Below are 287,086 nucleotides of genomic sequence, written 5' to 3' on the forward strand. Positions count from 1 at the left end.
AAATGTTGATTGGGAACCAACAAGTTGTGACATCAATTGTCACATTGTTTAAACAAAGTCATCAGAAAGTAATATGCATGGACTTGCCAACTGTGCCCTGGGGTCCAGGGTTGAAGTCTATGCTAGAACTCCGCTGCCACCAGCCCAGAATCTATGCCACCTGGGCTTTAATTGCCGACCCCATCCCAAGCTCCCCAAAAGACCTTGAGGTCTTTGGAGCGTCCCAAGTTCTAAACTTTTTTCCTACCAAAAGGACTTTTGGGGGCTCCTGGCTGGCTCAGTAGGAAGAGCATGCAACTCTTAAACTAGGGGTCATGAGTTTGAGCCCCACATCGGGTACAAAGATTAATGAAAAAAGAGTAATTTTTTTAAGTTTATTTTTTGAGAGTGACCATATGAGCAGGGGAGGGGCAGAGAGAGGGAAACAGAACTCCAAGCAGGCTCCAGGTTCTAAGCTGTCAGCCAGAGCCCAACACAGGGCTCAAACTCACCGTGAGATCATGACCTGAAAAAAAATTTTAAGTGTTTTGGTTTATACCCACCTCAGGGCATAAAGGAAAAAGCTTTTCTCAGCAGAGATTGAAATAAAGGCACATGATGTGAAAGCCTGTTGAAGCCATTGTGAGTTGCTTAGTGAGTTCATACCCCCTTTTGTAAATAGTAAATTTTATTTTGCCACTTAGCTGGTAGTAAGAACCGCCAATAAATTCTTCAGTAAAGTATCTGCTCTGCAAGCCAAGGACTGTTAGGCACTTTACACTGACTCCTATTGATTCTCTAATCGTCATAACATTGTAAAGTAGGGTTATTACCTTCTCTACTTCGCAGATGAGGGAACACATGAAATGCTGGCTTCACATGGCTTGTGTTGGTGGGAAAATGGATTCAAGATGTTGAAGTAAAATGGGACTTGGTAGACATTGATCGGCTTTGGGGGACTGGGCAGGTGATGCTTCTGGTGTCAGAAGGAACCAACTGGGTTAGGGACGATGGCCAGATGTCCAGGTGGGAAGCATCAGTCAGCCAATTAAATGGAGGGCCAGAGTCTAGGCTGGGGAGAAAAGTTGCATAGAAGGGACCGTCTCCTTTAGTTCTTGGCACAGGGAGGACTGGCATGCCTGTCCTGGTTTCCTTCCTGCCCTCCACCCCTTTCCTGAGTGTGAAGGGGGTGTGAAGGCCAGCGGGGGACTTCAGGGGATGTGTGGGCAGACGCTCCCATCTGCACTTGCGTGAGCAAGGCAGGACTAATGTGTTCTTGGGAACACCAGACCCCTCCTACTATGTCTTTAGGGTCCTCGTCCAGTCTGGATAGGGTGGGGCAGGTGGGTAGCCCAGGACAAGAAAGCCCAGACTCAAAGACCCAGAGTCTTATGCACACCCATATGCATCAGAACCTGCTTTTGGGGTTCCTTCCCTGTTGCCACTGTAGCAACCTGTGTGAACTTTATCCATCAGCTCTTGACTATAATCCTTTGCCGTTCCAAGTGTGGGGAAGCTGAAGGGAAAGAGTCTTGGTCAAGCTCCCAGCTTGGATCGCAGGACACGGACACCTCCTTCCCAGGCCTGGCTGGGCCACAAGAGGAAGGGCATTGAAGGCCACCCCACCTCCACGCCCTCAGGCAGTGGGGGGACGACAGGAAGGAGAAAAAGGTAACCCAAGCATGGGACCCTCCACCGGGCGTTCAAAACTTGCAACACAAAGATGGTTTCCACCCTGGACCAGGAGATGGTGCTGTTCTCTCGCAGGTTGCTGCAGGTGTAGCAAACCCTCACTTTTGGGGTTGTTTTTGAAGGAGTTGAGGTGGGAGGTAGGAGCCTATCTCTTGGGAAGCCTTGGATTTAATCACTTCTTTCTGAAGCTCACCCCAGGCCTGGAGGTTACTTCTTTCCATGGGCCGCCAACCCCTTCCTAGGGCAGTGTCAGGGAGGGCCCCCTTAGCAGGCCGATCCCCTAAAGTAACCACTGGATCTCTTCCAGGTCCTGGAACCTTGGAGAAATTCTGATGGAAAGAAAGGTCCATTCTCTCAAGATCTTAGAACTAGTCCCACCATATAATTTTGCATACCCTTTAAAGGGGTTCACGGCCCTCAGATAAACACTCCCTGAGCAAATCCAATTCCATTTCTGGGGGAGGAAACTGAGGCCCAGAGAGGCCAATGACTCCCCAGAATCTCAGCACCGCGTGAGCACCAGCACCTTTGACCCTCCCGACAACGTGGGAGACTATGATTCAGAGTAGGTCGCTGCAGAGGTGCCGGGCAGCTGCTGTGGGGCCACGAGCTGGAGAAGGGGGACAAGGCCAAAGGGAGGAGTGCTAGCAAGGTGGGTAAGGCTGCACAGCGGGGCTCACTCTGTTTGTGTCACCGCCCCTCCCCCCTCCCCGCCGACCTCTGGTATTCACCTCTCTGCTCTTTTAGGCCTCCTGTCTCCATTCCTAGGCTCCCCCTTTTTTTTGCATCTCTCCGAAGTCTGGCCTCATACTACATATGCCCAGTTAAGCTCAGGCAGAGATGGAGGGAGGGAGGGCATGTGTGGGGCAGACAACGGAGCCAAATGGTGAGCTGGCACCACCAGTAGCTTCCTGGGCATTCTCTGCCCCAAGCCAACGGTGTTGCTGGCCCAGCCACCCCCAGAGTGGGCACAGAGGAGGGCAGAGGCTATAGTGGGGGCACCAGCTGTTCCCAACCTCCAGGCTGTGAGCATGCCGTTAGTGGTTCAGCCACCCGAAAAAGCTGCTGTACTCAGCAGTGCGGCAAATGGGCTAGGGAGGAGGCGGGGGTCCAGGCCAGCTGCCTGCTGGTGGCAGATGCAAGTGGAGTGTGTAGAAGGCTTGGCTGAAAGACTCTCACTCTCTACGGTGGGGTGGGCTTTCGATTCCTGGAGCCCGTGGCCCAGTATCCTGGGGCATCTCTACTTCCATCTCATTAGTTTAAGGCACTGAGGGACCCAGGTAAGGAAAGAGCTCAACTGGGGGCAAGAGACATGATTTCTGAGATTGTCTTGGTCACCAATTTGCTGGGTGACCTTGGGCAAGTTACTGGTCCACTCTGGGCCTCAATGTCCCTCTATATAAAAGGGGCAAGCTCCGGCTGGATAAGCTGTATGACCTTGAGTATGCCACCTAATATCCCTGGGCCTCAGTTTCTTCATCTGTGAAAAGGGGAGACCACCACTTTCCTCACTGGGTCACTGAAGGGATTAAATAAAATTCCTGGCATGGTTCTCCAAGCACAGCAGGTGCCACTTTACGTGAGGTCCCCTCTCTTTAAGCCACTGGCCTGGGTTTGTGACGCTTGTTTTCATTCCCCCCATCAGAGGTCTTAGAAAGAGGAGGTCATCCTCCTCTGGCTCACCCGCGGAGCTCTAGGACCTTCCCTGGGTGAAAGGGCCCAAAGAAAGCTCAGCGTCTGGTCCCACCTGGCCTACCTTGCTTTGGGGAGAGGGGACCGGGGAAGGGGGGCTGGGAGGCAGAACCGGTGGGTGCCTGTCAGAAGGGGCAGCCCCCACCCCCTGCATTCTGGCGGCACTGGCGGCATTGCCCTGGCACCCCCGCAGCCCGCCTCTCCCTCCCTCTGCGCTCCCCTCTGCCTATAAATAGCACAGGACGTGCCTGCCTTGGCGATGACGCGGCCAGGCGGGCGGTGGGGAAAGAGGCAGCTCTGCCGAGAGCAGGTGGGCGGCGGGCACCGCTGCGGGAGGGGCGCCGCTGCCGGCCCCCTTCGTGCCAGGCTCTCGATGACGGGCATGATTGAGTCATCTCAGGGCCCCACTGTCGACGACTGTTCCCGCCGCCAGCCTTTCTGCCTGGGGCTTGGGGGGCGCGAGGCTGACCTCGGGTGGTCTCGGAGGGCACCGCTGGGTCGCTGGGTCGGCAGAAAGGGTCCTAATGCACATGGTTGAGTGCCCGCTCCGCCCCCCTGGGGACACGGGTGCGCATCCAGCCTGAAAGTGACCTCAGCCCCACCCTCTCCCCTTCCAGCTTCCCGCAACATCCCCCACCCCACCCACCCCACCCCCACCCTGCCGCCCTGTTTTCTTCTCAAACTCCCCCCCAGATCCCCCATCTCAGGCTGGGGAGGTGGAAGGGAGCGGGGAGGTATGGGGACCCCTGCAAAATCGGGGCCAGCCCCAGCACCCCACCTGTCAGAGAGCCACAAATTCCTCCACCTCCAGGCTTGTCTTCTTTTGGAACCTCCAGCCCCCGCCCCACTCCTTGGACCTTTGCTTCCTCTCTCCCCAGCAGATACACAGAGCAGACAGGTTGGGACAAGAAACATTTATTTAGGGGCCTGGGGGCTCAGCAGTGCCCCAGCCGACCCATCATGCAGCCTTATGTACAGTGGGCATTGGGCCCGCCCCTGGGATATTGCTGAGGGGGGCCCCATGGCAGCAAACAGGGCAGTGTGGCTTGAACCCCCCTCCAAGGGGGAGAAGTGGAGCAGGGGCCAGTGGGTAGGAGAATGTGTCCCTTCCACTGTATGGGAGGGTGTGACTGTGCCCAGGACGGGGACTGGCATTGGCTGGCACGATCAAGGGCACAAGAGGAGGCTCTGAGCTTGGGGGGAGAGGGAGGTTGGCACCAGAGAAAAGCAACCTGAAAGGGAGGGGTCCTCTTCATGAGTGCCAACCCACCAACAGGGTGCCTACCCCCTTCCTTTCCTGGTGGCCAAACACAATGATTTGCTGCCTTGACTATCTCCCACTCCCTCTTCCTCCCAGAACTCTGTGTCCAGGACAAGGGCACAGATACAGCCAGAAGAGGGACCCCTGCACCGAAGGAGGGGTCGCAGTGTTTCCTACAAAGCCCAGAGAAAGGGAGTGAGGAAGGGCCATCTGGAGGTCAGTCCTGAGGGCTGGGCTCCTGGGGGGGGTGGCCTTGTGAGGCCTGGGACAGGAACTAGGAAATACTGACTCCCTGGGGCTGGTTGGCCACGGGGGACCAGGGAACTTGCAGAGTCCTGACAGTGAAATGGGGACTTGTTTTTTGTTCTCAGTCGGTTTCTGTTCATGTCCTTCTTGAGTGTCCTTTTCCGGTGGACAAGGGTACGATGAGGCTGTTCTGTTCTACTTGAGGAGACAGTCTCTGGTTTGCAGCGCTATCCCCGGAACTCGGCCCTCCCCTCCTCTGTCCGCCCAAGTTTCAAGTAATAGGAGAGATTTCCGCAGAACTTTCCTGAGGAGTGATGGAGTGACAGAGGTGGGGACACCAGGAGGTGGACTCAGGATCCTCCTGCAGCCCCAAATCCCCTCCCAACCCAGGGCAGAGAGCTGAGGGATTTGGGAAGTCACCTTCCCAAGGTCCCACTTCCAAAGCGGCAGCCGCAGGGTCACACACACATAGACCCAAGCAGAGGCTCTGTGGGGAGGGGGGAATGGTGTCGGGCATGCAAAGGTGGTGTGGACATGAGAAGGCTCTCTGGACAAAGCAGCGAGAAAATTCCTCAGGAATGCCCCCCTCCCCAGGGCCGCACTCAGCATGGCAAGTGGGGGTGTCTGGGCACTGGCTGGACCCACCTGGAACTTCCTCATTCCCTCCCACTTTCTCCTCCTTCCTCACCCCCGAGTCCCAGAGCAGCAACTCCCTCAGGGCACCCTGGGACCCAAGAAATAAAACCTTCCTCTGTGCAGAGGGCTCCCAAGCCACGGGGGGTGGCTCCTAGGAGAGAGGCAGAGGGAGGAAGAGTGTGGGCAGATGCCCGTTCCTCTCCAGGGCCAGAAGCAAGGGCCAGGCTCGGGCAGGGGTGGCATCTGGGTTCTCTTGGCTCCTCTCAGATCTCGGTCAGGGCGTCGGCTGGCACCAGGCCCCGCTTCTTGCCGCTGCTGACGCGGATGAAGCCGTCAGCATCCTTGCTCCTGCCCACACCCACACAGATCTGAGTGGGAGAGACACGGAGCTGAGTCCTGGCACCTGCCTACAGCCCTGGCCCCGAGTCCGGCTGATGGCTCCCAGGGGGCCACCCCGGGGAATGATGGGACCAGGATCAGATGTGGTTGGAGACATCAGCTGGGGTGATGGGAGCAGATTCCATGAGGGCACTGGGCACGGCAGCAAGACCAGAACATCAGCAGACACTGAGCAGCACTTCGGGGCTGGCCTGAGCTCCACCTCCTCCCCCCCCCCACCCCGCCCCCACCGCCCTGGCGGAACTCCCATTTCACAGAGGGGGGAAGGGGAGGAAAAGGGCTTGCTGGGGGTTATGCAACAAGACAGAGGTATAGCCAGCATTCAGACCCAAGCCTCTAGACTCCTAATCCAGTGCTCTTTCCCTCCCCCAAGCTGTCTCTAACCACATTCAGCCCCCTGCCTGTGTCGGTCACCAGCCCCGATTCCCAGCAGGGTCTGACAGGAGGCCCCGCGGTCACACCTTTCTAACCTGCCTTCCCTCCTGCTGCCAGGCTGCAGTGTCCTCCTCCAGGGCAGTCACCTGTGCCCCCACCGCCTCTCTCCCATGTCCACCTCTCCAGCCACTGCAGAGCCCAGGCACTCACCTGGTTCTCCTTGAGGCTCATGTACCCCTGTTCCTTGTTCCCGGAGAAGGGTTGGCAGCTGCGCCAGACGTTCTCTCCTGGCCTTACGCGCTGCACAAAATTGGCTGGGAAGAAGCCAACCCGGTCGCCAATCTTCCCCTGGGGATGAGGCTGGCAATGAGCACCAGAGCCCCCCGCCCCACACTGATGCAACTCAGAGCCAAAGCCATCAAACTCCAGATCCTGCGCTCTCTGTATCCAGAGCCCCCAGTAGGGTGGCTTCTGGACTGCGATGGGCATGAGGTGGGTAGAGGGACAAGGTTGAGGCAGGGAGGGTCAAGGTGAGAGCAAGTCCCAAGTGTTGGTCCTATGGGCTTGGCTAGGGCACGTGGTGGGAGGAGGGGTGGTCTTTGGGCCCGGAGAGAAGGTGGGGCAGTGCCAGTTGAAGTGGTGGGAAAGGGTCGGGTGCCTACTGGGGTGTCTCTGCTCCCCACCCTGCCAAGTCACCTTCCACCAGTCCTCGTTAGAGTCATCCACCAGCAGGATCCGGTCCCCAGGCCTGGGAGGACAGAGCTGGGGTCACAAATGGACAGGAGGGACCTGCCTTTTCTGCATCTTAACCATCTTGGGTCCCCCAGGTCCCCAGCATGCCCCCCCTCCACAGCGGGGGGAGGATTCTTGACGCCCTCGGAGGACACTGTGACCACAGGTACAGCAGACTCTCTCTAGGACAGAGCCCGGGCGGGGCAGAAGATATGACATCAGCACCAGTCCCTTTTGGACTGTGGGCAGTCTAGCTCTTCTTTGGGCTCAGCTGCCTCAAGCATGCCAGGAGAAGGTTCCCGAAGGTCCCCCTCACACTCATGTTCCAAGGTCTGGGAGCAGAGCCCTGAGGTTGGAGCCAGGTGGCTGTCCAGGGGGGCCGGACCACAAAGAGGACTTACTGCAAAGCCAGGTCATTGTTCTCTTGGGGCAGAAACTTGTAGAGAGCGACATAGGAGTACATGGGCCCCACATCCTTCCTCAGAGGAGGTTTTGCGGGCTGTGGAAAAGTCTGGATCAGTGACAGGAGGGGGACACAATCCTCGCTCCACCCACCGTTCACTTGCCCTGACCTTACCCTCTCTGGGGGGGTGGGGAGAGGTTGGCTAGGAGGTGGGACACAGTGCACCTGGGTCAATGACAGGGAGAGGTCAGACTCTCCTACCTTCTGTGTTCACCCTTGGGGGACTGGGCCAAGGATGGAGAAGGGGAACACTCCTCTGCCTGCTGCACCCTGGAACTGCCCACTCGTGGGGAGTGGGCCCAGGAGTGGGCACAATAGCCATTGGCTCTGCGGTGGGAGGGCAAATACCCCCTGCCTTCCTTGCCTCCTCACCCTGGCACTGTCCATCCCCGTAGGCTGAGGACAAATGATGGAGCGGTGATACTCCCACTCACCATGCTCTTGCCCACCTATGCATCAATGACAAGAAGGGACATCCCCTTCCAATCTGGCCTACGAGGGCTCAGCGCCAGCATCACCTCACCTGCTGTCCAGGGCTCTTCTCCTCTGGTCCTGACCCTTCGCTCTCGGCAGGGGCTGTGAACACTAGAGATGCCAGGGCAGGGCCAGGGCGTCAGGCAGCAGGGAGTGGCCTGCACTGTGTTCCATTCCCGCCTCTGGCTCCCACCTCTACTCACCACTGTCGCCAGGGCCCTCCTCTGAGCTGCGGATGCTGCCTTCCCCATCCTCGGTCAGCTCATCCCGCTCACTCTGGGGCCAAATGGGGGGGAGGGCTCAGTGCCCGGACCCTCAGCCTCAGAGACTCCTGCCCCCCAGGCGCCCCTCTGGTGCCTGACATACCAGGCTCCGCGTGGGGGACTCAGAGGTACTGCTGAAGCTGGAGCGGTTCATCAGTGCCAAGGAGGTGCCATAGCGCAGCGTCTCGTAGACGGGGTCTACCTTCCCGCTGGCCCCTGCCAAGGAGCCACCCTAAGGCTGGGCACCCAGCTGCCAGCCTTGCTCTGCCCTGAAGCCCCGGATCACTTTCACTCTCTCGGCCCCAGCCAAGATGTCCTTCTTTTAACCACCTGCCCCATCCCTCCCCCAGGCCCCTCTCTGCCCACACCAGTCTTCCCCAGATCCTCTTGGACTAACTCCCCATCCTTCGTATCTCTGGACACCTTCCCTATCCTTGCAGATGAGGACAGCGCCTACCTTATCCTCTATTCCCTATCCTTCTCGGTTCAGGCATTCGTGCAAATGGTGATTAATGGATGATTTGTGTGATTATCTATTTCACGTCTAGCTCCCTTACTAGACCATGAACTCCACCTTCTTCAGTGCTGTGTCCCCATGTCTAGCACAGTGCCTGGCACTTAGTAAGTGTTGATAAAATGCCTGTTGAAGGATGAATGAGTGAATGGATGGATGAATGAATGCATGAATGAACCCTACATTCGGGACAAGGGCATTCAGAGAAGGGAAGTGCCAAGAACCAGAAGAGCCATGCAACTCAGGTGCCCATCTGAGGAACGTGTGGGTTTCTCACCACACTACGGTGGGATCAGGGGCAATGGGGGGGACACTCACCAGTGGGTGGGGACTCTCTGCTTGTGACACAGGCTGGGGGTGGTTCATGCACCAGGAGGGGGGAGCTGAAGTTTCGACGGAAGGAGGAGGACTAAGGCAAGAGGGGGCAGAGAGAGGGCATGGGGATGTCACAGCCCACCGAGAGCTTGGCCTTCCCCAAGCCCAAGGACTACTCCACAGGAGGAACCCGCCTGGAGGGGGGCGCTCATTCCCCCACATGCCAGTCCTGGGGAGCACTCACAGCCAGCCAGCCCTGCATGGTCCCCACTCACCACCTTGCCTGGGCATTGCTGGTGGGAGATCTCCTCGGAGCACCAGAGGTGGACGCTGACTTTGCACGTCTTACACCGCAAACCCTGCTTGGAGTTTCCTGGGAAGAATTTGGCGTCAACAAGAGGGATTCGGCAAAGGAGGAGGCATCCGAGGGCAAGGAGCAAAGAGGGCAGGTTAGGCCATGGGACAGAGGAGGGGGGGTTGGGCATCCTCATGTCCGCCTCGGGGTCTCGTGCTTACCCCTCATACAGTCAAGGCACCGAAGCCTGAGTTGTTCGTACCCACGGCGACACTGGACACCCACCCCCCCCAAAATTGCTCATTTGTCCACCCAGCGTGAGGGGCACAGTTAGGACTGCGGGCCCAACATCAGACGGTTCCCTAGGAACACTCCCCACACCCACCCTGGCCCCTCTCCTTGACAGGCCAGGCACCTACCCACAATGATCTGGTGGCATAGCTCACAAGGGCTGGCTCTCTTGAAGACGTGTTCCTGGAAGCTGTGCAGCCTTACTGGTTTGAGTGGTGCCAGGGGCCGTGGGATTGGGCAAGGGGAGGGGGCCGGGGTAGGGAAGCTCCCATCTGTAGATGCCGGTGGTGGGGAGGGAGGGGGCAGCGGGGTCGGGGGCGTCAACAGCACCTCAGTGGGGCACTTGAGCTCAGAGCCTGAGCGAAGGAAGAAGTTCTCCACGCTCTTACTTCGGAGGATGGTCTTGAGGGAAAGTGAGCGCTTGAACCGCTGGAGCTGAAAGGGGAAGCAGGGGTGGGGGTGGGGGGTTATAAGTGGAAGCCAGAGGGGACCAGGTCCGGGCCAGGATGTCTCCTTGGTCAGTGGCAGCCTGAGGCGAAGGGCCAGAGGTGAGATGAAGTACTGAGAGGCTGCCACGTTCCAGAAGGTGGTCACACTCCCGGATGCCCACGGGAGCCCGGTGGGTAACCTCCCCGAGCCAAGGGGTTCTGGCTGGGCCCGCCAGATTGGAGTGGTGAGGCCGGAGGGCGACTGGCCGGTCAGAGAGCAGCTGCTGGTGCCCTCCAGACAGCGTAGGCCTGTCCTCGGGGCCAGCCCAGCAGTGCCAGGTTTTCCACTTTTTCAAAAGAAATCTAGACTCTTATGTGAATTTGGATGGAAACAAATTCAAGAGGTTTTATTTCCTTTTTTTTTTTTCATTGCAGAAAGGGTAGTGTGCTATGTTTCTTAGCCTTGCTTTTCTCACTTAACAGTAAATCTTGGAAATCATTCCATACCAATACATAAAGACTTTCATCATTCATGTTTATAGCTATGCAGGATTTCATTGCATGGGTGTACCATTTACTCGAGTTAAAAAGAATAATACTTTGGGGGTGCCTGGGTGGCTCAGTTGATTGGGTGTGGGACTTTTGATTTTGGCTCGGGTTATGATCCCAGGGTCATGGGATTGAGCCTGCTTAAGATTCTCTCACTCCCCAGGTGCCTGGGTGGCTCAGTCGGTTAAGCGTGTGACTTTGGCTCAGGTCATGATCTCAGGCTCCCACTGACAGCGCTGAGCCTGGAGCCTGCTTCGGATTCTGTGTCTCCCTCTCTCTCTCTGCCCCTCCCCTGCTCATGTTCTTTGTCCTCTCAAAAAAAAAAAAAAAAAAAAAGAAAGATCCTCTGCCCTGCGCATGTGCTCTCTTTCTCTGCATAAAATAAAATAATAATAATACATGGGGGGCACCTTGGTGGCTCAGTCGGTTAAGTGCCTGACTTTGGCTCAGGTCATAATCTCGTGAGTTTGAGCCCCACACCAGGAGCCCACTTCAGATTCTTTTTCCTCTTCTCTCTCTGCCCCTCCCCACTCTCTCTCTCAAAATAAATAAAAACAAAAACTTTTAAAAAATAGTAACACTTTGGGGGCTGAACAAAACATGCCAGGTCCCCAGTTTTCCATGTGTTCTTGAGAGTGGGGGAGTGGTCATCCTGGACCCTCATCCTCAAGGCTGATTCTTCCTCCAAAATATCTCTCCGGTGCATATAATCACCTCATCACCTCCACAACCCTGCCCTGGTTCAGGTCCGGAACCCCTTGCCTCCACCCTGCCCATCTCCCCCTGCTCTCCATACACCTGCCAGGGAGGTGATCCCTGACCTTGCTAAAAACTTTTCATGGCTCTTCAGGACACAGTCAAGGCCCTTGCCCCAATCATGAGACTCTGCAAGTTGGACAAGCTTTCCCTTCCAACCCATGCCTTCCACCTGCAGCCCAGACATGGGGATTCTTGAACTCAACCATGTTTTATTCCTCCAAGCTTTTGCTGTGTTTGCCCTCTTCTCTGCCGTATCCAGTGAGTACCCTCTTTATCCTTTGGGGTTTCCAGTGACTGTTCCTCCTTTGGGAAGATGTCTCTTCTTCTCCAGGAATTCCATTTAGTATAACCACTCCCACTCCGGGGCCCATTGCACCTAGTACTGACTTCCATTATAAATCCAATCTGGTTTACGTGGTGGTCATTTACTTCTTATCCCCCCCCCCCCCGCAGGAGACTGGAGCCCCTTGAGGGCAGGAACAGTTGCTTTAACATCCTCCCGGCCCCCCACAACACACACACAGCCTCAGGACATAGTAGGTGCTCAGTGAATATTTGTTGACTGAATGATGACCCAGTGGCTGGAATCCTACGTGCAGCCCATGTTCTGGAGCACAGGGCCAATTCTGCAGTGAGGCCAGGGTTACTTCCATTGCTCACCCCAGCATACCATTCTTGAGTCTGCCCAGAGTAAAGTCTGGAAACATCTCTAGCCAGATCCTGGAACCTCTTCCCTCCTATCGATAGCCCCCTTACCCCTGCCCACATATTCCCATCAGTGATAGATAAAAGGGGCCAGTGGCCTGGCTTCAGGCAGGGAGACTTGGCCAGGGTTCCCAACTGGCACATCAAGCAGCCTGTGTGGCCCTAGGGAGGCCAGCAGGCAGCAAGACATAGGGAAAAGCAGAGAGGGACACATTTAAGGGTGTCTGTCTGGCTCAGTCAGTAAAACATGTGACTCTTCATCTCAGGGTTGTGAGTTCAAGCCCCACAGCGGGCATGGGGTCTACTTAAAAGAGAGAGAGACAGAGAGAGAGAAAGAGAGAGAGAGAGAGAGAGAGAGAGAGAGAGAGAGAGAGAGATTTGGGCATGAGGCAGGCCCCAGTGTGCCAGCTGGGAGGACAGAGCCTTGGGGTGCCTGGCACGCTGAGTTCCCCAGCTCTTTCCAAATTCAGCTTCCTGGATAGCACTATGGGCTTCTTTGTGTGTCTAAGAGAAGCAGGGCCCCAGGCCTCAGATACCTGGGTGTTAGGGCAGAAGTGGAGGGCCAGAGGGACAATTAATTAGAACACAAATGTATTCTGTGAGCCAGTGTGGCATTGGAGGCTCTCACAGGCCCAGAGGGGTGGGAGAACCCCTCACGATTCTGCCCAGGGGCCAGAGCATAGAGCACAAGAGGTCTCTGGGAGGATGTGCTGGAGGTGGGTGCAAAGCTAAACCGACCACCTGAAGGCGGGTCACTTCACTTCCACTCTTGGGCCTCAGTTTCCCCACATCCAAGAGAAAGGAGTCGGGACTAGATGCTCTCTAAGCAACACAAGGCTCTGGGTCCAAAAAGCAAAAACCTAAACTTAATGATATGATGAGGGGCTATGTCAGAATACTGGAATTGAGGCAGCACTTCATATGCAGCACCTCATTAATCCTGGCATTACCACCCCCGAGACACTGATAATCACTGTCCCACTTTGCAGATGAACTCATAGGCACATGGGAGTTAAATCACCCACCCATAGCGAGTCCTCAGCTGGTAAGTGGCAGAGACAGAACTTGAACCAGTGGCTCTGGCTGTTAAGTCCAAATGACCAGAAGGACCCCGCTGCTCCGGGCTCTGCCGTGGCCCTCACCCCTGCCTCTTAGCTATGCCATGGGCATGGCCACCAGGTCAATCATGAAATTTAGGGTTGGAAGGAACCTGAAAGACTGGCCATCTAGAGTGGTCCCCAGCCCACACTATCATCTCACAATGCCTTGGCCATGTCACTTCTGAGTGGTTGTCTGACTCTGTTGGTCACCTCCTGTGGCAGGAAGCACACCCTCTCTTGTGCCAGTCATTCCATCTTTGGGCAGCTGCAATCGCTGGAAAGTGCTTCCCTATATAGAGCTGAAACCTGCTCCCTGAGATCTTTGCCTATCGGCTCTGCTCCTCCCTTGGCTCCCGAAAGGGCTACTCCCCTCTTCTACATATCAGTCCTTCAAATATTTGAAGACATCAGTCATGTTCCCCCCTCCCAAAGCTGTTGTTTCCATAGTAATCGCCACAGGATGAGATTTTAAGCCGCCTTACTCTCCAGCCTGTGCCCCTTCCTGGTCTTCCCTTGGCCCCAGTGCCAAGAGCTACCTCTCTGCAGGGTACCAGAGGTCTCTGGAACAGAATGTTCCCCAGCACTGGGGCAGCCCCAATTCTGCTCACTGACTCCCTGGCTCAGCTGTGGGTTCCAGATCCCAGGAGGACAGAGAAGCAGGAAGGAACAACATACTACCTGGAGTGGCTGGCAGATGTCAAGGGTTGTGGCTGAAGAGCAGGATGGGGGCACCTCTTCCAAATAGCTTGATGCCTGTCCACTCAGAGACATCTAGTTTGAGTGCCCAAACCTCATTTTGGCTCAGCCTGGCCAGGCACTCCTAGTTCCCAGAGAGGACTTTTTCCTATCTCCCATCAGCTATCTTTTTGGTGCCCCCAGTGTCCCAGGAACCATTCCCTGGCATAGGGAGAAGTTGCCATGTACCCTGGCAAGCTGGCCCCCCTGGATGCTATTCCCTCCTGATGATGCACCAGGAGCCTGTCTGGCTTAGAGCCTGGACCACCAGGCCTGTTCTTCTGAATCCCCTCCCAGAGGCTGGGTTTGGCCAGCCTGCCTCCTCCCCACCTCCCCACATACTGGATGGTCCCTTCTATTCCTCAACTCCCCACAGCATCTCCTTACTTCCCTCCAGCTCCTGAAAGGGCACTAGGCAGCTGGCGGTGGGTGGTGGCGGATGTGGCACAAGCTGACTCAGATGGCAATGTTGGCATGGCAGGGTCTTCCCAGGGATGGCACTAAAGGGGGTGATGGTACCACCCAGCGGTAGGATGGCATGGGGACCCAGAGATGGCAATGGTGACACTAGGAGGGTCACGGAGTAGCTTGAATACAGGGATACGATCCAACCTTAGGGTGGGAAGGAGACTGGGCTTGGGCTGGCAAGAAATGCCCAGGAGACCCCAAGCACTGACGAATAAGCCTGGAATGCTGGCTTCACTGCCTAATGGGCACCAGCCCCCTCTGTTGTACCTGCTTCAAGCTGAGTTGGGTGGGCCACAACCCTCTTCCTTCCCCCTCCCCAAGCCCTATAGTCTGGAGACCAAAGCTTCTTAGGGACAGGTTGAGGTGGGGGGAGCTAAAGGGGCTGGCAGGGCTCTGAATTCTCTCCCTGCCCACTTCTAACCTCCTGAATATCCCCACCCAGACCGGCAGCCCCGCCTGTATTGTTATAACAGTCCTTCGCAGGGGTGAGATTTAGGGGAGGGGGGTAAAGGGACAGGGCAAGGTGTGCAATTCCCCTCCCCTCTTGCTCTTGGGATCTCTATGGCTCAGGTTCAGAGGTGATAGCACTGGATGGTCCTTGGGCTAGGAGGAGGGAGGTACAGACCTGCTGGGCCCTGACCTCCCCCTGCCCACAGGGCTGAGCTTGCAGCCTGGGGTTTGCTGAGGCAGCATGGCCCAGGCTCCTGCCTGCCTTCGGAGAGCTCTTAAGGAGGGGGGCGGGCAGCCAGGCCTCCTGTGGGAAGAAAGGCAGGGCCTGGGAGGCCCCCATACCCTTAGGAAGCAAGCATGGGAATTGTGTATGTCTGTCTTGAGTGACTAGAAGGCAACTGAGAAGGCCAGGGATATTGGAACTCAGGATGGGGCTCAGCTCCCTGGACCCTCTGGGTTTTTTTTTGTTTTTTGTTTTTTTTTAAAGCTGTCACAAATGTTACAAACAATATCCTCCCACCCCCAACACCTCATTCCTTTCCTAGTACAGACCTGGGTCTCTGAGAGGCAGTTAACTCTGTGGTCTGAGAGACCACAGTCTCATTCTCAGGAGGGGGCAGAAGAAGGTCAAGTTGGGATCTGAAGACCTTGACATGGAGACCCAGTGGGTCCCTCTGGTTTAAAGGTGGAACGCTACCTGGGGTATCTCAGCCAGGCGCTACCCTGCCCCTACTCATCTACCCCTGGTCATTTTCTTGATGACCTTGACCTTGAATTAACCTCATACCCTGAGGGGTGGCCTAGACAGAATTAGGAGCAAGATAGACATTGGAAAGAGCTCTTGACGCCGAAGGAGCCAAAGACCCCACCCATTTTTGGTCTTTAGTGGCCCCCCTCCTCATCTGGACAACAGGAGCAGGTGGGAACAAAACATGAGGGTGCAGAGGAGAGGGAAGGAGGCTTTGGCCTGAAGTCTGGGGAGGGGGCAGAGAGCACCCTTGACACAGCCTCTTTTTCTCTCCCCATCCCCAGCCCGCTCAGCTCATGTTGCTCCCCCGCAGAACTTCTTGCGGGTCAGTGTGAGCACCTAGAACTTGGAGAGGAAGCAGACAGATTAGAGGTGGGGGTTAAATTTAAGTGGTGGCCTCCCCCAATCCCTTCAGCGCCAGGAGTCTGGGCTCCGCCTGCCTTCACTGGGGAATAATTTATTCATTGTGACTCCCGCAGGAGTAACAATCATACATAATTAGTGTTAATTATGACATTCATTAATTACGATGACTTCTCTTTTTGCTTCCACTCACCCTCTCCCCGGCGCCCTGTCCGGCTCCGGGGGTGGGGGGTGGGGCTGCCTGCCCTTCTGCTCTGGAGCCGCAACAACAGTCCCCCGGTCCCCGCCCGCGATGGCCAGCGCTGCGGCAGCCCCCAGCGCGCACTCGGAAGCTACGCACCTCGGGCCGTGGCCTCACATCCCGGAGCCTAACCTGGTTGGGAGGGGGGAATGCAGGACTGCAGTGGGTCCGAAAGAGACAACCGGAGAGACTCAGAGATAAACATATAGAGAAAGCGGGAAAGACACCAAGACCGACAAACAGGTTGTAGAGACATTTTCAGAGAGACACAGGCAAAGACAGAGGGACAGACTGAGCTACAGACATAGACCTGCGGGCGCGAGAGGGGTGCGCCTCGCACGCATACACCGGCGCGTACACCGGCCCACACCCGCTACACACCGCTACACGTTCCCGCCGCCTTCGCTGCGCCGATTCCCTCCAACAAAGCCGAGTTACAACCTCCCGGGAGGGTCTCGGCAGCGCGTCCGCTCATCACGCGCGCAAGGGCGTGTCGTGCTTGTGTGATGTGGGCTCCTTGCGGCCCCTCGTCGCGAACCCCCTCGCCCCGGTCGTCGCGCAGAGCCTTCGGCATTACACGGGTCCCGCTCCCGTGACCCCCGGGCCATCCGAGCCCACGGTGGTGACCGCGTCGGGAAGAAGGCGCCGGGGCTGGGGGGCGCACCGGGCAGGGGTCCAGGCCTCTTCTCCCGAGTTACCTTGGTTTCCTGGAGGGCAGAGACGGTCCCCGGGGGGGTGCGGGTGGCCGCGTCATCCGGTTCGTTCTCCTTCTCGCTCATTTCGGTCATGGTTGGGGTAGAGAGGAAGAGGGGGTGCCAAGACCCGACGGCAGGCCCCCTGGGGGCAGGTGGCAGGTGGCAGACGTCTCTCTGGGACCCTCAAGCCCTTTTCCAGACACTGCCCCCCAGTGAACCCCAGGAAAAATCCGCCCCAGGAAAAAAGCGACCCCCCACTCCCGGGAGCGGGTGGAGAAAGTTCCCGGGTTGGCCGGTGAAGAGAGGTAATTACGGGGAGCCGCTGGAGCCGGACGACCCCGGGAAGGAGGACCGAGGGTCTGCAGAGGATGCTGCTCGGAGCGAGGGGAGGAGGGAAGTGGGGACGCGGGGATGTGCTGAGGGAGGGAGCGGAGGAGCAGTCCGTGTCCGGCCGGCTCCGCCGTCCTCTGCGCCCGCCCCCCATCCCTCTCCCCCTCCCCCCGCCGGCCCCAGCCCGGCACCCGGAGGCCCCTCCGCCCAGTCCTCGCCTTCCAACTTTGATTTAGGAGGTCGCCTGGTCCCTCCCCCTTCCCTCCTAAGCTCCCCCGCGCCGCTATGCAAATCAGGTTCTCAGCTATTGGCTGCCGTGGTGGCCAGGAGCGTGAGATGGGCGGAGCCTGGGGGGGGCTCGACAAGATGGGGAGGAGCCTGAGGGGTAAAGAAGTGAGGAGGAAGTGGTTTTACACTAAAAGACCCGGAATGGGGGGCGTGACAAAGTGGAGGAAAGATTTGGCAGATCACATTCGAGTCTGGGCGGGATTGAGGGAAACAGAAAAAAGGTTGGATCTGCAGGATAGCTGAGAGTGAGATCGAAGTTAGGACCCTCTGATAGCGAAGTAGTGGACAAATATGGACCCTTCTGCCGCATTAACTGGATGTCTCTGCGAGGGAGACTCCCAATATGCACACCCCTGGACTATGAGATAGGGGCTTCTTTAAGAGAGAAGGGACAATTTAGCATCATGTGTCAAAGGCCAGGCCTGACAATCCCTCCTTTGTGGTTTGGAAAGCAGGACAACCACATTCCTTTCCAGGCTTCCTGTTTGGACTTCAGCAGAGAAGGGGGCTTCAGTCCCCACACCTAAGGTCCCCAAACCTTTCCAAGACACATCCTCCCTCCTAAAGATCCTGCCACAAGTGGAGTTAGATCAGGGTGTAGGAAGAAGGGGTAGGGAAGAGGGTTCTTACTCTCCAGGTTGTTCCCTGTCCACTTGGCCTAAATGTATCTCTTTAATGCTTGTTGCTTACCTGCCATTTTCCTAGTCCTCCTCCCTCACCAGCCCTCTTTCTTCCCGGCCCTTCTGGCCCTGACCAAATCTCCTGGCCTGTCCAAAGAAAGGGAGGTAGTTTGAGGACTGAAGGACTCCTTCCTTAGGTGTGGGTGGAGGAACTTCTGGATCAAAGTCTCCCTCCTCCAGGGGCTCCTCTGCTGTGGGTGATGAGATTGGAGGGGAAGGTGGCACTTGAGAGGGTCCTGCCTTTATGCCAGCCCTGGAGAACAGAGGCTGAGCCCTGTGTCCTCCTTCCTGCCAGCCCCTGCACACAGCCATTCATTCATGCAATCTCTGTCCTCCCAAGAGTGAGCTCACCATTGGAGCACTGCTCAGGTTACTGTGTCCAGGAATAGAGATTTATTTGCCAGTGGCAGAAGTAGGACAAGGGCAGAAGTGAGGGTTGGTGGTTGTGGGGGCTTAGTTCCCTCCCCCTCCAGGTCCACCCACTGCAGCGGCAGACTGACTCTGAGTACAGCCTTCCTGAAAGGAGCTTCAAAAGATCCTGGCCTCGGCCCTCAAGCCAGTCTCCCCAAAGGCCTGTTCACTAACCAGCCTTCCCTCAATCCCTTCTGAAGTGAGGGCTACCGTCTTCCCTCCTGCCCAGCCCAGATTAGCCCAACATCCCTACTGGGCAACTCAGACTTAGGGAGGCTTGAAGCACCCTGAGATAGGATCATCAGGCCCTCGGTCTATCCTGGGCTGGAACAAACAGGGGCCTCTTCTGTACTGAAGACCTCTCGAGGGGAGGTACCCCTGTTTCCCCACCAACAGCAGAAGTTCTGAGTTCCTTAGACTCTAATACCTAGATGATCACTAATTAACCGTGTAACCTTGGGTAAGCAGCTAAACCTTTTAGAACCTTGATTTCTTCTTCAGCAAAATAGAGATAGTGCCTACCTCACTGTCAGAGTGAATGAGACAGTTCCCCTCAGCCCAGGGAAGACAGGCAGGGAAAGTTATTTTCTTCTTTTCCTCCTTTCTTCTGAGAGATCGGTCCCTTCCCAGTGCTTTTGCTGTTAGTTCATGGAGGAACCAACTCTGAAGGAAAGTCTGACTAGACAGAGGGAAGAATTTCCAGGGGTATCAGTGCTACCAGCGACCCAGGAAAGCTAGGGAAGTCTGTAGGTCCTGGGTCCCATCTGGTGTAGGCATCAGAAGCCCGAGGTGGGGCAAATGTGGAGGAGGCAGGGGGCTGGATCCCATGACCTCTGGATGTCCTTTCTGGCCTGCGGCCTTCGTGTTTCAGAGCAGTCTTTCATGAACTAAGTCTGAGTCATTGCTTCAGTGCTGACAACTCCCTCTGCAGTGACTGGGGACAGAGCAGGAGTAGCAGGGCTAGCTTCTGGAGAAGAAGGAACATTGTCCCATCTCAGAGTCAGAGGGGCAGCTATGAGGAGTGGGCAGAGCAAGGGGCAAGGTGCTATCGGAGGGTAAGTAGCAGTCACACACAGAGGGAAGGCTCCCTAGGCCAGAAGTCATAAGAGAACTATTGGGAGGGAGCCTCTTAATAGGAGAGCTCCATGAGTAAAAGTGGGTGCTAGGCTCTTGGGAGCCTGAGGACAGAGGGATGGACCAGATGACTCCAAACTGCATGCGGCTCAGTGTTCAGCACACTAAGAAAAGCTGGTTCTCAGGGCACCTGGGTGGCCCAGCATCTGACTTTGGCTCAGGGCATGATCTTGCAGTTCTTGACTTTAAGCCCCGCATGGGCTCACTACTGTCAGTGTGAAACCTGCTTCGGAGCCTCTGTCCCGCCCCCCCTTCCCCTTCCCCATTGCTCTCTCTCTTAAAAATAAATAAAAACATTTAAAAATAATTTTTAAAAAAGCTTAGAGAAAGAAAGAAAGAAAGAAAGAAAGAAAGAAAGAAAGAAAGGACTGGTTCTCATCCTGGTCTGCCCTTTTCTTCCTGTTCTGTGACCTTGAGCAAAGACCTTTCCATCTCTGGAGGGACTTCGGTTTCTTTCTTTTTAGATTGGCAGAATTGGAATAGTTTAGGTTGAAATGGAGACCTGGATTAGAATAGGGGCAACAATTGTATATATCTCTTAGTGTACTTTTGAGGGTTAAATGAGTTAATATACAGGGGTGCCTGGGTGGCTCAGTTGGTTGGGTGTCCGACTGTGGCTCAGGTCACGATCTCGTGGTTTGTGAGTTCGAGTCCCGCGTCAGGCTCTGTGCTGACAGCTCAGAGTCTAGAGCCTGTTTCAGATTCTGTGTCTCCCTCTGCCCCTCCCCTGTTCACGCTCTGACTCTCTCTGTCTTTCAATAATAAATAAATAAATAAATAAATAAATAAATAAATAGATAAATAAATGAGTTAACATACATAAAGAGCTGGACAGAGTAAGGGCACAAAAAATAGTTTTTATCTATCAATCTGCCTATTTATTTATTTAGGGATACTTGACCTCGAGCCTGCAGGTGAGCTTCAGGGAGTTCATGAATGCCTTGAAGCTGTGTAAAATGTTGGCGGATCAGCATTCTCTGGGGGACAGTCTAGAGCTTTCATCTTCTCCTCAGAGAATCTAAAATCCCCAAAAGGTTAAAAGAACCATTGGCCTGAATGACCCCCAGGGCCCCTCCACTTTAAGCAGTTTGAGATTCTCTGATGGGAGGGATTGCTTCTCCTTCCGTAAGGAATGACCTATTTTCTGCCATGAACACCTTCAGTTCAAGCCCCTCCCTGCTGTGGCCTCTGCCCTTATGAGTTGCCAAGGACAGCCCAAGCTGAAAACATGAGTGGCTGGTCTTTTTCCTCCAGCTTTAGAATTGGAGCTCCTAGGGTGGGGAGTCTGTCATGGTTGAGGTCAAGTCTGGTTCTCACTTCCCAGCTGAGGAGAGGAAGAGGGCCCAGCCCAGTGGGGCTGGGGACAAGAAGAACACAGTGAGAGGGCCTGCCTTGCCCAGTCTCCCCTACCTCCCGCTGCTGGCCCACTGGGGCCCCAGAGGCAGATACCGCTCTAATGAGCTAAGGTCCATGGCAGGCATCAGTAATTACGATTTTATGGAAATCTAGAAGGCTCTTACGCAAGTGCCTGACACACTTCCCGGCTGTGGCATCTGGGACAGCCAGGTCCCCAGGGGCTGGAGGAGAGCCCTTCCACCCCCTGCTGCCACCAACCCCTGGAGCTCGGGACACTGGCATAAAGCCTCCCTCCCACTGCCTGTGGCACTGTCCCTAACACATTCTGGGTGAGCTGTTCTCTCTGTCTGTGCCCCAGGCTCCCTGGAGGGGAACAGCATGGACTCTGGTGTGTGCAATCCCTCCTCCCCTCCCCAGCCAAGCTGAGGTTGTCCGGAAGACCTGTTTGGGTTATTTCCCTCTGCTCTATGAAGAAAACCACTCATTCCTGAAAGATGTCCCCTTTTATTCTGTTTCTTTTCTCCTTGAGGCTGAGGACATAGGGCTGACAGTAGTCACAGGGCCAGAAGTCATAGCCGCTTGCTTCACCTCTCCCCAGGCCCTGTGCCAGTTTGCCACCCCCGCCCCACTTCCCATGCCTCTGATAGTGTCCTAAAGCCACTGCTTTCTTTCTCTAGTCCATTCCCCCTACCCACCCACGAAGCATGTGTTACCAAGGTAACAGCAATATCATCACTTTGGGGTGAGCAAGGGGGTGGAACTCAGTGGACTGATAGAGGGGGTGCTGTTAGGGGTTAGAATTTTGGAGGGATGAACACTCAAGGGCCCCCAAATTCTTAAGGAGGATCTTTTGCTGGAGAGTGGCCCTGGGCATGGACTGGGGTGGGTGGTTACCGAGACCTGGTGGAAAAGAGGGAGGATGAAGTCTGGAAGCAGCTGGATCCAGGTGTTAGAAGTGAGGGCGATTCCTGCTGACTATGCTGGAGAAGCATGAGGGGGACAATGCCAAGGAGAAGTTGAAGCAGGGACAGTGGAGTCTGCTTTTAACTCCTCCCTTGGGGTCCAGCTGCTTAGCTCATCCTAGGGAGAGGCATTCCTACTGGGAGAGGCTGGAGACTGCACAGAAAGCAACACTGGGTGTCCTTCAGGGAGGGGCGTCTAGGTGGCGCCTTTGAGGGTCTACATTTGATACATCTAAATCATGAGGTCCTACTAGATGCCTCCAGTGGCTCTGGGCACCAGGGGCGCCTGATCCTTGCACCCAAGGCCTTCTTGTACATCCTGACCCAGAGAGCACCATAATGCAAAAGTTTCTCTGAGCTGACTTGGGGTACAGAGCCGCAAGCTGAGTTGATAGAGGCCATGAAGCGGACCCCAAGGCAGAAGGCCCAGGGTATTCCAGCAGAGGGAACAGCCTGGGCAAAGGCAGAGAGGGGTGGAACAGAACAGCCTGTCATGGACACAGCAGGTAAGCAATGGGAAGAGGTGAGAAGGAAAGGCAGATGAAAGTAGACGGACGGCCCTGAGTGCTGAGCCTGGAAGCTGGGTCTTCCACCAAAAGTAGCTTCTCAACCTCGCTCACTGGAGCCCCGCTGAGCAATCCAGCAGTGCCCTGGAGGCATGGGGGTGGGGGAAGGAGAGGAGGCAAAGCGGTTTGGTCAGAACTTGAAAGGAATTTAGATACATGGCTCTATATTAAATGTTTCTGCAAACCTTGCATTTGACTCCAAGAATATTCATATTGGTTTTCCTGCCAGAAAAACTGATTTGAAGCACTAACCATTACGTGCCATTGGTGCCCTGGAAGATGGACCGAGGGGTTTCCATAGCCCAGCTTGAGAATGGCGCTGAGAGCAGCGGAGGCTGGAGGCCATGGGGGTTCTCTGCTGAGCAGTGGTGGAGTCATTTCTATGTCTTAGGGAGAACGCTCCGGCTCCCAAATGCAGCAACATGGAAACAGGGAGCTGGAGTAGTGAGCTTTTGGGGTCTTCTGGCCAAAAGCTTCACTATGGGGATGGACAGGACGCATTCCTGTGTCTTGGCCTGGGTGGATGACAGGTGTGCAGGACAGTGAGGTGACTCAAGTTCCAGCCCATTCCTTCCTAGCTCATAGACTTGGACAACTTGCATGCCTGTGTCTCCTAGTGTGTAAGTGGGAATCGTCATACCTCATGGGCGGTTGTGGTGGGTAGTGGGGCGGGTCCCCTCCCCCTGGATCATACAAACCTAAAACTGCTTGCCTTGCCTGCAATGCTTTCCTCCCTGCTACAGCTCATCCCAAAGGAATTCCCAAGTCAAACAGGACCCCTATCATAGGCAAACTGTCCGAGACCACAAATCCTGCTTCCTGCCCCTCCCACTGCATCATTAGCACACACACCCCTCTATTAAAACCACAGCAGCCCAGCTACTGTCATTCATATTATTCATCCTCAGGGCTCACAGCCCAGGAGCGGAATGGAAAATATTTTGTCCCCATCTTGCATCTGGAAAGCCAGAGCTCAGAAAAGCCCCAGGTCTCTGACATCACTGGAATCAGACCCAGGAACCTGGGTCTGATACTTCTTTGGGAGTTGTTGAATGAATGAATGAATGAATGAATGAATAAGGAACACTTCCCCCATCAGCCCTTTTCCCTTGGGGGAGTGGTAGACCTCATTCCTTAGCTCTCTAGGTTGGAATGTTGCCTGGAGATTAATTTTAAAATTCCATAACATATTTATCAGGCAGAGTGGGGGCATATACAGTGATTAAGAGCAGGGACTGTGACCCAGATGGCCTAGGTTCAAACCTGGCTCTATCTTCTCTTAGCTGTGTGACTTGACCTAGCTACTTAACCTCTCTGAGCCTCAGTATCTCCATCTGTATAATGGGGGGAAGGTGATAATAGAATAATAGAAAAAAACAGCGTCAACATTAGACGATAGATCGGTTGAAAAGCACTCTAGTTGTATGAGCACGGAAGAACTATTTATTAAATAAACAGACCCTCTTCACTTACAAATGCTTCATATGATGTGGGATACATACCCGGGATATATGGAGAAAGATACATCTACATTTAGTAAGGACTTAATTATTATCTCATTCAGTTTGTACTCTAGCCCTATGGGGCAGAGGCTCTCATCATCCCTTTTTCATAATTACAGAATGAGACTCACTCAGAAAGGTTGCTAATTGCCCAAAGCCGTCTATGCTTGAACTCAGAGTCGATCTCGAGATACAAACTCTTAACCCCAACGCTGGTGCACCTCTCTTAGTCCCTACCCTCAAGGGGCTTCCACTCTGATGGGAAAACAGACATTGGACAAAGTACACAAAAGAATGAACAGCTGTGAAGGATTTGATGAAGGGCGGACACAGGACATGGAGAACATAAGCACCAACTGGCTGGGCTGCAAGAAAGCTAAGAAGCAGGCAGTATGTTTGAAGTGGGAACAGAGAGTACTTTTCCAAGGGGAGACTTTCAGGGTGGTTCAGAGGGACTAAGGACAAAGGATTGGGTGCTTAGAGCCATACCTGTGTGCTAACTCTAGGGGGCGCTGTTTGGTGCAGAGCAGCGCACCCAAAGGAGGCAGAGACTGGTTGGGAGGTGGGGCCATCTCCTGGGGTGGGGCATTTGTGTGCACAGGCACGCAGACCACACAGGGATTGCCATATTCCTTTTTTAAAATCCTTTTGCCAGCAACTCAGGACCCAGAACTTTTGACCACCAATATGGGGGGTGGGGGGGGCAGGGGACGCCTGAGCCCTGGATAGGGCAGGATTCCACCCACCTAGGTACCCTGCCCGAGGTCCCACACACCCTAGTGTGAGGGAGGAAGAGAGAGATAGAGCCTCTTACCTTGTAGGCACTCGATAATATTTTGTTGAATGAATGAATGAATAAGGAACACTTCTCCCAGCCCCTCTTTCTTTGAGGGAGGGGTGGACCTCATTCTCCAATTCTCTAGGTTGGAATGTTGCCTGGGGATAGAAAACAAAACAGAACAAAACATTTTGGTCAGAGGAGAAGGACACTGAATTGTTATTTTTCAGCAATTTTTACAGATAAAAAGTTGCTGCCTTGGTTTAGGGAACCCAAGGGGTATTATTAGGATTGGGTTAGGCCATGGCCTAGAAAATGACAGAGTATTTGGGGTGGGGGTGGGGGGAATCAATTAAAAAAAATCTCACCCAAAAATTGCCCCTGAAATTATCTGTATGTGGGGAAGTTTCGGGGCCAGTTATGTCTGTACCTCCCAGGACTGGGCTTTGGTGGGGACCCTGAGGGTGGCAGATACGACCACCCCAATGGGGGTTCATGAGGATTAAACCCTGGAATAACATTCAGCTGCGTAGAATTTCTTTCAGTCCTCACTACCACACTGAATGGGAGGGAGCACTTGTCCCTATTTTACGAAGGAGGAAAGGGGGTTTAGGAAGGTAAAGTACCTACAGTGCCCTGGGCAGGGCCTGAGACTCTTCTGAGAGTAGGACCAGAAGTTTCTCAAGGCCTCTCTGGGCCTGAGGATGGACTATTCAGACCCCGTGCTGTGATTGCTGAGGGGGCACAGGGAGAGTGGGGTGAGCGCTGTGACTGGCCAGGCTCCATCGTCCCCAAGCCCAGCTCTTTTCCTTAGAGGGAGAGCCAAGGAAAACCAGGAACAGGCCCAACACCATCTGGATGGGGACAGAGTACAGAGACGCTGAGATGGGTGGAAGCAGTAGCCAAGAGAGCTGGGGAGAGGCAGCCTCAGGGGGGAAGGGGAAGGATACAGACAGCTTTGGAGGTGGAAGCTGAGTGGTAGGGAACTGGGTTCTGGGATTGGAGTCCCACTCCCCTTACCAGCTCCTCACGGTGTCCTGGAAAGGGGCCTACACCAGCCTCTACCTTCTCTACCTCCGCCCCGATAACAAGCCTCCACCCACCTGCTCATGTCCTCTGCCCTCCCCTCACCATCACTCCTGCACCCTGATCTGCTCAGGCCAGGGCCAAGCCCTACTGGGTCCGCTCCCATCCCCCTTCCCCTGGCCTTCCTGGAAACCTGCTCTGTCCAGCCTTGGAGGGTTTCCTGGGGGCCTTCTGGCCTTGAACTCGACTTTGGGCAATGGGTAGGTTCTCAAAGTCTTGGCGAACTTGTCATGGGGATCTTGGGGACTCAGGCTTCTTTGGTCTCTACTGGCAGGAATGTCCCCCCCGCCCCTTTTCCTCTCCACTTCCATTTTTGTCTGGTTTCATGGGAGGAGAAAGCATATATGGAGGTGCCCTGCCTGGTGTTGGAGGGGGTACTCTTTGGTTTTCTCTCTCTCTCAGGTAGGCCCCCCAGAATTACAAAACCTGGATAGCTAGGGTCACATGAGGTCAGACCACATCTTTAGAGGGTTGTCTCTGCTCTTTGCAAAGCCCTTATCTGTTTATACCAAACACAGTAGTGGGGGGTGGGCCCAGGGACCTGTGTACAGTGACAACAGGGACTGAGTGTGGGGAAGGAAACTGTCCCCCAGGCAGACCTTATTTGTCTATAAACACAGTCCACCCCATGCCCCTGGGGCAGAAGGGGGGCAAAGCCACCAGCCTGACTGGGACTCCTCTCCTTCTACTGCCCTGGGAGGGGGCCCAGACACACACACCTGCCTCCCCACATATGGGCTCTCCCTTCTAGCACCACTGAGTTGTTTCCACAGCAAGCTGGACTATGTTCTGTAAACTGCAGTCCCCTAGTCAGGCAGCCCCCAGCGAAAGGACAGGTGTCTTGCCATCACTGCACCTGTGTGTGTGCGTGTGTGTGTGTGTGTGTGTGTGTGTGTGTGTTAGGGGGCAAGTGGGGGAGAAGGGGGAGGCCGATGGGGATAAAGCCCTTTTGTAGGTCCATGCAATGCTCTGTATCTGCTTCTTCTGTCCCCTCCAGTGGTCAGGCTCCTCTCACAGGGTCATGTGAGGGGTCCAGGCCCACGAGTCTCCAGGATTCTACATGTTTTACGGATCTAGGACCAATCTTGAAGCCCGAGGGTGCCCCTCGGTGCCCCCGAGACTCTTGGGGAACAGTGGGGAGTGGATGTCCATCCCTGAGACTTTGTTTTGCTGCACCACCATATCCCCTTTGAGTTAATGATTGGTGGGGAGCCCTGGGCACACCGTTTCTTGATTCCCCCCAGCTTGGGCTGCCTGAAAGGTCCCATGTTTCCTAGAGCCCTGGGTGCTCAGCCAATAAGAGGCTCCCAGCCTTGCCCCACCCTTTCGTGGGTTTGCTTGTGTGTATAAAGGTGGATAGTCCAGTGGGTCCAGCCCAGCCCAGTGCCGAAGTCTCTGTCACACAGCTGGCTCTGCTCCCTTTCCAAGATGCTATTTTGGCACAACCAGCCAGAGCACCTGTGGCCCAGCCCTGGGGAACTGTACCCCGGGCCTCCAAGTGGCTTACTCAGGTAAGGGCCTGAACCCCTCCCCGCAGATTCCAAGGAAGGGCCTGGTCTGAGTTGCAATGGGCAGGTAGGGCCATCTGTTTGAAGACAAGGGGGGTGGGCTTCCTGTTCTTGGGCTCCTTTGGGGGTGGAGAAGTGGATCCTGGGACACCTGGTGTTTAGTGGATCCTAGGACATCTCAAAACACCCTGACCACCCACCCTCTCGGGGCACTTTTGTTGGGCATTTACTTGGTATCAGACAAGCCCTGAGACTGCAAACAAATAAGTGATGGCAGATTTTTTTTTTTTTTTTTTTTTTTTTTTTTTTTTTTTTAACATCAGAGTGCGAGCAGGGCAAGAGCAGAGAGAGAGAGGGAATCCCAAGCAGGTCCTGCCAGGACAAAGCCTGACTCGGGGCTTAATCCCATGAGCTTCGAGATCACGACCTGAGCTGAAATCAAGAGCCTGATGCTTAGCCGACTGAGCCACGCAGGCGCCCCGAGGGCAGATTTTTGTAGATGTTTGGTAGTATCTGAAATGTGCACCTTAGGAGCGCCTGGGTGGCTCAGTCAGTTGAGCGTCCGACTTTGGCTCAGGTCATGATCTCGCACTCTGTGAGTTCGAACCCCGCGTCGGGCTCTGTGCTGACAGCTCAGAGCCTGGAGCCTGTTTCGGATTCTGTGTCTCCCTCTCTCTCTGACCTCCCCCATTCATGCTGTCTCTCCCTGTCTCAAAAATAAATAAACGTTAAAAAAAAAAATTTAAATGTGCACCTTAAAGGAGATTTCCCAGGAGCCAGAGGAGTTGAATGGGGGACTCTCAGGCCCTGGCTGCTGCTGGGGTGCCTTGGCTCTCTGGAGGATATGGCAGGCAGAGTCAAAGCCCCACAGGGGAAGGGATGGACAAGGCGGAAAGCCGGAGGTACTCTCCTCCCCCTGGCAGGGAGTCCTTGCCCTTGCCCTACCTGAAGCAGGAAGAGCTGCACAACATCCCCAGCTCGGAGCCTCCCTGCCCCGCCTTCCAGTATGTGCTCTGTGCAGCCACCTCGCCGGCAGTGAAGCAGCAGGAGGAGACCCTCACCTACCTGAACCAGGGTATGCTGGGCCTGGGGAAGGAGAGGGCTTAGTGGGGCAGCAAGCTCTGGAGGCCGAGCCCAGTGCGGGATGGGAATGGCAGGCACCATCTCTGCCCGCAGAGTGGGGCTCGCACATCCCCTTGATCTCTCCCAGGCCAGTCCTATGAGGTGCAGATGCTCTGCAACCCCAAGCTGGGTGATACTACCCAGTGGGCCCGGCTGTTGAAGGTAGGTGCATTCCCCTCCAGAACTGGCAAGGGTTGGGTATGACTGTCCATCTGGGCAGGAAGCCAATGTCATCACAGTGATGTCACTGTCAAGCAGAACCTCTCAAGTCCACCTTTTAATTTTACCTTCACAGCAGCACATTGGTGGGCAGGAGTTGTTGAGGAAGGAGGCACAGAGAGGTTAAGTATTTTCTCAAGGACACAAAGTAGCAGATCCGGGATTGAGAAATACATTTACATAGCATTATTCACATGCATGAGTCCTTCTGTCCAAAAAAAAAAAAAAAGTATATATTTAGCCCCAATTCATTGCCAGAAACTGTTCTATGAGCTAGAGATTCAACAGTAAAGAGGCAGATGTAGTTCCCTTCCTCAGGGGGCTTGCATTCTACTGAGACAGGCATGTTAATTACACAAATTATATGCAATTACACATTCATTTCCCAATTGCAAATTGAAAAGTGCTGCAAGAAAAGAAACAGAGTGACTAAGAGTGGGAAGGGAGTAACTCACCCATTTCACAGATAAGGAAACTGAGGCTCAGGGTCTCTAGGTTACTCCCCCAGTCTCACAGCTTGAGAGTGGCAGTTGGGCATCTGGACACAGACCTGGCGATCTCAGTGCTTGTGGGCCCTGAGGCTGGGAAGCAAGGTGGGGGCGAGGGTGGGATGGTTGGCCTACGCCCGCTGTGGGAACTGGTTCCCGAATGCCCAAGCACCCTCTGACTCGTGAGCCCTGCCTTCCTGTGCTCACAGAGTGTGGTGCGTGTGGTTTTCCATGACCGGCGCCTGCAGTACACGGAGCAGCAACAGCTGGATGGGTGGAGGTGGAGCCGGCCAGGGGACCGCATCCTGGACATCGGTGAATGGGGAGGGACGGGGGAGCCTTCAGGGCCGCTTTCCGGCTTGGAAGGCTTTGTGGATGGGGACGGCTGAGGCTTGCTCCTTGCTCGCCATCCTGTGCCTGCAGATGTGCCACTGTCCGTGGGGGTGATAGAGCCCCAAGTGCTGCCCTCACAGCTCAACACGGTGGAATTTCATTGGGACCCGACCAAGAGGACCTCCCTCTTCCTGCAGGTGAGTCTGGAGGTCAGACGGGAGTGGCAGCAGCTCAGGTGGGAAAGGAAGGTGAGTTTGGGGGTGAAGGGACACGAATAGACCACTTCCGGAAAGCACCTGGAGGATACAATATGGCTGAATGTTTATTGACTCTCACCGCAGGGAAACACTTGTTAAAGCTGAACGCAATGGAAGAAGCTACAGAACTCAGGATAGAATTTAGCTTCATAAAAAGTCATTGGTCTGCAATACATAGGGAAAATTAAAAGGAGACATTAAGTGGGAAAAACAGTTGCCATAAATTACATATAATGTGTTGGAGCCTCAATATATAAAAAGTTCTCATATATCAACAAGAAAACATAGATGAAAGTTCAACAGAAAAACGGGCAAAGGGTACAAGCAGACAATTTATACAAGGATACAAATTGCCAATAAATGTAGACAGTGCAACCTCAGAAAATGCTAATTAGGGACACCTGGGTGGGTCAGTCAGTTAAGCATCTGACTGTTGATTTCGGCTCAGGTCATGATCTCATCATTTCTAGGATGGAGCCCCATGTTGGGCTCTGTGCTGGCAGCACAGAGCCTGCTTGGGATTCTCTCTCTCCACATCTCTCTGCCCCTCTCCCACTCACGTGTGCACGCACGCTCTCTCTCTCTCTCTCAAAATAAATAAACTTTAAAAAATTATATAAAAAAGAAAATTCTAATTAAAATGTGTGTGTGTGTATATATATATATATATATATATATACACACACACACACACATATATATATGACTGGCAAAGACTTAATTAGTGCACTCATTCTGTGGGTAGAGTGGCACTTGGGCAAAATTTATTAAATTTTATGTTTTATGTTTCTACTCTTTTACCCAGTCGTTCCATTTCAAAAAGTTATCCTGCAGCAGCGTTCAATAAGTACACAAAGATATATTGACCAGCTCTTCATAGAACCACTCTTTCTCATATTAAAAGATTTTAATTGCCCATGGGAAGATAATTGCTTTTTTTTGGAAGAGGATTGATTTTTACATAAGTTTTAGGGAAGACTTACAATGGAAATTATGTAGCCAGTAAAATGATGTCTAAGTTATTAGAGAAACTGCTTTCCTAGAAGGAAAGAGACAGAAGACAAACTTGTATTTAAAGTTTGAATTCCATTTTACAAAAATAAAAACATGTATGTGTATACACAAGTTATATTTCTCTTTCCCTTTTTCTTGCCCAGAGAAGACAGAGGAAGAAACAATCCTTGAATGTTAACAGTCTGTCTCGGGGGCGGGGGGGGGGGGGGGGCGGGGGGGAGCCTGTATTCTTCTTTACCCGGCTTCAGCATTCTCTATATTTCCTTGAATAGATTTCCCTTTATAATCTAACAATATTGTCAAAAGTCACCCGTATGTCACTTTTTTGAGTGCTCACTATGGTCTAAGCACCTGGACTGGGAAGTCAGGCAGATGTGGCACAATTTCACTTCCACCACTCCCTCATGTGACCTTGCTCAGGTCACATGATCTCTGGGAGGCTTCGTTTCCCTACCTGTGAAGTTGGACCCTTTAACTGTTCTTTGCAGGATTGTGGGAGGGCTATAGTGGGCAGTGGGGGTGAACAGAGGGGAAGACCCCGCTTGCCCTTGGAATCCTGGGACCAGGCAGAACACAGAGGCTGCAGGCTGCGTGCGGTGGAAGCCAGGAAGGCTTCCTGGAGTAGGCTGTTAGATTTAGCAAATAAAATACAGGACGCTCAGTTAAACTTGAATTTCGGATAAAGAACTTTTTAGTAGAAGAATGTCCCATGAAATATTTGGGACATATTTACGCTAAAAAAAAATTTATCTCTTGTTCATCTGAAATTCAAATTTAACTGGGCATCTGTATTTTAACTGGCAACTCTACCCTGGAATGGGACCTGTTGGCTTATATGTGAGCGGGCAGAGCTTTCCAGGTAGAAGATTCTAAGAAGAACCATGCAAGTGTGTTGGGCGTCATGATTAGGCTGGCTAGGTGGGGCAGTGTGTTCATTGATGGGTGAGAGAGAGCAGCCATGAAGAAAGGCTTGACTTGATTCTTTAAGGTGCTCCAACATGAGTGTGAGGAGCTTTGCTTCTCAACCCATAACCATGGGGAGCTACTGAAGGATTTTGAACAAGGGAAAGAAACTAATAAAGTTATGCTGTCAGAAACAAACTCTGGTTGGGGATGGCAAGTTGCTGTGGTAAGAGGCTGACAGGTGACAGGCAGGTAACAAGTGTTAGGTGAGCTTTCTTGAACTGGGTGGGAATTGTGATCACCCTGCTTTCTCTTTGCTTCTTCGCCTCAGGTTCACTGCATCAGCACCGAGTTCACTCCTCGGAAAAAAGGTGGAGAGAAAGGTGTCCCCTTCCGCCTCCAGATTGACACTTTCAGGCCCAGTGACAAGGAGCTGCCGCCTGAGCACCTGCACTCAGCTGGCTGCCTCATCAAGGTGTTCAAGGTACAGGCAGTTCCTGCCCCCTCTCTCTCAGGACCGTCACCCTGCCTGGCTGGCTGTGTGGATGCCAGTCCTGCTTTGCTGCGTCCCCTCAGCCCGCAGTTCCCTTCTCTGTACAACAGAGGGATGGGGCTTGATTTCTTTCTTAGAGCCCCATCCGCAACGGGGAAGTGGGCGGGTAAAGGGGTGGGGGGGCTGCTCTGCGCTTCCCTTGTCACTCTCCTGTAGCCCAAAGGAGCTGACCGGAAGCTGAAAACAGACCGGGAGAAGATTGAGAAACAGCCCCTGCACGAGAGAGACAAGTATCAGGCTGCCAGTGAGACTACGGTCTTCCTGGAGGTGTGTGCCTTGGTGGTGGGGGCAGGAGCGCGGGTTTAGAGGAAGGATCCTCATTGGACACATGGGGAAATTGAGGCCCGAGGGCTGTGGCTGCTCCAGGATCATCACATCCCCCAGTGATTCCACCCGTTACCTGCAAGGACACGCTGCACCGTCTGTTGTTCAAGACCCAGGCACTTAACTTCTTCCAGGCTGCTTCTCCTGCACCCACCATCGCCCCACCCCGCTTCTGCCCCCCTCTGCCCAGAGCACTTCCCTTCCTGCTGCTGCTCCTGGAAGCCTCCCCCAGCTTCCCCAGCCAGACCGGCAGGCTGGTTTACTCTCTCGCTTTGAGCGGAATTTGGTCTACTTGTCAGGGACTCCTAGAGCAAGGACCAAGTCTGGCCCCAGGCAGGCCCCTTGTCAGCTCTCAATCGGCGAGAGGTGAGGGAACAGCCACCAATGCCCTCGGAATGTCTGGGCTGAACCTTGCTGCTTGTTTGCCCACAGTGTTCACCGTGGCCAGATCCCAGTGCAGGGCCCCACCCGCCTCTCAGCCCTCTTGCCCTCACCTCTCCCCACGCCTGCAAGCTCCTGTCCACGGAGAGGTGAGGCGGGATGGGCGCCTCTCAGCCCTTTGGGGCCAGCGTGAAGAGAAGGGCTCCTCAGCCCGGGCATCCGGGGAGGGGCAGGACTGAGGGCGCAGCTGAGGGGAAGAGGCTCAGCTCTGTGCCCTTTGGGTAACACCAGCAAGCTCTGCACGCCAGGGAAGGGTGGGTGGGGCTGGAGACCGGCTGCACTGCTGTCTCTCTGCTCCCCCCACAGGCTCTGCTCCTCCCCACCGTTCGCCTTGGACACTTTGGGGGGCAGCCCCGCTGAGGTGCGTCTTCGCTTTCCAGTCCCCCAACCTCTATCTCAAACCCTTCTCAGGGCTTTATCGCACTCTCCAGAATAGGGTGGCTCTGCCCCCTGGTGGACAGAGGTTGTATGGCCACAGATGGCAAAACTTCCCCATAGGACTGGGCACTTGCCACTCACAGGATGAGCCTAGGCTCTCAGACTTGGGGCCCCCAAGGGCAAGGGCTGTTTCTCCTACCCCTTGCTCTCAAGTCCATGGGTCCATGGTGGTACCTGGACTGCCCTCTTTATGCCTCAGGATCTGAGCCCTGGAGCCTCCATCCTAGAGACACAGCAGTGGTTGCACCGGCACCGGTTCTCCAGCTACTGCCGGATGCTGGCCAACTTCACTGGTGAGGCTGGCATCTGGCAGGGACCGTACCTGTGGGGGACTGAGGGCAGAACACTCAGGCAGGAAGCCTGCCTATGGTCCTGGCTTGCTGTGTGTTCTTCAGCTAACTTTTAGTTGGGACTAAGAGTTGCCAGGCACTATGCCTGCTAGGCTCTCTTCTCATGTATTATCCCGTATAATTTATATACTACCCATAAGGAGAGGGCTCGGAGAGGTTAAACAACTTGCCCAAAGACACACAGCTAACAAGCAAGTGGCAAAACGGGGATTTGAATCCAAGTTTGACCCCCATGTCTGGACATAATAGGGTTATTTGTAGACTAATGTTGGACTGTGTCCCTTGCCATCCTCGATCCTGGGACCCTTCCCCAAATCTGGCCCTGTCTGATTCTGCAGGCACTGATCTGCTGAAGCTTACCCGCCGGGACCTTATCCAGATATGTGGGGCTGCCGATGGGATCCGCCTTTTCAATACTCTTAGAGCCAGGTGCTGGGCACGGCCAACCAGGATCTCTTTCCCTCTGTAGTGGCATTTACCAAGTTCAGCTTGTGGTTGTGTCTCATGGAATGTTCAAGCTGGAAGGTACCTTAAAGACCACTTAGTCCCACACACTCGTTTTACAGAGGAAGAAACTCAGGCCCAAGGACAGTGACCTACCTCTGTGACCTACCAGTCACAGAGCCAGACTGGCAGGGATGGGCTAAAGTTAGGCTCTTAGGATCTTCTTTTTCTGTAGGCATCCCATTTGCATCACTCAGTTTCTGAGGACAGAGATGGATTTTTCTCATCTTCTCTCCTCTCAGGGTTCAGCATTCATTAAATGCTTAAGAAACGCTTGGTGATCTCCCTCCCTGGAGACCTGAGAGGAGGCGGGGTCCCTCCCAGGGAGGGGGCTGTTACTTTAGGTATGAAGTGCTGATACGTACACTGTTTTCTTGGCCCAGGCCCATCCGTCACCGGCTGACTTTATATGTGGCTCAGGAGGCCTCTAGGCAAGAGAATGAGGTTCCTAAGAACCCTGACTCAGGTGAGTTCTGGCCTCTCTCTAGAAGGCAAGAAATTCAGGTGTGGCTGCATGAAACCTCTTCTGGCCTGGGGAGAGGGTGATGCTTCATCATTCCTGGGACCCAAGATGCCCTCCTTGGCATTCCCATCTTCCATCACCAGATTAGTTCTCTCCTTCCACTGTGTCTCCTGGGTTTATTTTTCCATGTTCTAATCCCCAACCCCATCTGATTTTGTCATTGTTAGTATGTGGGATTAGAAGATTATAATCTTGTTGTTGTGTTTGGGTTTCATTCATATGTAGGTGTCCCTCCCCCTTAGAGAGACACACACAGAGAGTGCCAGCAGGGTAGGGGTATAGGAGACACAGAATCCGAAGCAGGCTCTAGGCTGAGCTGTCAGCAGAGCCTGATTCGGAGCTGGAACCCACAAACCATGAGATCATGACCTGAGCCAAAGTCAGACGCTCAACCGACTAAGCCACCCAGATGCCCCCCCTCCTTTTTATAGTGAGGGCTCCCCTTAGTCTGAGGCTTTCCCAAAGCTGAGAAATAAGCGGATTTATAAGCCTTTTTCTTTCCTTCTTTATGCCTTCCTGCCCCCACCCCCCTCCCCATGAGACTGTCACTACCTCAGACCCCAACTGATCCCTGCCCTGTGCTGCCCACACCCCCAGGCTTTTATCAAGAGATCTCTCTAGATGAACTCAGTGTTGTGGAGCTGAAGGGGAAACTGGCTGAGCTCTTGGCCCTCCCAGCCAATCAGATCCACCGCCTTTTCCACCAGGGCCCTGGGGGCATCCTCATTCTCCTTGGTGACCAGGTAAAGTAGCTTGTGGTTTTCCGCCAGGCCCAAGGGCCTTGATCACTCTTCCACCTCAGGTCCAGTTTCCCTGTCCCTACCCTGGCTTATTCTGTTTGGCTCTAAGAACAGAACTGTCATAGTGACCCTTCTCCCTTGTAGGTGGTTCAGAATCTTAAGGATGAATCATACTTTGTGGCTGTGGTGAAAAAAGGTAGGAGTTTTAGGAGGAGAAGAGTGTGTCTGACAGGCTCTAGAAAGGGTAAGATTGTGTTTATATTGTTTCCTAAATTAGATTAAAAGATTCCTTGAAGGTGCATGTAAGCTGGGGATGGGGTATGGTGTGTGCTGTGTCCCAATCAACTGGTAAGCATCTGAATGCCACCTTTGTTTGTGTCAAAGAGACAGATTCATGTAGCTACAAGACAGCTGTTTACTGCTCAGGAAAAAATGGGACTGGATAAATGCATTTTCACAAGGGAAAAAATGTCCCAGTTTCTTTGTCAGGGAATTTATTAAAGGGGAAGGCAAGGCCCCTCCCTCTTCTGCCCCGCCCCCCCACCCCCACCCCATCTTATAAGGCAGAAGGTGCTTGCCGGACATCACCCGGTGCAGAGCACCTCTGACCAGCTGGCTTCTGGTTATTCAGATGCCTGCCCTCTATCCCTCCTACACTACAGAGGGAGGGAAGCTTGCTCAAGAGGTAGATTCCAGTTGGGGCAGGAAGAACACTTGGGTGTGACAGATAACTGCAGGCTGCTTGGTTTTGGAGAAGTGGTGGTTGGCTTGCCTCATTCCAGAGGTGCCCTTTTCGCTGCTTTCAGTGCAGAATCCAGATGGCTACTACCTGGTGCTGACCTAGGCCCAGGGACATCCCAATGCAAGAGTTGGAGACTGATGCCAGCCTGGTTCTCTGGAGCCCTGTGTTCACCAGAGGTCTCGTTCAAATCTTCAGCTGCTTCACCAGGCTCCAGGTGAAGCATCGTGTACAGCTAGACAGGAGGTGAGCAGCACCCAGGCTCACATCTCTTCCTGCTCAGCAGCAGTTGTTGGAACCTGGGCACAGCCTCCCAAGCTCAGCTCAGCTGGCCAAGCCTGTGAGGCATGTAACTTACCAATAAGGCGCTTTTGCCCCAAGCAGAGCTGCCTGAACACAGGTACATCGATCCATGCTTATTTAAAATTGTATTCACCATTTCCTTTTCTTAAAATTAAAAGTTAATTTAAAGGTATGTATCTTTAATGCTTGTTCAATTTTCTTGGTGTTTTGGTCCTCTTCCTAGAGTTGGGTAAGGTATGGAGTCGGAGACAGAGGAATAAATAAATGTCTGGACTTTTTTTTCCGTCTCCCAACTGGTTTGCCCAAAAACTAAACACTAAAGCCTCCATAAGACCATTCATTCAACTATCAAATCACTATGCTTATTTAAACGGTCTGGAGATTTAAAAGTTCTAGAGATTTGGGAAATACTATAATTATTTAACATTGAGGCTGTGGGGCTTTATCCTTATTTTTCTTTAAAAAATGTAGTTGGATTTAATCTTAATCTTTTAATTTTTAGGTCTTAAGAAATCTCTCCCTTTCCTATGCATATTTTTCAAAATTAAAATTTTAATTTTGCATTTCATTTTTAGGATTAAAATTGACCTGAAACTTATTTTTTTTTTGTATCTCTTTTTCCATATAGAAAACCAATTTTATTTAAAAGTGCTTTTAAGAAAAGTGGCTCAGTTGGTTAAGCAGCTGACTCTTGATTTTGGCCCAGGTCATGATCTCATGGATCATGGGTTTGAGCCCTATGTCGGGCTCTGTGCTGACAGCATGGAGCTTCCTTGGGATCCTCTGCCTTTGCCCCTCCCTTGCTCTTGCTCTCTCTCGAAATAAATAAATGAACTTAAAAGAAAGGAATTAAAAAAAAAAAAAAGATAATGGCAGGGGCTGGCGGGGAGAGGGGGGCGGGGGGCGCCTGGCTGGCTCAGTCAGTAGAGTGTGCAACTCTTGATCTTGGGGTTGTAAATTCAAGCCCCACAATGGGTTGTAGAGATTACTTAAGAACATAAAATCTTAAAGTAATAATGGGCTGTATCTTATTCTCTTTTTTTTCATTCTCTTCCCTCAAAATATTATTATTAAAAATCTCCAAACACTGTGTGGGGCACTTGGGTGGCTCGGTTGGTTAAGTGGCCGACTTTGGCTCAGGTCAGGATCTCACCGTTAGTGTGTTTGAGCCCTGCGTCTACCTCTGAGCTAACAGCTTGGAGCCCGCTTTGGATTCCGTGTCTCCCTCTCTCTCTGCCCCTCCCCTGCTCGCATGCTCTTTCTCTCTCAAAAATAAATAAGCATTAAAAAAAAAAATCTCAAACATTGTAAAGAGAAAACCCATATGCAGAGACTGGAAGACAGGCCAGAGTGCCCTCTTAAAAATATCTGCTTAATTACTTATTGATCATTTACCTCAGTTATCACTGATCACGTGGGGCCTGGAATTCCACAGAGCTCCCCAAAGGTGTTTCATGCAGGGTAGATACCTTGAGATTGAAATTCTGATTGCTGGTTTGGCTCCATTGCTTAACTCCACCAGGATAGGGGACCCCTTTGCAATAACATTTGTTTTTGTTTTTTAAATTTTATTTATTTTTGAGAGAGAGCGCGTGAGTGGGGGAGGTGCACACAGAGGGGGCGGGCAGAGGATCCAAAGGGGCTCCATGCTGACAGCAGAGAGTTAAACTCACAAACCGTGAGATCACGACCTCTGCCAAAGTTGGACACCCAACTGACTGAGCCACCCAGGCGCCCCCACTGTATTAACCTTTGTGTATCTCTCCCTCAACCTAGGAGCCTCTAGCATTGACTAGATACTGAAGTATTTGTTGACATGAAGGGAATAAAAGCAGGTTAACAAGTATTTACTGTGTGTCATTATTATCTCTTTAATCTTCACACTCCATAAAGTAGGTGCTGTTATCCCACTTTACGAACAAACGAAGAACTGAGACAGGAAGGTCAACTGGCAGAGGTCATTCGGGTGAAAGGCAATGTAACTTGGAGCTTGTTTGCTTAACCATGGTACTACTGTACCATCATTCTGTCTTTGTCAAGGGAAGGGCAATGCCCTACACAGATAGAGGCCTCAGGTTGAATTACTGCTGTCAAAGGATTAAAAGAAAGTTTTTTAGAAACTGATTTATATTACGTCTTCTGTTTTTCTTAGAGACAAGGAGTTCAGGGTATTAAATAAGGGCTATTAAAAAGGTATTAAGGCTATTAAATAATTACTAAAGACTATTAAAGAGTATTAAAAATATATCTATAAGGATGCCAAAAAGACGCCCCTTCATTCAGCCTCAGGAGCCTTTGTAGTTCTAGGGTTCAAGAAGTTAAGAATCGTAGCTCCAAGACAGGCTATTTCCGCAGCAAAATGAAAAGTCTTCACAGCTTATTTCCTTTAATTACATCATAAAACAAAATTAGAACATACAGGAAACAATAATAGTTACATAACAATTTACTTTATATATTTATATATAAAAAACATTTTTCTTTTAGTCCAAAGATTTTAAAGCAAAAGGAATCCTTACTGCCACCTCGGATTTTATTTTAAATAACCCTCCCTCCCCCCATCCTCAAGCGCCAAAAGTACTGGGTGCAAACAGTCACTTGGACAGCTAATGGAGCCTGGTGTTAAGTCACCAAGTAGGGAACTGTGTCAGCCGCACTGGGGCAGGCCCGGTGGAGAAACCAGCAGCAGCTCCTGCACACTGAAGCGCTCCAGGGTAGGCCGAATGGCTGCCCGAGGCTTAGGCCACAGCAATGTTTGGGATCAGACCCTGCCAGTCAACCATCCTCTGCCTTTTGTCCCCTCAGAGAGAGGTTTCAGAGGGGGTTATAGTGTAGGTATGGAACAGCCTGGTTTGAAGGTAAAAATTTCTCCCGCAGCACCATTTACCCACCCATCTCTGTCCTCAGGCAGAGTCTGACAGGCAGGGATAGTCCTCACAGCTCTCTGAGCTCTGCACAGGTCTGTGCTCTCAGGGTCACCGGGCGGTGGGCAAGGGTGAGGAGAGCAGCTGGGAAATGCCTGAGGCAGGTTACCTGGAAACAATTCCTGGTAGGAAAAAGGAGGTGGCCAGGGTGGGAGGCAGCTGAAGGTTTAGTCTTAAAACTTGGAGAAAGGCAAAATGCAGAAGGCCTTTCTCCCCCTCCAGTAACCCTTGAGCCTGGGCAGTCACAGATCCTCAGGGGCCAGCTCTGAGAGCTGCAGCATGGTAAGAAAACACACTAGTAGCTCCTGCTGAGCCCCACCCCACAGATCTTGTGCATGTTAGAGGTTAGCATGTAGTTTGGGGGTAAGGTGAGGAGGGGAGTAAGAGAAGAAATCTCAGGCTCACCTCTTCCTGCACTTATTAGAAATTAACAGTCATCAGAGAAGCACAGGTAAGAAATTATTCTTAAGGGAAGGAAAAAACATGTAAACCCAGAAAAGTAGCAGCAAAGGTTTCACTTATTACAGATCTATTATATAGCACTAGGAAAGAAAGTCATTCACGTCTTTGGGGGTGGGGGCAGGTAAAGTAATTAATCAAACCATGCCAGTTAGAGACTCCTTCTCAAGTTAAGATTTTCTAAGACTTTCGGTTGTCATTCGCTAGTGCCAGGGGAAAAAAGAAAAACAAAACAGTGACTTCAGGGGCTGAGAAGGGTTAGGCCAAGGTAAGAAACACGTGTGTGAGCAGCAGTGCGATACAGATTTGAATTAGTAAAAGTAAGTAGTAAGCAACAGTGACAAGTGAAACTTTGTGGGGCAAAGTTTTCTTCTTCCACTTTAATAAAATACACGTAACTTCAAAGATTTCCCTGGGTTCCTGGGGTATGCGTGTGAACAAACACCTTTCCTCTCCCATCTCTTCTTAGGGTGGGGATTCTCAATTACTGGCTACCCACTCTCACCACGGTGAAAACCGTGCCCAGAAGCACTGGAGGTTCTTTCAGGGATGCCAATCCCCATCTGGAGGACTCTGGTTAGGTGCGTGGAAAACAGAAGCCCTCCTTGCCAGTAAGAAGGGCATGGAGTTCATTGAATGAAGAGGAAAGTAAATCTACTCACATGTGTGAGGCAGGATAGATGCTTGTACCTGAAGCAAAGTGCCCCAGTTCCAGACCTGAATGAGTCTTATCTACCGTTTTCCCAACCCCAGTTCTTCAAAACAAGACACTTTTTGAAAAACATAGAAAATAGAAAGAGTCAGTTGATAGTTTTGGTTGTTCATGGTTCTTTTTCCTAAAAGGGCAGTGAAACATCTTGGCTGAGGAAGCACAGAGACAACATTTTTGAACCAAACTCCACTAAGGGCTTATTCAAAAAAACATAAGGCAGAGATGGAATAAGCACATTACAGAATTTCTCTTAATATCCCACATGTGAGGTTGTCCAACAAATTTTTTTCTGCTGAAAATTAAGTGTAACTCTGTTGGGCTCCAAAGATTTACTCAGACTCAGGTGAGAGGTTCTTACTGACTTTCCTAAGAAGGGTCAAAGCCTTCAGAGATGGAGAGCTGACGTCCTAAGAATAAAAATGGACAAACAGGCAGACTGGCCTTGTGAGGGGAGCTGCAGAAGCCCTTCATGCAGAAAACTCACTTGCCTCAAATGGTAGTTCCTGGCAGGGAGAGTTTGTATGAAGTGAGAGGCCAAGCTTAGAGCGGCATGTTCTTTGCTGGAGAACCAGATGTTAAGTTAGGGCACCTGAATACAGCAGGTACAGCCAGATGTCATTCCCAAATTACCTGGGTTAATTATACCCTACTGATATGGTCTTACATAGTTTTCTCTATCTTCCAATATTACAATTAAAATTTAGGATAGAAATAAAGCTGAGGAAAGGCTTAGACTCCATATTTCCCCTCATCCTCCTATTGCTTTGAGAATCTTTGGTTCAAGATCATTGTAAGGGGGTGGGTTGCCTCCAGACCTCCAACCAAATATCCTTCACCTCTTCTCAAACAAGGCTCCACTAACTCACACTGCCTGGGTTTGAGGTGGTTAAAGATCCTAGAACGGTGGGCAGATAGGAAGGCAATCTCTTAAAAAACTGTTCCATAAGCTCAAAGCATATACCATTGAAAGAATCCGTCAGCCAGGATGCGCAATGGGGCTAGAAACCTAATCCTAAACCATGCACGCAAGGAGGGAAAGGCAGAACAGACCCATTTCCTTTAAACCCCTCCTCTCTCACTGATAGCAACTGTCATATGCAGTTTGAAACTTTCAGCACAATAAACATTAAATGGCCAAGGGTCAACCATGATCCACAAGCGTTCTTCTTCTCCAAAACCACAGTCACTCAAGGATATGCTGCCCACACAGGCAGGCAGGAAGTCCCCTCTTCCTTCCAATGCTACTCTCACACTTCCCTACAATTTCAGACCTGGACAAGTTCCACTGCACACCTTGTTTAGTGCCCCCCACCCCCACCCCACCACGGCATTAGTGGGCTATCAAACTGGTAACAATGTATTTTACAAGAAAATTAGGAGAAATAAAAGAACTTGACTGCTGTAGTATTATAGCTGTATTGAACAGTTCAAATGGTTTGGAGAGCCCCAAATAAAGCATCATAAAAATATTTGCCAGGTTTCCCTCTAAAATATGTGATATAAGGAATATGTAAAATTTCTGACTTATAGGTCTGCTAAATCAACGTAATGAATGTGGAAATTTACAAAGACCATTTAAGAAATACTTTTACATCCACTAAAGAGCAGACTAGGAGGAGACAACATTTTTTACAAAGAGCACAATGTGCTTTCATATTCCAAATATTAGGGGGAAAAAAAGGATGAAGCCAGATCTCCTTAATTCCTCATATCCAACAGCTTGATTTCAAATTTGGTGAGCAAATGTCCGAGACAACCCAGTGAAAAATGGCCTGAGGCACACGACAGTTACTGAATTCAAGGCTGCCCAGGAGACTTTGCCTAGATCAGGATAAGGACCCAAAGAGGAAGCTAGACTGGAGACAACTGAGGATAAATCAGCAGCATCGTTGGGAATGAGATGGAGGCTTTAAATAGAAGGATGGGTATCAGAAGAAAATGGGAGAAGTCAAAGCAAAAAAAAAAAAAAAAAAAAAAAAAAAGGCTGGAATCAGGCAGACAGAAAGTCCCTTCTTGATGGAGCCAATGTAGAGGCTATAAAAGATATTGATGTAGCAAATAATGCTGGAAAAAGGGGGGAAAGGCTGCTTTAAAAAGAGATGATTTGGGTGTTTAATACTGTTCTCCACACAGACAATGATTAATTCCTCCTGGCTACCTGCAGGTTTATGCAATAGCTTTGAGGGTACCTTCTGACTTATCCCAAATCTCTCCATTCACTCTGAATTTTTTTTCATCATAGAAGGCATAAAGTTCAGGGACTTGGGAGTCAAATAAATGGACCAATAAGCTGTTCCTAGGGAGAGGTTTTCTTATACCTCTGAAGCCTTACTAAATTTTCAAAAGTGTCCCTGATATTGAGACAGGAAGCACTATGTTCAGATGGCAGAACCGTTTCCACTTATCCAAAACTTATCATGTTCTGGATTCTCAAAGTCCTGGTACATTTCATCAGCTGGTATAGGTTGCAGACTGGCATAAAAAATATATTTCCTCCCAACCTTGATGGGCCTGAAGTTTTCTTGGAAAGGAACAAGGCCTGACCACATACAAGCCAGTGCTGCACACTCCTTTTTCCTCTCACTTGATTGTTCTTGGCCCAGACGGGTAGGGATCACCCGTGCAAGTCCCTGGGGACTTGCACGTGGGTACACTTTTTGGGTTGAGAAACGGCATTTCCAAGTTGTTCATGTTTTGGTGAATAGGGTGTTTTAAACTTATGTACTTTTTAAGTAAAGAGGTATTAATAGTCTCAACTAGTGGGCACTTTAAATCCATACTCACTAATCAATCAGTGTTTTACGGTCAATTTGTTCAGGTAATACAAAAAAAAAAAAACAAAACAAACAAACCATAATATGTTAGAGCAGATGGTCTCTAAATATTTTTTTTTACTTTTGTTTTGAATGAGTGACCTGGGGATCTGAATATTATTAACCATATCTGGAAGTGTGTGTGCATATGTGTGTATTTGTATGGATGGAGTATAACAATGAGTCTCATTTTAAAAAGTACATTCCTATGTTGACTACACTCAAATAAAAAAAATTTTCAAGTATATTCCTCATATGATAATTTGAAAAGAAGATAAAGGGAAGGGGAAATGAAGAAATCTGAGCCTTTAAAAGGGCATAACAAAGTAGGATTTAAATAAATTTAACATGCAGGAGCATCTGGATGGCTCAGTTGGTTAAGTGTCCGACTCTTGATTTTGGCTCAGGACATGATCCCATGATTCATGAGACTGAGCCTAGGGTTGGGCTCTGTGCTGACAGCACGGAACCTGCTTGGGATTCTCTCTCTGCCTCTCCCAAAATAAATAAATAGCCATTAAAAAAATTTTTAAATAAAATAAATTTAACATGCAAGATAATGGTGAATCATACAGATTTCTAGGACCCTTTCATCTGATTGCTTTTGGAGAAAGAAGTTCTACTTTATTCTTACATATGCTGGTAGAGCCAGCACCTGCAGCATTACAACAAGCCTTATAACAGTCTAGGTCATGCAGAAGATGATCTAAGATCATGGCAGACTGCGCAATAATGTCCTAAAAGACCCACCCCCCCCAAAAAAAGTCCTATTAAAAAATCACACAAGATGTTCAACCTTGGGGTTTAGAAATCTACTTCTCATACTTGAGAAACTCATCTTATTTCCCTCATCCTTTATGATTTTTTGGGGGGGAGGAAGGAAGAAGAAAGGAAGCTCCTTCTTTGAGTCATGGGCACTGAATACCTGCCTTCAGCTCTGGTGACTATGCTGGGCAGAGACACTGAACCCCCTACTTCCTCTCAATGTTTTCTTTCTCCTGCCCCAAAGCCTTCACCTGGTTACCCCCCTATTTCATTCACAGGGAGTCTGGAGCACAAGAGAGATATGGTTGACAGGTTTTGAAGTGGTTCTGGCGCCAATATTTGAAATATACCACCAACACTGACATATAGTTGACCAGCTATTCTAGGGTCATTCTTGTGTCCCTGATAGGCTGAAATGGCGGGGGGTGGGGGGGGTGGGGGGGTGGGGGAGAAACTGACCAGCTAGACTGCACAGCAACTGTAGCAGCATTCGTACTAAAGCAAACAACTTCACAGACACAAATCAGGGATGATACCACCCACACCTCGATTTCAGTGAACATTTGACATGTCTGAGTGTGGGTAGGGGGGCCTTCAGGCTCAATTTTGGGATTCACCATTCCATTCTTTACTAATAATGCATTTCTCTCTCCTTATTAAGTTAGTGGAGTTTGATGGAAGGAAAAATGTGCAGGGGAATATTGGGTATATCATGCGTATTATTATATATCACAAGGTATAACAGAAACCAAAAGGCAAAGTTTGTTTTCGTCAAAATAGTTTTAGCTCAATTTCTTCTCATAACATTTCTTATTTTTGTTATAGTTTCTCTTCAGGTTGGCAAAGATTCAGGCAGGGTCCCCTAATGATAAAATTTAGAATTAAAAAAATATTTATTGATAATGTCTTTTTTAAAAATGTTTGGTAACCCCAACTAATCATCCAAAATGCACACTGTAAACACAACAGCAAAAGAGTAACAATTGAGTGTGAGTAAGCAGACTATGAACAGGTGACAGACTGAGCAAGAGTGCAGGAGGGAGGAACAAAGAACGAAAGACAGGTGCACAAGTGTGCTACCGAGAGTGACAATTTGAGTGAGTAAGCACATTTGGACCACAGCGATTTCAGCGCAACCATTTAGGAAACCTCTGGGCCAAATACTTAAACACAGGAGGAGGAATGGATGAGCCTTCTTTGTGAGCATGCTCAGCATGTTGGCATGGGAACAAGGAAGCAGAGAAGCTCTGTAGTCATCTCACGATGGATGGCTATCATTTATAGGATGCAAAGAAATTTTCTTTCTGGTCCCTGGATATAACATATACTGTTTTTCTATGCTTTCCTTGACCCTGGAGGACTGCAGTTGCTGTTCCAAAATCACCAAAGAAACCCCTTAACAAAATGAAGAAACTGCAATAGCAATAACACTGGGTTTGCTGGAATGCCCCCTTCCCTCTACCTTGCTTATGATTTTCTTCTTGGCATGTCCAACAGGAATGGTTAAGTTTCACCAATCCACTTGATAAAGCCGGCATGGGCTTCAGTCCCCTGGTCACAGAACTAGAAGGTGGGGGTGAGGATGGGTGTGCATGTTATGTGTGCCTCGGGGATCTGGACGCTGCCCTCACTTTGTAACCCTTGCCCAGAACACTGGGGTTGCTTCCACTGGAGACTCCATTGTAACTCTAGAAGTGTCATTAAATACTCAGTTCACCAAGGTTGACCACCTCCATTGTCATAGGATGATGCAGCATCTGCAGAATCGCTGTCTGCTGCCCCCTACTGACGGGGGTGGAGTGACAGGTGCGAAGTAGGCGTGGACTTTAATATTGGGCAAATGGGTCTGAAACAAGACAGAAACATTACTAAGAGAGAGGGCTTAAACAGAAAGAGCAATGTTGCTTTTCAGAAAAAACGTTGAGGGGCTGAGTGAACATGAAAGCAAGGCAGAGGCTAAGTACCAGTCGGTCAGGATGTTGAGAGGCCTGGGTTCCGCTTTGTAGTATCCCATGTTATTCTAAATGACTAAACAGCTCACATAACCTTGGTACCCGTTTCCATAATAGTAAAACTGGGGAAAAACTTCATACTAATCTCTTAACCTGTCCCAAAGGGATTCCTACTTGGATTCCCAAAGTTGAAAGCAACTATATAAGCTTAATATAATTTTTTCTGGGGCGCCTGGGTGGCTTAGTCGGTTAAGCGTCAGACTTCGGCTCAGGTCATGATCTTGTGGTTTGTGAGTTCTAGCCCCATGTCAGGCTATGTGCTGACAGTTCAGAGCCTGGCGCCTGCTTCTGATTCTGTGTCTCCCTCACTCTCTCTGCCCCTCCCTTACTCATACTCCATCTCTGTCTCTCAAAAATAAACATTAAAAAAATTTTTTTAAATAATTTTTTCTAAGTCATTGCTTCAAAGTTGATGGATGTTTCTTCTGATAAAACCTCACTATCGTCTTTTAACAAAACGCTTCCAGTTTTTACTACATAAATAGTTTCTGAATTGCTACCATGTTCAAGATACTGTGCTAGTTAACATAAGAGGGATACAAAGATGGTCAACATGGAGATCCTGCTCCTAAGGAACTTAACAGTCTAGAAATAAATAGCTAAATTAAACTACAAAAATGCTAAATGATGATTTGAAGAATAGACAAAAAAAGTCTTGAGAACTCAGAGATGGAAGAGATTTTGGACAGCCAGGCAGGTCTAGGAACCCTACTGTAGGGAGGCCATAGAAGAGGCTCTGGTTGGTCTGTGGCTCTCTCCTTGTGGTGTAGAAGGAATATGGCTGCCAAGGCCTCCCCATTGAGGTTATGCTCTCAGTCCTCTAGGTCTGAAGGGAGAGGAGGAACTAAGGCCAACTGGATCTTAAGATGAGGTTTGGTCTCCTTTATGTACTCAGATGCCATATGGCCAACATGGATGTTTTTAGACATTGGCTGTAAGGGCCTACCTAAGCACAGTGCCCTTCCCACAGCAGGTGTGAAACAGATGTTTCAATAAATGTCTGTTGAGCTGAATAATCTAACATATAGATTCATCCAGCCTTTTATAACCTCCTTGTTAGCAACTTGTCTTCCAGTCATTTGGCTATGCATGGGTCTCTTTATTATGGAGGATGGGGCTAAAAGAAAAGGTGAAAAAAAAAAACCTCTTAAATCCATTTGTTGTCTTAAAAAATAAGAACACCAGAAAAAGGGTTTGATGTGAAAGAAAAATACAAATTAAATTCTTAAATCCCATCTAACTAAATATTTTCTTTATGTTATTCCTTTCTTTCCTGACTGTGGCACGTGTTTTTGACTCTACGTTATTGAGCCCTGGACATTATTGGAGAAACTATGCTGGGAGGAGACCTACTTTTTTATCCCTCAGTGGCCATTTTCCTACTAAATTTCCATCTAGAACAACAGGTAAAAACTATCTATCCTTGCATTTGCTCTCCATTTTTTCCTCTTTGCTAAATGTCCAAGTAAATATAAAAATCACAGAAATCTAAATCTAGAACAAAAACAGAAAAGGAAATAAAGGAGGAAAAAAAAAAGAAACAAAAGAAGGAAAGGGTGCGGAGAGCACTAGAGCTGGAGAGTGTGCAGCCATCTTTACCCTGAGTCTCTTGATCCCAGCCCGTGTGATTTGCTGGCAGTCATAGAGTTCTATCCGCTCAAGGCTGTGACAACTCTTCAAGTGCTCCAGGGAAGCATCTGTGATTAGTGGGCAGTTGTCCAGTTCAATCACCTCCAGCTGGTCATGGGCACAAGCTCCATTCCCCAGGTGACGAATTCCATCGTCTGTGATCAGCTCACAGTGAGACAGACTCTGCGGCCAAATAGAGCAAGGAAGGTCACTGAAACATCTCATGGTGTTTTTCTAGCCATTGGCCTGTGCACAGTCGGGAAGGAAACCTTCTGGGTTGGATTTTGATGTATATGGAGCCATCACTAGATCCATGTGGTAAAATGAGAGCAAACTAGAGCTGCTGGGGTTCTCCTTTGCACAATCAATGACTGACATTTCTATGTGTGATTCTAAATACACTGTGTGAATGCATGCAACGACTGTGAAATAGTTCATAAACAAAATAACATACGCACCCCCATACACAAATGAACACTTTTCTACAGGGGCAAAGGGGCCTCAAGCTTTTCTTGAATAAAATTTTCTGCAATTTGGACTAAACACTGAATATCTGATACAGGGGAATGCCCAAGCAGCTAATTAACTGAAGATGATTCTTACACCTGTTAGGTGTGGTCATCTCTTCACATAAGTCTCTTTACCAGTTTTCCTTAAATTCCTGGTTCCTCCATGTGAAACTCAGAACGCTTTATCCCAATTTTGGATAGTAATATGGCACTAAGTACACACAAAAATGAGCCTGGACACAAACTACAAGCAGAATGCTTTCCCACAGTATTACTGGAAACAGTAGCACAGAACACCCCTAGTAAAGCCTTGATTGGTTCTGTTTTACAGGACCTATTAGTCTCAAGTGAAGCAAATTGAATTTGGGGCCATTTTGTCCCCTGGATCTCTGAAATTTAGCCATCATTCAGGCTGAAGTATAATTCACGTGGGAGGGAGATTTCATACTCTTCATGTCACTTTTCAATCTCTAAGTACTGATAACATAATCCTTTGGTCCTCTGTAAGTTGGCAATTTGGAGAAATATGCTTTCCCAAAATGGTAGCCAGACACCAAGAGTAAAGTAAGAGTTGGGTTTTGATTGAATCCAATGAACACAAAACTTTCAAAAAGTCAAACTCACCAATACTTGAAGTCGAGGACAGTGTATAGAAAGTTGGATTAATGTGCTATCTGTTATCTGAAAGAAACACAGAAGTTTATTATAGGTATAATTCCAAAAAAGCCTCATGGCTGTACCTCATTCTTGAGTACACTTGTATTCTAGACTGATACCCCGCCCCCCTTTTTTAAAGTAGGCTCCATGCCTAATGTGGGGCTTGAACTTGTGACCCTGAGATTAAGAGTCGCATGCTCTACTGACTGAGCCAGCCAGGTGCCCCTAGACTGATACCCTGATATTAATCATCAAATAACAGAACCTAAGGTTGAAATCCCATCAGCTACCTGAACCTGTTCTTTGAGAATCTATCCAGGCAGGTTTGAACACATCTAGTCATCTCTAATTTTCATCTTTGACTATTCAAAGAATAGTCTATTGAAAATCCTTTGTTTCTGAAATGAATGAAAATCTGTCCCCTTGTAGTTTGTATCCATTGGACTTGGTTCTACCTCCTTAGAACAACCACAAAAAAGAATCAGAAGACACTGCTCCATAAAAAAATTTAATGTGGGAATATCCTCAAATTTTTAAGAATATATATTTGGCTTATATTTTATAAGTCATGCCATTAACTCTGAATTGATAAACTGGGTGTCAGGTATTTTCCCAAAGGTGGCAGAAGGGGGCTGCGGGACTCTGGGTTAGCTATGAACATTCAAGAAGCAGAACTCTTGAAGGAAGAACAGTCTTTTATAGTTCTCTTAGGCTGGAAAGTAAATTAGTGCTTCTTTTCAAATGTCCCTCCAACTCTGAAATGATGATGATGATGATAACATACAGAGCTTCACAGGGGTTAAGAAATGGTGGGCGGTGAAAGGTTGGGGAGGGCAGGCATGTGCACATCACTCAGAAGGAGCAACACTGGGGAGGACACATGGGACACTCAGGCAAGTGCAAAAGATAGATGGATGTGAACAAGTTTTAGTTTAGTAAGAATAGCTCCTAAGTAGTGTCTGGATAACAAGTATTTTAGAAAAAACTGACTTCTATAGTTACTGGAGTCTCTTTCCTTTATTTTTACTATAAAAAAATTTATTACTCTATCTTCTTTTTAGGAGTAGAAGTGCCCCTTCAAAATTTCTCCCCAATCAATTAATAATCTCAAAGCTTTAAAAACTGGTAATAAAAGAAATTGTTCGTAAGGTCAGTCTGTCTGCCCAGTTATGTAAGTTTCTATCATACTGTATTTCTGAGTAAAAATCCACATTCTTACCTGAACACACTCTTCCAGGTCCATCTTTTCGAGCTCATGGCAATTCTATAAAATACAAAACCAAACATTATAGCTCAAACATTTAAAACATGGGAAAATTTAAGGCCAGAAGTAGTATTAAATACACCGACAAAATCTTAACTTTCAGAGTTATTCCTATAACAACCTCCCATAACTCAGAGGTGTCATTCTAATGACACTTTCTGCCTTATTCCATTAATTACACATTTTAAAATGCCTCAATCACAGTGAAATTTCTTAATTATTCTACATTTAAAGTATCTAACACCTTACAAGTCCACGGGAATAAATTCCCTGAACATTAATACCAAGCTAGTACAGAGCCTTCCAACCATAAATAATTTGATGAAAATTATTTTCTTTGGAAGACTGAAAGGTAAGCTTTATGTCCCAATTTAGTTATGCCATATGTTGCCCCCGACCAATTAATGTTCCATCAATCTGCCTGAAAGCAAAGGTCCTTCCCCATGTTCCATTATACTGGTTAAAGACAATATAATTTTAAATGCTATTATTACACATACAGTGATTTATAAACCATTCCAAGGATTAACATATTCTGGAGAACACAAAAAATCTTAAGCCACCTCCATTTAAAATTGGGCTTATCCATTTCTTTCAACAACACTCTCACCCACCAGTCGCATACCCAAGTAACCAAGAATTTCTTTCATGAAGCATGAGAAAGTCCCTGCTTAGTTTACCATCTAATGAAAATGTGACAAATCAAGTCTCATGAAGGAGCATCATGTCCTCCAACGCACGTCTGTATTTCCAGAGCAGTTTGTATTCCACAGGCCTATAGCTGCAGCATGAGAATGCTCAGGAACACCAGCCACAGAGAAGTTCCCTCACATCCCACACCCTCAATTCTGCTGCCTTTCTACTTCTCCCTCATTGTTCACTCCTCTGAAAGAAAAATCCCAAACCAAACCCACAGAACCTGGAGAAAATACTTACCCTAGCCAGAGTGGTAAAGCCTACATCTGTTAATTGAGAACACCTTGCCACTTCTAATATTCTGTTATAAAAAAAAAAAAAAAAAAAAGTGAAAGTCAAGCCCTTGTTCCCTGAAAACTGGGTTTATTAAAAACAGCAAGAATTTAAGAAAACAACCTCCTATTCCCTAGGCACTGCATACTATAGTGACATTAACAGCTAAGCAAGTCTGTATACAGATCTTGCCATTCATTTTCATGGAGTCATCATAAAGTGGTCCTGTAAATACCACAATTCAGGGTGATGCAATCAGAAGAATATAATAGAAGCTTGTAGTTAATGCCAAAATGCATGAAAAATGCATTTAAAAGCCTTCTTGATGGCATACTGCTTACCCCCAGAGGGCAGCCTGCTCCTAGAAAACAAAGGAAATGGAGATAAATACTCTGTTTCAATTATTCTGTTGCTCAAGTAAATTATTCTCTTTCCCTATTTTACATGTAGGTTCACTCAGATTTAAATAGCTTTTAAAAATTCTATGAAGGGACTGGTTAATTACAGGCCTGTACCAAGTATGAAATTCCATACTTATGAAAAAATACCCTTAAGCTTCTTGCCTCCTCCCACAGGCTCCCGGGGAGGCCCAGAGGAGAGGGAAACTGAGCTGGCAGACAACTCTCCTACTCAGGAACTGCTAAACACCAACCTAAATGCCAACCACAGGACTGGGGAATCAAAAGTAGCTCCTTTCTGTGAAAACTTTGGTGGTGTCTGTGTGACAGTACCAAAGAATATTTTTATGTCTGCTTACAAATTACTTACTACGTAAGTTGAAACAAATAAAGCCACAGTATAAGAAATCATTATCAAAAATCAATAAGAAATGAATGCTATATATATCTAATGGGAAAACATGATCTGACTGAACTTTTGATTATCATATTTGGGAACTTTTCTATTCGAACAATAAAATAAGCCATGAAGTAATAAGGAGCTGAACAGTCCTCTCTTCAAATGAGAAAAAGGTAAAGTGTAAGATTTTTAGGAAGAAGTTTGGCTACCTCCTTAGCTCCAGGCCTCTGACATAATTAATTCTGACCAAGTCTATGATCTATCAAGGAATTTTGATAATCTAGGCAAATTTTCTTTCAATAATGATGGTCAGGCTCCTGGCCAGGTGACTACAAAAAGCTTTAATGAAGTTATATTGGTTTACAATGATTATTATATGTAAGACAAGAAGTTTTCTGGGTTCTGGAGCCAGGCTGCCTGGGTTTGAATCTTGCTCTTGAACTCACTAGCTGTGAGACCTTGAACAGGTTATCTGACCTCTCTGGGCTTCAGTTTTCTCATCTATATTATGGAGACAGTAACAGTGCTAATATGGTATTCTGTGGATTAAATGAATTAATATTTGTAAATCCCTTACAACAATGGTCAACATGTCTAACATATAAGTAAAATAAAAGTTTTGTTTTAAAAACAAAACAGGTATATGGGGATAATCCCTATTTATTATGAAACAGTGTGTTGTGGGCTTTTACAAAATCAATATGCGTTTGAAACCATGTGTATGCTAACAGCATTCTTAGTAAATATTCAGCCAATCCTATATTTTGGCAGAAAGGAGGAACCATAGAGAAATAAGCTTTGCTCTAAAAGACCCTGAGCACAAAGGAAGTTTTCCTGTAGGGCTTTTTTAAAAAATACTTTCTTCTATGTACCGGGCATCATTACCACAATACAAATAACCACAGGGGTAGGGCTTTAAAAACTTTCTTCAGAAATGAATTATATGAAAGTTTAGTAAGACAAGTAATGAAATAAAATGTTATTTTTTTTTTTCTAGTCTAGACAGCAAGAAGTAGGAAATGGGGACTATTACCCTTTGGTTTAGGCCAATTACATGTAATCGAATGAGGTACAAAGCAAGTAGCTGGGCATCTAAAAGGGTAGCCTTGTAGTGTCTACCTTAAAAATCTCAAAGTTCCAAAGAAATAAATTTGGGTGAAGAAGGCCTTTGTTCCTTTCCCATGATTTTTTGAGCTAAACAAGAAATGTTTACCTAAGCCGTGGACAGTTCTGACCTAGAGCATTCAGGATGGCATCTGTGATGTTGGAGCAGCCGGAGGCACAGAGGGACTGTAACTTATGGCACCCTCTGCATATAGTAATGAGACCTTCATCTGTGATTTGCTAAAAAAATAAATAAATAAATAAATAAGAGCAAAAAAATCCCATAGATATTAGTTATTTAGCAGAAGAAAAGGAAAAAAATGTTACCTCTGAAAATAAGCACCAAAAAGAAATAAAATAGAGCTTAATATTAATTAGGTAGTAGACCTAAAAGAAAATGAATACACTTTGTTTCTCCTTCTCAGTTCCTTTTGATTTAGTTTGTGAGAGAATCTGTGCTCATTTTTTTCATTTTAATTTATTTTAAGTAGGCTCCATGCCCAATGTGGGGCTTGAACTCACGACCCCGCGATCAAGAGTTATATGCTCTACTGACTGAGCCAGCTAGGTGCCCCAGTGCTCATTTTTGGTGTAAAAGGAGGAAGCTATAATGGGATTCTTGTAACCCAACGGGATTGGGAATAGCATGAGGTACATCGTGGGGCAGATTCAATTACATGACTTTGAAACCTAGAAAACAGGCAAGCACAGCAGTATAAATGTATTTATAAGTTCAAAATTGACACTGATATTAAGTTACTGAAAAAATAAAACAACCTATGGATGACAGTTGCAACTTCATATCAACCACAGATCCATTTATTTATTTATTTTAGTTGTATAATATAAAGAATATACTCATTTATGGAGATAAACAGCTGTGATCAACCAAATGTAATTTTGTGTGTTTTAAATTATTCTAAAATAAAAAGGACACAGCAAGATGTTACACTAAAAAAAAAAAAGATGCCATATATAAACATCTTAACATGTAGGATATGATTAGCACTTCAATTTGTCCTGTTAGTTTCACAAATTTTGTATAAGCCTCAGAATAAAGCTCTCCTGTCATCTCTGTTCAGTCAGTGTCCTTAGGTTGCCAGGACAACTGAAAAAAAAAATCAAGCTTTAAATATTCACTGCTTAAATCCGTATATTCTCAATATTGCATAATTGAAACAAGATACGGATAAAAAATGGATGCTAAGGCAGATATAAGATTTATCTGGAGGATAAATTAATGAAGATCAACACATGTGGAAGTAACTTTCATACAAGTGTGATGTGTGTTATTACTAAACAAGGATAATTGAAATGTAAAGGGGAAACAGCAATCGATAAACATGCATATTTACCAGGCCACTGAGAACTTGTGTCATATAATATTAGGAAAGTTTTATAGGGCTGTGCTGCCTTTTCCTTCTTAATGTTTTAAAATCTATAAGGGATTACTGAGGAAGAAAGTTGAGGAAAGTCCTATGTACCAATACTTCAAATTTTAGAAAGAATAAAATTTACTAAACTTTTATGTTTTCAAATTAGTCCAGAAAAAGAGAATGGCTAAAGAATGTACTTTGGTCACTTCAACAGTTTTGGGCAGACACATGAAGTCTTAGGAATGAGAATCATTTCATCACATTCTACGGAAGGGATGACTTATGCCCTAAGATCTGGGTGAAGGGAAAGAGTAAACTAAACTGATGACAGAACTGGTTCTTTAGGCTCACCACCTGCACTTTCTGTCTGCTGAAAGGATAAAGGAAGTGAAACTAAAACAGCGAATGGTAGGTAGGGTATGTATTTATATGGTTGTGTGAATGTGTGTGTAACATATATCCACACAAATATCTATGGAGTGTATCTCTGTGTATCTGTGTGTACAAACAGAATCTGAAGATGCCTAAGAACAGTTTCTTCCTATCACCGTAAGGTGATGGTTTCATGTTTACAACAGTTGTATAAGCTCTTCCTGTCAGGCCAAATATTTTGGTTTCATAAATGAAATTAGGCAAATTCTGATAGTAACTATGACAGTCAGAATTAAAAGGAAGGGGTGATCAGAATTAAAAGGAATGTCATTCCTTTAACTCAGTCTTCAAGAGCCTCCTGAGCAGATCATTATCAGAACCATCCCTTAAGGGCTTGAAAGGGGAGGTTGCTTCACTTGCACAAAATATGGCCCTTTATGTGTCACCTTTAAACAACCACTATGCTCTCAAGTTTCAGGTAATCAAACAAGAGAAGGGTATAATGAGAAGAAGTTTTAGTAAAAACAAGGAAAGCCCTCATCAACTCTTTTTCACTGCAACGAGAGGCTCTCATTCCAAGGCAACACATATATGTAATTTTCCAGGCAAGAGAGAAAAGCTAAATGTGTACTGTCAATGTTGTAGGAACCTGAGTGATTTCGGCAAATTCTCTGAGCAAAATGCAGGGGTTTGGGGCCAGACACAAAAAAAGCTGATAGTCTAAACAAGCCAAATGTGAACTACAAATACTACTTGGAAATTAAAAATTTAAAGAGTACATTTTGCTTGTCATTTGTTCGGATCAGTGGTTCCCAATAGTTATGACCCAATGATAGATGTTAATTGATCTGACTGCAATTCATTTACCAAAAATATTTTAAGTACTGAAGTTTGTGAATAATTCACTTTGAAAAGAAAAAAAGAAAAGGGGTGGAGTTACAGTTAGCTTATTTGGAAGTCTGCAAGAGCTACCTTCTATATTATCTCTGTTAAAACCCTCAGGAGTGACTATTGTTAAACATGCAAAGAATCATCTGTGTGTGTACAGTGTCCCCAGGATTGAAGTAGAATAACCACTGGTCTTGATGACTAAAGCTCTTACAATATTACTGATAGGAATTACTAATACAAAAGAATTGTGGGAAGGACTGCTTACTAAACAAGTCTGCAAGTTCAAAGTCACCAGTTCAGGACAGTGTGCACCTATGTACTTGAGAGCTTCGTCTTCTAGCTAGAAAGATTAAAAAGAGAAAATATGATTACTAACATTGTTTCAAGGGATAAAGATTTAGGAATGTATACATTCATTAATACATTCTAAATACAGCCAACCAAATTTCAAAGGAACAATGAATCAGAAACAATGACCTGTGATCACAGAAAGGTGGACTTCATATCATTAGTATGGTTATCAGTATTTTTCATCAGTTCCAACCACATCAAATTCATATGATCACCAAATCAAGGAAAAGATAAAATAAACACTGCCTAATGTTTATGGATTTTTCTTCTGATAAATTAAATATGCCTCACAGCATTTTGTTCAGGGATTATGAAGCTAAAATAATTTTCACACTTCTATGCTTCCTATATAAAGTTTTTTAAAAACAAACTTTTTGGGAGCAGGAGCTGAGAAAGGAATCCGGTTTATCTGCTGCTGGAAGATCAGTGCCATGTGTACAGTGCTGAGAACAGATGGCAAGTAATTGATTATAATGTATAATGGTGCATTCCAATCAATATTTTCCAGGATTCCATAAATAACCAGAAGCTCAAGCTGTTGTTTTAAGGCAGTCTCACTTTCAAAGCTCTGTTTCAAACAATGGAACTCGTCCCATCATGGTCAAAGAGTAAGGGCACTTTTAACGGCATCCAAGGTATGGTTTCAGTAAGCATTAGTAAAATAATTTCTTAAGAGCCTAGCCCTACTTTGTCAATCACTTCTAAACTCACTTTTGATTATTTCCTTCCAGACACTGCCATGTCAATTCCTTATTTTTTTTCCACAGTAAAATATGAAGATAGCAAAAATTTTTAATGACAAAATATGTTGGGATTTGTAATGTGACTGGCAGGAAGTAAACATCAACACTGTAAAATGTAGGTTCTGTATATTTGGCACATTTAACCTGGTAGTTAAACAACCAGCGAAATTGCTAAGGCTGGCTTCCTTGCCTCTCCAGTTTAAGGTCTCAGACAATGAATGACAACATGGCAAGTTTCCTTTTCAGATTAAGTTGCAAGAGACCCTTCTTGCCTGAGGTGGATGCGTGGTGTGATTTTTTTCTCCTCATCTTGCCTCCCCTCATAAATTTCTTTGGTCAGATGTTAACTCTTAGGTTTTTTTTACTCTAAGGAAAACATTTTAGTATTTGGTAAGTATGTATCTTTGGCCAATAATATACAACTACATGTTCCTCAAGCCAATATCTTTGGACTGCCTACCGAAGTCCATGGTTCTTCTAACATTCACAAGCACTACATGGAGTATTACCTGTGTGCAGCCTTTTAAGAATAAGGCCTTGAGACCCCCACAGCCTCTCACTAGTGCTTGGATGCCATCCTTGGTTACTTGGTCACACCAGGAAATGTTTAATTGCTCCAACAGTGGACATCCCTCACTTAGGACAAAACAAAATGAAACAAACATATGACTAAACCCAATTCCAAAGGTACCAAAGTCTCATTTTATTGGCTATTTAGTCAGGGGAATGGCTACAGTCCCATGTTCTCCCCTAAGAATATATTTACTTAACATAGATTTAGAATATAGTCAACCAACAACAACAACAACAACAACAACAACAACAACAAAAACAACAAAGCATATTTATCAACACTTGTGGTGTTCACGTGGGACTATATCACTACAGGGGCTCTCTTAAATCCAGCTAAACTAGTAAGCACAAAGCACAATATTGTTTTTCAGATATGTTAGACTGTTATGGAGGTTTATCCTTTCCAAACATATTCTTTTTGCACTTATCACATCTTTAAAAGATCTGGAAAGTAAATGGGAATTAAGTGACCTGTTCAAGTTAACAGAGTAATTAGTGAAGAGTTTAGATTCAGATTCTTTATCAAATAATTCTATTACTTATCAAAGTAATAATGAGGACATTTACATTTTTATGTAAAAAATACAAAAGATCTATAAATTTTCCTTATCTGTGAAGTATCTGGAGTACTGCTTCCACAGGCTGAATTTAGGATATTGTGTTCGATCTCTGCCTTATATCAAATATTAGTTTCGTCTTTCATTTCTCACTTGAACTATGGAAGAATCTCAAGTTCTAGGACATTCTTAGGAAAATGCTGCTTTAATTGTTTTATAAAACGAAGGCAGAGGATCTTGGTTCAAGTTCATTCTTCAGCATTAAATAGTGTGACTTCAGGCAAGTCACTTTAGGAAACCGGCCTGAACTCCTCTTAATCTAAGATCAGCCATAGCCCCTCCTATGTTCTCCTCAAATGGATGCACTCACTTCTATAACAGAACTTATCATACTGTTTATTTTTTCTCCCACTAGGCTCTGAGCAGCTTAAGGGCAGCAACGATACCTTATTTACTTACATCTTATGGTTAAATCACAGTACCTGGCATTAAAAAATGTTTTAAGACTTTCTTAACTATAAAGTGTCTGTCCTATCTGCCCCACAAGGTTTTGAAATAAATGAAATCATTTATGTGAAAATATTTTGTAAACTGTAAGTGTTGTTATATTATCCTATTTATCATCCTACATGGCAAATGGCCTTAAATGCATATATTCAATATTCATAAGGAAAAGTCTAGAGGAAGTCATATTTTTAGATTACTTACACTCAACTAAATCTACATTTCTTTTAATAGCTTAATTTTTACTATTCATGAACATAACCAATACATGGGGCTATAATTATTTATAACAGGCTGATAAAATAGTAAACTTACAAAGAGAATGAGCATTTCACCTTCCTTTTAAGGTACATTTTCTGTAATGTACTTTAAAAATACATTAACATTAAAACAAAACTTATCAAGCGCTTACTGTATGCCAGAAACTCTAAGCGCTTTATATATATTAGGTTGAACTACACGAGGCCGTCATTTTTATAAGACAAAAGTTGTTAAATACTGGCAACTTTACACGATTTGGCCTAATACTATCAAATAATAATAATACTGTTTAATCCTAACAGCACTATGAGATAGAAAGGAACAACTCAGGAGGGTTATATTTGTTTGAAGTACTTGGTTAATCACCTGGCTCCAGAGTGCTGCTTTAATCACTAAGCCACTAAGCTATAATGATATGTGGCATTTGGGGGGGGGGGGGGTTCAAGCCCTCATAAAAATCAAATCATTCATGTAGAAGTTGTGCCAGTCTGTTCAGAAATCCTAGTTACCTCTAGTCATTTCACCTGGATGTGTCCTGTAATTTGGGCAAGTGATAAAACAAAAAATCTATTCTGAACTATAGTACATATCCATAAAACATAGTTTCCTTCAATTCCAACTTTAATTCAGTTATTTGAAATAAAAAATAAGTATATTTGTTCTGATTATTGGACATTCTTGGTAGAAGACATTTACCTCAGAGCCTTAAGAGACATGTTTGTTATTGATGTACAGGAAGCCAAGTCAAGGTGCCTGAGTTTGGAACAGAACTTGCTAAGGCTAGTACATGTACTGAAAAATGGAAAAAGGAGAAAATAATGAATAAACAAATAGGAACGCATCTTTAGTCAATCATGCACGATTCTCATTAAACATGTGTCTGTACATAAGAACTATAAAATTTCCATACCCCAAATAAAAGCAGCTGTAAATCCTGGGATCTTTCATGCTGAGGAAGAGGCAGGTGCCATTCGCAAAGAAGAAAGGCTGTGCTGTGTATGAGCGTTTGCATGAGGGGATCATGGTGCTTGATTCTCATTTGGAAATGTTTAACAGCAAACTACTCTGTGCTGATAAGAGACCTATATGCATTTTGCAAATACAGAAATACCAGAAAGCTAGCTAGTACTTGCTAGCAAGTGGTGCAACATGAAGACTGAAAGCTCTGTCTCTGCTCTTTCACTTAAATCTCTGCTTAAGATAACCTTTTACGTGGCAGTATGAAATGGTTGGATTTTTGCAACTGTAAAGGACCAGTATTGGGGTCAAACAAGCTAAGTTATGTAATATTATTACCTACTTGCCTTCATGATTTTTTTAAAAAGTAATCTCTTCCCTCAATGTGGGGCTTGACCTCATGACTCTCAGATCAAGAGTCACATGTTCCACTGACTGACCAGCCAGGTGCCCCTTTATGAATTTCTTTCCCCACCCCCCCTTTATGAATTTCTTAAAGGCTCTTTTTCCACAGTAGTCAAGTTCTCAGTTTAATTTTTCTAACTTCTTATGGCAAATTTCAAATATACACAAGAGTGAATACAGAATGCACTTGTACCATCGTTAAGCTTTGACATTTATTAACATTCTACTATTTCTATTTCATCTATTTTCCTCTGCTTTTTGCTTCAGTATTTTAAAGCAAATCCCAGGGGCGCCTGGGTGGCTCAGTCGGTTAAGCGTCTGACTTCGGCTCAGGTCATGATCTCACGGTCTGTGAGTTTGAGCCCCTCATCGGGCTCTGTGCTGACAGCTCAGAGCCTGGAGCCTGTTTCAGATTCTGTGTCTCCCTCTCTCTTTGACCCTTCCCTGTTCATGCTGTCTCTCTCTCAAAAATAAATAAACGTTAAAAAAAATTAAAAAATTAAAGCAAATCCCAGACATACTATTTCACCTATAAATATTTCAGGACATCTTTCTAACGGATAATGACTTTAATTCCTTAATATCTGAAAACCTGACTGTCCAAGTTTCCCTAATTGTCTTATAAATGCCTTCGTCAACGTGACCTGTTCAAATTAGGACCCAAATAAGAGTTGTACATTCTATTTGGCAGATATGTGTCTTAGGTCTTTGTATGGACCTATGTTTCCATTTTTTCCGGGTAGATGCCTAGGATTAGCATTGCTAGGTCCTACACTATGTTTATGTTTGACTTTTTAAGAAACCACCACACTATTTTCCAAAGTGGCTGTACTATTTTACATTCCTACCAGCAATGCATGAATGCCCCAGTTTCTCCACATCTTTGCCAATACTTGGCATTCTCTTTTTCATTATAGTCATGTTAGGGGGTATGGATTGTAATCCCACTGTGGTTTTATTGTGCAATTGTGCAACAAACACCCTTTCTTGTGCTTATTAGCCATTCATCTCTTTCCTTGGTGAAAATCTACCCAAGTGTTTAGCCCAATCTTTAACTGGATTGCCTATTATTGATTGTAAGAGTTCTCTGTATACTTTTAATACAGGTGTTTAATTTCTTTCAGTAATGTTTTGCTGTTTTCAAGCACTTCTTTTAGAATTATGTTATCTGTGAATAAACACGGTTTACTTCTTTCCTGTCAGTTTTCTTCCTCCCTCCCTCCCTCCCTCCCTCCCTCCCTCCTTTCTTTCTTTCTTTCTTTCTTTTTCTTTCTTTCTTTCTTTCTTTCTTTCTTGTTCTTCTTTCAAGCTTACTGCATTGGCTAGAATCTCCAACAGAATGTTGGCAGAAATGGTGACATGGAACATCTTTACCTTGGTCTTGACCTTAGGGTAAAGTCTTTCACCATTAAGTATGATGTTAGCAGCAGGTTTTTCATAGATGGTTTTGACCAGATTGAGTAAACTCCCTTCTATTTCTAGTTTGTTGAGAATTTTTTTATCACAAATAGGTGTTGGATTTGCCATGTATTTTTTTTCTGTATCCGATGATGTATTAATTATCTACTCTTACTTAACAAATTACTCCCCAAACTGAATAGCTTAAAACAACATTTATTATCGCATGATTTTTGTGGGTCAGGAATACAGGCACAGGCAGCTTTAGCAGGGTGCCTCTGACTCAGGATGTCTCACAGGCTGCAATTAAGGTCTTGGTCACAGTTGCATTCATCTCAAAGGTTAACTGGGTGCAAATTCCCTTCCAAGCTTATTTTAGGTGGCTGTTGGCAGACCTCAGCAGATCCAATTCCAAGCTCACTCATTTGGTTTTTGATAGGTTTCAGGTCCTTGCTGGCTGCTGGCCACACCTTAAGTTCCTTGCTACATGGACCTCTCCACAGAGCTACTCACAACAGGGCAGGCTGCTTCCTCCAGAGCCACAGCCCTGAGAGAAAGCAGAGCAAGACAGAATCACAGTCTTTGGTACTTAACCTCCAAAGTGACATCCAATCTCTTTTGCAATATTCTATTGTTAGAAATGAGTCACTAGGTCCAGTCCACGTTCATGGGGAAAGATTACATAAGGGTGTGAGTACTAGGAGTCAGGGGTTATTTGGGGGCCATGTTAGAGGCCACCACACACTGAGATGATCATGTAGTTCCTGTCCTTTATTCCAAGGGGCAGTAAATCTCACTAGCTGCCCGTTTTTATATGGCTCACAAGTCAAGAATGGTTTTGATGTTTTCAAAGGGTTGAAAAAAAATTTTTAAAGATCTTGTGACATGTGAAACTTACATGAAATTCAAATCTCATTGTACAGAAATAAAGCTTTATTGGAGCACACTTATGCTTAATTGTTTATGTATACTCTATGGCTGCCTTTGTAAAACATATTGGCAGGGTTGGGTGCTGTGACAGAGACTGTATGGCCAATGAAGCCCTAAAAATATTTACTTATCTGGCCCTGTTCAGAAAGTCTACTGACCTCTACTTTATTCTACTAATTATTATGAGATATTATATTTAATTGATTTTCAGATATTAAGCCACACTTGTATTTCTGGGATAAATCCTGCTTGGTTATGATTCCAAATCCTTTCTTATGTTGCGGGATTTAGTTTGCTAAAATTCTGTCAGGTATTTTTGTGGCTCTGTTTCTGAGAAAGAACAATTAGTAGATTTCCTTTTATTGTGATGTCTTTGGTATCAGAAAAATACTGGCCTCATAAAATGAGTTATGAAATACTTCCTATTTCATTTTATGAATCAGTTTGAAAACTGCTATTTCTTCTGTAAATATTTTTTAATGTTTATTTTTTTATTTATTTTGGGGGGTGGAGGAAGGAGAAGGAGAGAAGGAGAGAGGGAGAGAGAATCCCAAGCAGTCTCCACGATTAGCATGGAACCAACGTGGGGCTAGATCTCACCACTGTGAGACCGTGACCTAAGCCGAAATCAAGAATCAGATGCTTAACCAAATGAGCCATCCAGGTGCCCCTCTTCTTTAAATATTTGATGGAATTCACCAGTGAAGACATCTGGGCCTGGGCTTTTCTTTATGGGATTCTTTTCAATTATTCACTGAACTTGTTACTGATCTATTCAGATTGTCTTAATCTGTCTTTCGGGTAAAATATTTAGTGCTCTCCTTGATAATCTAGGTCTTCTCTTTTATTTTCTTCGTCTGAGTCTGTCAATTTGGGGTTTTTTTCCTCCCAAAAAACCAGCTTTTGGTTTCAGTACTGTTTTTGTTTCCTATTTTGTTGATATCTAATTTTTTAAAAAGTAATCTCTGTACTCAACGTGGGGCTTGAACTCACCACCCCGAGGTCAAGAGTCACATGCTCTATCAACTGAGCCAGCGATGAACCCCTAGATCCTCTATTTTAAACCTTTCTTTTCTAACATAAGCATTTGAAACAACATTTTTCTCTAAAGTATTGCCTTTGGAATAGCCCACAAGTTTCAAACATTATGTTTTCATTATCACACAGCAAAACATATTTTCTAGTTTTCTTTGTAATCTATTCTTGGACCTATGTTACTCTTTTTTTTTTTTTTTCCAATATATGAAATTTATTGTCAAATTGGTTTCCATACAACACCCAGTGCTCATCCCAAAAGGTGCCCTCCTCAATACCCATCACCCACCCTCCCCTCCCTCCCACCCCCCATCTACCCTCAGTTTGTTCTCAGTTTTTAAGAGTCTCTTATGCTTTGGCTCTCTCCCACTCTAACCTTTTTTTTTTTTTTCCTTCCCCTCCCCCATGGACTTCTGTTAAGTTTCTCAGGATCCACATAAGAGTGAAAACATATGGTATCTGTCTTTCTCTGTATGGCTTATTTCACTTAGCATAACACTCTCCAGTTCCATCCACGTTGCTACAAAGGGCCATATTTCATTCTTTCTCATTGCCACGTAGTACTCCATTGTGTATATAAACCTAAATGTCCATCAACTGATGAATGGATAAAGAAATTGTGGACCCATGTTATTCTGAAGGATAATATTTAACTTTCAAAATTTCAAGAAATGTTACTCATTTCTACTTTAATTCTGTTGAGGACATGGCACTACACTCACTATGATTTCAATCCTAAATTCACTGAAAAATTTTTTATGGTCCATTATTTGGTGTGTCTCACTAAATATTCTAAGTGCACTTGAAAAGAACACTTACTCTGATGCTTTCTGGTATAGCATTCTGTTTAAGTGTCAATTAGGACAAGTTCATTGACAGTGTTGCTCAAGTCTTCTAGAGCTTTACTGTTTTTTGGTCTACTTGATTTGTCATTTACTTTCTAGTATCTTTTCCATCTACACTTTTCCTGAAGTTTACATCATCTCATGTTACTAACCATTCCAAGTTTCCTGTGATTAGTGATTGTAATAGTATATCCTCTCTCATGCTTTTACTTCAATCTCCATATTATCTTTAAGTTTTTGCACAAATTCTTGAGCATGTTTGTACTTGCTATTTTTAAACCCTTTTTATTGGTCAATTTTATAACCTCTGTCATTTCTGGACCTGTTACTATTGACTGGTTTTTCTTCTGGTATCATTTCATGCTTTTTTGCATGTCTTGTAATTTTCATTGAATGCTGGAAATTCTGTATGCTGAGTGTCTAGGCTTTGTTGTCTTTATTTTTAAAGTTTATTTATTTTGAGAGAGACAGAGGGAGAGAGGGAGAGAGCATTCCAATGCAGGGCTTGATCTCACAACCATGAGATCATGACCTGAGCCAAAATCAAGGGCTGGACACTTAACCACTGAGCTACCCAGGCACCCCATGCTTTGTTGTCTTCTTTAAAGGAATGTCAACTTGGCAGGCAGCTAAATTAGGTATGGATCAATTTGACCCTGAATTTTTTCTTTTAACCTTTACTGGGACAGGTCCAGTCTAGCTTTACTACAAAGGCGTGACCTTTCTGAAGTCTCTATTAAATACCCCAAGGTATTCAATGAACATTCTTCATTTTGAACTTCTCTCAGCCTTACCTAAGCTCTGGCAATTTCTCAGTTTACAGTTTCCTGGTAATTGTTCCTTCCTTTTAGATGTTTTCTACCCAGCTTCGTGGGGTCTCAATACGTCCATTTATAGCTTACTATTCAGCCAGATCAATGTAGATTTCTGTAGCCTTTTTGAGTAGTTCTCCCATCTTAAGATAAAAATTCCAGCCACTTTTGTCTTCCTGAACTCTGATCTCTTATTCTTCAAATCAGCCAGAACCTTATTCTCCGTTTGGGTTCTTTCTCCTTATACCATCATCTGGAAAACACCACCGGGCAGAAAGCCAGGGTGGTCATAGGGCCCACCTAATTGCTCAGTCCTGTGCTGCATATTGTCCAACATCTGAAACTGGTTCTTTGATATGTTTTGTACAGTTTTACAGTTGTTTATGGCAGGAGGGCATTTATTGTCATGGCAGAAGCAGAAGTCTCCATTTTTGCTTTTTAAAGTTTGTGTCTTTTTTCTTATATATGATGCTTAAAATATTGTGTTTCTGAAGTCACTAGAAGCAGCAAAAATCTGAACTGGCCAGTGGTTATTTGATGATTTTAAGATATTAAGTTTTTTTATAGGAGTGATAAAATTAACATGCTTATGTTAAAAGCTTTTATCTTTTAGAAATATATGCTTACAGATTAAAATAATATGATGTCTAGGACTTTTTTCAAAGTAAGAAAAATTTGGGGATATAGATGACACAAGACTGACCATCAAGTGGTAATTTCTCAATTATCAATTTGAAGGTGGGTGATGTGTTCAGTACACTGTTTTGTCTACTTTGGTATATATTTAAAACTTTCATAAGAAATAAAAGTCAGTCAGAGCGCTGGAGTGGCTCAATCGGTTAAGCATTTATCTGACTCTTGATTTTGGCTCAGGTCATGATTGTACAGTTCACTTTGTGGGTTTGAGCCCTGCATTGGGCTCTGCATGGAGTGTAGAGCCTGCTTGGGATTCTCTCTCTGTCTGCCCCTCTCCACTGTGCTCTCTTTGTCTCTCTCGCAAAATAAATAAATAAAACTTAAAAAAAAAAAAAAAAAAAAAAAAAAAAGAGGGGCGCCTGGGTGGCTCAATCAGTTAAGCATCCAACTTCAGCTCAGGTCATCTCACGGTTTGTGAGTTCAAGTGCCACTGTCGACACACAGACCATATGTCTCCCTCTTTCTCTGCCCCTCCCAGCTTGTGCACTCTCTCAAAAATAAATAAACATTAAAAAAAAAAAAACCCAAAAAACTTATTGCTTCTTGGCCTTTAGGCTAAAATCAAGTGTAAAAAAAAAAAACACCTTAAAAAAAAGAAATCAAAAGTCAGTAGAAGTAATTTCTCTCTGTGTGGTTATAGCTCCAACTTGATATGATTGGGTTCATGTGTTTTATTTTGTTTTCAATTTTTAGGGACTGCTTTGATTTCTTTTTGACTTAATTCATATTTTAATTATGTATGTAAAACATTTACATAGCTATTAAAGGAAAACTACAAAACCTGATACTTCAGAGTCTTCCTTTCATCCCTGTCTCTGTGTTTATTCTCTTACCCACAGGTGACCATTTTTACTCATTTTTATAATCTTTAAATTGTTTCTTTTTGAAAATATAAGTAAACACGGGTATTTACTGGCTCTGCAAAAAGTATCTTATACAAACTCCTCTGCAGTTTGCTTCCTTAACTTAAACAGTATGTCCTAGAGATCATTCCAGAATACTATATACTCTCCTCATTCCTTTGATTTAACAGTCCTCTACTGATTGATATTTGGGTTCTTTCCCATATTTTGCTATTGAAAATAATGTAGTATTTGTTATTACAAACAGTAAAAATGAATAGCTTTGCACATAAATTGTACTACATTTTTGTCAGTTTATCTTTGGTATATAGAATCGATTCTTAGAAAATTATTCTTAGTGTAAATTATATGTCACTTTTATTTTTACCAAAGTAGCCAAAATTTCAATCTCTGAATATTAAGTATTCAAAAGAAAAAAATAAACAGGTAATTTATCTAAAGTAAATGGAGGGCTACTGGTATAAAGTCATGGTTGGGGGAGGAGTTAGATATGTTACTCATGTTAAAGGTCAAATCAATCCACAGAAATAACACTTGTTAGAATAACCACAGTAGAATAACCATAGTTTTTGTCTTTCAGACATTTTTTTTTAGTAAAAGTTAATAATGTTGTGACCTCAAAGAAAGTACTAAAATAAACAATCTGTACCCTCTGTTTCAATTCTAAAGATCCCATCTCTTTCATGAGGCCTTTCCGAACAGGAACATTCACTAAATAATCCTGGCCCCCTCCCTGTATAAACATGTTTCCTCAATGGCTTCACTTCATCTCATAACAGGCAACAATTTCCCTATATAATATTTAAATGTTATTTGATACATATCATCACCAATAGATAACCTGGGACTGAATTGGGCAGGGCAGGGCAGGGGCTGAATGTTTTTTATGTCTACCTTCCACATCTATTAGGTCTGTGACAGTAAGCTCTCAAGGATGAACAACTGTTTTATTCCATTTATACTGTACCTGACACAGACATAGCACATTTAAAGGATCATTTAACAAATGCTCTCAGTATCGATGATCACAAGTTGTTTCATACGTATTTAAGATTTTCTATCTTTTTACAGAATTATTGGTTTACTCTGCCTTTTGAATGAAAGCTACTAGTATCTTCTTGAAACATAAGTAGTCCTAGTAATTTCTAGTATTAGTATCCCTACTGCATACACACGGACTCCAATTTTTAAGTTTCACTTTAAATATCAAGATAGGATTTGGGTCAGATTCGAAAACTAGTTTCTTATGCCATTTCTATTTTAATGTTTTCTCCTTTCAAAATATCTTTCCTCTGTAAGGTCAAAATGAAATTTGCTAAATATATTTAATGGCTCACATTTAAAGCTAGCATAGGCAGGAAACAAGGGGCTATGATTCACCCCTCTAAAACATAAAATACTTACGCATCTGTAGTCTTCGTACACCCATTTAGATTCAGTACTTCAATGTTCCTACAATTTTGTGCAAAGGTCCTTTACAGGGAAGAAAGTTAAAGGTTTGAAACAAAATAGCCACAATTTTAAGCATTACAAAAAATAATAAAAGATATTATTGGTAATATTGGATGTTGATACAAAAGTAACTCACAATTATGAAAATAAATTCATTTTCAACCACAAACTTTTATTTTTATTTTTTTTTAACACGAAATTTATTGTCAAATTGGTTTCCATACAACACCCAGTGCTCATCCCAAAAGGTGCCCTCCTCCATACCCATCACCCACCCTCCCCTCCCTCTCACCCCCCATCTACCCTCAGTTTGTTCTCAGTTTTTAAGAGTCTCTTATGCTTTGGCTCTCTCCCTCTCTAACCTCTTTTTTTTTTTTTCTTCCCCTCCCCCATGGACTTCTGTTAAGTTTCTCAGGATCCACATAAGAGTGAAAACACATGGTATCTGTCTTTCTCTGTATGACTTATTTCACTTAGCATCACACTCTCCAGTTCCATCCATGTTGCTACAAAAGGCCATATTTCATTCTTTCTCATTGCCACGTAGTATTCCATTGTGTATATAAACCACAAATTCTTTATCCATTCGTCAGTTGATGGACATTTAGGCTCTTTCCACAATTTGGCTATTGTTGAGAGTGCTGCTATAAACACTGGGGTACAAGTGCCCCTATGCATCAGCACTCCTGTATCCCTTGGGTAAATTCCTAGCAGTGCTATTGCTGGGTCATAGGGTAGCTCTATTTTTAATTTTTTGAGAAACCTCCACACTGTTTTTCAGAGTGGCTGCACCAGTTTGCATTCCCACCAACAGTGCAGGAGGCTTCCCATTTCTCCACATCCTCTCCAGCATCTATAGTCTCCTGATTTGTTCATTTTGGCCACTCTGACTGGCGTGAGGTGATATCTGAGTGTGGTTTTGATTTGTATTTCCCTGATGAGGAGCGACGCTGAGCATCTTTTCATGTGCCTGTTGGCCATCTGGATGTCTTCTTTAGAGAAGTGTCTATTCATGTTTTCTGCTCATTTCTTCACTGGATTATTTGTTTTTCGGGTAACCACAAACTTTTAAACATTGATCTTTTTGTTGACCAAGGTTACAATTACCCTACCTTTGAGTTAACAAATTAAGAACAATTTTTACTCAAGACTCCAAAAGAATCATTTATGATATGAGGAATCTGGCTTTTGGCAGGAGGTATTTGTTCTTGTTTTATTCTCAAAACCATACATCCCAGTACTGGATATTTTGGTGCTATAAATAATATGTGTATGTTTGGCTTCAGAATAGCTTAAGAATACACAAAATTACTTTAGCTTTTTCTGGGTGAGATGGTGCTGTTCTTTACTTATTCAAGAAGATCAGTTAATCAATAGTCATGTTCTTACCTTAATGCATTGTCTCCTACTCCAAGACACCCACGAAGACTTAATTTTCGTAAAAAGCCCCCACATCGTTTTGAAATATTCTCCACTACCCGGCCCTGTAAAGAAAAAACAGGTAAACAAAAATAAGCCACCACATTGTTTTTGAAGAGAACACATCATTTTTAATAATCTATAAACAAAGGCTTCTACTTGATTTAAAAACTTAATTAATTCAATAAAGAAATGTCAACTTATTTGAGAAAGCTTTCCTGATTAACTTATCTACCCCAAACAGGCTCAAACCCTATTTGTTTATTTTGTTCAATTTGTAAGGCACTCTCTAGTTGAGGAAATGGTTCTCTGTAGTTCTGTAGTTTTATGCCACTATGTTAATGTAGGCTGCTCTACTGGTCAAACTGCAGCTACTGAAGGACATTAGCTTCCTTGATTATTTCTGAATCCTCTCCAAAGTGTTACTAGAGTACTCTGAATACAGCAGAGACTCAATGGACACTTATCAAAAGCTTGCTGAATGATTCTCTGGGCCATGTTGCTTTAAACATTTATATCCATGAAGAGTAGACAACTGTGAAAAATGTAAGAATCCTGCATAATGTCAGTGGCTATTATTCTAAAAGCACTTTCTGTAGAAATGGAACGTTCTGTGTATAACGGTAAATTCATGTGAGGCTTTTTAAAAGCTTTTTTTTTCTATTTTTTTTTAAATGTTTATTTTTGAGAGACAGAGTGGTCAGGGCAGAGGGAGAGGGGGAGACACAGAATCCAAAGCAGGCTCCAGGCTCTGAGCTGTCAACACAGAGCCCAACGCAGGGTCTGAACTCATAAACCTTGATATCATGACCCGAGCTGAAGTCAGATGCTTAACCGACTAAGCCACCCAGGCACCCCTTTTTTCTATTTTTTTAAGTGCTTGCTTGCTTATTTATTTATTTATTTATTTATTGAGAGAGAGAGAGAGAGAGAGAGAGAGAGAGAGAGAGAGAAAGCTTGAATGGCAGAGGAAGAGGGAGAGAAAAGTACAGAGCCTGCTATGGGACTCGATCATACAAACTGTGAGATCGTGACCTGAGCTGAAAGCAAGAGTCGGACACTTAACTGACTGAGTCATTCAGGTGCCCCTAAAAACTTCTTATATGGATCCACAAGTTTCACTGCAACTTATAAAAAAAATTTTTTTTAATCTAAATCTAAATCTTATTTTATTCTTATAACAAATTAGGAAGCTATTATTTCTCCTGACAAGAAAACCAAGGACCACCGAGCTCAGGTTCATGTTAAGATAATTTTAAGCTTAAGCCATTATCCTTCTCCAGTTTAGAGATAATAGGCTATACTAAGATGAAATACAGGGGAAAAGTGAGAAGGGGAAAATAATTCATTAAATGATTTGGCTTTATTCTTTTTTTGTTCTCCACAAAAACTGTCTGTAGGCTCCCAAAAAACCAAAATGCTCATCTCAAGAAGAATTTATGCAAATATCATCCCCCAACAGTTAAGTCTACTCATTCTTCAATAAGAAAATATAAAAAGACTTCCTTACAATGAGCAAATGTGTTCACATTTCCACCACAAAAATAAAAACAAAAAATTGTAGTCCTATTAATACTAAATAACTTAGTATTCTATAAGTAAAATAGTTCTGCTTATTCTCAAAAACTGAGCAAGCTGTTGGGAACATTGCAAGTTCCCATGAAGTTCAGATGCACTGAAATTAATAGTTTCTCTCTCCAGGGAAAGGAGATTTATATGGTTGGGGCTAATCTGTTCCATGCTGTAATTACATTCTAACATGAGAAATGGGGCCACACACCACATAATTATACCTCAATATCCCTCTGGAAATCAAACAGGTCAATTCGCTGCCAGTTACTGCCATCCAGAGCCAGAACATTCCAGGCCTGTTTTGAAGAAAAAGAGACAAAATGAGCAGAAGCTCAAGGGGGGAAATCAACAATATGCAAGTTCACAATTCAAACTAATGATTGAAATTGACCAAAAAATTTCTCAGCACCCCCCCATCCCACGCCCACCACCATTAACTCCCAAAAGGTCTGTCCTATTTCTGATTCATAGTTTACCCAATTAGATTATCTCAAAAATGAGTGGGTATAGAAACTAGCAGCTGGGGTGGGGTGGGAGGTTGGGGGGAGCTGGGAAAGGACAGGTTGTGATAAGTATCCTAATCAGAAACTCTTTTTCTAACTGGAAGATTTAGTTTCTAATTTGTGTGGATCATTCCATATTTTAATGAGAAAGCCTTTAAAAGTTTTCCCTATTAAAGTATAAACAAAAGTCTTAGTATTGTTGAGTTATAAACTTAGCATATCACCTCTTACTGGAACACATTGAAACAGAGTCAATACTGAGATACAAGAAAGGAAACTGTGCATGACAGGTTCCTTTCTAGAGTCCCCCTTTTTTTTTTTTAAGTTTATTTATTTATTTTGACAAAGCAAGTGAGCAGGGGAGGAGCAGAGAGAGGGAGAGAGAGAATCCTAAGCAGGCCTAAGCAGGGCTAGATTCCATGATGGGGGGGTGGGGGGCAGGGGAGGGAGAGGGCGACAGAGGATCCAAAGCAGCTTCTGCACTGACAGCAGAAAGCCTGTGGGGCTTGAACTCACGAACCATGAGATCATGACCTAAGCCAAAGTTGGAAGCTTAACTGACTGTGCCACTCAGGCACCCCTAGAATCTTTTTTTAAAAGAACAAATTCATTAACTACTTAAAGTACAGAGAACAACAGGATAACTACTGATGTGCCAAGTCTCCATTTAATGAAAATTGGTGTTGTGCTTTCCTTTAAGTTAAAACATAATAGGGAAGAGAAACCTACAAATGAAAACAATTAAAATTCACTCAAATCAACATTTGTGACATGAGACCCTGTAACTAAACATGTTTAGACACTGGCCTGGGTATTTTGTTTCTCAATGATGACCTCAGCTTCATACAGAGATATTAAGGAAACCCTATTCATTTGTACCAGCCATGTCTAAAGCAACCACTCAAGTACAGGGGACAAAAAAGTCATGAAGAGAAAACATCAGAGTACTGCTGATGGTTTCCAAAGTAGCTGATACACAGATTTAGTAGGTTTTTATGATGCAGAATTACATTAAAGTTAGCAAGACACCGTGAATTTTTGATGGTAAGTTTTATGGGTTATTTTGAGGGAAGTAGTGTTGGTTATTTGAAAACCTGCACACACCTACAAAGATAAAAGCCATACTTTATAATAGAACCGTGTTATATATCCAGCACCTAGGACTGTATCTGATACACAGTAGTTTCTCAGTGTTTATTAACCGAAAAAGCAAAAAGCCATTTCCAGCTTATAAAAAAAAGATGACTGCAGGTGTTCATTCATTTTAAGTTAATCATTATATATCTGTATTACAAAAGAGAGTTGAATGGTTCATAAAACAAATTTCCCATAACACAACACAGAATCCACTCTATATTAGTAGCAGCCAGTAAGATTATGACGTTTCAGTTTTGTCAAACAATGTCAATTAACAAAAATAGATAATTAAGTGAAATAAAAAACTTAGAGAATGCCCTATAGTTTTTTAACAAATTAATTTCTAACTATTATCTTTTGATAATATGAGAAACTGAAAACAATTGATAATTGAAAGTAATATGGGGGAAAAAATGAGAATTAGATTCTCAAGAGCCTCTGGGTGTGGGATGTGTGTGTGTGTGTGTGTGTGTGTGTGTATAAAATGAATTAGGAAAACTTAATGAAACACTATTTTGTTATAATTCAGAGGAGGGCCTAACCTTTTGATTTGCATGTATAATACTTTTTCCTTGAAAATGTTTCCTGTTTACATTACACAAATAGTCAAGAGTTCCAAAAAACTGGGGAGCTTGGGTGGCTCACTTGGTTAAGTGTCTGACTCTTGATTTCAGCTCAGGTCACGATGTCAGAGTTGAGTTCAAGCCCCGCACTGAGCTCTATGCTAGCAGAGGGGAGCCTGAGATTTTCTCTCTCTCTCCCTCTCTCTCTGCCCTCCCTCCCGTCTCTCTCAGAAAAAAAAGAAAAAAAAAAAATTGGTATAGACATATAGTAGAATCTTTTTTTTTTTTTTTTTTTTTATTTTTTCCCAACGTTTTTTATTTATTTTTGGGACAGAGAGAGACAGAGCATGAACGGGGGAGGGGCAGAGAGAGAGGGAGACACAGAATCGGAAACAGGCTCCAGGCTCCGAGCCATCAGCCCAGAGCCTGACGCGGGGCTCGAACTCACGGACCGCGAGATCGTGACCTGGCTGAAGTCGGACGCTTAACCGACTGCGCCACCCAGGCGCCCCGTAGAATCTTACTATAGAATTACATGGGTTTGGGAATGCCATAGATGAAATAACATTCTCTGAAACATACAACATCTGAAGTAAATGATCTGCCTACTACAGATCTCCCCCATAATCACAACAATCATTCTTACCCTGGAGACCTGAGCACAGCGACACAAGGTAACAACATCCAGAAAAGAAAATATCCTAAAAAGAGAGGGAGACAAGCTTTATTATATGATAAATGAGTTTCTCTTGATTTTTACCTATAAATAACTTGGCTATGTTAATACATGCACGAAAAGAGAGAAGTTCTTTTGAACAAACACAAAAGCTGGAGCAACTTACAACTTAATACTGCCCATATAAAACGCTGGGCAATCTTTTACTTGAGAATGTACGTACAAGTACCATACAAGTTCAATTACTTACATCAAGGGATGATAAAATATTTCTAGCTGCTATAATTTGTTAAAAGCAAAAAAATAATTTTCACACTTCTGGCTATCCAAAAGAGGGCTAGGGGAGGGATAACTTTATAAAGAATTTTATGGTTATGAGGGAAAAAAGATTAAATAATAGAGTAACTCTTAAAAATTAGTGACTATAAAATGTTAAATCTCTAATTCTAATTTAGGAAATTATAAATCTCATTTACCACATTAATGTCAAGAAACACTGCCTAGAATTTTACTCAGTCTTACAGAGGTTAAATATTTATTTTGAAGCATTGTTATTGGAAATAATTGATTTGCTTAAAGTGTGGTGACTCCCTACACTACACTACACTAGAAGCCACCTGTAAAAACAGGTCAGAGCATCCTGGCAATAAATGCAAGGGTCGTGTCTTTTTAAAGCCCTCCTTACTCATGAGCACCTGTAAAGGTCATTTTAATCTGAATAATAAGCTAAACTCTTTTGCAAGTAGCAACAAGTGTAATATAGTATATGCTTTAAAGGTTTAAGTAAATTAAAGTTAATTTTGCTTTAAGAATTTTATAAATTCTCTGGGCACCTGGGGGGGCTCTGTCAGCAATATTTCATGCATATCGTAATCTTATATGTAAATCAGTATGTCAGCTATAACGCTGGAATCCATTTTATTTTTATTTATTAAATTTGTCTCCAGAGTACTTGAGATGGCTTGGATCAGGAGCAAATAATAATAAATACAAATAAACTATGAGGACCATGAAAAATATTTTTTAAAGTAGAAAACCAAAGCCAGAAAGGAAACAGATGTGCCCTTGGAAGAGTTTACACAGTTGCTATAGAGGAGTCTCACATTTAGTTTTAAATTTCTTGGTAGCATAAACAAAATAATATTCTTAACAGAAAAGAAGAAACATATACATTATACCATAAAATCAGAGCTCTTTCTAGCACTACTTTTTTTTTTTAAGAATTTTTTTAAATGTTTATTTAATTTTGTAAGAGACACAAAATGTGAGTGGGGGAGGGGCAGAGAGAGAGGGAGACACAGAATCCGAAGCAGGCTCCAGGCTCTGAGCAGTCAGCACAGAGCCCGATGTGGGGCTCTAACTCACCAACTGTGAATCATGACCTGAGCCAAATTCGGACACTTAACCAACTGAGTCTCCAGGCACCTCTCTAGCACTGCTTTCTAAGAGAAATTTCTCAAAGGAGTCTACTTAGATTTGGTGGATAAAGTCCCAAAGCAAATTCAGTCACAGATTTCATATGGTCACATCTTGTAGCACCTTTATAATAGTTAAAAACAAAATAATAGTATATAAAAATGCATGCTTCTGACAGTCCAGTTGATCCAAGGTTGATTTTGGCCACAAGTAATAGAAACCCTAACCGAGATGGGCTTAAACCGTAAGGGAGGTTATTTCATACAAAAGGAAATACAAAGAACAGGCTGCCTGCATCTCAAGGTTAATTGATTTAGGGGATCCACAATGTCATCAGCAATTTTCTGTTTATTCTGCTAGGAACAGCATCAGCTTGGTCCTAAAAGCTCTTTTCTTTATAGGCACAGGATGGATGCCAGCAAATACTGGATCAACATGTGTCTTTGTTCACTCTGAGGAGAGAGATAGGCAGGCATTTATACTGCAATAAAGCCTCTTCTCAGGTCTCATTAGCCTAAATTGGCGTAGGCCTTAACCAATCACTGTGACAGGTTTAGACTAATTAACTGGGCTGAAGTGGATGCTAGAAAGTCAATTACAGTGCCCACCACAGACAGAATATAGCATACTTAAAGGAATCATGAATGTCCTTCAGACAATCTTCTATAAATATTACTTCTCTTAAGTTTTCATAAGATTAGCACAAGGATTATATTTCTTATAAGGTCCTACAACTGAAATATCCTTAGTTGTGGATTGATGATTGATCCCTGTACTTCAAATCAGTGAACAAGTATATCTGTCATCCTTTGATGGAAAATAAAAGGCCTAACCATGACTTCACCCCAATAAAGCACCACCCTAACTTTTGCACTGAGTTTTATTTCCTCAAGACAAAATTATAAGTTATTTCCAGCATGTCAACAAATGGTTAATGAATTGCTCAAAATTCTATACCACAGAGCATAGCTAAGATGACTTTTGTTTGGAAAATGTTCATAGAAGGTGATATGGCCAGTTGCTCAACATAGTAAAAAAAAAAAAAAAAAAAAAATCAGTCTCATTAACATTCCTATAGAGCTTTTCATTTAGACAGAACTTCCCTGGTCAACTTAGTCTAGCTAATAATTAAGCAGCTGATTACTTGTACACCTGAGGAACTCAATGGTTTAGTGTGCTACATGGGATTTCCAGATATGAATAGATTAGGTTTGCATAATTTCTAATCAGTATAATCTTGGTTAGGTAACTGTAAGTAGTTGGATAAAAGACCAGTTGTCTGATGTGTCCTCTCCAGATCTGTAACAATAAAATCATTTCAAAAACACATGAGATACTTGTTTTTCTATTCTTTACGGCCAGGGGTATGCATCTGGCTTATTTAAGAGCAGTTTTGCATTGAGATTCAAGTTAAAAAGGAGACAAAAAGCACAGCCCTAATTTCAGACGCTGAAGATGATCTGATCTTGTGGAGGTTGTGTTTGCCAACTCTGACCCACTTATTAATGTGGAATGTATGGGTCTTTATGTTCACATTAATAACCAAATATGTATAGAGAGCTCTTATAGTTTAATCCGTAACAGAATCTAAACCAAAGACTCAAAGCTCTTGTCCATGATAGCTACAGGTAACATACATTGCTTTTAGCAGAATTCTTCACAAGATCATGAATAACCAAAATGTCATAATTATACCTAAAGTCCTCTCACTTACAACAGGGGTAAAACCTGTATCTAGTAAACCTACATCTGTAGTTTGACAATAAAAGACACTAGCATACAGCTTTGATGAACCGTTCCTGCAAACTGATGGTCTCTTGTGAGGAATAAGAAGTTTGCAATTTTGAAAATGTGGTGTAGTTTCCACCAGACAGTAGACAAGTATCAGAACTTTAAATTCGGAGCAGGCCTTAACACATCATATAGCCAAAGATCTTCATCTAGTCTCTTAAAAAAAAACTTTTTTTTTTTTTAATTTATTTATTTTGAGACAGGGGAGAGAAAGAGAGAGAGAGCAAGCCAGGGAGGGGGGGAGACAGAGGATATGAAGTGGGCTCTGCATGGAAAGCAGAGAGCCCGGTTGTGGGGCTCGAACTCATGAACCGTGAGATCATGACCTGAGTCGAAGGCAGACACTTAACCCACTGAGCCACCCAGGTGCCCCTAAAATTTTTTTATTTTTTTAAAGGTTTTATTTATTTTTGACAGGGAGAGAGACAGAGCACAAGTTGGGGAGGGTCAGAGAGAGAGGGAGACACAGAATTGGAAACAGGCTCCAGGCTCTGAACTGTCAGAACTGAGCCCAACGCGGGGCTCAAACTCACGAACTGTGTGATCATGACCTGAGCCGAAGTCAGATGCTTTACCAACTGAGCCATCCAGGTGCCCCCAAAACCTTTATTAACAAGGGGCGCCTGGGTGGCTCAGATGATTGAGCGACTCTTCATATCATCTCAGGTCATGATCTCACAGTCCAGGACTATAGAGTCCTGTGTCGGGCTCTGAGCAGACAGCACAGAGCCTGCTTAGGATTCTCTCTTTCTCTCTCTCAAAATAAATGATAAACTCAAACAAAAACAAAAACAAAACAAACACTTAGAAAAATACAGGGGCGCCTGGGTGGCTCAGTCGGTTAAGCCTCCGACTTCAGCTCAGGTCATGATCTCACGGTCTGTGAGTTCGAGCCCCGCCTCGGGCTCTGTGCTGACGGCTCTGAGTCTGGAGCCTGTTTCGGATTCTGTGTCTCCCTCTCTCTCTGACCCTCCCCTGTTCATGCTCTGTCTCTGTCTCAAAAATAAATAAATGTTAAAAAAAAAAGAAAGAAAGAAAAATACAAAGTGGTAAACAAATGGCTTTCTTATCCCTGCTCTCTCAATACCCCCTGCCAAAAGCCTATTCTTCCCTCCAAAGGTAGCAGATGTATCTACTTATATCTAGATATATAATATGTACAGTACTTAGCACGTCTTCATGTATGCATATTTTATATTTTTCAAAAATGAAAACATGATATAAATATGCTCCCATAACTTGTTTTTGTTTCTGTCATTTAATAATTTGACATCTTGGGGCACCTGGGTGGCTCAGTCATTTGACCATCTGACTCTGGATTTTGGCTCATGTCATGATCTCACAGTTCGTGGGTTCAAACCCCATGTCGGGCTCTGTGTTGACAGCTCAGAGCTTCCTTGGGATTCTCTCTCTCTGACTCTCACCTGCTTGCACTCATGCGCACACTCTCTCTCAAGATAAATAAACTTAAAAAAATATATAATCATTGACATCTTTTTAGGTCAGCTCATGTAGCTCTACCTCATTCTTTATTTATTTTTAAGTTTTAATGTTTATTTATTTTTGAAGAGCAGAGAGACAAAGCGTGAGTGGGGTGGGGCAGAGAGAGGGAGACACAGAATCCAAAGCAGACTCCAGGCTCTGAGTTGTCAGCACAGCACAGTTCAGGGCTTGAACTCATGAGTGGTAAGATCATGATCTGAGCTAAAGTCAGAAGTTTAACCAACTGTGCCACCCAGGCGTCCTCTTTATCTTATTCTTTTAAAAGGCAGCTAAGTACAATAAATAGTCCAATGACTGACTGAATATACCACAATTTATTTAAGCATTTTTACTTATGTATATTAAAACTGTTTCTAACTTTTCATAATTTCAAATAACGCTGCCATGAAAATTCTGCAAACCATTTTTACTCATATGTTTGCTTCTACAGGTTATGTGTATCTCTTAAAGTACACTGTCAAATTACTCTCCAAAAAAGTTGTACCTATGGACATGCCCGTTGTATGACTTGAATTATCCAGTTATACCCTCTCCAGGACCACTCTGTGTTTTTTAACTTTTTTAATAAGAATTATGTTAAGAGGTGCTGTTCAAGGAGGCTTGGGATATTTGTCATAAGACTGTGAAGCCAAAGGAAGTTAGGAATAAATCCTTTTTACAAAACCATACTATAGGTAACCATATCCCAAAATCTACTTTCAGTATTGATTTTATCAATCAGTCCCATGTTCTCTACCAGGGATTTAGTATTAAGGACTTGGGCTGTCTTTTTTTGTACCATAATGAGTTTTATGTATAATTAGACCCTATCTTCTTCCACATGATGTCTCAGTTGTCTTTTTGTCTCTCGGTATTCTTTATCAGGAGTGGGGAAGGTGAGGTCTACTTTGTTTAAACCTGGGCAGCCTTGGGGAGCCTGGGTGGCTCAGTCAGTTGAGCATCTGACTTTGGCTCAGGTCATGATCTTACAGTTGGTGAGTTTGAGCCCCACGTCGGGCTCTGGGCTGACAGCTCAGAGCCTGGAGCCTGCTTCAGATTCTGTGTGTGTGTCTCTCTCTCTGCTCCTCCTCCACTCTTGCTGTCTCTGTCTCTCAAAAATAAAAGTTAAAAAAGTTTTTTTTTTAATCTGGGTAGACTAAAGCCAGGCCAGTTTTTCAACAGTCTATTGAGAAGAAATGGGGAAAGACTTTAATTGAAGCAATCAAGAAGATCCTTAGACAACAGCAGACCCTTCATTCCATCTCAGTCTTCCTATCTCTTTGATCTTAACCATTCTAGCTATCAGGGCATCTGGCTGGCCCAGTCTGTACAGCACACAACTCTTGATCTCAGGGTTGTGAGTTCAAGCCCCACACTAGGCGTGGAGCCTACTTAAAAAAAAAAAAGAGTACAACACAGTGATTTGTATACATTATGAAATGCTCACCACAGTAAGTGTTGTTATCATGCGTCACTTAACCATTCTGGTTACAGACATGGGTATCTCAGAATGAGTTATGTAAAGCGTTAAAGTGTACAGAAAAGGACCACTGTCAACATGATCTTAGGTACTTAGCCTGAAGATGATGAAAAACAGGAAGGTGCTAAGTATAATGCAGTTTATTATTCTGGCTTATTATAGCGATAACAATTTAATTTCCTCTTGATTTATGCTATAGATCTATATTTATAACTCCACTGGGTTTTTTTTCAAGTTATTTATTTTGAGAGGGGGGAGACGATGAGAGTGAGAGAGGGGCAGAGAGAGGAAACAGAATCCCAAGCAGGCTCTGCATTGTCAATGCGGAGTCAGACACAGAGTTCGAACCTTGAACCCATCAACCATGAGCTCATGACTTGAGCTCAAAGCAAGAGTTGGACGCCCAACTGACTGAGCTACCCAGGCTCCCTGATGTTTTAAGTTGTTATGATATTTGGACAAGTAAATGCTTATTGTGAGCTCACCCCCCAACAAAAAAACACTGCTCTCACTAAAACCTGGCAGCCTATCCCATCAATCCTTATATTGGGTTTCTAAAGATAATTATCTTCATTGTCAAGTACGTAGAATAAATAGAAGTCAAAATTTACAAAATAATAGTAGATATTTGGATGGACTACATATGGAATGGGAGAAGAGATTTAAGCCCTGACATAGATCACATTCATCTTACTAGGGAGCCAAATCAGGACTGGAAAGACCAAGCTCTTATATTTGTTTTCTCTCTTTCTTTCTTTTTAATGTACTGTAATGTTAAAATCCAGGTGAAAAGCTAACTCATTTGGGATCTTGATATTCAGAATCCCAGTCAGTACATTCTAACAATGGAATTAGGATTGTTGAGACACATGCTTCAGAGTCTTCTAGGTCTGCATTTGGCCTCCACCCATGTCTGTCTATAGTGCTTTCTTTTGTGGAGAAAAGGTTACTAAAGTCTAACTAGGATCATTATCTATAAAGTTTCTCACCTATGCCCCCCTAGGTGTAATATTATATTTATACAAATTGCTCAGGGATTAGTGATGTGTTTGCAGAAACATGATCTTTCAATTATGAAACTCTACATAAAGGTACCATACAGTAGATGATAGGAAAAAGCAGGGGCATTTTAGCAATTCAAAAATGTTTGTTGCATTAAATAAACTTATTGTTTTAGGAATTGAGGTACATAAGTTGGGGGTATCTATATTTATTTGGGAGTGGTTAGTAATCTGTACTGAAGAAGATGGGAGATTTATATCCACAGTGTTGTGCAGCCATAATCACTAATTTCAGAACATTTCATCATTCCCAAAAGAAACCCTGTGCCCACTAGCAGTCACTCCCCATCATCCCTCACCACAGACCCTGGCAACTTCTAACTCCATGGATCTGTCTATCCTAGATATTTCATATAAGTGGAATTATACAGTATGTGGCCTTTATGTCTGTCTTCCATGGAGAAAAACTCCAATAAAAAAAATGTAAACCATAAGACGGTGCAGCTAATTACCAAAGGATTAATTTCCCTGAATCTTAGTAAGTCTTTAAGTAAACTACTATAGTACAATGTAATGCCAGTATTTAAAACATTGAAGTATGTCTTAGTGTACTCAGTTCATAATAACAGTAAAGAATATAACCCATTTAGGGGCACCTGGGTGGCTCAGTTGGTTAAGCGGCCAACTTTGGCTCAGGTCAGGATCTTGCGGTTTGTGAGTTCAGGCCCCGTGTTGGGCTCTGTGCTGACAGCTCAGAGCCTGGAGCCTGCTTCTGATTCTGTGTCTCCCTCTTTTTCTGCCCACCCCCCAACTCTGTCTCTCAAAACTGAATAAACGCTTAAAAAAAAAATAAAAAAAAAAAAGAATATAACCCATTTAAAAATATTTTTCTTTAAGATGGTGCCATTATAATTTTGCTAAAATTTGAGGGATACTCAAGATATCTAAGATACATCTCCAACAGTTCTGAGTAGCTTAGCACGTATTGCTATTATTTCAATTATAGTCAACCTGCATGTATGAATGCATTGCTTCCATGGAAAAATCCATTCCAAGTTCAATTCAGTTATTTTTTCTTAGTATCTCCATTGTATAAAGTATTACATAAAGATTTAGAAGAATACAGTCCCCGCTTGCAAAGTAGTGAAGGAGTCAGACGTGCAAATCCTCAGAAATGCCAGGAATACTTTTCTTTATCGGCAACAGGGCAAGATTATTTTCCATCGTGAGCATGGATTGGGCTGGTTATGAGCTAGACTGTGGCAGCAGCTCAGACCAAGAAATAGATGTTCCAGTACAACTTGTTAACTTCCAACATTTGCAAAAGGGAATGTACCTTTCTTTCTTTTTTAAAAAATTTTTAAAATTTATTCTTGAAGGAGAGAGAGAGAGAATGAGTGGGGGAGGAACAGAGAGAGAGAGAGAGAGAGAGAGAGAGAGAGAGAGTTTGAAGCAGGCTCCAGGCTCTAAGCTGTCAGCACAGAGCCCGATGTGGGGCTTGAACTCACAAACTGTGAGATCATGACCTCAGCCAAAGTCGGACGCTTAACAGACTGAGCCACCCAGCCACCCCTAAAATGTACCTTTCTAAGTCACGATATTCAACATAAGTGAACAAAGAATGGGATGATTAAGTACCCAAATAATGGGCACTGAAAACAACTCCCCTAGTTTTTTCCTAGGTGATTCCTAGGTCAGATGCATGTAAATTAGGGGTTTTGTGTTTTATGTTGTGGGTGATCCCAAATGTAATTTCTAGAGAACTAATTAAAAATAAGGAGGGTAAAATTATAACTGTAATAGAAGGAAAGAGTTTAAAATCACTTTTACCTTTTTATCTTTAAAATAAAGGTCTGTAACTCTTCTTTACAGTACCTCAATATATGTAATATTTTGTTGCAAATACAAGTTACTTCATGGTCATATTCGACTTTAGGAATAAGAAGTGGGGGCAAGGGATGGATCAGAATCACTTCAAAAAATCAGCACTGGGGTACCTGGGTGGCTCAGTAGGTTAAGTGTCCGACTTTGGCTCAGGTCATCTCATGGTTGGTGGGTTCCAGCCCTGCATCAGGCTCTGTGCTGACAGCTAGGAGCCTGGAGCCTGCTTTGGATTCTGTGTCTCCCTCTCTCGGCCCACCCCCCTGCCCCCTGCTCCCCGCTCATGCTCTGTCTCTCTCTCAAAAATAAACAAACATTTAAAAAAGATGAGCACTATAATAAAAGAAAATGTATTATCTCCTTCACATTCTATCTAAGAATAGGGCAAAAGAAAACAAGTAAACAAAATCATATATAAGTACAAATCAGGAGAGAACTGTTACTAAACATTTAAAATTTTGATTCATATCTAGAAAACAGAGTTAAGATTAACAAAACAACCAATAAATTTACAAATTCAGATAATCCAGATCCTATACATACATGAAAATTATCAACAAGTCTAAAAATTTTTAAATAGACAATATGACACACACACAACCAAACTAAAATCAGCATTCATACTTACCGTAATAGGAGTTCTTTGGGAAGTTTTTTATTGATTACAGCTTCATCACTATTTGAGAACATCTGCAAAAACAAAATCAGTTAGTGTTACTTAACATTTTATTATGTTCAACTCAAAGTTTAGAGGCAATCCTCTAAAGAGAGGGGTGGGTAAGTATAGTGGGTATAATAAGCTAAAGTCATATTTTCAGAGACTCTTTAGCCTGAAAAACATCTGAGACATTTAATTTGTTCCTTGTCTGTAGAAAAAATTAATAGCAATCAGAGGGATGACATTATGTGGCAGTTATTATTTTAAGTGTTTTTCATGTATTAATGTACTGAATCTTCGTATTATCCTTAATCTTCACTTTCCACAAAAGGAAACCGAATTGCAAAAGGTCTCGTTGCTTAAAATCACATTACTGTACAGTGACCATTTAAAAGTGCCATTAATGGGGTGCCTGGGTGGCTCAGTCGGTTAAGCGTCCAACTTCAACTCAGGTCATGATCTCGCGGTCCGTGAGTTTGAGCCCCACGTCGGGCTCTGGGCTGATGGCTCGGAGCCTGGAGCCTGCCTCGGATTCTGTGTCTCCCTCTCTCTCTGCCCCTCCCCCGTTCATGCTCTGTCTCTCTCTGTCTCAAAAATAAATAAACGTTAAAAAAAATAAAATAAAATAAAAAAATAAAAGTGACATTAAGAGGAGTGCCTGGGTAGCTCAGTCAGTTGGGTGTCCAACTTCAGCTCAGGTCATGATCTCGCAGTCTGTGGAGTTCGAACCCCGTGTCGGGCTCTGTGCTGACAGCTCAGAACCTGGAGTCTGCTTCGGATTCTGTGTTTCCCTCTCTCTCTGCCCCTCCCCTGTTCAGACTCTGTCTCTCAGTCTCAAAAATAAGTAAAAAAAACAAAACAAAACAAAACAACAACAACAACCCATTAAAAAATAAAATAAAATAAAAATGCCTTGCTACCAATCCAAAGTTTAATTTCCTTATGTTTCTCTTCTCTACAGGATTGTTTCAAATTTCTAGCTTGATATACAAGTCTCCTTCATGACCAAACCCCACTATCCACATAACAGTTCACTCATTAGATTTATTGAGTTCCTACCATGTATCGGGCTCTGTGCTGATAAGGTAATTCTCCAAATCTAAGTCACATTTACTTGTTTAAGCAGATGATCAGAAACTGGCATAGGGAACATTCTCTTCTGAGTTTTATGTAACATGCAGAAAACCGGTAATGCTTCATAACCACATGCAATTTTGATGCACACAACTGATCATTTAACAAATTAATCAAATAACCCACAATGGATACTTTTTAAAAAATGTTTTATTTATTTTTGAGAGAGAGAGAGAGAGAGAGAGAGAAAGAGAGAGAGAGAGAGAGAGAGAAAGCGAGGAAGGGGCAAAGAGAGGGAGACAGAAGAGCCAAAGCAGTGAGCCAGATGCAGGGCTCAAACTCACGAACTGCAAGATCACGACCTGAACCAAAGTCAGATGCTCAACCAATGGAGCTATCCAGGCGCCATCCACAATGGGTACTTTTAAACAGAGCCACCATTTCTTCCACAAAGGAGATCAAGACTGTAAGCTTGTGCAGTAAGCCACATAAAAAACCAAACGCCTATACTCAATAAAAAGCAGAGTAAAAACAGCAAACACATGTCACTGAGGCTGAAATATGTACAGTCCCTGCTATTAAGTATTACACAGATGTCTCCTGACTTCAGGCAATGAACATTTACTGAACACCCTGTCAAATCAGGCACTTTTCAGGGCAACGAGATCCAAGGAAAAGGAGACGTTATCTCTGTAATTCAGGAGCTCTTGCTCTACAACGAACACAGAAATAAGTAAATACTTTATTAATTATTAGAGATAAATGACAAAAGGTATCTGAGAGCAAGGGAAAAAATAACTAATTCTGCCCACAGAGGACATCTAAACTGGGTCTTAAAGGAAGGCCAGAAGTTAATTAAGAAACAGGGGGAGATAAGATGTATGAGCATGAAGGCCTTAGCATTTAATGATTCAAAGTAGAAAAAGTAACGGAAGGGAAGTAAAGAGGTAGGGTAAAGTAGTGGAAAGAATCCCAGACATCCAGAGTAATTACGATAAATATTTTCTGGTAACTCTAACAACCTATCTTCTAGCTAAATAAATGGAAAGCTCCATGAGGGCAGGGGCCATGGCTTTCACATTTGCTCATGATATTTCCAGGATTGAGCACAGAGCCCGATACATGGTAGGAACTCAATAAATCTAATGAATGAACTGTTATGTGGATAGTGGGGTTTGGTCATGAGGGAAACTTGTATATCGAGCTAGAAATTTGAAACAATCCTGTAGAGAAGAGAAATGTAAGGAAATTAAACTTTGGATTGATAGCAAGGACACAAACTAATAATATATTGAAATTATAGTTCAAATAAAAGATGATGAAGGTGCCTGTGAGATTACAGGGCTGGTGGAAATTAAAAAAAAAAAACTGGAGAAAAGGATTTTTGAAGAAGCAAAAAGACTTGGTGATGGAAAGTTGGACTATCAAGTTTCAGTGTAACAGATAATCTTATAATAAGAGCAATGCTATTAACTGACAATAACATGTTTTAGGAAATTATCTGACATCAAAGAATAATCTACTTCCTCATAATTTCTACCCATTAGTGGAAGCAATTAAAAAATCATCTTTCTTCTATAAGGCAATCTTTCAAATGAAGCCATCATATTCCCTCCTAAACAAGTTTAAGTTCTTCTCAAATGATATAACTTCTAAAACGCTAGTCATTATGATCATTCCTCTCTGGGTACTTTTATAGAGAAGAATGCATGAAGGAGTTATATGCATTTAAAAACTGGAATAATCAAGGGTTGATGACATAAATAACAATGTCATGCAAAGAAAGCTAAAGTATAAATGGAGACCTGGGAGCCTTTTCAGAGTAAGCACACAACATATATCTTAAGCTTAAGATCTTTGGGGGAAAAAAGCTTTTAAGTACAAAATAGACTCACTAAACACCCAATCTACTAGACTCTGCCCAACTCAAATCCACAAAAAGACAATCACTTATATATTAAAAATGCTAAACTCTTTATCTTGTGTACTCTAAGTGTTTATTAAATGCTACATATCTCACTTAGTAAAGCATTTTGCTCTCCTGAATATACACAATAAAATTGATTTAAAAAAACCCCATACACCTGCCATATGTTATTCACAGGACTTCTAGAACTCTAGATATAAAAAGGAACAAAAATCACACCCAGCAGTAATTTCTTTCCTTGCATCAGTCTATATAGACTGAATGGTGTTGTCTCTGTGGGAGCATGAAGGTAAGCAAAGGGAAAAAAGAATACAATGTCCTGGGAGGATTTGGGAAACACCAGGCTTAGAGGACATCTGTCCAGATTTACATATTCCTCCTCTTCCTTCTGTACATATACATTCTACCTCAAGTTTGCAAGAAAGGATAAAATCAGTGGTTCACAACCTGTGGTCATCTGACCAGTAGCACCAGCATCAACTGGGACTTTGTTAGAAAGGTAAATTCTTGCGCTTTACCCCAGACCTATAGTAACAGAAATGGGGTGAAGAGGAGGTAGAGAAAAATAAGGGGAAGCTGTATTTTTTATTATAATTTTTTTAAGTTTATTTATTTTGAGAGAGAGAGAGAGAGAGAGAGAGAGAGAGTGAACAGGGGAGGGGCAGAGAGAGGGAGAGAGGATCCCATGCATGCTCTAGGCTCAGAGCTGTCAGCACAAACTCATGAACTGTGAGATCATGACCTGAGCATAAACCAAGAGTTAGAGGCTTAACTGACTGAGCCACCCAGCTGCCCCAGGGAAATTCATATTTCAGAAGCCCTTCAGGTGACACCAATGCTTCCTAAAGTATGAGAACCAATGGACCAGATGAAGCAGATTGCTGATCTCAGGACTTAAGAAATTATAGCTCTATAAGATCTACATAACACAATCAGAATATTTTATTATTTGAAGTGACACAGCAGGAGCTTAAAAAATCATCCTAGAGGTAAACGTAATAATTTTAGATGTTTTCTAGGAAACCCAAATGCCTTTTCCTCCAGTTCATGGCACTGCTGGTAAAATGTTTCATACAAATGACAGAATATATGTTTTAGATATTTTACTATTAGCTGAATCTAAACTTAAGGTTTCTCATGTAAAATATAAAGGTTGTCAAAACAAGTTAGATCCAGGGCATATAATGAATTACAACAAATTTGTGAAGAATTTTAGATATAATTGTTGTAGGGGAAGTGACTGATCAAATGTTTGACACTCTTAGGTAATCTGGTTTTTAACATGGGAATATAGTATTATGTATTTTTAACACGGGAATGTATCATTATGGATTTTTCTAATCTATCCGCAATTACAAGGATGTGGTCATGGGGAAAACATGAAAGCAACTAGTTTGTTCTCTATTAATTGTTTTAAGGTAGAACATCATCCCCTGAACAGACACTGCAAAAGCATTTATCTAGACATAGGACATTCTTAAATATTCAGGTTTTAAAAAATCTAAGTGACATGGTTTGTCATACACTGGCATTTATTGTTGCTGTGTATGAAGCTATAATTGTTTTTTTTATAAATTATATAGTTGAGAAATATAATGGCAGATAGGTTTAACAAAGTAAATAGTAAAGAAACTACTTGCTCAACAGTGACCCCTGCTGACTAAATTAGAGTATGGTTACCGTCTCCAAAAAAGGAAATATAAAAGATCTGATTCAGCTTTATGGAAGAAATACAAAATTTAATGACTATTTTGGTAGAGAATATTAGTTATCCATTCTCTTCTTCTAGAGTAACAGAACTCCCAATTTTTAGCTAGTACATGGCTATATGGAAAGAAGATTTTATTTCCCTTGCAGCTAGATAAAGCCAGGTTACTAAGTTCTGGCCAATGGGTAGAAGAAAAAGTGATGTGTGCAATTTCAGGAATGTCCTTAAAAGAGAGAAGGTATGCCCCTTCTTACTCCTTCTTTAATTTTGCTGCTTGGAATCTGGTTATGATGACCGAACTCCATTTTGTATCACGAAGTTGAAGGCCACAGTTTTAAAGATAAGCAAAAAATTAGAAAAAGCCTGTAAATGACTTACAGAGACACCATGCCTCTGGACTTTATAGGACAGAAAAATAAAATTTTATCATATTTAGGCCACTTTTAATTTGGGTCTCTGATACATGCACCTAAATTTACTTATTTTAGCTTTTAATTTTTTTATTACATTTATTTATTTTTGAGAAATAGAGACTGAATGCAAGCGGGGGAGAGGCAGAGAGGGGAGACACAGAATCTAAAGCAGGATCCAGGCTCTGAGCAAGCTGTCAGCACAGAGCCGGACACGGGGCTCAAACCTACCAACCGTAGATCATGACCTGAGCTGAAGTTGGACACTCAACCGACTGAGCCACCCAGGCGCCTCTACTTGCTTTAGATTTTATTTTATTTTATTTTATTTTATTTTTTTTTTAAATTTTTTTTTTTTTCAACGTTTTTTATTTATTTTTGGGACAGAGAGAGACAGAGCATGAACGGGGGAGGGGCAGAGAGAGAGGGAGACACAGAATCGGAAACAGGCTCCAGGCTCCGAGCCATCAGCCCAGAGCCTGACGCGGGGCTCGAACTCACGGACCGCGAGATCGTGACCTGGCTGAAGTCGGACGCTTAACCGACTGCGCCACCCAGGCGCCCCTATACTTGCTTTAGATTTTAAAAGGCATCTTTTGGGGTGCCTGGGTGGCTCAGTTGGTTAAGTGTCCGATTCTTGATCTCATCTCAGGTCCTGATCTCAGGGTTATGAGTTCAAGCCCCATGCTGGGCTCTGTGCTGGGCATGAAGCCTACTAACCACAAACAAACAAACAAACAAACAAACAAACAAACAAAGTGATATCTCTTGTTTTGCAAGATGAAGAGTCCTAGAGATTAATTACACAAACACTGTGAGTGTATTGTACACTTAAAAATGATTAAGATGGCAAATTTTAAGTTATATGTATTTTTCCAATTAAAAAAATTAAAGTTTTTTTTTTAAATAAAAATTTAGCATTTCTGAATTTAGGACAATTAAAATTATTTCATTTTTAGAAATTTTTAATGTTTATTTTCTTTTGAGAGACAGAGCACAAGAAGGGGAGGGGCAGAGAGAGAGGGAAACACAGAATCTGAAGCAGGCTCCAGGCTCTGAACTGTCGGCACAGAGCCCAATGTGGGGCTCAAACCAATGAACCATGAGATCATGACCTGAGCCAAACTGAGGCGCTCAACTGACTGAGCTACCGAGGCACCCCTAATTTTTGATTTACAATGAAATCAAAAGCATCTTTTGCACTTTATAAAATAATGTTACATTTTTTAATCCAGAGCAAGTCTTAACTATATATAGTAAAGTATAACCAATGGAGGAAAACAAATAAAACAGAACTTAAGGACCATTTGTTCTCTTCAAGCAGGCTCTGTGCTATTGTTTATACTATTTTCTCTAAAGCACCTGTGCAACCAAACTTGCCTATTCTATCAGCAGAAATAGACTGATGTCCACTGGACATGCATAGGCCATGAAGCCTTTCCCAATCTCCCTAAACAGGATCTAACTGTTTCTTCCCCCACAAAACCACAAAGCACTCCAAAGTTCAGAACACCAGTTCTGAGCTAATGTAGCACTCCTTATATCAGACTATAAAATCTGAGAGGAAAGGGGCCTTTCCTCTACACAGGGGCCACTGTATAGTCAGCAACCAACACACAGTGCCTAGAAACAGGTGAACCAGTGAATGTTATACTGTAGGGATCTGTTAATACTCCTCTGACTATAAATTCCCAGCAGGTTTCCATGAGTTTATCACTTTGTATCTTTACAGTAGAGTGCCTTGCCCCCAATTTTTTAAATAAAAATATTTAATAAATTGAATGTGACCCTAAATTTGGTAATTAAACACATATGACATCAGCACAGTAACAAACTGATAATCATTACAACAAACGACTTAACAACTGAAATATCTGGGGAAAAAACAAAATATCCGAAGAAACAAAAGTTTGGAGACTTGGCTTATGGCCCATTTATTTCAAGGAATATGAGCTACATTAAATTTCTTGTTTAAAAAAAGTTGTTAATTACTGTTTTCACGATTATGCAATTTTATATGTATATAGTATTTATTAACAGCTTTAAATAATTCACATACCATAAAATTCACTGGTTTTAAGTGTACATTCAATAATTTTTAGTAAATCTGTAAAGCTGTGCAACGATCACATTTTCTATGAATTTCCATCATCCCCCAAAATATCCCTCATGCTTATTTGCAATCCATTCATTTGCTGATATCCAACCTCAAGCAACCACTAATTAGCTTTCTGTCTCTTTAGATTTTCCTTTTCTGGACATTCAAAAACAATGGAAACAAAAAACATCTCACTTTTGCATCTGGCTTCCTTTATTCTGCATTTCTGAAGCTCATCCATGTTGTAGCATGCACCAATAGTTCATTCCAGTATAAAAATACTGTTGAATACTACTTCAGTTTGTGAAATGCCATATTTTGTTTATCCATTCTCAGCTGACAAACATCAAGATTGCTATAAATATAATAATTTTTTTTTAAAGTTTATTTATTTTGATAAAGAGAGTGCAAGTGGGGAAGGGGCAGAGAGAGAGAGAGAGAGAGAGAGAGAGAAGGAAGGAGAGAGAGAGAATCCCAAGCAGGCAGAGTTCCATGTGGGGCTAGAACTCACAAACCAGGAGATCCTGACCAAGCTGAAGTGGGATGCTTAAATGACTGAGCCATCACTCAGGCACCCCTGTTACAATTTTTTTTTTAATGATCATGAATAATGCTTCTATGATTATTCTAAGTCTTTGGGTTGATATATGTTTTAATTTCTTATGTATAGAATCTAAGATGGAGAACTGCTGGGTTGTAGTCTATGTTGTTTGTTTAAAACAAAATTTTTTTTAACATTTATTTATTTTCGAGAGACTGAGCATGGGAGGGGGAGGAGCAGAAAGAGAAAGAGACACAGAATCTGAAGCAGGATCCAGGCTCTGAGCTGTCAGCACAAAGCCTAATGCAGGGCTTGAACCCACCAACTGTGAGATCATGACCTGAGCCAAAGTCAGATGCTTAACCGACTGAGCTACTCAGCAGTGCCCCAAGTTTAAACTTAAAAAATTTTTAAGACCTGTTTTTGAGAGCATGAGCGAGTAGGGGAGGGGCAGAAGGGGAGAGGAAAGAGAGAGAGAGAGAGAGAAAGGGAGGGAGAGAGAGGGAGGGAGGGTGGGGGTGGGGGGGAGAGAGAAAATCTCAAGTAGGCTCCACGCTCAGTGCGGAGTCTGATGCAGGGCTCCATCCCAAGACCCTGGGATCATGATCTGAGCAAAAATCAAGAGTCTAATGCTCAACTGAGCCACCCAGGTGCCCCTTAAGATTTCCCCCCCTCCCCCACTCAAGCTCTCTTTCTCTTTCTCAAAAATAAACTAAAAAAAACAAAAAAAAACCCAAGTTTTTTTAAAGTAATCTCTAAACCCAACATGGGGCTCACTCACAACCCCGAGATCAAGAGTCACATGCTCACCAACTGAGCCAGCCAAGTGCCTCAGTTTACTTTAAACTTTTAAAGAAATGGGGGCGCCTGAGTGGCTCAGTCAGTTAAGTGTCCGACTTCGGCTTAGGTCGTTATCTCGCGGTCCGTGAGTTCGAGCCCCGCGTCAGGCTCTGTGCTGACTGCTCAGAGCCTGGAGCCTGTTTCAGATTCTGTGTCACCCTCTCTCTCTGACCCTTTTTCATGCTCTGTCTCTCTCTGTCTCAAAAATAAATAAACGTTAAAAAAAATTTTTTTTAAATAAAAAAATTAAAAAATAAAAAAAAATGGGTGATGGGCATTGAGGAGGGCACTTGCTGGGATGAATATAGGGTGTTGTATGTAAGTGATGAATCACGGGAATCTACCCTCCAAAACCAAGAGCACACTCGTATACACTGTATGTTAGCCAGCTTGACAATAAATTATATTAAAAAAAAAAAAACTTTTAAAGAAAGCGATGAATTATTTTTCAAAGTGGCTAGACCATTTTACTGTCTCATCAGTAATGTATGAGGGTTCCAGTGTGTCCATATTTTTGCTATCACTTGTTCTTATCTATCTTTTAAGCTTTAGCCAGTTGGTATATCAAGGTTTCAATTTGCTTTTCCCTAAATACTAATGCATCTTTTCATGTTAGCCAAATGACTTCTTTGGTGAAATATGTATTCAAATCATTTGATTGATATATATATTTATTAAAGCTTATTTATTTATTTTAGTAATCTCTACACCCAACGTTAGGCTTGAACTCACAACCCCAAGATCAAGAGTCACATGCTCTTCAGATTGAGCCAGCCAGGCACCCCAAGTGTTCTTTATATATTTAAGGACTCTGTATATATAATGGGCCTATATATATATATATATATATACAGACCCTTTACCGACTTTATGGTCTGCAAATATTTTCTCCCATTCTGTGGGTTGTGTTTTCTATTTCTTGATGGTATCTTCTGAAGGACAAATGTTTCTAATTTTGATAAAGTCCAATTTACCTTTTTTTAATGGATCATGCTTTTTTTGATGTCACATATAAGGATTCCCTACTTTTTGAAAGTCTGTTATGTGACTTTGCTTTTATGAAAGATCTACATTTGTAGCTGTTTTTAACTAATAAACTGATATCATCTCTTAACTGATAACCAAGATAACTGAAGAGGATCTTCGCTTTTATGAAAAAAGTCAAAAAGTGAAGAGTGTTCAGCGTTTGTTTTACAGTGAGCCGTTACATAGATAGTGTGCGCCTAGAGCAGTGAGAGTGGTGCTGCCAAGCTCCTTCCCCAAGAACTACAGTCAGCATCTCAGTGTCAAGGTGCTACAACTTTGACCTGTGTCTGTGAGCCTCTGTGCTCTATCTAGATTTATTTTGTGCATCTATTAGCAAGATGTATCCTAAGGCATCAGAAAAGCTGAAGAGATTTTTTTTGGGGGGAAGGGTCTAGGAACACTCAATAAATTTCCCATATAGATTAATAATAATTGCTTCTTCACTTTGCACCATTTCAGTTTACAAAAGATTTCACAGGAACACTCTACTTTCAGATGGCAGGGGAAAACTGTATATGAACTCTGCCTAACCAAAGGTCATAAATATTATCTGCCATGTTTTTTTCTAGAAGTTTTATAATTTTAGTTCTTACATTTAAGTGTATGATCCATTTTGACTTATTTCTGGCATACAGTTGGAGGTGCAGTTGTGTATCTTTTACCATGCAGATATCCAATTGTTTCAATACCATTTGTTTAAAACACTATTCTTTTCCCACTAAATTGCCTTTATTGAAAATCAACTGACCACAAATGTAAGCGTTTATTTTTGGATTCTCTATACTGTTACATTAATCTATAGGTCTATCTTTATGCAATAACTCACTGGCTTAACATAGCTTTATATCACTTTGAAATCAGAAGTGTAACTCCTCTTATTGTGTTCTTCATTTTGCATTTCCATAAAAATTTTAGAACCAGCTTGCCAATTTCTGCAAAAAAGCCTGCTGGGATTTTGATAGAGGCTACACTGATTCTATGGATCAATTTGGAGAAAACTGCCATCTTAACAATACTGAGTCTTTTTTTTTTTTTTTTTTAATTTTTTAAAATGTTTATTTTTGAGACAGAGAGAGACAGAGCATGAACGGGGGAGGGGCAGAGAGAGAGGGAGACACAGAATTGGAAGCAGGATCCAGGCTCCGAGCCATCAGCCCAGAGCCCAACGCGGGGCTCGAACTCAAGGACCGCAAGATCGTGACCTGAGTCGAAGCCGGACGCTTAACCGACTGAGCCACCCAGGCGCCCCAATACTGAGTCTTCTAAACCGTGAACTTGGAATGTTTTTTTTTTTTTTTTTACATCTTCTTTAGTTTTTCTTGGCAATGTTTTATAATTTTCAGTGTTAGCACACCTGGCTGGCTCAGTTGGTAGAGCATGGAACTCCTGATGTCAGGGTCATGAGTTCAAGCCCCATGCTGGTTTGCAGCCTACTTAATTATAATTTTCAGTGTATTAAGTCTTTTGTTACATTTATTGCCAAGTATTTTACGCTTCTTGATGCTAATGTGAATCAAATTGTATTTTTTTTATGTTTATTCATTTTTGAGAGACAGAGCATGAGCAGGGAAGGGGCAGAGAGAGAGCGAGACACAGAATCTGAAGCAGGCTCCAGGCTCTGAGCTGTCAGCACAGAGCCTGACGTGGGGCTTAAACTCACGAACTGTGAGATCATGACCTGAGCCGAAGTCGGACGCTCAACCAACTAAGCCACCCAGGCACCCCCAAACTGGGGGTTCATTCTAGGATTGTTTAAGGCTAGTATGTAGTACATCTTCTATTCATTTATGTTCAACCTATCTGTGGCTTTGAATCTAAAGTGTGCCTCTTCTACACAGCATAAAGTTCAATCTTTTTTTTTTTAAATCCAGTCTGACAATCTATGCCTTTTAAGTATGTAACTCATTCACATTTAATGTAATTATTTGATTTAGTTGGATATGTCTCTCATTTTGCTATTTGTTTTCTATATGTCTCATGTCTTTTGTTCTTCTGTTTCTCTTTTACTGTTTTCTTTTAAGTAGGTATTTTCTACAGTATCATCATAATTTTTTTGTTGTTTAGAAAAAGTATCTTATCACAATTTTAGATTATTACTTATTTAATTCTGGCAAAATATAGGAACTTTGTTCCAACAGAAATCCATTTCATCCCTCCTCCTTTTTGCTATTATCATATGTTACATACTTATCTTAAAATCCCAATAACACAGTTTTATAATTATTGTCTTACACAACGGTCTTTTAATTCAGTTGAACTAATATAAGAGAAAAAACTACTTATAATCTTCTATATTTATTCCTGTAATTAACTTTTACAGTGCTCTTCCTTCAAGTTACCATCTGGAATCATATCTTTTCAGCTTGAAGGACTTCCTTTAGTATTTCATGTAAAGCAGTGTTTCATGTCTGTTAACAACAAATTCTCTGTGTTTGCTATTCTGAGAATGTCTTTACTTTGCCTGTATTTTTCAATAATAGCTCTGCTGGATATAGAATTCACTTAAATTATTTTTGAAAGGAAATTCACATAGATTACACAATTCAATGGCATTTAGCGTTTACAATGCTGTGCAACTGCCATGTCTAATTTCAAAGTTTTCATTCCCCCAGAACACCCAGTCTTCATTAAGTAATCACTCCTAAGACCTACCACCCCATATCCTCCCACTCCCAGGACCTAGCCAACTACTATTCTATCACTATAGATTTCCTTACTCTATTTTTTTTAAGTGTTTATTTTTGAGATAGAGGCAGAGCATGAGCAGGGGAGGGGCAGAGAGAAAGGGAAACACAGAATCTGAAGCAGACTCCAGGCTCTGAGCTGTCAGCACAGAGCCTGATGCAGAGCTCAAACTCACGAACTGTGAGATCATGACCTGAAGTCGGAAGCTTATCCAACTGAGCCACCAAGGTGCCCCCAGATTTCCCTATTCTAGATATTTCACATAAATGGAATCATTCAGTATGTGATCTTTTATATCTGGCTTATTTCATTTTTATAACATTTTTGATGTTTATCCATATAGTACTATATCTCAGTGATCCATTCCATTTTATGGCTGAGCAATATTCCATTGTATGGATATACCAAATGTTGCTTATTCATTCACCTGTCAATGCAGTTAGATTGTTTCAACCTTTTGGCCTTTGTTAATACTGCTGCTGTGAACATTATGTGTGCACAAGTACTTTTATGAATATTTGCTTTCATCTACTTTGGTATCCACCTAGGAGTTGAATTTCTAGATTGTAAAGGAACTGCCAAACTGTTTTTCACAGTAACTGCACCAATTTACATTGCCACCGACAAGGTAAAAAGTTTTAAATTTCTCCACATCAGGGGCACCTGGCTGGCTAGTCAGTGAGAGCATGCAACTCTTGATCTCGAGGTCATGAGTTCGAGTCCGTTGGGCAGAGTTTACTTAAAAAAAAAAACAACAAATTTCTCCACATTCTAGCCAATACTTATTTTCCTATTTTTTTCTACTTTTAATTATACCCATCCTAGTGGATAGAACGTGGTATTTTGTTATGGTTTTGCTTTGCCTGCCCCTAATGACAAATGATGTTGAGCAAATTTTCATGTGTTTGTTGGCCCATTGTATATCTCTTTGAGGAAATGTCTACTCAAGTCCTTGAGTAAAACTGGGCTGTTTTGTTTTAACTGATTTGTAAGTTTTTTTTTTTAATATTCTGGATATAAGACCCTTATCAGATATATGATTTACAAATAATTTCTCCCATTCTTTAGGTTGTTTTCTTCATTTTCTTGATTTGTGAATCTACAATTCTTAATTGGAAAATTTTACTTTCTACACTTTAATGGTTATCCAAGTGCTTTCTGGCTTCTGTTGTTTCTGGTGAAAGAGTCAGCTGTCAATCATATTGCTGTTCCCTTATATATCATGAAGTCTTTGTGTCTTGCTTTCCATATTTTTTCTTTGTATTTGGATTTAAACAGTTCAATAAGAACGTACCCAGGTGTAGACCGCTTTGTGTTAATCCTACTCACTCATATTTTTGTATGCATAGATATATGGTTTTCATCAAATATGGAAAATTTCAGCTATTATTTCTTCAAATATTTTTTTCTCTTTCTCCCACCTCGATCTGAGACTTTACTGTATGTATTGTTGGCACAGCTGATGTCTCACAGATTTGAGTTCTGCTCATTTTGTTTCATTCTTTTCTTCAAATTGGATAATTTCTATTGTTCTGTCTTCAAGTTCATGGATTCTCTCTCTCTGTGTGTGACCTCCAATTTGATTTTTTGAGTTCCTCCTTTGGTAACCTTTTCAGTTGTTCTACTTTTCAACTTCAGAATTTCCATTTGATTCTTTTTTTTTTAATATAATTTATATCTCTTTATTGACATTCTCTATTTAAGCCACTGTCATCATATTCCTCTTAAATTATTTAAATCTGATTTCCTTTAGTCATTAAACATGTTTATATCAGCTGCTTTCAAAGTGGTAATTCATCTTTTACCTGCATATGATAAAGGATGGTAAGAAATACACTAAAGAGGGAACTGTAGAGCTTGCAAAAAAAAAAAAATCAGTAGAAGAAATATAGCGGGCCTAGAACTTGGCACACTGGAAAATAAAACTATTCTTTATCTGTCTCTCAAGCCCTAAGATTCTCAAAATAAGAACTACCCACAGGATAAATATCAGATCAAAGATGGGACTACAAGCTCCTTTTAAAAACCTCAGAAAATTTTATAAAAATATTATTTTTTTTTTACCTTATTTGAGAGAGGCTGGGACAGTGCGAGTGGGGGAGGGGCAGAGAGAGAGAGAGACAGACAGACAGACAGACAGACAGACAGAATCCCAAGCAGGGTCCATGCTGTCAGTGCAGAGCCCAATGCAGGGCTCGAACTCACAAAACCATGAGATCATGACCTGAGCTGAAACCAAGACACTTAACCGACTGAGCCACCCAGGTGCCCCAAACTTCAGAAAATCTTAAAGCCGTGACTACTTGACTCTCTCAACTAGACAAAAAGTCCTCTAAGAAGCTTAAGGGAATTAAGCTACAACAGCCTGACACAACCAAAGTAGAGAAAGGCCTGTCTTAAAAAATGAGTTCTAATGTTGTAGCTTTGGGGGACATAGTAGAACACAAATCAGATTCATAGAAAATCCTAGAAATTAAAAATTTTTTTAATGTTTATTTATTTTTGAAGGAAGGAGAGACAGAGCGTGAGAGGGGGAGGAGCAGAGAAAGAGGGAGACACAGAATCTGAAGCAGGCTCCAGGCTTTGAGGTGTCAGCACAGAGCCTGAGGCAGGGCTCGAGCCCACAAACCGTGAGATCATGACCTGAGCTGAAGTTGGGTTCTCAACTGACTGAGCCACCCAGGCGACCCTGAAAATCCTACAAATTTTAAAGGAAGATGTACCAGCTGGATTAAAAGGGACAGAGACTATTCAAAATGAAAAGAGGCCTGTGGGATTCCAATTTTCTATAGGAAGGAAGTATGCTGAGAAAGCTATTCAGCTTCATAAGACATTTCTTATGTAGAAGGAGAGACTTCTTAGAAAGCAGCATTAAGAGTCCAGAATGTGGTACCAAGAACCACAGAGAACAATGGATTAGGGAACCATTCTCATGAAGTTCCCTAGTCACATTTCCCAGTCAAGGCACATTTCCTGCTCTTGGAGTAGATGACCCTGACAATATGTGCCCAGCTAGATTTCAGAACTGATATGAACCAACAACTGCTATGTGCCATGTGCTATGTGTTATCTCCCCCTTTTTAGGGGAATGTCTATAGCCACTATTCTATTCCTGTGACAACAGTGTATATTGTGTATATGGGGCAGATAAATTTTCTTTTTAGTTCCTAGGTCTCTGGATCAAGAGGAACTGCACATGAGGACTGGGAGGGGATATTTTGCACGTGATATACTGGAGCCAGAGGGAGACCATAGTAGAAACTCATAATAACAGCTTTCAATAAATCTTATTTCCTTGTGGCAATGCCCTTTTGTAATGGGATTTTACTGCACCTCCCTTCAAAAGGTACAGTCTGTTTTCCCACTCTCTGTATCTGAGTTGACAGGGTGACCTGATCTAACCAAAACAATGTGGTGGAAGTAACACTGTTACTTCCAAAGCTAAGCCTTAAAAGACACTGAAGCTTTACCTTCTTGAAACATTCATGCCACCATGTAAGAAAACGTCCAGGCTTTCTGAATGATGACAGACCATGTGGAAAAGAGTACCAGCTGACAGTGATACCCAGGTGTCAGACTGTTAAGAAGCTATCTTAGACGACTCAAGTCCCAGTCAAGTCACTAGATAACTGCAGCTTCATGAATGACTTTTCCAGTGACCAACACAAGTCCTGCCAGGCGTAATTAAATGTTTTAAGCCACTAAGTTTTAGTGGTTGTTAACACCAAAAACGATTAAAAACAGGCTCTATGTTTATTTTTTTTTTAATTTTTATTATTTTTTTTTTACGTTTATTTATTTTTGAGACAGAGAGAGACAGAGCATGAACGGGGGAGGGTCAGAGAGAGGGAGACACAGAATCGGAAACAGGCTCCAGGCTCTCAGCTGTCAGCACAGAGCCCGATGCGGGGCTCGAACTCACGGACCGCGAGATCGTGACCTGAGCCGAAGTCAGCCGCTTAACTGACTGAGCCACCCAAGCGCTCCATAGGCTCTTTGTTTAAAGCTTATGACTCTTGAACTTGAGTAAAACTTGAGACATAAAAGGGTAGTCCAACATGGGTCAAATATTTTGGTTGGAGGAAAATTTCAGTAAGAGAGTAAGAATGAAATTTCAGGGGGCACCTGGGTGGCTCAATCAGTTAAGTGTCCGACTAAAAAAAAAAAAAAAAAAAAAAAAAAAAAGTTAAGTGTCCGACTCTTGATCTTGGCTCAGGTCATGATCTCACCATTTGTGAGATCGAGCCCCACACTGGGCTCTACACTGGCATGCAGAACGTGCTTGGGATTCTCTCTCTCCCTCTTTCTCTCCCTCTGTCCCTACCCTGCACACGTGTGCTCTGTCTCTCTCAAAATTAATAAATAAACTTGAAAAAATAAATAGAAAACAAGGCTCTTTCATGTTTAAAATAAAAAAAGAATAAAATTTTAGGATGCCCGGTTGGCTCAGTCAGTAGAGCATGTGACTCTTAATCTCAGGGTCATGAGTTTGAGCCTTATGTTGGGTGTAGAGATTACTTAAAAATAATTAATTAAAATAAAATAATAAAGAGCTCTTCCTCTCCTTAAAATAATTTTCCGGGGCGCCTAAGTGGCTCAGCCGGTTAAGTGTCTGACTTCAGCTCAGGTCATGATCTTGTGATTTGTGACTTTGAGCCCCACATCAGGCTCTGTGCTGATAGCTCAGAGCCTGGAGCCTGCTTCAGATTCTCTCTCCCTCTCTCTCTCTCTCTCTCTCTCTCTCTGCCCCTCCCCCACTCATGCTGTCTCTCTCTCTCTCTCTCAAAAATAGATTTTTAAAAATTTTAAAAATACGGGCACCTGGGTGGCTCAGTTGGTTGGGTGTCCAACTGTGGCTCAGGTCATGATCTCACGGTTCGCGAGTTCCAGCCCCAGGTGGGGCTCTGTGCTGACAGCTTGGAGCCTGGAGCCTGCTTCCGATTCTGTGTCTCCCTCTCTTTCTGCCCCTCTCCTGCTCGTACTCTCTCTTTCTTAAAAATAAACATTAAAGATTTTTATTAAAAAATAAAATAATTTTCATAAAGAAACCAAGAGTTAAAGCTACATAAGCTTTTTACTATTTTTTTCCTATAAGTACTTTTTACTGATTATGACATTCCTTCATTCAACTAACACCAGATGTTTTTCCGATTGGCTGATTTTCTTGCCAGAATCTAAGAGGAAAAACATTTTTGTATGGCTAAATAAACCTAAAACAAAGTAAGTTTGTAATTCCTCTGCCTAACATCTTGTTCCTAGTAGAAATACAATTTCATTAAAAAAAAAAAAAAAACTATGGCCAATACATTACCATCTCATGAGTAAATTTATCATAAGAAAAGAAATTCCTAGATTAAAAATGCCATGGAAGGGATACATGTAGAAAACAGACACATTACTTAATAGGTCAAACTTTCTGCTTTGGACACCTTTTAACATCTGACTCAACATTCTGAGCTTTCTTTCATCCTGACTTCTGTCCTGTTTACTAACCAAAATCTATATCCACTATCACTGCTCCAGTATTCATTGCTCTCAGTATAAAATAAGTATACACTTTCATTCTGTTTCCTGTTGGTTATTTCTTTCACTTACTCGGTTTTAACTATCCCCAGCAACATTCTAGAGCCCTGAGGATTCCGTGAACTTTTGATGGACTACTGGGTATGACTGGAGCTCATTTTGGGTGCTGCTAAATCCAGGAAATCTTCCATGCCCTACTGAAAACTTTTTTCCAGGTCATGACGCGAAAGGAAAGAACGGAAAATTCAAAGTAGCAATATAATTACTTGTGCTTCTCTCTCCTCCTCCTTCACTTCCCTTAGCCCCACCCCATCTATATACACACTAGAGAACTAAGAGTAGATACAGCCAGGCAATAATGGGATTTGACTCAGGTTTAGCAAGTATTTAACCTCTAATCTCATATTCCAAAATGTCACAGGGGTTGGTAAATCAAGGGAAAGTAGAGTTTGATTTCCTCATGTACAAATTCTAGTCAATGTGCCAGAAATTGAAAACTGGCAGAAGCTGTGGAATTTTCCAAGACATATGTCAGATAGTAATTTTACAATTCACTGACAAACACACGTTCTAAATCATCTCACTGTTATGGAAATATTTCCAAAGCAATAGTATTTTAACATAGCCACGGTATATATTTGTGGTAAAAGCATTCCCCTGTTTTAGATAACATAGAAACAAATAAAGTACACAGCACCCTAGATATCCTAACTGCATGCCAGAAATTATATTTAAATTTAAAAAGAACCAAGAGAAACAATGTTAAATTAGAACAAAGATTTTTTAAAGAAGTGAAGAAATAACTTTGCGAGAAAGTCATTAAGGGAAAGGGATACCAAGTTAATAGACCAAGGAAATGTATTAGACTTCTTAGGCCATGATATGAGCTAGACAATGGTCCTATTATGAACAAGACAGCTAAACAAAGGATGAATGATATAGCTAGATTATCTGGCTGGTATTGATTAACTGATAAATATCTGAAAAGAGGTCTCTACAATATGCCATACAATTTCACTGAACTTTTTAAATTTTTTATTAAAAATATTTTTTTAATGTTTATTTATTTTTGAGAGAGAGAGAGAGAGAGAGAGAGAGAGAGAGAGAACAAGCGAGCAGGGGAGGGGCAGAGAGAGAGGAAGACACAGAATCTGAAGCAGGCTCCAGGTTCTGAGCTGTCAGCACAGAGCCTGATGCAGGGCTCAAACTCACAAACTGTGAGATCGTGACCTGAGCTGAAGTCGGATGCTAAACCAACTGAGCCACCCAGGTGCCCCCACTGAATTTTTATATAAAAAATCAACCAAGACAAATGGACTCTGGAAAAACAGCAAACTCTTCCCTATCTGTACATCCTATAGAATCTTCTAGGAGGTTCTTCTGGTATTTGTCTTTTTCTAAATATGCTTGATTTATCAAATTTAGATGTTATCTACTGACATCCTGCCACGGAATATAAGTATTTAGCTTCAACTTCTACCTCCCCCTCCATATTCACTGTAATTTTATCACAGTCTTTGTTTAAATGAAGAGTCAGTGTGACTATGATTATAGAGAGATACTAGTCCAAGTATTGCTAGGCCAAGTAGAACAAAGACAATGCAATGTACTTCTGTCTACAAATTAACGTCTACCTCATTTGTTTCTACTTTCTCTATATACAGATTTTTAATGTTTATTTATTTTGAGAGAGAGAGAGAACAAACATGAGCAGGGGAGGGGCAGAGAGAGAGCAAGACAGAATCCCAAGCAGATGCCATGCTGTCAGCGCAGAACCCAATGTGGGGCTCGATCCTTCGAACTGTGAGATCATGTATACCTCCGCTGAAATCAACAGTCGAGCTACCCAGGCATCCCTCTATATATTTTTAACTTTTCCTCAAAAGCTCCAACATTTGTCACATGTCTATCAATATTTTCCATAAGCTCAAACACATCAGATACTGTTTTTTCCTGCAGCTGTACCTTCCCAAAACCCTTTGCTCTTACTTCTTTTTTACTCTGTTGGGGAATTCTTCGGACTGGCTACAAAGTTGTCACCTTGGGCTCTTCCTTAGCTCTTCTCTTTGAATTCTGCTTCTTGAATCTGATTTCTTTTTCATTGTTATGTAATAAGGGCAACTTGTAAACAAAAAAAGCTCATGAGAACTGAAGTTTTGGGTGGCTCAGCTGGTTAAGGGTCCAACTCTTGATTTCAGCTTAGGTCATGATCTCACATTTCAGGAGTCTGAACAGTGTGAAGCCTGCTTGGGATTCTCTCTCCCCTTTCTCTCTGCCCCTCCCCCATGCATGCATGTTCTTGTTCTCTCAAAATAAATAAATGTTAAAGATAAAGAACGGAAATTTTGGAGTCACTTGTATGTCTAAAAATATCTTTATTCTAGACTCACATTTGATTGATAATTTGGCTGGGAATAAAATTATAGGTAGGAAATCTTTCCCACTGAAGACATGAAGACACAGCTTGATGCATTTCTTTTTTTTTTTAATTTTTTTTTTTTTTTTAACGTTTATTTATTTTTGAGACAGAGACAGAGCATGAACGGGGGAGGGTCAGAGAGAGAGGGAGACACAGAATCTGAAACAGGCTCCAGGCTCTGAGTGGTCAGCACAGAGCCCAACACGGGGCTTGAACTCACGGACCGCAAGATCATGACCTGAGCCGAAGTCGGACGCTTAACCGACTGAGCCACCCAGGCACCCCAGCATTTCTATCTTTCTATATTACTACTGGGATATGTAACGCCATTCTGATTGGTCCTTTGAATGTAACCTCTAGATACTCTTTCCAGAAGCTTTTAGTAAAGTCTCTCTATCCCCAGTTTACTGAAATTTCATAATCAAGTCTCTTGGTCTTTGTCTTTTTACTATTCTTTCAGCTTTTTCAATTTGCAAATCTATGACTTGGAAAATGCTTTGGATATTTTTTGGGTATCATTTCTTACTATTTTCTCTGTCCTCTCATATTTGTATTTCTATTAGTCTAATATTGAACCTCCTATCTTTAATTTTAAAAATTAGTTTTCTCCTATTTCCCTCATTTAATCTTTTTGTTCTAATTCCTAGGAAATTGCTTCAATTTTACCTACAATCCTTCCACTATTGTGGGTGGGGGCGATTAGAATACTTTTTATTTTTAAAGGTTATTTCTTGTTGAAAGATTTTCAAAATAACATCCTGTTCTTTTGAAGATGCAACATTCAATCATAGAGATTAAAACCCTTTTTGCTGTCCACCCCAGTTTTCTCCCCTTTGCTCTCTGCCTTGTCTCTTTTGTTTGGCCTCTCATTTTAGAGGTTTTCCTTAACAATCTGGTTATTCTTTGGCTGCACATTCCTATTAATGGCATTAAGAAGCTAAATGGAAGCTCATTGTGATTTCGAAGACCCACCAGTCTGTATGCAGATTTTCATTTAATTCCTTGGCTCCAAATCCCTATCCTCTTCATGCATCTGATGTTCCTGGGTCCAGAACCCTCAGCTTCCATTTTCTTGGAGAAAAAAATCCCCAGTTTCCTAGAGGGGGAAGAAGTAGTTTGCATGATTCAACCACTTCATATAAAACTTTAAAATATTACCTACTTTTTTTTTTTTTTTTTTTTAACATTACCTACTTTTAATCTCAAGCCTCATCCTTGTCTTTTTGGAGACATTTTGCTACCAATGTTGAGTCTCTGGGGAGGTTGTGCTGGGTAAACTCGCTTGCTTGTCTCTGCAGAAAACCCGGGTATAACTTCTTCCATTTGGCTAAATTACTTAACACTCTTCTATCCATTTTCTATCTTCTAAAAAATAGATAAAATTTCTCAACTGTGGTGGTTCCTTCTTCTTCCACTCATTTTTGTCCCTGGGGTCTTATGCCTCTTTTTATTCCTTTATTGTAATTTGAGTACTATTTGAAGAGGAAAAGAAATACATGTACTCAGTCAAACCACCACGTTTGATAAAAATTCTAGTTTTGGATGTCTAGCATAAAATCATTAAGCACACTTACTAAACTTGTGGAGACCAAAAAACCCATCAGGATAAATAAGACCTTAGAATTACGATTCAATATGATTTCTAAAGGGCAGTGTCAAGAGGAAATTAAATAGGGGTAAGTTAAAAAATCTTGCATTTAGATTAGGCAATTACCAGTTACATAAATACAAAACAGGAAACCTGGCTTCACAAAAAACTTAGTTTCGGTTTATTATGAGTCATTTATGTAACTTACTGTGAAAAATTTTAAAAGAAAGACTGTATCTTAGGACACTAATGGGAAGCATAAGGACTATATCAAGCTAGAAAACCACCCTACTCTTTATTTTGAATGGTTATCAATAACTCTAATGTCACATTTGAGAAAGGAAACTAATTATCATTTAGAAGATGGATCCCAGGATACTGAGAGGCTCTAAAACTAAGTCTTAGGGAAAATGGTAAAAATGAGATGAATACTCAAAATCTTGAATGGAAGAACATTTACAGTTGCTATCAAATATCTTGAAGAACTGTCCCTTGGAATCAAGTAGTTCTAGATTATTCCAGATAGCCAACCTAGAAGAATGAAGGCAATTTGTATTAAAACAAACAAAGCTTAAGTAAATTTACAAAGCTATGAGTCTCTCCATTACTGGCCAGCCCGCCTTCCCAATTTCAAGGATGTGTCACAGAGTAGATTCTCTCATTGAGAAGGAGCTTGAACTAGAGGAAATTAAGTTCTGTACCACTAAAAGAACCAGTAGAATTAAAGAAACCAAGAGATGAGGAAGGTCATTATACAATGATAAAGGGGTCAATTCATTAACAGGATATAACAATTGTAAATTTTTAGGCACCTAAATATATAAAGCAAACAGTAACAGAACTAAAGGGAGCAATAAACAGCAATATTCCTACTCTCACCAACAGAAAGAACTGCCAGGCAGGGAATCAATAAGGAAACAGAAGATCTGACAACACTATAGACCAAATCGATCTTAGAGACATATACAGAACATTCCATCTAACAGCAGAATACACATTCTTCTCAAGTGCATACAAAACATTATCCAGGACAGAACGTGTTAGAGCACAAAACAAATCTCAACAAATTGAATTAAGAAGGACGTTATATCAAGTATCTTCCTTGATCACAATTGTATTCTGATGTGTGTTTTCCAACACTATCAAGCAATTCTCCAATCCTAGTAAACACTAACTGGGTATCCTACAAATTTAACTCAATTCTGACACTATCAGGAGATAGCATCATATCCCACAGGTTAAGGGCTTAGTCCTATAAGACTCCCCACTTCAGATGCCAACTGCGGACCTAGATTGTTACCTGTGCTCCTGACCAACTGGCTATAAATTGGTGGTCCCCATGATCCCCTCTTTAGGCTCAATTAATTTGCTAGAAAGGCTCACAGAACCCAAAGAAACATTAACTTACATTTGCCAGTTTATTATAAAGGACACAGATGAACAGCCAGATGAAGAGGTATATAGGATGAGGTCCAAAGGGTCCCGAGCACATTAAGAACTGGGGTGTGCAACGCTCTCTAAACCTCATGAGTTTTGAGTTTTTATGGAAGCTTCATTACGTGGGCATGATTGATTACATCACTGGCCATCTGTGAGTGATTCAACTCCCAGTCCCTCTCTCCTCCTCATAGGTGGGGCTGGGAGAATAGATGGATGGGATTGAAAGTTCCAACCCTCTAGTCATGATTGGTTTCTTTGGCAACCAGCCTCCATCCTTAAAGGCTTACTAGAGGCTTTCCAAAAGTCACCTTATTAACATAAACTCAGGTGTGGTTGAAATGGGCTTGTTATGAATAACAACATGCCATTTCACCTTTATGGCTCTAAACTGAAGAAAAAAAATCAAATATTATAAAAAAAGATGTTTCCATTGCTCTTATCATTTAGGAAATTCCAAGGGCTTGGGGAGTTGTGAGCCAGGAATTGTGGGCAAAGATCACAACACTTATTCATTATAAAACATAATGTAACAAGAATGAAACTACAAATCAGTCACAGCAGGAAAACTGGAAATTTCACAAATGCATGCAAATTAAACAACATACTACTGAACAACCAATGGATCAAAGAAGAGATCAAAAAGGAAGTCAAAAAATATTTTGATACAAACAGAAATGGAAACACAACATAACAAAAGTACAGAACATAGTAAAAACAGTTCTAAGATGAAAGCTTATAATCATAACTACCTATATTTAAAAAAAGGGGTGCCTGGGTGGCTCAGTTGGTTAAACATCCAACTCTTGGTTTCAGCTCAGGTCATGATCTCACAGTTCGTGAGTTCAAGCCCCACATCGGGCTCTGTGCTGACTGTGGAACTTGCTTGGGATTCTCTCTTTCCCTCTCTCTCTGCCCCTCCCCAGCTTGCTCTCTCTCAAAAAAATAAACATCTCAAAAAAAAGATCTCAAATAAGCAAGCAAAGATTATACCTGAAGAAACCAGAAAAAGAAAAAACTAAGCCCAAAGTTAGTAGAGGGAAGTAATAAAGATTAGAGCAGAAATGCATGAAATAAAACAAACCAGTAAGGGTGTCTGGGTGGCTTAGTCAGTTAAGCATCCGACTCTTTTCAGCTCAGGTCATGATCTCAGTTTGTGAGTTCGAGCCCTGCATGGGATTAAGGATTCTGTCTCTCTCTCTGCCCCTCCCCTGCTTGCAAGCAACTTAAAAAAAAAAAAAAAAAAAAAATAGAAAAGATAAACAAAACTAAGAGCTGGTTCTTTGAAAGGATAAACAAAACTGACAAACCTAGACTAACCACAGGGAAAAAAGAGGACTCAAATAAATAAAATTATAAATGAAAGAGGAAACATTACAAACGATACCAAAGGAATACAAAGGACCACAAGAGACCACTATGAACAATTATACCCTGACAAACTAGAATACCTAAAAGAAATGGATAAATTCCTAGAAACATGACAACCTACTGTTAAAGTAATTAAACAAGAAGGCCATTAGACTGAGGTGGCTCTAATGCCTTGGTATGGAAACCAAAACCTCTGTAGCCTCTGTATGCAAACCTGAAGCCAGAGTCAATGCACTGGAATCTGGGGAAAAAAAAAAAAAAAAATCAAACATAAGAACAATCTCAAATAAGGCAACCATTTAAGAGATAGCCAAATAATTTCTTTAATTTCCTTCTGCATCTTATCTATAAAAACCTTTCCCCTGGTCCTATGGGTGGAGCACACCTAAAACATCATCTGGGTTGGCACTGTGCGATTTGAAGCAATGTTTGCTCAAATAAATTATTCAAAATTTTAATGTGCGTCAGTTTATTTTTTTTAACACTTCCATGACTAAATCATGAAAAAGTAGAAAATCTGAACATACTAGTAACTACTAAGGAGACTGAATGAGTATCTAAAAACCTCCACCAAAATAAAAGCCCAAGACCAGATGATTTCCAGGAAGCATTTAAAGAAGAATCAATGCCAATCCTTTTCAAACTCTTCCCAACAAATTGAAGAAGAAAAAAGAATCACCCAAACCATCTCATGAAGTCAGTACTACCTGGTTATCAAAGCCAGAAAAGAAAACTATAGGCCAATATCCCTGATGAATCTAGATACAAAAATTCTCATAAATAATAAATAATAGCAAACCGAGTTCAATAGCACATTAAAAGAATCATACACAATGATCAAGTGGGATTTATCCCTGGGATGCAATGATAGTTCAGCACACCATCAGTCAGTGTGAGATACCACACTAATATGCCACATTAATTAAAGATAAAAATATCAATCTCATGGGGCGCCTGGGTGGCTCAGTCGGTTGAGCATCCGACTTCGGCTCAGGTCACAATCTCACGGCTCATGAGTTCAAGCCCCGCATCGGGCTCTGTGCTGACAGCTTGGAGCCTAGAGCCTGCTTCATATTCTGGGTCTCCCTCTCTCTCTCTCTCTGCTCTCTCCTGCTCATGCTATCTCTCTCTGTCTCTCAAAAATAAATAAAATAAACATTAAAAAAATTTTAAAAAAATATCAATCTCAACAAATACAGAAAAAATATTTGATAAAATTTAACATCCTTTCATTATAAAAACTGTCGACAAATTGGATATAGAAGAAATATACTTCAACATAATAAAGGCCATATATGGCAAGCCCAGAGCTAACATCACACTCAACAGTGAACAACTGAAAGCTTTTCCTCTAAAATAAAAAACAAGGGGTGCCTGGGTGACTGTCAGTTAAGCGTCTGACTTTGGCTCAGGTTATCACCTCACAGTTTGTGGGTTCAAGTCCCACATCTGTTGTCAGCACAGAGCCTGCTTCGGATTCTCTATCCCCCTCCCCCCCATTTGTTCTCTCTTGAAATAAATAATACATAAAACTTTAAGAAATAATAAAATAAAAACAAGACAAGGGTGACCATTCTCATCACTCCTATTCAGCACAGTATTAGAAGTCCTAACCAGAGCAATTAAGCAAGAAAAAGAAATAAAAGGCATACAAATCAGAAGGAAGAAGTAAGTGTCTGCTTGCAGATGACATGATCCTATATATAGAAAATCTTAAAAATTCCACCACAAAACTATTAGAACTAAATAAATAAATTCACTGAAGTTGCAGGTTACAAAATCAATATACAAAAATCAACTGCATTTTTTAAATAAGTTCAGTTATTTGGAGAGAGAGAGAGCACACATGAGGATGAGTAGGGGAGGGGCAGAAAGAGAGGGAGAGACTTGGGGCTGGATCTCACAAACCATGAGATCATGACCCGAGCCAAAACCAAGAGTTGAATGCTTAACTGACTGAGCCACCCAGGTTCCTCAATTGCATTTCTATACACTGACAACAAACTACCTGAAAAATAAAGAAAACAACCCCATTTACAACATCAAAAATAATATTTAGCAATAAATTTAATCAAGGAGGTAAAAGATCTATCTGTACACTAAAAACTATAAGACATTGATGAAAAAAACTGAAGCCACAGATAGAAAGATGTCCCCTGTTCATGTATTGTAAGAATTAATCATATTAAAATGTCCATACTACCCAAAGTGTTCTATAGATTCAGTGCAATCCCTGTCAAAATTGCAATGGCATTCTCTCACAGAACTAGAAAAAAATAATCCTAAAATTCATATGGGACTATAAAAGACCCCAAACAGCCAAAGCAATCTTGAGAAAGAACAAAGCTGGAGTCATCACACTTCCTGATTTGAAACTGCATTACAAAGTTACAGTAATCAAAACAGCATGCTATTGGCATAAAAACAGACACATACACCAACAGAACAGATCAAGACCCCAGAAATAAACCCACGGATATATGGTCAACTAATATTTGAAAAGGGACCCAAAAATACTTGGGGAAAAGATAGTCTCTTCAATAAATGGTGCTGGGAAAACTGGATGTTCATATGCAAAAGAATGAAGCTGGACATGTATCTTACACCCGTGAGAAAAATTAACTCAAAATGGACTAAAGACTGAAATAAACCTAACACCCAAAACTGTGAAATTCCTAGAAGAAAATATAGTGAAAATACTCCTTGACATTGGATCTTAGCAATGATTTTTTTGATATGACACCAGAAGTACAAGCAAGGAAGGTAAAAATTAACAAGTGGGACTACATCAAACTAAAAAGCTTCCAAGGGCATCTGACTAGTTCAGTCGGTAGATCATGTGACTCTTGATCTCAGGGTCATGAGTTCAAGTCCTACCTTGGGCTGGCATAGAGCTTACTTAATAAAAAAATTTTTTTAAATAAAAAATAGCTTCTATATGGCAAAGGAAATGATCAGCAAAATGAAAAAGCAAACTACAGAATGGGAAAAATTTTTGCAAACCATCTATCTGATAAAAGGGCTAATATCCCAAATATATACTCATACAACAATAGCCAAAAGCCAAGTAACCCAAATAAAAAATGGGCAAAGGACCCGAATAGACATTTTTCCAAAGAAGATATATAAATGGCCAGCAGGTACATTAAAAGGTGTTCAACATCACTAATGATCAAGAAAATGCAAATCTAAACCACAATGAGATATCTCTCATACTTGTTTCAATGGCTATTATTAGAAAGACATGAGACAGTAAGTGCTGGTGAGGGTGTGAAAAAAAGGAAATCCTTGTGTACTCTTGGTGGAAATGTAAACTGGTACAGCCACTATGGAAAACAGTATGGAGGTTCCTCGAAAACTTGAAAATAAAACTACCCTATAATCTTTAATCCTACTTCTGGGTGCGTGTGCGCGCACACACACGCACACACACACAGGAATATTATTCAGCCATAAAAAGGAAATCCTGCCTTTTTAACAACATGGATGAGCATGCTAAGTAAAATGAGTCAGAGAAAGATAAATACTGTATAACCTACTTATATGTGGTGGTTGCCAGGGTCTTGAAGGGTGGGGGAAATTGGTAAAGGTGATCAAGGGTTACAAATTTCCTTACAAGATGAGTAAGTTCTGTAAATCTAATGTATAGCATGTTATATAGTTAACATTACTGTACTGTATACTTGAAAGTTGTTAAGAGAGTAGATCTTAAATGTTTTCACCACACACAAAAATTAACTCTGTGAGGTGATGGATGTGTTAACTAACCTTATTGTTGTAATCATTCTGCAAAATATACATATACCAAATCATCACACTGTATGCCTGAAACTTACACATTTACATGTCAACTTTATCTCAATAAAGCTGGAAATTAAAAAAAAAGAAACAAAAAGAGAACCAACAGAAATAAAGAAATGTAATTTACCTGAGGATTACAGAATGTACTAAAATATAGGCTTATATTTATGGTTATTTTTCTTAAGCATAAATGAAGAATCTAAATTAAAATCAATGACAGGCCAGTATCATTACTATATGTATGATCAAAGTAGGACTTAACCTAGATCATAAGCTTGATGACTCTGTTCTTTGGCAGTATACTTGATCCTATCTCCCCAAACCAGTGGTGATTCCAAGGCAAAATGAAGAAAATGAGGATGAGATTTTCCACAAATCTACATGCATTCCATTGTTAAATGTTGGGATATCCTTCATATTTTTTAAAGACATTTCTTTTTTTTTTTATATTTTATTTTTGAGAGAGAGATAGAGTGCAAGCGGGGGAGGGGCAGAGAAAGAGGAAGACACAGAATCCAAAGCAGGCTCCAGGCTCTGAGATGTCAGCACGGAGCCCGATGCAGGGCTCAAACTCACAATGAGATCATGACCTGAGCCTAAGTCGGACACTTAACTGACTGAGCCACCCAGGCGCCCCTTAAGAAATTTCTTTTTAAGTTTATTTATTTATTTTGAGAAAGACAGAGATAGCGCAAGTGGGGGAGGGGGGGAGAGGGGGGGGGAGGGAGGGAGGGAGGGAGGGAGGGAATCCCAGCAGGCTCCACTCAGTCAGTGTGGACCACCCAGGCGCCCCTCTATGGAACAGTTCTAGGAATAGTTTGGTCGTGAATGACTTTATGAGGTTGTTTGACATCAACCACAAAGAACAAAAACATGCTTATAGATTTTTTTTTTTTAATCAACACTGATAGGCATGAGCCTGTTGATAACGTAAGCAAAATTATTAAATTCAGCTATCTTTTCTTTGGGGCCATTCTTTTAATAGGAGGAAGATTCTCTAACTCTTTACCTATTTCACAGAATTCTGGAACTAGGTGAGGGAAAGAGATTGGGAACTTCCAATATTCAGTGCTGCAGATTAGTTCGATCCTCCTCTGGGTTTGGTGTCCTAGGTCCTGAACTTCTCAAATTCAGTTCCTTCAAAGAACAATCTCCTGACTTCTGCAAGGCAAAGAAGTAGTCTAATTTGCCTTGCCTAGTTTCCCAACTGCTCAGGGAGAAGGGGATAAGCACTGGGAGGAGGGAAGGGAGCAGAGAGGGATCAATTTCTCATTACAGACTTGCAGACAACCCCCTTGTTCTCAGCCTCCATCTGTGGTATACGGTACTTCCATGCTCTGAGTTTTTGAGGCAGGTGTTCTGCAGACAAATCATGATCTGCCTCTTGCCACTATTCTCCTCTGTAGATACTTGGGTTTGACCTTCCTCTCCTCTGCTAGGTCACTATCTCTTTTCTGCTTTTTCTCTTTCCATACAAGTAGGATTACAGATGTCTCAGAGTTTAAAACATAGAGTTTATGTTCCTGTTTTTAATGTGATTTTCAAAAGAGCCTGGAAATAATTTTACTTTGCTGTCTTAAAACCAGAAAGAGGTGATTTTTATAATCTTCCAAGTAACCTTGAAAATGAGCCAACTACTGTTCAAGTGCTAAATGTTTATGTTTGATAATTAACTCCCAAAGGATAACACAATTGAAATCAAGAATTCAAATGCTCGGTTAAATTAGACTACTACTTGTTTTCAAATAGAGCCTGTATTTTCTCATCTCTCTGGTTTTTTATCTTCTACCTAGAAATCTATCCATTTTTAATGCTCTGCTCTATTCACATCCTTCATGAAACCTTCTCTGATCGTCTCTGTTCCATAGAAATTTCTCTTTCCTACTTCAGGTTTTCATGAGGAAGAACTTTTTTAAATGCACTCCTGGCTTCTCTATACTTCTTTACTGATAGAGATGGAGTAATTTATCTGAATCTACCTCACTAGTTAATCTTAGAAGAATGGAGAGTAAACTTGGTTCATCTCTGTGTTTCTACTTTTTTTAAGGTCTGGAGTAAACATTCTCAACTGCTTTAGGGTCAGACTCTCCTCTGTGTAGGAAGGCTCAATCCAGTACAGCACTACTTAGAACCCAAGAGGGCCTACTTAAAGAACTTAAGTTAAAAGGCAAAATCTGAGGGGAGCCAGGTGGCTCAGTCAGTGAGCGTCCTACTCTTGATTTTGGCCCAAGTCATCATCTCACAGTTCGTGGGTTCGAGCCCCCACATCGGGCTCTGTGCTGACAGTGTGGAGCCTGCTTGGGATATTCTCCGCCCCCCCCCCCCCCCCCCGCCCTTCACGCTCGCTCTCTCTTGCTCTCTTTCTCAAAATAAATAAACCTAAAAAAATAAAAGGAAAATTTGATTCACACACTGAAAGCTGTGTCCTCTAACCTGGTCTCTATTAACAATAGAAGTGATATTTTGGGCTCTATCTGCCAATCCTGTTTTCTCCATTTGTTTAGAACTTTGGCAAGGATAAGAGGGATGTTTATTTGAGACTTCTTCAGAAATCCCAATATTCTTTAAGTAGATAAATTCTCTTGCTTCCCTATAATCCATAGCACACTGCTGATAGTTCTACTATAGAGCTTAAATTTTGCTTACTGTGTTGACGGTCTTCTAACCCACTAGGCTGTATAAGCTTTTAGAAGGGAGATTAACCCAAAAAATAAATATTTGTTGAACCGACTAAAGGGGTAAATGTTTCTTTAAACTAAAAGTAAAGATGATTTTACGGTTCTTGCTATTTCAGTTTATATTCATTCTAAAGTCATAGCTAACAAACACCAGTATTGCTAGATTATAACTAATCTTATACGATTTTGCTTTTCTTTGCCAAATTTCCTCTACAGTATGTTGGGTCATTATCACTGTTTCTGGTTTTTTGTCTGTATTCTCTAGGATCTTTAAAAGTTAATTACACATCCTATAAACCTAAAACTAAAAATAATTCAGTTTATATTGAAGAGAGAAATTCAAATGAAATGGATGGAATCTAAGTCGCTATCTCAAGTCACCTTTCTATAATACAAGACAAAGACAATAATCACCTGAATTCACTGTCTTAATATATCATCACCAGTGGCTTTAGTATTAAAAAATAAGTAGTACATAAAAATGATTAGGAGAAGGGGCGCCTGGGTGGCTCAGTCAGTGAAGCATCCAACTTTGGCTCAGGTCATGATCTCACAGTTTTTGAGTTCAAGCCCCACATTGGGCTCTGTGCTGACAGAGAGCTGCCTGCTTCAGCTTCTGTGTTTCCCTCTCTCTTTGCCCCTCCCCTGCTTGCACTCTGTTCCTCTCTCTCAAAAATAAATAAACATTAAAAAAATTTATTTAATGATTAGGAGAAGACATAGCCAAACTAGTAGTTGTAGTCACTCTTCTGCAAAATAAAAATTAGAAATTGAGAAAGCACATTTTTAGTATAATTGGAGTATTTCAAAATTAGGGAGCCAGGATAGGGTCCTTTCAAAAACCTGAGATCAGGGGTGCCTGGGTGGCTCAGTCATGATCTCACGGTGAGTTTGAGCCCCGTGTCAGGCTCTGTGCTGACAGCTCAGAGCCTGGAGCCTGCTTTGGACTCTATGTCTCCCTCTCTCTCTGCCCCTTCCCAGCTTGCTCTCTCTCTCTCTCTCTCTCTCTCTCAAAAATAAATAATCGTTGAAAAAAAACCACCTCAGATCACAAGTGTGCTCAGAGGCAAGATCAGAGCCTATGGTGAATAAGGAATTTAAAAATCCCATCTCTCCATAAACATAACCAAAAAGCTGGCAAAACAAATTATTTTTGAACTTTGGAAATTAACTAAAGGTATGCAACAACCCAAGGAGTGTACATGTAAGAAAAAAGGCTGAATCTCAGTAAGAACAGAGTTTTGTGTTATTTTAACTTATCCCAATCCCCAGATCAGCAGTACCTTTGAAAATAACAGTTTGCATTGTTGGTTAATGAAGAACCAGAACAGACTTCACTTTCAATGTGTTGTAATTATTTGTCTTGACCTGTCTGGTTGCTTCCTGAAAGACTGGCTCAAAAGGTTTGTCTTTATTTTGCTGGACTCAAAAGAAGCCTAGTTAGTACTAAAGAAACTACCCTACTTTGTCCAAAACTTTAACAGGCAAATGTTTTAGTCACTGCTGTCCAAGAGACAGATAACAGAGCAAACAGCAGACTAACCAAAGAGCTAAGGAGGAAAGGGTCAGAGAAAGAGATGTCCATAAGGGTGTTGAAAAGCTCCAAAGTATTCCTGGAAATCTAAAGGTCCCACGCATGCCCAGTGTTGTACACATGCTCAAGAAAGACCTGGGAAGTTCCTAAGCTGTCCCTTCTGGCTGATCTTAAGGGTCTGCAGAAGCAGGAAGTAAAAGCTAAGGCATAACCATAAACTGTCTGAGTGTTGAAGGCATGTCCCAACATGTACAAACAGCACCTCAGCAAAGACTAAGAATTTTTGGTTGCAGGTGTTTTAAGGAAATCTCTGTAATATCATTAGCTGACTACTAAACTAATGGCTACACGTGCAAAGAATACAAACTACAGAATTAGTTCAGAAAAGACACTATACAAACAATCCTACAAAAATAAGCAGGACCAACAAACCCTGGAGGGGAAAGAATGTTATTTCTAAAGGTGCCACATTTTAGTATTCAAAATGTCCTGTTTTTAACCAAAAACTACAAAGCATGCAAAGAAATTATTTGTAAATCATATATATGATAAAGGTCTAACATCCAAAATAGAGAATTCTTACAACTCAACAATAAAAATATAAATAACCCAATTAAAAAATGTACAAATAGGGGCGCCTGGATGGCTCAGTGGGTTAAGTGTCTGACTTCGGCTCAGGTCATGATCTCACAGTTCATGAGTTCGAGCCCCACGTCGGGCCCTGTGCTGTCAGCACAGAGGCCGCTTCGGATCCTCTGTCCCCCTCTCTGCACCTCTCCGGCTTGCGCTCTCTCCCCCTCTCTCAAAATAAATAAGCTTAAAAAAATGTGCAAATAGGGGCGCCTCGGTGGTTTAGTCGGTTGAGTGTCTGACTTCAGTTCAGGTCGTGATCTCACAGCTCGTGGGTTCAAGCACCGCATCAAGCTCTGACTGAGCCTGTTTCAAAGTCTGCGTCTCCCTCTCTCTCTGCCCCTCCCCCAGCTCACACTCTGTCTCAGAACTAAAATAAACATAAAAAAAAATATGTGCCAATAATTTGAATAGATGTTTCTCCAATGATATACAAATGGTCAAAAGTACATGAAAACATGATCAACATCATTAGTCATTAGGGAAATACAAAACAAAAACACCATGAGATAGCACCTCACACCCACTAGGATGTTATAATTTAAAAAAGGCCAGGAGGTGGGGGGAGGAAAAAAAAAGAACTGGAACAACTGTTACTAAGGACATGGAGAAATCTGAACCACCGTACATTGTTGGTGGGAATGGAAAACGGTACAGCTGCTGTGGATAACAGTCCAGCAGCTCCTATTTATGTTAAACATAGAATTACCACACCTTCCACTCTTATACACCCATAAGAATTGACAACAGGTTTCAAACACATATTTGTTCATATGAATATTCATTGTGGCAATTTACAATAACCAAAAGGTGGAAACAACCCAAATATCTGTCAGTGCATGAATGGATAAACAAAATGTGGTATATCAATACAATTAATTATTCTGTCATAAAAAGGAATGAAGTACCAATACACGCTACACATGCAACATGGATTAACCTTGAAAGCTACTGCTAAGAAGCCAATCACAAAAGACTACATACTAGATGATTCAATTCATTTGAAAGTCCAGAAAAGAGAACTCTACAGAGACAGAAAGTAGATCAGTGGTTGCTTAGAACAAAGGGGTTGTGGGGGGATAGTGGGTAATAAAGGGTACAAGTTTCTTCCTCAAGTATAGAATATATTCCAGAATTAACTGTGGTGATGGTTTGCACATATCTGTGAATATACTAAAGGCCACTGCATTGTACATTAGAAAAGGGGAAATATATTTATGTGAATATCTCAATAAAATATTAAAATGTGGGGGTGTCTGGGTGACTCAGTTAAGTTCTGACTCTTCATTTTGGCTCAGGTCTTGTAGTTCGTGGGTTCAAGCCCCTTGTTGGGCTCTGTGCTGACAGCTCGGAGTCTGCTTGGGATTCTCTCTCCCCTCTCTGTTGCTCCCCACCCCCTCTATCTCGAGCTTGCTCTCTCTCTCAAATAAACTTAAAAAAAGAAAGAAAGAAAAGAAAAGAAAAGAAAAGAAAGATAACAGGAGTGTCTTAAGGGTACTGAGGGAAAATAACTATAACTGAGACTACAACCTATAGTCCTATAAATATAACCTATAACTCTAACCTAAGGTGACCCCAGCAATGAGGAGAAAAGAAAGATGTTCCCACAATACTGAGTAACTAGGAGAGTTCGTCACCCATAAGTCCACAGTAAAAGAACTTTTAAAAAGGATCTACTTTCAGGGGCACCTGGGTGGCTCAGTCAGTTGAGCATTGGACTTTGGGTTTTGGCTTAGGTCATGATCTCTCGGTTGTGGGATCAAACCCTGTGTAGGGCTTCATGTGCTCCATGCTGAGTATGGAGCCTGCCTGGGATTCTCTCTCTCCCTCTCTTTCTGTCCCTCCCCCATGTGGGCATAGGCATATGCACAAGCGCTTTTTCTCTCTCAAAAAAAATAAACAATAAAAAAAAGGATCTACTTTTAGAAGAAGCAAAGTATACCAGATACTTCTGCTTCTTTTTACAGTACTGATGGACCAGATTATTCTCACTCAACCTTCCTACGAAGGGCCATTAAAAAGTCAGATGCAATATTAAAAATGACAGTAATAATAATAGACTTTCTTAAAGCAGAGATCAGCAAAAAAAAAAAAAAAAAATAGTATAAAGAATTATCAACCCAAAACCTACAACGTGAGAGCCCAGAGAAGTAAGCCCAGTTTCAAGAATGAAATTCTGTATCAGTATTATTAGATAAAATTTAATTCAAGGACAAAGTCATTAAGAGTCAAAAGGGTTTTTCTTCTAAGGGCACTTGGGTGGTTCAGTCCGTTAAGCATCTGACTTCAGCTCAGGTCATGATCTTGTGGTTGGTGGGTTCCAGCCCCACATGAGGCTCTGCACTGACAGCTCAAATATCCAGTAGCCTGCTTTAGATTCTGTGTCTCCTTCTCCCTCTGCCCCTCCCCCACTCACGCTCTGTCTCTGTCTCTCAAAAATGAATAAACATTTAAAAAAAATTTTAATAAAAAAATTTTTTTTTAACATTTATTTATTTTTGAGACAGAGAGAGACAGAGCATGAACGGGGGAGGGTCAGAGAGAGGGAGACACAGAATCCGAAACAGGCTCCAGGCTCTGAGCCGTCAGCACAGAGCCCGACGCGGGGCTCGAACTCACGGACCGCGAGATCATGACCTGAGCCGAAGTCGGCCGCTCAACCGACTGAGCCACCCAGGCGCCCCAATAAAAATTTTTTAAAAAAGTTTTCTTCTAAACAGTGTGGAGGTTCCTCAAAAAATTAAAAATAGACCTACCCTATGACCCAGCAGTAGCACTGCTAGGAATTTACCCAAGGGATACAGGAGTACTGATGCATACGGGCACTTGTACCCCAATGTTTATAGCAGCACTCTCAACAATAGCCAAATTATGGAAAGAGCCTAAATGTCTATCAACTGATGAATGGATAAAGAAATTGTGGTTTATATACACAATGGAGTACTACGTGGCAATGAGAAAGAATGAAATATGGCCCTTTGTAGCAACGTGGACGGAACTGGAGAGTGTTATGCTAAGCAAAATAAGCCATACAGAGAAAGACAGATACCATATGTTTCCACTCTTATGTGGATCCTGAGAAACTTAACAGGAACCCATGGGGGAGGGGAAGAAAAAAAAAAAAGAGAGAGAGAGAGGTTAGAGTGGGAGAGAGCCAAAGCATAAGAGACTCTTAAAAAATGAGAACAAACTGAGGGCTGATGGGGGGTGGGGGGGAGAGGGGGGGTGGGTGATGGGTATTGAAGTGGGCACCTTTTGGGATGAGCACTGGGTGTTGTATGGAAACCAATTTGACAATAAATTTCATATATTTTAAAAAAATTTAAAAAAATAAAATAAAAAGTTTTCTTCTAGATATAGAAACAATTCACAAAGAAAATGTAACATTTGTCAAAGTTTATATGTCTAACGACAGAGCTTCAAAATGTATGAAGAACTGCACTATAGAAAGAAACAAATTTAGACATGCCTGAAGATTTTTAATATTCTTTTTTTTAACATTTATTTATTTTGAGAGAAAGAGAGAGACCAGGGAAGGAGCAGAGAGAGAGAGAGAGAGAGAGAGAGAGGGAGAGAGAGAATCCCAAGCAGACTCCACACTGTCAGTGCAGAGCCCCCCTCAGGGCTTGAACCCATGACCTGTGAGATCATGACCTGAGCTGAAATCCAGAATTGGACACTTAACTGACTGAGACACCCAGATACCCCGAAAAATTTTAGTATTGTTAAAACAAAGAGACAAATAGGCAAAAGACCTATAGGAGGATTTAAATAACATATATAACAGGCTTGATCAAACAGATGTTTAATGAACTGAGTCAAAAAACAACTTGAACTTACTGATGCACATTATGCACCTGGCACCCTTATAAGCACTTTTTATATGTTACATCATTTAACTTTTACAACAACTCTGGAAACAAGGATTCTATGGCTAACTGCATTTCATAAATAAGAAAACTGAGGTGCAGAGATTAAATTGTAGTCCAAGGTCACACAACTTTAAACAGTGATCTCAGCCAAAATATGAACTGATGAAAAATTCAGCTTTACCATTATTAGTGTACTGCATGTCAGCAATTAGAAAATAAGATCTTAAGAAAATAATGGATCCTTAACATTTTATTGGACAAACACTATGATCCTTTACAAAACTACCATCAGCCCTAAGTTTAAAGACTTTAAAAATTTTTTTAAGTTCAAAATACAAGGTCTACTTCCCCCTACCCTAGGAAGGACAATAGTAGGCTTTTCCTCCTCTACTTAAGGGTCCTGAGACCTTCTTTTTTGCTGATCCATCACAATTTCAAAGTCAGATATGAACAGAAAAACTGCAATTTTGAGATGTTAAGAAAATGGAGTATTCTAGTCTCCAGCCTCTGACTGGTAAGCATTTCTTCCTTTCTGCAATGCAGTCCTTTAAAAAGGCAGTCTCGTTGTAAAATTTTGTGTCTGTGATCTTTCCACATCAAACCCAAGCATTCAATAAACAGAAAATCCTACTTTCTTCCAACATAGAATATTTACAAAAACTGATGATGTTCTTGGCCACAAAGAAATCCCAAACACCTATTGTAACTAATACACATATATGATGCATAATACAATAAAATTAGAAATGACCCCCCCCCCCCCCCACACACACACACAATCAGCCCACTAAGGTCAATATATCTGAAATTTTAAAATACAGACGGCAAGGGTGCCTGGGTGGCTCAGTCAGTTAAGCGTCCGACTTCAGCTCAGGTCATGATCTCATGATTTGTGGGTCTGAGACTCGCATGGGGCTCTGTGCTGACAGCTCAGAGTCTGGAGCCTTTGGACTCTGTGTGTGTGTGTCTCTCTCTCTCTGCCCTTCCCTCACTCTCTCTCTCTCTTTCTCAAAAATAAAATAAAACATTTAAAAAAGTTAAAATACAGACAGAAAATAGCAGAGCTGAGATATGAATCCAGGTAGTCTGATTTCACAGTTTTGCTCAAACACTGAACACTAAATTATTGTCCAAATTATTATGCTCCAAGTCAGTGTTATCCAAAGCGTGGTACTCATTTAGACATCACCTTTATTATTTCCTAGAAATGCAATTTTATGGGCCCAGGTGATCTGCTGGTTTTCCGGGTTATTGTTAAGCAAACTGAAGTTTGAAAACCCCCTTTCTCTAAACCATGGTTCTTAATCCTGGAAAAAGCTCTGCTGTGGATTCCTTATAATGTGAGATAACAATCACTTTATTGTTTAAGCTACTAGACAAGTTTTCTATTACTTGTAGCTGAGAGCATTCTAACTGGATACAAAAATAAATACACAAAAATCAACAAACTTTACAGCTTTCTAATGACAGTAAATTGTATCAGCTCTGCTTTCAGAATACATCCAGAGTCCAATTACTTCTTACACCTCCACCACAATCCACTTCTTGCAAGATACAACTATTACTTTTCTGAATTACTGCAAGAAACTTAACACAGCAGTTATACACTACTTCTCCAAAGCAACAACGATCCTTTCAAAACGTGAATTATATCATGTTCCTCTACTGCCCCCAAATCCTTCTGGCGTCCCTTGTCAGAATAAAATTCAGAGCTTAAAATGGCCGATGAGGCCATTCATGATTTGCCCTGCTCTCCATCAACCGTCTCCCCATTCTCACTCCTAACTCTCTGACTTCCCTCCCTCCTCCCTCCTGCAGCAACACAACTTCATCATGATCTTGCCACATGGTGGCCAATGGTGGCCATTCCTAGAATACATCATATACATTCTCACCTTCATTTTTGCATTCCTTTGCCTGTAATGCTCTTTCCTTGCTCCATCATTTCTTTTTCTTTTTCTTTTTTTAAAGATTTTTAAGTAATCTCTATACCCAATATGGGGTTCAAACTTACAACCCCAAGATCAAGAGTAGCATGCTCCACTAAGTCAGCCAGGTGCCACTGTCCATCATTTCTTTAAGTCTGCTCACATGTTAACTTTAACAGTGAAGTCTTCCTTAACCATTCTATGTAAATTATAAACCATGCCCAGCTCCCTTCCTCTTTTTCCTGTCCTTCATTTTTGTCCACAGTACTTACCAGCATCAGACATATTATGTACTTCTTTATCTGTTTCATGTCAAATTCTCTTCACTAAATTTTAAACTCCCTTAGAACAGGATTTTGTGTTTTGTCCACTTTTATACCCTCAGCATTAACAGCAATATCAGGCATGTAGAAAGTACTCAACAAATATTTGCTGACTGAATTGGTGATTAGAAATGTAATTAAAAAAAAAAAATCCTGGGGCGCCTGGGTGGCTCAGTCGGTTGAGCGTCCGACTTCAGCTCGGGTCATGATCTCACAGTCTGTGAGTTCGAGCCCCGCGTCGGGCTCTGTGCTGACAGCTCAGAGCCCGGGGCCTGTTTCAGATTCTGTGTCTCCCTCTCTCTCTGACCCTACCCGTTCATCTCTGTCTCTCTCTGTCTCAAAAATAAACGTTAAAAAAAAAATAATTAAAAAAAAATCTTTCCGTTTGTAATAATATCAAAAACGATAAAGTATGTAAAAATCAAACTAACAAAAACTGTAAGATCTTCAAGGAAGAACTCTATACAAATCTGCTGATAAAAGCTAAATATATGTAACGTTCATGAACAGGAAGAGAAATATTATAAAGTTATGAATTCCTCCAAATTAATGTGTCAAAAGCCAATTAACTAAAATTCTGGTACTGGCAATGAAGAATAGATGGAAGAAACAGAACACAGTTTAAAAACAGACCTCTGAATTCATTTAATTGGTTAAATGTTAGAAATGGCATTTCAAATGGGGAAGGGCACCTGGGTGGCTCAGTCAGTTAAGCATCAGACCCCTGATTTCAGACCAGGTCAGGATCTCAAGGTTGGGGAGTTCAAGCTCCATGTCCCTCTGTGCTCACAAGAGTGGAGACTGCTTGGCATTCTCTCCCTGTCCCTCTTTCTCTTCCCTTTCCCCATTCACACTCTCCCTCCCTGTCTCTCTCTTAAAATAAATAAATAAACTTAAAAAAAATAGAGTATGTGCTATATGTGTGTATATGTATAATAAATATATAAAATTATATATAAATATAAATTTATATAAATATATATTTACATATATAAATGAATATTACTCAGCCATCAAAAAGAATGAAATCTTGCCAATTGAAATGATGTGAATGAAGCTAGAATATATTAATGCTAAGAGAAATAAGTCAATCAGAGAAAAGACAAATAGCATATGATTTCACTCATATGTGGAATTTAAGAATTAAAACAGATGAACACATGGGAAGAGGGGATGAGAAGAGAGGGAAACAAACGACAAGAGACTCTTAACAATAAAGAACAAACTGGGGGTTGATGGAGGGAGGTGGGTGGGAGATGGGCTAGATGGGTGATGGGTATTAAAAAGGGCATTTGTTGTGATGAGCACTAGGTGCTATATGTAAGTGATGAATCACTGAATTCTACTCCTAAAACCAAAATTGCACTGTATGTTAACTAACTAAAGTTTAAATTAAGAAAAGAAAACCATACACAATAAAAGATACATAATTTGTAAAAGTATATATAATAATCAGTTAACAATGATTAACCTCTGAAGATTGGGGGAGGGGGATGGAGGAATTACTTTTCACTCAAAACTCACTTTAAGATAAACAGAATATTATACTTTTGTTTCACTTCCAAGAATAAATATTAAAGCAACAATTTAACCTCCATTTGCAGTCCCAAATTAGACCATAAGCCTATAAGATAGAAGTGGGCAGAAGACATGTCCCTGAAACACATTAAACTGAGGGACCTGAAGTTAGTTTAGGACTGCCAAAGAGATTGATGTTAGTTTCCCTTGGCTAAAATAATGGGAACATTTCACATTTCACTTAATCAGCCATAGTCCAACTCAGCCATAGTAAATAAAAGCTACAAGAAAGTTTACTGAGCTACTTTTGGTTAAGTTTTACTTAGACTTCCATCTGATCATTTACTTTTTTAAGAACACTACTGGCATTAAGCATAACAACTACCTACAAATACTCTTTGACTGGCTGTACCTTCAACCTGGATGTGTATCCAGGCTTAATTCCACAGAAGAAAAACACGGAGTCCAATTAAGATAATGTGGAGCATAGATATTCTCCCCTAGTTCCCAGCCTAATGTTGCACTGAATCTAGTGGTTGATCATTCTGGTGTTAATTCAACTCTGAAACGATATTGTTAATGGCAATACCGACAAAACTCCAGCCACTTGACAAGAACCAGAACATGTAAAACATAAAATACTAAAACTGGATCCTAGGTAGGTATATAGTACTGTCAAGACTAAACAGGGATGGGGGTGCCTGGGTGGCTCAGTTGGTTAAGCGTCAGACTTGGGCTCAGGTCATGATCTCACAGTCCATGAGTTTGAGCCCCACATCAGGCTCTGTGTTGACAGCTCAGAGCCTGGAGCCTGCTTCGGATTCTGTGTCTCCCTCTCTGTCTGACCCTCCCCAGTTCATGCTCTGATTCTCTCTGTCTCAAAAATAAATAAACGTTAAAAAATTTTTAAAAGAAAACGACCAATAAAAAAAACATTTTCAAAAAAAGACTAAACAGGGATGGGGTGCTTGGCTGGCTCAATCAGTTAGACCATGCAACGAGATCATGACTTCAAGCCCCACGCTGGGTGGAGACTTGAAAAAAAACAAAAAAAAGACTAAAAAGGTACTGTAATGACTTAATTACACATTTCATTTTAACATATATTTGATAATGGTTAGAAGGGTCAGATAGATCTTGGCTATAATCCTAGAACAGCTTGTATTTTATGGATGGGGTCACTTTTAATGCAAATTTTACATTATTGAAACAAATAATGTAAACATTCTAGAAAATGAGTTTCTTAGTACTCTTTATGATATTAAAAACAATTTGATTTACTAGACCTACTTGATCTTTTATCTAGAAATGTCTGTTCATAAAATACCATATCCAAAATTTTTATTATTTTAACTCGATAGTAGCATATTGCTACTTTTTTTTTTGCTACTTTTCATCTATAATAATTCATTACGTGAAATTGAGGAAAATGTTGCCCAGACTTTGTAAGTCAAAAACCTAAGAACAAAACTTGCAAAAGGCTTTACAAACTTATTTTCAAGGTTCTACAAACACTTGTTAGACTGTTTTAATATCTCATTCCTAGTCTTCGTGAAGAATTATAGTAAATCAAGTTGTTGTTTTTTTTAATGTTTTTATTTATTTTTGAGAGAGCGTGACCCGGGAAGGTGCAGAGATGGGGCAGGAGACAGAGAATCCAAAGCATGCTCTGCGCTGACAGCAGAAAGCCCAATGTGGGATCTCACAAACTGTGAGATCGTGACCTGAGCTGAAGTCTGACACTCAACCGACTGAGCCACCCAGAAGCCCAGATCAGTTTTATTAGATGTATGGATTATATACTAACAGTTTTTGGCCCAACTGTAATTACACAGGTATCTTCATATTATTTACACAGAATATTTGTTCATGGCTGTTTAGGAGAGTCATGGCTAAGAGGCTAGTAAGTATGGCTAATAAGCCAAAGTACAGGTTCAATTCTCATTCTTTGCAATCCCCCACACAATTACTTTTCTCAATTCTATGGCCACAAACTCAAGTGTTAAAATCAGTTCTAACCAACATCTTATAAATGCCTGTTATGGATCAAAAGAAGAATAATGAATAAATTGTTCAAAACAGCCCATTCTTAGCATACGCTAGAGACAAGTATAACAGACTTCAAGTAACTGGATTAATGTTCTGGCTTTTATACTTAGCAATTTAATGTTGGGAAAATAACAGCCTTTCAGAGCATCTGCTTTCTTATCTATAAAATAGCAGAGAAATATTCTCCGTCTAACACATAAGATTTTTTTGAAGTTCAAATGAAATCAAAGAACATGTTCTTTAATATATAAAATACTATATTAATTTGTTACTTGAGAAATTCAAATATCTCTCCTTCTGAAGGGGGAGAGATGCCCTACACGTATGAGGGTCAGCATTATGCAGAATCATTCATGAATTCCTTAACAAGACTTATTTATTGCCTGAAAACAAATGGAGCACCAGTGTATAACTACATACCATATAATGGATTCCTGGAACTACTGGTGAAAGAGTTACTTTCCTGTTACTCTTTTTCTAACCCTGTTTAACTTCAGTTTAAATCTCTGAGGAATGTCTGGCTTTAGAGAGAAGCAGTTACTCTGATTATTTGTACCATTTAGTGGTGCTACTGTTTTGTTTCCCTTAAAGATGTATCAGCCAACTCAAAGAAATTACTAATAAAAGCCTGCCTATCTTTCCCCTTGGTCTTCTCTTACAAATATAGAGAGAATATTACAGAGGAGGATAAGTAGTTACTTGTATTTTTAAAATTTTACACCTGACAGTGTAAATATTTTTAAAAGTGCTCATATTTTGAAAAGGCAGGGTCAATGGATTTTGTTTTCTTTTAAAAAATACTGTGAATGCTTTTCATGAAATTGGTTCTTATCACTCTCCCATACCTCTAACACTGCATTTACCAGAACGCACTAATTATCTTTCTTCCTTACTAGATTACAAACTCCCTGAGGCAGAGACAATGTTTTAGAGCTGCTCTGTACCTGTAACACAACACATAGTTGGTAGCTAAGTAAATTTTGAATAGTATTGAACTCCAACAGTATACCTTGGTTGTCTATACTGAGATTTTCTAATCCCTGGACAAGGTCAAATAAGCTTTCCTGAGCTCTCTGATGTTCTTCATAGCTTGAGAGGCTATATAGTGTGTTCTGGAGGTTTCATCGTGAAACTGAACGTATCTGATCATGTAAAACATACAAATTGTAAAATGAGTATATTTTAGATGCCATATATTAGATACTGCACCTTGTTTCTAGGGCTAAAAACATCTAGGATAGGATAGAAACCTGAGAGAAGGTGTACTGATTTTAAGATGTCAAATTCATGGTAGGTAAGTCTCTTTTTCCATGGAATTCAGGTTGCAAATACAAGTTACCTTTATATCCCTTATCCCAGTGTTTCTTTAACAGAAATTTGTATCATTATCTCTAAGGAACTTCTAGGAAACTTGCATGCCAGAGGGGATGGCTTCAAGGGATCAGTATTGGACAAAACTTCACTGGTGATTCTGACACTCAGGTTGTTCCTTATTTAGCTCTACTGTGACATTCAGTTGCTATAAACGAAATTTAGTTTCACTTATTCCTCCTTAATAATGTCCATTTAACTCAAGGAATACTATTAGAATGAGTTTTAGGTTTAATTTTTTTTTAATCGAGCTATAACTGACATACAACATTATATTAGGTTTTATCTTTAACATTGATCTAGTTTGTATTAAGTTAGGGAAATACATATTGGAAATCTTATTTTAGAGCTCTAAAGACAAAGAGAGGTAAGTGGATTTTCCCAGGGCTCACTGGGATCCCTTGAGATCTTGATTCCTATATTTGGCCAAACTTTTCTGTCTGGACCAGAGACTGATGAGCTCAGATGAAATTTATGTCACACAGGGCCTATAATCCACCCTTTGAGGCAAATAATCTAAATACAATTGTTCTTTCTTAAGGAATGTTTTGACCTCAGTGAGACTGCATTTTTTTTTGTTGTAGAGATCTAGATTTGGGAAAATTCTTTTGTGTACCCCAGTCAGCTGTGACTAAGAATAACGAGTATTAAGTCCATTATCTTCCTGAAGTCACCATTCTGGGTAATACGTTATGAAAATTACAGTATTAAATAAATGTTTTAACTTATCCAAGAAGAATTCTGATATATGTCAGACTTCTTTCCTATGAATGCATTGCAGAAATAAGTTATGTGATTTTTTTTCAACATGGGCTTCTTTACATGCAGGACATGTAAACAATCTTCAAAAAGCTGGTAAGGATGAGTGTGGGGAAAGGGTATTAGCAATGCAGAGTTCTTTTTCAAAAATAAATGCATCTCTACTTGTCCACGTTCAGTCACACCATAGCTTTATTTTCTACAAATCAGTGAAGAAAGAATGACCAGTTTCTGGGTAAAAGCTGACTGATCTAGTGTTTTAAATGTCAACTTACAATTTGGTGCCAAATTCTCATCTTAGGAGACATTTATCCACATTTGCCTAACAACGAATACAATAACAGTTGCAGTATCAACTCCAGATTGAAACACTGCTAAATTACTACTCTTCAACTAGACTGGTTAAAATTCATAGGTGTTCCTGTTTAATAAATCCAGTATATAAACTGAATCAGATGAATAAAGAGATAGTTACATTCTTTCCTTTATAATAGAATTTTCCCTTTAAATAGTAAATTCCTTTAAAGCATTTAAAATAATGATTTACAAAAAGTCTAATTAAAAACACCCTACTCCACAAAATAATATAATAAGAGTCGTCATTTACTGAGTGCTTATTGTGTGGTAGACTCCACAGAGTAATATAATAATAGGCATCATTTATTGAGCACTTATTGTTCAGTAGACAACTTGCTAAATGCCACATAAACATTATAGAATTAAATCCTTACAATCCAGTGAGGTAGGCATTATACACATTTTAGATATTGAAAATTTGAGACTCACAGAGATTACATAACTTGCCCAAGGTCACATAGATGGTAAGTGGCAAAGCCAGGGTTCAAACTCAGACTTCAAAGCTAATACTCTTAGATTCTCTCTATATAAATACCATACATCCTAAGAAAATGAATCACAGCACACTATACTCCAGGATATCACACAATCATTATATCCATTCCTCCTTGCCCTCTTGGCAAAGGTAATCATTTGGACAGATAAACCAGTTTGGGTTTTTTTTTGTTTTTTTCTCCCTTCCAGTGTCTACCTCTACTTTTATCAGAATTCAGGGCAAAAACAAGCAGGAATCCAAAGCAGAACATGGGTGGGGCACCTGACTGGCTCAATTGGTAAAGCATGCGACTCTTAATCTCAGGGTCATGAATTTGAGCCCCACACTGGGTATAGAGATTTAAAAAATTTAAAAATCTAAAAAAGCAAACAAACAAAAAAACCACAAATCAGAATATGGGTTAAGATCACACAGGCTGTTTTGTCTCTACTAACAATTGGAAACAAACAGATGCAAGAACACTGACAATAAACTGAATATCTAATCTCTAACCTAGAGCAAGTTGGGGGATTTATTTACAGACAATCACAGAATTTCCATGCCAGAAAGAACCCTACAGCTGCAATAATGGAGGTCCAGAAAGGACACACAGATACCAGTAAACACATGTACACTATTATATACATATTATATACACACAGAACACATATTTATAAAATATATGTATGTGAGCACTTATTTCATAGTTCAGAACTGTATTATTTCCATTTATAAAATCCTTAAGACATCACCTTAACACTTTCATTCTCTTTCTCCTCAAATTAATTTCAAAATAGAACATTAAAATATATAAATGATCTGGTTCAAAAAATAAGGCAACAAAGAATGATTTAAAAAAAAAATAAGATGACAAAAAGAAAAGGATGACATTCTAACAGAGAACTCCGGAAAACTTTGCAACTAACACTTACAGTTAACATTAAATTGTTTATTTGTAGGCAACTGCAAATCCGTTTTCTTTTTCTGCTCCCCACCCACCTTGAAAGAGGAAAAAAGAAAACAAAAAAACAAACAAAACTGCCTCTTGGTTGGTAAACTGCAATTCAGTATACACAAGAGTTGGGGATGACCTTCCCAGGGCCTAAACAGTCAACCAAGGGTGACATATACATAAGAATAGGTACTTCATATTTAAAAACCTGCCCTAATCTAGAGATTTTACTGTTTTCTTTTTGCCTGTCTTTCCTGCCACATAAATTCCCTTGTTCTGCAGATTGTGAAGTAAACACTGAAGCACCCAGAATAGGTACACCTATGACTTCTTATTGCAAATTGTAAGTACAACTGAAAATGCTTTTCCACTTTTTTCCTTATAAACGATTGTTTAATTATATCTGTCCACATCCTCTAGTTGGTCAGGAAATCACAGTAACCAACAAATACCATAAATAGTTGGTATATCTGATTATATAAAATTGGGCAGGCATTTGCTGTTTCTAACCTTCACCTTGTTAGATATGACTTCTGTCTTAGCACCACAGTAATGCATAAGATCAGTTTGTTACTTCCTTTCACGGTATTCTATTTCCCTTTTTTAATTTTTACTAGAAATTCCTGGGATCAAGGACAAAAATGACAGAAAACATTGTCAATACATGTTTCAAAACTGGCTAAACTTTTTTTTTTTCTAAATTCTTATCTAACGTGATTTAATTGTAACTTTAACCTCACAGCATCTTAAAAGACTGAGCAACAATGACTGAGATAAATGACATTTCCACGTGATTACAACTGTCAGATGAGGCTTATTAATCCAAGAGAATACCATAAAATCAAATTCGAGGAAAAATGATTAGGGAATAGATGTTACTTAACCTACAGATATCACTCATATGCCTGCTAAGTAGTTATCAGATGTGTGCTGAAAATACCCAGCAAAGTCATTCTTTTAACAGAAAGTCTTCAAAAGCTAATGCAAATACGTTTTGGATCTATTTCCATTTGAATACATATCTTCATTTTTAAAAGTTATATAATTAAGCAAGATGAATCAAGCACAAATACCTTTGCACAGTTCAATACCACCACCTATTGTTAGTTGCTATTAAGTTAAAATCTTTTTCAAATGGGTCCAAGTGCACTAAGACATGAAACTATAAAACTAACTTGTATGCCTTTATTTTTCTGAGTCCGTTTTTGGTAGGGGTCTAAGAATTCACCAAGTCAGGAAGACCAAATAGGAAAACAGTGTAAAGACAACTACGCACAAGCAGCTAAATTTGGTCAGCTTAAGGGCATTCTTTCTGCTTCCTCCCTCCCTTGGATTTTCCTGGTGTAACGGAATATTTTATTTTGAACATCTAAAAATACTCTTCCAAAACCACAGTACTAGTTAGATTACTAAAAATTTTAATTCAGTTCCCAGTCTGTCACCAACTGGGAAACGGTAATCTAAGGCCTGGGAATGGAATTCTTGGCCTGTAACAAAAGTACTTAATAATTTGCAAGAAAAACTCAACCAAGATTTGAAAAGAGACACTCAGGATAAAAACAGAAGGATTTTAGAAATTAGGATTTAAAAAGTGACAATAACACTAACAGCTAAAACTGACAAAATAACCTAAAACATAAGAATTTAAAAGTGTAAATACTTCTAAACACTTCTAATACTGATTTAATGAATGAAAATCTTCAATGTAGAAATAGATTACATCTAAGAATGTATGACTTAAATATCAAGAATACACTCTGTAGGGGCCCCTGGGTGGCTCAGTTGGTTAAATATCTGACTGTGGCTCAGGTCGTGATCTCACAGCTCTGGAGTTTGAGCCCTGCATCAGGCTCTACACTGACAGTGCAGAGCCTGCTTGGGATTCTCTCTCTCTCTCAAAATAAATAAATAAACTTTAAAAAAAAAAAAAAAAGGAATACACTTTGTAAGGTTTTTGCAAAGCTAAATATTTTTAACAATTTAATGGAAAACATAATTTTCAAAGTGTAATGGCTTATGTAGACTGTACAAAGAAACATCTTGATTTTTAAATAATGAATGACTACAATATAAGTACATGATTAATGTGCCATGTTTCAAAGGTAAAAAGGACCCATAATTATACAATAAACATCAATAACACTATAAAAAAAAAAAGATTGTCTGAATGGGCCCCCAAACGTCTAATTTGGACTTTGTATAATGTTAGATAACTGCTTTCAGACAAATCTCAAAAGTGTTATAACAAACAAACAAACCTTACTGTTACTAGTACTCTTTCCCATTGCAAGCCTTTTCAAATAGAATGAAACAAATGGCTGTCACCCACTGGAAAAATGTGTGACATTTTCCACGTGCACCAATTTGGAAAATATGGTTATTTACTATGCAGAATGTTCTTTAGATTAGAAGATAAATCCTTATGGGAGAAAAAGGTAATTACTGCAGCCTTAGCAGTACTGTGCAACTCTGCTTCCAAACTTTAACAATATACTGGAGTGACTGTTTTATTTTATTTTTTTATGTATATTTTACTTTTGAGAGAGAGAGAGAGAGAGAGAGAGAGCAGGGAAGGGGCAGAGAGAGAGGGAGACACAGAATCTGAAGCAGGCTTCAGGCTTCCAGCTGTCAGCAGAGCCCGATGCAGGGCTCAAACCCACGAACCTGTGAGATCATCACCTGAGCTGAAGTCGGACACCCAGCCCAGCCAACTAAGCCACCCAGGTGCCCCTGGAGTGGCTGGTTTAGAAGAAACAGCCAACAAAATATGGTCCTCTGCTTTTATTAAAAAGTTACAGATTCATAGGATTCTAGAACAAAGGAACCTTAGTAATTGATTCTAACTTCCTTGTTTTGCAAAGAAGGGAAATGACCAAACCGGAGAAGCGAAAAGAAATGACTAAAGTTATAGTTAGCTGATGGCAAACATCAAGATTAACTAACATCATCAGTTGTCTCGACTCGTAATGCAGTATGTTCTTTCTGCCATACCACATTTTATGATTTTTCTTATTTTGGACAAAATGATTTGATAAAACGAAGCAGGCAAATAAGTACTACAATCTAATCTTACAGACTAAAATATTATACAATTATCAAAGCAGCAGTGAGGAATAATGAAAAACAATAGTGAACAGGGATTCAAAGTACTCAAATTGGAGCTTATCAATTCCTAACTATGTGAATCTTAACATTTCCAGGCACTGATTAAACAGTAAATTGTATCTGTGATGTCGGTTAATGTTTTCAATGTAGATAATGCTAGACTTTTTAATAAACTCAAATAAGATAAAAATTTTCCTCTAATAGTACTATAACCTTATAATGGAGCTACTAAGAGAATGACAAAATAGACAGGTTTTACCGAAAAAATCTAAACTTAGATTCAAGGGCTAGCTTATTTACACATGTCTGTCACTAATCTCACTGAGTGTTAAGATAACATGTTATAATACTTAAAATGAAGGACAACTTCATTCTTGATAGCAAAGACAAAATGAAATATACTGAGTGAAGAAATTTAGGAAAGTTCTTTTCCATACTTTTTATGGGCTTTGATGCTATGTTATGCTAAAAACAGAGCAGAATGACAGAGTGAAGTTTAAAAAATGCAGATTGGAATCTTGGCTCCCCCCCCCCCCCCCTTACTAGCTGTGCAACTTGAACACTTCTTAGGCCCTAGCTTTCCTCAACTGTGAAACAGAACCATGAGACTTGGAAGTTACTGAAGTAGGGGCACCTGGCTGGCTCAGTAGGTAGAGCATGTGACTCTTAATCTCAGGGTTGTGAGTTCAAGCCTCATGGTGGGGGTGGATCCTACTTAAAATAAAAATTAAGAAGTAAAAAAAAAATAAAAGAACTGAAGTAAAACATCTAGCTCAGTGTCTGGCATGCAGGATGCAATAACTATTATTAAGTTACAAAGACAATTTATCAAAATTTGCCACAAAACAATGTGCACTGTAAGTTATGCAATAAAAAGTATTTAGATGAAGACTTTCAACTGAGAGACACATTATTCAGAGTGCATTATGCTAGCTTTTCGGGTTATTTTGTAGAAATTTAATGCCAAAGTGATACAGCAAAGAACAACAATAATTTTCACATCTCTGTATCTTTTTAACTTTAACCCAGCTGTCATCTACTCTGGCTGTTTCACAGCTACATATCTGACTAACAAGTACTCTTATCTCTTCATTTTAACTTAAAAATTTTTTCTACACCTATAGCCCTGAGCGTCAGATTTAAAGTGTGTGGTCTGCAGTTACAACATCCAAAAGAATAATAATCAGAATATTCCTTAAAGAAAGATTTTAATGAATCAACTATAAAAATATAAACTTCAGTTATCTTTCACCCAGAAAAAAATGCGGCTAAGAAAAAGAAAACAGTCTTTCACTTTCTGTATTAATCATAATTAATCTGAAATTAGTTATTATTTGCTACAAAAAATGTCCTCAGGGATTGGCTATCTGCTTACAATCATAAAATTATCAGTCCTTTAAAAACCGTTCTGAAAAAAACAAAAAAACAAAAAAACCCATTCTGTAATTTTGAGAATTAAAACAATAATTTGAGGGTTGCCTGGGTGGCTCAGTCAGTTAAGCATCTGACTTCTGCTCAGGTCATGATCTCTCAGTTCACAAGTTTGAGCCCTGTGTGGGGCTCTGTGCTGACAGCTCAGTCTGGAGCCTGCTTTGGATTGTCTCCCTCTCTCTCTACTCCACCCTTGCTTGTGCTCTCTCTCTCTCAAAAATAAAATTTTTTTTAAAACATAAAAATAACATGATGTCATGTTTTAGATACGAAGAGACTTTTTTACCTTGTCTACATCTTTTATCCATTGGAACTAAATATTTAAAATGTTTTCAATGAATTAGCAATAAGTTTACTACTTCATGAGACCATTTTATTGTTTTACTGCTTGTAAATTAGGTTAGTAAAGAGGTAAATGGGGAAAAGAAGAGGTAAATGACTTTATGAAATATTCAGATAATGAAACTCATTAGCACATATCATTTCCACCCCTTCCCATTTGTATTCTGGCATGGACCACTTCACATCATAATAAAGGACTAAAATGTTTTCTTATAAACCAAAAGCGAATCACAAATACTGTACAAGGAGGGTTTTTTTTATCCCTTATTTAAAATTTTTTTTTCATGTTTATTTATTTTTGAGACAGAGAGAGAGAGAGAGAGAGAGAGAGAGAGAGAGAGGTGGGGGAGGGGCAGAGAGAGAGGGAGACACAGAATCCAAAGCAGGCTCCAGGCTCTGAGCTGTCAGCACAGAGCCCCACATGGGGCTGGAACCTGTGAAGTGAGAGATCATGACCTGAGCCTAAGTCCAATGCTTAAAAGACTGAGCCATCAAGGTGTGCCCCCCTCCTTTTTAAAAAAATCTTATCAAATACCTTTAGAAAGCTTCAGTTGTTTTAGTTCAAGGTAATAGATATACTTAATAAGGCAATATTTTTATTATAGTATCAAGACTACAGGTAAACTACAAATTAAAATAGAAGCTAAGGGGAGCCTGGGTGGCTCAGTTGGTTAAGCGTCCGACTTCGGCTCAGGTCATGATCTCGCGGTCCGTGAGTTCGAGCCCCGTGTCGGGCTCTGTGCTGACAGCTGAGAGCCTGGAGCCTGTTTCAGATTCTGTGTCTCCCTCTCTCTCTGACCCTCCCCCGTTCATGCTCTGTCGCTCTCTATCTCAAAAATAAACAAACGTTAAAAAAATTTTTTAAATAAAATATAAGTATAAAAATAAGATATAGCAATGCAATTTTAAAACACATACTACAAAAAACTCCTTCCAACAATAATTCATGCAGTCTAGAAGAAAACAAAATGATAAAGAGCAGACTTCAGTGGCAAAAGGCTATCCTCCACTCAGATCTTTGGTATTTGGGTTTCTCTTTCAGGATTCCTGTTAACTGCTAAAAGTCTATTCAGTAATTTTAAGGATGGTCTTGACTTTTACAGTAGTACTGAATGTGCAAATCACCAAAAATTAAGCTTATTGGGTCTCTCTACATTAAGGCAAACTAAAGTTCTATTAAAGTAAACACCAAATCATATCTACTATGATACTTCCTTCCTATGATTAAGTTAAATATGAAAATTCTGAGGCCAATTCCTTGATTTTCTCCATTCCTCACCTGCAACAGTAATATTGTAGAGCAAACCAAGGAATAGACTAAACTGAAGACCCTCAGGTAACAATTTCACCCTCTGCACCTAGCTGGCAAGTTTCCTGAAACTTCTGTCTGACTGTCTTACAATTTCATCCTTCAAATGGAAATGAAGAAACACACCAAGTGAGATGTACACCGAGCTCTGAGTGATCCCAGGTCAGTTTGATTCTCTGCCAGAAAGGGCCAGGTAACATTTACTCTTCTTGTTGTAGCAGTTTCTTTCTCTTATCAATAAACCCCAGTAAACCTTGTGGTATATTACCACACTACTGCAATTCGTCAGTACTTAGAATATACTTCACTTCCAAAGGAATCACTTCCCTAACACGGACTTCCCTTCACTAAAGACACTTTCAGATGTTTTCCTATTTCCTCATCCAGTCGTCCATTCCACAGCTATAAACCTCCCTCCAGAGGAGGAAGAGTTCTTAAAGAATGGATTTTCTGAAGTCTCTCAGGCCTTCATCCCAATCTCAAAGCCTGTACACATCTGAGAGTTCCCAGAAACAATGAGCTACAAAAGTACAGACTAAACGGGAAAGAAGAGGAAGTATCAGAACAATACCCAAACCAAACAGCACCAAAAACCCGTGGTAGTCTCTATCATCCCAGTCTACCAACCCCCACTTCCCTAGAGTAACCAAACAAGGGCTTTCAAACTCGGAGAAATGGCCCCCTGGCCCATAATTTCCCTCTCGTTTCACGAAGAAGGTGGCAGAAAGAAAAGAAGCAAGCCGGTAGATCGGAGCTGTGATGCTTTTTCTGCCGAGTGGAGGGAGGCAAGCCAAGGGTTGTGTAAAGAATGGAAAGCTGAGTGATACTGGGGGGAGGGGGGAATTAGGGCGCCAGAGCTAATCTCTTGCCGGGGCCCGCTGGTGAAACAGGCTGGAGGCGACCAGCCGGGAAGACCAGGGAAGCTGGGCTGCTGCATTGGGCTTTTGGGTCGAGAGAAAGGGGAAAGAAGTCTGGCAGCCCCAGCGGTCGGTGGATGACGGCGCCAGGCAAGGGAGGCGGCTCTGTGCGGAGCGAAATTTTCGGGACACAAGAGCGGGAATCGTTTTGTTCACGCCGCCCCAACCCCCCCCCCCCCCACCTCTCCCAGGCTCACACCTCAAACCTGCTCTTGGTCACTCCGTTCACGTCCCTCCTCATGGGGTCGGCGGGTGCGGCCGGGGCCGGGTGCTACGGCGTGCGGAGTGCAAAGACTGGGGGCCCCGGGCAGGCCCGGGAGTTCCGGGACCGGGAGGAGGTGGAGGAGCGGCGGGCAGGGGCCGTCAGCGAGGAGCAGAAACCTCTCGGCTCCGGCGGGGCCTCCTCCACCTCCCGCAGAGCCGGCGGCTGCGACGACTGCTTGTCGCTAGCTCTTCTCTCCCCTCAGCCTCAACTTCAACCCAAAACAAAAACACTCCCCACCTGCCAGCAACGCCGTTCCTCATTGGGCAGAGCCGCCTGGGCCTCGGAACGGCGTGGGGAGGGGAGGAGGAGGAGCGCGCGGCGGCGGCGGCGGCGGCGGCGGCGGCGGCGGCGCGGGACCACCCCTCCCCCACTCCCGGGCGCAGCCCGCGACGGTCCGCCCGGGAGCAGCCGGAGTGCGGCGGCGGCGGCGGCGCGAGCCCGCTCTTGCCTCCAAGGCACGCAAGCCCACCGCGAGAAGCAGAGGCAGGGAAGTGCCTATCTGTCTGTGTGTATTTGTGTATGGGAGGGGCTGTGGGGAGGGTGCGAGTGCGCGCGTGCTCGCGGACTCGCGAGTGAGGAAAGCAGGACAACTGCAGATAGTACCGGAGCCCATCTAATCCCCTTCGCGGGCAAACAGCACGCACCAACCCAGCAAGCACTTGAGCTTTCTGCCTAGTCCTCCCAGTCCCTTAAGACTTGTCTCTTCTTCCCCAGTAGCCTGTGCATCCACACACGTCCTTCCCGGCCACCCAACTCCCTTCCCCTATCACTCACTGTCGCCTTGAACCCAAAGTGCAGCAGGCGGTCCCTGCTCGGAGCCATTTTCCTCCTTTCTGGTTGTCTCTAGGTTGAGGCAGTGCTGCTGCTGCCGCCGCCGCCGTCGCCTTTGCTGTCGCTGCCGCCGCCTCCCCCGCCCCCGTGGATTGCATTACCGGGTGTTGCAGGGAGGCCTGGGGGGCCGCCGCAGGGCGTGGGTCTCCCTGTGCATGGATCAGCAGGATGGGGATGGGGGGTGGGTAATTGCGCTACCCTCTGCTCCGGGAATATGCAGCGAGGCCCCACCTCGCGTCTTGGGGTCAGGGCGTTCAGTGCAGGAGCTGGGCGACCCTTCCTTTTGGCTGGGGGAGGGGCGCGCTTTGGTGTCGGGGCGGGGGGGGGTTGCCTGGCGAGGCTGAAGGGCCTTTGGCTTCCCCCGCCCCTCCGCCACCAGACGCCGCTGCCACCCAATGGGCTCTAGTGCCTGCCCGTCCTCCAATCGGGGCTCTGTTTGGTGAGAACCTGATCCTGACGCCACTTTGGCGGGAGAAACAAGCGTGTTTTAGCGAGTAGGCGGGCGCGCTGGCCGAGTGGAAATTGCGACATTCAGCTGACTCCTTGGTTCCTATAAAAGCTAGTTTGTGTCATCATATTATTATACTTTAGCAACACCAGCCCTCAAGGTCTCGAAATTTATGATCGAATTTCTATGAATTAGGGAATACGTTTACTCTTTTAGAGCGACAGACTACAGAATCATGCACCGAAGATGAAATAATAGAAACTATTGTAAATTCGAGCAGTCCTGGCAACATCATCTCCCCTAATTCTATTACAAAGTATGTGTTTGTCTTCATATCGCTTTTAAATCGCAGTTTTAGTGACTGGATTGTTACGAATGTGATTTGAGAGAGTTTATTTAAAAGCAACTTGTGCTGGAGATCTTTTTAAAATAGGGATATTCATGCTTGAAGCTTTATTACCCAACTCTTTTTTTTTTTTTTTTTTTTTAACTTTTTCGTGTTTATCCTAGAAAGGGCTTCCTGAGCAAGGAACCAAGCTTCGGAAAGTCATTCTCAGGCCCACAAACTCAGTGATCTAGAGGTTATATTCTTTTCCCTGATACGTTTAATGTTACTGCTTCTCTTCAGCCATATAAAAATAGTTTAGTTCTATCTAAGAGCAGTTTTCTCCCGACTATTGATGAATTTGATGACTAAGGCCTGCAAACGAGAGTCAAACTGGCTCAAATAAATGAAGAAAATTTTCACAAGTCTGTTTCCTTTTTTCAATTATCCTTTCCAGTTAACCTATTTGAGTAATTATCAGGGAAGACTTTTACTTCCTGATTGAATTTTTTTTCTGAACGGTGTATTTTTAAAAAGCTGAATGAAAATCAAAGTTTAAAAATTAACTGCACAGGGGCCCTGGGTGGCTCAGTTCATGATCTCCTGGTTTGTGGGTTTGAGCCCAGTATCGGGCTCTATCCTATCACCACAAAGCCAGCTTTGGATCCTGTCCCCCCACCCTACCCCTGCTCTTCCCCTGCTATCAAAAACAAATAAACATTAAAAAAATTACTACACAAAGGTATATTACTTTTTATCAAAGAAATTTATTTTAATGTAAATAAACAGGTTTTTTTTTTAATGTTTTGGGGAAAAAAATCCCACAGATTTTGTCTACTTTCAAAAAAATGAAAAACCCCAAAGTATTTACAGAACGGCCATACACACAGAAAATCAAATTTGAAAGATTTTTTTTTAGAAAAGACCCTCCCCAGCTGCTCCTGATGTACATTTCTAAAACACAAAATTTATAAAGCCCAGCTTTTACAGCTGAGCATGTTTCCCAACCTAGCTTCTGAGATGTTAAGTACTTCCTACCCCTCAAAAAACTAACTCCAGGGTAGAAATAAGGGGGCAGGAAGATTGAAAAGAGAAAGAAAAAAAAAAAAAGGGAAAATGAATTGCCCAGGGATTGTGAATGAGTTTCCTATACTGGCATCTGCTTCAAGTGACTTGACTGGATACTGTATGACTCACTGGCTCCCTTGAAAGGGTTGCTTCTGAGAATTCATGGTATTGCTGCACTAAGTTTTCAGACCTAAGCCTTAAGGAAATTCTTCCCAAGAGTCACCAACCTCAAGGCCAGTTTTGGCAATTATATCCTGCTTCGTTTCTCCCTCCTCCCTTCTTTAAAATACCGGTTTTAAAACACATAGATTTTGAACCTGAAATCTTCATGTACATCAGAGCAGGTTTTGACCAAGAACCCCTAACATGGAGCCAAAAGACAGAAGAGGAATCAGGTCAAACTAAGAATACACAAGACACCAGCAGCAGAAGATAGGTGGAAGTTGACTTCATGTCCTTGCAGTCCTTTGAAACAGGAGAGTGAATACACCTAGACAGGAGGGAGGTGTCCCAGGCTTGGTTTATTCTGCCTCTTCTCCTCCACCCTGTGAAGAAATGCAGTGCTCCCTGGTTCTCAGGCAGGGTGAAGCAGGTTAGCCCCGGCTCCCTGTTAAGCAAGTTCAGATGCTGGGTCAGTGTGTGGGGTGTGCCCATCGACAATTCAGGGGCTTATCCTTCATCCAGATCCTAACTCGGGATTCTTTGATCTGGGATGAAGACAGAAAGAGAGAAAAAGCTTCCCAGTTTACTCATTTTGGTATCTGTTGGCTCTGCTTGGGGAAGCTGAGCCCCTGATATGTAGTACATTCCCCATAAGATTTTCCCCACCCAGAACAAACTTAAAACCGTGTAACTTTTTTTTTTTTTTCTCTGCAGAAACCAATGGGATAGGATTCAAAACTAGGTGAGAAACTTGTGAGAAATCCAACCTGGTTATATGTCTGAGAGGCTGCTACTGTATCAGCATCACAAGATAAAGCACTCTGGTATCACCTTGCCCATGTCCTCCTTAGTGTCACCCAAGACATTTGACTCTGATACGGTAACCGATAACTTTTCTTGCTCCACTTTGCAATGTTTCGTTTCCTACTTCTTATTACCTTGGGACACAAAAGTGGCAGAGTTGTTGAGAGCTGATGACCAGAAAAGGGAGAACACTAGAGGAAATCAGAGACAGTCAGGAAAGAACGCCAAAGCTGATTTTCCAACTCTATGCTAACTCCAACCTGCAGAAAGAGCTGAATATAGAAATCTTCTTCATTATCTGATGAAGTCACTCCGTTTATCACACACACACACAAATGAATCACCTGGCTTTTTTTTTTTTTTCTTTTTTATCCAGAAGAGTTGTGCTGGGGACCGTGCCCCGTCCTGCTGATACAGATCCTGAATGGAATCATCAGGAATGGCACAGTGCAGGTGTCAAAATCAAAGTAAGGCCGCAGAATTTTGAGAGGACCCTCCAAATACTGAGAACTTGTGTTGCACTTCATGTGGTCTCCTGGATTTCTATATTTATGAGAAGGGCTTCTTATTGATGTCCCCCAGAATCCAGACTCAGACCTATTCCTCCAAAAAGGTCCAATTTTGTTGCTACATAGTAGCAAGGGTTTATCTTCATGCCCACCTAGCATTCCAGGCCCCCATTACTTTCAAGTGAGCTTGAAATTGTTTTAAGTGAACTATGGCTGCAAATTTTTTCTGTTTTATCTAAGGGAGCATACAGTGGAGTGATTAAAGTCTGGACTCCTTCTCCTTACGATAAAGAGAAACAAGGAGCCCAGCTCTCAGGAATGGCATCAGTTCTCCAACAAACAAAATGCTGGGACGTGGACTTTTGGCACATTGTGGAAATAGGAGAACTATTAATTCTGTAATGGTTTTCATGCCACTGGGTCAGGGAGGCTGTACCACATTAAACCTTACTACATCTGAAAACATGTTTATATCCCAAAAAACCAGCCCAGCCTTTTTTAAAGGAAAACAAGACTATAAATCAATACCTCCACAGGGAGGTAATTCCTAATATTCCTATGATGTCTGGACCCTATGATAAATCTCCTAAAACAAAAATACCATTTTGGTTTTTCTACTTAACTCCAAAGGTGGGCTCTAATCTGCATGGGCTTGATGGTACAGTACCAGCACAAGCTACAGGCTCCCTACCACCAAATAAGCCTTTCTTTTCCACCTCCCCTCACTTTGAACCCTGAACCTTATAGAATTAGAAACACTGTATAAAGACAAACAGATAAAGGATTAAAATATTATGAATAAATAGCTAAAATTATCTTCCCTCCCCCAATCACTCCTAAGAAACAGACACCAAACATTACTTAAGTGTCCAAAATGACCAAAGTCCTTCATTTGCCCATGCCTCAAATGGACAACTACCCAAACAAAGTGAACAACCTTCATGCAAATGCATCAAGGAATGTATTGCTTTTTCATTTGCTGCCCAGCCCTTCAAATACATGCACTAAAATGAGTTAAAACATGGCCTAAAAATGGAAAAAGGGGAAAAAAAATATATATGAATATTTCCCACAAAACTGTTTCCCACCCTTCCCTCTCCTTATGCCCCACCCACCCCCTCCCTTTCATAAGCAAGTATTTTAACTTTTTTTTTCCTTTTATCTGGCAAAAGAAAAAGTGACTCTTGGTAACCAGAATCAAACCCTATGGTCTCTTTAGTTGGGTCTGGCTATGCCTTTCTAAATTCACCCAGCTCGGTGTCAAAACCATGCCATTTAAGATTCTTAAACACAAAATGAGACCTGCCTAACTCACCCCTTATGGTGGTTTGCCTATAAACTTAGTTATTCTCTGGCCACTTTTGTCTTAAAAAGGTTCCTAATTGCCAATCAGGGCCACATCCATAAGATCGTCATCTTCCTCCCCAATCATAAAGTCAGGGCTGAGCCTTGAGGGCCTGTCTGTAGATAAAATTGTGTTACTTGTCATAGACAAGGACTGGTCTGAAGAGATGGGTGATTTAGACCAACTCTCTGGCTTGAGACTATGAGATTTTTTCTTGTCTCGGTCTTTGTCCCGGTCCCGGTCTCGATCTTTGTCTTTTACTTTCTTCTTTTCTTTTTTGTGCTTCTTATGCTTTTCTGTGCTGTATTCTGGAAGTGGTCGGATACCATCATCTGAGCTGGGACTGTTCTGATAAGATTTCTCCGCTATGGAGGAGCCTGACTCACTTTCACTGTCCAGATTCTGGGGAGTATATGCTGGTGACTTACTATGGCTAGGAGAGCCACGCTCATGCTTTGGAGTGGAACCACTGATGAGTGGAGAGCCATAGTTTTTGGAAGAGGCCATCTGAGGCCTGAGCCCTTCTCCACTACTTTCCCCAGGTTTCTGCAAAGTCACTTTGGCTTTAATGCTGGGGGAACCCCCATCATGCTTGCTGATGATAATTTTTGCCACACCTGTGCTCCCCACATTTTTTGACTCTGAGGTCTTCTTAGACGAATCCACTGAGCCCCCCGAGGTGGAAACCTTGGATTTTTCTTTATCACTTTTCTCACGCTTACCCTGGAACTCTCCTCCTGACAGGTTATGTTTGGAGGACATAGGATGGCTAGAAGAATTTGTGCTCACCCCCATCTGGCCATCCATTGGGTCTTCACCTCCAGGGCCACTGGTGACAACCCCATGCTTCAGTTTATCTATGACAGCTGTTAAGGACGGCTTCTTATTTCTGCTGGGGGATTTCCCTTTGGAACTCCCATGCTGGTTCTGAGAGGAGGACATGGAAGAGCCACTTGAAGAAAAGGAAGAGGAAGATGCTGTACAAGAATTAGATGATGGGGGAGTTTTCTGAGACAATGAGCCTGAGGATCCTAACCCTGAAGATGACTTCATGCCAGTGCCTGAACTAGTTCCAGACAAATGAGAACCACCAGAACCTGAACTGATGGGGGACTTGGCTTTAGAAGATGGGGGAGTCCCAGGGACAGGCTTCATTGGAGAGGCAAGCTTATCAGAGCCTCCAGGTGGCCTTGAATGAGAAGGGGATATGTTTGGTTTACTTAAAGAGGGATTCATAAGTGAAGATGGCTTCCCTTGAGGTTTCATTTTAGTGCTGCTGGAGCCACTGCTCAGTCCATGCTTGGTAATGGGAGAGGAGCCTGGCTTCCCCCCAGACTGGGATGAATTTTTAGACTGGCTAGATCCAGTAGACCCTTGGCTAGAATATACACTGCTACTTAACTTTGAACTTGAAGAACCTTCTGATTTACTGCTTTTCATCTTGCCTGAGTTGGAAGCAGAAGATGAGGAAGAAGAGGAGGAAGAATGGCTATGGTGGCTTTTACTGCCTGAGGAAGACACAGAGCCACTGCTGGTATACTGACTATGGGAGGAGGGCTTGCCCACCATCACGGTGCCTTTAGGAATCTGAATAGTGATCTTGGGAATAGGTGGTGTGGCAACACCTGGGGGAGTCTGCGATCTTCCTGAACTGCCTGGAGATTTGGATCCACCTGTACTGGTAGGTGGGGTGAAAGGTCGGTTAGAAGAACTGTGAGATGGAGACTTTCCCTCAGTGTCTGCCTTCTTTCGCTTTGGAGGCTTATCTTTGCTTTTACCATCGTTAGAAGGGGTCCGGCTGCGCTTCCCTGGTTTGCTATCTAATCCTGGCCCTGACAGACTACTATTACTGCTGCCATTGCCTTCCTTTACTCGCTTTTGAGTCTTTTCTTTCCCTAAGTCCCCAGTAGTCAATAAAGGACTCTGGCTACCACTGTGATGCTCCATGAGATCTGTAGGACCCAAAGCCTTACCAGCCACTGCTATAATACTGAAATCAACTGTGTCAGCTTGGCTATTGCCTTTAAACTTAGTCTCCCCATTATCACCTCCAAGCATTGGCACCCCCAAAGTATTTAGTGCCTGAGATGCAAATCCTTTGAAGTCATCATTATCTCCGCTTTGGCTACTTTCGTCAAAATATTCTTCTCCAAAACCACTTTGGCTCTGGCTGTTCAACAAATCAGGATTAAAATCTACTCCATCAGGAAAAAAATGATTGGTAGGAGAGTCACTACTGGGGCTTCCAGCAGCATCTGCAATTAGGTCAGCTGGATCTGTGTATGGATTTTCATTATTATTGGTTTGAAAGACATCAGGGTCAAAGAGGGCACTCTGAGAATGCCCAGAGCTCGAAGAATCTCGAACAGGGGTGCCAATGGGTGGGCAATCGTCACTAGTGCTGGGAAGCTTAGAGGCTTCTTCCGCAATGTCTGAAAGGATATCAGTTACATCTGGGCCAATGCTGTCTGAACTGGATAGCCGGACCATCCTTTGAATACTGGGCTGGGGGTGAGGTACTGGTTGTGGGTAAGTTGTTGGGGGAGTACTGCACTGGCTTGGAGCTGGAGTGATGTGTGGTGTATCCAGCGTGTCTGCTGTCATGTTGACATCAAAGATAGGGTTCTGTGAGTCAACATCCATTGAAAATAGCTCCCTCTGAAAGTCATCTTCAGTCTGGTGCTTGGGTTTGTCAGGTGGTAATCTTGATGACTTCTTCTTCTTTGTCTTGTTGCTTCCCGGGCATATTTCCATCCGGGGTGAGCCGGAAGAAGAGTTCTGCCTTTCTAAAGGGCTGCTTCCATAAAGGGTTGAGAAATCCTGGGCAGGATTATCTTTAAGAAGGTTCATGAGCATCGGGTGGTTCTTGGTGTTGCCGGCCATCGAAGAGACAGGTGGCGGCGTGTGATGAGGAGGGGTCGGACTCGAGCCAATGGTAGACCCCCCGTTCCCTGTGATTTGCAACAAACTGGTAAGAATTGGGTTCTGAGACACCTTGCTGAAGTCCTCCCCATGGCCCACCGACTCATGCCGATCTTTGATGCTCATGCTCATATTAAACAAGGTGGTAATGGGACCCCCCGGAAAGGTGTTGGTTGGTGTAGTGGTACCACTCATTGGGTTGTTGCCTGTGGTCATGCCATACCCTGGGCTGCTAGCCGGGGGCAGGTTCTTTTTCACCATGTCTTCAACTGTCTCTGCAATGAGGGACAGTGCTGGGGTGTCGGCCTGAATGGTTTCAGCTTTCCTCCGAATAGCCCTCATCGTCACAGGGATGGACATACATCTGTAAGAAAAGATGGAAAAAACAGTTACCAATGTACTAGCTGCTGAATGAAAACAATTTTTATTTGGGAGAACAGGCTTTAATTCTGCCTGAGTTTCAGACATGCCATCAAAAGTTTGCATTAAGCAATTTTCAGGTAAGGCAAGTAACCCAAAAGGCAGGAGTAGTTCTATAAAATGCCAGAGCTTTGAGCAAATTCATTCTAAAAAGAATCTGGGGGCGCCTGGGTGGCTCAGTCGGTGAGGCATCCAACTCTTGATTTCGGCTCAGGTCATGACCTCACAGTTCATGAGACTGAGCCCCTCAATGGGCTCTGCACTGACTGCACATAGCCTGCTTAAGATTTTCTCTCTCTGCCCCTCCCCCGCTCGCACGCACACCCTTTCTCAAAAAACTAAACTTGATAAAATAAGAACCTGTATTAGTAAGCAATCTCAACCTCTTCTGAAGCACTAACAAAAACCAACCAACCATAAACAGAGTCCAAATTAGATATCATACTAAACTAAAACTGATAATGAACTTGGTAAGAAAATGCCCTCCTTTTGGGGTTTCACATGTGACTAATGAGATTGCTATTTATCTTAATGAACCACTAGAAAAATTTCTTGACCCATCAAGTTCTAAGCTTTAATGGCTTAGATCATCCCAACACTATACTGTGAAAAATGCTATTATTGGTATAAAATCTTGTTTATTTTAAAGTAGTTTTTATCTTACAGATAAATTTATAAACATATTTTTGAAAACACTTTGCTCTAGAACATTGTAACAACCTTTCTTAAAAGACCAGATAGTAATATTTTAGGCTTTTGAAGATCATATGGTTTCTGTCCAGCTGTTCTGCCATCTGAACTTAAAAGGCACCACAGACAATACGTAAATGAACAGACATGGCTGCGTTCCAATAAGATTTACTTACAAAATAGGCCACAAGTACCTACTCCAGAAAAATCTCAAAATTACATACTAATGTTTCTGGGAAGCTGACTGCCTTAAGTATCTTCCCACATGCCACCATTTAACATATTACATATGTTAAAAAGTGAAACAAAAGATAAGTGAAAAAAAAATCTACATCTTATTTCAGCTCTCCCCCTCCTAAAAGAACCCTAACACTGGGCCTAAAGTTACCTACCGTACTTCCTATTACTCTCATAATATTTAAAACACCAAAGCTCACATTGCTTTTGAATCCTAAAGCAGAGGAAGGTGAATTCAAAGCAGTGACTATATGCTCTCCTCCTAAATGTCCAGTTCAATCTAATACTGAAAACAGCACTCCTTACACTCCTCTTAATGGGACTCTGAAGGAAAAGGGCCAGTGCTACCTTTGAACAACTTTGGCAATGAAGTCATCTGTGCAGATGAGTGCATCTGACAGCCCCTTGTACAGTTTACAGCTCACATGTGTTGAGTCCTGTACATCCATAACCACTGAAAGACAAAATACATAGGAGGTATTTGAGAGAGACTCAGCTTCTGATTTTTCAAAAAGAAGATAAAGGGACCAAACCACTGCCCTAAGAGAAGTGCTAGCCCCCTCACAACTCACCACACACCAGGGAGTCATTCACAGGGTGCTGAAAAGATACGCTGAAACGGGACTCTGAGAGGGGACACACTTCAAATTGGAGGAGCCCAGGAGAATCTAAAAAGCAAAGAAAAGGATCATAAAATAATCAACCAAATATTAGATACAAGTAAACACTAATCCCTAAGTATACAGAAATTCTGTCTCCTTAGAAACTAAATCCCACACATTTTTTAACACACAAAACTTACTACATCATTCAGAGGTGATAGAAGGAATCAGATTCCAAGGACTATGCCAGCTTATGTTATAAATACTCCAAAACAAGCAACTAAACTTCGATTTTCTAAAATGAAAGCCATTTGATCCCTAAATTACTGGAGACCTTGACAGATATAAACACCTTGCCTTGAAAGTGAATTCTGAAAAGAAACTGGCCAAGAAGAGTTTTTCATTCTTTGTGATAAGCAGATATCCAGAACCACTATAATAAACCCTGCTTATCAGTGTTTGCAGATGTTAGCTATGCAACCCATAGTTTGGTAAGCAGGGATCTAGGGGCTATCATGTAAAATGATACAGTTATGCTGAATACACGTATGTAACTATCATCATAGGTTCTTAAGCCAAACATGCTGGAAGCCCAGAGATAAGGATCATGTACTTTCTTGGAAAAAAGCATATGCATCTCTGCAGGACTAACTTTGTAACTATCTTACGAAAACTAATATCCAGATGTCCTGAAACCATCTGGAGAATTCTCCCAGGATTCAAATACATGACATAGAAGGGTCATAAGCACACTTGCATGTGGTCAGTGCCATTACTCTAAAATTTCTCATTTTAAACCAGTTCTTATTCTCAAAAATGCTATCTCCTGATTTAACTTCCCTGTTTCTTTTTGCCTACCACTTGTACTAATACATTTCTATTTGTGAAGTGCTTTACAACTAAGGTAAAAAATTAACTGTGGTTAACTAGAGCAGCCAAGATTCTTTTCAGGGATAGCAGGATGCAGTTTTCTAATAGCAAACTGCATCTGAAAAATATCAGCATTCAGAATCCTGGGAGAAAAAGCAAAGGGCACAGGTCTTACCCCCTTTTAAGCTTAAGTTCCCCCAAAGAATGGGGAGATGAAATATACTCAGGCAGGACTAAAAGCTGGGAAGCATTGTCCTAAACAACCTTGATTTAGATATCAAGAAATCGTCTCTGGGATGCCTGGCAGCACATGTGACTCTTGATTTCAGGGTTGTGAATTAAAGCCCCATATGGAGTGTAGAGATTACTTTAAAAAAAGGGGTGGGGAGGAAGAAGTCATCTCTTCCTACAGTGTCCCAAGTTCTACCTTACATATCTGCTATAAGATTCAGGCTCGTAGGTACCCAATTATATCACTATATGCAGAGAAAGAATAAATTCATTACAAACAACTAGTGGTTTCCAAATGCCAATTTATTGATGAGTTCTATCATAACTATTTGTGGAGCTTAAACTAGATTCCCAACTCCTACCACTGAGGTTCTATATCAATTTACTTGGGAACGGAAACCAGTTTTAAAAGTTCTACAGGGAATATAATAGGCCACCAATTTAGAGAACCACAAGAGTAATCAAGTTTCCATTTGCCAGTAACTGTATCAACAGGAAAAGTAGTACCTTCTTTCAGAATAGTTCTTTTGACACAACTTCCTATTAGGGTGTTATAGGCCACTTGATGTCTGATCAGATTTAGGATCAGAGGGACTCGGCCAGGGTGCTGAAAGGTGATTTTGCTAACTAAGGTTCCCTGTAGACTTCTGCCATCTGGAAGAGGAGCATCCCTGTTGAGGAAATAGCAGTGCTGCTGACCTGGAAGAGCCTGGGCAAAAAGAACAAAAGAAATGAATGCTATTTAATACTCACCCATCATGCTTCAACCACAGAAGCTTGGGGGGGGGGGGGGGGGGCAACCCACTTCTCAAAAATCAGCTGCAATTCCTTAGTGAATAATAAAACTCCACAGTGAATTATTTGGTCAACTGATGTTATCAATTACTTGGCTGAAAAGACCTCTTTTTTGTAAATGTTCTGCTAGTGGTTTCCTAACCTAGCTAAAAAAAAATTACCTCAGAAATCTGTTTAAGAAAGGTTCCTGAATTCTAAGTGCAAAATCTGTATTTTAAATAAAACACCTTATATAATTTAATGCAGTCAGAATTTGGGAACTACTACTTTAGTCTAGACTATCATCAAACATTCAAATAAATTCAAGTCCAGATGAGGTTTTGGAACCTTCCTTAATGTATTCATACCAGGACTTTCTTTACATGTACTTGAAGGATCTTTTCAGGTCATGACACTTGAAAGAATTAAACATTAAGAATTGTACGGGGCGCCTGGGTGGCGCAGTCGGTTAAGCGTCCGACTTCAGCCAGGTCACGATCTCGCGGTCCGTGAGTTCGAGCCCCGCGTCAGGCTCTGGGCTGATGGCTCGGAGCCTGGAGCCTGTTTCCGATTCTGTGTCTCCCTCTCTCTCTGCCCCTCCCCCGTTCATGCTCTGTCTCTCTCTGTCCCAAAAATAAAAAAAAAAAAAAAAAAAAAAAAAAAGAATTGTTAACATCTGGGGTGCCTGGGTGGCTCAGTTGGTTAAGTGACTGACTTCAGTCTAGGTCATGATCTCACGGTTCATGGGTTTGGAGCCCCATATTGGGCTCTGTGCTGACAAGCGCAGAGCCTGCTTGGGATTCTCTCTCCCTCTCTGCCCCTCCCCCACTTGCACATACTCGCTGTCTCTCTAAATAAATTAAAAAGAAAAAAAATTCTTAACATCTACTTAAAAGCTTGTAAAAGTTCAGGATACCATTATGAGACTTTCATCTGAAATTTTGGCCATGAAATGTACACTGTTATATCCTGACTTGGAAGCTCATGCTCTCTTTCTTCAGTATGTTTCAGAAATTTCTGTGATTTCCTGCCTGAATGAGGAACTAGGAAATGGCCCAGTAGTCCAAAAGATATGTTTCTGACCTCAGTATTCCTATAAAGGAAGATTCTGATCCTGGGTTCAAATATAACCTACAACAATCTATAAGCCTTACTTACAGCATAAAATCGCATGTTGTGATTCAAAGGTATGGGGTCAGGGTCCTTTGACAGCTCAAATTGAGTGATTAATTCATAGAGGGGTACATAAGTTGGCTGAGTTTCAAACAATGGAATTCCTGGAAAAACAAGAATATAATGATCACAATAACATCAAAATGGTGACAGCTCTGTTTTCCCTTTGTGACTTCTATTTCATTCATCCATTTATTGAAAAAGCACTTACTAATAAGCATTTACTAATACACAGCACCATGACATTTATACCCATCAGTACTTTTTTGAGACCTGCAAGACTGAAAGAGGTCTAAAATAATCTGAATTTGAAGTTTGTTTTTTACACTTTTAACAAGTATTACCTCCTGATGCTTAAAACTCACCTGTGCAGTTCTGAAGTTTCTGAACAAATGCTCTAGATACTGGGATTGGCTGGGGAAATTTCAAGAAGAAACAGGCAGGAAGATCAACACTGTTGGCACTGGTGATTAAGGAGAAGGAGGGAGTCCTTCAAAAAAAAAAAAAGAAGGGGGATGGTTGGATTTTGACTTGATACAAAAATAAAAAATCTAAACATTTGTTCTTAGACATGTCCGTATCATTTAACAAAAGCCTATCAAAAAAGTTCACTCTTTCAGGGGATGCCTGGGTGGATCAGTCAGGTAACCGTCAGACTTTGGCTCAGGTCATGATCTTACGGTTCATGACTTTGAGCCTTGCATCAGGCTCTCTGCTGACAGTGCGGAGCCAGCTTGGGACTCTCTCTCTCTCTCCTCTCTTTCTCTGTCCTTCCCCTGCTATTCTCTCTCTCTCTCAAAAATAAACAAATATATATTTTTTTAATTTTACTCTTTTGGGGACACCTGCCTCAGTCAGAAGAGCATGCGACTCTTGATCTTGGGGTCGTGAGTTTGAGCCCCACATTGGGTGTAGAGATTAGTTAAAATTAAAAAATAAATAAGATGTTAAAAAAAATAATAGTTCACTCTTTCAACTTTCTTTCCCCAGTTCCAAAACATCCTATTCATTAACCCTTACGTACTTAATCAAACATCTATCCTGAGACAGGCTCTCTAGTTATTACTCCAATATGACTCCAAAACAATATAAATCCCATGATAACCTAAAAAACTGAAACAATCATTAAACCAAGGGAATTAGTACAGTTCTCCTCCTTCTCTGTCAGGATAGACAATGTGTTCTATAAGCAGACTTCAGACAGGAACATTCAAATAGATATTGAAAAGAGGAATTAAAAAGAGAAAATAAAAAGCCAATCTCTAGAAAGTTAAGTGAGAGAAGAGCCAAGTGAAAGTATTACTTATTTCATACCGGGCTTGAAGTTGGAAAAAATAAACTTTGCTACCCTGGAAGTATATTTAACTTACCATTTGTTGTCAACTGGATGTGACCCCATAATTAATGGTGCAATTGGAAGTTTATACATAGCAGATGTTCCTTCTATTGTCACTGATGCGTTCATGCCCAATGATCGTGGAACTGAGAATAGGAAAGAAAAGGGGTATTCTCCAAAGCAACACAAATTACAAGGATCTTAACATTTAAAAACAAAAAAACAGACTACCTTCTGCATAATTTGTCAACCCTAATTTGTCAGATAACATAATACCTGTATGACTTAGAAGTTTGAGAAGCTGCCTTCTAACAACCAGTATTTCTGTCAGTAAATAAAACAAAATACAGGAAACCATATACTCCAAAGAAAAAAAATTAAAAAAAAAATTTTTTAATGTTTATTTCCGAGAGAGAGAGCATGAGTGCGCACGCAAGCACGGGGGAGGGGCAGAGAGAGAGGGAGACACAGAATTTGAAGCAGGCTCCAGGTTCTGAGTGGTCAGCACAGAGCCCAATGCAGGGCTCAAATTCATTTACAGAGAGATCATGATCTGAGCTGAAGTCAGATGCTTAATGGACTGAGCCACCCAGGTGTCCCAATTTTTTATTTTATTTTTTTTTTATTTGAGAGAGTGCAAGTGGGGGAGAGGAGTGGGACAGAGGGAGGAGAGGAGAGAGAGAGAGAAAATTTTAAGCAGGTTCTCACGCTCAGTGCAGAGCCCGACATGGGGCTCAATCCCACCACCCTGGGACCAGGACCTAAGCTGAAATCAAGAGTTGGATGCTCAACTGACTAAGCCACCCAGGAGCCCCTTAAAGGCACATTACCGACATTTACTTATTTTCTCCAACTCCAGAATGCTTTTAAATAGAATTATGATTATAGGATAATCAATGACTAAAGTTATAAGGGAACCAAATGAGGGATTAGGCCATTTCTCATTTTGTTTTAGTATATTAAAAAGCAAATAGAGGGGCACCTGGGTGGCTCAGTCAGTTAAGTGTCTGACTCTTGGTTTTGGCTCAGGTCATGATCTCACATGTTTGTGAGTTGGGAGGTCTGCACTGTCGGTGCAGAGCCTGCTTAGGATTCTCTCCCCGCAGGCACATGCTCTCTCTTTCACTCTCTCTCAAAAAACATGAATAAACTTAACAAAAAACAAAAAACAAAAAAAACCATCCATTATTGTAATTCTTTAGTAAGTTGGCTAATTTTTTCACCTTTAATGTTTAAAGGGGATTATTTCAAGACAAATGGTTTATATCCTTTCATTCATTCACCTACTTGTTCATAAGCACCTATTAAGTTTGTACAATTATGTATGTATGTATGTATGTATGTACATATGTATATACTTATGAGCGTGTGTGTGTTACAGATGCAAACTGAGAGAAACAGCAAACTTTGGTAGGGATGGCAAACCAGGAAATACACACAGGCTTGGGCGTTCAATTATTTTAAATATTTTTTAAACACTGAACAAAACCTTCAGTTGCTTTACAGTTAAAGCCTTACCATTATTCTCATGCAAAATGATGGGAGATGTAGTCTTATCATCCAGCAGATCAGAAGGAGAGGCATAGTACTTCAAGTTCATTAAATGACCTATGAAAAATAACACTTATCACTATATATTTATCAGGTAAATTAGAAATACAGAAAAACATTCCCATTTCTACAAAACTACATGAGAAAATAGTTTCATAAATAAGAGGATTCATGCTCCAAAGCAACTTATCAAATATAATGGAAGCAGAAGTATTAATTCTAGTGCCAACAATTTACTTCACAATTTAAAAATGTAAATGGGGGAGGGCAAGCATTGACACCTTGGAAACCATCTAATAATACACAAGTGACTGCTAGTTTTCTCCCTGTGCTTATAATCCCAAAGTGAAATTTAAGTAATGACCCCTTAACTAAAACTAAACAATTTTCTAAGTAAGCAACGTAGGATCACATACCCCCACTTCTTGGAGTAAGATAGCCAACACTTCCATGAAGAATCTTATCCAGGGGACCAGCATTGGTTGCTTTCCTGTGAGAAAAATGATCTATGTTTGCTTGTATTTTAGCCCTGAAGGTATTAGTGCACAATGTATTAATGGGTTCAGCTGTTAAAAGTCTTACAATACTAATTTAATGACTCTTGTAACTGGGCATATAGCAATTGTATTTCACTTTCGAAGAGATCACTTACAAGTATAAACCAGTATGTAATACAGTGAACAAAAATTATAAGTAGACTATTATTTATAAGACCAGAGGCCAGGTTTGACAAGTCTTCAAATAAAACTGATGGAATACCAACGAACAACTTGGACATACCAATACTCAGAAAATGGAATGTGATCATTTGGGAAGTAAAATGAGATGGACAAGATATATGATAGAGGACCCTAGTAACACCCTAGATGAAAAGCATTAAGAACAAAGTACCCAGAAGGTACAATTCAACATAATTGACACCTTAGCCAGTCTTACCAATACATAACTGCCATTTTAGATAGATCCTGTTCTAAGGATTGGAGAGCCAAGTACATTTTAGTCTTCAGTTTGCTAGAAAGTAGATGAAGAGAACAAGAGTTAAAGAGTTGAAACACACACACACACACACACACACACACACACACACACATTAACATTCCCTTGAAGGCAATTCTATTTGAAAGACCCAAGCTAGTTAACAGAACCCCAGGTAGGTTAAAAATAAAAATGATGATCAAGTTCAACAACAACTAATTTCTTTTCAGCCTAAAAATCATGTTGGGGCACCTGGGTGGCTCAGTTGGTCTAGCATTCGACTTTCGTTTAGGTCATGATCTCACAGTTCGTGAGCTGGAGTCCCACATCTGTCAGTACAGAGCCTGCTTGGGATTCTCTCCCCTGCCCCACTCTCTGCCCCTCCCCCACTTGCAGTCTCTTTCTCTCTCTCTCAAAATAAATAAACCTAAAAAAAATCAACATGTTGAAGACATCTCAAAGATTATAGTGTCTTTTAGCATTATATCCATTAATGCAGATATTATTTATTTAAAATACCTTCAAAAGATATAAAGTTGGAAGCTATAGGTTGTCAGTAGGAGAAGAAATCACAAATAAGATAGGGCAGAAGACTCGGCAAATTTTTAAGCACAAGTATATTTATACGAATTTTTCCAACAAAAGCAAAAAAATAAAGAAATACTTACTTGTCCCCTGGAAGGTTATAAAGATTAACAAGACCCTTAAGGTGCTTAGAAAATTCATCAAAATTTTTTTCCCTATAAGGAGTTCAGGAAAGAAGGAGGAGAATAAAACACAATTACTACTCAATCTTAATGCAAAGTACCAAAAAATCATGGCTATATAAAACTAATTTTAATAATTTGCTTTACTCTTTTTTTTCCCCCCAGCCAAAGTTTTCTAGCATCAATCAAAAGTAGCAAAAGAAGGGGCACCTGGGAGGCTCAGTCAGTTAAGCATTCAACTCTTGATTTCAGCTCAGGTCATGATCTCACAGTTTCTGAGTTGGAGCCCTGCATTGGGCAGAGTCTGCTTGGGATTCTGTCTTTCCTTCTCTCTCTGCCCCTTCCCAGCACACGCGCGCACACACACACACGCGCATGCTCTCTCTCAAAACAACTAAGGTTAAAAAAGGGGCGCCTGGGTGGCTCAGTCGGTTAAGCAGCCGACTTCAGCTCAGGTCACGATCTCACAGTCCGTGAGTTCGAGCCCCGCGTCGGGCTCTGGGCTGATGGCTCAGAGCCTGGAGCCTGCTTCCGATTCTGTGTCTCCCTCTCTCTCTGCCCCTCCCCCGTTCATGCTCTGTCTCTCTCTGTCTCAAAAATAAATTAAAAAACGTTAAAAAAAAAAGTTAAAAAAGAAAAAAAAAGTAGCAAAAAAAAGTTTCCCTTTCTCCTTCCCATTTTTCTGGAGAAGGTACTTGTAAGCAGTACAAAAGAGTCAAAAAGACCTAATAGTTCATATATTACAGTGATTTGCTCCTACATAATGAGACTTGGTTTAAATAAATCACGTTCTGGGGCGCCTGGGTGGCTCAGTCGGTTGGGTGTCTGACTTCAGCTCTGGTCATGATCTCACAGTTCGTGGGTTCAGGCCCCGCATCGGGCTCTGTGCTGACAGCTCAGAGCCTGGAGCCTGTTTCGGATTCTGTGTCTCCCTCCCTCTCTCTCTGCCCCTCCCTGGCTCCCACTCTCTCTCTCAAAAATAAATAAACATTAAAAAATTAAAAAATAATAAATAAATCACTTTCTTTTCCTCTTAATATGTAACTGAGATGATTGAATGTTGTGAGGGAAAAAAAAAAACTTTTGATTGGAGGAAATGGAAGTCAAATAAATTTGGAAAATAGAATACTTGCATGCATATGGCAATCTAAGGGCAGAGAGGAAAATGAACACTAGGAGAGAGATGAGAGGCCTGGAGAAAAGGAGATGAGCACTATGGAGGCAAGCCACATATTCGAGAATGTTCCTATGACGAGATCTGCCCCAGAAAAAAGAAAACTACTACCTAGACCCCTTGCTTCCTAGAACCCAATATTCGGGTTTGGATTCTTAGTCAATTAGGCTCTGTGGGCAGGCTCAGGAATCCAACACAACTCAACAACTCTAATTCTCTGTTATCTTATTTCAAACTTAAAAGAAAAAAAAAAGTTTCTTGAAGGCTAAATTGCCCTACCAATGTCAGATATTTGGTCAGGCATTTATTGAGCAAATATGAGCACTTACTACCCAAAATGCCATGAAGACAGTAAAAAGAAACAAGAACATCAGCAAAATAAACCCTCTACCTTAAAATTATCACCTATACAAAGTGACTAAAAATTGCACACAAGGGCTAATATTCTTTCTGAAGTTCCCATTTCAAAACATGCTTACAAATTAACTTTAGAACACCACCAGTTAGTTCATAAATTGGTGCAGTCTCCTACTCCAGGATTAGAACCAGAAGTATTGGCTTTCTGGACTATTCTGGTAACACACCTGTTGCTAGACTTATAAAAAGGTTTTTATGTTGCATTGCAATTTTTAAAAGGTGGTTCAAACTTGGCACATTTGGCTAGAAACACATTAAAATGATTACTGCAAAGGCCGACTGTAAAACTTATTCCCTCACTATTAACACCTTAAGACATTTCCACGTAGTATCTGAGAACTTCGCTATATTTAAAACATAAAATTGATGTAATGACTTTTTCAAAATCCCAGAAAGTAAATTTCCACTCAATTTAAAGGGAAAGGATAATCCAGAAGGAAATGCCATTAACTGCTAAGAAACTCTTCAAGCCTAGTGCTTTTCCTATGATGGGAGTTTATCACACATACACCTTAAATGTAAGACAGTTTTTCTCAAAATTAAAGTGAAAATAAGTTCTTTTCATGACATAGACTCAATTCTCTCAAGCCTTCTCTCATTCAATAATTAGTTTCTATTTATTTTTGTTGCACACAGAATTTTTGAGGCTAGATCAGTTTTCAACCAGGCGTGATTTTGCCCACCAGGGAACATTTAACAATATCTAGAGATATTTTTTATTGTCACAGGTCAGGAGATAGATACTACTGGCAACTAGTGGGGGGGGGGGGGGGGGAGGCAAGAATGTGGTTAAACATCCTACATTGCACAAGGCAGTCCCCTATAGCAAAGAATTTTCCAATCCAAACTGTCAATACCGCCAAGGTTGCAAAATCCTGGGATAGACTGAGTAAGTTGAGAAACCAAGCTAAGTCCATACTGAAAGTGAACAAACATAGACTGAAAAATCTTGACCTAAGAAAATAAGTATGTTCCTCAGGAGAGTAAATTTTTTCCTTTCTTTTGATAAAGACAATAACTTCTGACCAGCCTCAAGACCCAACTATAAAGAACAGCATTGTCTGCCAGTATCAGGGAACATAAACATCATTTGCTTACCTTAGTTGCTGTACAAGTTCTGGACAGCTCTGAAATTAAACAAATCATGTTAAAACTTTAAACTACTTTAAGGCCTTTGAAGACATCAAAAGTTTTTCTCTTTTATTAATAGCACATGCTTTATAACAACAACATTAAAACTACAGATGATCCTTATATTATCAAAAAGCATCTTCTTTCTACTTGGTAAACCATGGGGCTGGGGTGGGAAATTCAAGATCAAAGTATATGAACTAGTTTATAATGGAATCAACTTTCAGTAGTTTGTTTAAAACAGTAGGACCTCTCTTTATTGCCATCCTTGGAGTCCACATTCAACTGTCTTGGTTACACACATTAAACATTCATCTCTATTACAAGATTTTTCAGAGACATTAGTTATGTACAAGATTATCTGTCCTTTTTGATTATTAGCTCTTTGAGGATAAGAACTTTAAGTTATTTATCTCCATATCCCCAGCACCTATTGTTCAATTGCGGCTCATGTTTGTTGATATGAAATGGAAAGGGTTCCTCTAGCGTCTCCACTTGTCAAAGCCTTTGGATGATGTCAGAGATGGACCCATGTTATTCTAAATTCCATTCTAGAGCTATTGATATTACATTACAGCCCATCACATCATCTCTACAGTGGCTCATGAAAAAACCTAAGCCCAAGCTATTTCAAACCCCAACAATTCATTTTAAAATTAATGTCCCTAAGTAAACCCCACAGATTCCAGTGAAATATCAACAGCACATACCACAGGATTCTCCCCATGGTGAGCCACTTTTACATCACAAAGCTGTCCTGCAGGATCTAACTGCACTTCCACATAGAACATATCTGACGTGATGTAACATTCAGTGCCACTGGCACTGAGATGAGAGCCCAGTCTAGCAGGAACAAATCAAAACAAAAATTAATAGAAGACACATAAATAAAGCCACCCAAAGTCAACACTAAGTTAAATACTTCTGCCTAAGATAGACTACTTACCCATTCTGTCTTGCTATAGACTCCAAGCGGTCAGTCATTGCTGGTAAAGATGTTACTAGGAAAGGGTAAAAAAAAAAAGGAAATCACAAAATGCTCCAAATAACTTAAATTTTATTCTTCAAAAACCAAAACATCCTAAGGAGTATATCCATACATTCAAGCCATTACATCCAACAGTTCAAATGCTTAGAATTTCTGTATGTTCATTAGTTAAGACTTAGCTGTGACCTAAATAGTAGGGGTCAAAAAAAAGACCTCTTTGAGGAGCACTTGGCTGACTCAGTTGGTGGAGCATGCGACTCTTAATCTTGGGGTTGTAATTTGAGCCCCAGTTGGGTACAGAGCTTACTTTAAAAAGATCTATTTGAGGGGCTCCAGGGTGGCTCAGTCAGTTAAGCATCAACTCTTGGTTTCGGCTCAGGTCATGATCCCACGTTTGTGGGTTCAAGCCCCACGTCAGGCTCTGTGCTGACATCTCAGAGCCTGGAGGCTGCTTCGGATTCTGTGTCTCCCTCTCTCTCTACCCCTCACCCACTCGTGCTCTGTCTCACTCTTTCTCAAAAATAAACATTTAAAAAAAATTAAAAAGATCTATTTTGGGGGCACCTGTGTGGCTCAGTTCAGTTAAGCCTCTGACTTCAGTTCAGGTCATGATCTCGTAGTTGGTGAGTTCAAGACTCAAGTCAGTTTCTGTGCTGACAGCTCGGAGCCTGGAGTTGGCTTCGGATTCTGTGTCTCCCTCTCTCTCTGCCCCTCCCCTGCTCACACACACACTCTCTCTCTCTCTCTCTCTCTCTCTCTCAACAATGAATAAATGTTAAAAAAAAAAAAAACAAAACTAAAAAAAAAAGATCTATTTGGAGCACCTGAGTGACTTAGTTTAGCATTCAGCTTCAGTTCAGGTTATGATCTTGCAGCGTGTGGATTCAAGCCCCACATCGGGCTCTGTGCTGACAGCTCAGAGCCTGGAACCTGCTTCGGATTCTGTCTCCCTCTCTTTCTGCCCTTCCCCTGCTCTTGCTCTGTCTCTCTCTCTCTCAAAAATAAATACACATTAAAAAAAAAAAAGATCTATTTGAAAAAATTATCGGACCTTTTTCCTCTCCCTTTTGCATTACTCATTTGGGACAAGTTATCTTTAACTTCAAAAAGACACATGTATCTGCTAATGTTAGAATAAGGAAGATTAACATCAAAACTAAAACCAACATAAAGAAATATTCAATATTCATAGCACCATTATTCACTACAGCCAAAAGGTGGAAGGAAACCCAAATGTCCATTCATGAATGGAGGAATAAAAATGTGGTATATACATGCAAAATATTACTTAGCTTTTTAAAAAAATGTTTATTAATATATTTTGAGAGAGCTGGAATATAGGATCAGAGAAAGAAGGAGAGAGAGAATCCCAAGGAGGTTTTGCACTATCAGTGCAGAGCCTGACCCGGGGCTCATTCCTATGAACTGTAAGATCATGACCTGAGCTGAAATCAAGAGTCGGATGCTTAACTGACTGATCCATTCAGGCACCATTATTTAGCTTTTTTTAACAGAGAGGTAATTCTGATACATGCTACAAAATGGATGAACCTTGAAGACATTATGCTAAGTGAAAAGTCAGTCACATAAGGACAAATACTGTTTCATTCCACTTACATGAGGTATCTAGAGTAGACAAATTCTTACAGAGAGAAACTAGAACGATGGTTACAAGGAGTTGAGGAGAGGGAGAAAGGAGAAATTACTGTTTAATGAATACAGGATTTCAGCTTGGGAAGATGAAAAAGTCCTGAAGATGGACAACGGTAGTGATGGTTATGTAGCAATGTGAATGTACTTAATGCCACTCAACTATAATTTTAAATGGTTCAAATGGTAAATGTTATGTTTTGTATATTTTACCACAGTTAAAAAGTTAACAGCCTCTGCCTCTACGTACCATAGTATTTCCACAGATTGGGAAGGGCTACCAGTTTTTTAACATTGAGACTCTACGTTGAGTTGGAAGAAGCAAAAGTGGGATTCTCTACATTTTGATGAACAAGGATTCTTAACCATCAGAAAAGGAAACATTAGAAGGGGCGATGAAGGTTGTAGGCACCTACTCTCAGACTTGAGATGTCAAAGAAAACCCAAGGGGTGGGGGTGGGGGGGAACTATTCAGCTGAATCAAGTTCATTTGTGATGGATCAGAGTAAAATCTGTTTTTTACTTTCATTTCTCCCCCAAAATACACAGAACTAGTAATTATAATCATAAATATTCAAGCTCATGATTTAAATTTTATTTGCTTTCCTGAAAACACTGTCCATAACAATGTAAAAATCCTTTAGAGTTAAAATGTCCATTTTCTTATTGCAAGTTAATTAGAAGAGAACATCTGAAATAGAGTGCCTGGATGGCTCAATCAGTTAAGGATCTGACTTCAGTTCAGGTCATGATCTCACGGTTCAAGAATTCAAGTCCTATGTTGGGCTCTGTGTTGACAGCTCAGAGCCTGGAGCCTGCTTTGGATTCTGTGTCTCCCTCTCTCTCTCTGCCCCTCCCCTACTTGTGCTCTGTCTCTTTCACTCTCAAAAGTAAATAATAAAACATTATAAAAAGAAACTGGGGGCGCCTAGGTGGCTCAGTCAGTTAAGAGTCTGACTTTGACTCGGGTCATGATCTCACAATTTGTTCGTTCAAGCCTCGCATTGGGCTCTGTGCTGACAGCTCAGAGCCTGAAGCCTGCTTTGGATTCTGTGTTTCCCTCTGTCCCTCCCCCGCTTGCACGGTCTCTCTCTCCCAAAAATAAACATTAAAAAAAAAAAGAGAGAACATGTAAAGAAAAAGAACTTTCCCTTGCTATCTTTATAGTTACCCTCCATCAACTATCTTTTGAGTCTCTACCAGTCTCCCAAATAGGATCAAAAATAAATGTTTCAAAAATTCAGGTGAGATCTCATCTTGGGGTGCCTGGGTGGCTCAGTCAGTCGGTTAAGCATCTGACTCTTGATTTCAGCTCACATCATGATCTCACAGTTCATGAGTTCGAGTCCCACATCTGGCTCTGCACTAACAGTGCAGAGCCTGTTTGAGATTATCTTTCTCCCTCTCTCTCTGCCCCTCCCCTGTTCTCTCTCTCTGAAAAAATTAACTAAAAAAAAAAAAAAAATTAAGAGGTGGTCTCAACTCCATAGTGAAAACAAGAACACCACCTAGCAAAGAAAGTTTATCTATCTCAATTTATATTTCTCATGTAAGTATAAAACAGTCTTTATAAAAACTGGGCATTTTAAGAAAGCATATTTCAGGGGCACTTGGGTGGTTCAGTTGGTTGAGCTTCTGCCTTCGGCTCAGGTCATCATCTCCCAGTTTGTGAGTTCAAGCCCCACATTGGGCTCTCTGCTGTCAGTGCAGAGCCCACTTGGGATCCTGTCTCCCTCTCTCTGCCCCTCTCCCTCTTGCTCTCTCTCAAAAATAAACATTAAAAAAAAAAAAAAAAAGCATATTTCAAACATGTTTACAAACCTTTGAGAGCTTTCTGCAATGTCTCCAGACAGCTGACCAAATGTTGATGCCCTCCAGAACTCATCACAACCCTCTTCTCCTATAATAAGTAGGAAAACATTCAAGATAGAAATTAACCAAGCCAACAGTGTTTCAGGTAAATGGACTTATCCTAGTAGTAATATTTCAGGATAATCCTCAGACTATATGCTATAGGTCTATATACTCTATATTCTCTATATACTCTGATAATCTATAGACTCCTGTTACTCTGTCCATCCTTCCACAGGAGGAAAAGTTCATAAACATGGATACATCCATATCCACATACATGAAGGTAGAAAAAAGTATGCCCAGATCTTATTTTAGATTAGGAAGAATCAAATACAATAAATGAGATCAGCTTCCTGCAGAAGTAACTACATCCTAAATTTAGTCAGTTAAATAGGGTGGCTCAGGAGATCTGGCAATTCCCAAACCTAACAAGGTGATTTCTGTGTAATCTAAGAAATATAACCAGACCTTAGTAAAATTAGAGTAACTCTAAAAAACAGAACGTGTAGTCCAGAAAAAGGGACTCCCAAAGAACAAAAGATCTGACATAGTTTTTCTAACTCTATCCAAAGAAGAAGTTCCTCTCTGCACAACATTCTATTCTCTAGAAATGTGAACAGCTTTATGATACAAAGATAGTTTTTCAGGCCTTTCCATGTCCTAAATCTCTCTTTGTTCTAAGAAACAAACAAACATCCGATTAATAATCTGGCTTCCCTTGTATCTTGAATAGATAAGGGGTTGCTCTGCACAACGGTAACCAATATTCTGGTAACTGGAAAGATAAACTCTCTGTGGTAGATTAATAAATTGGAATTCTGATTTACATTTAGTCTACTGAGATTTTGTTACTATGTCAGTTGTTGAAAACTCTTCAAAGTCTTAATACACCAACAAAATTAGGTTTCTGACTCTGCAGAGTGAGAAGTAGACAGTAGAAGCTATGGTGCCCAAAAACCAAGACACTGGTACCCCATGAGAGGGTCTTAGTAGCCATCTCGAATTCCTCTATCTCATGAGGTCTAATGACAATATCATTTACAGAGCATGTTTCCAACTAGAATATGACTACCTTGTAGTATAAAAATGACAACCTCTGAATCCTCAGACAGGAAAAATAGCCATTCTTCTTTTTAAAACATTAAAATATACATATATATTTTATGTACATAATCCTCAGCCAAAGGATATACATATATTTCTTGAATTTAGTTACATAAATCTTTAAGCAACACCACACTTTAATATCCATTATCTCATTCAATCCTCAAAATAAAACTATGTGGAAAAGCAAACTGGTATTGTGTGCCTCTATTTCCAAATAAGAAAACTGAGACCCAGTAAATAATTTGTTCAAAGTCACATAGCTACTAAGAACTTCAAATATAGGTCTTTTGACAGCAAATTTAGTTCTTTTGCTGGAGCTATACTGATATGATCACATTAAACACTAATAAATCTATTAAACTGAACTTACTATGGACCCAAATTAAGACTTGGTGGGGAGGAGGGGGTACTTTCACTGAAGTATATAACATATATACAGAAAAGTATATGAATCTTAAGTGAAGAGATCCATGAATGAATTACCACAAAGTGATCCCCTGCCCCCCCCCCCCATCATTACCCACGTCAAATCACAGAAGTAAAGTTTTCCTACATCATTTGACTACCACTGGAATCACATGAATGAACTTTTAACATCCAGTCACTACCCCTTATCTTCTACTTAACTTCCATTTAAGGGCTCCCCATACTGATAAATGACTCAAGAAGTAGTAGTTGACAGAGTGAACAGGTGAAGCTTTTTAAGAATTAATCGCAAACTCTACTAGCAGTGTAGATACATGAAAATACTATCACATTAGGCTCAAGGAGCTTAATAGCAAGTGAAGAACAAAGGTCTCCCTACATCAGTCTATCATATGTGTCTCTCCTAGGTGTATTTCTAAGCACCTTTGCCTGAAGTACCCCAGTGTACTATATAGCTCATGATTAACATAATTTTATAAACAGAACTTCTTAGGTAGACTCAAGTTGATGTGCACCATGTACTCAGGTGTTTTGTGATAAATAAGACTGAGGACACACTATAATAATTGGTTTGAAAAAGTCTACATGGGGAGCTTAGCTTATTAAATAATTATCTAAGCACAACACTTTATCCACCACCATAATCCTCACCATGACTTGACGCACAAGCTTAATGGTTTCACTCCAAGGTCTATTTTGGTTAAATTTTGCATGTAGCCGTTCCAAGAGAGAACTCATCTTACTCAGCTTCTCCGACTCTACGATACAAATTAGAAAACATCATTAGAAACACTTTCAAGACATTTCAATTCTTCTTGCAAAAGAAACCCCCATACCTCATCCTTGGTAAGAACTCAGTTAAAATATTTTTCAATATCATTTACTTCAAAACATACAAATAATTTATTTTTAACAAGACGACACAGAAATTGGGGTCTAAGGAACTCCTTAAAACATAACTGGTTTCTATTCAGTCTTTTAATGAAAACCAAAAAAAGAATCACCTCTAACCATGTTTCAGGATCAGGACTACAATTTAGTGACAAAATCATTTCATGATATACGTAGAGCATACATTTGAACATGCCTTACTATGGTTAGTTGGTTTTCAATGTGAAATACAGGCTTTTGAAATTTTTTGATGTAACTCTAATAGATCAATATATAAGTATTATCAAGAAAACAGGCTGTATTTGTCATTTTGATTTTTCAAACTAAACCTATATGGATAGGAAATATGTCAACAACTAAAGGATAAATTTCCGGTAGAGGTAAGAGAAAGGTAGAAAAGACCTCAGTTTCTGTCCTGTGAGTGAACAAAGCTCTTATGCTCTCCAACCCCCTTAATTTTTATTACTGAATTCTAATTTTCATTATTGAAATTTAGTTGATTTTTATTTTTGAAATGTTATTACATTTATTATTGAATGATAGTTTTTATTTTTTTATTATTGAAATATAGTTTTTATTTTTATTTTCATTAAATTTTTACTTTTGAAATATAGCTGATCCTTCCTCTAATTCGTGTACTTCTAGTATGAGCAAGGACCTGTATTAGAGACCACTGGCAATACAAAAACTTGCAATATGGAGTGCCTGGGTGGCTCAGTCCGTTAAGTGTCCAATTCTTGATTTCAGCTCAGGTCATGATCTCATGGTTTGTGAGACTGAGTCCCACATCTGGCTCTGTGACAATGGAGCCTGCTTGAGATTCTCTGCCTCTCTCTCATGCGCTCTCAAAAAAAAAAATGAATAAACTTAAAAAACACACACACGCAATATGTCTGAGATGACATCTGTGAGGGTTTTTAAAATTATTATTACTGAAATATAATACGAGCAAGGACATGTGCTAGAGACTGCTGGCAATGCAAAACACACAATACGACTAAGATGACATCTGTGAGGGGGTGTACATAAGTTAAAGTGGAAATAACCATGACACAGAGCAAAATGAGATATGCTGTTAAAAACAGAAACACATTACTACTCAAATGCAAAAAAGGAAAAGTTCATTATTAGTTGTGGAGATATCACAAAAAAAGTGACAGTTGATGTTGACATTGAAAGATGAATACAATGTCAGCAATCAGAGTTAAGGCAGTGGCATTTTCTAAATCAAGATTCAAACTCCTTCCAATGTCCTCATATCCTGGAAAACTGGTTTGAGGCCTGTTTCAGCCAGTTTATATAGTTTTGAACACATTGTTGGCAATTCCCACTTCCAAGATTCACTCATTCAAGCATTATTTTATGTGCTGGAGATACATTAGTGAGCAAACTACATGAAATTCCTGTCTCGAGTTTCCTTTTTACACTCATCAGTCCTCTGCACCAAAGGATATACTTTTCTTCTTCCTCTTCTTTAAAATACACTCTCCACCCCCCTTTTCCTTAAGAAGCCTGATGATAAGTACTTTATACGAATGCTCAAATCAAACGCTCAAATCAAACACGTTCTGGGTCAGGGACTACACAACCACGAGTAAGGCAAGGCCGCTGATCTAACAAAGCTCAAAGTGGAAAAGATGGATAAACACTGATACAGTGATTCTTATTAACAGAACTATATCCAAAATACTAAGGAAGCCGTTAAGAGTGTAAAACTTTATAGATTCTAAGTAAGATTCCAACAGAAAAGTTGTTTTTCAGCAGTTGTTAATCTAGCCATTGAAACGATAAATTCAACGCAATTTACAAATACACAATAGTACAAGGTTTGACCACTGTGACATTCTATGGAACTACTGGCTTTTAAAATCTTAAGGTCCTATCATTTCACTCACGCCGAAACATCCTCCAATATTTGACACACAGCTTTATATCATTATAATAATATAATTATATTTTTAAACGTCATTATTCAAACATCCCTTCTAAAACAAGGTGTAAGCAAATTATAGATTCACTCGCCTGGTCTTCCATGAACTCTAGGTTAAAAACGTCCTGAGGCCCAAATGATTGCCCCTAGCTAAGCAGGAAACCTTCACAGAAGTTGGGAACCCGCATCACCCCAAAGTCGGAGTCCTTCACCGCCAAAGAAGGCACAGTCAGAATCTAAAACTGACACCTATCCCGCCTCCTGGACTCCACGACCTCGGGAGCGTAGGCCCCCCAGCTTCTTCCACAGATTGGCTCCCCAAAGCTGTGTCCCGCCCCCTGCTTTCCCCCTCAAGTCACTCACCCTCGGTTTCCCCCTGAGCCTTCATCCTGACGGTGGGGAGGTCCTGAGTCCTACACAAGAGGATAAGCCCTCCCCCACCACTAACGAGGGAACCAAGTTGGTTCGGGCTCTCGGGACGCAGGGCACCAGCCGTCCCCACTCTTCCCAAGAAGCCTCAGTCTGAAGTCCCCGGCGGCAAGAAGAGAAGGGTGCTCCCGGCCGCCGCCATTTTCCCCACGGAACTTCCCAAATATCGCGAGATTAACCGTGATCCTGCGAGACTAGGAAAAGGGTTGGGCACGAAAATATCGCGAAAAATAGTGAATGTGGTACTTCTCGCGAGAATCACCCAATCAAGCTTTCCCTTAGTTCTCGGTCGTCTCGAGAGTTATTGCTCCTAGGTATGGTGTTTGTTTGGTAGCGCTTGGCTCTGCTTGCAAATGGCAAAGAAGTTCGTAAATTAAAATCCCGGAATCTCTTTACTGAAAGACTGGTTCTTCAAAGAATATTGGTATCAAACATTTTATTAAAGATAATACACTTTCTTGAGATACTAGATGGAAAAATTATCCTATAAAAATTATATTGGCTCTTTGTAACATGACGTTCCAAGCCGGTCCAATTCACTTAATTCCCATTTCCTAACTTTTTCTCAAATTTAAGAAATATTTCTCACGCAATTCCAATTTTTTTGAAGATCTGGGAGATTTTGAATTAAAGTAAACTTGTAGAGGTCAGAACATCGGATGCTATTATATTTAGGGCACCAAGGTGTATCACAATTGGTAGTGTCCCTATTTTGTAATCATAGTAAAAACCGGCAGTTTAGCTTGTACTCGACACAAAGAATGTCCTATCTCTTCCATAAGTAAATCCTCACAACGAGAAATTTGGAGTAATGCTGAGAAGTTTGTGGCCACTGGAACTGAAGAACTTGGCTAAAATACAATGCGTTCGGTGAAAATTCTTAACATAGTTATGGCTTTTTTTTAATGTTCTTTTTGCAAACACATCTTTGAAAATAACTGCTGTTGGGCGCCTGGGTGGCTTGGTCGGTTAAGCGTCCAACTTCGGCTCAGGTCATGATCTCACAGTCCGTGAGTTCGAGGCCCGCTTCGGGCTCTGTGCTGACAGCTCAGAGCCTGGAGCCTGTTTCAGATTCTGTGTTTCCCTCGCTCTCTGCCCCTCCCCTGTTCATGCTCTGTCTCTCTCTGTCTCAAAGATAAATAAACGTTAAAAAAAAAAAAAGAAAACTGCTGTAAAGTTGAGGTTACGTAGTTCGCTGCAAGGATACTAATGGTGGATTTCTGCTGGCTCTTCAGTCTCAGACTGTCCACATTTAAAAAATGCTATTCAAACATCCTCCAAGGCCATTCCAGCAGATAATTATAGGCACAGCACTTAAATTTAATAAAAACAAATCTTGGGAAGTGTCTGAAAACATGTCTATTACCACAAAGGTATCTATAACCATGCTCTTTGAAAGTAGAATTCAAATTCCATTTCTTACCTAGTCTTTATCCTCTTTTCCTTTGAGTTATTACATAGTGAGTTTCTTGGCGCTGGATTTGGCTCTCATTTCTTTTTTTTAATTTTGATGTACTTTTTTTTTTTTTTTTTTTACTTTTTTATTTTTGAGAGAGAGAGAGAGAGAATGAGCAGGGGAGGGGCAGAGAGAAAGGGGGACAGAGGATCTGAAGCGGGTTCTGCACTCACTGATAGCAGCAAGCCTGATGTGGGGGTCCATCTCACAAACTGGGAGATCATGACTTGAGTCGAAGTCTGACACTCAACCAACTAAGCCACCCAGATGCCCCTGGCCCTCATTTCTTTTTTTTTTTTTTTTAATTTTTTTTTTTAACATTTATTTATTTTTGAGACAGAGAGAGACAGAGCATGAACGGGGGAGGGTCAGAGAGAGGGAGACACAGAATCCGAAACAGGCTCCAGGCTCTGAGCTGTCAGCACAGAGCCCGACGCAGGGCTCGAACCCACAGATCGCGAGATCATGACCTGAGCCAAAGTCCGATGCTCTCAACCAACTGAGCCACCCAGGCGCCCCTGGCCCTCATTTCTTAATTCCCACTACCTAGCACTGTACTTGGACTCAGTAGGCAAATGTTTTATTGGGCCTACAAAACCATGCGAGACCCAATTCTCCCTTGCCAATCCCCAGCCTTGCTGGCCTTTTTTCTCATGCAGAAAATTCCCCCACTCTTTCCTCTTCCAAGATCCTTGAACAGGTCTTTTTAACTGCTGGGAGGGGCCTTCCTTTGCCTGACCCCTTCACCTCACTAAGGCCCTCTTACTTGGATGTCAATTTAATTGTCTTCCTCTAGGCTAGAGAAGCCTTTTCTAACTCCTGACTTGATCAGGTCCACTGTTACATTATTTCAAACATCTCTTTAATAGCACTTTCACCATTGAAATTAATTACATGATGGTTCAATGTCTGTCTTCCCTGTTATATAGTTATTGCCAGAAAGGCTGCACTGGGTCTACTTCTTTCACTACTGTCTAGTGACATTGCTTGGCCAAATCCCTGACACACATCAGAGACTCAGTGCATATCGTTGGGATAAATTAATAGGGTTGCCAGATAAAATACAGAACAGTCAGGGAGGTGCCTGGGTGGCTCAGTTAAGCGTCCGACTTTGCCTCAGGTCATGATCTTATGGTTAGCAAGTTTGAGCCCCAGTGGAGCTCTGTGCTGACAGCTCAGAGCCTGGAGCCTGCTTTGGATTCTGTGTCTCTCTAGCTCTCTGCCCCTCCCCCACTTGCACTCTTTCTCTCTCAAAAATAAATAAACATTAAAATATATATATACAGAGGGGCACCTGGGTGGCTCAGTCAGTTGAGCGCCCAACTTCGGCTCAGGTCATGATCTCGCAGTCTGTGAGTTCGAGCCCCGGGTCAGGCTCTGTGCTGACAGCTCAGAGCCTGGAGCCTGCTTTGATTCTGTGTCTCCCTCTCTCTCTGCCCCTCCCCCACTCATGCTCTGTCTCTCTCTGTCAAAAATAAATAAACATTAATTTTTTTAAAAATATATACATATACAGAGCACTCAGTTAAATTTGAATTTCAGATAATCACTGGATAGTCTTTAGCACAAAAGTATGTTCCAAATATTCTATAATGTAAATCTAGCAACTTAAAATTGATGAGGTACAGAGAGTATTTTGTCCAAGTGAGACTATTCAAAGATAATGCAAACTTAAAATGCTATTTCCAGGGAGACTGGGTGACATAGTTGGTTAAGCATCTGACTTGATATCAGCTCAGGTCATGATCTCACAGTTCCTTGGTTTAAGTCCCCTGTAGGGCTACAAGCTGACAGTGTGGAACCTCCTTGGGATTCTCTCTCCCTCTCTCTGCTCCTCCCCTGTATGTGGTTTGCTTGCTCTCTCTTTCTCAAAATAAATAAATAAACTTAACAATAAAATAAAGTGCTGCTTCCAATAAATAAAATAAAATGCTGTTTCCTGCTATCAAAGTGTTCTTCATTCAACAAGCATCTGTGGAATCCTAATTCTTGTATATTATGTAGGAGCTCATAACATAAACATGAAAACACAGCTCTTGGAATGCCTGGGTGGCTCAGTCGATCAAGCATCTGGTTTTGGATTTCTGCTCATGTCATGATCCCAGGGTTGTGGGATCAAGCCCCACATCGGCTACACACTGAGCATGGAGCCTGCTTAAGATTCTCTCTCTCCCTCCCTCTGACTCTCTTCCCGCCTCACACACTCTCCTCTTCCTCTCTCTAAAAAGTAAAATAAAATAATAAATAAATAAATAAATAAATAAATAAATAAAAATAAAAAACATAGCCCCAACACTTGATGGATTCATCTGACTTAAGAGTTCTGAAAATATGATTGGTCACAATAACCAGTTACTCAAAAATGTCTGTTAATTTATCACTGTTCCCAAAACACCAATATTAGATATACAACTATATTTCCTCATGGAAACTTTACACAATGTCTATACCAAGTGTAGCTATGGAATTTTAAACCTTATAGGCTTGAAAATAAAGTAAACTATACCAAATTTTGGTCACAGAATAGAATAGGAAGTTATAATTTCTCATTTTAAAATACAGATAAAATGACATTTGTTGAAAAATTTGTACTCCAGACGTAAAGATAGGAGAGACATGTCATTAAACAAGAAAATCATTCAAAGTGTACATAGGAGCAGTCTTTGTATATGGCAAGAAGAAGACAATGGTGACATTTTAAAGGACTAAGCTTTGAGGGAGATTTCAGAGGACTCTTTAAACCTAAAATCTAAACTAATAAATTGATCTAGGGTGGGGAGGAGAAGTTATTGACTTTAGTTAAATATTTCCTCTTGGATACAGCCTAAAGAGAAGCTTTCTGACTTGCTCTGGGTGATTTACAGGGAAAGTACAGTCTTCATCTGACTGATTACCTTGAGGTTCACAAAGTTGCCCTGACTCCCTGCCCTGGGAGGTCATGCAAATAAAGCAAACTGTGCAGTCCTGGAATTTCTGAGTTCAAAGTTTTTCTGTAGAGTGAAGCAACCCTTATTTTATACAAGCTCTATTCTCACCAACTGTTGGACAGATTTCTGCAGTTTACACTGATTTTGTATTTAAACACTTTATCAAAATCTATTTCCTAGATTAGAATCTTTTCCAGCTTCATTGAGATATTATTAACATTAGAGTAGCATTGTACCCACCAAAAAGAGACAGTGTATTGAAATAGAAAGAATACTGGTCTAGGATTGAATAAAAAGCTGTCCCTGCTCCTGGTACTTCCTACACTTAATGTAAACATACTACAACTCCTGGGTCTCAGTTTCAACCTTTAGTAGATGCATATAGAAATACCCATCCTGGCCACCTCACCAGGTTTTTTGTTCAACTGATATCTACTGACAGACTTAAAAGAGTTCTGTGGAAAACTGAACAGTGCTCTAGAAATATAAGATATTATAAAAAATCAGTAAAATCTTCATTCATTCATTCATTCACTAGGAGTTTCTAGTCTTCAGTAGGCAATCAACAGATAATTAAGAAAGTTTCAACTACTGTTTATGTGATGAATTTTATTTAAGATTTTATTTGACACATCACAATAATTTCTTCTACTGTCCACACTTCTCCATTTTACCATGAGTGCGGGCGCATCCTGGGTCAGAAACTTAATCTCATTTAAAAGATGTAAAAAATCTGAGTGATTTTGCCTAACTCATGCCAGTGTTTGATAAAGTGGGTCAGTCATTTCAACTAATTGGCCATTAAGTCTCATGCTATCTGCCGTTATGTCAGATACTGGTGGGGACTTTTACATCCAGGCTTTCTCGCAGCAATGAATAAGGAGTTATCATACCTGAGTTCCAGTACTTAATTCTATGCTTTGTTTCTCTTGATGACATTAAATTTTCTTCCATGGTTAAATTTTATCTTTTTTATTTTTAGCCAACATTTATGGATTTAAACATTTAGGTAAAAAATTTTCTTTTTAGTACCCATGTGACCAAAAGCAAAAAGAACATTTTCAGAGAGTGATTTTGAGAGTGGATTCTTTTGCCTTCATTCAGGATGTTTTCTGGCCCTTAATATACAAATCCTATTTAACCTTCCTGGCCCAACTCAAATGCCCTACATTTATAAAACTTTTTCTTTTCTTTCTTTCTTCTTTTAATGTTTATTTATTTTTCGAGAGAGAGATTGACAGAGTGTGAGCAGGGGAAGGGCAGAGAGAGAGAGGAAGACACAGAATCTGAAGCAGGCTCCAGGCTCTGAGCTGTCAGCACAGAGTCCCACGCGGGGCTCAAACCCACAAACCGTGAGATCATGACCTGACCCGAAGTCTGACGCTTAACCGACTGAGCCACCCAGGCGCCCCATAAAACTTTTTCTTAACACTCCCAGCCTCCTTTTGAATTTCTGGAGCACTCTGTATCATTCTTATGACATTTATCACCTCATATCTTGTGGTATGAATATTTTCCCCATGTCTTGCTTGATGGCCGTATGAGAGTAGACACTGTATCACAGAGAAGGGCCTTAAAGTCTCACAGATAAATTTGATGAAGAATGAAGAAATTTGGAAAAGTCATTTAACTTCTCAGTACCTTAGTTTCCTCACATATACAACCTTATTTCAGATGATTGTTGTGAAGATGTAATGAGTTAATGTGTACAAAGTTTTGAAAAGTAGAAAATGAAGGGCAGGGTAAGATTTTTTTTTTTTTTTCCTCACGCATGAATACCATGTTTTACTTGTTCATAATTATAATCTTCCGTGTGAAGAGAACAGGCTAAATGATTCCAGAAAAGCCACAGATGATCCCAAGAGGTGATGAATTTTCAGGTTGAGATTTTAAACAGAGTGGAAAGAGGAAGTGGCACACTATATAAGAGCTGTGCTTTAGTGTTAGACTTGAATTTGAATCTCATCTTTGGCACTTGCTGGACTAGCTTTGTTACCTTGAGTAAGCTATTTAACTTCGGTGACTATTAGTTTCCTTACCTGTAGAATGGGGATGAGGGTATCGTGTTTTGCGAGGTAGTAGAAGACACAGGGACAATGCGCCTAGTATACGTACATAAGTGGAGAGAATTGTTAATGCTTAGGAACTTGGGTTGAAATGTCCCCACAACCGCCCTTTGTCCAGTTGATAATATTTTCATCCTGGTAGTTAAAAGAGTTGTTATAAACTGTGCAAAATGAGTCTTGCGCCGGGGCCTGGGAGTTAGTTCTTCGAGAGTTACCAATAAAGCTTTGAATTTAAAAAAAAAAGAAAAAAAATCCCCCAACGCCGTTTCAATAAAGCTTTGCTCAAATGGAGGGCGGGGAGTTTATCGCGAGACTCTGCCGGAACGCGTTTCCTGTTCGGGACGCTCTCTCGCGTTATGTGAGCAAGAAGCGCTGAGAGGTGAAAGGGAAGCACGAAATACCGCGAGAACCCACAGGATTCTCGCGGTATTTCCTCGGTTTGCCCCCTCCCCCCCCTTCCCCAAGTGCCGTTTCGGTTTAACCTAGTGTGTGACTGAGTCTGTGTGAGGGAGCGAATGAGTGTGTGAGGTATTGAGGTGAGGCGGAGGCAAGAAAAGGGTCTCCCTCAGGAGCGAGGGACAAAGGGGGCGTGAGGCACCTAGGCCGCGGGACCCCAGCGACAGGAAGCCGCCCCGAGACGGGCTACCGGGTAGGGGAAGGGCCCGCGCAGTCTTCACAGGGCCCCAGAGCCGGAGTCGGCCCCACAGTCCCCGGGCCGTCGGCTTCCTACTTCCTCGACCTCCCCGGCGTCCGGGCCTGAGGACTGGCTCGGCGAGGGGAGGACGGGAAACAGACTTGGGCAGCTACCCGTTGTCTCGCAACTCCACTGCTGAGGAACTCTCATTTCTTTCCTGGCTCCTTCACCCCCCACCTCATGTAGGAGGGTGCTGAGGAGTCGGGAGGGAGGAGGAGCCTGGGCTACAGTCCCTTCCCTCCCCACCCCCTTCTAGGGGCGCTTTGGTAGGCGTGGGGTTGGGGGGTGGGTGGGGGTTACTTTTCGGAGTGCTGGGGAACTTTTTCCCCGTTTTGAGGGTAGGGTAAAGGGAATGCCCAATCCAGAGAGACATGGGGGCAAGAAGGACGGGAGTGGAGGAGCTTCTGGAACTTTGCAGCCGTCATCGGGAGGTGGCAGCTCCAACAGCAGAGAGCGTCACCGCTTGGTGTCGAAGCACAAGCGGCATAAATCCAAGCACTCCAAAGACATGGGGTTGGTGACCCCCGAAGCAGCACCTTTAGGTACAATTATCAAACCTTTGGTGGAGTATGATGACATCAGTTCTGATTCAGATACCTTCTCTGACGATATGGCCTTCAAACTAGACAGGAGGGAGAATGATGAACGTCGTGGAACTGATCGGAGTGACCGCCTGCACAAACATCGTCACCACCAGCACAGACGTTCTCGGGACTTACTAAAAACTAAACAGACAGAAAAAGAAAAAAACCAGGAAGTCTCCAGCAAATCGGGATCTATGAAGGACCGGATATCAGGAAGTTCAAAGCGTTCAAATGAGGAGAATGAGGACTATGGGAAGGCACAGATATCCAAAAGCAGCAGCAACAAGGAATCCAGGTCATCCAAACTACATAAGGAGAAGACCCGGAAAGAACGTGAGTTGAAGTCTGGGCACAAAGACCGGAGTAAAAGTCATCGGAAAAGGGAAACACCCAAAAGCTACAAGACGGTGGACAGCCCCAAACGGAGATCCAGGAGTCCCCATAGGAAATGGTCTGACAGCCCCAAGCAAGATGATAGCCCCTCAGGAGCTTCTTATGGCCAAGATTATGACCTTAGTCCTCCAAGATCTCACACCTCTAGCAATTACGACTCCTACAAGAAGAGTCCTGGAAGTACCTCAAGAAGGCAGTCAATTAGTCCTCCCTACAAGGAGCCCTCGGCCTACCAGTCCAGCACCCGATCACCCAGTCCTTACAGTAGACGACAAAGGTCTGTGAGTCCCTATGGCCGGAGACGTTCTTCCAGCTATGAAAGGAGTGGCTCTTACAGTGGGAGATCACCCAGTCCCTATGGTCGAAGACGGTCCAGCAGCCCTTTCATGAGCAAACGGTCTCTGAGTCGGAGTCCACTCCCCAGGTGAGCTATTTCTCCAACAGCCTTTTCTTACTTAGGGTGGGTTATGAGGAACTGGCAATTAGTCATGTTAACATTTTGTTGAAACCCCTGGTCTTCCTCATTGACTTTGCTATTGGCTAGTGAATTCAAGTAGGTGAATCTGGTTTTCCCTCAACCCAGAATTCAAGAAGTGGAGAGCTCACATGCCTAAAACTTCTAAAGGTAGGTACTCCCTGTGGCGAGATACTCAGTTGGAAGCTCCTGTGAGAAAAAAATCATAAATCTGTGCTTATTGAGTGCACAGAGTTGATAACTGAGCTTATCCCAGAGCTGATGTAGCGATTTCTGTTGCTTTGTCTTAAATACTTTAAAATCACCTTGGTGTTAGTGCTTTAGACCTCACTGGACCTGATTGGAGATCTAAGAAATTATAAATTTTCATTTGTATTATCTTGAGGTATTTGCCCAAGTCATCTATCACTTGTTTGTGGGCTGTCCCCTGGGTCTCCAAAGCTGTAAGTTTATTTCCTAATTGATGATGTTTTGATAATTCCTGTCTTTTAACTGATGTTTCTAGTGGAAATTAAGCTGTTTAGTCCTTTTTCCTTTTGTTGGTATATAGCCTAGCAGAAATTGGTTCCAAGGATGATTTGATTATCAGCATCACCATTGACCTACCCTGTGACCACTGGCAGTTTTCAAAATCTTTATCTAAACAAGTGGTATTAGTGCCTTCATCATGATAGGTTAGCAAGAAAGGCATGTTGGTTTGAAATTTAATTGTTGAAATGAATTACTATTGAAAACTGTGTTCTTATTCCTAGATGATAAGATGTGTCTCCCTTTTGTGGACTCACTTTTGTCCACAAAAGAACATGGGCTATGAAGTTATATTTGAGTGGTATCCTAATTTTGCTTTGTGAACTTTGGCAAATAATTTAGTTTCTCCCTGCCCGTGTTTCTTTATGTGTAAAGTGGGAATAATAACTATCTTATTTCTAGAGTAATTGTGAGGATTAAATTAGCTAGTAAATGTGAACTGCATAGCTCAGTGCTTGGTACCTGGAGCAAGTCAGTAAATTCTATGAGTGAGGAAATATTGTTGAATGCTAGTGGAGAAATTATGCTAATTTTTAAAAATCCGTGCGTGTCTTTTATATGTCAATATGAGTAATTTTTACTGACTTAAAGTTACAATTATTCATAAACTAGTTTGAATTGATCAAGCGGCAGAATTCAGGCTGTCAGGGTCTGAAGTTCCTTAGTCCCCCTCCCCGTCATTTTATCACAATTTTTCAAACACAGAAAAGTTGAAAGAATTACAGTAAGGACCCATATATGTACTGTCTAGATTCTACAATTGATATATGCTATATGTTTTATTGTAATTATCCATTTTTCCATCAATCCATTTTTTGTTTTGATTCATCTCAAAGTTGCAGACATCAGTATACTTCACTATAAGCATTTTAGTGTGTTGTAGATAGCATTAGAGTTCACTTTTTTTTTGAAGGGGTGAGAGTAAAATTTATGTACAGTGAAATGCATAAGTCTTAAATATACCGTTTATAAAGTTGCTTAGTTCTTTAAGGAAACCTAAGAAATATTCTCAGAATACTTGTTTTCTTGAGGGCGTAGTTTCATTAAGACTGTTTTGAGAATTTCTATTGTCGTGAGTTTTGTTAATATGGAAGTGCACTTAAGCCTAAAACACTAAAACAAGTTTCAGAAAGAGCTTGCTTTGCAATGATTCCTTTTGGATTCATATCTCAAGTTCTCTCTTCCTCTACTCAGTTAATTGAAACTAGTGTAGTAATGGTAAAAAATAAATCAGGAAAGAATTAGACACACAATATGATAGCATAGGACAGAAGTATAAACATTACATAATTTTAGAGACACATGTATATTGTTAGTTGGGTTATAGAGAACATTATATGTTTGTGTGCACTGCATATTTTTCCCACACTTGATGCAATTCCAGAGAGCAAATAAAATACAAAAATTTCTTAGAGTCAGAGTAGAACATACAGTTCCCTTCTGTGATATTCTCTGTGTTTTTTTTCTTGGGAGACACAGTCAAAATTAAACAAGCAAAATCATTTTAAAAGACTGGAAGTGCTTTGCCAGAAATGCAAAGTCTTTGAATTCTCTAAATTAGTAGCGATTAATACTAGCAATTTCATTTTGGATGGGTAGAACCTAACTCAATTCAGGAGGAAAATACATTTGTTTGTGAGAACAGTTTTTATTGTTGCCTGCATTTACCTTTATTGCTTGTCTCCTCTCCCCACCCCATCCCCTGCTCTTTTTCTTTTTAAGTGTTTGTTTATTTTTGAGAGAGACATAAACAGTGTGAGTGGGGGAGGGTCAGAAAGAGAGGGAGACACAGAATCTGAAGCAGGCTCCAGGCTCTGAGCTGTCAGCACAGAGCCCGATGCTGGACTCAAACTCACAAACTGTGAGATCATGACCTGAGCTGAAGTCGCTGCCAAACAGACTGAGACACCCAGGCAGTGCGCCCCGTCCCCACTTTTTTTCTTGTAGAGTGGATCTCAACCTCAAATATAGCATTTGTATCACTAAAAATGCTGTAAGTATATGGCCATCAGAATGTTCTCTTAACAGTAGGCTTCTGTTCAGAAGTTGAAGGGTTTGTAGCAGAGTTCCTTAGGAAGATTTAGTAATGGTGAAAAGATCAAAGAAACAATAGTTTTTAGAGCATGGTCTCTGACATTAATTACTGTTTGGGCTTTTAGAAGTTTACCCTGGCATAACAGAGATGGTAGTTTTATTCCAGCTCTAATTCAGTCAGAGAAAAGCCTCTGGTTTCAGCCAGTTATTTACAAGAAAAGTATTAATTTTCTTAAGAGTAAGTGGATACTGAGAGAACCACTTTCAGTATTTTGTATCCTCATGTTTATATATATGCTGTTATTGCTGTTTTGAATACTTTGATTCCAGTAATGACTATTAGGAGCAAACTTCCAAAAAGCAGTGTAGGTATAAGAAAATCGTGGCTGATATCATGCAAGTTGTTTCCCCTACACATATATGCTATTTATTTCGAAACATTTGACTAATGTTAGTGTTATCAGCGGTCAAAGATACAGGGAGATATTGAAGATCTGGAATGGGTACAGTTTATCTTAGACTACTGGGCAAATTATATTTTGTCCAATAACATTTTTAGTGCTTTTTTTCACCTCACATTGAGGCCTGAGCACATTAGGCTTTATTAAAAGGCAAAACGAATTAATGAGGGTTGAGTTTCAATTTAGAATAATCTGCCTCATAGATTCCCAGATTCTTAATAATGAAGAAAATAAGTTGAACATGCAACAGTACTTTGCTTTTTGAGTTCCTACAAAGTTGATTGGAAATCATCTTATATATGAAAGTACCAAAAGTCATCATAGTTCTGAGAACTTCTAATTATTTGGTAAGACAATTTTTTCAACTTATCTATTTTGTAAATCCTAACAACTCTTGTATCTTAGGGTTCGTTTAGTATAGGTACAGCTTAATTATCAACTGGGGAACAAAATCTTTTTCTGGGATCTGTCAATTAACTAGCTCTCTAGTTGAAACAATTAGCTTTTGGTGAAGCATGCTAGTTACTTCTGACATCCTGATTGGTATAACCCACCTTTAGTATAAAGTATAACTTTTTTGGGAGGGCACCTGGATGGCTCAGTGGGTTCAGCATCTGACTTCAGCTCAGGTCATGATCTCCTGGTTCATGAGTTCCAGCCCCACATCCGGCTTGCAGCTATCATCGCAGAGCCCTCTTGGGATCATCTCTCCCCCTGTCTCTGCCCCTCCCCTGCTTGCACTCTCTCAAAACAAAATAAAAAATGTATAATTGTTTTAAATCATGTTTTTGCTTTATCAGAGATTTAAACCCAAATTCTAAAAATAATCATTGTGATTATGGGTGTTTTCCAGCATGGAGAAAAAAATATTCATTCGTCTTTCTTCAGTTGGATAAGTAATAGATAATTTTAATGTTATGTGATTGAAATATGTTGTCATGCAGGTTTTAGTTCCTTGTAATCTATTTTTTAAATAAAGTTTATATTTTAGACAAATTTTAGATTTACAAAAAATATTGTGAATACAGTATAAAGAATTTTTTTTTAAGTTTATTTATTTATTTTGAGAGCGTGTGTGGGAGGGGTAGAAAGAGAGGGAGAATCCCAAGCAGGCTCCACACTGTCAGTTAGTGCAGAGCCCAGTGTGGGGCTCAAACCCATAAACCATGAGATCATGACCTGAAATAAAATCAAGAGTCGGCTGCCTAATTGACTGAGCCACCCAGGGGCCCCAGTACCAAGAATTCTTATATGTCCTTGCACCCAGTTTCCCTTATTATTAACATTTTACATTAGTATTTTACATTTGTTACAGTTAATGAACCCATTAATAAACCAATATTGGTATATTATTATTTGATGGTACCTAATTTATTTTTAAGATTGATAAATTACTCAAGTGGGTTCTTTACAGTGCTCCATAGTTGTTTTTTGTTTGTTTGTTTGTTTGTTTTTTAGTGAGCAGTATTAGAGTATAAGATTAGAAAGTAAAAATAGTATGAAAGCTCTCTTTACAAAGAAGGGGGCATTTGAAAGTGGATGTCCCTACATTGCTCCATAGTTTAACGGATGTATTTCCTCCATATTGTTGTAGGCTGTCCATCTTAAATTGCCTTTTTCTTTTTCCAGTAGGAAATCCATGAAGTCTAGAAGTAGAAGTCCCGCATATTCAAGACACTCATCTTCTCATAGTAAAAAGAAGAGATCGGGGTCACGTAGTCGACATTCCAGCATCTCACCTGTCAGGCTTCCATTGAACTCCAGCTTGGGAGCTGAACTCAGTAGGAAAAAGAAGGAAAGAGCAGCAGCTGCTGCTGCAGCAAAAATGGATGGAAAGGAGTCCAAGGGTTCACCTGTGTTTTTGCCTAGAAAAGAGAACAGTTTAGTAGAGGCTAAGGATTCAGTCTTGGAGTCTAAAAAGTTACCCAGAGGTGTAAAATTGGAAAAATCTGCCCCAGATACTGAACTGGTGAATGTACCACATCTCAATACAGAAGTCAAAAATTCTTTAGATACAGGGAAAGTAAAGTTGGATGAGAACTCTGAGAAGCATCCTATTCTTAAAGATTTGAAAGCACAGGGATCAAGAGACTCTAAACCCGTAGCATTGAAAGAGGAGATTGTTACTCCAAAAGAGACAGAGGTATCAGAAAAGGAGACCCATCCGCCTCTCCCCACAGTTACTTCTCCTCCACCTCCTTTACCAACTACTACCCCTCCACCTCAAACACCCCCTTTGCCACCTTTGCCTCCACTACCAGCTATTCCACAGCAACCACCTCTGCCTCCTCCCCAACCAGCATTTAGTCAGGTTCTTGCTTCTAGTACTTCAACTCTGCCCCCTTCTACTCACCCAAGGACATCTACTCTGTCCTCTCAGGCAAATTCTCAGCCCCCTGTACAGGTTTCTGTGAAGACTCAAGTCTCTGTAACAGCTGCTATTCCACACTTAAAAACTTCAACGTTGCCTCCTCTGCCCCTCCCACCCTTATTACCTGGAGACGATGACATGGATAGGTAAGTCCCATAGTTAACTGGGAAAATTTTACCTTCTCAATCTAAGTGTAATGCATTCTCTCTTCTCAAACTGTCAAAACTGCTCTATTACATGGCTGTTTAGAATGCTTTTTATGTGTAGGAAATGCCTTTGATGTTGGTTTTCAGTGGAAAAGTTCGTATTTATAACATTATTAGTTAGGAGGAGAAAATTACAATTTGAGGCCCTAGTAACCCTTTTTATTTATAAGTTTATTTGATAAGGGTTATTTTTGGTTCAGATTTTTGAAAATCAGCGTTTTTCTCCCTATTTTTTTTTAATGTTTATTTATTTTTGAGAGAGAGACAGAGTGGGAGGAGGGGAGGGGCAGAGAGAGAGGGAGACACAGAATCCAAAGCAGGCTCCAGGCCCTGAGCTGTCAGCACAGAGCCTGACTCAGGGCTCGAACTCATGAACCGTGAGATAATGACTTGAGCTGAAATTGGCCACTTAACTGACTGAGCCACCCAGGCACCCCTCCATAAATTTTTATGTTGAAAAAATTTTTCTTTTTCTTTTAGATTTAAAAAAATATTTTTTAAGTAATCTCTAAACCCAGTGTGGGGCTTGAGCTCACAACCCTTAGATCAAGAGTTGCATGCTCCACCAACTGAGCCAGCCAGGTGACCCTATGTTGAAAATTCTAATAGTTATAGAAAAATTGAAAGAATAACACAATGAACTCTTGTATACTCTTCACTAGGATTCACCAGTTATTAACTTTCTGCCACATTTGCTTTAGATAGCATGACACTTTACTTCTGAATACTTTAGTATATCTCTCCTGACACTAGAAACATTTTCCTAAAGAATCACAATACCTTTATCACCCTAAAAAAACTTCTCACTGATTTACTAATACAATACCAATAATATATTAAATATCCTTAATGATCCCCCAAAATGTCTTTTATAGCTGGAGCTTTTCCTCCTAATCCAGAAGAAAAATAAACTAGGTTTATCTTGAAAAGCACTGCTTTAAAAAAAAAAAAAAAAAAAATATATATATATATATACACACACACACACACACACACACACACATACATACATACATATATACATGCATACATACATATATACGCGTATATGTATGTGTATGTATATAGGGGCACCTGGGTGGTTCCGTCAGTTAGGTATCCGACTTTGACTCAGGTCATGATCTCATGGATCATGAGTTTGAGCTCTGTGCTGGGCTCTGTGCTGGCAGCTTGGAGTCTGGACCCTGCTTTGGATTGTGTCTCCCTCTCTCTCTGCCCCTCCCTTGCTCATGCTCTGTCTCTCTCTTTTTCTCTCAAAAAAATAAATAAAACATTTAAAAAATTAAAAAAAAATTATCTTAGAAGCAAAAAACAATACATAGAATTTTTAACTAATTAGAATATAAACTCACAATGGGATGATGGGAAGAGCTCCAATTTTTTTTAGCTTGTTTTTAAGTTTATTGTATTTATTTTTTTGAGGGGGTAAAGAGCAGAGAGAGAGAGAGAGGGAGGGAATCCCAAACAGACTCCACACTGTCAGTGCAGAGCCCCATGTGGGGCTCGATCCCATGAACTGTGATAGCATGACATGAACCGAAATGAAGAGTCAGATGCTCAACCAACTGGCCACTCGGCACCCTGGAAGAGCTCTAATTTTAATGAATTCTCTGAATATTGAGAAGTGAAATGATTATGAAACATGAATCTGATTTTATGGAAAGCATTAGGAAATATATTTATTCTTTATCTTGGCAAGACTAGCTAGGCAAGTACCACCAAACACATATGATTAGCAGTGACATATGCCATGGCAGTCTGTTACTGGTTTTTTCAAAGGAGATCCTACCCTCTTGTTCTCTAGGATATGAGTTTCATTTATTGCAACAAACTTCATTGTAAGCATAAAAGTAAGTGCTACTGGTCTTGCATCCCAGACTAATTCCCAAGCCTTCATTATTTTCCAAGTGACATTAATAATTTAAATGATGATATATTTCAGCCCTTTACATCTATATTTTTTCAGACTATGCTCTGTGTCTTATAAGATGGTACAAATGCAATTAAAAAATTTAAAAGAATAGTTCTATTACTATTCATAGTGGTAAATCTGATTTTAAAGAGAAATTCTACATGGTCTTTCTAATATTAATAATTATGAATTCTCTGTATCCTGAGAACAAAGGAGAAGACTAAAACCTGAAATGTTGTAAAGGAAGTCTGTTTAGGTACATAATATACTTCTTGTAGATACAAACTATGTGTTTTTATGGTTTTTGTTGGAAAAGGTGATAGTTGAGCATTCTCCGATGGGACTTTAGGCCATGATCTACCTACAAGAACCGTGTTTAGATATTAGTTTACATTGTGGCTAGAACAGAATTGGTGTGGCTGAGAATCTTCATTTTGAAATGTTTATTTGGCTAACCAAGTGATTATTGAACTCCCCTGCCATGTATCAGTGTAGAGTGCAGATTACCGTAGGTGGAGTAATTTTTATAGGAGACACATAAGGATTTCTATCTTTCAGATTGGGGATGAAAGGTAAAGTAAGACCATCCAGAGCTTGTTGGAGTATGTGTAGTTATCTTTAAGAATGTGTTTCTGGGGTGCTTGGGTGGCTCAGTCATTTAAGCGTCTGACTTTGGCTCAGGTCATGATCTCACGGTTGGTGGGTTCAGGCCCCTGTGGGGCTCCGCGCTAACAGTGTGGAGACTGCTTGGGATTCTCTCCACCCCCCCCTCCCCCCCCCCCCCTGCCCTTCCCTGACTTGCGCTTTCTCTCTCAAAATAAATAAAATAAATTAAAAAAGAAAAAAGAATGTGTTTGAGAATGAAGTGAGCAAAACTATTTTTTGTTATTAATTCTGATTCTGAAAGTATAACTATTTTCTCTCATAGTCCAATGTAATTAACTTTTTAATAGTATGATATTTATGTAAAAACCCATATACAATAAAAACAAAACATCTATTTTTATGGATATATGTATTCATATGAATATATCCATATATACCCATATAAATTCATACCAAAAAAATCCAGAAAGAAACATACTAAGCTGATAAGAATGGTTACCTCTGTGGATGGGACTTAGGATGAAGGCCAAAGGTAAAGGAGCATTTGTACCTTATCTACAAATTTTTAATATTTTAAAAATTGGGAATGCTTCATAAATTTGCTTATCATACTTGCGCAGGAGCCATGCTCATTTTCTCTGTATTATTCCAGCTTTAGTATATGTACTGCCAAAGTGAGCACCAATGTAATTATTTTTAAATGTATGATTATTATTAGTTTTCCACATAAATGTAAATCAATTATTGAAGGTAGAAAAACAGAAATGAAGATATCTTCCACTATTGATTTTATTTTTTCACTATGTATTATTTTTAACTTATTTTAATTAATTATTTTATTTATTTTTAATGTTTATTTATTTTTGAGACAGAGAGAGACAGAGCATGAATAGGGGAGGGTCAGAGAGAGAGAGGGAGACAGAATCCGAAACAGGTTCCAGGCTCTGAGCTGTCAGCACAGAGCCTGACACAGGGCTCGAACTCATGGACTGCAAGATCATGACCTGAGCCCAACTGACTGAGCCACCCAGGCGCCCCTAATTTATTTTTTTAATTTACATTCAAGTTAGCATATAGTGCAACAATGATTTTAGGACTAGATTCCTTAATGCCCCTTAACCCATTTAGCTCTCCCCCCCCCACCCCAGCCCCTCCAGTAACCCTCTGTTTGTTCTCCATATTTAAGAGTCTTTTATGTTTTGTCCCCTTCCCTGTTTTTATATTATTTTTGCTTCCCTTCCTTTGTGTTCATCTGTTTTGTGTTTTAAAATCTTCATATGAGTGAAGTCATGTGATATTTGTCTTTCTCTGACTAATTTCACTTAGCATAATACCCTCTAGTTCCATCCACGTAGTTGCACATGGCAAGATTTCATTCTTTATGATTGACAAGTAATATTCCGTTTGTGTGTGTGTGTGTGTGTGTGTATATACACACACTACATCTTTATCCATTCATCCATCAATGGACATTTGGGCTCTTTCCATACTTTGGCTATTGTTGATAGTACTGCTATAAACATTGGGGTGCATGTGTCCTTTCGAAACAGCATACCTGTATCCCTTGGATAAATACCTAGTAGTGCAATTGCTGGGTTGTAGGGTAGTTCTATTTTTAATTTTTTGAGGAACCTCCATACTCTTTTCCAGAGTGGCTACACCAGTTTGCATTCCCATGTATTAATTTTAGAGTCAAGGTGGTTTTTGTCTTTAAATTGGTTTTTTGTTTTTGGTACTTCTTTATCTAGCATAACAGCTGCACCAACCTTCATATGAAAAATAATTTTTATGTAAGAAAACTTTTCAGGAAGAAATCTGAAAGTTGCATACAGAATTTATGAATTCATTTATTTTCTTCTTGATCTTCTCACGTGAGATTGCAGCAGCTTAATTGTTGAGAATGTGATTTATACATCTTTCCATTACCTACAGTGCTTTAAACATAGGATACAAATTGTATTCAGTTAATACTGCTTATTATTCATTCAAAATAAGTACAACTACTGAAGGAGCCAGCGTCAGGGCTTATGTGAAATGACACTGGGGATGTAGTTAATTCATTTGGCAAATGGATGATGTAAAGCTTATGTCAGAGGATTTGTCTTCTTTTAAAGTTCCTTTGGGAATAGAATGAAACTTTTCTTTCAAACATATATTGGGCCAGGAGTATATTAACCTAGGTATCAAATGCAGGAGTGAATTTAACTAATGGTATTGAAAAAGCCTTTCTAAATGGTCTGTAATTCTTTGTTTCAAGAAGTGAAGGCTACTAAACACCCATTCTTGATGATATAGTACATTCTTCATGAACATAGCTATTCATAGTGATCATCCTGCTCTTAAGGAGATCATTTGTGTAATCTTTTTTTTTTTTTTTTTTAATTTCAGTTAACTGGGGCACGTGGCTGGCTCAGTCAGTAGAGCATGTGATTCTCAATCTCATGGTTGTGAGTTCAAGCCTCACATTGGGCATAGAGCTTACTAAAAAAAAAAAATAAAATCAAATCTTCATTTTTGATAAAATTTTTTGCTGGCCCTGGTTCATTTGGAGTTTATCAGACTTTAGTAGAGTCTACATAATTCTTAAAGGTTTTACCTTTAAACTGTTAAGCTCTTAGAGAAAAGAAGGGATCTTTGTGAGCATTCAAATTTGATTCAGAATTTTGCTAATGGAATGCTTGGTTCTCATTTTTAATGTATTCAATTCAAATTTTTTGGTAGAAGTTTATAAAAGTAAATCACTTTCTAAACAACCCACTTTAAGGGGCAAGGGATAAATGATCATATTTATTTAAAGTCGTTTATGCTATTAAGTTGTAGAAAATATCAAGAAATTATTCTTTTTAAATCATTGATATGCAAATTCATACTCTTTATTAACAATAAAGACTTCTTATTGGTGGTATTGATATTGTACTACAGATTAAATCCCATCATCATAAATTCTAAGAGACTATACAGACTTTAAAATTTGGACCTTGGCAACTTTTTTTTTAATGTTTATTTTTGAGAAGAGTGTGGAGGAGGGGCATATAAAAGGGAAAGAGAATCTGAAGCGGGCTCTGCACAGATGTGGGTTTTGAACTCACGAACTGTGAAATCATAACCTGAGCCGCCCAGGTGCCCCTGGAACTTGGCAACTTTTTAAAAATGTTTTTATTTATTTTGAGAGGGAGAGAGAGAATCTGCACCTTTATTTAGCCCAGAGCCCGATGCAGCACTCGATCTCACAAACTGTGAGATCCTGACCTGTGAAGTCCAAAATCAAGAGTCTGACGCTTAAGAGCCACCCAGGCTCCATGGCAATGTTTTTTGAAAGAAAATATTATATGTGAGCATTTATGCAACTACTCACCATATGTGAACCCGACTACAGGCATAATTGGGGAACCAGGAAATACTGATATTGATTGATAAGATAGGCCAGCTTCCTGGTACTGAATCTTCACAGTAAGGACTCAAATGTTAAATATCTGCTCTCCAGTGTTAGACCCTCTGTACGGTATGTCCTCTGCACTGTACACAGCTACGTTTTACTGAGTACCCTATGCTGAACGCTAAAGGCCATAATCTTAAGCACTGCAATTTGTTTTTAATGTTTATTTATTTTGAGAGAGTGGGGGGGAGGGGCAGAAAGAGAGGGAGACAGAGGATCTGAAGCAGGCTCTGCACTGAAAGCAGAGAGCCTGATGTGGGGCTCGAACTCACGAACTGGGAGATCATGACCTAAGCTGAAGTCAGACTTTAACCGACTGAGCCACCCAGGTTCCCCTTAAATACTACAATTTTATAGGTCATCATTATTCCCAGATTTTTGGTATATTGAAATTTTTTTGAAATAGGATTTGACCTGCATTCAACTCGTGTGCCCTGAACTGGTAGTACATATTGAACACTCATACTTGATGAAATAAACATACTAAACATGTAATTTTTCAGAAGCAATGCACATTTTCACTGTAGTAAACTGAATGTGAACCTGTAAAGTAAACCTTGGAGAAAACAAGACCTAAATATAAAGACTGAGGGGCATCTGGGTAGCTCAGTCGGTTAAGTGTCCGACTCTTGCTTTCGGCTCAGGTCATGATCTCACAGTTCGTGGGTTCGAGCCCCACATCGGGCTCCACACCGTCAGTACAGAATCCCTGCTTGGGATTCTCTCTCTTTCGCTATCTGCTCCTCCTCTATTCACATTCCTCTCTCTCCCAAAATAAAGAAATAAAACTTTAAAAAAAAAATACTTAAAAAAATAGACTGAACTTACATGAAGTGATGGTGAGAAAATTGAGGTCCTTCAGTTCTAGTGGAGCAAAACCAAGAAGTAATCTATTTCTGGATCATGAAGAATTAAAATTTATAAAGAGTATTCTGACATTAGTAGTTGGAAAATTAGGAATTTTCATTCTCTGAATACCTTAAAAATTGGGGAAAATTTTAAATATCTATATTGTATCCTTCCTGAAGAGTTTTCCCAGGGTAGTAAAATCTTAGTGCAAATTATAATAATGTGTTTGTCTCTATCAGTAATTTAACAGAAAGTTTCAGATGATGGTTTTGCATGGGTAGTCCATTGACTACCCTAGTTCTAGTTGATATACACGAACTAATCTTGACTCTATTTTGCCTGATTTACAAGAGATTGAAGTGATGAAAACTGGTAGGAAGTTGTACTTTTGAGATTGTGTTTCACGTGCAATACAAGGGATAAATCTGTTCTTTATAGTTCTATGGAAGTATTCATGAAATAATACATTTTTTAATGATTTTTTAAAATGTTTACTTATTTTTGAGAGGGAGAGAGAGAGAGAGAGAGAGAGAGAGAGAGAGAGAGACAAGAGTGCGAGCAGGGGAGGGACAGAAAGTGAGGGAGACACAGAATCCAAAGCAGGCTCCAGGCTCTGAGCTGTCAGCCCAGAGACCAATGCGGGGCTCAAACTCATGAACCGCCGCGAGGTGGTGACCTGAGCTGAAGTCAGATGCTTAACTGACTGAGCCACCCAGGTACCCCAATACATTTTTTTATAACTACTTGTCAGAAAAGTAGAGGAGGCTCCTACTGTGGTTAGGATTCTCAGCTTGTTTTCAACCTTCTGATACTGTGATGGAAGAGAAAAGGCTTACTATCTAGCATGGTTTTATTTGTAGGCATGAATTAATATGTTGTATTTTTCCTAAGGACATGAATAACACAAAATATTTTCTTTACTCATAAATAGAGATAGTTAAAAAATTGGATCTGAACACTGACTTTTCTAATCTATTCCAGAAAAGACATTCTTTTCTCCCCCGTCTCCCCACTGACTATTTTGTTGATTATCATGTAAAGTCTGCTACTAACTGCTTTCATGATTCTGAAGTAGTTTCTTGGACTCTTTCTCCTTAGATTTTTAGTTTGAGAATTATTTATCCATTTTGGCTAGCCAGGTAGGGTTGCCTTTTGCTTCCAAGTCAATAGAATAGGTGAGTATATTCACTAATTTTGATGTCCAACTTAACTATAATTCTTACTGAACATTCTAAAATACTATTTCCTTTTCCAAGTTCTGCCCACATATTTAATAACATGGTAATGTTGCATTGTTGGGCTTTTCATTCCTTTTTAAAATCTTTGCTGGTTAAAATATATGGAGTAGATTTGGGGACTCCAGAAATTGTAATGGTACTTTGGGAATTTAAGGTGCCTGCTTCTTGCTTTTTATTTCATTTCAGTAAAAATCCAAATAGAATCTTAGGAAGGACATTAAAGCCTTGTTAAAGGACCTACAAGTGATATCCCCAATTTTTAATTGTTTCTTTTATATACTGTGGATATCTTTTTCTGAAATCCAAAAATCTTTGACTGTGATAAACTGCATATCCTTATGTTATATTACAGGGTTTTATCCCTTAAAAGTAAAATCTTTATAATGTTTTAATAGCCAGACTTTAAAAGCTTTGAAAAGTTTTATTTGCTTATTTTTTAAGGAGTTATGGTCTTTTTCTTCTCTTCTTCTATTGTTCAGTCCAAAAGAGACTCCACCTTCAAAACCTGTAAAGAAAGAGAAGGAACAAAGGCCACGTCACTTACTCACGGACCTCCCTCTCCCTCCAGAGCTTCCTGGTGGGGATCCATCTCCTCCAGACTCGCCAGAACCAAAGGCAGTTACACCACCTCAGCAACCATATAAAAAGAGACCAAAGTGAGTTTTTGGAAGGACCTATTTTTTCCAGTCCTCTTGTGTGTATGTGTGTGTGTGTGAGAGAGAGTGTGTGTGATCCGGGGAGAGGGGCAGAGGGAGAGAGAATCTTAAGCAGGCTCCACAATCAGTGCAGAGCCCAATGCAGGGCTTGATCCCATGACCCTGGGATCATGACTTGAGTCAAAATTAAGAGTTGGACACTCAACCGACTGAGCCACCCAGGTGCCCCTTAAAGTTTTTATTTCAAGTAATCTCTGTACTCAACATGGGACTCATTCACAGCCACAAGATCAAGAGTTGCTTGTTCCACTGACTCAGCCGGCCAGGTGCCCCATGAGGGACCTATTCTTTTTTATTTTTTTTAATTTTTAAAATTTTTGAGACAGAGACAGAGCATGAGCAGGGGAGGGGCAGAGAGAGAGGGAGACACAGAATCCGAAGCAGGCTCCAGGCCCTGAGCTGTCAGCACAGAGCCCGACGTGGGTCTCAAACTCACAGACTGTAAGATCATGACCTGAGCTGAAGTCGGATACTTACCCGACTGAGCCACCCAGGCGCCTGAGGGACCTATTCTTAATTATAGCTTTTTTCCTTTGGGCCTAAATCTCACACTTTCTTCCACAGCCTACGTGGTGGGATTATAAAAGATTGGACCTGACATATACTTTTTATTTTATTTTAATGGATAAAAGCCTTTCTGGGATACTGTTCATCTGCACTGTAAGATACCGACTTGTGTTTTTAGAAAAACAATAATTTCCTGAATCCAAATGTACCATGAACATTGATCCCATTGTATCTTTTGAGTTTGATACTTAGAATATTAAAAAGAAAAGAAAAAAGTCCTTTTATTCAGGGTGTGTCAACCATGTACACATTCATGAAAACTTAATAGATGTGGGATGTTTTTTCCTAAACCACAGAAATTGCTGTGCCATAAATGTAGTGGAATCTGGATTTGATCTTCTGATTATTACCATTCCTGTCTCTTTTTTTTTTAATTTTTTTAAATTAAAAAAAAAAAAATGTCTTTAAGTAGGCTCCATGCCCACTGTGGAGCTTAAACTCAGGACCCTGGAATTGAGTCATGGGCCTACTGACTGGGCCAACCAGGCACCCCAGCATTCCTCTTTTAATAGTAAAAATGGTTATCGTTTATTGAGCATGTATTATTGCCAAAGTCTTCTATTTTAACAGTAAGTCTATGATGTAAGGTTTCTTTACCATTCAGTAGGTGAGGAAGCCAATACTGAAGAGAGGTTAGAAAGTAAGCACCAAATCTATTATTTGATATTATGCCTTCCTGAAGCAGAAAATCTGTCTTAGCCATTGTGAGAGACTATTACATATTTATTTCATATCTTTTTAATGGAGAAATTCATAAAAGATTCATGGGCCAGAAAAATTATCATAAAATAATTGTTTTCTTCTTTGAATAGGCTTAAGTGTTTATGATAACTTTCTGGTTTTGGGGGGGGGGTTTCTTTTGTTTTGCCTTGTTTAGAATTTGTTGTCCTCGTTATGGAGAAAGAAGACAAACAGAAAGTGACTGGGGAAAACGCTGTGTGGACAAGTTTGACATTATTGGGATTATTGGAGAGGGAACCTATGGCCAAGTATATAAAGCCAAGGACAAAGACACAGGTAAACATTACCACAAAAGTCTAGATGTCAGAAGTTTAAAAATTTAGCAATACTAATGTAGATTTAGTAGATTTGGCAAAACTAAATTTTGAGTTCTAATTGGTTTCCACAAGTTACTAAAAGACAAAAATTTCCAAAAGAATAATTATTACTGTTTAAAAACCTTCCTCTTCTGTTGCCTGTTGTAAATATTTTATAATAGGCTTGCTAGGAATTTAAGAGAGAGTAAAAGTAAAATTTATAGGTTGCTCTTTGTTTGGTAAGGGGTTAGTCCTTAAAAATAAAAAGAATATTGAATTAAGAAATTCAAGTCTTAAAAAAACAATCAAAGGCAAGAAAGGGAACATGGGGTTTTGTTTTGTTTTTTAAGATATAGAAGTATCTGGCATATAGCATTAAAAGTAAGCTAACTGTGTTTCAGAGCAACTCTGGGCATTTTTCGCCTGTTCATGATGGTGGCCAAAAATGCTGATAATGTAACAGTTTGAATTTGTTGTGTAACAGGAGAGCTGGTAGCCCTAAAGAAGGTGAGACTGGATAATGAAAAGGAGGGCTTCCCGATCACAGCCATTCGTGAGATCAAAATCCTTCGTCAGCTAATCCACCGAAGTGTTGTTAACATGAAGGAAATTGTTACAGATAAACAAGATGCACTGGATTTCAAGAAGGACAAAGGTATTAGCAAGGAACCATGTTTCTACAGAGTAGATTGGTACATCTTACTTTCCTTTCATAGCTTGTTTACCTGTTTGAATTTTTTCTAAAGTATTACTTTTCTTTTTTAAATTTTTTATTTATGTTTGTTTATTTTTGAGAGTGAGAGAGTCAGAGTGTGAGCAGAGTAGGGGCAGAGAGAGAGGGAGACACAGAATTTGAAGCAGGCTCCAGGCTCTGAGCTGTCAGCACAGAGCCCGATGTGGGGCTCAAACTCACCGACTGTGAGATCACGACCTAAGCCTAAGTCAGACACCCAACCGACTGAGCCACCCAGGCACCCCTTAAGTACTAAATTTTTTATAAAGTTCAACTTCTTTACTGAATCCATAACAGAATTAAGATACTAGTTTTAAAGTTTTTTTTCCCACAAATTATAATAATTAAACCTAGATTTACTAGTTATTTTTAAGAATCTCATTTTAAGTAATTTTAAGTAATCTCATTTTTACATTTTATAATGTAAAATACATTTTTATAATTTGTAAATTATTTATAAATTTATAATACATTCTTTATAATACATTCTTATTTTTACATAGTTTTGCACTTACACAGTTTAGAATTCAAACAGGTATTTCTGAAACAATCTTTAGGTCATATATTTTCCTGGATTTTCCTGGATTTGTGACTTTTTTCTGTTTGGGGGATAAAATTATTCATTTATACTTATGTTTGAAGTGGTCTATATATGTCATTTAACCTACTTTTATTGAAGCAAATCTGAAGATTTAGAGATGGGCAACTGAAGAAATGACATCTGTAAATATAGTCTGGAATGTTAAGAGAGAATGTGATTAAAGCACATAAAATTAGGAAGGTAATAGATGAAGTAAGCTGGGCTTATTTATAGAGCCTTAATGATATTAAAGATTAGCACTAGGGAAGTTAGCACTTCTCAAATTTGGTAGAAGCAGTTTTTGTTTGTGTGTTTTGTTTTTAATTTTATTAAGTGGTAGAAGTAGTTTTAAACCAAATGAAAGGAAATTTTGCTTATGTAATGTGTTATGTACTTTGATAAATTTATGGAAGTTAGACCTGAATAGATTAAGAATACTGGATATATTTCTGGATGTGTCTTAACTTTTTTGATTATAAAAATAATATAATGTACAGGTAATTTCTTTAAGGATAAACAAGGAAACATTAATTGGTTGCTTCTAGAGTGGAGCTTACTTTTCCCATGCCATTCTGTATTATTTAAATGGTTTACCATGTACTGTTTAAAATTTTTAATCATAAAATAATAAATAAGTGAATAAATGGTTGTAATGCATACCTTTTTTGAAGAAATTGAAAATATGGAAGTCTAAGAAAAAGAAAATGGCATTCTCTCCCACTCCATCCCAGTCTACCATCATCCATAGAAAACCATTATGGTATTAGCATTTTGGCATATTTCTTTCTAAGTACTTTGTATATATTATACTTGTTTTATCATAACTGAGATCAAAGTATATTTAGTATTTTATAACTTGTCATAAGCAATTTCTCATGTTATTAACATTTTAATGACTGCATTAGGATAAATCCAAATTTATTTGACCAGTTTCTTTTCAGCAGTTAGTTGCCAGTTTATTTTATTTTATTTTTAATTTAATTTAATTAATTTTTTTAGAATAAGCTCTATGCCCTTGGGGCACCTGGGGGGCTCAATCAGTTGAGTGTCTGACTTAGCTCGGGTCATGATCTCATGGCTTGTGAGTATAAGCCCCGCACTGGGCTCTCTGCTGTCAGCATGGAACCCACTTTGGATCACTTTGGATCCTTCTTCTCCCTCTCTCTTTGCCTCTCTGTCTCTTTCAAAAATGGATAAACATAAAAAAGAAAAGAAAAGTAAGCTCTGTGCCCTACATGAAGCTTGAACTTACGACTCGGAGATTGAGAGTCACGTGCTGTATTGACCGAGCCAGCCAGGCACCCCAATTAGTTACTAGTTTAAAAAAGTACTGTAGTACTGCATTGAGCATCTTTGTCCATAAATCTTTGCGTTTTGATTGATTGATTTTGTGAGAGAAAGCAAGCAGGGGTGGGGAGGAGAGAACGAGAAGAGAGAGAGAGAGAAAATAAATCTTAAGCAGCCTTCATGCTCAGCACAGAGCCCAACAAGGGGCTTCATCCCCCAACTTTGGGATCATGAGCTGAGCTGAAATCAAGAGCTGGACACTCAACCAACTGAGCCACCTAGGCACCCCTTGATTTATTTCTTAGTATAGTTTCTTAGAAGTAGAATTATCTGGTTGAAGCGATTTTTTTTTTTTTTTTTTTAAATCTCTACACCCAACGTGGGACTTGAACTCACAACCCTGAGAGTTGTGAACAAGAGTTGTGGACAAGAGTCACATGTTCTTCCAAATGAGCCAGGCAGATTTTTATATTTAATGTTAGATTACTTTTAAGATAGTAATAATTTATGTCCACCAGTGAGTGCCCATCCCACTTTATCCTCCCTCACATTGAGTGTATCTTTTTATTTTATTTTTTTAAGTTTATCTATTTTGAGAGAGAGCGTGTGCACATGCAAGCAAGGGAGGTGCAGGGAGAGGGAGAGAGAGAATCCCAAGCAGGCTGCACTAACAGCATTGAGCCTGACATGGGGCTAGAACCCATGAAGTGTGAGATCATGATCCAGGGCTGAAATAAAGAGTCAGATGCCCAACCAACTGAGCCACCCAGGCGTCCCTGAGTATATCTTTTTTAAAAATTGTCATTTTGGTAGGTGAAGTATCCTATCGTTATTTTGGATTGCATTCCTTCTATTACTTCTGAGTTCTTTTTCCATGTTTATCAGTTTTACTTATTTTCTCTTCTTTGAGTTGTCTTTTTGTGTGTTTTGTCTACTTTTGCAGTTTTAGTGTTTTACTTGTTAATTTGTATGAACTCTTAACTAAATCTAAGATATTCCTTTAATGCAGTTGTTCTTAACTTTTGGGGGGTATGGACCTCTTTAAACATCTTACGGATACACGCTTTAAAAAAATACATTTAAAATATTGCATACTGTTTCAGGGAGTTCAAAGAGTCCTTGATTTCTATGTACTAGATTAAGAATCCTTGCCTTTATGCTGTTAAGAGACAGAATTTTAGATTGGATACGTAATTGTCTAACTAGGTCTGGTATTTCTTATGTTACGATATTTGCCTCTGTCACACACCCTGCTAAAGTGGAGAAAGATAGCATGGATTTCAAATCTTTTACAGTTCTCTTAGCATGCTTCTTCTTTAATTTACTTTTAAATTTAGGGAGTTTAATTAGATGGCTCACTTTTCTTTCAATTCTTAAATACTATAAATTTCACTAATAATTTATACTACATACACTGTGCTGTCCCTGGCATATTATGAGTCCTATTAAATATAACTAAGGTAAAGACTTACACAGTAGCCATAGACAATGATGGCATTGTAGCAAATGGGCATGGTTGTGTGTTACAAATAAAGCTTTATTTACAGTGACAAACAGCAGACTGGATTTGACCCAAGGCCTGTAATTTGCCAACTGACTTAGATTGTAAAAGATTAATAATACAGCTTGATATCGGGGCAGTTGTCCTCCTTAAGAAGTAAATAGTCCAAAGAGCACTGGGTTAGGAGTCTGAAGAGTGATTCAGATAAGTAGTTCTGTTATTATTAGAAAGGGCAAGTTATTCAAGTACTCTGAGTTTCAGTTCCTTTATCTGTAAAATGAAGCAGTTGCTTCAAAGAACCTTATGGTCCACTCCAAAATAATAGTGAAATTTGAGGCATTGTCATTTCAGCATCCTTTTCCTCTTGTTTTTAATTTTTTCTTTCATTTTTGTGTAGGTGCCTTTTACCTTGTATTTGAGTATATGGACCATGACTTAATGGGACTGCTAGAATCTGGTTTGGTGCACTTTTCTGAGGACCATATCAAGTCATTCATGAAACAGCTAATGGAAGGATTGGATTACTGTCACAAAAAGAATTTCCTGCATCGGGATATTAAGTGTTCTAACATTTTGCTGAACAACAGGTAACATAGTAACCAAATGAGGCATTTTCTCCCTCTTTTCTGACCCATTTAGTTTCAGCTAGTTAATTGATGATAGGTAGACCCAGTGATGCAATTTTTTGCATTTACATACAACTGATGTTTGTACTGTAGGAATAACTTATGATTGGCGTACTCTGATAGCAGAGCCTTTAGACTCAATGTTGGTAAGGAATTAACAGAGGTAGGATTGTAAAGCTTTTTAAATTGCAAACATTTTAGGGAACCACTCACATCACTACAGGAGTATTCAGAGAGCTTTTTGCCATAGCTAGTAAATATTACTGTGGTCCTGGAAAATTAAAACACACATTGAGTTCTCAGTGAAATTCTCACTTGTTTAGTGAGGAGAAACATGCCTGCTTTTTTAGCTGCTGTTGAGACTTTTTCAGTATCAAATTTCAGAGTAAACACAGGTGTAGCTGGTGGTTGACCTCTCTGCTGAGCACTTACTCCCAGGTTTTAATAGCGTAGACAGACAGGAATTTGGTGATGAACAGTGTTAAATCCTCAGAAGTTTTTATCATCTGCTTTCTTCTTCTCTGGCTATTTGTCTAAACTATATTGATGATATCAGGTGTATGTATTATGCACATTAATCTTTGGTAAATAGCCCTACCAGTTGAGGAATAAAAAGCAAATCTGATACTATTGAAATCATACCAGTGTTTGGTTCTTTTGGCATTTGGGCTGTTTATAGCTATCTTTGCGTGATTCACCCACTCTTTTAAACATTTCTATTTAATTATATTTGGCAAAAATTTAAGATAGAGATGTAGAGTGATATGACCTATTTCACATCTTTGTGAAGTGAGCTGACCAGCCATCCAGAGTTGCCCAGGGACTGTTCTAGTTTTATTTTTTATTTTTGTTTTTTTTCTTTAAAGTTTTTTTATTTTTAAGTAATTTCTACACCCATTGTGGGACTCAGACCCACAACACTGAGATCAAGAGTTGCATGCTCCACCAGCTGAGCTAGCCAGGTACCCCTGTCCTGGTTTTAGCATCGAAAGTCCCATATGGGATAGTTGGTCACTGGAAAGCTCAGAGTTTAATAGGGGAGCTAAACAAATAAATTGCTCAATCCAGTAAACAGTTACTAAGCCCCCCTGCCTTTTTTACATAATCTCTACACCCATTGTGGGGCTTGAGCTCACAACCCCAAGATGAAGAGTCAAATGCTCTAGCAGCTGAAGCAGCCAGGCACCTCTAAACCCCTTGAATTTGGGAGCATCTGGGAAGGTGGAATCTTGAGGAATGGATAGGAATTTATCAGAAAGTCTAACAGAGGATTAAATTTCTAAGCAAAAGAAATTGCATGGGCAAAAGCACATAAATGTGAAAATAACATGTTATGTGGGAAAATGTAAACAGGTAGGTATTGCTAGGGCAAGAAGAGTGAAGCTCATAATGGGGAGATGAAGCCGGACAGTTGTAAGGAGCGAATTTAAGGATCTTGTATATCTCGCTGAGGAGCTTACACTGTCTATAGGTGACAATGATTGAATGGTGCTGGTGTGGTTAATTTTTTGTTTTGAAATTATACAGTTAATTTGGTTGGCTATTTTTTTTAAGCTATACAGTTAATGCATATTTTAAATTATTTTATATAATGCATATACTTATTTTATATATTTTGTACTTAAATACCTTTTGAGACAAAACATCATGTTAAAAAGAGTATTCCTTTCTGTCACTATCTCTGTGACCCATAATTTTCATTAAAACTGGGCTTGGTTAATCTACATCCATAGTGATAATGCTTCAAGAATTTAATGATGATGACTATTAGCTTACAGCTATCTGGACTATAGCATATACTTTTTTTTGTTCGATTTGTTATTCCATGGTGGGGAGGGATGTCTCAGGCCAGGGAATGACTGCAGTCCTACTTGGTGTCCTTTCTAGTGGGTTAAGCCCCTCCCTGTCTTCTTATATTCAGGAAGCTGATAAGGTTCTAGATTAAACTGAATTTCCTCCTGAGGTTACTAAGCAGGATGCAGGAGTCTCATGGTCTAATCTGATCCATCCAGCCTCTAATCTTGCCCATTTAGCTCTGTCTACACAGAGAATTCTGGGTGAGATGGCCTGGAGAAAATGGTAAGGAGCCCTCAGCTGGACAAGGAAGCAAGAGCAATTGATAAGAGAGAGAGGAGAGCACTTGGGCTCCATGGTGTTCATTATATCGTTATTACACAAGTATAAATGAGACCAACTTATTTTAGATGGTAGAGAGACACAATTAGTCTTCTCTTTCAGAAGAAACACTAAATGGTCACTCTAATAGGGTATATATAGACTGGAGGTAGGGAGAACATTATAAAAAGAACACCTATTAAAAACACCATAAGAAATGGTCAGTGCTTAAACTAACCAATTCCTTGCTAATAGAGATGGACAGGATAAATTTTGTGAATGAGTAGATTTTGGTGAGTGAATGAATGTTGGAGAATGAATGAAAGTACTTTAACTCCCAGACTTCTACCTTAAGAAACTAACTAGGTGAGTGGTATAATGGTCAATATAGGGAATATAGAAGGAAGAGCAGGATAGATGAGTGAAGAGTAAATCCCTTTTGGATATGGCTGTTGCACATCTAGGATATTGATATCTGACTAATAGGCATATGGTCACATTGAAGTTCCAAACTAGCAATGTAGTTCAGGAGTTAGCAAGCAGAGAAAAGGTATCAGAAGATGGAACCTAAGGGAATGGTCAGATATGGAGGAAATAAGGAAATATTATGAATGTAAATTAGGTTTAAGAAGTGAATAGGCATAGATGTCAGGTGATGTAGACAGATTATAAGACATAAGAAGGAATCTGAAAATTAAAAGGTCAACATTGACATTGTGGGGCAAATTGGTGGGTAGCACAGTTAATGGGAAGGTGCTGGTAGGAAGGTCTTTAATTTTTAATTTAAGGATGCAGAGGTTTGAGCATATATAAATACTAAGAGAAAAAAATCAATAGGGAGAAGTTGAAGATTTCAAGAAAGAACTAAAATAACTTAAAGGAACAAGGTTCTAGAAGAAATGAAATCAAGGTCACAGGTGATAGTGGTCACAAGTATAAGTGTTGATTATCCTTGAACAAGAGAGATTGACACATTTTTTTCTGTAACTGAAAGGAAAGAAAAAGGAGAGCTATAGATGCAATTAAGGTTATACAGGTAAAAGGATGTTAAGTAGCTCCTACCTGATGATTTTTGTTTTCAGTGAAGAAGGTCATTTACTGAGAGGGGAGGGGATAGATTAGGAAATATGCTAGGTTCTCAGTGATGTTTAGATTTAGCCTAACTTGCATAACTATTTGCTGTCATTTTATAGTCCTATGTGCTTCCTATAGTCCATTTTAAAGAGTGTGCTTCACTTCACAGTGAAGCACTTCACTGTGCTTCAGTCTTGGATCATCTCAGGTTCTCAAGAGTGAGGATGCTGAGAAATTTGAGGAACTCTTTTTGTCTCAATATAGGGCTCAAGTCAGCTAGTCCTTTCCTTTTTGCTTTTTATTCATTTCAACTTAAAAATGTAATGATGTTTGGGGCAAGTGGATACGGTGCCAATAATCTTTACCAGGAATGATAAGGGTTACTGTAATGTAAAATTTTGTTGCTAGTAGTTACTTGGTTTTAACTTTGAGGAGCACCTCCTACCATAGCCTCTTTTTTCTATCTCATTTGAATGCCTGATCTCAGCTGTCAGGTACCTGAGATATCTCCAGTACCTTAAAAAAAAGAGTGGGCTGGCTTACATTCCCCAAGAAGGAACACAAGTGGTAAATGTGAATAAACAGGCTATATAAGAATTTAGGTAAATATGATTAATCCAAAATAGTTAAGAATTTTAAGTTTTCTGACATTTTGTGTTATAGTTTATTAAAATATTACTTAACATCACTATCAAAGAATATTTAGCAGAGTGAAACGTGGGTGTGAGCCTTTTATGGGATGGTTCTCAAAAGTGTGGTTCTCAGACCCATAGATGCATTGGCATCATCTATGGGCTTGTTAGAAATGTGAGTTCATGAGCTATGACCTGCTGAATCGGCATCTCTGGGAATGAGGCCCAGGAAACTTTTTTTTTTTAATATTTATTTATTTTTGAGAGGGAGAGTGAGCAAGCACGAGTGGGGGAAGGGCAGAGAGAGAAGGGGGCAGCATCCAAAGGTGGCTCTGCACTGACAGCAGCAAGTCTGAGGTGGGGCCCAAACTCACAAACTATGAGATCATGACCTGAGCCAAAGTTGGATGCTCACCTGACTGAGCCAGGCATCCCAGGAAACTTTTAATAAGCTTTCCATGTGATTCTTATTTCATATGAAAGTTTGAGAACCCCTATAAGATCATAGTTATTTATCTTTATGATACAGGAAATGATGGCAATATGTTGGTAAAAGAGACCTCATTCGTCATAAAAATTGTGTGCTCAGATCAAAGCCATGTTCCTGGTTTGAAAAAATCTGTTAGGGGCACCTGGGGGGACTCAGTTGGTTGAGTGGCCAACTTTTACTTTCTGCTCAGGTCATGATCTCATGGTTTGTGGGATTGAGCCCTGCATCAAGGAGGGGCAGAGAGAGAGGGGGAGAGAGAGAATCCCAAGCAGGGTTCGTGCCATCAGCGTAGAGCCTGACCTGGCATTCAGTCTCACAAAACAATCTCACGAACCGTGAGATCATGACCTGAGCTGAAATCAAGAGTTGAACGCTCAACCGACTGAGCCACCCAGGTGCCCCTGTAATGTGTTTTGTATAGCTAGTGTCTTCAAGCCAGAATTGATCAAGGTTTATCATTAAGTTAGAACAGCTCATTCCTTCTTTCCCCAACAAGTATTTAATCTAGCAGGGTTTTTTTGTTTGTTTATTTTGAGAGAGAGCACAAGTGGGGGGTGCAGAGAGAGAGAGCGAGAGAGAGAATATGAAACAGGCTGCACACTGTCAGCACAGAACCTGAGGTGGGGCTCGAATTCATGAACTGTGTGTGAGATCATGACTGAGCCAAAGTTGGATGCTTAATGGACTGAACCACCCACATGCCCCTAACCTAGCAGGTTTTAGCAACTGTTGTTTGCCAAGAAATAAAAGGAATATTTAGTTAAGGAGTCAAATCCAAAAATACAGTAGTAGTCTAAAAAGAAAACCTTAGGGGAGCCTGGGTGGCTCAGTTGGTTGAGAGCATCGGACTTCGGGTCAGGTCATGATCTCGCGGTCTGTGGGTTCGAGCCCTGCGTCGGGCTCTGTGCTGACAGCTCAGAGCCTGGAGCCTGCTTCGGATTCTGTGTCTCCCTCTCTCTCTGCCCCTCCCCCGCTCATGCTCTGTTTCTCTCTCTCTCTCTCTTTCTCTGTCAAAAATAAACATTAAAAAAATTTGTTTTTAAAGAAAACCTTAAGTCTTTGTAAACTGGAGTAGTCAAAAGAGGTTTAATCTGCATGTGTGACCATTAAGAGTAGAACTAAGATAGCAGATGTTAAAATTCCTTTAACTCCTAAACTTGTGCTTGACTGTTTAGATTTAATTAGGAAGCCACTACTGTTACTTATAAAAATAAATTGTTTTTTTGTTTTACAGTGGACAAATCAAACTCGCAGATTTTGGACTTGCTCGACTCTATAACTCTGAAGAGAGGTGAGGCATTCATCATTGCAAGTTGCAGTAACTTTCAGAATTCCCTAAGTTTCTAAATATGTTACCACCTAGATTTTAGATAGTAGATTCTGTCTAAATTCTTGAATCAGCCTCAGACTGAAATAAATCAACCCAAATTAGAATGGAAGTTATTTTTTCATCTCTTACTCCTGTCCAGTTTACTTTTGAACTATTAGATTGTTAGGGAGCTGTTTTGACAATCCCATTTTCAATTGGCAGCTATTCCTCTTTGCATTTAATTTTACAAGTATTTTTTCATCAGAAGCCGTTGTAAATTTATGTCATGGTTACTTTTTACATTTCAGTCGCCCTTATACAAACAAAGTCATCACCCTGTGGTACCGACCTCCAGAACTTCTGCTGGGAGAGGAGCGTTACACACCAGCTATTGATGTTTGGAGCTGTGGGTAAGCCTCTCTGCTTTTTCTTTTGTTTTTAATATATGTATTATTGAACTGGTATCTGTTTTCTCTCTACATTGGCTTTTGTAGCTTTTCTTTAAGTTTGAAAGGATGGGTATAAACTTTTAGCTAGACAGGGAAATCTGTTGAATGTTTCCTAATCTTCTTTAAATTTTTATTTAGATATTCATTTATTTTTGGAGACAACATGTTTTTGTTTTTGTTTTTTTAAATTTTTATTTATTTATTTTTGATAGAGAGGGGGAGGGAGAAAGGGAGCAAGCAGGGGAGGGGCAGAGAGACAGAGACACACAGAATCTGAAGCACGCTCCAGGCTCTGAGCTGTCAGCACAGAGCCCATCACGGGGCTTGAACCCACAAACTGAGATCATGACCTGAGCCAAAGTCGGATGCTTAACCAGCTGAGCTACCCAGGTGCCCTGAGACACGTTTTTTAAAACATTTCCTCAAAACGTCTTTTTTTTTTTTTTTTTTTTAACATCATTTGAATTCAGATCCAAATACATTCAAATAAAGTCCATAGATTGCAGTTGATTATCTCAAGTCTTTTAATTGTAGCTTCTCCTTCCATTTCTCTTGAGGTCCCCACCACCCTCCCCCCACCCCCAGTAATTTCCTTAGTAGAAACTGTGTCATTTTTGTCTGTTCCCACAGTCTGAATTTTGTTGATTGCATCTTTACTGTGTTTTTTGTTGTTTTAGCATGGTTTTCTATCCCTTTTATTTCCTGTAAATTGTAGGTGAATTTATGTTTGATTTCCAATTATCCACTGACCCTGAAATTACTTCACAGGTGGTTTTGAGTACCTCTGGAAGTTTATAGTTAACGATACATCAAAGTTGGGGGTAGGTGGCAATAGGAGCCTCTGCCCAGAGTATAGTCAAGAACTAGGTATGTTATCTGTAGACAAGTTAAAAGCAATAAAACAATAGTTTGCTTTTATTATCATATTATACAGGCAATTCTAAACAATGCTTGATAAAATATTCATCCCTAACAGGGCAGATTTACACATACACACACGTGCACGCACACACACACACACAGGCCCCACTTTACATAATATACAATAATCTCTTTTTGAAATGTCAGCTATTAATGATCCACCTTCATTTATTCATTTGTGGTTGTTTGTGATGGTGATATTCTAATTATATTATTCCTTCCTGGAATAAAGATAACATTTACTTTACTAACCCTAGGTACGAGTCACATAGAAAAAGTTAGAGATAAAGCTTTAATTCTCTCGTTTTACTCACCAGTTTTCAGTGTGATGAGGTAGTTTCCTAGTATCCTTCAAAGATGACCAAAGAGAGGGTCTGGGGTGGGTTTTTTTTGTTTGTTTGTTTCTGTTTTTTAGTTTCATTATGAACTCATGGATTTAAACATGTTTTATATGTTTTAATCCATTACGGTTATCATCTTATTCCTATTCACATTTTTCAGTCTTTGACCAGTGGGAGGGAGTTTAGTGGGTCCTTTCCACACAACTATAGTGTTTGATAGCCTTCCTTGTTTGCTGGTTCCAGGCTCATCCTATTCATTTCCTGCCCTAGACCTGAAATCAGCCATTCCTTTTAGTGGAAAATAATACTTAGAGACGATAGTCTGTGTATTATGAACATAGACATTTTAAATGGGCCATGTTAGTTGTTTCTGATACTGTATGATTTATGCATATACACTCTGTCCTTGACCTCCATACCTTAGGATTCTGACATGTACTTGCCAGTGGAGCTTATCACTTTTTCCCATTCATTCCCTCCTCTATTAATGTTAGTCTTTAAAACTACAGGGGTTTTATTTCAAAATTCAAACGGGTCAAAGAAAAGGAGAGCATAATTTCATTGGTAGCCTCCCCAATTGAAATGAAGCTTTAGTTAAATTTTACTGATTGAAGCTGGGTATGTTTGTGTTCTGGACTATTTGCTTTAACAGTATTAGCATTTAAATTGTCACAACTAGGCTCTAAAGTTAACGCCCCATTAAGATACACAGGGAACGTTCATAGCTCTGTTGGTACTATTATTTCAGTGTGTGCAACCTGCCACCTCAGTGTAGTAGCAAAGTATTGATTACATAATAATATCTTCCCCACCAAAGAACTAGAACTGAAATAAAACACCAAAACACAACTTGGAAATTAAAATTATAGAAGATTAGGCTTTAAATAAAGCCCAGGAACTTCATTGAATTGAGATTTTGCTAGACTCTTGATGTGAGCTTGCTACTTTGGTGATTCGTGGAATTCTCTCTGAAGGAGAAACTAGAAAGACTGGTACAACGAATTATGTCTAGATTCTGAAAACCCACCTGGGTTGGTTGGTTTGTTTTTCTTTCTGCTTATTTTATCAGTTGTGACAACACTGTATTTGGAATTTGATTTAGCAGTTTATGTTGGAAATAGAATTAAACTTGACTTTTACTTTTCTATTTCTGGATAAGATTTGAGTGAATATGGAAGTGAGAATTTGTCATTTGAGGTTAACAAATGCTAATAGAAAGGTGCTAATAACTTTAAAAACTAGCTTTGTTTTGCTTCTCAAATTTAGTCAAGCTAAAGAATTTCAAAGTAAAACTATAAATACTGTTTTTGTATTAGCAAATCTAATTTCAAATCATAGGCCAGAGAAGAGATTCTTTGTCCATTTGTTTTCTTACTTTTCAAAAAATAAAATATTTTAGGCATACAAAAAAGTACAGAGTAGTCATGTAATTTTTTACATTTGTTTTAAATTTATCTTGATATGGGGGGATGGGTTAAATAGGTGATTGAAATTAAGGAGTGCACTTGTGATAAGCACTGGGTGATGTATGGAACTGTTGAATTACTATATTGTACACCAGAAACTAGTATAATAACACTGTATGTTAACTAACTGGAATTAAAATTAAAACTGACTAACTAAATTAAATAAATAGATTTATTTTGATATAATTTCAAATATACAAAAGAGTTACTAGAAAGGACAAAGAACGTTAGTATAGCTTTTATCCATATTCACTAAAATTTGTTAATCTTTCAATTGAGGTATGCAATAAGCTGCATATGTTTAAAATGTACAATTGAAGTTTTGACATATTGTATACGCTAGTGAAACCATCACCACAACCAAGACAAAAGTTTCCATGTGTTCCTTTGTAATCTCTCTCTTCTGTCCCACACTATCCTAGGCAACAACTGTTCTGCTTTCTATCACTATAGATTGATTTCCATTTCTGGAATTTTATACAAATGGAATCATACAGTATATGTTCTTTTTTCCCTTTTGCATCTTTTACTCAGCATAATTATTTTGAGATTTATTCATGTTAGATTCACTAAAATTTAGCATCTTGCCACATTTGCTTTTTATATTCATATGTTTATGTATGTGTATTTATATCATACAACATAAAGTATACAAATAGAATAAAATTGTGTATATGCACACATCTTTTTTCCAGAACTATTGAAAGTAGTTGTACATGTCATCCTCCTTACCATTTAATATTTAATGTAGATTTCTTTTTCTTTTAATGCGTATTCATTTTTGAGAGAGAGAGAGCATGTGCGGAGAGGGACAGAGAGGTAGACATAGAGTCTGAAGCAGGCTCCAGGCTTTGAGCTGTCAGCATAGAGCCCAATGTGGGGCTTGAACTCACGAACTGTGAGATCATGACCTGAGTTGAAGTCGGATGCTTAACCGACTGAGCCACCCAGGCGCCTCTTTAATGTACATTTCTTAAGAACAAAGATATTCTTATATAAAATCACAGTAGCATTATCAAATTCAGGAAATTTAACAATGATACACTATATTTTAAAGTAGTTTAGCTTACATTCCATGTTCTTACTTTTTCAGTACCCTAATAACATCCTGGAAACAATACCTCACCTGATAAAGGATTTGATCCAGTATCATGTATTACATTTAGTTCTCATTCTTTACTCTGAAATAGTTCCTTAACCTTTGTCTTTCATGTATATACATAAATTTTTTTTAATGTTTTATTTATTTTTTGAGAGAGAGAGAGAGACAGAATGTGAGTGGGGGAGGAGCAGAGAGAGAGAGAGAGAGAGAGAGAGAGAGAGACACACACACACACACACACACACGTGGAATCCTAAGCAGGCTCTAGGCTCCAAGCTGTCAGCACAGAGCCTGATGTGGCGCTCGAACCCACAAACTGTGAGATCATGACCTGAGTCAAAGTTGGATGTTTAACCAACTTGAGATTCGATATATTTTTTTAATGTTTGTTTATTTATTTAATGTTTATTTATTTTTGAGAGAGGGAGAGAACATGAGTGGGGGAGGGGCAGAGAGAGAAGGAGACAGAGGATCCAAAGTGGGCTCTGTGCTGAGGGCAGAAAGCCCAGTCCAGGGCTCAAATTCACGAATGAGAGATCATGACCTGAGCCAGAGTCAGATGCTTAACTGACTGAGACTCCCAGATGCTCCGACACTTACATTTTGAAGGACAGACCAGCTACTATATAGGTTCATATTATGAAGTTTTGGCTGGAATATTGCATAAGTGTTCTTTTCAAGGTATCACATTTATACTTAAATGAACCCTGTTTCCTTCTTATTGATGATGTTAATTTTGTTCACTCAGTTAAGGTGTTGTCTTTTTTTTCCCACTAAATAGTTACTAGATTTCCTTTTGTAATTAAGTAATTTGTGGAGACATACCTGGGGACTTTGTAAATATGTATTATTTTGGAAGGCATTTGCAAAATGGAAAAAGCATTTAAGCATAATGTATTTGAAAGTCCTATTGAAACTGATTCTGGGTGATGACAATAAATGCTTCTTTACAAATACAGTGCCAAGAGGGCTATAGTATATTGCACATTCTACAGAGCAAATGAATGGAAAAAGCTGATCTCTTTATAGGAACTGCTGAGCATCCTTGTAAAATTGAAGTGTGGGTTTTTTAGTGTTTATTTCCTTAATTTACAATGGAATTGGTAGAAAAGGACTCTGACTCATTTTCTTTGCTTGTAGACCGTCCTTTATAGATGGTAAAAGTTTGATCGCCTGGCAAATTTAAATTCTTAATACTGTCTATTCTCACCGCAAGAAAAATTTTTTTTAATTTATTTTATTTTATTTTATTTTTTAACATTTATTCATCTTTGAGGGACAGAGAGAGACAGAGCATGAGCAGGGAAGGGGCAGAGAGAGGGATACAGAATCTGAAGCAGGCTCCAAGCTCTGAGCTGTCAGCACAGAGCCCGACACGGGGCTCGAACTCACAAACCACGAGATCATGACCTGAGCTGAAGTCGGCTGCTCAACCGACTGAGCCACCCAGGCGCCCCAAGAAATATTTTCTTTTACAAAATTCAGACACTGCCATTTGGAGCTTATTTACAACATGTAATATCAAATTCTGCCAGATATACTATAAAAATTTTTTGAGACACAATTTAGGCTCCGGGGATTTCTCTCCTGACCTTTCAATTTTACTCTTTCTAGATGCATCCTTGGGGAACTGTTCACAAAGAAGCCTATTTTTCAAGCCAATCTGGAACTGGCTCAGCTAGAACTGATCAGGTACAGCTGTGCATGTGTTCTGAGTGCCCAGGTGTGATAGGTCATTTCATCCTCTAATTTCTAATACTTTTCAGTCATTCTACTAAAAGTTGACTTTATGATTATATCCAAGTATTCTCAAGTCAGTATATATCCAAGTATATTCTCAGTCAGATTTACCACATATTTTATCATGGGCTATATATGTAAAGAAATTATATTCCTCCTTTTTAGGTCTTACTAAGGGTCTTAGTTTTTAGGCTCCCCCTTTTTAGACTTTTTAGGTCTTTGCATATTTTTTATTAGTTCTTCATATAAAAGCATGCCATTTTCAAGGTAGCTGTTTCATTCTTAGGTTAGATTAAGATGAGCTGTATTCAGCAAACATTTATTAAGCCTGTTCCATAACAAATTCCTTTTTTTGTTAAACTTTAAGGTTTAGAGATAAGTAAGATAGGTCCCTGCTTTCAGAGAGCTCAAAGTTTAGTAAGTGATACAGCATGTAAACAGGTAATTATAAAATAGAACCTAAACTAGAGGATTTGGGGAAGGACTGGGGTTGTTTTAATCAATATAAGTAAAGAGAAGAATACAACAGGCTAATGTAGACTTCTTTAAAGGTGGTGTATAACTCATTATTGTGCATTAAATTCAATTTTCTATCAAAATTTTTAGGCTCTCTTCTGCTAATTTTCCCTATAGGAACATTATATGAGCAGCTCAGCACTTTGAAATTAATACTAACTGAACAGAACATAATTGATAATGAAAACCTTTATGGAGGTTTAAAAACATGTTTTACAAAATCAAGTATATGCATCGTTTTGGACTATTTTGCCAGTATTTTCTCTTATTATCTTGTAACCAGCTCTTTCTGTCCTATTCCTTCTGTCCTTAAAGCAGTGAGGTCAGGTTTTACCTTTCTGCATGCTCTCTAACTTAATAAGCTAAGATTCCCCAGACCTCGGGAGGTAATAATTTCTGCTTCTGTAATCTCCAGAACTCACAATGCTGACTCATTTACTTCTTGTTTTGGCTTTTTGCTTTGTTTTCAGTCGACTCTGTGGTAGCCCTTGTCCAGCTGTGTGGCCTGATGTTATCAAGCTGCCCTACTTCAATACCATGAAACCGAAGAAGCAATATAGAAGGCGTCTGCGAGAAGAATTCTCTTTGTGAGTTTGGCAAAAATGTACATCTGGTTTCTGTGTTTGGCTGGAGTTTAGACTTGACTTTCCTAGCTTAGGGAGTTAGTGTTGTCCCAACTTATGGCAGCACACCATAGGAAAACATTTTTTTTTGAACAGTATATGAATTTTATCATAGTTTTGTTATAATTTTCTTTTATGAAGGCTTTAGATGAAAAAATAAATCATTTTATTGGGAGTAATATATAAATTTTCTCAGAGTCCTTTTGATATTCCCATAATAAAAAGAGAATGGAACTGCTGGCTTCATGTTTTTTACTTGTATTATATATAGCATTGCATAAATCCTCTGTGGGAGCAGATCTGCTTGCTTGTTTAGCTAGCTTTTAGTTCCTTTTCCACAGTTTTACATGGAGGTGGAAATTCAGAGACCTTTGACCTAAGGTTATAGGTTTAAGAACTATGGGGTCATTGTGAACTTGTTCTTTCTTCCTTTCCACAGCATTCCTTCGGCAGCACTTGATTTACTGGACCACATGCTGACACTAGATCCTAGCAAACGTTGCACAGCTGAACAGACTCTACAGAGTGACTTCCTTAAAGATGTTGAGCTCAGCAAAATGGATCCTCCAGAGTAAGTGCTGGTGGCCAAGTAGTGATCCTAAACCCCCCACTAAACCTTAGGAGATGTGTAGCTCAAAATAATAGGTTTTTAGAAGGAACTGCAAATGGCTGAGTCCCAAATGGAGAGGTGCCCTTGAGTATTATGATTGATAAGAGGTTTTATTGCTTAATGTTTTTAAACAAGGAATAAATTTAGATACGATATTTGTTCTAATTTGACTCAAACTATTTATTGCCCTGTACAGCCTCTTTAAAGTATACCTTCTAGTTTTTGCTCTTACCTGTTCCATTTGCTTGAATCCCCCATGTCTGTGGTGACCATGTATATCCCACACTTGGCAAGGGCAGTTCTAATTTTAAATAGCTTGTTACTATTGGGACATATGTCCTGAATTATTTGATGTTGAAAATATCTTTGAACGTTGTCTCTCTTTCATCAGAATCTTATGCATTTTCTGTATTCTATAGGATCTTCTGAAGTTTTACTCTCATGTTTCACATTTGGCCAATAATGTGACATTGTATCACTGACAGCATTATAGTTTTTATGTCAGAGTTTTTGGGTATTTTTTTCTTACATAGAGAAACTATGTATCTTAAATACACAGTATTTAAAGACGAGTGGGTAGTAACCACAAATCTGATTGTTCCAAAGAAATGTCCAAACTCATTTACTGCACTAGAATTTTGATACGTTGAATTTTGGCTTGAAATACATAAGCTTTTTACTAAAATTTGGGACCTCTTATTATAGAGAGATTTTGGCTCTGGTAGTCTTTATTATAATAAGATTTTACTTTCCGGGACTGTTTGCATTATTGAGTATGAGGAAATGTGAAAATATATTAAATATATTAAAATATACTAATAAACTCCACAAATGAAAATACTGAGTCATGGAAATTCCATGGGTAGAAAGAAGAAAGAACCTATTTTTTGGTCCTCAAAGACCAAATAACCCATAAATTGATTTCACACAAAGGTGATTTAATTATACACTGCTTAAGTGGTTCACCACCTTGCCTGGACTTTTGTAGATATTAATAGGCTAGTCATCTCTGTCCTATCTATTCCAAACTGAAACTTGACCAATAAAGTTCTTCTTTATTCTTGTTATGCACAGCAAGAACAGTTATAAGACTTAACTCTTTGATTGGAATGTAGGTGTTTATATAGTAGGTGTGACTCTGATATTAGCAAGAGTCTCATTTCTCACTGTAGAAATCTGTTGGTCTTTTATTTCCTCAGACTACCATATGCCATGATTCCTTTTACATTGCTACTATCTGTTTACTAATATTTCTGGTTATTTTTATGTTATTCTTTCCATTTCCCTCAGCTCTTTGCCTTCCTATTTAAAAAAATTTTTTTAATGTTTTTATTTATTTTTGAGACAGAGAGAGACAGAGCATGAGCAGGGGAAGGGCAGAGAGAGAGGGAGACACAGAATCCAAAGCAGGCTCCAGGCTCTGAGCTATCAGCACAGAGCCTGACGCGAGGCTCAAACTCACGGACTGTGAGATCATGACCTGAGCTGAAGTCGGACGCTTAACCAACTGAGTCACCCAGGCGCCCCTGCCTTCCTATTTTAATCTCTTCTTCCTCCATTCATTCACTGTCATTAGTCCCACACACATTTCCCCTTTGCTTTGTCTTTTGCAGCCTCCCCCACTGGCAGGATTGCCATGAATTGTGGAGTAAGAAACGGCGACGACAGAGACAAAGTGGTGTTGTGATAGAAGAGCCACCTCCATCCAAAGCCTCACGGAAAGAAACTACCTCAGGGACAAGTGCTGAGCCCGTGAAGAACAGTAGTCCAGCACCGCCTCAGCCTGCTCCTGGCAAGGTGGAACCTGGGACTGGGGATGCAGTAGGTCAGTTCTGGGATGGAGGTTTTGTATTTTTATTAAAGACACTTGGTCAGGTTTTGATGATCAAGTGCAAGGGTGTGTCTGTCTGTCTGTCTGAGTTTTTAGCCACTGAAGCAATAAAGAAATGTCCCATCATTATGGGGAGGAGATAAACCCAAGTTTGTATATGGGGTTTAGAAAGTCTACAATGGATTATTTTTCTTTCCAGAAAGAGGGAATACTATATCTCAATTAGAAGTCAGTTAGGTAAAGTTAGGTCAGTAAGTTAGGTAAAGCAAATTTAAGGTTCATTTACCCATGGTTTTCTAACATTTAATTTGGAGCCCTGTTTATGTTTCATTTGAAAAGACCTTCTTAGAATCTGATCATTTAATCTTTATTTATTTTCGAGAAAGAGAGTGACAGAATGTGAGGTGGGGGAGGAACAGAGAGAGGGAGACACAGAATCCGAAGCAGGGTCCAGGCTCTGAGCTATCAGCACGGAGCCTGACATGGGGCTCCAACTCACAAACCGCAAGGTCGTGACCTGAGCCAAAGTCGGACACTTAACTGACTCAGCCACCTAGGTGCCCCAGAATCTGATCATTTAAACCACAATTGTCGTTAAATGTAGTTAGTTCCATAGATGGAACTGATCTATGGAACATATTTGATCTAAATATATCCAAAACTGTGTAATAGTGAACAATTATAATAATAAAGTAGTTTTGTGGTACCGTCAATTTTTCTGAACTACAGGTATTCTTTCTGAGACTCACTTGCCCTTCCCTGTTCACCTACAACAGTGGTTTTCAACACTGGCTGCACTTTAGAATCATGTAGGAAGCTTTAAAAATAAACACTCCTGGGGCGCCTGGGTGGCTCAGTCGGTTAAGCGGCCGACTTCAGCTCAGGTCATGATCTCTCAGTCCGTGAGTTCGAGCCCCACGTTGGGCTCTGTGCTGACAGCTCAGAGCCTGGAGCCTGTTTCGGATTCTGTGTCTCCCTCTCTCTGACCCTCCCCTGTTCATGCTCTGTCTCTCCCTGTCTCAAAAATAAATAAAACGTTAAAAAAAATAAAAAAAAAAAAGATAAAAATAAACACTCCTGAACAATTAATTGCCAGATATCTGGGAATGGGAACTGAAGCACCTGAACTTTACAGTCTCTCCTAGTAATTCTAATGTACAGAAAGGGTTGTAAGTCACTGACATTGAAGAATACAGATAAAATGAAATCACTTTTACTCACTGGGATGTTTTAGTTTGTTCCTGTATTTTTAAGTGAAAATCTAAAGAAAAACTGTCATGACAATGTGAGGCATGAAAAATGAGACATTCAAAATGAAGCTTCATATACTGAATATTGTAATTTGCTCTTGCCAGTTGAAGAAGGCAAAGGTCCTTACCCTGCCTCATCCTCTTATTTTGGCTTCACTGTCTCTCCTCCACAGGCCTCGGTGACATCACACAGCAGTTGAATCAAAGTGAATTGGCAGTGTTACTGAATCTGCTGCAGAGCCAAACCGACCTAAGCATCCCTCAAATGGCACAGCTGCTTAACATCCACTCCAACCCAGAGATGCAGCAGCAGCTGGAGGCCCTGAACCAGTCCATCAGTGCCCTAACGGAAGCCACTTCCCAGCAGCAGGACTCAGAGCCCATGGCCCCAGAGGAGTCTTTGAAGGAGGCACCTCCTGCCCTAGTGGTCCAGCCTTCAGCAGAACAGACAACCTCTGAGGCTTCAAGCACACCAGCTGACATGCAGAATATGTTGGCAGTTCTTTTGAGTCAGCTGATGAAAACCCAGGAGCCAGCAGGCAGCCTGGAGGAAAACAACAGTGACAAGAACAGTGGGCCACAGGGGCCCCGAAGAACTCCCACAATGCCACAGGAGGAGGCAGCAGGTAAACAGACCGGTCATGAATCTCATTGAGCTCAGGTGCTGTTGATCCTCTTAAAAATCTCTTTAACATTTTCTTTTTCACATCAATGGCCTCAGTTTCAGTTTTCTGTAACCTAGTCTACAGGAGAACATAGCACCCAATGATGTATTTCTTGCCCAGCTTCTATTTAAGTCTCAAAGCTTCTCAAAGCACCTTCCATATACTGATGGTTTTTCCATTTTCTAGGAGGTAGGTAAGTAAAGCCTCTGTGTTCTAACTCAAAGAAACCACAATCATAGCTAGTGATACATCTTGAACCACTGTGTGAATAGTGGCCAACTAGTACTAGCACTTGAAAATCTGCGTTCCAAATAAACCATCATCAGATTGCACATAGTCGATTTTACTCTAGTGTAGTGGATACTGGATACCAGTCTTGCCTGAAAGAGAATAGTCAAGAAAACTCTAATAAAATGCCATTGTTAATCTCCTGAAGAATAATTTGGAAATCTTGGTAGATAAGTGTAACACCACACATTTCCATTCCAAAAAATAATAGCATATAAAAATGCTTTTTAAAAATCTGTGCTCCTGAAAGACAATTGAATGGACCGCAAATTAGGAAGTGAGCATTACATAAAGAAAAATCTGAACAAAGGAAATAAATATGTTATACCTTGACTTGACATGACCACAGCATGCAATTTTATTAGAGGAAAGAAAAGTTTAAATTTTCTAATTCTGATTTACAGTCTGGTTTGCAAAATGTTTACTTATCTGAAAGTGTTTTCAACTCCTTGGATATTTTCGCTGTCCATGAAGACCCCATGAATTGGGGAATAAGAAGAGGCACAAGGGCTGATGAGGTACACTAACCTTCAACTTTAGGTCGTCCTACATTCACATTTCATACAGGATGGTGCAGAAAGTATATGCCTTATTTTCACTGGTATACAAATACATAAGCTATTTTTCATATGTAAGTCTTTTTAAAACTGGAAGGTAACATAAATAAAATTAACCCCTTTACTTTACAAATAGGGAAACTGCAATCCAGGGAGTTTAAATAAGCCTGCCTATGGTCTCAGCTGAAACCATATTATTGGAAGAGGCAGAATAGAACCTGTGTACTTTTCTTAATATGTTTCTTTTTAATGTGTTTTTTAATTCACTTTGTTACTCTGTCATAACTGATTCCAGTTGCTTTTAAGAGACCCTAGGACATGGAATAACAGAGAAAGCTAATCTAGAGTTAAAGCAGGACTCTTTGTCTCATCTCCCACACCCTCTTCTTCTTCCCCACCCCAGCAGAATTCAGCTATAATCAAAATACGTTAAAGAAGTCATTCAAATTAAATAGTATAGTGATTGAAAGAAATTCACCCAATAATTGAGCCAACAAGGGTGAGATTGAACTAAAATTAAGACCTGGCCTGTGGCCAGAAATTGTTGGATTTGCTTTTTAGGGAAGAGTAAAAATACCACTCCTAATTATTAGTCACCCCTGGATTATCCAGTTCTATGTCTCCTCTTGTTGCTCCCCGGCTGCCTCACACTTGGCCATTTTATTATTCATTAGCACTTCCACCAGAGGGCAGACTGAATAAGCCAGAGAAGGTGAAAATCTATCACTTTAGCTACTCTTTTCTTGTATGGGGAAAGGGTTATGGTTGAAATCTAATGAGTCAATTGAAAATTTTAAGTTATATTTGTACATTTCTTTAATACCTCCCTCCAGTAATACAGACTGTTAAGAATTGGCAATATTGTTTGCACTAGATCTTACAATAGTGTGATTTTTAAAATGTGATCTTTTAACTCCTTTAAGAAGTTTTATTTACTTCAATAGTCATTTACAGTCTGTCTCCTTTTCTACTTTGAGATAGTTCTCATCCTCTCATACATGTGAATTTGAGCTCAAGAAGTAGTTCTATTGAAATACAGCTTAAGACTAAAAGGCAAAGTTTAAATATGAAAACTAGTATAGCTGAAAGAGTAAGTTTAGCTTTGATCACTTTTACAGTTAGGCATTTTTAAAGTTGTTTGCCATCAATATTTAAAAAAAAATAACCATAGTGTTTTATTTTATGTATAGTCCAAAAATACATTTAAATATAACTGGTACTGAGATATTCTTATGTAGTGAGAAACATACTATTGACAGCAATAAACTCTGAAATCTATAGGAGTTTGTAGTCCAGTTAGCTCTTTTTCAGCATGTCATCTTTCCAGTTGTGAGTTTTCTATAGCTGATTTTTTGTCTTTAAATTAATTTTTACCTACCACCTAGTTAACCAGTCAATCTGTCAACAAGCAACTTGGGTGGGTACTGTATACAGGGTGTCCAACTCATCTCAGTTCCGTCCTGGTTTTAAAATTGAAAGTCGGCAACCTGAAAACCCGCTCAGTCCCAGGCAAATTGGGACTGTTGGCCACCCACTTGTATGTTACATATAGCACCTGACCTCATCCTTCCACAACACAATGTTATAATATTATGTTTTCAGACTGCTTTCATCTGCATGCTGAGTAAATACATACTTTACTGATTGTCTTTGCAAAATATAATTGTGGTAAATATGCTACCAAACTACTTTATAACTAAAAACTATTTTGGCTTGTCTGAGTAATGACTTTCATATCACTAGCTCAGATAATAAAGAATTAACTATATGGATATTTAAAAATATGGTTCCATAGGGAACAGAAACATCAGTCATTTGGAAGATATCCCAAAACATGAAACCTTTTCTTCAGCAGAGTAACTCCCAACTCTTAAAAAGCACTGTTCTGATTGTACTTGGTTTTGTATGTTCTCAAACTCACGCCGTTTTACATCCCTACTCTCCTGCCTTGGCAGTAGTTACCATACAGTGATTGCCATGCTTAGGCAAATTTAGCCAGCAGGTGGGGGTGTGTGGGGAGTGGTTCAAGAAAGACAAAAAATCCTTGGAAAGACATAGTGTAGTATAAGTTCAGTACATTTCTAAATACTTAGTTTTGTCACCGTCTCCAAGATAAACATGTTTATCAGCAGCCCATTCTGCATGACATTGCTGTAGTGATTTTTTTCATAGCATGGAAAAAATGCAGGAGGTTGGAAAACAAAATAGAAAATTATGATAGATTACTTTAGTCTTTATAATTATTGTAACAGGAAACTGAATGACAGAATGGTGGTTAATCCCTTTCTTCAGAATGTGATTATGGGGAGAGGGGACTGAAGTTTGGAGAAGCAAGTGTATATTTATACATGACGGTAATGAAAGGTTTTTATTTCATCTCTCTTGTATATTCTTTAAATTCTATTTCAGGTGTTAACCTTATATCATCAAATGTTCTGTAAAATGCATTAGCTAAGTCCATGCAAGGTCTCCTGTTGTACAGCAAGATTTTGTGCTAGAAATGTGACCACAGCATGTGTATTGTTTCCTCTCATCTTCCTTCTTTCTACTTTATTTTCATTAATGTTTTGATCCAACAGCAAAAAGGGGCGGGGAGGCTGCCAACAGCCTACATATTAGAACAGTTCCTTAAGGAAGGAAATGGAGGAAATCTCAGACAAAAATCAGGACAATCATTTGAAACATATGATCTTTTTTACACCAGCTGTTAGATTCAGAATGCAACTGTTTTATTTTAACCACTTGATTTTATTTATAAATTGCAATTTCCTGATCCCAAGATTTTATTCTTTATATATATTTGGTTACTTGTATTGCTATTTGTTTATGTTGGGCAGCGTGTGTGTATGTGTGTGTGTGTTTGTGTTTATAATCACATGTGATTTTTAAGATGGTGTTTAAAAGAAGTAACCCTTCCACAGCATGTCCTCCTCACATTCTTCCACCAGAGAAGAGGCCCCCTGAGCCCCCCGGACCTCCACCGCCGCCACCTCCACCCCCTCTGGTTGAAGGCGATCTTTCCAGCGCCCCCCAGGAGTTGAACCCAGCCGTGACAGCCGCCTTGCTGCAACTTTTATCCCAGCCTGAAGCAGAGCCTCCTGGCCACCTGCCACATGAGCACCAGGCCTTGAGACCAATGGAGTACTCCACCCGACCCCATCCCAACAGGACTTACGGAAACACTGATGGGCCTGAAACAGGGTTCAGTGCCACTGACACTGATGAACGCAACTCTGGTCCAGCTTTGACAGAATCCTTGACCCAGACCCTGGTGAAGAACAGGACCTTCTCAGGCTCTGTGAGCCACCTTGGGGAGTCCAGCAGTTACCAGGGCACAGGGTCAGTGCAGTTCCCAGGGGACCAGGACCTCCGTTTTGCCAGGGTCCCCTTAGCATTACACTCAGTGGTCGGGCAACCATTCCTGAAGGCTGAGGGAAGCAGCAACTCTGTGGTACATGCAGAGACCAAATTGCAGAACTATGGGGAGCTGGGGCCAGGAACCACTGGGGCCAGCAGTTCAGGAACAGGCCTAAACTGGGGGGGCCCAGCTCAGTCTTCTGCTTATGGAAAACTCTATCGGGGACCTACAAGAGTCCCACCAAGAGGGGGAAGAGGGAGAGGAGTTCCTTACTAACCCAGAGACTTCAGTGTCCTGAAAGATTCCTTCCCTATTCATCCTTCCATCCAGTCCTCTGAAACATTAATGAAATCATTTGCCAGAGCGAGGTAATCATCTGCATTTGGCTACCGCAAAGCTGTCTGTTGTATTCCTTGCTCACTTGCTACTAGCAGGCGACTTATAAAATGATATTGGCACCAGTTCCCCCTGGATGGGCTACAGCCAGAACAGTTCAACTCTACCTAGTAGATAATAAGTAGAGAATGTGGAGAGGGTCATTAAATTGAAAAGTAAATGTTTTATTAGTTCATTTGCCTGCACTTCTTGAGCAGAAGAAAAGGAGAACAGTTTCAATTTTGAGATGGCTCAGGAAAGGCTCTCTTTAGGTTTTTTTTAAATTTGGGGATTTTTTTTATGATTCCTTTTGAACTTTTTTTATTTTTTGTTTTTTGCTTTTTTTTTTTCCGTTTTGTTTTCATTTAAAGATAATAGTGTTCACAAAATTTGAGCTACTCTTAGGCTTTTGCTATAAGGGAAACAGAGTGACTGGCTGATTTAAATAAATGTTTCCTTCCTCTCCACCATCTCACATTTTTGCTTTCAAGTGAAGTTTTTTTCCCCATTGAGCATCTTGAACATACCTTTTTTCCAAATAAATTACTCATCCATGAAGTTTGTTCTGCTTTGACAAAAAGACATGCCCCTCTCCCTGCACAGGACGCAGGTTGTAGAAAGAGGCATTCTTGGGCATGTAGGTAGATTTACCCCATCTCTTCCCTTTTTTACCACATCTTTAAAGAGTTTCTCATTCTCTCTCTCTCTGTCTCTCTCTCTGTCTCTCTCTGTCTTTTTCTCTTTTTGAGGCATTTGTTTGGAAAAAAATTAATCGTTGAGATGCCCAAGAACCTGGGATAATTCTTTACTTTTTTTTTGAAATAAACGAAAGGAAATTCAAACTCCTATATGTTCTCTGTAACTTTTCAATTCTAAAATGTTTTGTTTTTTTTTTTTTTAAACCACGTTCTGATGGTGAAGTTGATTTATAAATGCAGACAGCCTAGGACTTGCTGCTGAGCTGGGGTTAGAGATGATGCCTCCATACCTAGAGGGCTAGTAAGAGCAGTTACCATACTGTTTACACATATATTTTTGTCAAAAAAACAAAAAAAACAAAACAAAACCTTTGAAACAGAGCATTGTAATATTGTCAAAAGAAATACATGGAATATACATGGAAATACATGGAAATGTAACTTAGTTTAGGGTGGATATTTTTCTGAAGATCTATCAATATCTGAAACCTTTTTTAAAAAATAATTTTAAAAGAGCAGACCATGAGAAAGAACAGTATTGACATATACACATCTCAGCATGTATATCCTGCCAATTCTTTTAGGGAGTTTCCTCTGGAGAGATTTGATTTTGGTTTTATTTTTGGTAAAAGGGGTAAATGACTTCATGGCAAGAATTTTGCCTTATTATAAACAGGAAATGGAAAATGGAAAGGCTTTCAGGGTGGGATAACTTGGGAGGCTTCTCATTCTGGCTTCCATTTCTATGTGAATACCAGCATATAAGGTGTTTTAAAAACCTACACATTCATATAAATTCTCTGCACAGACTTAGGCCTTTGTGAAACATAGATTAGGGCCCCTTTACAAAGAAAAGGCAAACATGCTTCAGCATCTTTGAGAATAGTTTTCAGAACTCAAGTGAAGTTTTGTGTTTCAATGCCAAGTTCTTATATTAAAAAATAAAAACTACTTGTAAGAGAAAGGTGCACTAATAAAAAAAAAAAAAAAACTTTATAAAGAAATGAAAGAAGAACCCTCTTCAGATACTTACATGAAGACTATTTTCCCCTGTTATTGAAATAGGTAGATATCCGGTGTGTGTATTTCTTTATTATTCTCTGGGTTTTGGTCTGGCCTTGCCCTCAGGGGCAAACATTGATTAGAAAAAGAACCTTCTAGCCATTTTGGCATTGATGGCTTTTTATACCAGTGTGTCCAATTAGATTTGCTAGGCTCACTGACATGCTATTGGAAAATACCATTAAAGTTCATCTGAACATTTTGTCTGTTGACTTCTTAGTCCACAGACATGGGCCTTTGTATTTTAGAATATTTGAATTTGAGGCATTGGGCCCCACTCCCATTTTTGATTAAAGAACTTAAGCCTGTGATACTTTCAAAAGTATCTATTCATAGTGAAAATAATTGGTCTCCCATCAAATATGAATAAAATTCTCTCTATATTTTAATTATATTTTGGTTATCAGCAATCATTAATAATGTTTTTCCTCCCCCCTTCCCACCCCTTATTTTTAATTATGCCAAATATTCTAAATAATATACTTAAGTCTCCCTTCCCCCATCCCTACTACTAGGGAAAGGGGTGAGTGTATGTATGGATGTGTGTATGTGTATGTATGATCCCATCTCACCTCCTATCCCCATTTGGGGAGTCTAGCCTTTACAATGAAAAAAGTTTGGTAATTTTGACTATTTCTAAAGGCAGAGGAAAAAAGAAAAATATCCTGGAATCTGTGGAGAAAGAAAAGGTATTTGTTAATTTTTCAGCTATGTTACCTATAAATGTGATAGAAGTAAAGTTTTGGCAGAATTTCAACTTGACTGTTAGAAATTTACAAACCCAATTATATTCAAAAGTGGTTTTTGTTTTGTTTTAATTGTACCATGGGAGATAATAAGTCTATTAAATACATTATTTTGAACAGATGAGAAATCTGATTCTGTTCATGATTGAGAGCAAAACTGGTTTGACCATGATCATTTTTGTAGTTTTGAAAACAAATTTGTTTGACCCAGTTTCCTTAGTTTTTTTTCAACTGTCCATAGGGATGATAAGGATTGGAAAATGACATCAAATCTATACATTTGAAAGCAGGGCAGTAGCACAAATTTGTAAGTAGGATTTTTTTTTGTTAGCTTATGCCATAGACATCACCCAGCCAGTGTGTGTGTGTGTGTGTGTGTGTGTGTGTGTGTGTGTGTGTGTGTAATATGCATATATAGTTACAGTACTAAAATGGTTACCAGCAGGTTTTGAGAGAGAATGCTGCACCAGAAAAGTGTCAGTTGCCACCTCATTCTCCCTGATTTAGGTTCCTGACACTGTATTCCTTCTCTCTCTTGTTTTTGCCCCACATCGGGTGTATCTTGTCTATGTACAGATATTTTGTAATATATTAAATTTTTTTCTTTCAGTTTATAAAAATGGAAAGTGGAGATTGGAAAATTAAATATTTCCTGTTACTATACCACTTTTGCTCCATTGCATTTACTTCTTAACCTGTAGCCTCTGAGCAGATCTAATTGTGTACAAAGAGCTTTTTCCTTTACTTTATCTTAGGAGTGCTTTGTCTCAGAATCTCTGTAGTCTCATAAAATACAAAAAAAAAAAAAAAAAAAAAAAGGTTCTCAGGGTTTGAAGAGGTGCTTCAAAACACTAGACTAGGAATTAGAGAAGAAAATAAGTTGGGGAAAACTGTAAGATGTGATTTTTTTTTTTTAAGTAGAAATAGTTACACAAATGATGGTGCCAGGCCATCAAAAGAGTTGTCTTATGTACCCTGGCTCCTCCTGAAAGGAGAGGTAATGGGTTTGAGCTCAACTTGTCAATGGAAGTTGGTAAGAGGCTGTTTAGACCAAAGAATAATCTCTTAAAACCATAACCACCCCAACCAGTTCCTATGTTACCATGAGTAGGGTAGGCATGGAGATTAGTGTTCCTAGCTCCGTTGAGATTCCTGATGTGTTGCCAGTCCAGGAAACGAGTCAAAGTTGTTTATAAGGGTAAAATTCTATTATCTCCAAAATCTTTCCTATCTCCACCTGAGGACAGAATTGCTTTCCCTTCTCTTTCACGATTTAGGACACTAAGAACTAAATTTTCCCTTGTGTGTGCTGCAGTCCTGCTAGTCATGACATAAGTAGATAAAAGCAGGTAAAGCCCATTAGAAGACAGAAAAGAAGGGGGGGAGGATATTGGGGTGAGCAATCATACAAGGTTAAAGGGTACACCAGAACAAGGAAATTAGGAAGAGGAATTCAAATACTGGTGATGAGGGTGGCCAGCCTGTTTTTGAATCCCCAAAGTTTATGATGTTCCCTTGCCTGTGGGCTGTCCTGTCTTTACCCAGAAGGAGAATGGAGAGCTCAAGATTGTTCCAATTCCTGGAATCCTGTGTTCCTGGTTAGCCTCCAGAGAAAAAGGAATTTGTTTTTGGGCTTTATATATTGCAGATTCATGACTGGGAGTGTGAACTTCAACCTACTAGGGAATATTGTTTCCACTTTATAGCAGTGGCTCTTTTTAATTCTAGGCCTAAAGGCTGAGGACCTAACTAACTTGGACTTTTTTTCTATCACGACCAAGGCAATTTCTAGTTAGAAATCATGCTGTTTCAGTATCTAAATTTCTTAAGCACTATCTTTTCCCAGACAGGTATCCTTAACTGTATGGTAAAGTTAATGCCTTAAGGAAGTTAACAGTTAATGTTTTTGGTGCTGAACTGGGATTTCTTTTGTTATTAAAGATTGCCCCATAGTTTGACTGTGTTTCAGTATGGAGTGACTTCTCTGTTCACAACTTAGTCATCCTGAAGGGCTAGGTGGAATGGAAGTGAGTTCCTCAAGTGAGTAAATGCTCAACTGTTCCAAGGGAAGGGTGGCACTGCTAAGTCTTCTGGTTGTCCTGAGAGGCAAGGTGAGCATTTCTGGACACTTGGTTAATTTTACTGTCCGGGTATGGCATTTCTCATCCATAGGGATAATTTTAGTGTTCCTTATAGCCCTAGGAATACTCTCAAGTGAATATTTACTCCAAACGAGGTTTGAGAGACTTTGGGGGAAGTATGACACCTGAAAGGATTGCTGGGGGGGACTCTACCACTCCTCCCCATATGCAGCCGTTTCTCCATCTCTCCTGTCCACCCAACTTCTTTTCGTTTCCTATTTTTCACTCACTACCCAACTTGCATGCCATGCCGTAAGCCTACAAGAGGTATTGATTGCTTAATCCTGCAAGGTATTTAGAGTTACTGCTGCTTCATAGTTTTGAAGGGTGATGAGAGGCAACTCAGAAGACGTGTTTCTATTACAGATCCTCAAATTACTGAGTGAGAGGTGAAGGAGAAAGCAAAATAATCATACTTTCTTATTGCTAAGGAGATTTTAATTTATGTTGTGCGGGATACAAGAGATGTCTGGGAAGGGCAGGGAGCCTCAACATTTCACTTCATCCTCTTCCCTCATATCCTGAGACGTGCTTTTGGTGATGACATTTCTGAGCTCAGTTGCAGATGGTGTCTGTGGGAAGTAAAGCTTGGTGAGAAGAAGGCCCTGCTATCCATGAGAAAGCAGATGAGGACTGCTTTGAGGCCCGGTGATTAATCACTAGAATGCCAAAACACTTTGGTCACTGGGTTGCTCTCATATATACCTCAAAAATTAGTGGTTCAAGGTTGAGAGAAAGGGGCTATTAAGTTAGTCTTTAATACTCTCTAGATGGGTGGTTGTTAGTGAAACTTAATATGTAGCCAATAGCCACAGCATACTTCTCTAGAATAAGAGAGTATAGCCATAAAGTATGTTCACTTAGACATAGGTTTCCTAGGACCTGGAAACAGATTTTTAGATGTTTTCCTCTGGCATGGTTGTTAATAGTTACAAAGGAATGAAGGGCATTTTATCCAAGCTAAACCATCTCTTGAGGGAGGTAAGGAGAAACCTTACAAAGGCTACAAGGTAGCAATCAGAGCTAAGTGAAAAGCAAAGCCTGTGGCTTGGAGGCTGTTTTTTGTTTTTGTTTTTGTTTTTTTTTTCTTTAAGGAGCCTGTTCTGATGGCTGTCTCAAGGAGAGGATCCTTTTCCCTCCTGTCTCAGATCTACAGTACCAAATGAGGGACACCTTTGATGAAGGTTAGCTTGTAGGTAGACAACCCTCCCCACCAAAGCTAATGCAATTTTGAATGCTTTTGGTCCTGGAGAAAAGCCAAATTCAAAGACTTAGAAAAAGCTTAGGAATATGATCCCTTTTATAAGTTCAGGAACTTCGGAGTTTGGCCTTGTACCAGTGTTTGCATTTTATGTTAGGGGACCAAAGGTCTCATATAAAATGAAGCAATATGAGGAGATGGAACGAAGGTAAAGAAGGAGAACTGGAGCAGGCTGGTAGCTGCAGAAAGAGACTTAGGGTATAATTGCTTTTAAAGAAGAGGTAGGAATATGGGATGGAAGGAAAATTTATGGTTGGGCTAGTGAGAAGGATAAGTGCCTTAAAGGTTCACAGTTCATTTCAGGTAGGCCCATTAAAGCACCACTGTCAGTAAAGAGTTCCCATTGATTACAGTAGTGTTACCTGTATGGTTGGAAGATGGGCCTAGAACTCTTAGGTTGGGAGATGCTTTGAAGACATTTTCACTAGGGAAGCTTGATTATATTAAGCAAATATTTAGGGAAATTTTGCTTCCCTCTGCTATCCACATAGTTCAAGAGAATAATTTGAAAATAAGGAATGATTCAGATGTATCATGTTAAAAAGTTATTTGTATTTTTGGAGTTTTAAAATTCTCCTGAAAGTAGTTTTGTATATTTTAGGTCAACCTGGAAAATAGCATTATTCCTCTCTCTTTTGTTTTTAGATCCAAGTGAAGGCAGTGCCTAGAAGAGTAAACAAAACAGAATATGTTAATTAGACTCACAGACTGCTAGAACTACAAAAGGACATTAGTTTGTCTAGTTCAATGCTGTCTTCAGCCAGTGAACAAACAGGCCTAGAAAGGTTGAGAACCTATGGTTTTGGGAGGAAGAAGGGAGGGAATAGGAAGTAATGTTGGAAACCTAACTATGTGTCAGGCACTGTGCTAAGTGCTTTGCTTTTATTATCTTGACCCTTAAGCACCTTGAAGCTAAAGGATGGAAGGAGTAAAAAACAAATCCTTATTATTCTGAGCAATGTGTAGGTGATAAGGGGAGTGGCAGGTCATTTTTTATTGTCTAACCACATATGGCTAAACTATAGGAAGTGAAGAGGGTTTTGAGAGTGAGGTTAATCTAGGGAAGTACTCACTAAATAGTTCAGACTCATGAATAACTTCTCTATTCCTGGAGACCTTCCAAAAATATGATGCACAGAGGTAGGCTAGAGGCAGGACTGGTAGAGAACAAGATTACTGTTGATTCTGAAGTTGATTTGCATTCTAGAAAATCAGCTCATGACCTGAGAGTATAGGTTAATCTTAGAGATAGGGAACAAAATGGGTTTTCTCATCCTAAGGGGTCTTCAAATAAAATAGTGTTTATATACCAAGGATCAAGGAGATAAACAAATGCCTTTGATGACCATGCTTGTTTTCGGGTTTTTGTTTTGTAACACATTTTAAAGTCATGAAACAATTTATAATTTTGGAAAGACTTAGTGCCAAGTTCAATGTTGATAGGACATTGCTATTGAGAATAAGATTCTACTCCTCGTAGTTCTTTGATATGCTATCCTGAGAGTTCTACCATGAGGGTTGCTTCAGTGGGGAGCAGGAATGTCATTAGCTGAGTCATTGTCCGGAGTATAGAACAACTTCTGGGGGAGATTAAGGGAGGGTCTCACTTTTTTAGGAGGTTTCTGGATCTAGTGAGATGAGTCTTACACTTGAGTGGGAAGTAAGGAATCAATGTTCATAAGTCAGCATGTGAATGCAGGCTGCAAAATAAAATACTAACCTAGTACAGAAGTAGCCATAGTCAAGAAGTAATTTAAAAAACTGGAGTTAACCAGAAAAGATTCTTTGAAGGTAGTGAAGACAGGGGAACAGAAGAGAAGGTGTTCAGACGAAGAAAACTTACAGAAGAACGTTTGTGTGTGTTGTGTGCAGAAGTCTGAATGGATCACTCAGTGTGGTAAGGGGAGGGAATATTAGGAAGAGCAGTCTTGTCGGCTGGAATGAGAAATTTGGATTTGATTTGGTAAGCACTAACGGGAAGCAGAAGCATGGTGGGGATGATTATGATGTTGAGGACTTTCACAGCTGTACTGGGTCAAGGAAGCAAGAAAGTTTGCTAGGATATTTTGGTTTTTATCTGAGGGCTTGCACTACAGTGTGACTGGGAGAATGAGAAGAAAGGAAGGGGGTCCATAGAAATTAGTAAGGCTTGATGATAGTTTGGATGTGAAAGGAGAGATGACCCGACATATTTATCCTATTGACTATGATGGGAGCTTGGAAAAAGGTAGCTGCTTTATTTTTAAGAAGTAGGAAGTGTACTTAATTAACCAATTGATGGGATGTGTCTTTGTTCAGTATTTCAGAATCTAAGAGGGGGAGGTGCTCCTAGAAAATAGTGAAGCATGTGCTCTGTGCCCAGATGATCACCTGCCCTTTTCAGGTTGGAGAACTGGGTGAAAGAGAGTTAATTGCTAGGGTGTTCCCACAGACTTCAAGAATGCTGTCCCTCTCCAGATCTAGGAAAGAAAATACAGCTTTTTGCCAGTTTCTTCCCCTTTAATGCTTTGAAAATGGGATATGACTAGCCTGTGGCAGCGTGTGCCTATGGATGCACAATTCTCCAGCTTGTTTCTTGGAAGGCCTTTTTCTGTCCCTCCCTGGGGGTCATTTGTAGCTCTGGTTCCTGCTCCCAGAGCCATAAAGTGGGAGCCCCCATTTATTAATTGGGTTGGGATTGGGGAGGGGGTCCGCGGGGGACTCTTTAGTGCAGCAGGCGGGGGTCTTCCCGAATGAGCCCATTAGCCAGCCCCAATGGCAGCTGAAACGGGGCCGCAGCCAAGTCCTCTCCGTTTCAAAAACCCTCCATCGCCTGCAGCAGATCAGAACAAGGCCTGCGGGAGCCCTTAGCTTCTGATTGCAGCTGTGAGGAAGGACAAAACAATTTATAGGAAGCCAAGTAGCTCCTGTCTCACTGTCTCTTCCTTTCTGACTTTGGGGAGGGGTAAGACTGGGATGTGGTGCCCCCCCACCCCCACTCACCATAGCTTCTTATAAGGCACGTATAGGCCTAATGTAGGATGGAACAGCAGTGAGTGTATTTGCGCTGATTGGACATTTGTGTCGATGCTCTAGATGTGTTTACACATGTCCTTGCTTTCTTCTTCCATCCACATACAGTTGTATTTGAACATGGTCCTCCCTAGGGCAAAGCCAAGTGTGTGTTCAGACAGTCTAAGTTGTATGTTGTGAGATGGGCGGGGGGGGGGGGGTGGGGGGGGGCGGCGCGGGGCATGCTTTCTTGCCCCATACCTGCCTTGACTCTTCTCTGCTTTGTCAAGATTCAGAGTTAGACTTAGATCACCTTCTCAACATCTCTTCATAATAGAAGGAGCTTGTCACTTAAGAGAAGGCCTCCTACTGGGACTCCTTCATTTGTCCCTTTGGTTATGCCAGCATGAGAAAGGTAGGCATCTAGAGGGGAGCTTCTTTCTGCAGTGGCCCAGAGAGAAGGTGTGAAGGGCAGGAATGTCTCACTTCCTGATAAAAGGAAGTGTGTCTTTCCTCAAAGAATCATAGATGGCCAGAGGTAGAAAGAGAACCTACAGATCACCTAATTCACTCTTTAGGTATACAAGCCTGGAAACAGGTTTAGGGAAGGGAAGTGCCTTGCCCACTGTCTCACAGTGAGTGAGTTAGTGGCAGCCAGCCAAGACTGGAATCCAAGAGGCCATAATCTTAACCTACTTGAGTATAGAACCCCTGGCTTTAAGATTGCCAACTCCTGAGAACAATGAGCTTCCTCAAGAAAGGAAGCTAAGGGCTGTAGGGTTTTGAGGGGGGAGGGATGGATTGAGGGGGGAAAGGTGGATGTGAAAAACACTAGTAGAAAAACTGAGAAGCTTTATAGTTTCTACCTCAAAGACTAATCTTTCTATAATATGCAAATTGTACACATGTAATTTTTATTTAGTCAGGAGCTCTGGTTCATTGGGAAGCAAGTGGCAGCCAAGGCCAAAGATCTTAATGCCCTCGGAGTTACCCCCATGTTCCAAGGGCACTTTGCTACCATCTCTGGAGTTTGGAGAGCAGGAGTTTACCCTAAATCTCAACTCTGGCTCCTGTATATTACAATACAGTTGTAGAAAAGCAAAATCAGAAGGAAGGGAGAAAGAAAACACATCTCACCTACTGGGAAACTAAGGGGAGTCTCTGAACAAGAGAAGGGATTATAGAACTCTGAGTAAAATGAGATATTCTCTGAGATTACAGGGAAAAGAGGTTCGAGGGGGCAACTTCTACTCCCCCCCCCCTTATTATTTAAGTTTTGAGTTGTTGGTTTTCTCCTTTGAGGAGGCGGCAGGAAGGGGTATGTTGCTCTGCTGTTACCTAAGCCCTAAATAGCGTGCTCAATGAACTGACATGCACAACAGGTTCAGAAGTCCTCTTGCTCTGTGCTGAGACTACCCCTCTTTGGAACTTCTCCGAGATGTATCTACAGTCACTTTCAATGCTTATTTTCTGAACATACAAGTCTGGGAGCCAATGATGTGCATGGAGGAAAATGCTAAAGAGTCCCTGAGCTGGAATCAGAATCTTAGAGGGAGAAAGGTACCACTGGGCAGCATTGAGACAGAGTTACGAATCTAGGTCAGAGGCACAAAGGATCTGCAAAATGAACATTGTCTGCTAATGACAAAGAAACAGATCCCAAAGCATAAACTTTACATTTTTTCCATCACACCCCAACTGATAATATAGGGGGAACGTGAATCTGGTCCCCATGCAGATTCTTCCCTATGTAGGGAATGTATATGACTGCCCTTCTTGTCCAAAGTGTATCAAGTCTGCTGTCCCTTCACAAACTTCCTTTCTGTCTCATAGGACTTTCTTGTGTATTTTCCTCCAAGCCTTTTTTTTTTTTAAGTTTATTTTTATTATTTTTGAGAGAGAGAGCGTGAGTGGGGGAGGGGCAGAGAGCGAGGGAGAAAGAGAATCCCAAGCAGGCTCCGAGCTGTTGGTGCACAGCTCAATGCAGGGTTTGATCTCACAAACAGTGAGATCATAACCTGAGCTGAAGTCAAGAGTCGGATGCTTAACTGACTGAGCCATCCAGGCGCCCCTGCCTCCAAGCCTTTCTGGAAGAAGTTGTTTTGGACAAGACAAAACAGATGATCTTGAATACAAGCTGGTGATCTGATCTAAAACTAGATGGCATCCTCTTGAGTCACCTTCTTGCATTAACTTTGCATTAACGTTGAACTTTCATCACCCTTTATAATTCTGGGTTTCATAGCTTCTAGTTGTGTTGAATTCCTAACTTACCTCTTAGGTGTAGGAACCATTGTTTTTACTTTATCAGACTGGGAGCTAGTTCCCTAGAGGTAGGCATCTTAGAACAGTTATAACTCTCTCTGGAAGCATACTTAAAGTTCCTCTTAATCCTTCTGGGCTTTGTGAATTCAGATTTGAGGGAATTGGAAGAATGGTTAACATCACCATCACTGTTATCTACTAAGGCCATATTCCCTGGGTGAAAGACCAAATTTCTCTTTGGTGTTTAGTCCCTTGTCTCATAATGTAACCTGTCATTTTCCTTTACAGGTGGCAGCTGCAGGAAGGATGGCCCTTGAGGAGTTTGGTGAAGTCCATCAGTCACCTAGCATCTGGAGCCCTGACACATTCAGTCTTTTTCATAGACTCTAAGCCAGGTAGGGACCTAAGGCCAATCAGAGGCTTCAGGATTACTTTTGTAAAGGATTACCCTCCCCCTCCCCCTGCCCCATACAACTAGTCTCAGGGAAGTTTCTTATTCCCAAAGATCTCCAGAGGCGTTTCCCTAGCTTTTTATTTGACCCTATTATGATGTCCTACTTTCTCACAGACAATTTCTCCCCCTGGTAAGAGTAAGTATCTCTCTTTATCAGCACCAAAAGCCATTTCATTCTTCTCCTTTCCTCTTGGCCCACTGCGCTAATGGGTTTTCCTCTTTGATGGAATACTGATGTTGACTACTCTCAACCTCTCCTCTCCAATACTTGCCCCACTCACCCACTGGGAGCATGCGTACACACACACACACACACGCACACACACAGGCACAGCCTTGCCTTCTTCTTCCCCAAGAAGTTGTTTTCTCTCCTGTTTGAGTCAGGATTGGGCATACTGTCCCTTTTTACTACCTCCCATCAGCTTCTCTACCTCCTTTCCAGGTTTGATGGGAGCTCCCACCTGTCTAGACATTGTGCAAAGCACCAGAAGTAGAGACCTACAAGCCTGCTTCTCTCCATCTTCATTGCCCAGAACCAGGCAGGTCATCAGCTTCTAGTGCCCACCCCCCACTCTTCTTGCTGCCAGGTAGGTTTGCCTCTCTGTACCCACCAACCCCAAACAGGGTTATATTTCTCTCTGGGAGTATTTCTCTCTGATGTTCTCTGCCTTGTGACTTTCAGCTTTAATCTTTAGCAAGATCTTGCTGATGTTAAATATCCAGCCCTTTCCTACAGTACAGAACCATTTCCCCCATTTAGTGGGTATGGGAAGAAGGGACCAGTAAACAGATGAGATTTCACATGGAGGGTAAGGGTCCAATGACAGGTAGCATTTCTCTTGGGGCCAGAAGTCTAAAGCCCCAGATGTACATTCTGCCCAGTGGCCTGGCATCCTTGGAGAATACCTGGATCTTTTGAGGGAAAAGTGTTTATCTGGTGTCTATTCTCAAGGACAAGGATCTCAGGCTCTGATAATCTGTCCCTGTTCATTCCCAGACCTCCCTAGGGAGTAAGAATGGATTTCTGTACAGCAGAAACCCACCACTAGGTGATAGTCTCTGGAATTCAGGTGGTAACTCTTGTCTGGCACTTGTAGAAAGTTGGCAGGGTGCCAGAGCCTCTTCTGCCATCAGATATGACATCAGCTTACCCTTTGCTCTTAGGCCTCCTTTCTCAGCAGTGCCTCTTTCACCCCTGCAAGCCAGACAACACAAGCAGCAGCCCTAATAAGTGTCAGCTCTGGGTGAGGTGCTCCTTCTCTGATAGGCATATACCTTGAGTCAGAGGATGCAGTAGATGGAAGGATAGGAAAGCATAAAATGTCCCCAGAAGTGGTCAATCAATAAGTATGCATGGGTACCTTGATGAGTCAGAGAGCACCAATATTTATAATTCTGCCTACTGAATGTCAACCTGGATGTCTGATACCTCAAAGTTGCTGGGCTACTTGGGCAGCTGCAGTCCTGGTTTCTGCCACATGAGGGTGCTGCTGACCAATTAAAACTCATGCCCCTTAGCAGACAGAGTTTAGGTGACAGGGGCATTCTTTCTCCAAGACAGGGATCAGAAATACCCTGAGAGAGAGCCTGAGAGCCAGGCCCCAAGAAGCCAGAAGATTAATTAGTATCACTTGCTCTTCCTTAAAAATGGACTCAGACCCTGAACACTCCACCCTAGTGGCCTGACATCTCAGTATGTTACCAGCTGAACGCGGGAAGCCCCCTAGCTCCAGACACCAAACTTCTTGCGTAGATGGTTTTCTTCCTCAGGGTGTAGCAGGTTTCAGCTGTCCACCCCACTGTTTCCCTGCCTCTTACACAGTCACTTTCTGGTCCAGAGGGTGGGAGCACCTGTGATTTTCAGAGAAAAAAATCTCTCAAAATTGTAAGAGAAATATCTTTGTTAGTGAGAATGTGGGGGAGAGGACTGTGAGAGGGAGAAAGTTCAGCCTTCTGTGCCCCCATCACCTCCCCAGCACAGACTTGCAGAACTCAAGATGGTCCAGTGGAGGTCTGTAGCTTGAGTGGCCAGAGCACACCTAAAAAAAGGTGTCAGAAAGCCAGATGGAGAGGGGGGCTACTTTGGCCCTTGAGCTTCAAACCAACCCCTTACGGTGTAATGGTTCTGCTGAGGATCCAAGTGGCGATGGGGCCCCTATGGGGGTGAGGTATCCCACAATTGATCCTCAGTCTCCATGAAGCCCTTCCAGGCTGAACAGGCTAAGGGAGATGACAGAGGTTCTCCTCCTCCCTCCTACCCCCATGCCCGAGGGCCCCTCCCCAGGAGGACAGCTTGATTAAACAGTCGGTGCTGCTGGAATTACTGCACAGCTGGCACTCCCCCCAGCACCCCGAGCAGAGCAGCAGCGCAGATTAAAATCTCCAATTAGCGTTAAAGTGAAGTGAGGAGGTACTGAGGCTGCCAGGGAGGCCAGGCGGGGGCCCTGGGTTGGCAGACACCCCCCTGGTGCCTGGCTTCTGAGCACCACCTTTACTCATCCCTTCTTTCCTAGCTCCTCTCCCAACAGCTCTCAGTGCCCATTAGCTTTGCATTGCTTGGGGCCAGAGGGCTTTCCGAGGGGCAGAGGGTGGAACAGATGCCTTACCTGACAAAATGCTGGGACATGGTAAGTGTGGAGGAGAATGAGTGACCAGTGCTTGTCAGGGGAAATACCCTGCTCATAGCCTGCCAGGCAGCCAGGTTGAGGTGACTTCACACTACTGCTACTTCTTTTTGACTAGAGAAGGGCAAATAGGACAGATCCCTCCAGACCCTCTTGCCTAGAAGGTGCTGAGTGTTGTGGTGCTCACATAAACATCCATCCTTATATATTTTATCCTATCTGACCCATCTGCTCCCACTCAAATTATGGCTCTGTCCTTCCTCCCTCCCTCTTTTTTTTTTTTCCTCAGCTTTCCTGCGGGTAGGGGTAGGCACAGCCTGGCTTGGGAGCATCGCCATGCCCTGCCACCTGGGTCCCAGCCGGCTTCTCATTATCTTCTTTGCAGGTTGGAGAAGAACAGGGATATGCCAAGGATGGAGACCTCAGACTCTCCCAACTCTGAACATCACACCCTGTCCTAAGGGCCCTCTACCACTTACACTTCTGCCCTTCACCCATCAAGCCTAGAAGCTAGCCACACCCTTTGACTTCCCTCTGCCCCTTTAAGGGAAATGGAGGTGGGTACCCAGCTGACTGAACCTAGTCACACCTCCAGAAATTAGACACCAGGGCACAGTGCCACCCTCCCAGGCTGGCACATGCTACCCTGGCAGAGGTTCAAATAGCAGCCCCCCTTCATCCTCCCACCCCTATGTCTTCCTCTTCTCTCTCCCTCTTTCTCCCTCTCTCTTTCTCTGTGTTTTTTTTTTTTTTTTTTTTTTTCTCAGCTCAAAGCACAGCTGAGCCTTAAAAGGAGGGGGGGGGAGACCAAGCTGGGGCAGGGGGGTGGAGAGCTCCAATAGCACGTTTTCACCTGCCATTTAATTGGATGTATTTTTAATTAATGGGACCTCAGGGACCAACATGAGACAATCTGATCTCTGAATAGGGACAGGGGAGGGATTGGGTAAGGGAGGAGGATTGGGCCACTGGGTGCGGTTACCAGGAACCCAGGCCCATCAATCACTGGCCACTTTGCGTTCTGGCAAGGAGAATAGTAAGGTGGAGGAGGAGAGGAGGTCCTGGGGAGAGTTGCCAGGACTTCCCCCCAAGTGCTAGGACCTCCAAAAAGCAGAGAATTGTACCGGCTGATTTGGGTCTGAGGTGCAAAATTGCAGCCAGGTTATTAGGTAAGGCTATTTTCTTGCTCCTGGGATCTTTTCCAGTTGGGCTTGTCCCAGTGAGTAATGTAAAACTGTGAAAGGAAAGTAGGGACAGAACTTTGAGGTCCTTGAAGAGAGATGGCAAGAGAAAGGGACCACGGAACCAGGGACTATAGTGAGAGGTTCAGAGATATATCTGTACATTTAGACATAAGTGAAGCACCCTGGACGTTACTTGAGGCCTGGTGCCATTGGGGTGTGACTCATAGGATCATACTGCTGCAAGGAAGAGAACTTGGAGCTCATCTTGCCAAACCTTTCACTTTACAGATGTGGAAATGGAGACTGAGAGGGGAAATCAGTTCCTGGATTTGGAGAGTTCCTGGGACCACAAGGAAAGGTAGGTAGGTAGGTAGGCAGGTAGGTAGAATGTGGGGAGGAAAGTCAAGGGAAGAGGGTTGGCACGATTATTATTGGAGTCTCTTATCTCTGGCCTCCAAGTCTTAGAAGCAACTAAAGGGCATTAGGCAGGTGCATTATTGGGGGAACATTTCTCTCGTACAGGTCCAGAGGTCACCTCATCCATTCCCTTGCTCCCAAGCAGACAGATCCCCAAGAGTCCGTCACTCTCATGGGATTTTACTATACTATACTCTGTAAAGTCCACAGGGAAGGTACCAACTGTCCCAGTTCCTTAATCAAAAAATAAATCTCCAAAAGGTGACTAAATGTTGAGCTTTTTTTCTTTTAAAGATTTTATCATAAGTTTCCCTGTCACAGTCTAAACTACTAGACAAAATTATGCCCAGAAATGTAGAGAGTAGCCTTATATCTCTTGTCCCATGTCTAGGCCTAAAACAGAGACAGGGTTAAAACTCAAGGCTGTGGAAGCCAAGTCACAAATACCCCTGCATTTCATGCAGTGTCATGGCCTCAGAGCATTTAGTCAAGCCCTGTCTGGCTTTGTGTGGGGTTGGTGCAAGTGTCCACAACACTCCTGCTCCCTCCTTCCTTTACTGTTCAGACACTACGGTTAAGGAGGGAATGAATGAAGGAGAAAAGGGGCTTTCTCACTAGGTTGCCAAAAGTGGCATTTCCTGGCATCTTCTTCCTTCCTAAAAAAATTCAAGATTCTGGGGGCGCCTGGGTGGCTCAGTCGGTTAAGCGTCCGACTTCAGCTCAGGTCACAATCTCGCGGTCTGTGAGTTCGAGCCCTGCGTTGGGCTCTGGGCTGATGGCTCAAAGCCTGGAGCCTGCTTCCGATTCTGTGTCTCCCTCTCTCTCTGCCCTTTCCCCGTTCATGCTCTGTCTCTCTCTGTCTCAAAAATAAATAAACGTTAAAAAAAATTAAAAAAATTCAAGATTCTGTGTTCTGTGCTTCAGGAGACTAAGTTGGAGTCAGGGCAAAGATGGGAGATCTTGGAAAGCAGCATGAGTAGAAACTTCCTCACACTCTCTAAGCCCCCAACACCTTTCCCCCACTCCCAGAATTGTCTTCTCTATCTTAGTATCCCATTTTATATCCCCAGAGTCCCTGAGGAAGAGCAGAATGTGCCTCTCTAAGTGCCCCACACTCACCGCCCTTATTTGTAGACCTTCAGGGTCATCTCCTTGGTTCTCTCATTCTCTGCCTTCTCTACAAACAGTAAGTGAGAAGGACCCTTCGCATCCCCCCAAGACAGTCTGGAAAGAATCCATCAAGCTCTCCCTCTACTTCCAAGGGCCCATAGTAGTGAGAACTGGGAGAACTGTGCCAGGGAATTGAAGAGGACAATTCTCTTGTCTGGGAAAGTCAGGGAGAAGACAGAGAGGGGAAATTTGGGAACTGAGGCCTATAGTCCCATCTGTGGGGCTGACTGCCTAACCTAGAGGGGTGGTGTTCATATTGAATGTTATTCATGAGATTTATTAGAGGCTCCTGTTTACAGAGCTGCTCTTTCTCTTTTGAAACAGAGCAGTGGAGAAGAACAGCAAAGAAGGAGCAGAAAGGGGGTCAGGCTTTCGGTAGGCCCTTTCTCAACCCTTGTACAGCCCCGGTCCAACATTAGAGGCATAGTGGAGGGTCCACAAGGCCCTGAAAGCATTCAGTCTAGATTCTGGATGTTTCTCTAAGGAATGAGGCTTCCATTCCCATAGTCCCCACCAGCCCTGCCTCATACTCCCAAGGTTTAGGCAAGGAGATCTACAGCCCCAGAGTCAGAGCCTGGAGTCTAGAGGCCACAAGGAATGCCGAGTCTTTTCTGGGAAAGAAGAGTAGACTTGAAGTGAGTGGGAGGCAGAGGTAGCAGAATCCCCTGCACTTTGGAGAAAAACAAGCTCAGTATTAGCCCAGGGTTTAGCTTTTACTCTGTTGGGACTCTGCCTTTCCTCCTTCTCCCTCAGTATGTCCCAGGGGTTGGTAAGACATCTAGATGTCTGAACTTCCCACCTGACACCTCGAAGGTTGTTATAGCCCCTCTTTAGCTCCCAAAGCCATGGGGGAGGGGAAGGAAGGTGCCTCAGAGGTGGCAGTGCTGTGATGTCCATCAGCACCCAGGGAGAGAGGCCAAGGGGAAGAAACAGTAACCAGAGAGGGAGCTAGGAGGAGATGCCTGGTCTTGAAACAGCCTCCTTATCCTATCCTCTCCTGCACCCTCTCTCACATGCTGACAAGGCTGTGTGCCCAAGTGTGCCAGCTCTTCTGGTTGGTGGTTCTGCTCTGCCATGCAGGCAGCCGGCTCTCTGATTTGGCACAGAACACATGCTGGGGTCTCTCACACTTCTTTGCTCACTCATCTCAATGTGTTTGCGTTACAGATTCCTAGGGATGAAAGAAAAGGCTGTGGCCCTGTGAGGTGGTGGGCTTGGGGCCCTTTGGGTGCATATCTGCCTTGCTGCAGGGCAAGGAGGGAGAAGGCTGCTGGCAGCTCAGCTGAGCTCAAGGTTCTGGTGACTCATAGCAATGGGGGCAGCTTATGAAAACAAAAGAGGGGAAGAGGCTTCAGGCTTGTTAGAGCTCTCTTTTGCCCCAATTCTCCCCCACTCTGAGCTGTGTGGATAAAGGTCTCTCATATGGATTGTGGGTCAAGGAGAGGCCCCAGCTACAAAAGAATAGAGGGAAATGGGAGAGAAGAGATCAGGGAAGGCTGAGCATTCCCAGAAAGAGGCTTCCCAGTGAGGAAAGGATACAAGAGGCTAGGCTAGTAGTATACAATTGTATCCTTTGGGGCCGCACAAAGGGTACTGGGCATTCACATGTGCAGGCAGACACAGCCACTCCTCCCTGGAAGGATTGCCACAGTCTCAGTTCTCTCTTCCCTGGAAACAGACACCATAGATCTTCAAAGGTGCTGATTCCTTTATCTCTTACAGGCCAGGTGGGCAATGTGCATCCTCTCCATCCTTTCTGAATCAGGGGGATGATAGGATATTGTGTTTGAGACCACATCAGCAGAAAGTGGCCAGAAGGTGGACCAGGGGATCCATTCAGGCCTCTGACCACAGTCCCAGGGACCTCCTTGTTTCAGCAAAGGGAAACAGAGATCTTTGATACTAGTATCCAGATAATAATACCTTCCCTCTAACCTCAGTGAAGGATGGCCTAAGAGGAGGAGAATTCTCCGGCCGAGCCCATTTTCATTTGCCTGTTTCGTTGCTGGTGGCTTTGCTCTCCAGCTGGGGTGAGGGACTCTCTGCTGGGCTGCTTCTGGAGATCCAGAGATGGTTTTGGTTGGGAGAAAGAGACCAGCCGCTCTTTGCTCTTTGCTCTTCCTGTAGGGAGTTGGGACCATCTCTACTCCCCCAGCTCTCCCTGGCAGCATCAGGAACCCAGGGCCCCCTGCTGGGATACCCATAATAAAGCTCAGTCCTGAACTGAACCAACACATCACCTGGCTCTGGTATAGAAATGGTGCTGTGAGGGGGAGCCTGGGTGCACCAGGTGGGTGTAGGCAGGTGTGGGGAGTTTAGGCCCAGGAGAGATATTAGAATCACTCCTCAATACCACATGCTTCTCCTCTTTCTCAAACTTTCTGCTTGGCCTCCCTTTTCTTCTGTCTCCCTTCAGCTAGCTCCACTCCTGGCCAACTCATCCCTTCCAATCTGAGAAGATATGGTAAGTAGTGGCCTGTTCCCTACACTTTTCTTTCTCTTCCTCTACTCCCAACTCCCAGCCAAGAGTTACCCCATTTGAACTCTTTGCACCAGTGAATGCCATCAGGGTCTGAACCCAGAATCCCCAGCCTCTGCAACCCCCCTGACTCTGAGAATGCCACTCTGACTCTGAGACTGACTCTTTCGTGCTCATCCTCCCCACAAGGATAGCCAGGCCAAGACTGGTATGTCCACTGACAGTAAGAGCCCTGACCTGAGGCAGAGGGCAGCTCTAAGGGTGCAGTGGGGCTCGGCCCTAAATGCGTGTATGCCTGTGCATTGGGCACACTGGTTTATTAGTGTTATTTCAGCATTGTGATGCAGAGAGAGTAAGTGTAACAGCTGCTCCTTGCTTGCAGTGTTTATTGTTACCTAGAGACAACCTCCTGGCTTTTTCCCAGCTCCCCCCTCCCCCCCCAGCCCAACCCCCTCCCTGCCAACAGTCCTACTCTCCCCACACTGATGGGAAATTTATAGCTTGCCCATACCATGCCTTTAACCCTCTCCTGTCCATAGGGTAAGTGAAGTGAGGGAAGCCAAAGTGAGCAGTGGGCATGCTTAGGCCCCAGCAGGGTAGAGTGGTGTACAGAGGAGAGAGGGAGGGATGGAAGGATGTTCAAACTCAGGCTCCAGTTACCCTCCTGGCTCTCATGTTGAGATAAAAGAGCTTTGGCCCTAGCCTTGAGATCCTAGCATCCTCCTCACAAGATAATTCTCTTCCCTGGGCGTCTCTAAGCACCCCGAGTTGGGCTGCCTGATCCTGAGCAAGCACAGTGAGGTAGTATTGAGACAGGAGTAAATATAGAGTGGCAGAACCCCTAGCCCTCTCCTTTCTATAGAGATGTCATATTGAGACTAACCAGAGACTCTGGCATGAGGAATGGTGGCCAGACCTCCCCAGCTAGATACATGTCAAACATAAACCTGGCTGCTGAGTCTGGTGGGAAAAATTGCCCACCTTAACTTTACACCTAACCCAGCACTAAGGTCCCAAGAGACTCCTAAGCCATTCTCTATGCTGGTCTCCTTGGTCTGGTTAGGCTACTCTTTTCTACTCTTCTTCTTGGTCCATTTTTTTCCTGCTTATCTTTTGGTTTGATACCTTGGATCAAATCCAAGACACCAAGGGGACTGAGACATCTTAGTCATGACCTCAACAGAACTAGGGAAAGAGAAGTTCCTCCAGCCTCTCCTGACCTAGGACCTTTCATGGAAGGGCACCATGTCATATATTCACTGTCCCTACTGGAAATGAGGGTTTGAAGAGGGATTAGATTTTAGCAAAAAAGATAGAAGTTAGACATAGGGAAAAACTTATTCATGAGATATAAAACTTCAGAATGGGCCTACTTCAGAGATTTTTCTTTTCCTGCCTGGGATGAGTTTAAGTCTGTGCCTACCCAAGGGGAATTGAAAAAACAGGATTACTTTTCAGTGGCTTCTCCAGATGTGGGCCTCAATGCAATTTCTACACTAGGTCTGGGAGTGCATTCCTTCTCAGTCCTTCTAAATGTAGTATGTGATGGTTAGATTACGAGTTTAGGAGGCAGACAGCCTTGGGTTCCAGCACCAGCACTGCCATTTACCAACTGTGCTACCTTAGTAAGTCACTTAACCTCTCTGTGCCCTAGTTTCCTTGTCTGTGAAATTCAGATATACCACCTCGTAAGGTTATGAGTGTATTTAGTGGAATAATATGTGTAAAGGACCTAGGACACTGCCTAGTACTCAGTAGGTATGCAGTGGTTGATAACAATAATCTATTACTTTTATGGAGTCAACAGGGCTGACGTTGCTTCAAAGACTTTATGAGTCCCCTGAAATTATAGACCAAATATGTGAATATGGGTATGCTGGGAACAATGTCCATGATTGTCCTCATGATGCAGAGCAGGAAGTGGCAGTCTCCTGGAAAGGAAGTAGCCCCAATCCCTTGACTCAGACTCCCCCATTCCCATGCCTCAAGCCAGGAGCACATTAGACAGTGTTCTACCTGGAAGTATATCTTCATCATCTAAGATGGAGCTGTGAGAGACAGCCATTAGGGTAGCAACTTCTGGCATTTGCCAGGCACTTTACAGTTTGTCCAGTATATTTACCTACGTTAGCTCTTTTACTTTTTTTTTTTTTAAGTTTATTTGTTTTGAGAGAGTGAGAGAGAGCCAGCAGGGGAGAGGCAGAGAGAGAGAGGGAGAGAGAGAATCCCAAGCAGGTTCTGCATTGTCAGCACAGAGCCTGACATAGGGCTTGAACTCACAAACCACGAGATCATGACCTGAGCTGAAGTCAAGAGTTGGACACTTAACTGACTGAGCCACCCAGGTGCCCCTACATTAGCTTTTTTAATACCCAGAATATCCCAGTAAGGTGAAAAGAACTACCATTTATTGAGTGCCTACTATGTGTCAGGCATTGTGCTGGGTGTATTTTTTTTAAGTATGTTTAAAAATTTGTTTTAAATGTTTATTTATTTGAGGGAGAGAGAGAGAAAGAAAGAGAGAAGGAGCATGAACAGGGGAGGGGCAGAGAGAGAGGGAGGCAGAGGATCCTAAGCGGGCTCCATTCTGACAGCAGACAGCCTGATGCGACGCTCGAACTCATGAACCGAGAGATCATGGCCTGAGCCAAAGTCAGATGCTTAACCAATTGAGCCACCCAGGTGACCCTTTTTAAGTATGTTTAAAGTCTTTAGAATATTTCATCACCTAAATATGTCATGATTTACAAGGGTCATCCCTACTTTTAATCATTTAAATATTTTTACTGTTATAAATAATACCATCCATAATGAACATCCTAACACATAAACCTTCATGCATTTTTATAGTAAATTCCAAAAAGTAGAATTTATGAGTCAACAGATACAAATATCCCTTCATCCCTATGGTTATGATCATTTTATTGATATACCCTGAGAATAATGTTTTTAAAATCTTCTTTGAAATTCTGCAGTGGAAACACAAGGGCAGCCCCTTCTCCCTCCTATACCTAGCAGAGAGACATTAATAATCTATCATAGCTTTTTTTTTTTTTTTGAGATAATTATAGATTCACATACAGTTTTAAGAAATAATACATCTCTTGTACATTTTTTTCCTACTTTCATCCATTGGTAATATTTTGCAAAAACTATAGTATCACAACCAGAATACTGACGTTGATATAGTCCACCAGTCTTATTCAGATTTCCCTGTTTTACTTGTTTGTGGGTATGTGTGTGTGTGTTCTATGCAGTTTTATTACTTGTAAAAATTTGTATATCTACCACTACGGTGAAGACACTGAACAGTTCCGACATCACAATGATTCCTCATGTTGCCCTTTTATAATCACGCCTACCTCATACCTTTCTTAACCCTTAGCAACCACTTATCTCCTCCACTTCTGAAATTTTGTCATTTCAAAAATGGAGTCATACACTGTGTAACTTTCTAGGATTGGCTTTTTTACTCACCATAATCTCCTAGAGATCCACCCAAGTTTTTGTATGTATGCATAGTTGGTTTCTTTTGTTTATTCCATGGTATACCATGGACCACATGGACCACAGTTTGTTTAACCATTCACCTGTTAAAGGACACTTTGTACTCTCACTTTGTACTCCCTACCAATTAATGAAGGTAGCTCATTTTACTTGGTGTGCTGACTGTTTTATACTCACAATTACTAAGCTTCTTTAACCCTTCAGGCATGGCACTATTATTTTTATTTCATAGATGAGGAAAATCGAGGCTCACAGTAAATGCTTTTCCCACGATCACATGGTAAATGGCAAAGAAGAGTCTGGAACCCAAGAAAATAGGGCTCTTTGTCCTGCACCAGGCTTTCTCAGACCTTGACTAATGTTGCTGGGAATAGGGTGTGGGGCAGAACCAAAAGAGAGATGTTGGAGGCAGGAAGAGCATTGGAGCAGCCGGGGTCAATACAGGTCCTTGCAGCTAACTTTGGTTTATAGGTTAGAAGAGCAGCAATGTTATAGAGCAGGGAACAGTATGGCATGTGCCTCTGAAATTGTTTCCCCTTTGCCAAGGAAGAACAGGGCTGAAGTGGATAGAGCCCATGAGTAATCTGCCTACAGACCTGGGACCGGGAACCAGAAAGGAAGCCTCTGGGTGTCTATGAGAGGATACATGGCTAAGGTCCTCCTTGGAAGTGTGAAGTTGGATGTGTCTCTGATGAGGTCTGAAGAAACTGAGGCCATGCTGAGTGAGCTCTCTGTTCTGAAGGGGTAAGGGCAATAGAACACTTTTCTTTTGGTGGTGGTGGAGGAGCTACAGGTCATGTGTGTATGCACACATTCAGGCATGCTCACACACACACACACACACACACACACACACACACCTTGGGCAGGCTCAGTGTCTAGACATGATACAGGGGGCAAGCAAAAATGCCAGTGTAGCACTTAGTCCTTGCTTTACAACTGTTCTTTCCCTCCAGCTGAAGTCATGGACGGCTAAATCAGAAGGAGTTGGAGAAATCATTTGGTCTGTCCCCCAGCCTGTGGGCACTGGTTGAAGCTGACAGGTGGAAACCTAGAGTTGGCCCAGACGTGATGGGTGGTAGAGATGCCAGCTTGTGGGAGAGAAGGTTTGGCTCCTCTCCTGGGAGCTGTGTCTGGCCAAAGGCTGCCTCTTCCCACCTCCTGCTGGAACTGGCTCTTTTATAGCTGCTGTTATCATTGCTCCATTGGCCTATTCCAGTGGCTGTGGACTCAACAATTTTCCCTATGTACTTATGGTTCTAGAACTAGGCTGAGAGCACATACATTCTTTTCCATCTCCCTTGGCCCATCAGAAATGGCACATCTCCTAGTCATACCTACTACCCTTACCCAGTAATTCTAACCATGGAGGATAAACACTGAAGCCTTCAGAATTTATAGGGACTGCACTGCATCATTGAGACAACCATAGATACCCATTCTGAACTTGTGTCTTTTGGCTGTAAGTTCTTAGACAAAGAGAAATCACTCTTTACTGAATTTTACCCCCACTGACATTTCCTAACTGTCAGAGGTCCTGAATGTGGCTGGGAGCTCCTTTTTCTTGGAGCCAAGATGGCTCCTAACCAGGAAATCTCAGGACCCCCCCGCTTATTTCATTTCCTTGGCTGCCCTTCTACTCCAGGTCTCCTTCTCTCCTGCCACCACTGCCTTTTCCTTTCCTTCTTTCTCTTCTCTCTCTTTCTCAGCAAGTTTTTTATGTGATTACAGGCACTGCATGGTAATTAGTGCTAAACTCATTTGCACAACTACAGTTAATTGGCTACAACAATTAATTAATGTGTTGGAAATTTGGCACTGGAAAAAAAAAGTTTGTCATCAAAAAAAGGGCAAAAAATTGTAGAGTGAGATACCCATAAAAATCGAGGGCAGGCTTCAAAAGCCCAGCTGGGCCTCAAACTTCAGGCTAGCCTCTGATGCCTTGCCACTCTCAACTTCAACACATTTTCCTCTTTCCTCTTTCATTTTTTTCCCTCTTCCTTTCTTTCTCTATTTCTCTTCTCTCTCCATTTTTTTTTTTTTTTTTTTACAACTTAAGCAAACTCATTTCCCTGATAAAATATAGCATGACTAATGGCTAGAGCATGTAAAAATCATTGGGAAAATGTCCTTGGAAGACGAATGCATTTTCAGCAGAATAATTAACTTAATTAACAAATTCACATGCATATTCATCAGGCTATTAATGTCTTCTCGGCTCAGCTTGATGAACATTGCGGTAATAACCATCTCATTTACATACTGCATTCTACTGCGATCCAAAACAGAGACAACATACAGGCATACACACACACACACACACACACACACACTTGCACGAATACACACAACATGTCTGGGCCGCTTTGACTTCCAGGTTGGCTGGGAGTGAGTGTGTGTGTGTGTGTGTGTGTGTGTGTGTGTGTGTGTGAGTGTGTGTGTGTGTGTGTGTGTGTGTGTGTGTGTGTGTGTTTGTTGTGTGGCAGAGGTGGAGGGGGGACTCCCGCTGGGTGGTGTAATCTTTAGAGGGTCATGAGTTGAGGTGGGCTAGGGATGCCCACATGTGAATGTCTGAGAACTTTAATCCTCTCTCGCTTTCTCTCTGTCTCTCTTTTTCCTTGTTTCCTTTTCTCTGTGTCATTTTCTGTCTTCTTCTCTCGCCACCCCCCCCCCCCCATGTCTCTCTAGGGAAAAACTTGGTATCCGTGCCAACTTTTTCCCCCTCCCCTCCTCCCTCTCTCTCCTCCTTCCCCTCTCCCAACTGCTGCCAGCCGGCATCAGCGCCGAATTGCCATCTCCTTGAGCTCTCTGTGGAGCAATCTCAGAGAGCAGTAAGGTGTGACGCGGGGCTCTGCCGGCTTCGCAGCACCGCCTGCGGAAAGAGCGCAGGATGGCGGAGGAAGATTAAGAGAAATCTCGAGCAGGGCTCGGCTGCCATTGGTGTGTGCAAACGCCGAGGAGGAAGGGAGAGGGAGAGCGAGGAGAGCGGGTAGAAGTGGGGGGGGGGGGGGGGGCACCAGCAGCTGTCGGCCTAATTCTTCTAACACTCTGCTTGTGGTCATATTAGAAAAACAGATTATGCCCCTCGGTGCCACTCACTTATACTTGACATACGTTAATGTTCTATATCTCCATTCTTGGGTCTTGACGACAGTGGACTTTAGGTTGAGGAGGATTAGGGCTTTGGGTGGCCAAGGGGCACCAAAGACCCTGCCCCCTCATTCTCTTCTGACCTCCAACCCCAGCCATACTTACCCTTTAGAAAGCAAGCCTGAGCGTAGAATTTGCATCTGCTGCCACCATTTGTCCATGTTTTTCCAGCCCCTTAGGAGGTGCAGCGGTTAAAAGACACTTGGAAGCCCTTTCCCCTAAAAGTCACCCCCTCTTTAGAGTCTTAATAGGTCACTTCAGGGCCAAGTGAGACCAACTCTATGGCACTCCCACCCCTAATCTTTCTATGGGCACTCCCCCTCAAATCAGAAGTTGGGGGTCAGAGAAAAGGGTCCATGATAGTTGGTGCTCCATAAGGGGGTTACAGAGAAGCCATAAGCAAAACAAGGCCAGGATTGTTTCTGGGTTGCTATGGAAACCAGGTTCCCTCCTCCTGGCAGGAAGGGAGGAGCGCCTGAGGCCTTCCTCCTTCCACCAATCCGAAAAACTGTAAAGGCGGAGTTTACTAAGGCCTGGGGAATAGGGCTGTTCTTGGAGGACAAACCAATCATTCCCGTAGCCCGACCAGCCGGTCCATAGCCCTTTGACCCCACCTTCCCTACCCTCTCACCTCAATATTCAAAAGAGGCTTTTTCCTCTCTTGCCTTGTCCTCTATGGAGACCTGTTGCTTAGCAACCACTAGTGCCTTCTTCCCAATAACTTGCAGGGACTGAGAGATAAAATATCTGACTATATTCAGTTCCCCTCCCCTGTCTATTTATATTTAATAACCCAAGCCCTGTCTTGGGTTCCCTTGGCACCTGTTTTAAAGGGCTTTTAAAGGGATTAAGCTGTAGCTTGAAGAAATAAAGTTACACCTGAGGAAGAACTTCCAAAGGGAAGAGTGGGAAAAAAGACTGGAGTAGGTAGGAAAGCTGTAGAATCATATTCTCTTAAATATAGGTGGTGGGGGGGAGTATTTAGAACTTGGGATGTGGGGTGGGGGGGTGCCTGGGTGGCTGAGTCGGTTAAGCTCCTGACTTTGGCTCAGGTCCTGATCTCACAGTTTGTGGGTTCAAGCCCCATGTCTGGCTCTATGCTGACAGTTCAGAGCCTGGAGCCTGCTTCAGGTTCTGTGTTTACCTCTCTCTCTGTCCCTCCCCTGCTCATACTCTTTCACTTTCTCTTTCTCTCTCTCAAAAAAAAAAAATAAATAAAATATTAAAAAAAAAAAAAGAACTTGAATTGTGGGGAGGGGGTGTCCACAGGGATTCCCAAGGACAGGGATTCTACTCAGGACCTGGAGTGGACCATAACAGGGCAACTAACTGGGCTGGCAATTTCCACTCCCCACCCCCTGCCTTGCCTTCATTTCCTGACCACTTCCAGTCTAGAGCCCTCTCATATTTCTATATGTGGGAGGCCCATCCCTCTGGGGATGTCCAGTTTCCTAGTGTCAGGATGTTGGTATCCAGGAGTGGGAGCTATGTGGATGTATGTATCTCCCAAAGGCCTGGGTATCTCTCAAAGTTTGTCAGTCACAGGGAAGGAGTTATTCTGAGCTATCTACTAGAAAACCCCAACCTGACCTGGCAGTGGGGGCTGTACAGAATCACCAAAAATGAGGAGCAAGGAAGGCCTAAGGATAACCTAGTGGCTGCATGTCAGAACACCTAGGTTAGGGCCCCCTCTCCTTACTCTCCTGTGACCCAAGTTATTCACTTAATCTTTTTTTTTTTTTAATTTTTAAGTTTATTTACCTATTTTGAGAGAGAGAGGGAGAGAGAGAGAATCCCAAGCAGGCTCCATGCTGTCAGCACAGAGCCTGATGTGGGGCTTGAACTCACAAACCATGAGATCATGACCTGAGCTGAAACCAAGAGTTGGATGCTTAACTGACTGAGCCACCCAGGCGCCCCCACTTAATTATTTAAACTCCTTGTTGCTTCATCTATAGATCAAGAATGATAATGTTTACCTCCCTAGATTTTAGCGGGATCAATTAAAGTGATATGTGAAAGGAAACACTCTGAAAACTGCCAAATTTAAATAAATATTATTTTAAGGTCTGGAAAAGGTCTGACTGCTGGAGAGAGGGAGATGCTATGAATCCAGCCCGGTCCTTGGCTTAGGAACACTACTGGTTTGTTGACTAGAGGGGTGTGATTCTTTGCCCTGTGGTCATTGGGGTGGGGAGCTATAAATCAAAATCAAACACAGGGCTAGCACAGAGGGTACGGAGGGTAGCACAGAGTATCCCTGTCATCTTCCCCACCTCCAGTCCCAGCTTCTGACCTCTAGTTCTCCCAGCCAACACCCCACCCTGACCCTCCACCCTTCTCCCCAGTCAGCACCTTCACTGCCGTCATACTAGATCACAGACTGTACAATTTCACCCTCCATACCCCCCTTTTCGGCACCTCCTCCAACCCGAGCCTTCTGTGGGAGACAGATGGGGTGTCTGCAATGGAAAAGGCTCTGGGCTCTACGCCGCCTTGGGTGGGCAGCCCCCCTCCCATCTCCCCAACTACTCCCGCTCCTTACCTAAGACACTCAGATTCACCCTGGGCAGCTTTGGGAGCTGCTGAGGATTCCAACACTCTTCCCTTCTCAGACTCAGCCCAGAAGCAGAGCCAGAATGACATCTTTCTCTGAGACCCAGCCCCCAGCCCCTCTTCATGGAATGCCAACACAAAGGAGGAAATAGGTTAGGAAATGGTAGGGCTCCATGGGACCGATGTGAAGAGGCAGGGAGGAGCCCAGAATCCCTCACTGAGGACTGGATGGCTAGGGTTTGGGGTCTGAGTTGACAGAGGAGGCTGAGACTAAGCGGCCCCTTTGTTCCAGAAATCTAGGGTCCCTGGAGGGAGGACTCAGCTTGGGGAGGGGGGAAAGGGAGCTAACATTACAGAGCACCAACTGTGAGCCAGGCACAATGCCAGAGACTTCCCATACCTGTACTCACAACTAGCAGGTGAGGTGTCAGGGTGAATAGGTGTCTCATGAGCTCTCAGCATCTCTCAACACAATTGACCAACTTCTCCTTTGATTCTATGATTTCACTGCCAATTCTCCTACACTGTGGCTGCTCTTTCTCTGTCTCCTTTGCAAGCTCATCCTCAACTCCTTGGACTCAGCCAAGTCCCCCGATTATACACTTTCACAGTACTGTATATTCTTCTTTCAGAGCACTTAGAACAGTGATTTCACACTTATTTGTGCAGTCGTTTGAATAATAATAATCCTATTTCCCCCACCAGATGGAAAGTTCCACGAGGACAGTGACCACATCTATCTGTATGCACCAAAGTGCTCCCAGTGCCCAGCACAGTGCCTAGCATAAAGCAACTATTTGGTAAATATTTGTTGGATGAATGAATAAATGACAAAAGGACATCCCTCTGGCCTAAACTCAGTTTTTTATCCACTTCCTCACCCCAGAGTTGAGTCATCCCCAATGTATGGACCAGAGAACAGGGTGCCTGGGAGGTCAGGCCACCTCATTCTCCCTGGGAGGGGAGAAATCCATCAGGACAGGACTAAACCAAGTTTCAGGATATGAGGCCCCTACCTTACCAGTGCCTGGACCTGCCTGTATGCTCTCCAGCTTTTCCAGGGATGGAGAGAATTCAAAGTCCCAACAACTCTCCATGTGGGTCCTGAAATCACTCATGAGCTGGAGGAGAGGAGTTCCATCAGAAAAGGGTGCTCTGAAGAAAACCCCTCTTTTCTGCCTTAGCTGAGACTGCAGAGACCATCTGTTGCCACTCCTCTGTTTGCTCCTGTCCCGTTCCCCTGGACTTCAGAGAAGGAGATGGTTTGACCAAGTAGGAGGGATAGATGGTGAGAACAAGACAATCTGCTTGTTCTTTGAAATGTCTGGGGCGATAGTGATGATCCTCAGCTAGGTGACTGGAGCAGAGGAACACAGGAGCCAGCAACCAGTCCTTTGGGGCTGTAGTCTTTAGGCCCTGGGAAGCAGGGAATGGACAAAATGACCTCTAGGAGCCCAGCCTTCAGCCCAGGGGCTTTATCTGACATCTTTGCTGCCCTTGCCATCCGACCTCAAACAAAATACCTGAATCTGCAGGAAGTTAATGTTACATCAGGCTTGGCAGCCCCTTCCTCTCCCAGACCACTCCCAATTCTAGCCAACTGCCCATCCCAGAGCATCTCTCCCACCCAGCTTGGCATCAATACTCAGTCCTCATGGTGTCTTTGACCCAGTCGCCTTGTCCTGACAATGCCCCTCAGCACCCCAGTACCTGGGGTCGTGGATCTGGAAGCCACTCTAGGCATTATTGCTCTCTCTGACCCCACCTGTTCTCTGGGTCCCTAATGAAGTAGGACAACTCAGGCTCTGGGCCAAGTCCCTATGTCCTCATCAAAGGCAACATCTGTCTTCTCAAAGAAGATAAGCCTGTGGGGAAGGAGGTGGGACAGGCACAGGGGAGAAACCCCAATCCTGCCTGGGCCCTCACCCCAGATTCCACTGCAGGCACAGACTGAGGGTGAGGGGGGAAGGCAAGACCGCCACAGAGGCCTATACTCACACATGCCCCTGTACAAGCCTTCATGCCTCTGAGCCCCAAATATGAGGGCCCCTCCTGGGCTCACCCAGCTACCTGGGCTGCTGCTGCTGCCAAGCCGGCTTTCTTTTATTCATGCGTTGTTTTATTGCTGGCAAATGCTGCTGCTTGCCGCTGTTAGAGGCGTTCCTGCCAAATCCATCCCAACATCTTGGCCTGGCATCAGGGCGGCATGCTAATGTGGAAATTTAAAGAGCCGCTCGGCTTTAAATCGGAATTTTAAATGAGCAGCAGTGCTCCAGAGGGACCCAGGCAAAATCGAACAGTATCTGATCCACCCTTCCTATTCCCACTCCTGTAGCATCACCCTAGTTCCTCTCACCTCTCCCCTCGACTTGGACACTAGATGAGGAAGTGGCATGGTACACACCAGGTCAGAGGATTTGATGCAAGATGGTCATCCCAGGAGCTGGGATCCCTCAACTCAAGACCAAGAGGGAATCCACCAGTTGCTGTCATGGGCAAATGGAGGCAGGGAACTTCAACACAAGGGATCAAGGCTGGGGATAGTGAAACTAATATTCCTACGCCACTTCCCATTTTACCAGGAAACAAGAAGAGAAGACCCAGAGCAGGAAAGAAGGAAGATGGAATTCCATGAAGACACTCCTGTGCAGTATACACTTGTGCACGCTGGGATATGTGCATGCAGGTCAGGATGCTTGCTGAAGCCCTGTGGAGCATGTGTACACGCAGCTCACTTATTACCCATGCACGGAGAAGAATTATTCACATATGCAGAGCAGTCTTCCCACATCCAGACCACTGTCCTAACCAGGTTGGTTTCTGCAAGTTGTTAGCCTGAGCCATGTTTTTCCATGAATCCTAATGCACCAATGTTCCCCAGCTCCTGGCAGCTACCTTGAGTCAGCCATGATGGTGATGAAGCGCCACAGCAACTCTGCCAGCATAGGGGTTAGGGATACCTGTGCTCATCCTGTGCACCTGTCTGGATTACAGTGTGGTGCCTTCTCTGGTGGTCATATATGACAAGCCTATACATCTCACTTGGGAGAGGCGCTGGGCATAGCTTTGATTTCAGAGGAAAGAGGAGGCTAATGAGAGGTGAGAGAGGCAGAATCTATGCCTCTCTGTGGCCCCCTTTCCTCCTTACCTGTTCTCATGAGACAGGTGGCCCCTCATTATCAGAAAACATTTACTGAGTGCCTACCCTCAAGGAGACACTGCTCAGTTGAGCACAGTGCCTCACATTTTTTCTGAGCTAGGTTGATGACAGCCATTAAGAATCTGGATGTGCTGTCCCCATTGGAGGATCCACAGGAACTCTCATGGTAACCTCAGCCTTTTCCATGTTAGACTGCCAGGCCAAGGGATGCTTCCTGACCTTCCCCAGGAATCCTCCTTCCTCAAAGAAGCCAGCTTCTTCACGGACTGGTGTGGCTGCCAGCCAAGAGGCTTGGGGCAGGCTTGGGGCATGCAGCTGGCACCTGCCCACCAGATCCCCAAGGAGCACTCTCCCCCCCTCCAACTCCATAGCCCCATTCAGATGGCCCCTGGACTATAAGGAGACAGAGCTCACTGTTTCCCATTCCCAGAGAAAACTTCAAGCTGGAACACCCCTCACCTCCCTTTCCACCATAACCTGCTCCAAGATCCTCCACTCAGACCAAAGACCCACCAGGTACTTTTTCCAGACAGGACCAAATACTTAATACAGAAGGGGTTGTGCAGGAGCTGAGTAAGGGGCCTTTGGGGGAGAGGCTTGGGCTGGAATTATGGGAGAAGTTGCTGAGGTCAACAGATGGATGAGGAAGAAGAACTCCATGAGAAGGACATAGGACAGGGGGACACAAAGGGAGAAGGCTAAGTGAATCTGCTTCTCTCATCTAATTAGCAACATGCAAATAATATGCAAATCAATCCCTTTGTTTAGAGACCACAGGGCTTGTGTTTTTTGGATGTGTTCTACAGAGGGACCATCAGGCAGCATCTCTGAGGCCCTCAGACATGGAACACTCAAGAGGGAGGCTCAAGAGAGAGGCCAGAGTGTAGCCATCTTATTGTAGCTTATTCCCTTGATGAACTCACTCTCTATGGGCCTCAATTTCCCTATGTGTGAAATGGGACGATTGCACTGGATGGTCTCCAAGGCCTAGGGTCAGTCTAGCATTCTCTGATTTGAAGCCCAGTGCAGCACAAAGTGGAGGGGTTGATTCCATTCTGGGTTGGAAGCTACTTGGCCCTCTTGCCCCTGCCAACTACCTCAGCAGTTCTGTCATACCACCCCCTACGTCCCCATGCACCTGTCCTCCCAAACATGGACAATCTTCTAAAGTCAATGTTCTTCCTTACCCCTTTACTGACACTGTTTCCTCTGCTTGGAATGCCCTTCCTGCTTTAGCCCCTCACCTGGCTAATTCCTTCCCTAACTCCAACAGCCTTACCTACCTTCCTCTTCTACCTTCTGGGCATCCCTATGCACTGTTTAGTTCTCTCATTTCCCATTGGACTTTGAACTCCTAGAGGGAAGGTACTGGGTTTTGTTCAGGATGGAATCTCCACTGGGGCTCCTGGGTGGCTCTGTTGGTTAAGCTTAAGCATCTGACTCTTGATTTTGACTCAGGTCGTGATCTTGTGGTTTGAGAGATTGAACCCGAGTCAGGCTCTGAGCTGACAGTGCAGAGCCTGCTTGAGATTCTCTCTTTCTCCCCCTCTCTGCCCCTCCCCTGCTTGTGCCTTCTCTCTCTCTCTCAAAATAAATAAATAAACTTAAAAAAAAAAAGCTGGAAACTCCATTGTAAATGTATTCATTTTCCATAGCTTCTGTAACAAATTACCACAACTTTGGTTGCTTAAAAACAAAACAAAACAAAAACAAAAACCAACAAATTTATTCACTCACATTTCTGGAGGCCAGTAGTTCAACATCAGTTTCACTGGGCCAAAATCAAGGTGTTGGCAGGACTGTGCTCTCTCTCTGGAAGCCCTAAGGGAGAATCTATTCTTTCAGCTTCTAGTGGTCTTTGGCATTTATTTGCTTGTGACTGCATCACTCCCAATTTCTTCCTCTGTCTTCACATCATCTTTTATTCCTCTCTGTGTGTATAATCTTCCTCTGCCTCTCTCTTATAAGGACACTTGTGGCATTTAGAGCCCACCCAGATGATCCAGAATAATCTCTGCATCTCAAGATTCTTTTTTTTTTTTTTTAATGTTTATTTATTTGAGAAAGAGAGAGCGCAGGCGAGAGAAAACATGAGCAGGGGAGGGGCAGAGAGAGTGAGACAGAATCTAAAGCAGGCACCACACTGTCAGCACAGAGCCTGACTCAGGGCTCAAACTCACAAACCATGAGATCATGACCTGAGCCAGTCAGACGCTTAACCGACAGAGCAACCCAGGCCCCCCTCTGCATCTCAAGATTCTTAACTTAATCTCATCTACAAAGATCTTCTTTTCCAGAATGGTAACATTCACAGATTCCTGGGATTAAGAGGTAGATATATCTTTGGGAGCCATTATCAGACTATCAAAGAGATCTTTAAAGTTATTTGTTAAGCATCTACCATGTGCTAGACACCATACATACATTTTTCTCAATGCATTTAAGTCTCACAATAGCCCTGAAAGGTAGATACTAATGCCTGTACTCTACAGAGGAGGAAACTGAGTGAGGTTCAGGGAGACTGAATCACCTGCCCAAGCTCACATAGCTGATAAGTGGCAGAGCCAGGATTTGAAACCAGATGAGTCTGGCTATAAAGTCAGCGTGATTTTTTGCCTTCCCAAAGGTCTCTGAGCCTACCCCAGGCCCTGGCACAAATTTCTTACCTGAATGGATGTGCAGAAAGAGAAAGATAGGTGGACAAGAGAAGGGAAGATGAAGCCCAGTCTTCCTATTGATATTGACTCTGGCCTTCTTTTGCCAAAGCCCCTTCCCGCCCCTTTAATCCTCCCCCATCATCCCTGACCCCTTGTTTCAGAAGGCTGGAATCTCCCCTAGTTTGCAGCCCCCTGCCAAATACTGCTGCCCAGAAGGGTGGCACAGTGCCTAGACTTCAGGCAGGAGACATCAAATTGCAGAACCAGGGGGACCTCTGGAGGTCACCCCTTCTAGTTGTCTCTGCTTACATATAGGCCTGCCATGCAGACAAGGTTGGTCTAGTGGGCAGCAGAAGAGAGAAGTAGCCATCTCTACCTTCAGCTACTTTCTCCTCATTTCCTACATGATTTGTATTGGGAAGTCCTCACTCAGGTCTAACCTTCCAGACATCATGCTGCAATGAAAGCTGGCCAGAATCAAAAGTCCTAAATTGTCCAAAACATAATATCGGATTTTGGAAAAGTCCCTTTGCCACTCTGGACCTCTGATTATTCATCTTTTTTTTTTTTTAATGTTTACTTATTTATTTTGAGAGAGAGTGCGTGTGAGTAGGGGAGGAGCAGACCGCGGGGGAATCCCAAGCAGGTTCTGCACTGCCAGTGCAGAGACCAATGAGGGGTTCGATCTCACTAATCATGAGATCATGACCTGAGCGAAATCAAGAGTCTGAGGCTTAACTGACTGAGCCACCCAGGTGCCCCTGATTATTCTTCTTTAAAATAGGATCAAAAATGATGGTAATGAAAATAATACCCATCTCACAGGACTTTTGGAGGGATAATAGCACAGTCCAGGAACATACTAACCCACGGCCTAGAACAAAGCAGGTGCTGCGGGATTATTTTGTAATAGCCCCTCAGCCCTCCAGCCTAAGCCCCTTCATCCTGGGTAGTACGGGGTTTTGCTCACCTCAGCCAGTCTGGTCTGCCTTGCGCGCTAGACTGTGAACTCCTCTTGGCAGGACTTTGTTCATGTTTTTAATCACAGCCCGTTCCCCTCCCCAGTTTCTAGCCCGTGCTTGGGCACGTAGGTTCAATCTACGTTTGATGAATGAAGGAGTAAGGGTATGAGTTGGACCCCCAAGTCCCGAGAGGCACAGGGCCTGACTCCCACCACTAACTGGGCACGACCCTTTCCCCTGAGGTCCAGGAGGAGGCAGCGGTGAGGAAAGGAGGCTCTGCAGCTTTAAGATTCCTCTCGGGCGTCCCGGTTGCCAAGGCGCTGTTGCCAAGGACCTGCGCGGTGCTCCGTCCGGCTTCCGCGCCGGCTCGGGTTTCCGCCGCCGCCGCCGCCGCCGCCGCCGCCGCCGCCGCCGCCGCCGCCGCCGCCGCCGCCGCTGCCGCCGGGCCGTGCCGGGCTCGGCTCCTCCGAACCGTCTGGCGGACTTGGCACTGGCCCCGGCTCCTCAGTGCCCCCGCGGTGCGTGGCAGGCTGCGGCTTCATTATCCTGATTGATTCCTCCTGCTCCCCGACACCGTGGGGGCCCCGGTCAGGGAAGGGGGGCCGAGGCGGCATCTGCAGACCCCTTCCCCGGCCCTCGCCCCCAGCCGCTCTTCGGGCTGCCGGCCCCTCGGTGCCCCGCTGCGGCCCGCTGGACAGGTCAAGGAGGAAGGGCAGGGGCAGCCTTTGCCCCCCTTCGTGGGTGGGGAGGGCCCAAAGGAGGAGCGGAGCTGTGACGGGCCAGGTTCAGTGCTACCGCCCAAGGCGCCCGCCCTGGGCCATGAACGCCGCCGGTCTTGGGACCTGCCCTTGGCAAAAATTTTGCACCCTAACCCGAAAGAGTCTGGAGGGTTTGGAGTGGGGAGGGAGCACAGTGATGGACTGAGAACTTCAGAAGAAGCCTTGGCAAAATGGGAAAGGTGACATCTTCCAGGAGCACTGATCACGTGGGCCAAGCCCTGGTGACTGCAGGCCTCTCTAGGCGCCTTAAATGTTCTCAGGGGGAAGCAGGGACAGGGTCTGCCCAAACAACACTGGACAGGCAAGGATCTGAGCTCAAACGAAGCCCACGGGCCTCTGTGAGTTAGAGAACCTGTGCCCAAATCTAGCAGAGGGTGGTCTGGCCACAAAATGGTGGCTCCCTACTCCAGGTGCGGTGAGGCCTCAGTGGAAAGAGCATCCGGGAGCCAGGCCGGAGGGCCTTTCTAGTCTTGCCACTTGGTTTGTTACCTGGGCAAGTAACTTTACCTTTTTTAGCCTTGGTTTATTAATCTGTAAAATGGGGTTAAGACCTCCCTGACAGTTATCAATGGTTAATGGGACTCTCTAGCAAGGAAGAGAAAGGGAGATGAGGGGCTGGCTTCCATCCCTGCTGCTGTGTTGGATGAATCCGTCCCTTCTCCTTGAAGGAGGTAAGTTTCCTCCATATACTTAAATCCCTTCTTAACTGGAAGGTGACGTGGAAACTTCCAATCAGATCTGCTTCCTTGTCAGGGTAGAAGGGCAAAACTGCTCTCCACCTCACTGGCCTGGCATAGATTTAATTTCTAAATTCACATCAGACTCTCCACCACTCCCATCCCTCTTTGGGTGGGGCCTCTCTTCCTACAAGACCTGACAGTCTCCCTCTAGTGCCTCAGAGCTGTCCTGTCCAAGGGCCAGACCTGGGAAATTTCTTCTGTAGCCTTGCCCTCTTTGGCTAACTCCAATCTTTAGCTCTCCACAGCCCTGGGGAAGAGGGAGCTGGTGGAGAATTTGAAGCCAGTTTTTTCCAGAGCTGTGGCAATCGTATTTGTGAACATGATCTGGGCCACTCTGGCAATTCAGTGTCTATCTCTGGGTCTGTTTCCTTATCTGTAAGTTCATGAATTTATTCTTCCAACCCACATTTCCTGGGTGACCACACTGGGGCAGCATGGTGCACCCAGAAGGTGGAAGTGTGGGAATAACACAGAGTGAGTGGGAAGAACTCCACTCTGAAGCGGCTGATCTTCTGAGGGGAAAACAGACAGATACACATAGCAGTCTCTCCAGTATAAGGGTGTTTACTTCAGGAGGACCTCCAAAATTCTAGAACTTTCCACAGTGTCATGATACTTTCCCACTTTTTCCTGAACAAAGCAGACTTTTGCCTTGGACTCTTTGCTAGAGGCTGATTGCTTTCCTATGGGAAAAGACAGATCCTAAAATTTGAGTCTGGAGCTTTTGTTCATTCTGTTTTGTTGGAATTATCTATTTTTGTAACAGTCCTGCATTACTTTTATATTTAAGATAAAAACACAAAAACATTTCCAGTTTGGGGAAAAAGATGTCAGGGAGGATTGTTTTCTTTTTTCTCTGGTGACCAGAAGCAGGTCAGCACATGTATCTAGACATGCCAGGCTGCCTGGAGCCCTTGATCAATGTGGCCCTGGGAGAGGCTGCCTCAGTCTACTGGCCTGGCTGCCCACCCACCCCTGGCTGGACTGTTCCATCCTCTGTGTCTGTAGTCCTGGGCTCCACTTCCTATTAATACAAACCACGTGGGACCCTTGCTGTGGCGTCTCTAGGCAGAAAAGGGAGCCACAGCCGCCTAGTGGCTGCCAGGGAGGCTGGCAGGAAGGGGCATCTCCACCAGGCGTCTCCTGGGAAACAGTAAGCTCCCCAGAGAAGGGACATTTGGAAATAAAATTCCTGCCGCTGTGTGTTTGTATGTGTGTTGGGGAGGGAGAGGGAGTTAAGAAACCTCACCACCCCCCTCTGCTTTTCTCTCTTCAGGGAAAGCCTCTTTCAGCAGCTCTCCGGACTCCCTCCCAAAACTCCAGCCCATTCCCCAGAAACCACGTAGGCTCTGCTGGGAATGGACAAGAGGCCTAGAAAATGTCCCTTCAGATTCATGATGTGGGTACAGAAGAGCACTGGACTGAGAGCCAGGGCCTCACGTCCTCAGCTGCCCTGCCTCACCCTGTGGCCCTGGTCAGTCGGACCCCCTTTCTTAGTCCTGCATTCCTCTGTAAAATGAGGGTACTGGGTGATGTTTCACCATTATTCATAGTCTTCACGTGGGGCTCCTCCACAAGGCTCAAGAATACAGTCGGAGCATTCTAGGCAGTTCTTTCTGGCACTTGGAGCAGATACCTGATAGGAGTTAATGATTCCTTATGTGACCTTGACTGGTCACTTAAACCAACCAGGTCCCTTCACCTGTACATTCACTCATTCAGGTATTTATGGGTGCTTACTGAGAATGAAGTCTATGCTGAGAAGGTGAGACTACCCTGATATACAATGAAAGAGGCCCTCAGCCCCCGTGCGTCCTCTGTGCCAGAGGTGCATGCCACATTCCTTCCATGATGACTCCCTTCACATGGAGCTGGAGGGCTGTGGAAGCTTCTTTTCGCATAGTGCCTAAAGCCAACCTGAGGGAGAATCCATGGTACCTCCCAGGGAATAGAGATGGGGGTGATGTCCCTGCCCCCCTCCCCACTCTCACACCTACCTGGTTCCCTTTGTCCTACCTTGCTCTTGAGTGACAAGCCCCCACTCCCCACCCAATCCACCCCTTCCTGATAAAATATGGGATAATCAAACTGGGGACAGACACCCTTTGGAAACCACAAAAGTCAGGGATGTTGAGTAAAAGCAAGTGGCTCTCTCCCAGCTGGGGTGCCCCTCCTCCTGGCCTCACTTCCCAGAGCTGCTTTTCCTCCAGAGACCCAGGCAGGGTGGAAGGTGCTAAGAGAGCTCTCCATGCAGGAGACAACCCCTACAACTTTAGGAGGAGACAGAGGAGCTCCAGGAAGGAAGAAGGCTAGGGGCCCTGCAGAGACCCAGGGGGCCTAGGCCTCCTTTGGTGTCCTCTGAGGAGAAGACATTGGCTCTTACAGACCTGACCTCGTGGCTTCTCAGCCCAGGTCTGCCTGGGAACCAGGCGCTGGAGGTAGGAGAGAAAAGGGAAGAAGGGGGGTGGGAAGGGAAGTGGGGAAGTAGAAGTATCAGGGAGGGGGAGTGTTGATCCGGATTCTGTCACCTTTATTGGGTACCTACTGTGTGCCTGGCAATGGGCTCTGTTCCCCCTTTACCTGGATTATTTCATCTAGTCCTCACCTGAGCCCTATGCCTGTGTTATTATCCTGCTCTGACAGAGAAGGAAACTGAGACTCAGAGGCATTATGTAATTTGCCCAAGGTCACACAGCTTGTCAGGAATGAAGCCAGGATCCCAGCCCAGGTCTGTTGGCCTCCAGTGGGTTCTCTCTGCTGCCAGAAAGTCCTCCTCCTGGAAAGCAGGTCTGGAGTTGGGGTTTTCAGTCAGAGCTCATCAGGATCCCCAGAGGTAAATCTATTGTCATCTGCCCTCCTCCTCCTCACCCATCTGCCAAGCAAGTCGCAGGTGAACCCCCTGCCACGGCCCCTGCCCTAGCCCCAGGTGCTAGCTCAGCTTTGCCTGGCTCCAGGCCTCTCTCTGGTGCCCCCAAGGTGGTTCTGAGGTCACCCCACACCCCAACGCCTTTCTTTCTTTCTGCTTTTCTAGATCTCAGAATACATAGGAAAATGCAGGAACAGAGAGGTCACTTGAAGGTTGGAAGCAGGGGCCCTGGTCTTGGGCAAAAGATTGGGGGGCCTAGTTATCTCTTTTGATTCAAATGAACACTTTCCCTAACTCCCACCCCTCACCCCCAGAGACAGCCAAAGCTTTGCTTAGTTAATGAAATACAAAAGAAGGAATCAGGGGGTGGGGGTGGCTGGAGAGCGCTGGAAAGCAAGGGAGAGAGGAAAAGTTGGGTCTCTTCCAAAGAGTTAATGTTCCACAGTATGATCGATTAGGTGTCAGATGTAATTTCAAACCAATACAAGATGAATGGCATAATTTTCCCTCTCTCATTTTAGACAGAATTAAGAATCCATTAGCTAACACAAATTTTTGGCAAGTTTAATAGGAGCTCAAATCTACATTCGGAGGAAACGCTCCCCAAAGCCTGTTTGAAGCATTTACTCCTCAGGCCCCTGGCCTCCAGTGTCTCTCCACCCACCACCCCCCCAAGACCCTCACAAGCCCTCTGTTGTCTGTCCCCACATGCAGCCCCCTCTCCCTTCCCCTAGTCCTCCTACATGCCCCTCCCCAGCCCAGTCTGAGATTAACTGGCCTGACCCCTCTCACAAAGGCCGGGCCTGCCCACCATTGTCTTCCAGTGGCAATGGGTAGGGGGAAGGGGCGGAGGGGCTGGCAGTGGGCCCAGGAAAGGAGGAAGGTTGCTGAATTGGCCCCAGGCTGCAGACAAGCCCTAGGGAGAGGGGTGAATGGGGGCTTCGGGACCATTTCAGTCTCAGCTACTTCTCAGTTTCACCCCCAGAAAAGTTCTTATTTTTATCTTAGACAAAGCATTACCCAATTTATAAGGGGAGATTCAAACCCCATTCTTCCTTTTATATTTATATATATTAGTCCATACAGTAAACCTGAGAGATTAGAAAAACAGTTACCATCCCATTCCATAGATGAGAAAACTGAGGCTGGGGAGGGGGAGGTGATTGGAGTCATCTGAGTCCAAGGGTAAAACTTGGCCCTGCTACTTGCTTGCTTACCAGGACCTGTAGGCTTTTCCTCTGGGCCTCAATTTCCTCATCTGTAAAGTGGGAAGAACCTTGGACCCAGTTTCATAGTATTATCCTGAAGGACAAATGAGAAAGCTCTTGATAAAGGAGAGATTTTGTGACTGTCCGCCCTGGCAGAGGTGCCAAGTATCCACTCTGCATGAGCTTCATAGATCAGCTCCAGCCCCTACCCTCAAATCTCATAGCCTGGTCTGGAAGACCAACATGTAGACTGAGTTCTGTCCTGGGAAGCAAAAGAGGCTGGAATAATAATTATGACAGCTTCACCTTACTGGACATTTATTCTGTGCCAAGTGTGGGACCAAATTATTTTTACATAGTAACTCATTTACTCCTCAGACCCTTAATCAGATATTATTATCATGATCTCACTTTCCAGATCAGGAAACTAAGGCACAAACGAGTGAAGTAACAAATGAAGTGGTAGGAAGTGGCAGAGCTAGGATTCCAACCCAGGCAGCCTGATCCTAAGGCCTGTGGCTCCCTACCTGATGTTAAACAGAGGTAAAGGGCTGGAGTGGTGGAGCACCAGGATGTGATCCCAGACCCTAGGTCTGGAAAGGCTTCACAGAGGGCAGTAGGCTTGACTTAGGTCTTAACTGATGAGTAGGAGTTTACCAGTTGGGCAAGGAGAGAAAGAATTTTCAAGGTAGTAAGAACAGCATGTGCAAAGGCACTGAGAGAGGTCTCAGCATGGGGATGGTGAGTAACACACTGTGCCAACCAAAACATAGGGTTCGTGTGGAGGATGGCAGGAAACAGGTTGGATGCGCAGGCCAGGTGCTTCATTCTGACAATCCTGCTCTAAAAATTGGGAAGTCTAACTTCTATAGATAACCTTGCATGTCATGCTCAGGATTTATGATTTTTTCATGTCATTATGATAATAGGGCTAGCATCTTCCATGTGCCAAATGCTTTGTACCAATTGCCTTTATTGCAATAACCACACAAAGCAAGTACTATTGTCCTGTTTTTCCGATAAGTAAACTGAGGCTTAGGGATACCAAATAACTTGCCTAACAGATACAGCTAGGAAGTGATAGAATTGAGTATCAAACCCAGGTTTGACCCCAGAACCCAAACTCTTAATCACTGTGCTTGCTGTGTCCTGGTAGGTGGTGGGGAACTTCCAGGAAGTTAGCTTTAGGAAAAGAATTCTAGCAGGGTGTAGAGGTTCAATTAGAGCAGAGTGTGATTGGAGGCTCCATCTGGAACTTTCATCTGAACTGGAGGAATAGAGAATGATGGAGGAAAAGGCCCTCCCTCATCCATGGGGATGGAAGAGAGGGCATCCTGGAGCCTAAGTAATATTAGTCATAACAGTACCAACTATTAAGTGCCTATCCTGTGCCAGGAGCTTCCCATGAGCCATCTCCTAATCATACAATGCTGTAGAGCAGATCTTGTTAGTCCTATTTTACAGATGAGAAAGCTAAGGCTCAGAGAGGTTGACTGATTTTTCTGGACCACACAGTGGTGATCCAGCAGAGCTGGTACTGGACTCTGGTATCCCCTCAAACCTCACTGTTGGGCTGCACACCAGACACCAGCTCTTCCCTCTGGACATGGCTTAATATTCCCTGGGGCACATATGGAGCTGTCTCTCCATTTGGGCCCCAGCAAGTGACTTTGAGCTAAGGGAGGTGGAAAGGGGACAAGGAAGAATGAAGGAGAAGAGACACTGGGGAGGAATGAGCTCTGAGGGGACAGTCTGCAGTCATTTTTACCTGTTACGGAAGAGGTACAGGACAGGGTTAGAGGAAGATGAATGCACTTCATTATCTTAGCCCATAAGTAGCGACCTTTGTTTCATTTCCAAACTTTAGGAAGGCCTTCCTGTTATCTAACTCCCATTCTCCTAATGGACTCACAAACAATCCCAGTTGCCTGTTCCAAGGAAGAGGTCCTGCCCATGCACCATGCCTTGAGGAAATATCTTGTCACTTTCCTCATGGGGTAAGAAGTCAACGGATGGGGGGAAATGATGCCTACTTGCCTTTGTGTTACTGCATATCCAGAGGTGTGGTGGGAGTGGCTACATTCCCAAGTTACCCCACTGAAAGAAGGAAAAGTCTAGGCTCCTCAGCAGAGAGGGGAAGGAATAGCAGAGTCTGGGGTTGGGGTGAGGGGGATACCTGCTGGGGCCACAGCCAGAAAAACAGACCCAGGCCTCCTGCCTTGAAGAAAGGAGATCTCTGAGTTTTGGTAAAATTAGTTCAATTCCTGGGCATTGTAGCCAAGAGTATATAAAGGAATTCATATCCCTACCTAGGCTAGAAATTGTGTGAGCCCAGGGCCACCCTTAAGAGAGAGAACCTGGGGAGGGGACTGGAGAGAATTCTTAGTTAAAAAATGACTTTGAGGGAAAGAATTCTGGCTTTAGAAGCAAAGGAGCTCAAGTTAAAATCTGAGCCTTCCTGCTGCAAAAGCAGGAATACCTAGAGTAGGCTTGTTCATTTATTTGACACATTTTCACTGATAACCTACCATGTGCCAGGCACTATTTGAGGCCCTAGAATATTTCAAACAAAAATCCTTGCCTTCAAGAAATGTATGTTCTAGCTGGGAGATAGGCATCATTTACATCAGTAAATTATGTTAGTAGGTGGTAAGCGTTAGGGGGAAAAGTTCATGACAAATCTAGGTTGGGGGGGTGGAGGTTGCCATTTTAGGCTGAAGGTTAGGGTAGACCTCATTTGGAAGAGCAGCATTTGAACTAAGACCTTCAGGGGATGAAGAAATTGGCAGTGTGGATATCAGGGAGCAGCCAGCAAACAGGCAAGCCAGGGCCTGAAGGGCCCAAGGGGGCCAGTGGACTGGAGGGATCCGGGGAAAGGAGAAGCAGGTAGGTTCTGAGTGGGAATGGGAGAGGCACAGAATGCATGGGGTCCCATAGGCCTTTGGTTTTCTCTGGGAATAAAATGGGGAACCTGGCCAAATCTCCAGTGAGGGAAAACATGATCAGGCAAATGTTTCAAAGGATCACAGTTGCTCCAATAGGGAGAATAGACTGGGGCTGGAGGAAGGGAGTAGGGGTGAGAGAGTAAAGGTGAAGGAAGAAGAAGGGAGCAGGGAAATCTGGTAGTTGCTGAATCTGGCTGAGTCACAATTTTCTCATCTGTCAAATGGGAATAAAAATGTGTCCCAGAAGGTTATGCGGTAAGAGATTTGTGGATATATCCCCAGTCTTTAGCAGATGAGGTTCAATGAAGTCTCACTGAGTGAAAAAAATGAATGACTGTCTTTCCATGCCCTTCTCATACATATAACTCCTACACCAAGCCCTGAAACAGCTCCTTAGAAGGGTCTAGAAACCAAGACATGTGGGTTCTCATCATGATTAGCCACTCCTCTTCATCTGTAAAATGGGGATAATAATATCTACTCTCCAAGATAATCGTAAAGATTATATAATGTGTGTAAATCTGCATTGCCCAATTGGAAGCCACTAGCCACATATAGCTATTTAAATTTAAATTCATTAAAATTTAATAAAATTTAAAATTTATTTCCTCAGTCACATTTCAAATGCCTAATAACCTTATATTGGCTAGTGACCACCATATTGAACAGAACAGAAACAGGACATTTCTATCATTGCGGAAAGTTCTATCTTACAGTGCTAGTCAAAAGCACTCAACTCAAGGCTTGGCCCAAGTCATGGGCACAGTAAATGAATGCCACCATTCTTGGGGGACTCAGACAGTGAGACTGATTATTCTTCCAATAGCTTTCCAGAGACCATTCATTTAATGTTCTCCAGGATTGAATCTGAAAATGAAGAATGGGGAAGAGTCAGGGGGTGGTAAGGGCAAAAGGAGAGAAGGAGGAGGAACAAGTCCCCTGGACAACACCAAGAGAGTTGGTGTTAGGGATTGCCCAGGGGGTGGAGGTGAATAGAATATTGTGTCTAGGGCAGGAAAGAAAAGAAGACCAAAAGAGAAAAAAGAAGAGAGAAATAAATTCATGCACCCAAGAGCTGGACCCCAGGATAAGTCTTCATTGCCTGCCCCTAGAGCATGAATGCAACTTTTGAGATCTTTGATCTCCATACCTATATTATTGAGTTCATTCATACCACATTTGTTTCTTGAGCACCTATTATGTACCTGGTCCTGTCCTAGGTGCTGGGAGTCTACTATTAAAAAAAAAAAAGCTTCCACCCACAGCGGGATTGTGTGTGAATACACACAAATAGAAGGGGAAAATAGAAGGGAACATAATAAATGTGTGACATACATAGCATGTTAGATGGTGATATGTATTAAAGAGAAAAATAAAGCAAGGAAGGAGAGGGAAAGGAGGTGCAGTTTTTGATGGGGTAGTCAGGAAAAGCTTCTTAGAGAAGGTAATGTTTTATTTTTGGTTGCCGAGGGCTGTGGGGGTTGAGAGGAATGGGGAATGACTGTTAAATGGGGTGATGAAATGTTCAAAATTGATTGTGGTGATGGTCACAACCCCATGAATATACTAAGAAACCATTGAATTGTACACTTTACTTATTTTTACAGTTTATTTATTTATTTGAGAGAGAGCACGTGAGTGTGAGTAAGGGAGGGGCAGAGACGGAAGGAGAGAGAGAATCCTAAGCAGGCTCCTGCACTATCAGTACAGAGCCTGATGTGAGGTTCGAACTCACAAAACATGGGATCATGACCTGAGCCGAAATCAAGAGTTGGATACCCAACTGACTGAGCCACCCAGGCGCCCTGAATTGTACACTTTAAATGAGTGAATTATAGCTTAGCAAAGCTGTTATTAAAAAAAAAAATTGGGCTGCCTGGCTGCCTCAGTTGGTAGAGCATGTGGCTCTTGATCTCAGGGTCGTGAGTTTGAGCCCCACATTAGGCATGGAGTCTACTAAACTAACTAACTAATTAACTAACTAACTAACTAACTAACTAAATAAATAAATAAATAAAATCACTCTGCCTGCTTCACCAAAAATAGACTGAAGGGACCAAAGGCAGAAACTGTGGTCATCCAAGAGAGAGGGGGCTGCCGCTTGGACCAGGGTGGTAGCAGTGGGATGATGAGAAGTGGTCAGATTCTGGATTTATTTTGAAGGCAGAGCAGACAGATTTGCTTCTGAATCAGATATGAGGTGTAAAAGAGCATTGTCAAAGATGAATCCAGAAAACTCTCTGGCCTGGAGTTTAAGGAACCAGAGGCCTGGAAAGGGAGAGGGGCTGGCCTGAGGACACCAGTCACCAATGGCCACACTGGGACTCTGAAAGGAGGCAATGTTATTAGTTAGATTCGCAGATCCTGGCTTTGACTTTGAATTCTAACCCTACCTACCACATTGCAGAACCTCTCCCAGCATCAATGCCACAGCCTGCCTTCTGGGACCTACAAAGACTTATTGGGACAGATCCAACTCACTTAGGTGCTGGGAGAACATTTGTTCCTTCTTTTTCCCCTTCCTTCCTGACCTTCCACCTGTGACAGCTCTGAGCCTGGAGCTGAGGAGAGAATGAGGACAGGGAGGATAGCAGACCTGAGGCCCCAGAGGGAATGCTGGTCAGGAGTCTGGGCATTGCTCCCAGCTGTCTGAATCCTGCAATTAAGAGAGAAGAGGGGGAACATACTCACCGCCCCCCAAGCCTGAACTTAGGGCCTCTACCTTCTCTAGGGACAGGGAGGCTAGTGCACACACATTTGGGGTTGACAGAGGATGATCTCTAAGTCAGTTCTCCGCAAGCTGGTGAGACATTCTAGGAAGCTTTTAATTACCGTCTCAGAGTGGATGCCAGGTTAATGCGATGATTCAAAAGGTGTATTTTTCAATTATATTTAACGAAAAGATTTATAGTGAAGTAAAATATAATTAGGAGGCTGCCAGCAGACCGGCTTCCTGAGAGGAAGAGAGATGAGACAGACCCCTAATGGGGCAGGTTGGAGCCCAGGCTACAGGACCTGCTCAACCCACCCCCACCCCTCAAGATATCAAAGCATTCATCAATTCTGCCATTCAAACACACTAAGTACCTATTTCATGCTGGGCTCAGAGTTTACCATGGGGACAGAACAAATGCTATGGTCCCTGCCCTCAGAGAACTTACACACCAACAGGACAGGCAGACCAAAAAAAAGTAAGGCAACAGTTAAAATGCTGCAAAGGAAATAATAGAATGTTGTACTAGAGAATAACCAAGGACCTGCTTTGGATAAAAGCATCAGAAAGGTTTCTCAGGGTGGGGGTAGACAAACAGACTTGAAGCATGAAAAGGAGCCAGCCAAGAAGAGTGGGAGAAAGGTAAGATGATTGGTTGGGCCAAGAAAGCCATCCAGTTCCTAGGGTGGGGAGGTTATCTTAGTGTGTGCAGAGTGGAAAGAAAGGCCATTGAGGATGAGGCATGGAGAGGGAGAGGCAGAGGCAGATGACTCTGGGGAGGGAGGGAGGGAGGGAGGGACCCAATCCAGCTGATAGAGTTTGGGTTTTATTCTATGTGCTGAGGAAGCTGCTGGAAAATTTTAAGCCAGAGAATGAAAGGCCCTGCTTACAATTTAAAAAGATTACCCTAGTTGCTGCGAGAGAATGGAACAGAGTGGGGCAAGGTGGGAGGTCAGAGCAGAGACCCAGATGAGAGGTGATGTGATCTGGCTTAGAGGAAAGCACTAAGGAAGGAGAGAAGAGCCTGGACTTGGGTACATGTTGGAGCAAGGATCAGTGGTTCTTGGTGAGAGTCTATATGGAGAATGAGGGGTAGGAAGGATTCAACGATGACTCTAGGTTTTTGGCTTGAGCAACTAATTGGATGCTGCTGTTTACAGAAATGAAGCCCAGAGAAGAAATAAGTGGGAAGACATGTGGATAAAGACTTCAGATTTGGAATAGAGACACTCTAAGGACTTCCATGGCCCTGAAGGATGGAGGTCTGGATGCTTCACCCCAAGGGGGTCCCCTCTCCCCACCTGATTCTATTGCTTCCCACCTCATCCTTCAGCTTTTTTGTGTGTCTGTGTCTAACTTCCATTCTTCCTGTTGCACTTGGGAGTGCATGCTTCTTTCATTTGGAGGGAGAATTCTGTCTCAGCTCCCTTTAACTGCCTAAGTTCCTGAAATTCTACCACTAAATTCATACTGTACTTGTGTTCATTGAGAATCCACTATGGTTAGACACTGTGCTGTAAGCTTCGGCTACATTATTTCATCCAAACCTGCTAACCACTCTTTCCATACTGTTAATATAATGGTAATAATAGTGACCAGTTAATGAGCTAAACTCTTTACATGAATTATATTTAAATCTCACTGAGAGAGGTGCCTAGGTGACTCAGTCAATTGAGCATCCAATTCTTGATTTTGGCTCAGGTCATGAGCCCAGGGTTGTGGGACTGAGTCCCACACTGGACACTGCACTGAATGCAAAGCCTGCTTAAGATTCTCTCTCTCTCCCTCTACCCCCCTCCCCTGCTCTCTCTCTCTCTCTCTCTCAAATAAAAAAAAAAAATCTCACTGAGAAATAACCTGCCCAGTTAGTATTGAGAATGGGATGAGAAATCTAGGATTGTCTCCAGTACACCAGACTCTCTGGGGGCATGAGAACTGCCTGGCTGATGAAAGGCAGGAGATATTTGGATGCCTTTTCCCCCTCACTCATTCTTTCCTAGATGAAGCACAGAGACGTCCTTCCCTGAGTGCAGAGAGCAGGCACCCCTGATGACACCCTCAGGTCTGGGCAAGTCTGCCCGTTTGTTGGGGAGGGCACAGTTGTCATAGGAGCTACAAGATCCTTAGAGGGGTTGCCTGGTATCATAGGAGGGGGGTGCCCACCCACATAATGAGAGATCCTGCTCTGTGACACAGAGAGATGATTCTTATATGCCCCATCCTCTGAGAATGGCTTAGTTGTTTGTATGTGTGTGTGTGCATTTGTACAGGAACTTGTGTGCAAAGAACCTGGTGATTTGCACATGTGTGCAAGCCAGAACACGCCTGCCTTCTGTGCATTTTCCTCAGGAAATGTGTGTGTGATGTGAGTTATCTGTCTAGGCCCTCACAATGGCAAGTAACTTGTACATTTTTTCATGTGTGTACCTGTGGGTGGAGTTCACGCAGGATAGAAAGGGCCTGGCCCCAGAGTTGAGTTCTGAGCTCAGCTCCCCACTCTTCTTGTCTGTCCCTAGCTCCCTGCATCTTCCCCACCTCCCCTCATGCTGGGCAGAATGCCCTCAGCCTGTGCCGGCTGGCACACATGCCACATGGTGCCTGGCGCGCGTCTGGGCAAGGATGACGCCCCCAGGCCCGGCTGGGATACTAAGCCACCCGCTGCCTCCCCCACCTCCAGAACGGAGCGTCCCCATCCCGTCCCCTTTCTCAGCCAGGGACGCGGGGAGCAGGCGGGGACACGGCACAGACAGATACAAACACACAGATGCACCCAGAGACGCCCACAGGCGTGTGCCCCATAGAGGCACAGGCGTTCACACAGACTCAAGCACATTCGCATACACACTCACACACGCACATTCACACACACCCAAAGAAATTCGTGGGCACTCACCACTTGCACAGATCTCGGCCTGAGTAAACTCTAGGTACCGGCCTAGCCAGTTAGGCGAACGCACCCGCTGTCTCTGTCCGTGGTGCTGAAACCAGATCTTTCTCCTTACCGAAGGACAAGACAGGGAAGAAGAGATCAGAGGAGCCCCCAAGATGGGCGATAGAAGACAGAAGGAATGGAGGAGAGAGAGGAGATGAGAGGGAGAAACTCACAGATAAAGGAGAGAGAGAATCTAAAGGATACCGTGGGAGCCAAGGCGGGGGGGGGGGGGGGGCAGGGTGGTGGTGCCCAAACACCAGGACTAGGAGAAGCAGGTGAGGATGAAAGGTGACCTCAGACCCTATCCCTGCCGAAGTGCAGACTTAGGGTCTAAGGACTAAGACTTCGATGCCATTCAGGGCCAATTATGGAAGATTTTGGTAAGAATACCATGGCAGGTGGGGGACCCTGGATGTGTGGTTTCTGTGGCCTCCAAGTGTCCCTTTCCAGGTGCCTTCTTGCTCTGGAAGACCTTAAAATTGTAGGGGAAGGAGACAGACACTAAAAAAGTTCTATCATAACCCTGAAAAAAGCTCCCTACCTGATCTCTATTTGTTCATTTGTTTGTTTTCTTTCTTTCTCTCTCTCTTTTCTTTTCTTTTCTTTTCTTTTCTTTCTTTCTCTCTCCCTTCCTCCCTCCCTTCCTCCCTCCCTCCCTTCCTTCCTTCCTTCCTTCCTTCCTTCCTTCCTTTTTTTTTTTTTTTTTAGAGAGCAAGAGCGAGCAGGGAAGGGGTGGAGGGAGAGGGAGAGAGAATCTTAAGCAGGCTCAATGCCCAGCAAGGAGCCCAGCATGGGGCTCGATCCCATGACCATGAAATCATCACCTGAGCCAAAAGCAAGAGTTAGCCGCTTAACCAACTGAGCCACCCAGGCGCCCCTCCCCACCTGATTTCTTATCCCAATTTGTGTTGGGCAAGTGGACAGCAATGTTGATCTGGATTTGTTCTGAGGATTGTAGGGATTTAGTGACTGCTTAATGCTTATCCACAGATTGGATTATGGGTTCCTATCTCCCTCTCTTGACATAAAAACTTCTCTCTGGTGGGATTGACTAGTAGGGATGCTCTCCTACCAGCAGCCCCTTAGTTGTGAAATTTATGGAATACGAGGAATGCCCAATGTCCTTTTCAAAGACCAAAGGGTTTATCATATAAAAACTAGCCAAGAGGGAATAAAGGAAAGATGAGAAAGGAAAAAAGGAGGAAAAGAGGGAGAAAGGATGTGTGAAGATGGATGAAAGGATGAAAGAGGAAAGGGAAGAGGAAAGAGATTGGAGAAAGGAAAAGAGGATGGAGGTGCAGATGGCAGAAATGAGAGAGGGCACGAGTCACCCAGACATACTCCAGTGTCCAGGGAAAGGGCAGAAGTATGCCAGGTGGAGAAAATTGCTTCCTGGGGGCCCAGATTAGACTGGAAGTCCAGGCTGGTCCTGCAGCTGTTCACAATGATATCCTCCATCTAGAGCTTTGGGCTGGGAGACCCCATGGGCCAGGACTACAGATGTGAGCAACAACTGCCCTATCACAGAAGATGGGATCAAAAGCAGTTAAGTCTGTGTGTGGGTTTCCTCAAGTGCGAGATAGGGACAGTGAGTGCCTTCTTGGGGGTGTTTCCACCTATTTGCATATAAGCAGTGGCAGCAAGAGGGAGCAACATGTATGGGCATCAACTGGAGAGAGGGTACTGAGTTGACTGATGGAGAGGAGCAGGCAGAGAAAAGAGGCAAGAGAGAAGTGAGTGAAAAAGAAAGGATAGTGTTCCTAAAGTTTTTTTGACCTCATAATTATTCTCCTTTCTTTCCTACCAAGAGAGAAGCCAGGCTTAGGATACAAGCTAGGCATATGTGCCTCAGTGTCCTTGTCTATAGTATAGGTATGATGACAGTCTCAACCTCATGGCGTGAATGAGATAATTATTAGCTTGTGTAAAACGCTTCTTTTAAGTCAGTTATAGATACATAATAAGCTCCACATATATGTTATTTCCCATTGTTGTTAGATCTTGGTCTTGCACCGGAATCAGTAGGGAGATTTTTCTTTGTGTTTAATTAGACTTTCCTGCCAAAGCCTTAGGTCTAACCTATAAGTCTTCTTTTGGGCATCATGGAGAGCAGTGACTTTCCAGCCCTTCAAATTTGCTTCTGAAGACAGAGAGAGCCAGCAGATTTTCTGGGGCATGGAGGGAGAACCCCATGGTAAAGTGACAGGGTCTAGGGAACAGGGTACCCACCAAGGATTGTCAAGGATGTTTTCCTGGATTCCTGAAAAAGCTGGATCCTGGACCTACATCAGTGCTTCCCTGCCCAGACTGGAACCTCAGCACTTCACTATTTAGGGCTGGTGCCCCCAAACAACTCAAGCTTGTACAGGTGTGAACATGTGGGTCATTTCTTCCAGATTGCTCTTCCAACCCCAACACCCCCCCCCCCGCCTTTTTACCTACCCTTCTGCTCCTTTCTTCTGAGGAATCCAGGTAAGAGGAAAGAAATTCCCTCACTTAGAGGGGTGGGATTTCTCCACCCTGCACAGGCAAAATAGATGATCTCATTCTGGAGGTCAAGGAAGCATGTGGGGACTGGCACAAGGAGGGGTGAGGGGTGGCAGGGCAGCCCCATGTCTTCCCATTCCCCCCAGCTCCTGTCTCATCACTGTCACCATTCAATCATAGCAGATGGGCTGCAGCTGTGAGCGCCAGCCCGGCACACAGGCTGGTCCGTGCCACTTGGGAGAGAAGGAAGAGAAAGGGAGGGAGGGAAGGAGGAGGAATGAAGGGAGGAGGGAGAGAGGAAAGGGAAAAAGAGGAGGAGGAGGAAAAGGAAGGGAGTGGAGGAGGAGAGAGTTTGAAGAGAAAGGGACTTGGTACCCTTTATGCTTCTCTCTTCCCAGCAGGAGAGCAGAGGCCAGGGCTGGGCTCACAAGCTGGGCAGTGCAGGCGAGATGGGCATATGCCCTTGATTACTACCAGGACCGCAGGCCAAGCCTCCGCAGCCGCCACGGCCTCATAAATCAGTTTTTAAGTAGCAACCACATGGACATTTCCCAGCTGAGAGGCCTGGCCTCTGTCGGCCCAGCTAGGGCAGCCCTCATGGAAGGGCAGGTGCCAGGCCAGGGCATGGAAAAAAGAGAGGTGGTCATCAAGGCTTGGTGGGAAGTGAGATTGGAGCCTGTTCAGGCAAAGTCTGGGGGCAGGGTCTCCCGCCAACAGGGAGTACGAAAGAAGGTGATGAGTGGCTGGCAATGGGTCCAGAACCCCCTGTTGGGGCTCCTAGACCTTGTCCTGTGTTCCCCTGGAGAAATGCCTACAGAGGAGGATGGCATTGTTACTGGAACTCCCTCTCCCCCCTTCCCATTAAGAATAGAGTCTGTGTGAATGTGAGGGCAGTGTGTGTGCTTGCGCCCTTGGGTATCTGAATGTGCTCACTGCTCCTGATGCATAGGAAGGTATCTCCCCAATATCTAGCCCAAGGCCAGCAGAAACCAAGCATCCAGTAAGATTGCTTGAATGAATAAGTGATCCAGTGAGAAGGGGGACAGTTAATGTGTGTTCCCAGGAATGGGAGGATTTATATCTGAGTGTGTATGATGGCCAAGTCTATGTGTATGTGTATATGTGTGTGTGGGAGGGGGGATTGTCTGTGGATGCTCTGGGGAGATCTATTCTGACAGACATCCCTCCACACCCTCCCTTTCAGCCCTCCCCTGAGCCCTGATTCTCCCCTTCTGAGGACCCACCAGTAACACAGCAGCTCCTGAATTCCACTCCCCCCAACCGATCAATCCCGTGCTTGGCACCCTCTTCTGCAGGCCAGCGTTGGTGGCTGGGGGTAGGGGCATGGGGAGTGGGGGAGTCCCGCCCCTGGAATGGCGGGCAAAGCGGGTGGGGTAGGGGCGCCCAGCCTTCTTGCGCCCAGTGTCTCCTCCCTGGGTGAACAGATGTCTCGGAATTTTAGATGTGCTCTCCGCCCCTCCTCGCAATAACTACCCCCACCCCCAGCTGGCACTGGCTGTGGCGTAGCGCCCTCCCCTCCCCCACCTCCGAGAGCAGAACCGGCTGATGGATCGGGGAGCGCGGCCGGAGGCCCTGGCCCAGAGGCGGGGAATGCCCGTGGGGTCGCGGCAACCGGCTGGGCCGAATCCCCGAGGCTCCTGGAGCGAAGAGAACCGGGTCGGCGCTGCCCGCGCCTCTTGCCTTCTTTTCTCGTTCCTTCCCATCTTCCGCATCTCCTCAGCCCTGTCTCTCCTTCCGCGATCTCCGGTCTCTCCGTCCCTCTCGATCTGTGCCCCACTTCACAACCCGTCCCGCCAACCGCGTCTATGCAAACCCTCCACACAGAGCCTCACACTTCGCGACAGAAACTCCTCCTGGCAACTTCGGCGGAATTCTTCCCTCCAGAGACCCCCTTCCCTGCATTCCGTGAGCCACCCCACCCCCAACTGGCCGCCTGCCTGCCCTCTGTGGAAACCCAGAGTTAATCCGGAAAACATAGAGGGAGGGCTGGAGGGGAGTGGGGATCGAGATTAGGGAGGCCAAGGATACCCGGGTTGGCCCGGGTTTGAGAGACACCCAAATTTTCTAATCACTGCTAATTAAGGAACAATCCAATTCCGTGGACCCCCAACTCGGGGAAGGGGGCGGGACCCGCTGAGGGCAGGAGGGGGCCTTGGCAGGGTTTGGCAGCCGGGGGTGGTGCCAGGCACCCTCCCCCACCCTCCCCCCACCCGCCAGCATTCCGAGGTAACAGGCATTTGTTACCCAGCTCGTGCCAGGAGCGATTGGCAGGTTCGAGTAGGCACAGTCATTCCGCACACAGATGTCCCTGCGTTCGCTCTTCTGATATGAATTCTGTCAGCTCCGAATCTGAGGGAGATGAGCAGACAGCCCCACAGACAGAGTTACAGACAGACAGAGCGATTGTCTGGAGGACACAGAACTCCACAGATATTTATTTTTCTTCTCTGAAAAAAAAATAATGAAAGAAAAATAAGAAAGACCCCCCACAAATTTGGGGGGACACATCTGAACTCCTGAGTGTGGCCCTCACTTTTTCAATCCTCCAGGGTTGCATGCCCACACTTTTCCAGGCTCCCCCAGGGCCCTGCAAATCATCCCTGAACTTCACATTTGAGTCGTTGCACCCAGAACCACAGAAGTCTGGGATATCTGCTTCCTTGTATAGGACCCAGAATTCCCGAATCCCTGCAAGTTCTAGGAAAGCACCAACCTGGTGCAGGTTCCAGCATTCTAGAATCTCTGAAATTAGAAATTCCAGAACTCTCGCCCCTGGGTAAATTGTGCCCAGTGCTCAATTATTGTATCACTGAAGAGGGGGGAGTGGGTGCTGTCCCATGTACTGGAATGAAGGGCCCCACATGCCTGGTCCTCACCAGCCGCCCCCACTCCACCCCCTGTCTTGGCAACCAGCCAAAAACTCAGCCTGCCCTTTGAATTAGGAATGCAGAAAGGTCAAGCCCCCTGACTCCTTCCCCTTTCTGGCACTCCCTTTCAGCTCCAGTTCCCATCCTGACCCTCCATACCTGACCTGGCCATTCTGCCTCTGCCCGCCCCAGCAGCTGTGGGAGAGAGCTGGTTGGTCACTGGGCATCTGTGAGCAGGCTGGGCATGAAGAGCCGCTGGGGTTTGGTTCTCCCTGGGCAGCCCGTACTTCTGGAAGAAGGGGAAGGCAAAGGGGCCAGAGAAACCCACTGACATCAGAGGAGAGGGGCACAGAGGGATTTGGGTTGTGTTTTTTTTTTAATCTTTCTTTCTCTTCTTTCTTTCTTTCTTTCTTTCTTTCTTTCTTTCTTTCTTTCTTTCTTCTTCTTCTTCTTTTTTTTTTTTAAAGAAAAAGCCCCCATCCTGTGTCATCATTTTTATGGGATCTGCAATTCTGGCAAAAATCTGTCTTTAATTTAGCTGTCCATATAAAAATCCTCACTGTATAATAATGAACAGATGCCATGGAATTTAAGCTGGAGCCTCGGCTCCTCCCCGCCTTCCCCCCGCGCCTGGCACCGGGCACCGGGCACCGGCTGAGTGGCACAGACTGGCACCAACACGGGAGCGAAGGGTGGGCAGGGGGCGACCTGGGCTCAGCGCCAGGGCACTGGGGTGGTGAAGGGGTGTCCAGGCGCTGGGCTTGGCCAGGCGGGAGCTTTTCCGTGGTGGCACCAAGGGAGAAGTGTCTGAGGGATTTTTCTTTTTCTACAAAATGATCAGTAGTTAAGGGTTTTGGTTTGGTTTCGCTTAAGGGCTCTGTGGTCCTTCTCAGGTTTGTTTGTTTGTTTGTTTTTTCAAGGCACCGCCCTCCCCCAATATAAATCCAAATGTTTTCGAAGTTTTAACTGAGTTGTGTTTAACCCTTCCCGTGCGCGGCGCCCCCGCCTCGGCCTCGGAGCCCAGCCGAGCGCGAGTTGGGAGTTCGCTGCAAGCGGGATCCGTACCGCTTCCGGCCGGCCCGAAGCCTCCGAGGTATCCCGGGCGCCCGCGCCTCCCGAGGCTCCCGCGCAGTTCCCGCAGGGCAGGAGTACCCTTTTGCCCTCCAGGAGTGAGGCCCGATGTGGCATCTGTTCGGCGAGCAGGAGAGACGAAGGCAAGAAGGAAAGCCCCACTTCCCCCATACCAATTCTCTCGCTTTTCCCTAGGGAAAAGAGAAAACTCTGCGAGTCAGGTGTCCCCCACTGCCTCCGCCTGCGGTCGAGAAACCAGGCATCGGCTTGGGATTGAGAGGTTGGTTCTGAGCCCCCCACCCCCACCCCCACCTCTTGCCTTTAATGCGACTCTGGCGAGAACAGATGTCCCAAGCCGGGCGGACTGCCCAGACCCCGCCCAGCTGTGCCCTTGGCGAAGACTTGGCTGAGGGTAGGAACTGGCACGCGGGTCCCCAAAGGGGCTTGGGGGCTCCTTCGCCCCGGCGGGACATGACCTGGCAGCCTCGGCCTCCTGGCCAGCGCAGCCTCGGGCGGGAGGCGGAAGCGCCCCGGAAAGACCCGTTCCTAATTCAATTAATTCCAAAAAGAGGAATGAGAGGAATACGGAGGTGGAGAGAAGCTAAGAAAAAGGTTTGAATAACCGAACACCAGGCACACACTCAGGGTATGGAGCCCTGCAGCCCCAGTGTGTCTGGGGAGTCGGCACTGCCCTCCTGCACTCTAACAGGAAGGCGTGTTAGAGCCACACCCTGGTGCACATGTGGGCAGCATCTCCACCCAAGGCGGTACCCCAGCTTTCTTGGCACAGCCAGTGTCTAGGGGTTCCCTTGTCTTTTCCTCTCTGAGCGCCCAGCTTCTCCTCACACCAGGGGGCTAACCCCCGTTCCCCCCCCCCCCCACCTCCCAGTCCCTGCCAGTCCCTGGCATCTCCCCCTGAGAAACTGGTTGCCTTTCTGCCCGTGAGCCCAGCCTTCCTCTCAGTCCTCTCTTGCTGGCACTCCCCGGGCAGGCTGCTCCCATCCCAGGGCTTTAGGATAGAGAAAGTTTCAGAGAGCAGACCAGTCCTTCTGAGGTGGCTGTGCCCTTTCTTACCACTTCGCATCAAGGAAAACTGTCCAGAATTTTTAAAGATGCAGGACAGAAAGGCAAGAGGCTAATTCAGGATTTAGGAGAGGAACAGGCTTTTCAGATTTCTCAAAGTCCAGGTCCTTACTTACCTCCCCTCTGGGTCTGTGGTCGGTGCCTTCATGCCCCAGCCTTAGAGAAAGAAAAGTGACGACATCTTCAGGCTGTGAGCTGGGAAGCCTGTTGTGACTGCTGAGGCCCACCTGCCCCCTTCCACATCTCGCAAGAAGAAACTTTCTCCTTTGAGCACATAAGAGCAGGTCAAGTGTGGAGTCCTGATCTAACCCCTGTTGTGACATGAGGAGCCTGGGAGTGGAGGCGGAGGCCAAGCCTGGTCAGGCCTGGCCCACACTGTCCCTTTCTTCCCACCTTCCTTGAAAACTAAACTGTGGAATCTAGAATTATCCCTCGGTCTCAATGTCCCCTCAAATCCAGATTTCTCCTCCAAGGAGCAGACAACTTCAGGTTTAAGGTTCTGGGGAAGAGAAGAAAGCCAAGGTCATCCAAGAGAGAATGAAATCTCTGACCTCTATGGGCAATTCTTGCATTGTCAGGCTTGTGAACTTTCCCATAAAACAGAAAGAGAGGGAAGCAAACACAGCCCGATGGAGTTCAGGGAGTGCCAGGGCTTCCCTGTTGCTGACTCCCTTGGGGTTTAGTTTCCCTGGACTGTACTCAGTGGTTTACTGTGTTGTCCTACGAGGTGATGATATCAGAGCTGGGGGTTCACTGGGCATCAGGGACTCCCGGTCGATTGTGGCTGGTTAAACAGAGAGGAGAAGAGCACAAGGCTTTTTTCTCCCTTTCCCCTTGATGGACAAATGGCCTGGACTCAGAAACATCTCTGTTTCCCTGCCATTTCCAAATGCTTGACTTCAGATGGGGGTGGGAAAATCAAGGGGAAGATGCCCTCCTGATTGATCCTGGCTGCAGCTTTCAGGTTTCCACAGCCCAGGGGTTGAGCTGAGCCTCTGCTAGTGCGTGCTTGGAGATCCCGCTGCTCAAGCTAGGACAGGGAGGGCGTCCTCTCTAGGACTTCTCCCCTTGCCCCCTCCCTACCACTGCTCTGGCCCCTTTTAGCTTTCTCCCTCTCCCCCACCCTACACACCTCCTTCTGTTCCTGGAGCTTCTCGGTGTGTGTGCGCGTGCAAGCGGGAGAGCCAGCTAGAGAAAACGACCTGCGAGGGGGAGTTTGGGGCTGCGTGTCCTCCCGCATCTTCTTCTCCTGCTCATCTGGCCATCTCACCAGGGAAGTTGAGTGTTGGGAAGGGGGTGATGGGAGGATAGAGCACAGCTAGAGTGCAGCCAGTATGGGGGAAGGGTCAGGAATTGGGGAAGGGGTAGCTCACGTAGTTGCTGGAATTCACTGGAGGCAGAGGCAGAGGCATTGGGGATCCCAGCCCCAAAAGGGGCCGGAGCACCTCCGCCTGCCTTGAGGTGACCACAGGTGCTGTGTCTCGATAGTCATCAACATCTTTTGAAAGGAACTGGAATCCACCTTTCAAAACCTAATCGTGCCGCGTGGAGTAGCCGGAAGAGTAAAGTGTAGGAGTCTGGTCTGGCCAGGGAAGCCACGTGGAGGGGTCTTTTGCTTCCGGCCCCAAGCCACCTGGATGCCACCCAGCCCGGGACTTCAGAACAGCTTCTGGGAAACAGGCTGAGTGGGAGAGAAGCCCAATTAACCTTGTTTCCAGGGCAGGATAAGACTCAGGCCTCAGGATGGGTGCCGAGTTCTTTTTCTCTCTAGTTGTCCCTGCCAGGCCTGTCCCATGCCATGAGCAGACCAGACTCCAGATTTGAGTCTGGGAGTCGCGCCTAGCTTCATACATCATGGAAGAAGGGGGGGGGGAGAAGGTGGATCAAATCCTTTCTCCCAAGAATAGGGGTGACTCAGAGGTTTATTAAATCCCCTTAGACCACTGACAGAGGTGAATGCTAGGTCGAAGGGTCCACTTCTTAACCTCACTTTAGATATATGATCCCATAAGTATTCTAGAGTGAAATTTTGAGAGGATTCCAGTGAAATTCTACAAAAACTGCAGGAGAATTCCGCCCAGAATTCCAGCCGGGTATCAGGAAGGGCCTCTCGTGGTGCCACGCTCCCTGGGGCCGTCACAAGCGGCCTCCGTCTGCGGCAGGCCGGAAAGCAAGAGACTGGACGAGAGTCAGCACCGGGGCGCGAACAGCTCCCAGCCTCCTGGCCTCTGTCTACCCGCAGCAGTCCTCTGGTAGAGAGAGGGCATTGTCTCCACTGGTGAGAGTGTTTGGAAGTGGTCACTTAAGGGAGGCACCAAGCTGAAGGTCAGACAGTATAATCCGATCTACGCTTTTACATTTAAAGCTTCCTTCAACCAGCTTTTCCTTTCACAATTTTGTTATGGCGCTCTCCTTTTTGGGGGGCCTTGGATCAAATCTTTAAAAGCCTTAGCATCCAGCCCCAACAGTACACCGCCCATTTCAGTTCTAAAACAAGCAACAGTGTTGTTGTTGTTGTTGTTGTTGTTGTTAATTATTTAAGGAAGCAGCGTTGGAAACAGTCTCCGTACTCCTAACCGTGTTCGGGCTTTGGGATGTTAGTCTTTGGGACTTAGACCCCTCCCCTTCAAATATTCCAGGGGTCCAGTGGGCACCGATGTCTAAGGGAGGGTCCTTTCAGGGAAGTCAGTTCAGAGATACCTGTGCCCCTGAGGCTCAGAGAAAGAGAACTGTGAGGCTGTCTTCTCTGAGATGAGGAAGCAGCTTAGGCAGCACCAACTCCTCTGTGGTGCCCTTTTTCCACCTCCCTAGGTTGAGGGCTTTCCTCTGTCTGGAGCTGCACCAGGCAGGAAGGAAGTTGTCCAGATGTGGACCAGAAGGGTTCCTGCTGTCCTGTCAGGGGAAACTCATGGTGATGTCAAGCTCCACTGTTCCAGGTGGGCACCTAGGTTCAGACCCTTCATACAGCCTTGGGATGTCCCTGCAACCTCATCAACACCACTATAAATTTCAATATTCTTGAGGCTAAAAATGGCTGATTCCCCTGAGTCTACTGAAACACAAATTTAAGACTACAAAGACTTCCTACATTAATATTTCATCCTCATGACCTTATAATTTTTTTATTTAAAAACATCCCTGTCTGGCTCAAATGGTTGTCTCTCTATCTCCCTGCACTTGTTTTTTGCAACAGTGGGCAGAGGGTTGTAAAATGACTGGCTGTTCCCAACTGGGTCATTTTTCAGTGAAGAAAAGATATTTTGTTCTCAAAGGAGGTGCATGTTTGGGAACTGAAGGAGTGTAAGGAGATTAGTACAATGCTTTGTGCTAGGAGAGTGTGTAAGTCTGTGTAAGGTCCGGGAAGGGCAATGACTGTAGCTGTTTTGGTGCCCAGTGGATGGGTGTGAGGAAGGCTGTAGGGTGGAAATCCCTCCCAGGAATGTCCAGGGTCCCTGTACCTGGCCTCTGCACAGTCACTTGACTCTGTCTCCATCCCCCAGAGCCCCAGCTCAATCCCCCAAATGAAATGAGGCCACTGTGAGAAACCGGGTCCGGCTTTGCATCTCATTTACATAAATATTTATTAATCGTCATTAAACTGAACAGAAACACGCAATGCACTTCGGGTGTCCGACGGGAGTTTCATCTTCGCTACAAGAGGAAGGTAAAATTGCGTGTGAGTGTGTGGGTGAGTGTGTGGGTGTGTCGCTTGTGGGTTTGCATTTTTGCATCGTATGTTTGGATGCCTGATCTCCTGCCTCCGGTAGGGAGAGGTTCTCCTTTTGCCCCCTTTTCTGAGAAACTTCCAGAAGGAATCCTCAGCCCTCTCCCTGCCCACCTGCTAGCCAGAACCAAGAGGAGGCTTCAGACAAAAACCTCCTCTCCAGTCATCGGAAATGGCCGGCGCCTTGCGCCCACCGAGGCACAGTCGGGCAGGAGCGGGGCTGTCCCCAGGTCTTGGTCTCCACCCTCAACCCGGGATGAGGCTTGCCTGTGGGGAGCGGGGGGTCGGCGAGGTCTCCTCCCCTCTGCCCCCGGACGCCGGCGCCGGGCCTGCGTGTGCGTGCGGTGTGGTGTGCGTGTGTGTGTCTCTCATGCAAACCCTCCCTCCCCAAACCGACCCCCCCAACAGTTTGCCATTCCATACAAATTTGGAAACAGATTTTTAAAAAACAGCATGACGCACAATGGGGACGGGGCGGGGGAGGGCAGTGGCACTGGGGCCCCAAATCTCCGAGTCACTGATTGTAAGAACCTGGGGAGGGGAGGGGGCGGCGCCGGCCCCCACTTCACCAAAGTGCACAGATCCGCGCTTGGGCGGCGCGGCCCGCGGGCCGGGAGGGGCATCCCGGGGCCGGGCCGGGCCGCTAGGCTCAGTCAGAACCTCCTTGCATAGATATTTGTGTCTTTTTATTATTGGTAGTAGTATTTTTTGCCTTTTATTGCTTCTAAAAGTTCTTACTGCGTTTTCTCTCCGATCCGGACTCTGCGTTCGGCCTCCGTCGCCTCTTAGCTTTTTTTTTTTTTTTTTTTTTTGTATGTTTGTTTGTTTGTTTTTAAAAAAGGAAACGGGGAAAAACGGATTCTAGTTACAAATTGTCTTGGCCTCTCTCTTTCCTCTCAATCCACACTTCCTCCCGCCAAAATTAAAATCACGAAACGCTGAGACTAGGGGTCGGGGAGAGGGTGTTCCAGGTCCAGGCTGGAGCGCCCTGACTTATGCCCTCTTCAAGAAAGAGGGGGCGCCCGGCTCCTTTCTGCCACGGCAGCTCGGTGTCTGTTATAATAATAATGATAATGATGATAATAATAATAATAACAACAACAACAATAGAGGGAAAACAGTATCCCACAGCTCAGCTGCCCCCTTGCCAATGCCTTTGGGCCTGCAGAGGGGAAGGGGAGGGGGAAACCTAAGTGTAGAGATTGGGAATGGGGGGTGGTCTCCAGGGAGTGCCCTAAGAGGGGTCCCTGGAGAACTACCCCTGGGAAAGAGGAGGAAACCCCTTGGGGAGAGAGAAGGCGAGTCCCCTGGGGTAATCGAGGCTCCTGGGACGGGCCACCCACTGGTAAGAGGACTGCACTGCCCGGGAGAGGGTCAGTACCGGCGGCCCGCTCCCCGCGCCCGGCGCCAGGATAGGTGGGGGTCCCCTTGCGCTCGGGGGGCTGGGGACAGGGGTGCGGGCAAAGGCAAAAGAAAAAGAAAGGGGCAGGCGCGAGGTCTCAGTTATGGAAAAACGCATTGAGCTCCTCGTACATGGGGCCCCGGTCGTGGTGAAGGTGCATATCGTAAGACAAGAGATTCTCCGAGTGGACGCCCCCGCGCACAGCCGACGAGCCAAAGACCAGCCCGTGGCCCGTGGGCCGCGAGCCGGGCAGCGCCGAGTAGTGCATAGAATAATGGTAGCTTTTCTCGTGGTCGGGCGACGAGTCCTGCTTGAGTGAGAAGTTGCCATTGAGACAGAGCGGGGGGCTGAGCGGGCCCTCGTACTCGGAGCTGTTATAGTCCGGGCTCGCGCCGCCGCCGCCCGCCGCGGCATACAGCGTCTCGTAGGCGGCGCAGTAGCCGTGGGTCCGCAGGGCGTGCGCCGCGCCGCCGCCCAGGCCGCCCGCCGCCTGGCACTGTGCGCCCGCCAGGCGCGAGCACGGGTACGGGTAGGGGTGCATGGCAAATGGGCCACCAGAGCCGTGGAAGCGGCCCGTGCCGTCGGCGCCCTGCTCCGTGAGGAAGTTGCGCGAGTTGAGCTGCAGGCAGCCGGCCACCAGGTTGGTGGTGGGCTGCGATAGACCCTTGCACAGCGTCTGCACGTAGGACACCAGGTCGGGCCGCTTGCCGGAGCGCAGGATCTCCGAGAGCGCCCAGATGTAGTTCTTGGCTAGGCGCAGCGTCTCGATCTTGGACAGCTTCTGGGTCTTGGAGTAGCAGGGCACCACCTTCCGCAGGTTGTCCAGCGCCGCGTTCAGGTCGTGCATGCGGTTGCGCTCCCGCGCGTTCGCCTTCTGCCGCCGCAGCTTGGAGCGCTCCAGGCGCGCCTTGGTCATCTTGCGCTTCTTGGGCCCGCGTTTCTTGGGCCGCTCGCCCTCTGCCTCGTCCAGCCCTTCCTCCTCCTCCTCTTCCTCCTCCTCCTCGCCCCCCAGCTCGCCTTCCTCCTTGACCTCGGCCAGCGCGGCCTCCGGCACCTCGTCTGCACGGAGAGGGACTGGCTTAGCGGCCCGGGCTGGCCCCGGAGCCCCGGGCCCTGGCGGAGGCGGCGGCGGCGGCGGCGCGTCGCCCTTGTCGCTCCTCGGTTCGTCGTCGTCGCCGTCGCCCCAGCTGGCGAACTTGGGCACGTCCGAGAGGAGACCGGGCTCGCTGAACAGGCGGGTCAGCATGGTGCCTGAGGGCGCCCCGCGGGCGGGAAGGGGAAACAGCACTGAGTGAGGGGCACAATGGGGTCACGCCGCCCCCCCCCAACTCGCCTCCACCCCCAAGTCCCGGTGCCCAGGGTGCCCTGGATGCCCACCTCCTCCTCCTGCCCCGCCCAGAGCCGGCCCAGCCCTGCCCCGGCTACCGGCCCGGGATCTCGGCCCAGGCCCTCTCCCCAGCGCTGGGCCCCGGCTCCGCCCCTTGCCTGAATGAGGGGCCGCTGCCCGCACTCGGGGCTTCTCCGGGTCAGGGCAGGGACCGAGTCGGGGCGTTAGGAAACAGACATCTTCGCCCGGGGAGGCGGCGCGCTCGCCCTGAACGCCGGTTCTCTCCTGGCGGTGGAGGAAGGCTGGGCGGCCGCGGGTGGGGACAGCTGCCCCGCACGGCGGCTCTGGCGGCCCGGGCCCCTCGACCGGGCTCCCCCACCCCTCCCGCGGCTCTCACCCCCACACTCCCTAATCCAATTTGCAACTTGGCCGCGCGCCGCCCTCGGCCCGGCCCCCACCCCCGCAGCCCCAATTCCAGAGGCGGGAGGATCGTCTCTAGCCGTTGCGTCCCCGGCTCCCGGAGCCGGCTCCGGGAGGCGAGGACCGAGGAACCCGGGCGTGGGGAGGAGACGGAGAGAAGCGAGCCTCGTCCTTCTCCCCTGCGGTCAAGGACCCCTTTACCCCCTTCAAACTGCCTCCCTCCTTCACGACTCTCCAGATCTCGTTGTATTTCGGTACTGATGGTGGGGGGGGGGGGATCGAATTTGTTTTCTTTTTTCTTTTCTTTTCCTTCTTTTTTTTTTTTTTTTTTTTGGATGGTGAAGAAAGGTCGCAGGTTCCTCCGGGACAACCATGCGGGGGGGGGGGTCCCCATCTCAGCTTCTTTACTCCCCCCCCCATGATCTTGCTTTTCTCCCCAAGCCCATCGCAAGCAGAGACGCCTCCCTCCGTAGCCCCTTGAGCTGCAGCCCCTAGGGGAGAGGGAACCCTGGGCGCCTCCGATGCCCACCCTATGAGGGGGCATCGTCCCAGGAAGGGGGGATTTGCGAACCCTCTTGTCGGCCGAAGCAGCCGCCCTCCCCACCCCCCCCGCAGCCGGCGGGTCAGATCTAGCTCCCTTTCGGACAACTTACCTCGGAGAGGAGTCAAGGGGAGAGGGGAGGGGAGGGGGGGGAGGGGGGCAAGAGAGAGAGGGGGGAGAAGAGGAATCTTCTCGCTTATTTCATTGTTCCCCCATCTTCAGGGAGCGGGGGCAGCGGCTCCTCAAGGCGGCGGGCGCCGGCGTCTTCAGAGCGCCATGCGAACCGCGGAGCGAGTGTGGCATCTCTACCAGGCGGGGTACCAGCCTCTATGCCAGGCCATATGGGCTTGGCACGTCACGGGCAGCAGCTATCACATGAGAGACGGTGATTGGCATGCGTCTGCATTGGGGGAGAGCCGGCTCCCCCGGGACCCGCCGCCATCTGTCACTCTCTACTCAAAAAAAAAAAAAAAAAAAAAAAAAAAAAAAAAAAATTAAATAAATAAAGGAAATAAATAAATATCTCTGCCGCCCTCCCCTCCCCGCCCAACGCAGGGAAAGCAGGGATTGAGAGGGAGGTGGGAGGAGTTGCCCCCCTTGGATATAGAGCCCCCCACATGGGAACAATGGGGTGACAAGGCTGGCAACTGGGGGTTCGTGGTGGCCCCCAATTCTATCTATGCTCTCTCCAGGGTCCTGCTCTGTCCATTTCCTCCCTTGCAGGCCCCCAAAGGTGGGTCAGGGACCAAACCTCAGGTCTGGAGAAGGGACCTCTATGCTTGCCCCCACTCCCTGGGAGGATCCCCTCAGTCACAAAGGGACAGCTGAGGCCCCCTCCCAGGGTGGGCGTGGGGGGCGTCCCTAGCCCAACCCCATAGGTAGATGTTGGCACCATGCCATCCCTCATCCCTGTTTGCCCCTCCCCCACCCACCCTCACGCACACACAACATATGTGGCTGAACGAAATTCAAACCAAGGGAAAGACAGAGAAAAGGAAAGACTTGCCTGGATGTCTGTGCCTCTGCATGGGCGTGTGTGTGTCTGTGGGGACATGTGTGTATATCTGTGGAGTCAGCCTATGGGAGAGATTTCCTTGGGTGTTTGGGGGCATATGTATGTTGGGGTGGGGGTGGAGAAGAGCCTCTAGGATAAGCCTGTGTACCCACCATCAGGAATGAGGGAGAGGGTCTCAGTCTGGATTCCTAAACCAGAAATCTCTGGCTCACCCCCTCCCTCATGTCCTCCCCCTGCTAGACAAGCAACCATCCCACCAGTGGCTTTCTCTCCTGGCCTTCTGACTTACTTATTTAAGGGAGGAGGAGGGGGCTGGGCTGGAAAATGCCTGAAGTTCCTAGAGAAGACTCAGCATTCTCCTCCCCCTACAAAAAAATACTGAAGTCAACTCCAACAGTCTTGAGAGGGACAAAGGGGAGGTGAGTCAGACAGGTGTCTTGATAAAGAAGGAAATGGCTATTTTCTCTTACAGCTCACCTTTTAACTCTCTCACTGGGCCAGATACAGATGCAAATGGCATGAGTTGAGGGAGGTAGCTTTAGACACACACAGACACACATGCGCGCGCGCGCGCACACACACACACACACACACACACACACACACACACAGACGCACACACCTCTGTTCCTCACCCTGTGGTGCAGAAAGTAGAAACACACCCTGACTCAGACAGATACATGTGTGTGAGCAGGTAATCACAACCAGGTGAGAGAGACGCTTGCCCACACCCTGATTCAGCATTTGTGTGTTTCAGACCCACATTTCCTGTCCCTTCCCATCCTCCAGCTTATGTATGCACAGACAACTTCAATTATACATTAAGCACACACACTTGGATGTCAAGCATGTTCCAAGCACTGTGGTGGGTGCAATGCTGAGCAAGACAGGGGCTTCACTCTCCATCTGGGCACATACAGTTTTCTCCCTGGGGAAGCCTCCAGAGAGGACCTTGGGCTGGTAAGACACTGATTGGATGCTTGGTAGAATGAATCAGGTTTTAGACAGAGGTGCATACAGTAGCTAAGGAGGCCTTGGAGAAGGGGGAGGCCGGTGTCTGAGGCTCTCAGAGATAGTTGGCCAGGAGCTAAAAGGAGCCTCAGAACGAATGGCCCCAACTCCTCCTTTTGCCAAGGTCTGTAGAGAGGGACTGTCTTTGTCCAGGAACACACGAAGGGAGAGCAGAACCCGACCTAGGATCCGGGGGCTTGACTCCCAGCCAAGTGCTCCTTCCACAACCCTACAGTCTGCCTCAGGGGTCTCCAAGGATGAGAAGTTGATGCTAAGTCTTCCACCATTCTTGCAGGGATCCTAGGTCTGGGAAGGTAAAATCTCACCTATGGCAGATCGTCTAGGGCACTCTGGGCATAGCCAGAGAGACAGTGGCCTATGAGGTGGGGTAGAGACTCAGGAATGCCAGCCAGCCCCTGTCCAAATTTGAGTACAGCCTCAAAGGCTTTATTGTCTCTTTACTGAGGGTGGGGTCTTTGATCCCGATAGGGGCCCCTTCTCCTCAAGGCCTTGGCCATGTGATATTTGAGTTACATTCATGTGCTTTGGACTCTGATTTCTGCCCAACCCCACTTACTAGCTTCAAAGAATGCTGAATGCCTTGAGCAAGTTGCATAAGGTCTCTCAGTCTTGATGTCCGCATCTGTAAAATGGGGATAATTATGCCATACCTCCTGGAGTTGCTGTTAGTACTAAATGGGGTAATACACAGGGCCAGCAATATAGTAGGCATTCAACAAATGCCATATCTCATTTTTATTAAGGCACTTTGTAAACTGTAACATGCTTTACAATATTAATTTCTTGCACATACCCCCATACACATTCAGAATGCTTTGTCTATATAGGAATTGAGTTTTTGGTGAATTAATGGGTGAATGAATGGATGAGTAAGAGAATGAGTACCTCCTTGGGGGAGAAAGACACCCTCTGCCTTCTCCTTTGGACACTGAGGGATTGGGTTGAGCCACCTAGGGTCTCACAGACCCCTACCAGCTTTGCTTTCTACTCCAGGCAGGAAGCAATACCTTGCTCAGGATAAAGGAGCCCTTGGGAAGTCTTTCCATCCCTCCCAGCCTCCTGTTAAGAATGACCTTGGCTCTCTAGGTCTGAGAAGCCCCTCTTAACCCCCCGCAGGAGGAGACCTGGGGGTGGGGGTGGGTATACCTGAGGGCACGGGGAACTTCATCCCTCTTGGTCTGTTTCCTGCCCCTGTCTTTTCTTCCTTCAGAAAAATGGAACAAGTTTTTCTCACTCGACACGTTTCAACTTTTTTTTAG

At 42.9% G+C, this 287,086-nt stretch overlaps 6 protein-coding genes, 1 long non-coding RNA gene and 1 other non-coding gene across 28 annotated transcripts; 3 read left to right on the forward strand and 5 right to left on the reverse strand.

The window, feature by feature from the left end:
* Positions 1 to 4,262: 4,262 nt before the first annotated feature.
* Positions 4,263 to 17,393, reverse strand: STAC2 (SH3 and cysteine rich domain 2). Of its 2 annotated transcripts, none has more exons than XM_060646212.3 (11): positions 16,872 to 17,393; positions 9,756 to 10,062; positions 9,320 to 9,414; positions 9,045 to 9,135; positions 8,316 to 8,428; positions 8,153 to 8,225; positions 7,999 to 8,060; positions 7,414 to 7,511; positions 6,977 to 7,028; positions 6,491 to 6,628; positions 4,263 to 5,874 (listed from the first exon to the last, which is right to left on the reverse strand). In XM_060646212.3, the coding sequence occupies exons 1-11, from the start codon at positions 16,959 to 16,961 to the stop codon at positions 5,770 to 5,772; spliced, it is 1,224 nt and encodes a 407-aa protein (XP_060502195.1). In that variant the 5' UTR covers positions 16,962 to 17,393; the 3' UTR covers positions 4,263 to 5,769. The 2 variants fall into 2 exon arrangements, with proteins under 2 accessions (XP_060502195.1, XP_060502194.1); XM_060646211.3 differs by having other exon boundaries at positions 9,317 to 9,414; positions 16,872 to 17,391.
* Positions 17,394 to 28,258: 10,865 nt separating this feature from the next.
* LOC132687725 (transcription factor CP2-like protein 1) lies at positions 28,259 to 36,586 on the forward strand. The gene is made up of 14 exons (XM_060646207.3): positions 28,259 to 28,544; positions 28,680 to 28,753; positions 29,508 to 29,613; positions 29,722 to 29,828; positions 32,137 to 32,289; positions 32,515 to 32,625; positions 33,115 to 33,212; positions 33,430 to 33,484; positions 33,761 to 33,854; positions 34,250 to 34,340; positions 34,799 to 34,881; positions 35,536 to 35,681; positions 35,823 to 35,874; positions 36,485 to 36,586. The coding sequence occupies exons 1-14, from the start codon at positions 28,259 to 28,261 to the stop codon at positions 36,520 to 36,522; spliced, it is 1,494 nt and encodes a 497-aa protein (XP_060502190.2). The 3' UTR covers positions 36,523 to 36,586.
* A 2,568-nt stretch (positions 36,587 to 39,154) lies between these two features.
* On the reverse strand, positions 39,155 to 139,351 carry FBXL20 (F-box and leucine rich repeat protein 20). 3 transcript variants are annotated; one of them, XM_078437197.2, is made up of 16 exons: positions 138,133 to 138,874; positions 105,159 to 105,282; positions 83,906 to 83,967; positions 74,197 to 74,251; positions 71,569 to 71,643; positions 69,746 to 69,840; positions 68,309 to 68,377; positions 59,660 to 59,755; positions 57,578 to 57,704; positions 56,240 to 56,314; positions 53,445 to 53,575; positions 51,401 to 51,461; positions 50,420 to 50,464; positions 49,168 to 49,224; positions 48,005 to 48,217; positions 39,155 to 46,239 (listed from the first exon to the last, which is right to left on the reverse strand). In XM_078437197.2, exons 3-16 carry the CDS (start codon positions 83,965 to 83,967, stop codon positions 46,132 to 46,134), a joined length of 1,269 nt encoding a protein of 422 aa, XP_078293323.1. In that variant the 5' UTR covers positions 105,159 to 105,282; positions 138,133 to 138,874; the 3' UTR covers positions 39,155 to 46,131. The 3 variants fall into 3 exon arrangements, with proteins under 3 accessions (XP_078293323.1, XP_078293321.1, XP_078293322.1); XM_078437195.2 differs by lacking the exons at positions 105,159 to 105,282; positions 138,133 to 138,874 and adding an exon at positions 138,973 to 139,351; XM_078437196.2 differs by lacking the exon at positions 105,159 to 105,282 and having other exon boundaries at positions 138,133 to 138,875.
* Positions 139,352 to 142,123: 2,772 nt separating this feature from the next.
* MED1 (mediator complex subunit 1) lies at positions 142,124 to 168,330 on the reverse strand. Of its 3 annotated transcripts, XM_078437192.1 has the most exons (17): positions 168,110 to 168,330; positions 165,577 to 165,683; positions 163,360 to 163,438; positions 159,847 to 159,901; positions 159,611 to 159,743; positions 158,868 to 158,896; positions 156,140 to 156,211; positions 155,433 to 155,507; positions 154,913 to 154,986; positions 154,464 to 154,553; positions 152,980 to 153,091; positions 151,975 to 152,099; positions 151,595 to 151,713; positions 150,170 to 150,371; positions 148,532 to 148,627; positions 148,308 to 148,413; positions 142,124 to 146,976 (listed from the first exon to the last, which is right to left on the reverse strand). In XM_078437192.1, exons 1-17 carry the CDS (start codon positions 168,132 to 168,134, stop codon positions 143,724 to 143,726), a joined length of 4,752 nt encoding a protein of 1,583 aa, XP_078293318.1. In that variant the 5' UTR covers positions 168,135 to 168,330; the 3' UTR covers positions 142,124 to 143,723. The 3 variants fall into 3 exon arrangements, with proteins under 3 accessions (XP_078293318.1, XP_078293319.1, XP_078293320.1); XM_078437193.1 differs by lacking the exons at positions 159,611 to 159,743; positions 165,577 to 165,683; positions 168,110 to 168,330 and having other exon boundaries at positions 163,360 to 163,419; XM_078437194.2 differs by lacking the exons at positions 159,611 to 159,743; positions 159,847 to 159,901; positions 163,360 to 163,438; positions 165,577 to 165,683; positions 168,110 to 168,330 and adding an exon at positions 159,331 to 159,595.
* A 6,744-nt stretch (positions 168,331 to 175,074) lies between these two features.
* Positions 175,075 to 252,755, forward strand: CDK12 (cyclin dependent kinase 12). 15 transcript variants are annotated; one of them, XR_013551988.2, is made up of 19 exons: positions 175,076 to 176,719; positions 181,423 to 182,310; positions 190,891 to 191,067; positions 192,572 to 192,711; positions 193,216 to 193,386; positions 197,230 to 197,419; positions 203,004 to 203,060; positions 203,387 to 203,488; positions 208,972 to 209,049; positions 210,084 to 210,200; positions 210,676 to 210,807; positions 212,460 to 212,671; positions 214,101 to 214,553; positions 218,359 to 218,776; positions 230,623 to 230,729; positions 234,885 to 234,954; positions 238,600 to 238,647; positions 242,716 to 242,913; positions 248,581 to 248,675. XR_013551988.2 is itself a non-coding variant. In XM_078437190.2 (18 exons), the coding sequence occupies exons 1-17, from the start codon at positions 175,671 to 175,673 to the stop codon at positions 238,601 to 238,603; spliced, it is 4,365 nt and encodes a 1,454-aa protein (XP_078293316.2). In that variant the 5' UTR covers positions 175,076 to 175,670; the 3' UTR covers positions 238,604 to 238,647; positions 248,581 to 248,675. The 15 variants fall into 15 exon arrangements, 10 of the variants coding, with proteins under 10 accessions (XP_060502185.3, XP_078293316.2, XP_078293317.2 ...); XR_013551987.2 differs by lacking the exons at positions 238,600 to 238,647; positions 242,716 to 242,913 and adding an exon at positions 250,458 to 250,571; XR_013551986.2 differs by lacking the exon at positions 238,600 to 238,647.
* On the reverse strand, positions 185,464 to 185,570 carry LOC132688715 (U6 spliceosomal RNA). Its single transcript, XR_009614684.1, has one exon. It is a non-coding gene; the product is annotated as a U6 spliceosomal RNA (small nuclear RNA).
* Positions 252,756 to 255,060: 2,305 nt separating the features above from the next.
* LOC144614304 (uncharacterized) lies at positions 255,061 to 267,417 on the forward strand. Of its 2 annotated transcripts, none has more exons than XR_013551989.1 (5): positions 255,061 to 255,172; positions 257,450 to 257,647; positions 262,115 to 262,244; positions 265,600 to 265,677; positions 267,066 to 267,417. It is a non-coding gene; the product is annotated as an uncharacterized LOC144614304 (long non-coding RNA). The 2 variants fall into 2 exon arrangements; XR_013551990.2 differs by lacking the exon at positions 255,061 to 255,172 and adding an exon at positions 255,189 to 256,104.
* Positions 267,418 to 279,939: 12,522 nt separating this feature from the next.
* NEUROD2 (neuronal differentiation 2) lies at positions 279,940 to 284,008 on the reverse strand. The gene is made up of 2 exons (XM_060646200.3): positions 283,893 to 284,008; positions 279,940 to 282,743 (listed from the first exon to the last, which is right to left on the reverse strand). The coding sequence occupies exon 2, from the start codon at positions 282,736 to 282,738 to the stop codon at positions 281,590 to 281,592; it is 1,149 nt and encodes a 382-aa protein (XP_060502183.1). The 5' UTR covers positions 282,739 to 282,743; positions 283,893 to 284,008; the 3' UTR covers positions 279,940 to 281,589.
* Positions 284,009 to 287,086: the final 3,078 nt, after the last annotated feature.

Source organism: Panthera onca, chromosome E1, assembly GCF_046562875.1.
Source record: "Panthera onca isolate mPanOnc1 chromosome E1, mPanOnc1 haplotype 2, whole genome shotgun sequence".
Taxonomy (NCBI): domain Eukaryota; kingdom Metazoa; phylum Chordata; class Mammalia; order Carnivora; family Felidae; genus Panthera; species Panthera onca.

Excerpts from the sequence above, each read along its gene's own strand:
- STAC2 (XM_060646211.3), bottom strand. The coding sequence starts at position 16,961 with ATGACCGAAATGAGCGAGAAGGAGAACGAACCGGATGACGCGGCCACC. Across the intron at positions 9,415-9,755 it reads ATGCCACCAGATCATTGTGG|GAAACTCCAAGCAGGGTTTG; the intron begins GTAGGTGCCTGG and ends AATTCTTCCCAG. Across the intron at positions 7,029-7,413 it reads AACAATGACCTGGCTTTGCA|GCCTGGGGACCGGATCCTGC; the intron begins GTAAGTCCTCTT and ends CTGTCCTCCCAG.
- LOC132687725 (XM_060646207.3), top strand. The coding sequence starts at position 28,259 with ATGGGGGACTCTCAGGCCCTGGCTGCTGCTGGGGTGCCTTGGCTCTCT. Across the intron at positions 32,626-33,114 it reads AGACTACGGTCTTCCTGGAG|TGTTCACCGTGGCCAGATCC; the intron begins GTGTGTGCCTTG and ends GTTTGCCCACAG. Across the intron at positions 35,875-36,484 it reads TGTGGCTGTGGTGAAAAAAG|TGCAGAATCCAGATGGCTAC; the intron begins GTAGGAGTTTTA and ends CGCTGCTTTCAG.
- FBXL20 (XM_078437195.2), bottom strand. The coding sequence starts at position 139,020 with ATGGCTCCGAGCAGGGACCGCCTGCTGCACTTTGGGTTCAAGGCGACA. Across the intron at positions 71,644-74,196 it reads GCTGTGCTCAGGTCTCCAGG|GCCTGGAATGTTCTGGCTCT; the intron begins GTAAGAATGATT and ends TCTTCAAAACAG. Across the intron at positions 48,218-49,167 it reads GTCCTCGACTTCAAGTATTG|AGTCTGTCTCACTGTGAGCT; the intron begins GTGAGTTTGACT and ends ATTTGGCCGCAG.
- MED1 (XM_078437192.1), bottom strand. The coding sequence starts at position 168,134 with ATGAAGGCTCAGGGGGAAACCGAGG. Across the intron at positions 163,439-165,576 it reads AGCTTGTGCGTCAAGTCATG|GAGAAGAGGGTTGTGATGAG; the intron begins GTGAGGATTATG and ends TACTTATTATAG. Across the intron at positions 151,714-151,974 it reads GAAACTTCAGAACTGCACAG|GAATTCCATTGTTTGAAACT; the intron begins GTGAGTTTTAAG and ends TTGTTTTTCCAG.
- CDK12 (XM_078437186.2), top strand. The coding sequence starts at position 175,671 with ATGCCCAATCCAGAGAGACATGGGGGCAAGAAGGACGGGAGTGGAGGA. Across the intron at positions 176,720-181,422 it reads AGTCGGAGTCCACTCCCCAG|TAGGAAATCCATGAAGTCTA; the intron begins GTGAGCTATTTC and ends TTCTTTTTCCAG. Across the intron at positions 210,201-210,675 it reads CTGCGAGAAGAATTCTCTTT|CATTCCTTCGGCAGCACTTG; the intron begins GTGAGTTTGGCA and ends TCCTTTCCACAG.
- NEUROD2 (XM_060646200.3), bottom strand. The coding sequence starts at position 282,738 with ATGCTGACCCGCCTGTTCAGCGAGCCCGGTCTCCTCTCGGACGTGCCC.